The 288,358-nt window shown below is 46.5% G+C and overlaps 3 protein-coding genes and 1 long non-coding RNA gene across 10 annotated transcripts; 1 reads left to right on the top strand and 3 right to left on the bottom strand.

Moving 5' to 3' along the window:
• Positions 1-64,500: 64,500 nt before the first annotated feature.
• Positions 64,501-64,986, bottom strand: LOC117051252. The gene is made up of 3 exons (XR_004427165.1): positions 64,900-64,986; positions 64,709-64,785; positions 64,501-64,534 (listed from the first exon to the last, which is right to left on the bottom strand). It is a non-coding gene; the product is annotated as an uncharacterized LOC117051252 (long non-coding RNA).
• A 19,834-nt stretch (positions 64,987-84,820) lies between these two features.
• On the top strand, positions 84,821-149,660 carry GPAT2 (glycerol-3-phosphate acyltransferase 2, mitochondrial). 2 transcript variants are annotated; one of them, XM_033159046.1, is made up of 21 exons: positions 84,821-84,916; positions 94,216-94,329; positions 95,701-95,773; positions 99,461-99,571; positions 105,273-105,413; positions 110,332-110,431; positions 112,596-112,732; positions 117,142-117,241; positions 128,114-128,323; positions 129,584-129,694; positions 129,823-129,908; positions 134,184-134,302; positions 139,355-139,425; positions 140,258-140,519; positions 141,432-141,580; positions 142,473-142,550; positions 143,569-143,700; positions 144,986-145,106; positions 146,872-146,937; positions 148,286-148,341; positions 149,336-149,660. In XM_033159046.1, the coding sequence occupies exons 2-21, from the start codon at positions 94,278-94,280 to the stop codon at positions 149,450-149,452; spliced, it is 2,292 nt and encodes a 763-aa protein (XP_033014937.1). In that variant the 5' UTR covers positions 84,821-84,916; positions 94,216-94,277; the 3' UTR covers positions 149,453-149,660. The 2 variants fall into 2 exon arrangements, with proteins under 2 accessions (XP_033014937.1, XP_033014938.1); XM_033159047.1 differs by lacking the exons at positions 84,821-84,916; positions 94,216-94,329; positions 95,701-95,773; positions 99,461-99,571; positions 110,332-110,431 and having other exon boundaries at positions 105,314-105,413.
• A 1,265-nt stretch (positions 149,661-150,925) lies between these two features.
• FAHD2A (fumarylacetoacetate hydrolase domain containing 2A) lies at positions 150,926-164,510 on the bottom strand. Its single transcript, XM_033159045.1, has 8 exons — positions 164,424-164,510; positions 158,672-158,961; positions 157,198-157,414; positions 156,394-156,453; positions 155,322-155,484; positions 153,822-153,930; positions 152,558-152,645; positions 150,926-151,359 (listed from the first exon to the last, which is right to left on the bottom strand). The coding sequence occupies exons 1-8, from the start codon at positions 164,472-164,474 to the stop codon at positions 151,297-151,299; spliced, it is 1,041 nt and encodes a 346-aa protein (XP_033014936.1). The 5' UTR covers positions 164,475-164,510; the 3' UTR covers positions 150,926-151,296.
• A 4,554-nt stretch (positions 164,511-169,064) lies between these two features.
• On the bottom strand, positions 169,065-281,870 carry KCNIP3 (potassium voltage-gated channel interacting protein 3). Of its 6 annotated transcripts, none has more exons than XM_033159043.1 (9): positions 281,498-281,870; positions 251,447-251,612; positions 181,709-181,833; positions 177,112-177,181; positions 175,813-175,883; positions 173,497-173,604; positions 172,592-172,696; positions 170,576-170,638; positions 169,065-169,294 (listed from the first exon to the last, which is right to left on the bottom strand). In XM_033159043.1, the coding sequence occupies exons 1-9, from the start codon at positions 281,510-281,512 to the stop codon at positions 169,247-169,249; spliced, it is 771 nt and encodes a 256-aa protein (XP_033014934.1). In that variant the 5' UTR covers positions 281,513-281,870; the 3' UTR covers positions 169,065-169,246. The 6 variants fall into 6 exon arrangements, with proteins under 6 accessions (XP_033014934.1, XP_033014935.1, XP_033014933.1 ...); XM_033159044.1 differs by lacking the exon at positions 281,498-281,870 and adding an exon at positions 269,819-269,880; XM_033159042.1 differs by lacking the exon at positions 281,498-281,870 and adding an exon at positions 269,472-269,550.
• Between the last annotated feature and the right edge of the window lie 6,488 nt (positions 281,871-288,358).

The raw sequence follows: 288,358 nt of genomic DNA, 5'->3' as shown, positions 1-288,358 counted from the left end.
CAGGCTCAGTTAGTCTGATTGGCTGGAGGAGCCGATTTTGCCCCCCCCCCTTGCCTGCGCCCCTGGCGGGGGCCCACCTCACCACTCCCTAGCTACGGTCCTGCCTGTAAAGGGACCCCTGACCATTAGGTCCAGTCGCGGACAACTCTGGGGTTGCGGCGCTCATCTCGCTTTACTGGCCAAGGGAGCTGGCGTACAGCTTCCGGGTCATGTGGCCAGCATGACTAAGCCGCTTCTGGCGAAATCAGAGAAGCGCATGGAAATGACGTTTACCTTCCCAACGGAGCGGTACCTATTTATCTACTTGCACTTTGATGTGCTTTCCAATTGCTAGGTTGGCAGGAGCAGGGACCCGAGCAACGGGAGCTCACCCTGTCGCAGGGATTCGAACCGCCGACCTTCTAATCAGCAAGCCCTAGGCTGTGTGGTTTAACCCACAGCACCACCCGCGTCCCTCCATAAAAGGATAGGGATATCTAAATCAGGCCTCCCTCCTCCAGCTAGCAAGATCCCTGGGAAACACTTCCCCTGCCACGGACAATCACAGCTTACCTCCGCTTGTCAGTTTTCTCTGCACCGCTGGGCGGCTGCTGCTGGGGTACCTTGTTTTTGTTCAAACTACAGCCCTGCGAAGGAAGAAGGACATTTTACTCTCTAGGGGACAGGGGTCCCGTGGAGGGTCCTCAATTGTTTCCTTCTGGGGCACATCGCCCTCAATATTATCTCTCTCCCCCCCCTCCTGTCTGCCTTCCAAGCTTCCTCCCTCTGCTGACATAGGGCCCCCGGGGGAAAAGCCCCCAACGTCTGCAGGGACAGCCTGAGCGCTGGCAAGGGTGCCTGGCCAGTTGACCCAGCAAAGGAGGGGGACAGAACAAGCACCCCTGCCAGGCTGCCCATGCCCACGTCACACTGGCTGCCAATGGTTGCTGCTCCTGCCTGCCTGACCCCTGGCTTGGAAGGGGCTGGGACGAGACGGGCCTGCAACCCCCCAACCACTCAGGTCAGCGCCACGACCTACCTGCACATGTGGGGGACGGATTCCCCATGGAATTCACCTACCACCACGGTCAGGGGCGCCTCCTGCGGCCGTTGAAAAAATCTCTTGTGCCCTAGGAGACAGAAAGGAAAATAAAAACAGAGGAAGAGGTTAGAAGTGGGAAAACAGAGGAAGAGGTTAGAAGTGGGAGGATTCGGGATCCTCCCTGGACCTCAACCTTTCTCTTTTCCCTCCCAGTGTCATACTAAAGATTGTAAGCTCCTCGGGGCAGGAACCTTTTGATCAAGGATCACGTGCAGCAATGGTGCAAAGAAATAGCACAAAAGAAATCTCACTAGCCCACCCATTCCCACCATCTAGAACTAAGGACCTGGGTTTTCAGATCAGAGGATATGACTTCATGTCTGGTTTTCACTTCTGCTCCTTCCTTATTTTCTTGTTGAAAACAGCATCTTCAGGTGTTCCAGTTCCTCATTGTGGTCCTACCCTGTCTTTATTCTCCCCCCCCCCTTAGCACATATATTCTCAGCGGAGGAACCAGCTTCATGAGTCATGGTTATAAGCCGATTTATAACAAAACTGACAAGAATTGTTTTTTAAAACAAAGATCTCTGCTTGGAATCTTTGTGGTCTCAGTTTATTGTAATCACTCTCATGCCTGGAAGTCATAACCTGAGTGGCTTCAGGGAGAATCTCTGAAGGGGAATCCTGGTTGAAAGAATTTCCCCCCTTTTAATCTGGTGGCAGGGAGTTTTTTAAAGGGGAAGAGGGGGCTGAGCAGAGGAGGACACTCAGCTGGGAACACCCTCCCTTCAGAAGGCACAGGACCCAGGGCAGGGGGCTGGGAGGCAGCCATCACAGGGACAAACGAGATTTACGGTAGCTTGCTCTGCTGTCATTGGCCCTGGCTTTCCCTATGGCTGGTCTCCTTTTCTCCAGCCCATGCCAAGTTCCAACGGGCACCAGTTACCACTGATAATACTGCTAGCCTACCCTTATAGGACTGTTGTAACGATCAGTGAGAAAGGGTCTGAAACTCTTCCAACCACTTTGAAGCCAAGTGGGAGCTGCAACAAGATGTTGCAGTGTGGACTGTGGAGTGCTCCTGCTCACAGTCTTCCAGTAAGTCCTGCCCTTTCCATTTCGTCTCTATTTCTGGCCTCCATTTTCCTCGTCCCCATCTTAGGGTTTCCCTCCTATGTGAGAGATTTTTTTTGAAGGGAGGGTAGCTCCCTTGAGCATACTAGTGCCTCTGTATTGATTCTTGCTTGTTAGCACTCACCAACTGAGTTAGCTGTTACTATATGTGGTGTCAAATGCAGCCCATTACTTCCAGCTATAATGATGGTGTATGGGCAATCTATCGGACAAAGCTATCTTTAGCCATCTCACCCCTTGCTTTTTCCTGTAAGACCAATTGCAGTCGTTAACAGTCGCCAACAGGTTTTCCACATGATATAAAAATTTGGTTCAACCCAGAAGGGAGTCCACGAACCCAGGGGAGAGCCTTAGTAGGGCTCCCCTCCTCTCAAGAGCACTTATGAATAAATAAGAGACGATACAGAATCTCCCAAAGCAAGGCGATAGCCCTATATCCCAGCCAAGTTAATCACACCCTTTTGTCTGACACTCAGGTATCAGGATGCCAGAGATTATCACTCAGGCAGAGGGCTGCTGAGTAGCTGGAGGGGCAACCCCCCCCTTTGTTCCTGAGACAAAGAAATACTTGGTCAGTTGGGAGTCAAAATGGAGTGAGGCCTGTCTTCCTGTGCTGTTTTTCAGACATGTGGCCTTATTTGTTTTGGTACATTAATAACAATTATATAAATAAAATACCTTAAAATTCTTACAACACACACCTATCAGCCAATCACCCATTCCCACCACCCTTCTGAGTAATACCCCTCCCCACTCCTCACTGGTCTGGTGACTTCTGTTTCAGTGTATCTGAAGAAGTGTGCATGCACGAAAGCTCATACAAGAACAAACTTAGTTGGTCGAAGGTGCTACTGGAAGGATTTTTTTATTTTTATTTTGTTTTGACTATGGCAGACCAACGCGGCTACCTACCTGTAACTGTATTTTGAGGAGTTTGGGATCTGACTGGGTTGTTCCTTCCCTCCCTATCTCTTGTTAAGCTCTTTGATGGCTGAGACTGAGCAGCCTTTAATGTCCTAATCTGTTGGAAGGAAGCCATAGTGAGGAGTACCTTCTTTGATGTTGGACATGTTTGGAGAAAGTGAGGCATTGGGAAGGGGGGCTAATGAATAATCTGCAGGGAGCCAGTCGGGCAAACCACATAGGTTAGCTATCTATAAATCAGATGGTTGTGGGCAAAGTTTAGAGAGAAGGGCCAGGCGGCAGAGCCGGGGAGTCACTTCCCCTTCTTGAGGGCTTCCAAGGGGCAGATTGAGGGCCTTGCTATGTATATTGCTTGCTGTTAGAATAAAGTATTTGATCTTCCTCACTCACTTGTGTTTTGTATTACTTCTGATCTCGTTTTAAAAGAAGCACCTTGCTTTTGGCAAGACAGATGGTTTTATTGCTTTACCCTACAGGACTGTTATGCTATGGGATAACAGCTTCCCGGTTTTAAGCCGCATTCACTGATGGGTTTATCCCTATATCCGACTCACAACTGCTAGCTGTGAGCACAATAAACAGATGAAGTTCAGCTCTAGAGGTTTTGAAGTAATCTTCTTTTACTTATAAGCTAACATGTAGATATTACAGACTTATACAGACTGTGTGAGTTTCAGTCACCTAGCAGAGATGAGAACACATTTTACCTCAGGACTCTCTCTTCAGAACTGACAGTTAAGAACAGTTAGGAATAACAGTTACCAAGTAAGCTCCTCCCCCTCTCTCTCCACTCAGTCAGGAGATTGACAGAAAATGCTAACATTCACACCATACATTCAAGGGGCTATGATTCCATTTCGCCAAAGGATTCTGGGAGCTGTAGTTCGTTAAAGGCGCTGAGAGCTGTTAGGAGTCCACATCCTGCCATCTTAGAGCTACAATTCTCAGAGTAGTTTAGCAACCAATCTCCTTTTACTGTGAATTCTGGGAATTGTATCTCTGGAAGGGGAATAGGAGCCTCCTAACAACTCTCAGCACCTTGAATAAACTACAGATCTCAGACTTCTTTGGTGTTTTTTTCTGGTGCTTGCATGCTGTGTGCAATGCCTGCCTGGCAGCTGAGCGTCTGGCACCGAAGGGGGGTCTTTCCACCATGCAGGCCTGGCGGCGCCTGCTGCTGCCACAGCTGCCTCCCAAGGTGAGTGAGGTGCTGGCAGGGGCGTAGCAAGGGGGCGGGGGGCCATGGGCAGCGCCCCTGGGGGTGACACATCGGGGGCGGCCCCGCCCCTGGGCTTTTTATTATTATTATTATTTTAAAAATATTTCTTTTTAGGCTATTTTCGGCACTGCCAGGGTGGAGCCGCAGGGGCAGCCAGCGAGGAGGGGTGTCACCCCCCCTCGCTGGCCGCCCCTGCGGCTCCTCCCCGGCAGCACCGAAAATAGTCCCCCCCTTCCAGCGGCAGAGCTCGGCATGGAGGCAAGGGGCCACCCCCCCTCGCTGGCCCGCCACTTGCCTCTATGCCGAGCTCCGCTGCTGCCCGGGTGGCAGCTTCGGGAGTCTTTGCAGCCCGCAGAGACTCCCGAATCCGCCGCCCAGCAGCCCTTCGTGCCGCGGCTGCTCGTGCCTGCGTGAGCAGCCGCGGCACAAAGGGGTGCCGCCGCCGCCCGGTACCCCCGGGGGCGGGGCTCGCATGCGTCATGACGTCATGACGCACACACTCACGCACCGCGATGCCCCGCCCCCAGCAGTGCCTCTTGGCTTCCCGCCCCGGGCAGCCAAGGGGTTAAAAACGCCCCTGGGTGCTGTCCTCACACAGCATCCTCTTTCCAGACCCCTGTGGGACCACATGAGCAGACTGCTCGCTTTGGAGCAGAGGGGCGGCTCAGAGACCAGGGGTGGTGGCAATTGCTGCCTGGAGGACACCCCAGGGGAGGGAGGGGAGAGGAGGCTGAGGGAACACCACAAGGGAGGGTTAAAAGGGGGCGAGGGGCTGCCGGCTCTGTAGACAAGGGGGGACATAGCTGGGCTTCTGATGCTCAAAGTGCGTTTCCACACAGGGGAGCTGCAGAAGAAATGTACATAGTTGGTCAAGGGAGCCATGGTCTCAAAAAGGTTGAAACCTCTGTTCTAGATTGAACTATGATGAGTCGAATGAAGCCATTTTCTCACCACCCAAACTCAAGATTATTTTTCCTTTGCTGCCCCTCCTTAGTAATGCTGACTGAAACCGACATGTTTAATTCAAAAAGCGCTTTAGCTGTGAATAACAATGTCTCCCTGGCCTTTTATCTCTCATCACTCGTGGTTGTTTTGTTATTCACCAATAATTACTCTAAATGGTACATCTGTTGTCATGACAACATATTAACAAACCATTGTAAAAATTCTGGAACTGGAAGCCCATTTCCCTCATCCGTCTGCTTGTCTGCCTGTCTGTCTGTCAGCCTGTCTATAGTTCCCTCATTCATGTATTCCCATCAGTGCAGGGCATATTTTTCTCACTGAGCCATGCACCCACTCCCATGGCCAGACACAGCAACGGCCCTATCGTTGGGCAAAGGGGAAGTGGCCAGCTCTAGTCATGGGTTATAGGTGCCATTAAAGCTAGCCCAGTGTAAGCCATGGATGTGCAGCACATGGATGTGCGGCACATTCAATCAGGATGTTCTTTTCTGCCACCTCTACTGAAAGGAATAAAAGCTGTGCAAAACACGACTGTTCGTTTCAGTGAAGTTTTCACAGGACAACTTCCCAGCTGACTGTGGTCAGTGTTAATAAATTTCAGTGGTTGGAGGTGATGCAATCATTGAGCTTTCCTTTGGAAAGAAAACAGCCGCTGTAATATGTTCCTTCCTGCTCACTGGAGATTCCAGTCGCAGCATCTGTTATTATTGTTCACTTTCATTCGTTAGTGAGAGGCAACAGAGAGGCTGGTATAGGGATTTTCTTATCTTTTAACAAACTCACAGAAAAATAAAACTAAACTTTTTTGCAATATTTGGGTCAGAGACTAACTAAGAAACAGTGGAACTGGATTTGGGACAACTTCCATTCCAATATAATTTCAGTAGCCCCAATGGGAGAGGTGGTGGGCTCCCTTGCAGGTTTTTAAGCAGAGGTTGCATGGCCATATATCAGGTCAGTGGCATGATAATATGGGGCCCCCACGTGATAAGAGTTTGGCCTCATTATTGGTGGTAGTAGTTCCAAAATTCTCTCATTCTCACAGCAGTTTGGAGGCAGGGGGCTTGGGCCAAATCAATAGAGAAATTGTTGAAATAAAAGCTACACGTGTGAGGAGGAATGAAAGCCCAGCAGGGTTTGTATGTGCTTGACTGCTAACAGCAATACTATATCGGGATAGGAAATGTCAGATGTAATGAGGGGAAATTATCTGACGGTCTGAAAGCCTTCTCCTGGAGAAAAATCACTTTAATCCCTATGGCTTGTTATTGGTTGCAACCTACAACAACATTGGCTCCAGAATAGTTTTGATTGCAGTGGGAAGAATATTGGGCCAGTGTGGTGTAGTGGTTAGAGTGTCAGACCAGGACCTGGCAGACTAGGCTTCACATCGCCATCCGGCATGAAGCTCACTAGGTGACCTTGGTTGGGCCAGTCACTCCCTCTCAGCCTAACCTACTTCCAGGGTTGTTGGGGAGATTAAATGAGAAGGGGGAAACTTTGTATGCCACCTGGAGCTCCTTGGAGACCAAGGCGGATTATAAATGAAATAAGTGAAACAAAAGGTTGTTTTCTGCTGCTCCAGAGAAGCGGACACGGGGCAATGGATTCAAACTACAAGAAAGAAGATTCCACCTAAACATTAGGAAGAACTTCCTGACAGTAAGAGCTGTTCGGCAGTGGAATTTGCTGCCAAGGAGTGTGGTGGAGTCTCCTTTGGAGGTCTTGAAGCAGAGGCTTGACAGCCATCTGTCAGGAATGCTTTGATGGTGTTTCCTGCTTGGCAGGGGGTTGGACTGGATGGCCCTTGGGGTCTCTTCCAACTCTATGATTCTATGATTCTATGATTCTAAATATAAGTTGCTGACCTCTGAAGCCTCTCTTTGCTCAGCAGCTGTGGAGAGATTTGTAACCTGTTTAGGCCCCCCCTTGGAAGTGCAGGATAAAAAGTGGGGGTTAAGATGTTGGTAACATGATAAAACAGTAGGTTGGATCCGGACTTGGCCATGCTTAAAGCAGACTCATTGGTCTACTCAAGGCATGACAGAAACTACATACATCATTCAATAAATAAAATTTAAAGCACATTTCCCCACCACACACACGCACACACATGCACACAACGCAGTCTTGACACCTGCAGTTTGTTAAGGGTTAGATTCTTGTGGCAGAGAGGAAAAGTGCTTTAAATGTATGGTGTGTCCGCAGCCTAAGTCTGGAACAAATCCTGAGTGTTGATTATTATTTTGTTAAGCCATGGTTGCCAAACAAAGCCTTCATTGGTGCCTCCAGACAGTTGGCCCAGACTCTGAGCTGTCATTTTAAAAAATAAAGAAAGTTGTGAAGCAAAAATGCACGTGCATTTCTAAGCAAATTCTGTGAAATGAAGCAGCCTGACTGCTCCTGTCTATCAGTGTGGTTTTTTTTGCCAATGAGTGAAGTCAGAGCTGTGATATAAGTGAGTTGTTTGAACACCAGGCAAAAGGGCTGCCTCTTCCAGCACACTTTTCTTGCTTTGCTCTTACATTCTAGTCCTTGGATCCTGCTCTGATTGCTGCTCTGTTTTGTTTTCTGCCTGCCGGGCACATGGAGCAGGAGGCAGACAGCACTTGAGAGCCATTTTTTTAATAATAAAAAAGTGTGTTGGGGTAGGGGAAGAAGTGTGGGAATTGCTCATTTTGCTGCCTGCTGGCCATGCAGAACAGCCATTAGGAAACTGCTTGAGAAACGTTTTTGAAAATGTGGGGTGGGGAAAGAAACACAGGAATCCTCCCATTGCTACTGTCTTTGTTTTGCTGCCTGCTGGCACTTGGAGCAAGCAGCCTCAGTTGAATACAGGTGGTAGCTAGGGGGTTGCTCTTCCAGAATAGCACAAACCTTAGGGATGTTGGACTCAAGCTGTTATGGCAACTCACAACTTGACCAACTAATGTGGAGTGTGAGTGGTGGGATGGGTGTGTGTACCATTTCTATTATGCTGTCTTCCCTTATATTCCATTTTGTGTTGCATCGAGGTTGTATTGCGGTTGCTCTGAAACAAACGATAATTAGTATGAAGCTCCCCCCTTGCTTTGACTTGCCTGAGGCCCTTGGAGGTAATATGGTTATCTCTAAGCATGCTACTCAAGTGCCTGGGAAGATATAATATCCCCAAGAGTCCTGTTCAATTTCAGGATCAATCTGCAGCACAGCCACTGAGAAAGGAAGTTGGTTGGGGGAGCAGGAAAGAGAACACCATGTTTTCATACTCTTCCTTGCCCTCCAAAGAAGACATTAGAATTTCATTCCCCTGGGATCCATCTACATACAATAGAATGCCCTTAATGTTTAATAACTTTGTCACAGTCTATTTGGTACCCAGTTCCAAAGGTTCATATTTCTTTATCTGACTTTAGCAGCATCATTCTGAAGCTGGGATGTTGTCAGACTGCTGTTTCCATCACCTCTTACCATTGGCGAAGCTGGCTGTGGCTGATACGGATGGCAACATCTGGCGGGTCACGGGTTCCTTATCCTGTTCTAAACCATAGTTGAGTAAGAAACATGTTTGGGCAGTAACCCTTCGCTCCATTCCCTTCTTCAAATCCAGTCCTTGGGTTGGGATGGCCCCTGCACCCAATTCAAGAACTGGGCTTGGGACGGAAGGAGAGCATCTGCTTTGAATACAGAAGGTCCCAGGTTCCGTCCCCAGCACCTGCACCTAGAGCTGGGAGAGACTGAATCCCTGGAGAGTTGCTGCCAGCCAGTGGCAACAATACTGGGCTAGAAAAACACACCTGCTGTTGCAGCTGTGAGATTTTAAAGGCAATTACCCAGTTCTTTTATTTTTAAAGAAGTTAGTTGGTTTTCTCCACTGAACGATTATAATTGCAAGGAGCGACATAGGGTCGCAATTGCAAATTTGAAACATCTTGTGTGTGGATGTCTGAGAGAGATCTGATTAGGGTCAGGGCCTGAATATGCTACCATCCTTTTCTGTTGATTTTTTAAAAATAAAGGTGCTAATTGCCTGCTTTTAATGCCCTCCTCCCAGTTTGACTTAAAGGAAGTTTTAAGAAAGAGTTGCGGATGGAAAGTCAGAAAACCATTAACTTTTTACACAACAGAATTAAACCAGAACTTGAGCTTTTCATCTTGACGGTTCCCCACCCCTCCCCCAGTTTAATTACGATATATCACATTTATAGAGCTCTTGGAGGGGGCTCAAAGTGCTTCCTGTACATAGCACTCCTTACAGAGATTGCCAAGAAAGGAATGTCTTTTAAAAAAATTTACAGCAGCCCTCTAAGGTAGGTGGATTGCTGTTGTTGCCCTCGTATTGCAAATGAGAGGTTGAGCCACAGAGACTCGGCTATGTCACAAAGGTCACAGTGGCTGTCGCTGAGCAGCCCCTCTGCCTGCCACCAACCCACCCAAATGTAGCTCCTTCTTCCACTCTGCATCATTAGCTGCAAGGGAACTGCAAAACTGTCAGGTTGGAATAGGCACTTTGCTGATAGTCGTTTTGGAACGGCAGCTGCAAAACCTACTTCTAATTCTTTGAAAGCCTAGTGCAGACTAAATTAAAAACAAAAATTGTGTTTTTAATTGCTTCTTTTATTCATTATTTCATTTATATCCTGTCTTTCCTCCAAGGAACTTAAGGGGGCATACATGGTCTCTCCCCCCCCCCACACACATATTTTATCCTCATTATAACCCTGAGGAATAGGTTAGAACTGTTAGGTTGAGAGACCTTGACTGGTCCAAGGGCACCCAGTGAGCTTCATGGCTGTGTGGGGATTTTAACATATTTCTGTCCACTTCTAGAACATTCTAACAACTATACCACAATTATTTATATCCTGGAAGGAGACCTTTGGCTAGGCTTATAACAGAACTTACAGTACTTCATCATCATCATCATCATCTCCTCTCTCTCTCTCTCTCTCTCATCAGACTTTCAAGCAGTCCCTGAGCTCTGTGGGGGATTTAGCCTACAATTGATAGTCTGTCCATGTGGTTTTGGCAAAGCCAGCTGGCGTCAGAGAAGATAGACATCAGTTACCTGCTTCCCCAGCCCACTGTCTAGCGTAAACACACAGAGATATTAAACTCTGTTTCAGCCAACCAATAATATTGGTTTCATTTGTAGAGCCCCTGGTTCCTTCCTTTATTGTCTGTGCTGTTGCTATAATTAGTTTAATCTTTACTGGAAGGAGGACTGACATTGCAGGAGAAGGAAACTCTTTGTATATTCCCAAGAGAACAGAGCAGGTGATGTTGTTTGCCACTGTGGGAGAAAGGAAGAAATGATGGGGCTATGAGGATGGATGGGTGGACAATAAATCTCCCCAGAATCAGGGTGGAGAAAGTGGGAGGCTGAGCAAGTCGTTTTAGGACTATGTTGGGAACTACATGGGGGGGGGGGAAGAATAATAGAATCCTAGAGTTGGAAGAGACCACAAGGGCCATCCAGTCCAACCCCCTGCCAAGCAGGAAACACCATCAAAGCATTCCTGACAGATGGCTGTCAAGCCTCCGCTTAAAGACCTCCAAAGAAGGAGACTCCACCACACTCCTTGGCAGCAAATTCCACTGTCGGACAGCTCTTACTGTCAGGAAATTCTTCCTAATGTTTAGGTGGAATCTTCTTTCTTGTAGTTTGAATCCATTGCCCCGTGTCCGCTTCTCTGGAGCAGCAGAAAACAACCTTTCCCTCCTCTAGATGACATCCTTTTATATATTTGAACATGGCTATCATATCACCCCTCAACCTCTCTCTTCTCCAGGCTAAACATACCCAGCTCCCTAAGCCGTTCCTCATAAGGCATCGTTTCCAGGCCTTTGACCATTTTGGTTGCCCTCCTCTGGACACGTTCCAGCTTGTCAGTATCCTTCTTGAACTGTGGTGCCCAGAACTGGACACAGTATTCCAGGTGAGGTCTGACCAGAGTGGAATACAGTGGTACTATTACGTCCCTTGATCTAGATGCTATACTTCTATTGATGCAGCCCAGAATTGCATTGGCTTTTTAGCTGCTGCATCACACTGTTGACTCATGTCAAGTTTATGGTCTACCAAGACTCCTAGATCCTTTTCACATGTACTGCTCTCAAGCCAGGTGTCACCCATCCTGTATTTGTGCCTTTCATTTTTTTTTTGCCCAAGTGTAGTACTTTACATTTCTCCCTGTTAAAATTCATCTTGTTTGCTTTGGCCCAGTTCTCTAATCTGTTAAGGTCATTTTGAATTGTGATCCTGTCCTCTGGGGTATTAGCCACCCCTCCCAATTTGGTGTCATCTGCAAACTTAATCAGGATGCTCTCAAGCCCATCATCCAAGTCATTGATAAAGATGTTGAATAAGACTGGGCCCAAGACAGAACCCTGTGGCACCCCACTAGTCACTTCTCTCCAGGATGAAGAGGAGCCGTTAATGAGCACCCTTTGGGTTCGGTCAGTCAGCCAGTTACAAATCCACTGAATGGTAGCCTTGTCTAGCCCACATTTTACCAGCTTCTTTACAAGAACATCATAGGCTACATCCACAGCGTTCCCTTCATCTACCAGGCTTGTAATTCTGTCAAAAAATGAGATCAGATTGGTCAGATTGGTCTGACTTGCAGGAGAACCCTGCAAGTCAAAATTAGCACCACTGCCAAAGTTACCTAGTGAGACTCAGTTAAAATATTATTTCCCCCTCAAGTATTCTGAAAATTTGGGGAGCACTGTGAAGGTAGATGATGCTATCATCAAAGCATTTTGCTCAGCCCTGTTTTCAATGCGTTCTTTGCTCACACAACAGCAGCTGCCCTGGAACATTCATGGAAAGTTTGCTGCTGACTTTTCTTCTATGCTTTGAAATAGCCATGATGAGCTAGTATTGATGCTTCCTCATTGGGTACCTAGAAGATGCTTGCTTGATGATGGCTGGTGGAACTTTGGAGACACCATCCTTGCTTTCTTGGTGTGCTGATGATTCTTGGTTCAGGAGTAAAAAGCAATTAACAATACATCATTCCACAATCATTAATTGATGTCTGTTTTTAACTTTTTAATATGGTTTTTCACTATATGGTATTATGGATTTTTGTTGTAAGCCACTTGGAGCAGTGTACACTAACAGCATATTTTTTATAAGTAAATAAAAAGTTGCAGGAAACCAGCCATGGGACATGGAACCATTGCAAATGAAGCAGCACAACCGTCCCCAAAACCTTTGCAGGCACAAGTGATAAAAGCCTGTTTGTGTATACCCACCCCAATCACATACTGAGCACAAATTATGATTCATGCTCAATAAAAAGGACATTTGGAGGGACTGCCAATGCTCTAATCTCTCAAGGAAACTTAAAAATATTGCCCCTCAAATTTCCCTCTCCTCAGGGCAGAACCCCCAAGAAAGACATTTCTGAAGCAGCTTGCAAGTGGTGCTTCACACTCACAAGTCAAGATGTATTTTACTCCTCAGGGATGGCCAAGTTATTTTGGCAGCTGAGGCAGAAAATCCCAGAAGTGCTTCTCCCCTTTCCTGGCTTTTAAAAAATTTATTATAATAAATTAAATAGCCAACAACTTGCTGCTGCTCTTTCATGACACCCAGAATACATTGCCTGGTGGGACTGCCTCACCCTCGTCAGCCTGGCTAAGAGAAGCAGAACCTAATTTGGAATAATCCATTTACTGAATGAAGCATTGACTGTATTAGACAAGCAGAAATGAGGAAAACGTAACCAGCTCAGCAGAGCTGGCCTTTGCTCTAAATCCACCCATAACCAAGATGTAATTTTTATCTTGCCTTTCCTCCAAGGAGATCAAGCTGACATGCGTGATTTTTGCCCCGACCCCCGTTTAATCCCCACAGTGACCCTCTGGGGTTAGGCTAGGCTTAGCGATGGCAACTGACGCAAGGTTACCCATGTGATTTTCATGGCCAAGTGTGGACCCCCTGGTCTCCCAGTGCCACACTGGCTCTCTGGGGATGTGGCAAAAGCTGAGAGTTAAGGAGATAGAAATGAAGGCTGGGCGTTGTCAACTTTTTGGTGAAGTCTCAATCATTTTTCTCTGCCTCCCAGAAAGAGAGCTAAGTAGTCAGAGGGCTACAACAGATCTAATTACACCAACATGTCTTACAAGGAAACAATCATCTGGGGGTGTGAAGAAAATGCTGATGTTTTGTTTTCCATGGCAATGCTTTCTGGAATATTTTCCACTTGCTGAACATCCCCTGAGATTGACTGGAGCACACGGAAGTGGTGGCTTGAGTCCAAGATCAGGCTCAGGTCCATCATAAGGGACATGCCAGCATCTGGGACACACAGCTGCAGAAGAGAGTGATGGACAGAGGTTGCAGAGTCAGCGTGAGAACTGCCAGGCACACAGTGACATGTATTCAGGAATGGGTGAGCCAGAACTGAAATAAATGTCTCTCTATCAACTCCCCACAGCCCAGTTCTCTTTTGTGAATATTTAACATTTACCACCAGCAGATTTTGCATTCACGTTTTTATTACTATATAAGCATTTGACATCTAACAGGAATGCAGCAGCAACCAGTGTTTGACAGCTGACATGCAACAGTGGTCAGTATTCCACAGTATCTGACAGCTGGCTGGCAATAGGATTTAATACATTTTTATATTGATGTAATTCATTCACTTAAAATCTAAATTCTAACCAATCAGGAAATAATGCCACTGAAAATGGGATAAACTCCAAGCTGTTATATTTTGAAATCTAATTTCAGTTAGAGCTTCTGAATATTGGGTTTTGATGTCAGATTTTGAAATGCAAAATCTGATTTGTTAAACTGGTCCATTTTTATCCAAATTCCATAACATCCTGATTTGGGTAGGGCAAGCCTTAAAGGGCGGTCTGTGTACTTTGCACCACATCCAGTACAAGAAACCCCATCACTTTTACCAGAAATAAAAAGCTGCACTGCCACCATTCCTTCTGCTCCAACAGTTTCCCTCTTCTGCCGCTGCATCAATGCCATTTTTGCCTTCGTCTACTGGGTGGTCTTCCTGGATATAGTTGCAGGGTCAATCTCAGCCAGTTGGGGATCCCATGCTGGATGGATAATAATGTCATGACTCTTGGGAAAACAGAACTCTAAGAAGACACAGTCTCAGCCCAATTTGGACAAACATGCCTTATGTTGCATGGAAGGAGCACGTTGTCCTACACCAGTGTTTCCCAAACCTGGGTCTCTGGCTGTTTTGGGAACTGCAACTCCCATCATCCCTGACCACTGGTCTTGCTAGCTAGGGAGTTGTAGTCCAAAAAACAGCCAGAGACCCAAGTTTGGGAAACACTGTCCTACACAACAGACCACTATTGAACTTATTAACTACAAAGATCTTCCCTCATTTTTTACAATATACAAGCTATAAGAGGACAAGGGGGGAAGATCGGGTTACCAAAAGAAATGCAAACCAAAGCTTCACATTTAGCCGGCTACATTTTTCTGATGAAATATATCGGCTGCAGTTGGGGTACTTTCCTCCCCCCCCCAATCGCCCCTGCAAATTGTTCTCTTATAAGTGAATGTCATGGGCCCACTTTCCACAACTTTAATGGAAAGAATTGGCTGTTCAAAACTATGTGGGATTTTCCCCCCAGGAAAGAACAGTTATTGTTAAATTACCCTAAAATCAAAATTATTGAATTTGGAAAGAAAAGGAAAAACCCTCAGATTAAATTGGAACTGCTGATATAGAACAGGTCTGGCTGTTTAAATATAATGGTGCCCCATTTCATAAGCAACATTCTTCGGAAGGGCCACTGTGAGTTCAGAAGGCTCCAGGCTCTCAAATCCACCAACGTTATTAAGGACTTTGCAATATCTAACGGAGGTAATTATGCAAGTGCTTTCAGCTGTAAAGATTTTTTGAAGCTAAACTACTTGCTCAAATGATTTATGGTGCAGGCATATGGGGACTGGCAAATGTCAACAGCAACCCATTTATTTATTTTTACTTGAAATATTTAACTATATACTGCTCTTGAGGAGACCCTCAAAAACTTTACGGTTTTACCTTTTTAAAACATAGGATTTTGGCACCTTGCTTGCTCTGCAGACACCTAGTCATTCGCTTCTTGCCAGAGGAGTAGCGAAGGGGGCACCAGGGGGGCTGTGGCCTTGGGCACGCAATTTTTGAGATGCACAAATTAGGTGTCCCCCTCACAGGCACCCCCAGCGCAGCCCGGCCTGATGTTCCCCTCTGCCCTCCAAGGACCACGTCAGCCAGCCAGACTCCCCCCTGTGTGGGCGAGCAGGTGGCTTGGCGTGGCCCCGCTTTGCTTTGGTGAGGGTGGGGGTCACTCTGGTGGCATCAGCGATAAGGGCTGGGCTGATGTGCTCCTACACGGCGCATGCAACCGATGTTACACTGCTGCTTCTTGCTGAGAACTGCCTTTGGTGCTTCCTCCTGCGATTCAGGAGCCCAAGCCCACTGGGGATGTGGCCAGCAGGAAGTCTGATGCCAGGCCGGCCATGTATCTGTGTCCTACACCCAGACATGGAGACACCAGTATGAGCAAACCTCACGAGGCCAGCCCACCCAAAGGAGTGCCCACTCACTTGGCCAGCCTCAGGACTCCAGCCGCTGCTGTGCCTACCCACCTTCCTGCTCTTAAAAAGGAAGGTTCAGGAGGGGGTGTTGTTTGTTGGACCCAGGTCTTAGCTCACACTTAGCCATGCATTTAATCTCGTGCACCTGCTGATTATTGCAAACTGCGATGTGCAATATGCACCAATCTAATATGAAAATAAAAACTTTAGGCAGAACCGGAGTTGTGATTTCAGGTTCTACAGTGGATGGGGGGGTCAGGAAAAAAAGAGTTTAGGGTGGCTTAAAGGTAAAGGGACCTTTGATAGTTAAGTCCAGTTGCGAACAACTATGGGGTTGCGGCGCTCATCTCGCTTTACAGGCCAAGGAAGCTGGCATTAGTCCGCTTCCGCAGACAGTTTTTCCGGGTCATGTGGCTAGCATGACTAAGCTGCTTCTGTCGAAGCCAGACAGCACACAGAAACGCCATTTACCTTCCCGCCGGAGCGGTACCTATTTATCTACTTGCACTTTGGCGTGCTTTCGAACTGCTAGGTTGGCAGGAGCTAGGACCGAGCAACGGGAGCTCACCCCATTGTGGGGATTCGAACCGCCAAGCGGCAAGTCCAAGCGGCACAGAGGTTTAAACCACAGCGCCACCCGCGTCCCTTTAGGGTGGCTTACCAGCAGTTAAAATTACAGAAATGCTCACAAACTGTTACCAAGCCGTTACAACCTGGAGACCAGCTTTCAAATTCCCACTTGGCAATGAATCTCACTTGGGCCAGTGATGGACTCTGAGCCTAACCCACCTCACAGGTTGTTGTGGGAAATAAATTATGCTTTTCTTCTTATCTATAAGCAGTCCAGGGTGTCATCCTGCCTACCAGCTTCCTCCTCCTCCTCCTCTGTCTCCATGTTGTCCCTAAAACATAGCAGAGTGGTGGATGGGCACAAAACTAGCATGAATTGGCTCTGCCTGTTATTACCTCTGGCTCCTCCACCTCCTGTTTTCCACCCCTGCAGTCCCAATGAGCCCCAGCCCCCACTGATACAAAGCAGCCCCCGTAGCAGCAGATAATCAGCTTAAAAACATCTTAGCAACATCTGTAGGGCCACAGGTTAGCCACCCCAGCAGCCCTTCATTATAATAAATTGTAGGTTACCAGAAGAGTGCTATTTGCAGCAGATGGCATTTGGGCTTCAAGAACTGCAATGTGTTATAATGTGCATGGTTTTACCCTGGGTGAGTTGAAGGATGCCAACTGAACTGATACAAAGCCAGTTAAATTCTGGATTACAGAAATCACCATAGCAAAATATGATGGGTTTTATCCTGTGAACTTGTACTCAAGATAGACCCATTGAAATGAATGGATCTTAATTATGTTCATTAATGTCAATAGGTCCACAATGAATATGAATAAAGTTGCTTCAATCCTGTATAAATAAGATTCGCTCAAGGATATTGTCTTCTAAAATCAGATTGGGAAATTGCAATATATCTATTTGAACTGAATTTTCCATTTGAGAAGGGATTGATTGATTGATTGATTGGTTGGTTGGTTGATTGATTGATTGATTGATTGATTGATTGATTGAACTAACTAACTAACTAACTAACTAACTAACTAACTAACTAACTAACATATCCCACTGTTCTCTCAAAGGGTGGCAAATAAGTGATTAAAAACATCTGAAAAAGCGATCCCAGTACAGATGCGCTTGTGACTTTCAAGAGGTACAGGAACTTGTCCAGCATCTGTTTCCCTGCTCATTGTGCACTACCCTTTAACAAAAATTTTGGCAAAATTTCAAGATGGAAAGCCTAAAATAGGAGGGCTATGAAAATGTTTATCGTCTTCCTCCTGGGGATAAATATGTGACTCATATGGCATCTAATATTTGCATTTGGAAGTGCAAAAGGTTAGAAACCAGTTTGCTCCACAAAATATGATTATATGGATTATGGGGACCATATTGACTCAGAGGTCTAAAGGCTAGCTTGTCATTTGATGCTTTTATTGTTCAATTGTTCATTTTGCACTGTGAATTTTATACCTGTTTTTAATCTGTAGAGTGTTTTGTGGTGATATTATCCCTTTAAGATTGGTTTGTAGTATGTGTGGGAATTTGCTAGAATTCGTAAAATAATGAGCTTACACACAGCTGTCACCCGTTAAGGCTTCAAGGGAGCAGGCGCTGATTTCGTTGGGTGGAAGGGATGAGCGTCCATCGTCAGTATTACCCTAAAACCTAGATTGGAGGTAACTCTGGGCAGCCAAGGCCAGCACCTAATCGGACCTTTGAAGAAATCTTGCTTCTTTGCTTAGCCTGGTAAGATTTATGTGTAAGTTTTCTGTTAACCAGCTAGATAAGGCATTTTTTGTTATTTTTAGCCTCTGAGCAGTTTTAATCTGTGTAATTATTTGAAGTTTTTCTCTCTTGTAGAGTCTTGTTTTAATAAAGTTTGTGTGTGGTTTTACAGAAATCGGTCTTGCTTGAGTTTCTAAACCTTCCAATCTGGACTACACTTTTTGAAGCAGGGTAACCCATCACATGTTTATTATCTGTGACACTTTACCGTTGCTACGATAATTGCTTTTCTTCTAATGTTTTTGATCTGTTGTATATTTGATTTGTGGTTCTCTTTTGTAAGCTGTCTTGAAAATCCAGATTTAAATCCACATTTTCAAATCAAAAATATTTTTAAAAAAGGAAAAGAGGAAGAAAGTTTTTCCAAGTTATAGAGCACTTGAGGCAGCTGTATGATGATAAAGGAAGAAAGGGAAGTGTGATGTCTATTCCCAAAGGAGCGCCTCATTTTCCAAGTTGTGCATTTTCAACTGACCTATTTTCAGATGCTTTTTGTTTATTAGTTTAAGTAGGAGAGTTTACTTCTCTCTCTCTTGCAGCAAAGGCTAAACTTTAGGCAAAAGCCCTTCGTTGCTGACACTGTGTCTTTGGCAGCAAAAGGGCCTTTGGAGGCACTGACTTGATCTTCAAGGCCAGTCCCAGGCAGCGCAGGGGAGGCCAGAGCCACCAAGGAGGTGTGTTGCCTTTTGAACACTGGCCAACCCCTCAAAAAACAATATTTCCCCATGACTAGATTTTGTATATATGGGAAAGGGGGTTATTGGGTTGTTTTTGTTTTTATTATGTATTTGGGTTTTGATATTGTGATAAAAACTGAGACCTGTGGGCAGTGCTTTATTTCTAGAAAAAGAGATGACCTTTTCTTTAGGGCAGCAAATGTCTGAAAATTTGGGAATTAGGGGAGGTTTAAAAAACGATGATTCAGTTTTAGTTTTTCTGCACTCATGAGCTTTGCCTCTTTATTTTATAATGCAGATAAACATAATAATGTGTTTTTTTTACAAATTAGAAAATAAAACATATAACACGCATATTGAACAATGGATCTACATACCATATTTTGTGTATCGGAGACGTGGAACGAGTTATGTTTATCTGCATTATTTAGAGTATGTACGGCTGACGAAGCCTGGCAGGGCGAAACAAGGTATTATTCGGGGAATCCTTGTCATGTTTTAAGTTCTTTCGTCTGACACCGGCATACAGCAACTATATCTTGCAAAGGCACACGTTAAACTCTTTCTTATCCTTCGTCTGATACCTGCATACAACAACCATACTTTGCAAAGGCAGATGTGGAACATTACAAAGAAAAGTTCATCTTTTGCGAGTACTGCTCCTAATTGTTACATTTGACACTTGTATTCGCTAAGACACACGTGGAACACAAAAGCTTCTATTTGGACATTATGTATATGGGAACTGATCTATTTGTATTTCCTGTTTTAAATGTTGGTCTTTAATTGCTTCTACTCAATTAGATAATGTGAAAAGAGTTATGTTTATATGATGTGTAAAGAACTTATATAGTTAAACTCAGCCAGTTACGTTGTGGGTATATTTGTTGTTTGCCTCAGGGCAGCTGTGCAGTGTGGCAGATCTAGCCTTTGAGAAGCTTAGCTGCTGTGGCACTGGCACACCTGCCGCTGCCCACTCACCTCCCCCTCTTCTGCCGCACACCTGCCGTCACCTGCTCCTCTTTGGCCTCCTTTGACCACCAGACCTGCCATACAAGGAGCAATCTCTGCATAGCATGCCAGGGAGAATTTTAGCCTAACCATTCCCTTGACATGCTAGTTTTCTATATATGGGGGCATTTTATTTTGTATGAGCATTTGGTTATATGAACTGCATCTGCAGCGTGAAATCATACAGCACTGGCACAGATTTGCTCCCTCAGTGACAACTAGGCCACAGCCTGAAAGGCAAAGGAGCAGAGCGAGGAGGGATCCACACAGCAGATGGCTGGCTGTTGGTCAGAGGGAACACAAGGCACTGTTTATGATCCCTGTTTCCAGGAAAATGCCTTCCATCTAGTTTTGCATTGTTAATATGGAGGAGACTGCACAGTTCTGTATCCATCTCACGTCTTTGGATTACCTCCATAATCACAACAACTTTTACTACAGACACTATATTATTTTGACCCTCTGGTATCTGTATATTCAAGGCATGGATCTCTGAGAGGAGACTGGGACCAGCACGTTGGAGACATGAAGGCAGATGGCGGGAGGAGCGTGACTTTCCTGAACAGGGAGTTCCTAGCCATGAATGATTTGCTTTTTGGGGAAAAGACAAGTGCAGAGCTTTTAGAGGAACAAGATGGTTTGATACCACCCTCATAACATGCATGCCGTTTGTTCTGCCCTGGTGCAAGCTCTGGAAATTAAAGATTTGTTAGGGCAACTTTCTCCAACCTGGTGCCAGTTAGGGTTGCCATGTGTCCTCTTTTTCCAGGACACACCCTCTTCTTCAGGGGTAAAATTCAAGACAAATTGCATTTAGTTGCTTTGAGTGGCTGTCATAATGTCCTCTTTTTTGCTCTTCAAAATATGGCAACCCTACTCCAGATGTTTTGAACGATAACTCCCATCAGCTTCAGATAGCACGGCCATATGCTGCTAGGAATTTTGGGAGACCAGCTGTGCTAACTGAAGCTGATGGGTGGTGGCCCAAAACATATGGAGGACACCAGGATTGCAAAAGCTGCTTTATGGTTTCAGAGACAATTGGCACTGAGGTTCCCAGTTGAGCTAGGGAAGACCCAGCTCTGTGACTAGCGCCTGTGATTGCACTCAAACCACCCCTCATTTTGGGCCACCTCACCTCCCCTTTGCAAGGCACTGTGCCCAAGGTCACCCTGACTCAGGTGTCCCTTGCTGAAGGCAAGAAGAGGAATCGCAGCAGCAGGACCCCACAGGACATCTCTTACCTGACAACACTGACAAAGCATTCCCCACCCCTTTTCTGTAACAGTTTTCAGAATAAAAACAAGGTTGTCTGTACTGAAGTTTAAAACAGCAAAGCAGGACAAAGCAACGGAAACTAAAAGAAAGCTCAGCTTGAGGCTTAAACACAGCATGAGAAATGTATTGCTGACACGTTACAAAGTTTCCCAAATAGTTCTGTAGTGTATCTTTGTTTTAATGATACTGTTATTGTTGTTATGTTGTACATCATTTAGATCAGAGGTCAGCAACCTCCAGCCTGTTGGCAGGATGTGGCCCACGAAGGCCGTTTTACCAGTCCACTAGCCACCCGCTCAGCAAGCCCCCCCCACGCTTCACTAAACAGGCGTGGCGTGGCGTGGCGTGGCGACTTGCCAATCAGTGCTGGAAATTGTGTCTGCACATGTCCAGATGCCGGAAATTGCTTCTGCGCAGGCGCAATTTCCGGCGCCACAGACATGCGCAGACACGATTTCCGGCATTGCGCTGCGCATGTCCGACCCATGGACGCTCTCCATGGGCTTGACCCCAGCATGGCCGGATAACCTTGACGACGCCTGATTTAGATGAACAATGTAATGATTTATAAATAAATGTTTTTCAATAGTTTTCATCATTCCAGCCTTAGAAATGCAAGGCAGATGCTCTACCACTGAGCAAAGTTCATGAGCTCCCTGCTGGGTATTTAGCTTTGCAACCCTGGATCCTTGCCCCGTCTTTAGGTTTCAGGCAGGACATAAAGAGTGGTAACAATTCTCCCTTTTCTTCTTGAAATCTCTCTATGTTCTTCTAAGTTTGACTGTAAACCCCACTCCTTCTGTCTCCTCTACCCAGAAGCCAACGTTCCACTGCAAAACTGTGCCATGATTTGCCCTCAACTGCTCCCTATATTTTTCTTTGTTCCTCCAGGGAAGCCCTCAATGTTAATCTTTTAAAATATTTTCTCAATAAACATCATTTAGAATAAGCTTTTATTTCCGCTCCTTACCATTGCACCCTTGAGTATCTTACATGAGCACTCCACTAACTTGACTCAGCATTTCCAACTACTCATCCTTGGCTCTCTTGTGTGTTGGTTTATAGTTGCTAGCAGGGGCACCATCCCTAGGGGGCCCCGGGGAACCGAGTGCCCAACAAATGTTTGTTGTGGGTGCTCAGTACACACTCCACAGGGCCGCCAATGCAATATCTGGTGCCTTGCGAAGCACTGGAAGTCACACCTGAGGCCTTGCGAGAATTGAATGGGAGATTTGGTGGGTTGAAGAAGGATGAGTAATTTCTGATTCTCTCCTGCCATTCCCCATTCCCTCTCAGGCATTTCAGAGTTTTCCTTAGCTGAGCTCCAAAAACAGGGCCAGGGGCTGAGCAAGGGGGGCGGTCCGCCCCGGGTACCGCCCTGGGGAGGGTGACACTCTGGGGGCAGGCCCCACCCCCGCGATCGAGTGCAGCAATTTTTTAAAAGGCTGCAACAGTGCGAACAGCAGCACAGCGTCTGTGCTGCTGTTCACGCGCTGCAGCCTTAAAGGTTGCCCACACTGCACGGAAGGGGTGCCGGCCGATCGCACCCGCCATCTTGGGTGGACATGTGCAGTCCACCCAAGATGGCGGGCGCGATCAGCCAGCACCCCTTTCGACCGGCACCGGGCCACGCCGCACTGCGTTTTAAGGCTGCAGCGGGCGAACAGCAGCGCTGCTGTTTGCCCGCTGCAGCCTTAAAACGCAGTGCGGCGTGGCCCGGTTGCCGGTCAGAAGCGGTTGCCGGTGATCGCGCCCGCCATCTTGGGTGGACTGCGCATGTCCACACATGCGCAGTCCCACTCAGGAGGCTGCGCACGCGGAGGGGTGCCTTTCATGTTTGCCGCCCCGGGCGGCGATTGGCTCCCTCCGCCCCTGAACAGGGTATTTAGCCCAGCTTAGGTGGGCAGGTGGTGGGGGAACCAGCCTTGGTGTTATTTGCAGGAGACTTGGCAAACATAGTGAAAGTGTCGAGCACTTCTCTCCTTCATCCCCATTAGCCCCCCCCCCAGTGTGTGTTACCTCAGCAATGCAGATTGGAAAGTTGCAACTGCTGGTGTATGGCAAGTCCTTCTGCCCTTCAGAGATAACTGGGCAAGAGGGAGAGTGCATCATTCAGCATATAAGGAAATATATATTTTTATTTAAGCTGATCTGATATCAACTGGAAAGAAATCTCTGGGGTTTGTTCAAATAAGGAAAATAAATTAAAATACATGGAATTGTCTGAGTCAGATTTCTACCTCAGTTGCCAACTGATTAAAGTAAAATCAAAACTGGGACACCAGTGGTGTCAGGCATGATTCCTTACATAAAGCAGTAGCCCAAAGGGAAACAAAAAGCAGAAATGAAGGGCTATTTTAAGAACAATGATAATAATTCATCTCCACCCTGTGGAACTCAGCCAAAAGTGGGAGTTTAAGTCTGGCAGGGACGGTTATCCTTAGAACAGGGATGTGACCCTTTAGATGGTGTTGGCCTCCAGCTCCCATGTTGTTGCTGTTGTTGTTGTTGTTTAGTTGTGACCTGCTCTGCCACGGGCAGGGTCTTTCTGAATCTGGAGTCAATAAGCACGCCAGTGGATGGAAGAAAAGCAGTTTTATTTGCATGAGGTTAACACACAAACAGCAGGCATGCAGAGTAAAACATACCAGACAGGAGCTACACAATCTCTCCTACCAGCTGCCCGGAGCCCCAGGTAGAGCAGCCAGAGAGGACCCCGGCCGTCAGTCTCACAGCATCAGGCGCCTTGATCTGTGAGGAAGCTCACTGAGCTCCTCCCACCTACAGCTTTTATCAGGGCCGTCTTAAGCATATCCGGCGCCATGGTGCAAAGATCCCTCCGGCGGGACATTTCTCAGAATTGTCAACCTTTTTTAGGCGGGGGGACCCCCAAAGTTGTTGACCATTTTTAGGAAAGGTTCCCCACGGGGGTGCATAGCGTGCAACGTGCATGTCCAAATGGCGAGAAGGGGTGTGTGCGGGGGGGGGGGGGAGGAGAGGAATACTTCTGGAGATGTTCCTCTCCTGGCCTCCCCACAACTCTCACCCAGAACCCTCCAAGCTCCTCCCCGCCTCGCCTGTCACTTCCCAGTTGTGGCAGCTGCGCAAAGGCAGAGTGGGGAGCTGGATTTTCCCCCCCCCCTGGTTGCTGGCCAAAGGCTCAGCCTGACTGCCCGGCCACAGTGCCTGGCTGGGGGAGGGCAAGGAGGGAGGGAGGCTGCCAAGGCAGCCAGCGACAGAGGCGCTGCTCTCGCTCACTCTCTGCAGCCAGCCAGCCAGTTGAGCCCGGCGCGCAAGCACAAGGGAGGCACAACAGAGCAGGCAATCGGGACCCCAGAAGGTTATGGATTCGCCGGGTCCTGCGCCTCCTCATATGCATAGCCAAGATCCCGATTGCATGCTTTGCTGCACCTCATGTTTGCGCACCGGGTTCGGCTGGCTGGCTGCATGGGGGCATGGCGCACGTCCCGGGAGGGCGCGGGGCACGCTGGGGAGGGGGCAGCCGCAATGGCACGCTTTCCCAAAAGGAGGCTCCAGGCGCAGCACAGCATGGCGGAGGCGGGCGAGGGCGGCAAGCTGATGTTGGGAGGTGCCGCGTCCAGCTATCGCCTCTTCCCTGGTGCCCTCCAGAACGTGGCGCCATGGTTCTCCGCACCACTAGCCTCTATGGCTAAGATGGCCCTGGCTTTTATAGCCAACTTGATATAATTGAGTGCACCTGGCATTACTCATGGTCAGCCCAGGACCCTGGAATGCAATTAATACAGAGCAGCTGAGAGTCTCCCACTCAATGCAACTGGGCGTTCAGTCAGCACTTACAGCACAGGAGCCCCAAGGAACTCCTGACAGGTGTGTATAACACAAACCCAGCAGACCCCAAACCAGGGATGTTAAAGGGAACGAGACATGTCACCTAACTCCTCGAGATGACAATGGTCTTCCACATTGCCACTACAGTGACCCCCATGGACCAGAGCACGCCAGGCACTCCTGTCTTCCACTGCTTCCACAGTTTGGTCAGACTCATGTTGGTAGCTTGAGAACACTGTCCAGCCATCTCGTCCTCGGTCATCCCCTTCTCCTTGTGTCCTCAATCTTTCCCAACATCAGGGTCTTTTCAAGGGAGTCTTCTCTTCTCATGAGGTGGCCAAAGTATTGGAGCCTCAGCTTCAGGATCTGTCCTTCCAGTGAGCACTCAGGGCTGATTTCCTTCAGAATGGATAGGTTTGATCTTTTTGCAGTCCATGGGACTCTCAAGAGTCTCCTCCAGCACCATAATTCCCAAGCATCAATTCTTCGGCGGTCAGTCTTCTTTATGGTCCAGCTCTCACTTCCATACATCACTACTGGGAAAACCATAGCTTTAACTATACGGACCTTTGTAGGCAAAGTGATGTCTGTGCTTTTTAAGATGCTATCTGGGTTTGTCATTGCTTTTCTCCCAAGAAGCAGGCATCCTTCATGGATCACTGCCTTGTCGTGGCGAAGGGGCTTGAATAACTCAGAGAAGCTATGAGCTATGCCGTGCAGGGTCACCCAAGATGGACAGGTCATAGTGGAGAGTTTGGCCTAAATGTGATCTACCTGGAGCAGGAACTGGCAAGCCACTCCAGTATCCCTGCCAAGAAAACTCCAGCTCCCATGAGCATCAGCTAATATGGTCAGTGGTTATGGAAGATGGAGTTCAACAACATCCTGAGGATCACACGTTCCTCATCCACTACCAAGAAGGCCCTCTGCCTGGTTCCCTGTAACTTGGCTTCCACCAGAAGGCCCTTGGCACTGGACCTCAGTGTCTGGGCAGAATGATGGGGGTGGAGACGCTCGCTTTGGAGCCAAACAGTCAATAGAATAGTCCTGTTTAACTCCACATTCCAGTGGGTCCCCAGGGAATCAGCTGAAAGGCCATCAACATGGGATAAAGCATCCCCTACCACTCTCTGGAAACCATTTTGATCCATTTAAATGGCAGGGGCAGGACCATCCGAATCGGTCCCACCTCCCTGCAGAGGGGAAGGGTCGCAGAGAAGTTCAGTTGCACCAGGAAGTGATCTGACCATGGCACTTCTTTAGTTTCGCTTTTATTTAATGTCAGATCACCAGCATCCGTAGAGGTGAATACCAGGTCTAAGGCATGTCCTCGGCTATGAGTTGGGCCAGACTTATTCAGGGACAGCCCCATGTACATTTATGAACATTTAATTCTGTTGCCTCACTTCACAAACCGGGGGGCGGGGGGCAGGTGGGCAATTAAGCAGTCAGTCATTTTTATTATGGCAAAAGCCAGCAGTACAGAAAATCATAAATCCGAACAGAGAAAAATCGGCAACAACATCACCAGAGATAAAACAATTATACAAAGAAACTTTACAATGTGTTATTCAATAAAAGAGATTTACGCTTCTCAATAGCTAAAGTGCAGAATTTAGCCACATCATATGATACTAGACTTGAAGAATCCTCCAGAAGATATTTTCATAAAATTTCGGGGGAGGATTCCAAATAGTGTTGTAAGGGTGTAACTTTGTTAAAAGGGGTAAAATATATTGAGCACGTTCTTCACCATTTAGGCATTAAGCAATCCTAAGATTTCCTGAAAAAGAAAGTCTTCACCCCACAAGGGGACCTCACCAGGACTGTTTCCGCTGTTTTTAAATGCACACAACTGACTGAGGGCCTTTACTGCTTAAATAATTTGTCAAGAATGACATCCCTCCATCGCTCAGGTTTAGCACAGTCCAAAGTATGGCCTTAAGCTATTTTAAAATAAAATAATCTGTTCTGGGGTGGGATGATAGTCACTTCCAGTTCAGGAGGTACACCCAGCCTTGGAAGAAAGTGCATGGATCTCTTTGTTTTGTTTTATCTTGCCTGTAATACTATTTCTGGTGCTAACTAAGACTTGTGATTAATCATTGCAAAACGGCCTGGGCTAAGCAGTCACTTATCTGTTATTAAGTCTCTTGACAAATCGCTGGCTGCAGAATTGTCTGTCTTGAGCAACTGCTCTCATTAGCTGGAGAGACAAGTTGAGGATTTTGTTTTCTCTCTGGCCTTGACAAAAACAGCCCTGCTGCTAACAGCCCCTGAGACTGAGTTCAGCTGACCTCCAGTTTAAACAGCCAGCATTTTTTCCTGACCTGGGGTTATCTCCTTCCTCTTCTTGTATATTATTTATATCTTGGCATACAAAACTGGGGACTGTAAGCGCTTGTGTGAGGTTAATTGAGAGGAAATATTAATCACACATTTGTTGAATCTGGCAGCCCAGATTGTTCAAATCACGTTCCCGCCCCCCCAAATCAGTGGAAGTCCTCTGGTTCATTTTATGATTGCATCAATCAGACCCTCCAAGTATTCCTGTATTCCAGGAACGTCCCTGTTTTAGAGAAGCCGTCCTGGTTTCTGATTTGATCCCGGAATGTCCCACTTTTCCTTAGGTTATTCCTATTTCAATGGAGAAATATGGCGGGTATGGAGTTATCCAACCCCTGAGTTGTCTGAAGGCAATCCTGTATAGGGAAGGTTTTTTATGTTTCATATTTTCTTACATATGTTGGAAGCTGCTTAGGGTGTCTGGGGCAACCCAGTAAGATTGGGATGTCCCTATTTTCATTGGAGAAATGTTGGAGGGTCTGCATTTATACCTCACCTTCATATAAAACAACAACAACACTCAAGGCAACTGAGAGAAAGAAGGTCACAGCAGAAAATAATCAATCTGCATGGCCTCATAAGCATTAATATAATAGACTGTCTGAAATTCAGATAAGATACACAGTTTTTCAAAGTTTAAAGACACGAGTAAATTAAAAACACTGATTAAAATGCAGAACAGCAGCAGCAGAGAAGACCTCATAATAAATTTCTGATTAGCTTCTGTGGTGGGGATCAGCAACTATGCCAAATCCATCTCACTGAACCCAGAGGCCCAAGGAGTGCCATTTACTCACAGCCCATGGCGGAATATATGGGTGCTGGGCACTGCAAAGCGTGAAGCAGGAACCTTAAACCACTGACACCAGGGGCTCCTTGCTCCCTGCACTAGAAGGAGGAAACAGCATGGAGCGTCCTGTAAGCTGCTTTATGAAGGACAGTCATGCATTTGGACCGAAGGGATCTCTGTTTCAAGTCCATGTTCAATAGAAGTAACCCTATGAAGGGCTAACAGGAGAGGCCTCCAACAGCACTGGAACAGCAGACCAACACAGGGGTCCTTGTTGTCATCTGGTTAGAGCCTTTCCACTATGGTGGGTGTCTTGTAGTTCTGTCATAGCAACTACCTCTAAACTTGCATCTCAGCGAATGCAGCTTCTATACAATTCTGTGTCTTCTCTCCCCCTCCCGCCCCCTTTTTGAGTGATGTGTTAGGGGCCACCGCAGACTTGCAGGCAGTTCAAGAGAGACTCTCAAAAGAATTGTCTTGTTCTCAGGACCAAGGGAGCCACTACCAGGCTACATAGCTCCATGCCTATGCCACACGCTTCCCGCTTTCACCAACCTGGTGCCCTCTAGATGTTTTGGACTCCAACTCCCATCAGCCCCAGGCATTGCCGATGTGCTCCCATCAGCCCTCTGACCACACACACAAATTAAATCCCTGTCCCCTGATCTGCCTTTTGAGGTTTTAGGAAGCAACGGGAATATGCAAAAAGCGTAAGGAGTGTGATAGACACCAGGAAGGTTCTAGAAGCTAGTTTGACTTTAGATGCCAAATGAAAATTGCAATTGATGTTTAGCCCCATGGGGCTGAGATGAGGGTAAGGAACTGGAGCTGCTCGATGGCCACAGGTTATCCACAAAGGAAAGAAAGTTATTGCTACCATTGACCGATTTGCTTTCTATACTGAGTCTTTCGTTATTGAAATGAACGTGCATCCAGAGACTTATAGAGTTATAAAGCTTTGTGTGTGGAGGACATTATGGTCATGCATAATTTTTTGCAAATGAATTCCTGGATGCCAAGATCCAAGTTCATTGGAACTTCGGTTTTCAAGCGTATCAGAAGCCAAACGATTCGGAACCCGAAACACCGAAAACCTGGAGTTTTCTAATGCACCCTGGAAGTCAAATAGCTTCTGTTGCATGTTTTTCTATTTTTCCAATGGATTTTGCTGACTCCCCATTGATCCTTGGTTTTCGAACGTTTTGTAAGTCGAATGGTCTTCTGGAATGGATTACGTTTGAAAACTGAGGTTCCACTGTACTCTTTGGTGAGAGAACCCCAGCACAAATTTAAAGTCACAAAATATGCAGCAAAAGACCGGTAAAATGTGGAAATATAGGCTGTTAGACCTTTAAATGTGCCCTTCCAAGTGACTTCCAAAATTTCTCCTTAAAAAGTTTCTTTCCAAAGTTTCCCTCTTCCCCAAGCGTAGAAAAATACCACACATTTGGAAAGTTAAAACTAGTTTGCTTACAAACTCTCCAAAGGTCAGATTCATGTGCTTTCCCATACATCGGTCAGAAAAGTTGCACAGGCAATAAAACTTAGCTTAGTTATAAAGTGGTTAAAGTTCCTAGGATATTGGTATGGGAACTCAAAGAGTAGCTGGTGAGAGCCCTGTGGCTGAGCTGGAGCAACCAGCTCAAACCTCTTCACATGAACTGGAGTTACAATAATAAGCTTGATTACTGGGTGACTGAGATATACTGGGTGACTAAGGATTTCCCGAACACTTGGCAGTGTGGTGTAGTGGTTAGAGTGTTGGGCTGGGACCTGGGAGACAGCAGGCTTTGCTCCACTCGGCCATGAAGCTCAATGGGGGCCATTTGCTGCTTCTCAGCCTTACCGTCTGCACAGGGTTGTTGGGGGGATTGAGGATGGGGAGAACCAGTAATGATACATTGAGCTCCTTGGAGGAAAAGGTGAGATAATTAATAAGTTAATAAAGTAGGAGCAGCCTCTCTTACCTTTCACCACACACTTCTCTGAGCCATCCCGTTGTTTCCTTTGGGCATCCTTTCCTCAGCCTCAAAGTCACTTTTGTGCCTTCAAAATGCTCTCTGCTACTTCAAAACCCCCTTTGATCTAGGCTTCTAAAGCAATCTCCACTGGGGCAGGGAGACACTTGAAATTAACTCTCAGGTCTGGCAGGACAGCCCTCTCCATTTCCTCTTGCCTAAGGCAGGACTTAGACCTCAGCTGGATACCAGAGCCAATCTCTCAATTGTTAAATGGGAGAGAGAAAGTCAGATGAAAGCACCCTTTGATCTCCTATCCCCCACCTACAGGTTTTCTTTCTCCTCCTTCCCACCATCTTTGGGCTCGGTCATGGAAGGTGCTGAACACCTTCAGTTCCTAATGACTCTTCGTATTCTCTTTCCAGGTATCTGAAAATGTGGTAGGAGGGGGGCCAAAGAATTTGCTGCAAAGACCTTGGGTGGTCCCAGATGTGGAATGGGTGCTCTTCAGGCAAGCATTTTTTAAATTATTTGTATTATTTATTAATTTGCAGAATCCACACAACACTGTTAGCATCAAAAAGCCAGCCTGTCTCCTCCGCCCCCTGCCGTTTAATCTGAACATTCCCTTTCTGGTAACTGTTGCCAACACCCCAATTTTCCATTGCTCGACGACCCGATCTTAAGCCCCCATGTTAAGTTCGGGGCTTAAGCGTGTGTGTGTTTTCACAATTTTTATTGCATTGGTATTGAGTATTGTTTTAACAGATTTTTAAAATGATGTAGTGTATTTCTTCCCATATACATAAAATTGCAAAGTTCTGTTATGTTCCACAGCCACACCAACTGCCATTGAGGAAGGGCAAAGGGTAGGTATGGCTGGCTATCTATCTATCTATCTATCTATCTATCTATCTATCTATCTATCTATCTATCTATCTATCTATCATCTGTCTATCTATCTATCTATCATTGATTTGAGACCTTTTCATCACCATCATCACTTTTAATTTGTATACTGCCTTTCTATCTTACAAAACTCAAGGTGGTTTACAAGCTGAAGAAACAAAGAATGTATAACAATCTAATGCAATACAAGAATGTGATAATGGAACATAGCTTTAAAATACACCTTCATATTTCCCCACCACAACCACCCCAACATGGGCCCTGATCCCAAGGACCTCCTCTCTTAACAAACATGCTTCAGTCACTTTCTTCCAAGCTGAGACACAGAGACAGGGGCGTAGCAAGGGGGGCGGAGGGGGAGGGGGGCCCGGGCAGCGCCCCTGCTGGGGGTGACACATCGGGGGGCGGCCCCACCTCCTGGTTTTTTTTTTTTACTTTTTTACTTTTTAAAAAAAAATTCTTTTTAGGCTATTTTCGGCACTGCTGGGGTGGAGCCGCAGGGGCAGCCAGCGAGGAGGGGTGCCACCCCCTCCTCGCTGGCCCGCCCCTTGCCTCTTTGCCGAGCTCCGCTGCTGGCTGGCTTGCGGAACCGGGGCATGGAGAGGGGCGGGCCAGCGAGAAGGGACACCCCTCTCCCTGCCCTGACTTGCATTCCGCCAAGGGAGCCCGGACGGCGGATTCGGCTTTTGAAGGAAGGGACGTGCATGGACAGGGCCATCTCATCCGTAGGGGCTGGTGGCGCGGTGCACCAGGGCGCCGGGCCCCCCAGGGGCGCCCCCGCGAGCCCACCGGCATACCGGGCTCCCCCTCCCCAACCCGCCCCCACCCCCACGGGCGGGCGGGCACTCGCACGCCGACGGGCGGGTGGGCTGGAAGCTGGCTGACCTCGCCTCCCGAAGCCCCAGCTGGAGCGGCGCGGGGCTTTGCGTGCCCTTCCAGCACTCCAGCTGGGGCTCTGGGAGGCGAGGGCGGCCGGCTTGAAGCCCGCCCACCCGCCGGCTTGCAGCACGCCCGTCCGCCGGTGCGCGAGCGCCCGTCCGCCCGCCCCTCATCCCTTGCCCGCCGGCGCGCGAGCGCCCGCTCCAACACCACACCCCTCATCCCCCGCTCACCCACCCACCCTCCCGAGGGGCGGCCAGCGCGGGAGGGAGGAGGGCGGAGAGGCAGCAGGCCGGGTGCGCCGAGGGATCGCTGCACCATGGCGGCCAATCCCTCTAAGACGGCCCTGTGCATGGAGATGTGATGCAGGTCATTATCAGCCTCTTTGGATTTTCTAAAATGTGCATGCTAAATGCAAAGGTGTATTTAGTTTGTGAAATCTAGTTTGGTCCTAAACAGACTAAGCCAAGAAGCAATTTACTTTTCAAAAAACAAAAACTGACGTTTTTGAATATTGGGACTAGTGAATGAGAAATGCTATTGTTACGTTGTGGTTTTCTGGAACTGGTCATGGAAACATAGAATTGTACAGTTGGAAGGTACACCCAACGCCATTTAGTTCAACCCTCTGCAATTCAGGAATTTATTCAAAGGATATATATTGGTATACTGAGATACTATACCATCCTATTTTGCCTCTTTCACCCATAGGCAAGTTGCACATGGTGAAATGGGGGAGCACAGCCCTCAAAAGTCCATGGGTCTGCCCCCAAAGGATGTGACCTGTGGGAATACGTTTTGACGCCTCCCGCGCGCGGCCGCCGTGCCGATCCCTCCATGCTGCCGCGCGCAGGAGGAAGAAGAGGAGAGAAAGAAGATCCGGCCAGGATCACGGAGCTGGAGTTAAGTTCCCTCCGCTCCAAGAAAAGCGCACCAGGAAACCCCCTCCATTAACGGTCCCTGAGACTATTTCCCGCCCGGAAGGGCTTGTTATGCTGAGTTGCTATTGGTTAATATTATGCTGATGACGTTGTACAAATTCTTAATAAATAGCCCCTGCCTCTGTTCAAGGGCAGGAGAGCTCGCTCGCTACCATCGAGTGCACTACAAGCTTTGACTGCAGTCCTTTTATTTTCGGCCACCTTCTGCTGCTTCGGCCGCCTTTGCTGCTTAAACTGCCTTTCGCTTCTTCAGCCCTGAACCTTCTATAATTCCTCCAAATCCTCATGACCTTCATGACTTGTTGGAGCAGGTTACTCCAACAGTGACCTGAGAAAGTGCTCTTTGTGGACACATCTCTGCCGCAAGCACCTGAGAAATGCATACTCGGTGGCACAGAACATATCATAATTGTTCCAGCTTTAGACCGACAAATAGTGTGGGACACAGATGACACTGGGGTGACATCGTGTGTACAGCACCTCAAAAAGGTTCCTTGCATTCAGCACTGAATGCACATTATCACACAGTGTGAGGATGCCCTTTGTTAACCACAATGCACATCTATCCTGTATCCTGTCCTTAGTGTTGATGTGTTTCCCACCAAACCAGCTTTGATTTGACTCAGATTGGGTGTGGGGTGTGGAAACGATTTAGCTTTAGCCCTTTCCCATTTTGGTTGCACAACTGAGTCAGCGCTGCCAACGATGAAGCACAACCTCAGCCATAAAGCAATGATTCTCAGTTGCTGCAACCCACTGAAATTGCTATGCAATCATTTCCTATCCTCCTCCCCATCTGATTAAATTAAGATGTGATTTTTTGGCTTCTGTCATTTCCATACCAGTTTCCCCCTAGAAACCAAGCTGTGCCTGGTGCTCTGTGACCACTTTTACCTCTAGATGGGCATTGTTCCTTTCTAAAACCTTCTCGTGTTCCTTTGTAACACACACCCCTCCCATTATCTGGTGTAGAGAAAGGTCTATTTGCTAAACACATCAGGTGTATCTTGTGCTCTGTCTTCTTGAAAGCTTTCAAGTGGGCAGTTTGTCAGTCAGGCTTATCAGGAACTCCCATGTTGACAGCCAGTGATTAACTGAAACTACCTCCCCACCCCCACCCCCCAGCTCTAATTATGTGGAAGAGGCTTTCGCACTGAGGAGCACAAGGCAGTTCCTCATGCTGCAAGAAGATCAGAAATTGTGCCATTGGAGATACTCTCCAAGTGATGCTGTACAGCCCACGTGAAGAATTTGCTTGGGAACCTAGTATTTGTGGGAGCACCTCAACCTGGGCCATATGTTCTGTCAGCAAGGCTTTGCTTGTAGTTCCATCAAGGGCTTCGGTTCATAGTGTGACAACCTTGAGCAGGGTCTTTTCTGTTATGACCCCCCAGTTGTGGAACTCCCTCCCACTGGAGATCTGGGTGGCTCCCTGTCAACAGCTTTTCAATGTCAAGGCAGCCCACCTAACTGTCACCTGAGGCCATTGTGGCATCAGATGATTGACGTGTGGGTGGTCAGGGGGCTGGGGGACATAAAGATCTGGCCACCAGACCAGAAAGGCTCCCCCAGCCCTACTTTAAACCATCACTATGTCAGAAGGTTGGTGGTTCGAATCCCCGTGACGGGGTGAGCTCCCGTTGCTCAGTCCCAGCTCCTGCCCACCTAGCAGTTCGAGAGCACAGCAAAAGTGCAAGTAGATAAATAGGTACCGCTCCAGCGGGAAGGTAAATGGCGTTTCCATGCAACTGCTCTGGTTCACCAGAAGCGGCTTAGTCATGCTGGCCACATGACCCGGAAGCTGTACGCCGGCTCCCTTGGCCAGTAAAGCGAGATGAGCGCCGCAACCCCAGAGTCGGACACGACTGGACCTAATGGTCAGGGGTCCCTTTCCCTTTATACTAACTTGAGGTTTGAAGGGGAGCATTTAGCATGCTGGTGTGCAGGGCTAAAATCAAGGCGCTTTGCTCTTTCCCTGCTTATGCTATGCCAGTGTTTTTCAACCACTGTTCCGCGGCACACTAGTGTGCCGTGAGATGTTGCCTGGTGTGCCGTGGGAAAAATTGTGTTTATTTGATTCCTATTCAAGAGAATTACTTTATATATAGTCAATATAGGCACAGAGTTAATTTTTTTAACATTTTCTAATGTTGGTGTGCCTCGTGATTTTTTTCATGAAACAAGTGTGCCTTTGCCCAAAAAAGGTTGAAAAACACTGTGCTATGCTGCCATGAAACAAGACATGGTCCAAATGCCAGTTGCTGGAAACTGCAAGACGGGAGAGTGCCGCTGTTGCACTCAGGTCCTGCTTGCTGGCTTCCCATCTTGTTGGCCTCTGTGAGAACAGGATGCTGAGCTGGACGGGCCATTGACCTGATCAGCAGGACCTTCTTATGTTCTTAGCACAAAGTTCTTATGTTCTTGAGCTCTCTCCAAGCAAGCCATTTGTTATTGGCTTGCCAAGAGGGGAGCCGCCATTTTCTGTTCAGATGTGACACTCAGCCATGGTTAAGGCTCCCAGCAGAAGCAGAAGCAAGCGGAGGAGCAAAACCCCTGTGATTTCCCCATGCAGCCTCAAACACTGGCAAAATCATCCTGACGGCCTCTGCCAATGTGAGTCACGGCAGAACTCAGAAAGAAGGATGTGATTGTCAGAGCAGATCCACACCATGCATTCAAAGTACATCTGACACATATTTAAAGCACATTACTCTATATCCCAAGAAATCCTAAGAGCTGTAGTTTGTTAAGAATACTGGGAGTTGCAATGGGGAACTACAGCTCCCAGAATTCTTTGAGGGATGCCACGGGCTTTAAATGTGTGCTGGGTGTGCTTGAAATGCATGATGTGAATCTGCCCTCAAGCTGGGGCACACATGAAGGGGAAGAGCTTGTGAAAAGTGGCTATAGAACAGTTTCTCAGACTCCCATCATCCCTGACTGCTGGTCCTGCTAGCTAAGGTAAGGTTATGAGATGTCCCTGAAGTTGAAAAGTGTCCCTGGATTCATTGAAAAAAATCTGGTAACTTTAAGCTAAGGATGATGGAAGTTTTAGCGCAACAACAGCTGGCAACCTAAATCTGATAAACACCGCTCCTTGCCCAGGCTGTCCTAGCGGCAGTCACACCAGCAATGCAGCAAGGCACTGTGGAGATCCCTGAGATGGCTTTGCTGGGGGCTGCCGATAGCTGGATGTATGGACCGTTGTTCTTCCTTGTTTAGCTTCCTTTCTGGTGTCTTCTCCCAGCCCTCCGTGACATTGGCCACCAGGGGCTTCTTATTAAACAACTTGCTCAGTTAAGCTTTGCAAGGCGATTGAACTTTTGTGCCAAGGAGCATTGCGGGGGCCCTAACAAGCCCTCTGCTTGACTCCCACACTCCTGGAGTTGCTCTTTCTCATTCTGTTCCTTTGGCTTAATAAGTGTTATTTCATAAGCAATAAATGGGACAAAGCCGGCAAATAATGAAGCTGATTATGGTGCTGTGGATGCCGTGCGAATTTAATCAGCTTCAGCACAACAAAGTGTCACTGGGGACAAGACACGTGTGCAAATTGTGTAATTATCTCACACCAGCGAAACTGAAAGGGCAGGGAGGCTCAGTGCTAGTTCCCTTCCACCTGCATTTGCCTTTCTTCTCTGCACAGCCCCCTTCTGTCACATGCAAGTAAGTCCCTTTCTGTCTGCCCCCTGGGATACTCACAAGGCCATGACCCTCTCTGCCTCTGCTCTGCCCCCTGGCTGGGGGTTAGTCATTGAACTGTGGTAATGTCTTTTGGTAACCTAGTTGAATGTGGGGCGGAGGCCTTTTTTGGCTGAAGAGCAGGATAAAGATAGATTAAATGCATAAGTCTTTGGGAAAGTGATGCCTATAACCTCTCAACCTTCCTATTCTTCTCAGCATGAACATGTCAGTCTCCAAATCACTCTGCGCTTCCAGTAAATGAAGGATCTTCTTTTTAATGATTGTCAAGTCGTGTGAGAATTAAAGACACTTCCAACTGAGAACTCTTAAGGAGCTGTTAAATAGAAACACTGAAATAAATGGCAGCAGCTTGTGTCTTCTATGTGAGCAGTTTTGCCTCTTTGATCATGGCTACCGAGTGGAGTTTCTCCAAAGGGAGAAAGAGATGGAGGCGTGTGGGACACACCTGATTCTTAAAAGACCTTTCAAGGTTACGCTTCATCCATTGCAGAGAAGGGGGACGGGCAGAATGAGAGTCCTGTGGGCACCGGGTTCATCTAGGTTGTTTTCTCTCCTTTCTCTTTAAGAAATCTTTTTAAAGATTCTTATAGGAGCTGTGCCCCCCCCCCCAATCAGGCAGAACAATGTTTAGATACCAGGTGACCTAACATAATGTAAAGTGTTTTCCAATACCTGGTGAATCTGAAGGCTTCAGCAAACATGGGAAGCCTTTGTTTGTTCTCTGAAGCTCTCTGACATTTTTAACAAGTGCCTTTTGTGCGAGAGATTGAATTGCAGATTAAAGTGGAGGAACATTTGCAAAGGAAAACACTTTTTAAAACACTTTGCTAGGCGTATATTACCATTTCTCCTGATGAACCAAACTTTCCAACTAAAGCTACTCCTTAATGTGGACTTGCACAATACCAGCTTTATTTCCGCAGGAAGGTGGGCCTTTATACGTACCCCAGGTATGTAAGGTACCCCAAGGGCATCATAAACGTCTACAGTAGATCACTGGTAGATCATTGGTTCCCTCCAAAGAAGCTGAACAACTGTGGCTCCCCTAAAAAAAGCTCAACAAAGCTCAACATTTAACCTCCTCCCTGAAAAAGCTCAACAACTTTGACCTGAACTCCAAAAAGGGGGGTAGATCACTGCCAGTCTTAAACTCTGTGAGTAGATCGCAGTCTCTTGGGAGTTGGCCACCCCTGCTGTAAAGCATTTAAGACACATTGTGGGATCTACAGCCAGTTTGATCAGCTCTGGATGGGGATCTCTAGGTTTTGAGGCAGGGTTTTTTCCCAGCTGGAGATACCAAGGACTGAACCTGAAACCTTCTACAGTACAAACAAAGCAGGTGCTCTGCAACCAACCTGCAACTTTTCACCACACGTGGCCATTCCCCACCCCCACCCCCAAACCATCACCACGCAAGCTATGGGCCTACCATGGATATGTTATAGCAAAGGTGGGCAGACTTCTTTTATTTTCTTTTGTAATTGTAACCATGTGGTCTATGTCTCAGGTGCAAACTAATGGCTGGTGTGGGAGATGCCAGTTCCTAGGCAGGGTTAGCTGACATGGTGCTCCACATCAGCCCTGTCCACTGGTCATGCCCAGGGGCATAGCATGGGTTGCTGGCACCCAGGGCAGGTGGGTGGACTGGGCAAAAAGGTAAAGGACCCCTGACAGCTGAATCCAGTCACAAACAACTCTGGGGTTGTGGTGCTCATCTCGCTTTACAGGCCAAGGGAGCCGGCGTTTGTCTGCAGACAGTTTTTCCGGGTCATGTGGCCAGCATGACTAAGCCACTTCTGGCAAAACCAGAGCAGCGCATGGAAATGCCGTTTACCTTCCTGCCAGAGCGGTACCTATTTATCTACTTGCACTTTGACACGCTTTCGAACTGCTAGGTTGGCAGAAGGTGGACCAGGCAGCAAGTGTCTAATTGAGGGAGTCTCTCCATGCAAACTAACCCCAACTTGGGAACGGAGAAAAGGCAGAGAAATGCGAAGCCAGGAGCACCACTGTGTTGCCTCACCCTCCTTTCCTTGCAGCGAGGCACTCTGGGCAATGCACGTGGCTCCGGCAGTGCTTTCCCTCCTTCCTTGGTGGGCAGTGGCAGCAGCAGCAGCACCCTCCTGTTCCCTCCCTCTCGGCTGGCCCAGGGGCGGGGCATGCGCAGGCACCCCTTTGCTGGCCGTGAGGAGGAGGCAGTGGTGGCACCCCAGCCCCAAAGGTGCAGCATGAGTGCAGCTTGTCTCCCTGCGGCTCTGGCCTCAGTAAGGGAGTCTGTCAAGGGGCGCTTGGTTGAGCTCCCTCAGAATTTTGTGCCCAGGGCCATGCCCCTGCTACGCCATACTGGCTGGGGCTGATGAAAGTTGTAGTTCGTTACATCTGTGGGGTACCCCACTGGCTACTCAGGCACCATCTTTCTGAGGGAGGACAGAGGTAGAGAGGGGAGAGGTAACAGCCAGGAGAACTGCCCAACATCTCACTTGCCTGAGCTGGTCTCTCTCTGCAGTATGCCACCAAATAACTCTCTGACAAACACCATACCCAGAGTGGAGGACAGACCTGGGTTTCAAAAAAGACATTTCTTTCATAGATTGACTTGACGTTTTATCATTTAGTTTTAACTTATGCCTATTCTTTTACCATTTCTATGTAAACTGCTTTGTGAGGTTTGCTGAAAAATAGGATGTGACTCAGTTTGCACATAGCACTGAGCTGAACCATGGTTTATTGTAGCAACTGGGGAACCTCTGACCTGGGAGACAAGTGTGGTCCTCCAAGACTGCCTGCCTGGACCTCAGGCCTCTCCCTGGGCTATTTCCCTCTCACCAATCCTGATTCTCACTCAATGATGTCCTGGAATGATGTCCTGTGTGGGCAGGGGCAAACTTTGGTAGTCTTTAGTAACATGGCATTCCAAGCAATGCCAAAATTTGCTGTTCCCAATTGGATCTTCTCAGTTGTGGATCTTCTCAATTTTCCACCCCCTCGGCTTATGCCCCATGACCCTAAATCTGGTGGTGCCCCCACCTCACAGGAACACCCATGTGGAAGCCCACTCCTAGGCTCAAAGAGGCCTGCTTTGGTGAAGAATCAGGAAATCCCTCTCTGCATACTTTCCCACAATATGAGGGCAGAGGGCCCCTAACACCCCTCCTGGGAATAAAACCCTAGTTTATAGACTTCTGGGGTGACTTTTTTCCTGCTCTCAGTTCTTTGAAGAATTGCACAGAATGGTTAACTCATTAACATTAAGAAATTTGGTGGGGGTGGGGAATTGGTTTGTATGCTGAATCTCATGCAGAGATTCCTAGGGTTATTTGCCTGTCTTTTGTTCAGGTGGAATAGAATCACATTTGTTATTGAAGGGGGTGGGGGGCGGGGAGAAAAGGAATGAGTTTTTCTTTCAGCTAGGCAGGGGAACAATAAATCCCCACCCACTTTGTTGTGATCCCAGATAATCAGTTAAATGGCAGTCCTTTTGGGCATTCCTGTTGGGTAACTACTAAAAACCAATACTGGGAGAGTTTTGTTATCAAATGGCTCATTAGCAAGGGATATGGTGGGTTGTCGTTATGCATTCTTGACAATTCTTTTCCTCTCTCCCACTTGTGCAAAATCCATTCTCGCTTTTCATACTGCTATCTCCAAGTGGTGGGAGACTTCAGGAGTGCCTGCTCTTACCTCAGTTTCAGTTTTCTTGGAATGAAGGTCACGGGAGACTGTGGTGTCTTTTTGATATATGCTCTTATTTGCACATATATACAACCTGTGTGGGATGTAAAAGAGGACAGGAGCAGTCAAACACAACTTTGGTAGAATAGACATAAAGGTTGTCTCAGTCCTTCAGCCGGAACTTCCTGCCTTCCTGGACTGAGATAAATCTTCCTTGTATGTAACTTGAGATGGGTGCGGCCTCTCCTTGAAGAACCACAGGCCGGGCCTCCATTTTGTCTCTTCAGTCTTCTCTCTCTCATTGCCATCTTAACAGCAGCATTACTAAGATGCGCCCTTGGCTCTAGGCCAAGAGAAGAAAAGGGGGACTTTCTCCCATAAGGAGATAGTCACCACATGTATACTGTTTACTAACTTTTAAGTCTGCCTCTGGGGTCCTTTGTGTGAACAGATGATTTCTTGTGAGTAAACGTTTTATACTTTACTGAAGACTATGTAGTGTCTTATTAAAAGAGGGATTAAAAGGGGAAGACACCAGGATAATATTTCTAATGACTCTAGCGAGTCTGGGTGTGTGTGCTAAAAAGGGAATGTTAACTCTGCAGATATTATAGAACTTGTAAACACAAGTTGGGACAGGATATCTTAAAACAATATATCCTCCCCCACATCCTTTAACATTCCCACAACCTGAGCATAAGGTGGAAGGGCTCACAGCATTAACAGCTCCAAAGATTTCTAGGGGAGGAAGTCAGACTCCCCCAAACCTTTGGTTTTGGTACAGAGAGCAACTCTTTGTGCCTTCCCAGCTACCATCTCCAGATGAGACCAGCTCAGACTAGTCCTCGGCCTATTGTGCTTCTGTCCATAGGATGATGTGAGGATCATCCAGTTCGTTGGGAGGAAAAGGAGGTGTCATTAACTAGTTGTTGCTATGGCAACACACCTGAAGTACAAGGACATACGCTCCCGTTCCATAATAGATAATCATTTTATTATTTATACCCCGCTCATTTGACCGGGTTGCCCCAGCCACTCTGGGCGACTTTCCAACATATATACAGTAAAACATAATAAAACATTAAACATTAAAAACTTCCCTGTACAGGGTTGCCTTCAGATGTCTTCTAAAGGTTGCATAGCTACTTATCTCCTTGGCTTGGGGGGTCGCATAGGAAGAGCACACCGTTAAGTGGACATTTTATATCCAGCTTCCAAACTGGAATAACTTTTATTTATATATTTTTTCCACTTGTACTTCCTTGCACTTTAGACTTGACCAACTCTTTAGACATGTGAAAAGGGTCTCTCTCACACATGAATGACAACTGCTCAAAAGCGAGGCAGAGATGACAATGTGGTGAGATGGATTGATCAAGATATGTGTTCTTGAGTAAATGACCCCCCCCCCCATTCTTAGAAGCTACCATCTGTCTCCTACCTATGTTCCTTATCCTCAACTGAGAGCTTTCCATACCAGAGGAAAAAATAGACCACATTCCTCCGTTGTTCTGGACCTTTCTCCCTTAAATGTGGGTTTTTCAAATCCTGGCCATTTTGGATTTTCCTAGGATAAAACAACAACAACAACCCTACATTTAAAGAGGGAAAGGTCTCAGACACCACTGAGACTGGAGAGGCCATAATGTGCCCTACGCTTATATGTTTGTTTGTTTGTTTCTTGGATTTATAGTCCTCCCTTCCTCCCCAAGGAGTCCAGCAAACAGATACACAACTTAAAAACAAAAACAGTGCAGAAACATTCTGAAACAGTTACATTTTAAAAACAATTACACTTAAAAACATTTAAAATCAGTTTCAATTAAAAACATTGTTCTATCCCAGGGACCAGCAATCTTTTTCAGCAGGGGGCCGGTTCACTGTCCCTCAGACCTTGTGGGGGGGGCAGACTATATTTTTTTTTTGGGGGGAAATATGAACAATTCCTATGCCCCACAAATAACCCAGAGATGCATTTTAAATAAAAGCACACATTCTGCTCATGTAAAAACACACTGATTTCTGGACCATCTGCGGGCCGGATTTAGAAGGCGACTAGACCAAGGGATGTGGGTGGTGCTGTGGGTTAAACCACAGAGCCTAGGGCTTGTTGATCAGAAGGTCAGCAGTTCAAATCCCCGCGATGGGGTGAGCTCCTGTTGCTCGGTTCCAGCTCCTGCCCACCTAGCAGTTCGAAAGCACGTCAAAGTGCAAGTAGATAAATAGGTACCGCTCCGGCGGGAAGGTAAACAGCGTTTCCGTGCGCTGCTCTGGTTCGCCAGAAGCTGCTTAGTCGTGCTGGCCACATGACCCGGAAGCTGTACGCCAGCTCCCTCAGCCAGTAAAGCGAGATGAGTGCCGCAACCCCAGAGTCGTCCGCGACTGGACCTAATGGTCAGGGGTCCCTTTACCTTTACCTTAGTTTCCCTACCCATGTTCTATCCGAAGATCACAGGGTTAGCAGGAGCAATATTTTTCAGGCACCAAATGGGGAGATAGGCTGGTACAGATCCAGATTTTGGTCTGTGTGTGGACAAGCCCCTGTTGTGACATCTATTCAGGCTGCAGACCCCCCTGCCACTACTCTCTAAAAGCGGATCCAGCTGCAAGCACATTCTCTTCTATTGCTTCCACCAAGGGTCATATATCAAGGTCCTGATATTTGCTGGTGATGCTCAAGTCATTAACAAGAGTGCCGTCAGCAGCTGATTTTTCAGTTGTGTACACAGGCAATTTACTCAGCAGCAGACTCTGTTATTACAACCAATTAGTACTGGCCAACAGCTGTTCAGCCAGGCCAGTGGCTCTCTGAGAACTGTCACATATACCACTTCTTAACAAGGCACATAGCTGTTAATTATCATGAGTGACTAAGTGAGGTATATTGGATGCTAGAGATGGAAGCTTCCAGCCTAATCTGTAGGATAAGGCATCTCATTCCAACCCTTTTTTCCTCCCCTGTCACCATCCATTATTTATTCTATTGCTCCTGAACTCCAGGTTAACTAGAATGGCTAAAATTAAATCTGGAATTGGAACAAGCACCAATTTCAGATCCTTCATTTCATTTGCATCTCTCTTCCTGCTTATCAATGCACATGAGATGTTTGCATCAATGAAAGATTGCCAAAAGAAAAAGAAAAAGCCCAGTCTTGATGGAATAGCAAATATGATGGTTACATGCACTCGTGTGCATTAGAATCTTTACGGACAATCACATCACTGCTTTGGGCTATTATTGTTTTGTCAATGTGCCCATATGCATAGGTCAAAGTCTGCACAGAAAGCATCTTGATATATCCATGCATCTGATCATACCAATATTTTGGGATTCCCCCCCCCCCAGTATATGGGATACACACAGTAGTATTTTTCACATATTAAAGTACTGAATATTTTAGTCCATGCACAGGGAGAAGCCCTTCAAATAGATGCATCATTTGAAATACAGCTATTATTCATCCTAGACTTCAAAGCTTTGGATGGTAACACCTTTCCCTCCTATTGTGCTGTGGCATTTAAAGACATATTTAGCCGCCACAGCTAGAGCCGAGAACCAATTTCTGTGAAAACACATGCTGTATTTGTACTAAAACATTGCAGCGTCACATAAGGTCATCTGGTAATCATTGCATATTCTATTGGCTACTAGCCATAGATCTAATTTTGGTAGAGTTTTTAAATTCTTCATGCATATGATGAAGAAGTCTGTTCATCTAGACCTTGACTTCATCTGTTCATTTGTATTCGGTGATTGGTCAGGGATTTCGCTCTCTAGTTTTGGTATTCTGGCACTTGGGGGCATGGCGGCACATTGGTCAGGCAGACAGACACGGTTGTGTACAGACCCCGGTGCCTCTCCACTGGGTGGGCAGTCTGCTAACCAGCTTCAGCCTAGAGGGCACCCTTGCGCAACACAGTAGTACCTGGCCCAGGCATGGTGAACCTTTTTCAGCCAGAGGACCATCTTCTGGGCAGAACAAGGCAATGGGTCTTCTTCCCCTGATTTTTGACAGAGGGCACGGCCCAAATAATTGCTAAGGGAAAAGATTTTAGAGCTCTGTGGAAACAGTTATTCCTATTTTCACTGAACACTTGGATCTCCAGAGATTCAGATTTGATTGAAAATAATTTTGGAAACAGAGTGCAACCCCCGCCCCCCAATACTGCAAAGAAAAAATTGGGTGTGAGTTCCCAACCTGCTTCTTCAGACCTGAAGAAAGAAAACATTGTTTTGAATATTTCCATTGAGTCGGTTACAGGACTGTCTCGTGCTAATGAGTGCTGTTCCCCTAAAGAATAATCTTTTGTAAAGAGCCTTTTGATTAAAGAGTGAATTTAAAGGAGAGAGACTCCAGATATAGGACTTGTCTACCCTAAATTTGAGTTTACTTCGGTTGATTTGGCTACCAAAGCTACAGAGGATTTCTGATCCCATCTGCGTAATAATGGATCAGGTGCAAAGCCCTGATTCTAACAGGGAGTTTCCCTCGTTATTGTAACATACTGTTCATAAAAGAAATACAGCAATACAATTGCTTCCATAGGTCTGGACACTGTATTGATAATATTAGCAAAGCCATTGCAAGTTTGCACTTAATCCAGTTCTCCACTGGGGTTAGGGATTCTACCTTTGTTTGGCAACACCACTCCATATCTTCATCACCTGTAGTATAGGTCCTATACAATCCTCACCTATACAATGTAGAGCTTTTTTCATACAGCAGCAAGAAGAACACAGGTAGAAAATCTTGGGATACAAAATATAGTGAAAGATATCCAAACATGCAGTCTGATCTCAGGCACATCCTATCTGGGTGAGTTCACATGGTGGAAAAGAGAAAACAAAGAAGGAAACTAACTACCGTATTTTTCAGTGTATAAGACTAGGGTTTTTTCCTAAAAAATGTCAAAAATTTGGGGGCGTTTTATACACGGGGGCCATTTTATTAAATCGGAGCCCCCCAAAATAGTGGGGTGTCTTATACATGGAGGTGTCTTATAGACGGAAAAATATGGTAACTTCCTTCCTTCCTTCCTTCCTTCCTTCCTTCCTTCCTTCCCGGTGAGGGTTGGGAGCTAGCTGAATCTAGGAATACAATTCTGTGGCCTTACCCCTTCATGCATTAACTAGCCCTAAGCTTGCTAGTCCAACAGATGATTCATTAGTTTTACTGGAGCTTCAAGAAATGCAAAGGGCTTGTCAGTCATCCCAGCACCTTTGTTCTCATTGGCCAGAAAGGAAGGTTGGAGCAAGTTTGGTTCTTACAGAGAAACTGATTGGAACTGAGGCCAGCACTGGAATTTGGTTGGTGTGCTTTTCACAGCAGACTGTGGGGAAATGTAGTCGCGAACACCTGGAGGGCACCAGGTAGGGAAACGCAGCTGTAATAGACCAGACTGCCTCTCCTCCTATAGTGCTGCCTGTTTTATGGATTTTACAGCTAGGATGCAAATTACACAAATGTCCAACAACATTCTGAAAATAAAGGCAAAAGGAGGGTGTTTTCTATTTCTGAAATGCACTTTATCTTTCTTGACTGATGCACATTTTAGCTGAGTGTTTTCCTTGTAGATTAGGAATGAGCCGGCTGTGATTTTGATGTAAGATTAAATTTTTTAGTGATCACATTTCTTCATCAGGTATACAAAGGAATGTTTCCAAAGTTATGTTTCCAAAGTTCTGCTTCCAAAGGAAAAACAAAAGCCCACATTTTGCTGCAACGTTTGCCAGAAAAAAAATACTTATTTATAGCTCTCCTTTGCTCTGTGCAAAGAGTAACTGAAAACTTACACAGTCTATATATTGGATAATAAAATGGTCACTGAGAGGGGTGGGGACGGCTGGCATTAGCCAAAGGAATAAGCAAACCCCTCCCTCCCATTTTGTTCTCAATCCTTGAAAATGTATGCAAATGTCTTCCCTTTCTTTATTCCTAACCAGCACTGGCGCAGAAAACATTCATTGGAGATGTTTCTGCTAATAGATCTATATCTGTATATCTCACTGCATGATAAGAGCTAATTAATTCTCCAATCTGGCCAATTTTACACATTTATTTTTAAATATATTTAGGGATATAGGAAGCTGCCTTTTACTGAGTCAGAACATTAGTCCACCGAGCTCAATATTGTTGCATGCCCCCCCCTTTTTCAAAAGCCAAGCCATGGACCCCCTACTTTATTTATTTATTTATTTATTTGATATCTCTATGGTAGCCGAGTAAGATTGTCTTCCATGAATATGGAAGACTTCCTTAACAGTGTGTCCATAGTTGGCCATGGTGGCCACTTCTGGATCCGCACATCCTTCCACAGTGGGGTCATAGGTTTCTGGGCAGTAGTAGATCACAATGAGGATTTGCCAAATGTGCCTTCCTCTTAGCTCATTTCTCCCTTTCATCCTGAGTTTGTGCTTCTTCAAAATCCATGATGCCTTTGGTAGAGGCTATTCTCCAATTAGAGCACTCGCAGCCCAGTGTTTCCCTGTTGTCGGTGTTTATACTACATTTTTCTAGATTTGCCTTTTATGCTGGCTATACAATTAAAGCATCCTGTTTGGGTCCTCACTTCTAGGAAAAAAGTTGTGCTGGGGTGCAACATCCACTTCAGGCGATCTTGTTGCACATTCAGAGCCCAAGAGAAAACACAGCTGCAAGCAGTGAGGACTCGTGATGCCAGCTGAGTTTTCAGAGAGAGGTTGCAGAGTAGAACCAGGTTCAAAAGAAAGCTCACTTTTTACCCACTGGTAGGTAGGGTTGTCATATTTCAAAAAGTAAAAACTGACACCCTGAAAGGAGTCGCGGTAATGTCTGGCCAAATCTTTTCTTTCACGTTCTCTTTGTGTATTTTTTATGATTACTCCGGTTTTTTGTGTGTGCGCAAAGGGTCTGGTTTAGCCTGGTAAAATAATCATGCAGGAGTTCATGGCCAACTGTTTGCCATGTGTGTGTCCGCCATCAAAACTCACTTTTCAATCCAGAGGAAAACCCACCTATAAAGGTGGTGGTGGAAATCATGAACTTGGACTTCCGGCGGCGACGCCATTGCGGGTGGTCGTGGGCTGCTTCGGCTGCGAAGCGCCCAGTCCATCCCGGGGGTTAGGAGCCCCGCCACCGCAAAGCGGGGCTCCGGTTGGGGTGCGGGAAGAGCGTCCCGCACCCTGGGCTCCCCGGCTGTGCCCGTTGTGGCTCCGAACCCTTCCCCCGCTCCCCCTGTAAAGGGGGAGTGGGGGTGAAGGGACGACGGAGCCGGGCTATAGGGGACATGCCCCAACCGGGATGTAAATGCGGCGACAAAGCCTGTGATGAGCGTCTAAGTTCTACCTGTCTTTAACGAGCTGATAAGAACCCAGTGGCTGTGAGTACTTGACTGACTTTTTTTTTTAATCTTGGAACGATCTGGGGGAAAGAGGAAAGGCAGCCCGCCTCCCTTCCCTTCGGGAGATGAAAGAAACTAACCAGTTTAAGTGACTGCTGCTACAATAATCGATGAAAGTATCTGGAATTTGAAAACTGAGACTGCTGAGATTTCCCTTTGGGGATTAATTGGGGGAAAAATATCTCCATTTGAAGTTTTGGTCTTTACACTCCGGCTTCGGAAAAATGGCGACGATTTGGACTGTCGTGGGAAAAAATTGAAACAAAGGAAGGAAGAGACAGGAGCTGAAATTTGATACCCACCCTCCCTTCCAAAATGCTGGACTTTGTGCTCGCACTTGTATTGAACTCTGGTTTAAAAGATGAGGAAATGCTCACTGTCTTGAAGCTGGAACTGCTTGATCGGAAACTACAAGTCTTGTGTGGGATTTTAAAGAAAATGGACTTAACTTCCACAGAGGAGGCTTTTCAAAAGTTTTATACAATGGAATCGAACCTTGGCAAAGAGCTGGGAGGGGTGCTTGAAGGATGGTTTGAAATGGCTGGGCAACTCCGGGAAAAGGAACCGATTTCTGGGGGTGGCAGCCCCGGAACGGGAAAATTTATAATATCCAGACCCCGAGGTGGGAGCTCGGGGGCAAGGGACATGGAATTAAGATTTCTACAAGAAGAAGAAGTATGGTACAAAGAAACGGAGGAGCCCAAAAAAGAAGTGATGGACACCCTGAAGCTTGATGCAAGGTCTGTTGTGAATGCTGCCTGGATCTGTGGACATTTAGAAGAAGAGAATTGGAGATCCGGTTCTGGTGAAAGACAGAGAAAGACAATGGACAGAGGGGGAGTGGGTTGAAGTATTAAATGTATATTCCAAATGGTCTGTCATGGTATCTGAAATCGGAGAGTGAAGTCTGTTAATTATAAGTTTATTTTAAACAAGTAGGGAGATATTGAATTTTAAGTTAAAAGCAGCATGATAAAGGACAGAAGAAATAAGTTTAGTCTTTATAAGAATATTTGGTTAAGATTTTTGTTATAATAGAAAGATCAAGATAATTGTGTTATCTTTAATTAAAGTTAAAGTTTTTTTTATAGAGAAAAGTTGTTAAGAAAGTAGTATATTGATTTAAAACCGAAGGTGAAAAGGCGGGGGAAGTCAAAAGTCAAGATTCAGAACTAGAAATTTTTTTTTTATGTAAGGTATACAAACAAGAAGAAGAATCCTGGCATTATGTGTATTTGTATTTGTTTTTGTATTTGTAGGTGTGGGTTTGGGTTTGTGTTATATTATGAAAACGCTAATAAACTCTGTTTAAAAAAAAAAAGGAAATCATGAACTTGTCAGTGCGAGATTAAGAGGCAAATAGATTAGGCCCGAGTGCTGGACTTGCAAAAAAAAAAAAAAAGAAGGAAAAAGGCAGCTTTGTAGAACTCTGCAGAGCAGCACAAGGCTTTAAACGCTCTGCTACTTGCCACAACTTTGAATGAGATGAGAGCCTGAACGTGACTGGCATTCCCTGGTGGGCATCAGGCATCCTTTCCCTCATCAGGCCAGACATATCCAGAAAATGCAAATATTTTGCAAGATGTGCATTAAATATTAAGGGTGCAATTAGGAAATTGGAGAGAGAGGAGCTGATACTCTGTCCAGACTAACTTTCATCAATTTGAAACCAAGCCTTAAGAAGAGTGTTTGAAGGAGCTGGGTATGTTGAGCCTAGAAAAAAGGAGACTGAGAGGAGATATGATAACCATTGTCAATATCTCAAGGGCTGTCACATGGAAGAGGGAGCAAGCTTGTTTTCTCCTGTTCTGGAGGGGAAGACCTGAGCTTCAAATTACAGTGGTACCTCGACTTACGAAGTTAATCCGTTCCGAAGTCGAAATCTTCGCAAGTCGAAGCCGCCATCTTGGAACGGGAAAAAATTTCGTGCGTCGAAAAAGGCGCATTAAAATCTTCGTAAGTCAAGGTATTGTGCCGCCGCTTTCACTTCGGAAGTCAAAAACTTCGGAAGCAACGGCCATTTTTTCGCTTCCGGAGGTCATTCGGAAGTCGAAAAACGCAGAAGTCGTGTCACTCGTAAGTCGAGGTACCACTGTACAAGAAAGGAGATTCCAACTAAATATCAGGAAGAATGTTCTGACAGTAAGAGGTGTTCGACAATGGAACGGTCTCCCTCGGGAGGTTGTGGGCTCTCCTTCCTTGGAGGTTGAATGGCCATCTGTCGTGGATGCTTTAGCTGAGATTCCTGCATTGAAGGAGGTTAGAACAGATGACCCTTGGGTTCCCTTCCAAACATGATCTTGGCAATCAAAATGCTCATTTTATTTTGAATGCAGGATTTAATTTCAAAAATTGAGATGGAATGTCAGAAAATTCGGCAACTTTTAAACATTTGCAAATGGTCATTTCAGCTCTATACAAAGACTTCCCCCCCACCCACCCCATGAACACGTTTATTTTTAAACATTATGTTTCTGTGTGATGGCATTAAACAATTAACCAAAAGGCAATGGCTTCAGGCCCTTCAAAATACAATTTTCTCTTGCGGAAGGGGGAACAAAAATTGCCGCTCCAGAATTACTGAAAGATCAATATGACTTGTGTGCCTGTGACTTGTTCACAAGCAAGAACAGCTTCCTGCTGATTTGAATGAAATTAAAACTAAAAATTTAAAATAGCTTTATTTATATAAAAAAACCAATACCACCCATCTAGGGCCTATGCCATAATCAGGACAGCTTAGTGAAACTCATAAACACAATGTCATGCAAAACTATTAAAGAGTAATTTTAAATGCAAATAAATAAATTGTGGTGTTCTGTCTTTTGCATTGAATAAGTATCACCTTTTCCATTTAAGCCCTAGCACTGGTGGAGGCAGAAGATGTGTGGAAATTTATTCTCTCTCTTCTTTCCTGTTTTTCAGGAGAACAGAAGGAGCCTTTCTCACATCTTCAAGACAGTTTATGCAAAGCTGGTAGTTAAAAATAAATTACAAACCGGTTGTTGAAACTCTTAAGGATCCACTCTCTGTTACTTACAAACATTGACATGGATGGCTGGAACTGGAAAAGCACGAACTCTGCCCTGTAAACGCTCCAGCTTTCTTTTGGCAATCATTTTTGCAGCAATGAAATTGTTTTGACAGATGAACGCAGTCTCCGTTTCTGGTCAGAGTGGCGCATGGTTTCTTGCAGGGCTGCAGACTCTGCCTGTGTGATACTGGAATAACGGAGGAATGAAAGACAAGAAGGCCTAGAAAGTTTTATCTCCTTCAATACAGTCAACTGGCAACTTGCACGCATTTAACCTGCATGGTCACGGAGCCTGTGCAAGATCCTCCCTAAGAGCCCAGTAAGGAAGTCAGAGAGTGTAAAAGCAAGGCCCACTCAGGGCACCAGATCTGGAAACGCAGAGAAGGTTGTGCGGTGAGTTTGGGGGTTGTTTTGACTTTATGCAATTTTGGATTAATGTTTGTTGCCCAGCACCCCAATCTCCAAGTGGTGCAAGATCCCAGGGGTTCCAGGTGTGTTTCCTTTGGAATGAGGGACAGCAGAGATTGTCCTGTCTTTATGACATATGGTTTATTAACATACCACCTGAGCCTGCGATGGAGGGGTTCACAGCATTAACACCCCATTCTCCCTTAGCTGCAGCCTTGGGTTCAAACAAAAATCAACCATTGCTCTGTCTCTCTGGCTTCCCAGCCTGCTGCTTCCACCTTCTAGCTCACATAACTCGCCTGTCTTTCTAACTACTAGCCCGTTGAGGGAGGGGCACCCATTTGCCATCTAGCACAGAGCCACTCCCTTTGTTTCCTTCATGGCCCATTACCTCACCAGGAAGCTAACCTGGCTATTCCAGGAATTAGAAAGGTCTTGGCATCCAGCCAGCCTATTCCCCCTCAACCAGCTCCACATATTGCGCAATCCCTCGGAATGTGCACAAGTTGAGAGTTGACTGTATTTAGCCCAAAGAGTTGACCATGAGTGTTTAAAGTGGTAGAATATTGGTGCAGCGGATGCCTACATTAGAAGCCCTTCATAGCAGCTCTTTCATAAAGAAGCAACCGTTTTTCAAGTGTAGCTACTTGAAGCCCTATAATAGGATTGCTGTGTCTCAAGAGGCAGAAATCCAGACACAAAGAGTTGTTGAGCCAAGCCAGGTCTGGCCACAACAGAGCCAGAGCCCAGGTCGCCCATGCCAGAACCGCCCAGGAATTTGATTTAGATTGTATCTTACTGGCCCAGTGGTTTTTCCTACTTTCTTCAGTTTAAGCTGGAATTTTGCTATAAGGAGCTATAAGGAGCTGGTGATCTGAGCCACAGTCAGCTCCAGGTCTTGTTTTTGCTGAGTGTATATAGCTTCTCCATCTTTGGCTGCAGAGAATATAATCAATCTGATTTCGATGTTGCCCATCTGGTGATGTCCATGTGTAGAGTCGTCTCTTGTGTTGTTGGAAAAGAGTGTTTGTGATGACCAGCTTGTTCTCCTGACAGAACTCTATTAGCCTTTGCCCTGCTTCATTTTGAACTCCAAGGCCAAACTTGCCAGTTGTTCCTTTTATCTCTTGACTCCCTACTTTAGCATTCCAATCCCCTATAATGAGAAGAACATCCTTCTTTGGTGTCATTTCTATAAGGTGTTATAAGTCTTCATAGAATTGGTCAATTTCAGTTTCTTCAGCACCGGTAGTTGATGCATAAACTTGGATTACTGTGATGTTAAAAGGTCTGCCTTGGATTCGTATCAAGATCATTCTAGCATTTTTGAAATTGCATTCCAGTACAGCTTTCGCCACTCTTTTGTTGACTATGAGGGCTACTCCATTTCTTTTACGGGATTCCTGTCCACAGTAGTAGATATGATAGTCATCCGAACTGAATTCGCCCATTCCCGTCCATTTTAGTTCACTGATGCCTAGGTTGTCAATGTTTATTCTTGCCATCTCATTTTTTACCACATCCAGCTTACCAAGGTTCATGGTTCTTACATTCCAGGTTCCTATGCAATACTTTTCTTTACAGCATTGGACTTTCCTTTCGCTTCCAGGCATATCCGCAACTGAGCGACCTTTCGGCTTTGGCCCAGCCTCTTCATCAGCTCTGAATCTCCAAACTCTTCTTCTTGTACTTGTCCTCCGCTCTTCCCCAGTAGCATGTTGGACGCCTTCCGACCTGAGGGGCTCATCTTCCAGCGTCATATCTTTTATATGCCTGTTGTCTTTGTCCATGGAGTTTTCTTGGCAGTGATACTGGAGTGGCTTGCCAGTTCCTCCTCCAGGTGCATCACTTTGGTCCAAACTCTCCACTATGACCTGTCCATCTTTACCTGCCCATAGCTTCCCTGAGTAATTCAAGCCCCTGATCCATGAAGGGGATAAGTAGCAACCTAGAACAGGTAATAATGAACAGAGAAATTTCAGAGTGTTTCCTTCACTGATCTCTGAGTAAGCAGCAAGTCCTGCTCCCTCCCACACATTTTGGATTCATTCCTTGGATTCATCTTATGACTTGAACAAGTCATCCTTAAAAATCCCATCTACAACTCACTCATCTGTTGATAATGAGAGATTGACAACATCTTTGTATTCCAGACCAGTGGTAAAGAAAGACTGGAACAATTTAAGAACAATAGGAACTTTATCCATTCTGTGATAACTTTTATATGCAGTAGCCCTGCAAAAGCAAACTCAGGATGAGACAAGGATTTGCTAGCAAGCCTGAGTTCATTCTGTGCTTTAGCTTTTCTGACTTTGTCTCTACACGTACTAGCTATTTGTTTGAATTCCCCCTTTTCCCATTTTTTTTGTACATATCCCTTTTAAATCTTAAATCTGTTAAAAGTTCTTTAGATAGCCACCCTGGCTTCTTTAGGCACCTTCCATGTTTTCTACTTTGCTACCAGCTACCTTGCAAGAATATCATGGGGGACTTTGTCAAAAGCCTTACTGAAATCAAGATACACTATGTCCACAACATTCCTCTTGTAACTCCATCAAAAGAAGAAATGAGTTTCGTCTGGCATGACTTTTTTTTTTTTAGAAACCATGCTTGGTTTTAGTAATCACAGCATCCTTTTCTAATTGCTCACAGACCAACTGTTGAATTATCTGATCTAGGACCTTTCCTGGTATCGATGTCAAGCTCACAGGTTGATAGTTACCTGGTCATATTAGCTAACATCAGGCCAGACACCCCATGACATTCACATGTTCATTTGAACATCTGACAAGATTCTTTACACAGTTACAGCTTTCTCTTTAAATCAAAACCCCTTTAGAATTTCACTAAAGATCTGACTGTGCTTATCAACAGGTGGAACCCAAGTTATTCAGCAGTCTTTACAATCTGGGATGAACTATGGTTACAGGAGCATGGAAAGGAAGGTAACAATGCATACATACATTTTGTGCCCAACATGGGCAGCAGAGCCAAGATGCTTCTCTCCATCCCTAAGATGCTTAGGCTACATCTGCACTCTGTGTTTAAAGTGCTCTCACACCACTTTAACAGTCATGGCTTCCTCATATGAATCCTGGGAAGTGTAGATTGTTACGGGTGCTACTCACAGAGCTACAATTCTCGGAGAGGTTGAACCATCCATCCCTCTTCCCAGGGAACTCTGAGGATTGTAGCTCTGCCTACTCCATGGGTAGGCAACCTACAGCCCAGGGGCCAGATCCAGCCCAATTGCCTTCTCAATTCGGCCCGCAGACGGTCTGGGAATCAGCGTGTTTTTACATGAGTAGAATGTGTCCTTTTATTTAAAATGCATCTCTGGGTTATTTGTGGGGCATAGGAATTCGTTCATTTTTTTTTCCTTTCAAAATATACTCTGTCCCCCCACAAGGTCTGAGGGACAGTGAACCAGTTCCCTGCTGAAAAAGTTTGCTGACCCCTGGCTTACTCATACAGCGCAACGGCAGCACGGATGGCATGCTGTTTTGGACCTTTGCACTTCTGCACCTTTTTGTTTCCTCACCAGCACACCTTGACAATACATGCATTGGCTGCAACCACACTTTACATTTTTAGGTGTATCTTAAAAAACAAACAAAAAATTCCACAGTATTCAAAATGATTTGTGAGAGTGTTGCACAAAGGGTGGGGGGATGCAGATTAGGCACATCCTGTGCAGGTTGCCCTCTAGCTGTCAGCCAGAGAGACACAAAAAAGATTTCGCAATGCACCAAATCACCCCTTTTCCAAACCACCCCCTTCCCACCCGCTGTGCCCCTCTCCCATTCTGCCAAGTAAATAAGCCACGTTGACGTGTGATTTATTTATTTTTCTTGCAAGGTAACTATTAAGAATGCTCCCAGCAGCACTTAAGCAAAGGCATTTCATTCCCATCATCCCACGAGATGGTTAAAACGCCTCTGTAACTCAGGTGGTAAATTGCTGCCTGGTTTTGATCACATTACATTCCAGAATCTGAACCAGTTGCATGTAAAGAAGAAGAAAAAGTAAAACCCCAACACTTTTAAAAAATTGCTCCAATTTTGTTTTTAAGATTCCCTCATCCGCCCACCCCACATATATATTTAAAAATTCAATTTCTCAACTTTATTTTGGTGACTTCCTCACTTTTTAAGGAGCAAGTTTGTTATATAATGTATTTTTAAAATAATCTTGTCACAGCTAGCAACTTACTTTAAATGTGACCATTAATAAATACCAGGCCCAAACAGAGGGGGGGGGTCATATGGGCCATTTGGCCCCCGGGGCCTCCGATTCCAAAGGGGGCCTTGGTCAGCATATTCACAATCGCTCACCATTATTTAAGTGTAAATACTTAAAACAATCCTTTCTCCTATGTATTTTTAAAAAGCACTATTGTGTATCTATATTTTCCATTTTGTCTTTATATGCAGATACGGTTCAAGCCTTGAAATCCCCAGGGGGGGGAAAGGGGGGGCCCACATTATCTACCTGGCCCGGGCCTCTGCCTGGCTCTGCAGAAATGCTTACAGGTTGGAACAGAGATGTATCACATCCCTCCTTGACCTGAGGAAGGCAGCTATAGGGCGGCGGGGGGGGGGAGGCTTCAATGGCTGTTCCTTCCCCCACCTGTACTTCTCTTTAACAAGCCTCTGCTTAGAATGGCAGGGCACAATCAGGAACCTGCCATTTAGGGCACAATCCTATACTTGCGACACACTGGGCCAGGGCTCTGGGATGTGGTGAAGCCTCTTAACACAGCTGGAACTTGCATGCCACCATCATAACAGATACCTAAGCAAGGTGCCCTCAACACGCCAGAGCCATTCTGCCAATGAAGGTAAGCCAGGACAGTGCCTGAAACGGGATGGCGAGGTGGGCAGCGTGCGGAAGGGGCATAGGCCTACTTATGGCAAATATACCTCTAGTGACAAAGGTGGAGCAAGGAGCACCCCAATCACACACTGGCTTTTTCAGGAAACACAATTTCACGCACAACAGCCGAGTGCCAATTCCTGCACACAAGAACTACCAACAGCCCCCTCTGTCTTATCAGGATTCTGGAAGCCCTTTATGCTACCCTTTCCTGCTCAGAAACACCCAGTGGCCAGTTGAGTTGATCCAGGACTGGAAGGAGGAGGAGGAGGAGGAGGAGGCAACTTCTGTTCAAAGGTTCATGAGGCAACTGCACACAGATTTTAGACACGTGGACTACAAGAGGAGAGGGCTTTTGGGGTGCACAGGTGGGGCTGTGGCTGTGGCCGGGCTATATGAAGGAAGGATGATGGAGGAGGAAGCATTGTAGTCTTGTGGGCCCCAGCAGGCAGAGCTGACCATAATGGGCCAAATAACAGGAGGGGATCGTCACACTGGTTGCTGGGAGAGCTATGTGGTGCCCTTGTTGTTTGCCTTAGGGGTGGCTATTCAATTAATAATAATAATAATAATAATAATAATAATAATAGTATGAAGTTGTACCCTGGATTCAAAGCAGTGCCAGTGACTTCTCTGGAAGGAGAACATGGGTGGTGGCAGTTATTGTTGTTATTACTTATTCCATCTGGCTGGGGCTCCTTCTACAACCTCTGCGCTTTTTGGGGGCATTGATGGCCACATTCACACCTGACCTTTAAAGCACTGTACAGTGGTACCTTGGTTTACAACCATCATCTGTTCCGGAGGTCCGTTTGTAAACCAAACCAGGTTGTAACCCAAGGTGCGCTTTCGCCAATGGGGCCTCCCCCCCAAAGAAACCTGTTTGTAATCCCCCCAAAATGGGTTGTAATCCAAAAAAAAAGGTTGCAAACGGGGACACGCACGTCCAGGATTGATGTGTTTGTAATCCAAAACGCATGCAAACCAAGACGTATGCAAACCAAGACACCACTGTACTACATTACTTGACTTCCCCCAAAGAATCCTGGGAGCTGTAGTTTTTAAGGGTCCAGAGAATAATTAGGAAATCACTTTTTCCCTCCCAAAGCTAAAACTCCCAGAGTTCCATGGTAAGAGGGATTATTAAACTGTTCTAGGAGGGGAACCGCGGTCTCCTAACAACTCACAGCACCCTTAACAAACTACAGCCCCCAGAATTCTCTGGGGACAGCCATGGCTGTTTGAAGTGGTATCCTAGTGCTTTAGATGCAAGGTGCACCCTATGGTTGAGTCTTGGGTGTGACTGGGGAGCTGCTCTGTGAAGTTTTGCAGTGTAGCTTTGAGATCTAGGAGCTTCCTCCCTCTTTATCTTTCAAAGCTTTCAAAGATCTGGTATGCAAAAGGTATGCAAAATATATGTGTGAAGGGGGGTTTCCTCCCTTGTGGGGCCTGAACTCCCATCTCCTGCTTCTCCTCTCCCTGTGCATCGAGCCTCCGCTAGGCTGCTGTTGTGTGTCTGTGGCTGCCTGCCATGTCGTGTGTCCTCCTGACATCTCTACTTGGCAAGAGGGCATTTTCCTTCCTGCCTAGGTCTTGAACTTGAACCCTTGCCCTGGGGTGGCAGTATATGTGCTCTCTGCTGTCCAAGGAGTTGTGTAGGTGCTGTGCTGTGTGCCTTCTCATTTCTCCCCTCTATGTGTCACACTCCTAAAACTGTGGTTTGTGAGGCTCATAATGGGAGTCCAAACCCTTGCCTGTAATGGTGCTTGGAGACTGGCAGTACTAGGTCAATGGTTGTGCTGATGGGGGTTGGGTGTATGTTCTGATGTCATCTTGGGTGCTATATACATGGTCATGGAATCATAGAATTGTAGAGTTGGTGGGGGTCCCAAGAATCATCTAATCCACCGCGTGCGCCCCCCCCCCCCCGAAGGCAGGGAATGTAAAGAATGATGGGTAGGGTAGGGTAGGGTTGTGTTTGTATCATTGTTAAATGGTTTGTCTCTTTAGAAATCTGGTTTGCTTTTCTTTTATTAAAGCAAAAAAGAAGTTCTATTGCTGAAGACAATGAACTGTATTTTATTTTGCAGTCCATCCAGATCTATAATTATTTTTATTAATTTTGGTAGCAAAGAGAGTTTGATTTGCAATGTTGTCATATATCTATGACAAGCAGTGTGAAGTTGTGAGTTCTTCACTGTAATCATGATTATTTTTTATTCATGCCTTGTTGGACTTAAATCATGTTAATTATACTTTTCCTTATTTGTTATATAAAATGAAAGACTCACCCCCCCCCCCACACATCCTTTCTTTAAAAGAAAGGCAGGCACAATTTGCTGTTTCTTAAGAATTACAAGTGAAAATAAAAGGAAAGCCCGCTGAGGTAGATCGTAAATGTTCCGCACCAGGGAAAAAACATGACTATTCATTGTCTTTCAACAGGTTTCTGGTCAGCTCTGCTAGCTTGTTTTATTGTTTGAAAATCTGATGTATAATCATTCAGGTGTAGATTTGTGATGGGCCATTCCAGTGCATGGCAATAAGTACCTGTCTGGCTCCTCCCCCTGAGCCACTATAGTGTGTCTGGCTCCACCCCCCCACCCCCCCCCACCAGTATTTTGCAATCAGCTCTGGGGGCCTAGTAAGACAAAACAAGCAGGCCCCACGAGCCCCGTGTCTGCCCATCTCAGTGTCTTGTGCCTCCATAAATCCTCCCTCTAGTAAATGATGGTGATAACCAGGCAGCCCTTCTTGTTCCACTATCAAAGCAACTGTGGGGGAAGCTTGCTTTGCAGTTGGCCGTGAGAGGTAAGTGGAAGACCTCATTAGCCAGTCCATTTCCATCGGTCAGAGAATCTGGCAGCATTCAATTGCCTTCCGCTTCTTTAATTAAATAGGACACGTTTTTAGTTAATTTTTTTTTTGGGGGGGAGTTGATTTTATACATGAGCAAGCAAGCCTCACTTCCTCATACCCCACCCGTCTTTAATATATTATATTGTACTAGGGACTGTGCCACCGCTTGCTTTGATTGTCCCCTCGCCACCCCCCCATTAAGTCCCTCCCCGTCCCATGACAACTACTAAGCGTGCTTTTCCCTTCCTAAACCCATTGCTGAAGCCACTGCTCTCTTCTATTCCGCAGTCCCACTTTGCACCCCTGTTTTCACCCCCAAGTCCATGCCTCCCTCCTCCTTTTTGTACCCACTCTGTCATACACAGACCACCTCCATGGTAATCTCCTGCACTTTCCTCTTCACACACATTGCAAATCCTAAGCACCATTTTCACCTACCAGTTATGAAGCCACCATCTCCTCCTGTTTTGCAGTCCCTTTTCATCTTCATCCTCATTCCCAAGCCTCCTCCTCTGCTCATTTTCTCCCTCCTCCTCCTTTCCCTTCCCTTTCCCAACACTGCCTTGCACACGGACCACCTCCCTTTCCACTTCTCCTCCTCTCTCCTATTCTGCACCCCGCTTTGCACACACACCCCATGATGATATATGTTACTGACCTTTAAGGTGAATATAATCTTTAAGATGGGTGGCGCTGTGGTCTAAACCACAGAGCCTAGGGCTTGCCGATCAGAAAGTCGGCGGTTCGAATCCCCGCGATGGGGTGAGCTCCCTTTGCTCGGTCCCTGCTCCTGCCCACCTAGCAGTTCAAAAGCACGTCAAGTGCAAGTAGATAAATAGGTACCACTCTGGTGGGAAAGTAAACGGTGTTCGCCAGAAGCGGCTTAGTCATGCTGGCCACATGACTCGGAAGCTGTCTGCGGACAAATGCTGGCTCCCTTGGCCTATAGAGTGAGATGAGTGCACAACCCCAGAGTCGTCTGCAACTGGACCTAATGGTCAGGGGTACCTTTACCTTTAATCTTAAGAGGAAACCAGCCAGTAAGCTTCAGTGGATGTCCCCACTGTGGAAGGACATGTCGTTCCAGAATTGATTTCCACAGTCACTTACAGACTCATTCTTAAAACCATGTTTATGGAAGACAATCTTACTCAGATAGAAGTGATCGCCAAAGAAAGAAGAAGAAGAAGAAGAAGAAGAAGAAGAAGAAGAAGAAGAAGAAGAAGAAGTAGAAGTAGAAGTAGAAGTATGGGGGTGTTTGCTCATTAATAAAATACCTGTTCTAAATTGCTACATTGAATTTGGAACTTGGTATTGAAGACCACATGGTACCAGGAATGAAATACATTGTGTGAAGGAGGACCTCTCCTGTCGTTTTGAACCAAACTTTCTCCTCTCTTCCCTTCTTGCTCCCATGCCATGGCCACTGTTGTGCAACTTGCCTTCTCTTTTGCTCCTCCGGCTTCATACAAATCCTGTGTTGTGATGCAGCACTACAAATCTTCCAAAGGGGGCTGTGTGATGACACTTTTACATTTTTATTATATGGAAAGAGAGAGAAAAGGGAGGAGGACAAAAGAAAGAAAGAAACAGAAGAAGGAAAGGTGGTGGTGGTAACAACAGGTGTTGTTCAAAGCCTTCTTGGTGGATTGATTAAATTCACACAGTTGGCATCCCTATTTTATATAATTCAGAGGGCACTGGGAGTGTTCCAGAAGGTTCTGGATTAAAAACCTAAGATTTAGTAGGTTTTTCTTTCTTCCTCTAGAGTTAGTCTGGCCATTCTGTATTCCAGAGATGGGGAATCTGTGACCCTCCAGAAGCTGTTGTGCTAAAATCCTCATTATCCCTGACCACAGCCTAACCCACACCTGCTGTATTCTTATGCATCTCTCTATTCTCCAGACATCCAGTTTGGATCTGAAAAGGGTTTGTTTTTGTTTTTTGTTTTTGCCAAACAAACAAGCCCCTTCATGGATGGTCAAGCTCAGTAATGTTATCAAGTCAGTTTATTGCTCCATCTAACTCCATCTGCTCCATTGTGTAGGGGCTTCCTACGATTTCAGACAAGGGTCTAGAAGATGCCAGCCAGGGACGGGCCCTGGGAACTTTTGAATGTTAAAAAGGACATAGTCTCACTTAGCTGCAGTCCTTCTCCTCAACCCACCTTGGCTCCTAGGATAAAATGGAAATTAATAACTATTTGGACACTTGTTTCCTAACAAATGGAATGAGTGGTCCCCATTCCTTTCAGTTTTTCATTTGTTAGGAAATGAATGCACACAGTCCTGTCGTGCACATGTGTAGGCTTGTTTCAGATATTGAAATAAAGCACAATGGATCAGGGAGGGTTTTGCTGTCACTGTGCATTCGCTATAACCACTCTGGATGTCTGAAAAGAGCTATAATCTGTGCAGTTTCCCTGATGATAGAAACCATTCATCAAATGCTAGCTGGGTTAAAGGGCAAGGGCTGAGTTGCTGGTGGGAGTTTCATGAAGAGCTGTTCCAAAGTGTTGGCCGTGTTCAGCTCTCCCATTGATTGTGCGAGTTATTACTGGAATGAACCTGCAATCAATGCTTTCTGTTCTTCAGTTCTTCTGTATCCAGCTATATGGAGGGGGCTCCTTGATTTCTCCTCCTGCTGCTGTTCTTCGAGTCAAATAGAGGTTTGCCTGTGGTGGAAATCCATTGTAAGCAGAGGTTTTTCACCACATCCTCCTCCCCACTCATAGACTCTGAAGGAAAAGGCGGTGTTCTACCTCCTTGGTTGGAGGAAGTATACCTCTGAATACCAGTTGCTGGGAATCACAAATGGAGAGTGCTTTTGTGCTCAGGTCTGGCTTGTGGGCTTCCCAGAGGCATCTGGTTGGCCACTTTGGGAACAGGATGCTGCACTAGATGGGATTTTATGGCTTGATCTAGCAGGGTTCTTCTTATGTTCTTCAGATGCAGGGGAAATGCAGCTTTTCGTACCTGGTCTGGACAGCAGAAACAAAATACATTATCTGTTCACTCCAAGGCTGTTGAAACGCACCTGAGATTGAGGTGAGGACAACTATCCTGGGGGCAAGGGCAGATGGAGAAAATGAGCTGACTTCCCACTAGAACTGAACCAATTTTCTAAATATATATATATTAAAAAATTACTCCAAAAACATTTCTGAGTGGTGGTTTCCCTCCCTCAGTCACAGAGGAAAAGGCCTCCTTGAAGAATCCCCCCCCCAAACATTCTCTACCATTTTGTGTTGGTTGCTGCTGTACCACCCTGCCCAGTGATGCCCAGGAATGATGCTATGTCTGGGGCACTGTGAAAGATGCGAAATGGTGACCCAGGTTACCAACTCAGTTGCTGCTGTCACTTGCAGCCACAAGCTCCCAACAACTACTTGTGCATGCACCTCAATATTTGAACAGTGAGAAACTTCTGGGATGCCTGTGCTCATCCAGAGTTCCGGTTCCTTGAAATAAAGATCTATGGAGGCTGTGGTGTCTTTAGGCTATATGGATTTATTTACGTATACTGTACAGACAACCTGAGCATGGGATGGAGGGGCTCACAACATTAACACTCCGACAGTTCTTGTCAAAACTTTGGGTCCAGTACAAAGCAAGACACTTCCATCTCTCCAGCTTCCAGCATCACCCCAAACTCACAGACACACAGTCCTCCACGGTCTATTGTTCCCCATCATAGGATGATGTGGCTTCTAGCCTGATGAGATGGGGAAAGGCCCACACATCTGTCCCTCTCAAGGACATGTAAAATGCAGCACTTGAGCCTTGGCTGGCCAGTTAACAAAGGAACTGGTTTCACTGTTTCAGCAGGTTTCCTCTTAAATATTTAGCCTCACATATACAGGGCCCTAAGAACTCAAAGGGACCCATGGATATCAGCCAGACTAACCCCCCCCCCAACCTGTAATGGTAGGAAAAAAAGAAAGAAGCCATGCTCCTGCCACTGCTAAAGACACCATTGGAGAGTTTCTCCTTCGCCTGAAGAAATCTGGTGGTAGCTTCTCTCCCCCACCTCTATTTCTTCATCCACAAATAGGATAAGAGAACTTTGAGAGAATTTGCACACAGCTCTAGTTCCTGCAGAAGGGAACTCCTGCAACTCTTCACATTAATCCGCCAGCTCCTCTGCACGTGGGGTGTTTGGCTCCAAAATTGCGCATTCTTCCGTCCTTCTGCCATGAAGTTATTTCCTTGGGAAAATCAGATGAGGTTTGGGGATGGATATAAACAATAGCTGGAATCTGGGTGAGGGATCTGGGTGAGCGGTGTGTGTATCTCTAAACTTGCAGACTACCCTGTGCCTCAATGTCTATCCTTGGCCACCATCCTCCTTTGTGTGTTGGGCAGGGAAACTGGAATCCCATTAGCCACTTTGGGTGGGGACCAGGAGGGTATTTATTCCCTTGGGTACCTCATCCTCCTGCTGTCAGCAATGCTTTTTTTTTTTAATCCTGCCCACCCCCACAAGTAAGTCGTAGTTGCTGAAGTCCACCTCGGACGTGTTTTGGGTTTGAACAACTGCTCAGCAATTGGCAGGTCGCTTCAGCCTCTTGTGAGTCCGTCTGTTGCCCCTATAATACTATACTCGGAGACAGCAGTATCATGTTGCAGTGATATTGGCTGGGAAATGAAGGTTGCTGTCCTGTGACGTTCTTCCACACAAATGTGCTTGGAACAGAGCTGCGAATGGGGGAATGTGAAAATCATACTGAGCAATGCAGGCGTTCCATGTGGATATCAGGACACGGCTGCAAGCCAAGAGTGTAGAAATTAATGGCCCGCATCAATCTCAGCAGAGACGAGCACTGTGCTCAGGAAGTTACTGCACTCTTGAGAGACCACATCGGATGATCGGAATGCTTGAGAATAAGGACAAAGGGGAACCTTTTGGCTTGAGTGCAAGGCAAGAGGCCCAAGGGGCCATACAATGGCAAAAGTGTCCATTACAAGGGCCTTTTTGTAGGAGGAAACTGATGGAGAAGGGACTCAAGAATTGTTCGTCTGGGCAACTAGCAGGGTCGTCTTAAGCATATCCAGCGCTGTATACCCAAAGAAGCGTCTCCACCCCCTTCGTTCTGCCTGGACCTTGAGATGCAGCGCCGAGGGCCTTCTGGCGGTTCCCTCACTGCAAGACGCCAAGTTACAGGGAACCAGGCAGAGGGCCTTCTTGATAGTGGCCCCCGCCCTGTGGAACGCCCTCCCAGCAGATATCAAAGGGATAAACAACATCTGAAGGCAGCCCTGTTTAGGGAAGTTTTTAATGACTTATGTTTTAATGTACTTTTACTCTCTCTTGGAAGCCGCCCAGAGTGGCAGGGGTGGCCCAGCCAGATGGGCGGGGTACAAATAATAAATTGTTGTTGTTGTTGTTGTTGTTGTTGTTGTTGTTGATGATGTTATTATTGTTAAAGCGTTTTGCATTACTTTCTACCTCAACAGCACCACCTTCTTAGTCTACAAATAAAATCGAATAAACACAAAATGCAACATAAAGTAGATTTAATTATATACTTTATTATAATAATGTAATAAATGAAGAACATACTGATGATCCACGTCAATTCCTGAAAATGAAAGAAAAAGAGAACTGTTAGTCAAGATCCTCTGGAAAGGGGATCCCTATCTCAATTTCAAGAACAGTCATCCCCAACCTTCCCCTCTTTTGTCCATCCCAATTAAGAACGCAGAATGAACACGGACTCTCAACTGAGAGGGTGTTCTCCCCGCTGCATGCAACTTTCCCCTTCTTCTTACCTCTACTCTCTGGGTGGGGGTCTTTGCAGCAGCCGCAGCGGTGCAGCGAGATGTTCCTGCAAGAAAGAAGGAATCTTTGTCACAGACCAAACGCCAGGGACAGAGCTTCAGAAAAGCTCTTGCAGGAAGTCCGAGGTGGGCAAAGGGCTCTTGGGCTCTGGGAGAAGAGGAGGCTGGACCAGACGAGCCCTTGGCCTGATCCTGCAGGCCCTCCTTGTGTGTTTCCTTACCTCTGTGGCGAGAGGCCTTCGTCTGGGCCCCATTCCCTCCCGGGATGCGGCGGCTCCCAGCCTGATCCTTTGCCTTGCTGCAAAACAAACAAACGGAGACATCAGCAGGCGCCTGGCTCCCAGCCACGCTATAATAGCCCCAGTCTGGGCCAGGAGGGTGGGGGACCTGGCAAGGGGGCATTTCCTCCTACCTGATGTTATTAGTTGGCACAGCTTCTCCTCCACCTCCATACGGGCATCTCGCCTGTGTCCCGGCCGGCTTGGCGCAGAAGCAGCAGCCAAGGTCTCCGAAACGACTCTCGATGTACCTCTAATCGGGGGAAACCTTGGCTGCTGCTTCTGCACCAAGTAGGGCCGGGAAGGGGCCATGCCCGTATGGAGATGGGGGAGTGGGTCAGGGGCTGGGAACCGCCGGGATGGTCTTTCGTTCTTCACCCCGGGAGCCGGAGATGGAGCCTCATCCCTGGAGGCGTGGCCCTGTGGAGGAAGCAAGACATCTTAGGAGAAGGGGCTGGGACGGACCCAAAATGACCGCCCCATTTTTGATTCCACAAGAACCCCTCCCTCCCTTCCTTCCTTCAGTCCCAGTACCTGATGTTCGCCACGTCGCTCCAGGGATTTGGCCAGAACGAAGTACCGGTGAACGGTGGGGAAAGGCTCCCTCTCTGGAAAGAAAAACGGAGGAATCAGCAAGCGCCTGGCTCCCAGCCATGCTAGCACCAGTCTGGCGCACGAGGGAGGGGGGACATGGGAAGGAAGCATTCCTAAAATATAGGACATTGCCACTTACTTGAAGTGGGAGCCTTTCCCCCTTCGTTCTGGCCGGCCTCTCGCCTAAGGAAGAAAAAGGCTCTGTTAGTCTGATTGGCTGGAGGAGCCGATTTTGCGCCCCACCCCTCACCTGCGCCCCTGGCGGGGGCCCACCTCGCCACTCCTTAGCTACGGTTCTGCCTGTAAAGGGACCCCTGACCATTAGGTCCAGTCGCGGACAACTCTGGGGTTGCGGCGCTCATCTCGCTTTACTGACCGAGGGAGCCGGCGTACAGCTTCCGGGTCATGTGCCCAGCATGACTAAGCCACTTCTGGCGAAACCAGGGAAGCACACGGAAATGACGTTTACCTTCCCGACGGAGCGGTACCTATTTATCTACTTGCACTTTGATGTGCTTTCCAACTGCTAGGTTGGCAGGAGCTGGGACCGAGCAACGGGAGCTCACCCTGTCGCAGGGATTCGAACCGCCGACCTTCTAATCAGCAAGCCCTAGGCTCTGTGGTTTAACCCACAGTGCCACCCGCATCCCTCCATAAAAGGATAGGGATATCTAAAACAGGCCTCCCTCCTCCAGCTAGCAAGATCCCAGGAAACACTTCCCCTGCCACAAATGATCACAGCTTACCTCCGCTTGTTGGCTGCACCGCTGGGCTGCTGCTGGGGGATCTTGTTTTTGTTTAAACTACGGCCCTGCAAAGGAAGAAGGACATTTTACTCTCCAGGGGACAGGGGTCCCGTGGGCCATCCTCAATTGTTTCCTTCTGGGGCTTCAATATTATCTCCCCCCCCCCACTCCTGTCTGCCTTCCAAGCTTCCTCCCTCTGCTGACATAGGGCCCCCGGGGGGAGAAGCCCCCAAACGTCTGCAGGGACAGCCTGAGCGCTGGCGAGGGTGCCTGGCCAGTTGACCCAGGGAAGGAGGGGGACAGAACAAGCACCCCTGCCAGGTTGCCCATGCCCACGTCACCACTGGCTGCCAATGGTTGCTGCTCCTGCCTGGCCTGACCCCTGGCTTGGAAGGAGGGGGGCGAGGGGCTGGGGCGAGACGGGCCTGCAAACCCCCCCCTAACCACTCAGGTCAGCACCATGACCTCCCTGCACATGTGGGGGACAGATTCCCCATGGAATTCACCTACCACCACTGTCAGAGGCGCTTCCTGGGGCCTTCGGAAAAACCTCTTGTGCTCTAGGAGACAGAAAGGAAAAAAAAAACAGAGGAAGAGGTTAGAAGTGGGAAAACAGAGGAAGAGGTTAGAAGTGGGAGGATTCGGGATCCACCCTGGACCTCAACCTTTCTCTTTTCCCTCCCTGTGTCATACTAAAGATTGTAAGCTCCTCAGGGCAGGAACCTTTTGATCAAGGATCACGTGCAGCGATGGTGCAAAGAAATAGCACAAAAGAAATCTCACTAGGCTCCTGCCCCGTGCAAGCTGAAGCCTGCTAGAACAGGGGTCCCAAAACTAGGGGCTGGATGCGGCCCAATTGCCTTCTCAATGCGGCCCACGGACGGCCCGGGAATCAGCGTGTTTTTGCATGAGTAGAATGTGTCCTTTTATTTAAAATGCATCTCTGGGTTACTTGTGGGGCATAGGAATTCGTTCATATTTCCCCCCAAAATATACTCCAGTCCCCTACAAGGTTTGAGGGCCAGTGGAGCGGCCCCCTGCTGGAAAAGTTTGCTGAGCCCTGAGCTAGAAGCCTTTCCCTTAAAACCAAAGGCTGTGTACACACCACCCCTTGGGGGCTCCTGCATCATGAAAAGGGGCCAAGTCTGCAGAGCTGCATTGCTGAGAGGCAGGGACCTAGCAAGCTATCTACAGCTTTCAACAAGTCAAGCCAGGGAGCCAAGCCACATGCATCATCATCATCATAATTAATAAAAATAAAAATAATAGAAATAATAATGATGATGATGATGCCACTCATCTCCTCTAGGCCTCTTACCTGCAGGATCCATTTTTGATTCTCTCTATCTCTCTTGTATCTCTCTCTCTCTCTCTTTTCCTCTTGTCTCTTTCTCTCCTTTCTCTCTGTCATCTGACAGGCGTCCCCCTTGCAGGGCATTATAAGGCTTGCCTGAAAAGCAGCACTTTGTGACATCAGCTGGCAAACAGGGGCCAGGCTGCTGGGTTGTCAGGCAGCTGAATCAAGAAAAATAAAATCAGGGGGGGTCAAAGTGTGCTGGGATGAGGCCGCCATGGGTCATGCCAGATGGTCTCACAGATCCCAGAAACCCTAACAAACTATAATTCTCAGGATCCTATAGGGGGAAGACACCTGCTTTTTAGAACAGGGAGAAGAAGAGAAGAAGAGTTTGGATTTGATATCCCGCTTTTCACTACCCAAAGGAGTCTCAAAGCGGCTAACATTCTCCTTTCCCTTCCTCCCCCACTCTGTGAGGTGAGAGGGGCTGAGAGACTTCAGAGAAGTGTGACTAGCCCAAGGTCACCCAGCAGCTGCATGTGGAGGAGCGGGGACGCGAACCCGGTTCCCCAGATAACGAGTCTACCGCTCTTAACCACTACACCACACTGAACTTGAATTTATTTAGCTGCAAAATTTAATGTACTGTCTACAATTTTTAAAATGTATTTTTTATTAAAGATTTCTTGGTTTACAAAAGTATTGCAATGTCTCTTTTTTCAAGTTACATTTACTACAGGTCAGTTTCATTTGTTGAGACATTAGGGTTACAGATACAGGAAATTGAATGCAGATTTCCAAAGAATAGCAAGGAGAGACAAGAGGGCCTTTCTAAACGAACAATGCAAAGAAATAGAGGAAAATAACAGAATGGGAAAAACCAGAGATCTGTTCAAGAAAATTGGAGATATGAAAGGAACATTTCGTACAAAGATTACCACAATTAAGGACAAAAGTGGAAAGGACCTAAAAGAAGCAGAAGACATCAAGAAGAGGTGGCAAGAATACACAGAGGAACTATACCAGAAAGATATAGAGGTCTCATACACCCCAGGTAGTGTGGTTGCTGACCTTGAGCCAGACATCCTGGAGAGTGAAGTCAAATGGGCCTTAGAAAGCCTTGCTAACAACAAGGCCAGTGGAAGTGATGATATTCCAGCTGAACTATTTAAAATCCTAAAAGATGATGCTGTTAAGGTGCTACACTCAATATGCCAACAAGTTTGGAAAACTCAGCAGTGGCCAGAGGATTGGAGAAGATCAGTTTACATCCCAATCCCAAAGAAGGGCAGTGCCAAAGAATGCTCTAACTACCGCACAATTGCACTCATTTCACACGCTAGCAAGGTTATGCTTAAAATTCTACAAGGCAGGCTTAAGCAGTACGTGGACCGAGAACTCCCAGAAGTGCAAGCTGGATTTCGAAGGGGCAGAGGAACCAGAGACCAAATTGCAAACATGCGCTGGATTATGGAGAAAGCTAGAGAGTTCCAGAAAAACATCTACTTCTGCTTCATTGACTACGCAAAAGCATTTGACTGTGTCGACCACAGCAAACTATGGCAAATTCTTAAAGAAATGGGAGTGCCTGATCACCTCATCCGTCTCCTGAGAAATCTCTATGTGGGACAAGAAGCTACAGTTAGAACTGGATATGGAATAACTGATTGGTTCAAAATTGGGAAAGGAGTACGACAAGGCTGTATATTGTCTCCCTGCTTATTTAATTTATATGCACAATTCATCATGCGAAAGGCTGGGCTGGATGAATCCCAAACCGGAATTAAGATTGCCGGAAAAAATATCAACAACCTCAGATATGCTGATGATACAACCTTGATGGCAGAAAGTGAGGAGGAATTGAAGAACCTTTTAATGAGGGTGATAGAGGAGAGCGCAAAATATGGTCTGAAGCTCAACATCAAAAAAACTAAGATCATGGCCACTGGTCCCATCACCTCCTGGCAAATAGAAGGGGAAGAAATGGAGGCAGTGAGAGATTTCACTTTCTTGGGTTCCATGATCACTGCAGATGGTGACAGCAGTCACGAAATTAGAAAACGCCTGCTTCTTGGGAGAAAAGCAATGACAAACCTAGACAGCATCTTAAAAAGCAAAGACATCACCTTGCCGACAAAGGTCTGTATAGTTAAAGCTATGGTTTTCCCAGTAGTAATGTACGGAAGTGAGAGCTGGACCATCAAGAAGGCTGATCGCCGAAGAATTGATGCTTTTGAATTATGGTGCTGGAGGAGACTCTTGAGGTCCCATGGACTGCAAGAAGATCAAACCTATCCATTCTCAAAGAAATCAGCCCTGAGTGCTCACTAGAAGGACAGATCCTGAAGTTGAGGCTCCAGTACTTTGGCCACCTCATGAGAAGAGAAGACTCCCTAGAAAAGACCCTGATGTTGGGAAAGATGGAGGGCACAAGGAGAAGGGGACGACAGAGGATGAGATGGTTGGACAGTGTTCTCGAAGCTACTAACATGAGTTTGGCCAAACTGCGGGAGGCAGTGAAGGATAGGCGTGCCTGGTGTGCTCTGGTCCATGGGGTCACGAAGAGTCGGACACGACTGAACGACTGAACAACAACAACAGGAAGGAAAAGGGGGGAAGAGGTGGAGGGGGCCATGGTGGGTGGGGGTGGGGGCGATGTTTCTATTTACTCAATGTATGTGTGGGGTTGCGTGTCAACGTCGTTTGTGCTGGTTCTATTAGCAAATTTGCTTGTGTTCCTTTGGTAGTGAGAGAAGTTGGGGTTGGTTGCTTGTTTGTGATTGACTGTGGTGAACTTTGCTTTCATGTGTGAGTGGGGTGGGTGTTTTTGAATCAGGATAGCCATATTGATTTGTACTGTCTACATTTTAAAGTAGTAATGAATAACATTGTTGATCTGGTGTTATTCACCACTACTTTGGTGAGTAACAAAGGAATTTTGAAGTAGCAATGAATGCTATTCATTTACTACTTTGAAATGAATAACATTCATTACCACAGTACTTTAAAATTACTTTGTTACTCACTAAAGTACTGGTGAATAACATCAGATCAACAATGAAATCGCGTTGATTAAAACAAATGCGGAATGCATCATAAATCAGGGGTTGCTAGCTTCTTTTTTGGACCTGTGGGCCTGCAGAGAAACTGCCTTGGGTGCCATGACTGCGCTGCAACACAACTTCTTCTCCCCCATCCCTTTCTAAAAGCAATTAGGATTGGGAAAGTGTTTTCACTCCCCCCCCCAACTTAGCTGCCCCCTTCCTTGCTGTAACTCCACCCCCCCTTGAATTCTTATCCAGGGGGAGGGGTTAGGGAAATGGCAGCCGGCATGTTCCAGAGAAGACCTCTGGGTGCCACACTGGCAACCCATAAATCAATAGATCAGGTTATTACATCAACATACCTGGACCACACATCAGAAATAGCCTAAGTGACACATATTGCCTCAAATGTTTGGACTCTAACTGGGGATTCAAAGCTTAGTTGTAGATTCTTAACTGGGAATTCATAATTCAGTTATGGAATCTATTTCAAAATATTTAAAGAAATGAAGCAGAGGATGCGCCTAGTTCCATTGAAAGCAGAGCTGGAACACAGGATGCGGCTTGCAGGTGAGCTTGCGCACGTTGTCCTAGACATGCTCATTATTGCACCCTCTAATAATGTTTAAAATATCAATTGGCGCTATGTTACCAAAAAAGCCTACTTCAAGTTAAAAGTACATGAAACGGGAAGGTTTGTATTTCAAGTGGAATGCCCCAATGCCTCATAAGAATTGTGGTTCATGTGTGTGATACCTAAATAAAAAAAGGAAAAACACAATAAAACATTTAACCTTTAAAAAACAACAACTTCCCTATGCAGGATTGCCTTCAGATGACTTGGGGGTCGGATAACTTCATACCCTCCAACATGTCTCAAATGAAAATAGGGACATCCTAAGGAAAAGTGGGACATTCCAGGATCAAATCAGGAACCCTGGAAAATAGGGACACTCGGAGGCTCTGCATATGTATGCTCTGCAAGAGCTTGTAAGAGCCAACTGGAACCCATTGTTGCTTTGTGGGCACCACAGCACAACCACGCAAGGGAGGCCAGTGGGGGGGGGGGCTTGGGTGGTGGGCTGGCACCTTCCCGTTTTGCCTCGGGCAGTGAAATGGAACACGCTGCCCCTGGTTGAGGCTGCTGCCAAGAGAGTTGTTGGAAGACCTCTTCCCAGAGTTTTTCCTCAACCCACCAATTATTACAAGCAGAGGCTTAAGCAAAAGGGTCTTTATATTCCTCCTCTTCAGTGTGAATAGCAACTAGGATTTGAACACAGCCCTTCCTTTAGGTGCCTCAGCTGTTTACTCCCCCTTTGCATGGGTGCAGAAGGCGAGATTTGTCTGAGAGTGTACTGATTACTTGGAGAACAGGGTGTCAAAAGAAGCCTTTCTTTGCGTCTCAGGTTGGAGATATGTGGCTGAGATCAGCAATGGGTGTGCAAATGGCAGGTGTGTGTGTTCCTGAGACTGTTCTGGGGGTTGAGATGGGCCCCAGAGTTCCCACTTGCCTAGTTCTACTCCAGACCATTGCAGTTTCTCCTGCATTTCAAACCTACAGAAGTATGTAATCCCCCCTTCACACTCACATTTCCACGCCATTTCACTGCATCTGAGAATGAAGAAATCTTCTTCTCCTGTCAGTTATTTAGAGGGTTTTATGCCAGCACCAATCCAGGACTGCTGTTTGCTGTGCAGGCAACTGCATCAGCACTTTCAACATCCTGTTTCCAAGCATCCTTTGACTTGGCCGTAATAGATTTGTTCCTTAGAAATTGGCATGGAAAACGCTGCCTATGTCTTTATAAAGCCTTGTTGCAGAAAGGGGAGGTGGGTTAGCTGTTGCATTTCAGGACACGTTTGTGACAGTTTCGAGATTGGTTGCTCTGTCAGTAATTTCCAAATATTCCTGATTTGTGCTGGTTTTGCTGTTTTTCGATTAAAAGAACTGCATTCACCCACTTTTTAAAAACTTTGTGGACCAAACCAATTGATAAAATGTTGTTGAAGATCTTTAAAAGGGTCACTGCACAAACTTGTTTATTCCAAGAGTTTTAACAACGGCTTTTATCCTTAAAATGCTTGCTTGCAGGGCCAGCGAGCCAATCTGGTACAGAGCTTGATCTAGCATTTGCTAAAGTCAATAACTTTTCTGTTGACTTCAAAAGGAAATGGAACTGTGATGCTAACGCCCTGATCTGAAATGCCTTTGCTTGAAAGCAGGAGCTATTGATTGCCCTGGAATTAGCTCCCAAGCAAATGTGCTTAGTAGAACAACCTAGTGTCACTTATAAATCCCATTGAACTCAATAGTAAGTATCTATATTGTAATGTGCTATAGAACTTTGAGGTGGTGGTCATGGGGCTTCTGGTAGCAATTGCCTAAGCTGCCCTTATGGCACAGACAGCTAGCAGAGGCAGAAGGGTCTATGCCTCCCACTGGATAAACTGCTGTGATCTGTAGTAAAGCCCTCCTGATGCTGCTGGACTACAACCCCCATCATCCCTGACCATTGCCTGTGTTGGCTGGGAGCTGATGGGAGTTGGAGTCCAACATCTGGAAGGCACTAGGTTGGCTTTATAGGCATGGACCTTGGCAGGTAGAAATGCCCCAATACTGCTTTGTCTGCTGCAACCTATCCTGTCCCCTTGGGTGAGCCTGTGGGCTGAATACCTAGGAATTCATCAGCATGCAATACATTAACCAGTGTTTATCAAATTTGGGTCCCCAGCTAGCAGGACTAGTGGTCAGGGATGATGGGAGTTGTAGTCCAACAGCAGCTGGAGACCCAAGTTTGAGAAACATGGCCAGAGGTGGATGTCCCTCAGACCTTGTGGGGGGCCGGACTATATTTTGAAAAAAAAAATGAATGAATTCCTATGCCCCACAAATAACCCAGAGATGCATTTTAAATAAAAGGACACATTCTACTCATGTAAAAACGCACTGATTCCCGGACCGTCCGCGGGCCGCATTTAGAAGGCGATTGGGCCATATCTGGCCCCCGGGCCTTAGTTTGGGGGGCCCTGTCCTAAACCACGGCTGGGGAACTCCTAGTGCTGTTGGGCTCCCAATTCCAGTCATCCCTGACTACTGGCCAGGCTGGGGCTGATGGAGCCCTGCTGTGTCTGGAGGGCCATGGGTCCCTTGCCCCTTTTCTAAACAATGCTTTTTATATCTTGTGGAATAAATAATAGTATGAATCTTTATCATATTACTTGAGGTGGGTGTCAAGAAGACCTCCCAGGCCTATGATTTTACAGGTGTTAAGATTAGAGTCTGCAGAAGAGAAGCGTCAAAAAGAAAATAGTCAAACCTGTTTCTTTTGTTAATACCCTGGCATATTTCCTTTGGTTTTTATTTACTGCATTTGTATCCCTCCTTTTTCTCCATATAGCTCAGTGATGGAACCTGCATTTTCCAAACTCCTCCACTGTCTGCAATTCTAAAAGGTAAACAGAAAATTGAACACCTCATTATGGTTGACTCTTGGTATTTCAGAAATCCTTACTGAAAGTGGAATTTATCAAAACCCTAGAAGTGAATGTGCTGCCTTGTAGTTCTTTAGAAATATTATTAAATTGGCTTAATATAATTTCCTTGGGGCAGAGAATTAATTTAAGCTTTAGGACAAGTGTGGCTGATGATTTAAATGGGACCTCTAGGGGCTGAAGCATTGGAAATAATAATTACTAGCAGCCTCAATTAATATTTGCAAGAGACTTAGCAGATACCTGGAATGAAATTGATTGTGAACACAGTTTATAGTGAAAGTAAGATATGCTATTAGATGCATATATTAATTTGTGGGTTTGCAAGCAGTCTCTGTGAGTTGTTCCCTGGCATTTGAGACAGTTTTTCCCAGGCTACTGTGGATTGGTGGTCTCCAGGGAAGGGTCAATCAGCAGTACGTAATTAAAAAGGCAAGGGAAAAGAGAATGAAATAAAGAAGAAACAAAGTAAGCCAAACAGGACCTTAAAAATCATAGAAAAGAAATGATTCTTCTTCTCGCCATCAAGATGAGCCAGTGGGAAGTGACTTATACAAAGCAGGGACATAGGAAGCTGCCCTGTACAAAGTCAAACATGGGTCCACTTAACTCAGTACTGTATACACTGACTGGTAGCAGCTGTACCTGGAGTTACTGGGAATTGAACCTCGGACTGTCTGCCTGCAAAGCGGGTGTTTTGCCACTGAGCCATGGTCTTTCCCCTCTGTATCTACCAACATAATTTTCTATGGCTCTCTCTCTCTCTGTGAGCTCATGTGCCTTTATACTGGTGAATGCTAAAATACTCTGATGATACTAAATAGATGTTAAGCTGCTTCATGAGCCAGACCATTGGTTCACCTAGCTCTGCATTGGCAGAGGTTCCCAGGGTTTCAGGCAGGGTTCTTTCACAGCTCTACTAAGAGGTGTCAGGGATTGAACCTAGGACTTTCTGAGTGCAAAGCCTTTGGCTGTGCTGTCCATAAAAGCCATCACTATGCTGAGAATCTCTCCCCTGGTACAGTCTTCAGTTCAAACAAGGCAAGTGTGCAGCAGGCTAATTCTGTCAATAGTGTCAGACTTGAACCTGGGAATTGTACATGAAGAAAAACACACACACTCTCCAGCCAGGAAGTCACTGGACGGCCTCAGGCAAGACAGCCTTTAAGTTCCCTATTTGTAATGTTCAAATTACAGTGACCTCATAGGCTTATTGTTAGCATGAATTAAAATAGAGATTGCCTAGTGCTTTGTTCTAGATACATTAAAAAACTACTATGCACACAGTCTTGCAAAATCTTTCATGCATATTCATAAGCATAACAATTTCAAAAGCTTCCAGCCATAAGATGAAATAACTGGTTTCTGGCAAAAACTTTTTGCCAGAGGCCAGCTATTTCATCTTATGACTGTGGTGTGGTGTAAAAAACTTTAGTTTATCCCACCTTATTAACACTGCATGAACATTCTTCAGAACTTTGATTTTGTATTTTTTTTAAAAAGATGCTCAGGCGATTGATGAAAATATGTCCAATTATAAATGTAAAGAAAACACTTTAAGAGAGACCACTCTTAAGCCCTGTGCAGAGGGGCCATGAGTGCAGAAATGAAGAGGGGGGGGGAGTCCAACATTAGGTGGCACTGGAGAGCCAGTGGCAGACAGAGCCAACTCATTCTGGTTTTGTCCCCAGCCTGTTTAAAATATAATAATTTTGCTAAATATGTTTTTGGGTTACAAAAGTACATGCATTGTCTCTATTTTCAGGTTGCAGAGTCTTTTCTACAGATCAGTTACATTCAATGTGAGACATTAATGTTGTACACAGTGCAAGGTTGGAGAAGAAGAGAGGGGGGAAGAGAGGGGGTGGTAAATTTATATTCTTTTACTTAGTGTGTGAGGTTTTTGTGTCAGCATCACTTGGGGAGGTTCTCTTTCTATTAATTTATTATTTTTCCTTGGCAGGGAGAGAAGTTGGGAGGGGGCAGGGCCTGGTTGGTTGCCTTCAGTTTTTTCTTAAAAGTTTTTTTTAAAAGTATTTTTATTGAAGATTTTCTTGATTTACAAAAGTATGTGCAATGTCTCTCTCTCTCTCTCTCGCATTCCCCCTGTTGAGACATTAGGAAGAAAAGGGGGAAAGAGGTGGTGGGGGGAGATGAGTGGGGGTGGGGTCGGGTGACAATGTTACTTAATATATGTAGGGTTTGATGTCGGCGTTGCTTGTGCAGGTTCTCCGCTGTCCGCCTGTGTTCCTTTGGTGGTGAGAGAGGTTGGGGTTGGCCTAGGGTCTCTCTGTGTGTGTGTGTGTGTGTGTGTTTTAAACTTATGTTGTTTTGTATTGCTGGCTCTTGCTGTAATAAAATTGATTGGAAAAGTCCTGCCCCCCCCCAAAAAAAAACAAAAATCCTGTCCACCCAGCCACTGTCAGAAGTGGGCAATCTCATCCTAAAGAATGGCAATGGTTCCCACCAGGTAGGTGCAGGAACCCACCTGAGAGGCACGGGAATTGAGTTCCTGTGAGTTCCCCCAGAAAAAAAGCCCCGCTTATAAGTGTTGGCTCCGAGGTCAGACCCACCGAGTTCTGTGGGGCTTATTCCAAAGGAAGGATGTGTGGCGGGCCCGCCTGCAGAGGTGCGCAGCTTTCACTAGAAATTTACTCCCGCGGAAGCGTGCATTGGAATACAGCCTGATCGTGCGCACGTTTACTTGGAAGGAAGCCCCATTCGAGCATTTCACCCATTTAATGCAATCGATTAGTCGTTCGTCCACCGCCGTGGGGCTAAGCGATCGAAAGGTTGCAACCTAATCCTATGCGCGTTTTTCATCAGCTCAATGAGATTTACTCCTAAATAGGCGAGCACAGGCGTTCAGCCCAATTCTACGCACGCTTACTTGGAAGTAAAGTAGGCCTTCCACCTCCAAGGTTAGCCCCCGCGCTCCTTCCTATCCGGAAGCCAAGACCTGTGCTGGGCGTGCGCCGTGGGGCTGGCTCCGACCCATCGAGGCTGCTGAGGATCTTCCCAGGAGCGCTTCTGGGAGAGCTGGGGGGGGGGGTGTGGTGGTCTCTTGTCTTCCTTCGGGTGCGCGTCGCGGGAGAGCGGGCGCCAAGTGTCGCCAAGCTCCGGGAGTCCTGCAAGCGCGCGGAGACAACGGTAATTCTTGCGCGTGTCGTAATTGGCCTCTTGGCTTTACAGGTGCGGGAAAGCTGCCTCCCTCGCCTTTCAGGTCAACTCTGGAGTCAGTAAGTTTTTAATTTGTAGTTGATGTTTGGAGATTTTGCCCCCCCCCCAAAAAAAAGCTCAACAACAAAAAAGCTCCACGAAGCTTTTGTGTTCGGATTATCAGGTGAGTTCCGCGGACCCCCAATTGCGAACCACTTGAAGGTGGAGGAAAGAAACTTTTGTTAGTGCTCAAGAGTCTCCCTTAGTCTTAAGGCGGAATGTGGGAGGAGGCAGCAGATAGGAAGGTGAGGCTCTTTTTAGCTTCTGTGCAGGTACTGGGCTACTGGGAACCAGAAACACAACGATGCCTGATTCCTCATCTCTGGAAACAAAACAAAAAACTGGCTGTTACTCTGAGTCTGGTCTGTCTCCACCCCTGGTCAAAACTCAGTCCTTGAAAAGTAAAAAGAAACAAGGCAGTCTTAGCATGGTTTAACAATGGCTGAAAATAATTTTAGGTGCTGTACTAGGTATATAAAAAAAGCCAAATTAGGTAACTTTACCTGGCAGCTGGAGGGAATGTTCTGAGAGAGAGAGTTAGAGAGGGGGGAAGGAAAAATAGTCCCATCTTCAGGTGGCATAAGATCCTTTCCCTTCAATTTAGACGCTTTCTGTTGAGTGGCTAAATTCATTATTTTCCAAAACATACAAAAAGTATAAACACCTGAAGATGGGATGTTGGAATGTCTGTAGCTTTCTCTCACATTCCATTTTAAGACTGTCTAGATGCAGACTCCAGATGTTGCCATATGCCAAAATTTTATTTTGCACCTGCTGCTTTATTTACCAGCTGGCCTGATGAAGAGTTCTGGAGAACGCAAACACAGTTTTGTGATATTTTTGTTTTCCTAATGAAGATATTGCTCTAATATCGTTTTTGGATCCCCCCCCCCTTGGGGCGAACATGGCTGCTTTTTTACTTTTGATGTGATGAAAGTAAGTACAAGCTTATTAATAAGCACAATCCGTTGCTGTTTACATGGATGGGCCTTAAAATGTGCTTACCTTTGACTGGTTCACCGTTTTCTGGTTTGAGGCCTGGAAGGGGTTGGTTGCAGATGATACCAAATATATTTCCGTATTGCCATATAAACCCATTGGTTTATATGGTTGGTCCCCTTGACATTCTTGATTTTAATGGGTAGACAAGACCTCTTTTGAGCAGGGACAGCCTGCTCTCTATTCAAAGGAAGAGGCCTCTAAAGGTTGTTAAAAATGCATCAGGTAGGAAGTTTTGAAACCCCAGAGTCTTAAATATTCCAAACAATATAGATTTTTGAAGCAGCTACTGGAATAGGTGAGGCATTGGACAAAACTGGAATCCTTAACAAGGAAGATCAATGGGATGGTAATGAGAAGGCCTTCCTGGCTGTCTGCAAGGCATCCTTTGTGTTGCCCCTTAAGAGACAAAAAAATGGTTTCAGGAGGAGATGATGGTACTTCCTCTGCCCCCACCCTCCGCAAGGGTGGGAGGAGGGTCATGTTTAATTTCAGCTCTTTCGACATTTAATGTTTTGAGGCAGCGATAGAATAGAGTTAAAGTAACAATAGAAATGGCAAAGAGCATGTGAAAGAACTAGAAAGAGCTGAGGATTTTGGAATGTCCCCGTTAACTTGAATGTGATTTAATATTTGTATTCTGCTTTTCCAACAACAAATGTTGATCTCAAAGCAGCTCACGGTAAGAACAATAGCATTAAAAAAATAACAAACATTGCAATCACTGCAATACATATCAAAATCACAGTAGCATATAGAGCAATAAACAAACAAATCCATCATGATAATTAATACAATATAAACTCTCAGTGGTTCGAAATAGCTGTTGAGTTTCCCAGGCAGCAGGATCTTTCATAGCTTTTAGCTTTGACTCCTTTTTTTACCTTCAAAGAGAGAAATTGATAACTTCTGTGTTATTCCTTCCAAGCATATAGCGCATGCATGCATGCGTGTGTGTGTAAGTGGGGTTGTGCCTTTGGCTTTGCCACTAATGCTTCACCTTTGGTTTCTTGTCTGAAAAGAGAGTCTGCATGCATTCAGTTTTGTATGGGGGGGGCAGCCTTTGCCAACCCAGTGCCATCTGGGTACTCTGCTGGCTGGGTTTGATGAGAGCTGTAATCCCACAACATCTGGAGGCTACTAGGTTGGTGAAGTCTGGTGGTGGTGGGCCTTCCATTGCATTGCAGAGGCTTCCCTTACAGTCCATTAAATGTAGTGGCCCCCAAAGCTATCTCCTTGTCTTCCTCCAGAAGTTCACTGTGTACAGGGTGGGTGGAGGGGAAGGGAACAAGTGAAGTGGGCTTATGAACTCTTCAATTTTCAGTTGAGCAAGAAGAGAAATGTTTTCCCTGTCCCATTTCTACAGTAGAAGGAGATGATAGCATAAGAATGCTTAGCCATGATCGCAGCTTTGTGTGGGAAAGCATAAGAGGTCAGAATTCATGTTGGTACTTGTGAAGAACAAAGAGCTTTTCAATTTTAGTCTCTCAGCAAATGCGGCTTCAAGAAAGAAGGTGTCACACAGCAAGGTGACTTCATTCAGAATGATGCGTCGTCCTGCTGTGTAGATCCGACCTGATTTGCACATAATGCTAAGTCCAAGCATGGCTTAACACAAACAAGCACATTTTCAGCTTCCCAGACAGAGATTGTGGCCACAGTGTTCCTGTCACAGTGCATACTGCCATTGTGCTGTAACGTAATGTTACATCTGGACCTGAGCTTGTGGTTTGTCTTACTGCAGACAAACCACAAGCTCCAGGAGTCCCTTTCTATGCTATGGGAAGTGGGGAACTTTGGAAATAATTTAGAAGGGGATATTTTAAAGAACTTTAAATCTTTAAAAGCTTTACTTTGCTGCATGTTTTGTAACTTTAAATATCTGCTGGGGCTTTCTTGCCCCACACCTGGATCAAGGTATCCAGGGAATTCTCCTTTTATTCTTTACCCCAAATACCAAAATATCATAGGGACATGGAAGCTATTGACTGATTGATTGATTAATTGATTGTGTTAGTGTTAGGAAAAAAGAAGAGGTTGTAGGCAGAGACTACCCTTCTGAGCAATAGCTGATAATAGTTGAGACTCTGATATTATAATTTGAAATTGGTAGTTTGGCCACGCTGTCTAAAAGACGTTGAAAGTCTTTTTTTGAGGGAAGGCAGGACTTGCTTTCTCATTTTAACAGTCCTGGGACAGCAAACTCTGAAGCTTGACTGCGTTTATTACATCTTTCTGTGGCCTTTTATCTGGAAAAGTTTAGTTGGCATACATGGGGAGAGTGTGCTAATCCCATTTTATGATGCCCACATCCTTCTGAAGTGGGCTAGTAACAGCCAAGGAAGGCTACCTAGTTTCCTTGATGGGTGACTGAAGATTTCAACTCAGAACCTCCCATTCTTATCTAGACCTTTTCTGCTATACCACGCTGATACTTGCATTTTTTAAAAATAGCAATTTGTATTTTTTTTTAAAAAAGGCAAGGCTACGAATAATAAATAACAGGCATGTGAGAATATTCTCCAGAATTACAACAAAACACAAGTAAAAATAAATAAGATATAAAACAAATGATGGCATTTGCCGTAGTCTGATTATTTTTGTTCTCTTCAGAAGTGCACTTTCAAATCTTGATTCCTGCTTCACAGTGAAAAGGGTTGTAGTGACTTCTTCCCCAGAATTCATAGAGCCTGGCTTGGATTGTCTCTTTCATTTAAAAAGTTTAATTTCTTGAAACAGTAATCCAGGTTTTTTCAGGACATGTCTCTTGGTTACATCAGTGAGCACAGGAACATCTGGTATGCAGGTGATCAGCTTAGAATGTATTACGACTGTTCTACACAATCATCCCCCTTGGGTTAGGAAAAAGATTTTGGAGTGGTCAGTGGGCAAGGAAGCTGTATTTGATGTGCATGGAACAGACTCTAGAGACTATCTGAACATGGAGCAGATTTGAGAAAATTTTGTATTTGACAAAGGCTTGGGAGAATACTGTTATGCTGATAGGCACAGAGTGTACTTTCTGCTTGTCTCCCACATTATGCCAGAAGAATAGTTGGTTGCATTTTGATAGAGGATACAAATTGATGGACTTTTTAAAAAATTGCTTTAAAAAAGCAACTACTTAAGACTTTCCCCATATTAATATTTGCCTTCCAAGATCTTTCAGTTTCTAGTGTTTTGTACCGTGCTTAATTGCAATACACATTAAGTAAAAATAAAACAAACAAATCCAGATTTATTGTGGCTTCCATTTTAGCGAGCTACAACTTGCTTCATGCAGCCATTAATAACAGATACCACTAAAAGAGTGGACAGGTGACCCATACCTTGGTAAAATTGAGACTCAATTACTGTAACCTGCTGCATGTTTGCCTACTGTAACTGTGGTTTGGAAGCTGCAGCTAGTACAGAATTCTGTGGCTATGTTAAGTAGTGTATCTGTACCTGCATACATGCAACACATTTGGTTACTAGCCCAGGTTTAAGGTCCTAGCCATTTGGGACCAGGTTACCCAAGAATGACTTCTACTGTACAGACTTGCACAGTGACTGAGATCATAATTGGGGGCATGCCTGGTTGTGTCACTGCCTGTAGATAACATATCTTGCAACAGCCAGGAGTACAGCATTTTCTGTGGTGGCCTTCATACTCTGGAATGGCCTCCCCCAGAAATAAGGGAATCACAACTTTAATGCAACTTTGGCACAAGCTAAAAACTTTTGTGCTCACTTTGGCATTTGCAGCCTTTTAATGCAAGCCGCTGTAGAACTTCCTGCCTGCTTGATTGAACCTGATTTTAATTATATTCTTATATGCAAGGAAATGCCAGCTAGAGTGTGTGTGTGTGTGTGTGTGCGCGCTGCTCTTCCTCCAGCATGTAGGGGGGATGCAAAGCAAAACTCAAGTGAGAGCAGCTGACCTTGAAGACTAAAGATGGTAGGACTCTGTAGCATACTAGATCCACCAACCGATACTGAAAGCAGGACTGACTGCAGGGAAAGTGGGGAACTGACTTATCTGATATGCAGATTGAAGTTGGCTCCCTGAATACAGGGACAGGATTTTGAGGGGTTCTGTAACTAAAAAGGGGCAGATGAACTGATTAGTTGATAAAGGTAGGTCCTCCATGATGGGAATCATAGAATCTTAAGAGTTGGAAGCGACCCAAGGGTCATCTAGTTCAACCCCCTGCAATGCAGGAATCCCAGCTAAAGCATCCATGACAGATAGCCATCCAACCTCTGCTTAAAAACCTCCAAGGAAGGAGAGTCCACCACCTCTTGTGGCAGTCTGTTCTACTACCAAACAGCTCTTACTGTCAGAAAGTTTTCCTGAATGTTTAGTTGGAATCTCCTTTCTTGTAACTTGAAGCTCAGGTCTTCCCCTCCAGAGCAGGAGAAAACAAGCTTCCTCCCTCTTCCATGTGGCAGCCCTTGAGAGACAGTGGTACCTCTGGTTGCAAATGGGATCCGTTCTGGAAGCCCTTTCGCAAAATGAAAAGAGCACAACCTGAAGCGCCGAATCTGCACATGTGCGCGGCGTGATTTGGTGCTTCTGTGCATGCGCAAACCACCGAACCCGGAAGTAACCCATTCCGGTACTTCCGGGTTTAGCGCATTCGTATCCCGTGACGAACGCAACCCGCAGCGAACGCAACCAGAGGTATGACTGCATTGAAAATGGTTATCATATCTCCTCTCAGTCTCCTTTTTTTCTAGGCCAGTGTTTTTCAACCACTGTTCCGTGGCACACTAGTGTGCCGCGAGATGTTGCCTGGTGTACCGTGGGAAAATTACTTTATATATAGTCAATATAGGCACAGAGTTAAATTTTTTAACATTTTCTAATGGTGGTGTGCCTCGTGATTTTTTTCATGAAACAAGTGTGCCTTTGCCCAAAAAAGGTTGAAAAACACTGTTCTAGGCTAAACATACGCAGCTCCTTCAACCACTCTTCATAAGGCTTGGTTTCCAATTGATCATCTTGGTTGCCCTCCTCTGCACACTTTCTAGCTTGTCAACATCCTTCTTAAATTGTGGGCTGGGCTTTGCGGGGTGGTGAATGCTTCCCTCTGCGAGGGAGTCTTCCCAGACCCGCTGAAAGAGCCAGTCATTAAACCGCTTCAAAAAACAAACAAACATCTTTAGACCCAGCCAATATGGCCAACTATCGCCCAGTCTCAAATCTACCATTCCTGGGCAAGGTGATTGAGAGGATGGTTGCTGAACAACTCCAAGCACGGCTGGAGGATGCGGACCATTTGGATCCCTTCCAATCGGGATTCAGGCCTCATCATGGGACTGAAACTGCCTTGGTCGCGCTGGTTGATGATCTCCGGCAGGCTAGGGTGAGAGCTGTTTCCTAGTTCTGCTGGATCTCTCAGCAGCCTTTGACACCATCGACCATAACATCCTTCTAGACTGTCTAGAGGGGTTGGGAGCTGGGTGCACTGTTATACAGTGGTTCCGCTCCTTCCTCCTGGGCCGTGTTCAGAAAGTGGTGGTGGTGGGATGAATGTTCAGACCCCTGGGCTCTCATTGTGGGGTGCCTCAGGGTTCTGTCCTCTCCCCCATGCTTTTTAATATCTATATGAAGTCGCTGGGAGAGATCATCAGGGGGTTTGGGCTGGGTGTTCATCAGTATGTGGATGATACCCAGTTCTACCTCTCTTTCAAATCAGAACCAGTGAAGGCGGTGAAGGTCCTGTGTGAGTGCCTAGAGGCGGTTGGAGGATGGATGGCGGCTAACAGACTGAGGTTGAATCCTGACAAGACAGAAGTACTGTTTTGGGGGGACGGGGGGCGGGCAGGTGTGGGGGACTCCCTGGTCCTGAATGGGGTAACTGTGCCCCTGAAGGACCAAGCGCGCAGCCTGGGAGTCATTTTGGACTAACAGCTGTCCATGGAGGTGCAGGTTAATTCTGTGTCCAGGGCGGCTGTCTACCATCTCTATCTGGTACACATGCTGAGACGCTACCTGTCCGCAGGCTGTTTCACCAGAGTGGTGCATGCTCTGGTTATCTCCCACTTGGACTACTGCAATACACTCTACGTGGGGCTACCTTTGAAGGTGACCCAGAAACTGCAATTAATCCAGAATGCAGCAGCTAGACTGGTGACTGGGAGCGGCCGCCAGGACCACAAAACACCAGTCCTGAGAGATCTACATTGGCTCCCAGTACGTTTCCGAGCACAATTCAAAGTGTTGGTGCTGACCTTTAAAGCCCTAAATGGCCGCGGTCCAGTATACCTGAAGGAGCGTCTCCACCCCCATCATTCAGCCCGGACACTGAGATCCAGCGCCGAGGGCCTTCTGGCGGTTCCCTCACTGCAAGAAGCAAAGCTACAGGGAACCAGACAGAGGGCCTTCTCGGTAGTGGCGCCCGCCTTGTGGAATGCCCTCCCATTAGAGGTCAAAGAGATAAACAACTACTGTACCTGACATTTAGAAAATACCTGTTCAGGGAAGTTTTTAATCTGTGATATTTTAATGTATTTTAATATTTGTTGGAAGCCGCCCAGAGTGGCTGGGGAGACCCAGCCAGATGGGCGGGGTACATATAATAAATTATTATTATTATATACTCCAGGTGTGGTCTGACCCAGGCAGAATACACTAGACTTCTGTTGATGTAGAAGAGTCCTGGACTTTTTTTCTGGATGAATGAAGGGCTCACCAGAAGTCCTCCGTGACTGATAAGGGGGTTTGGGGGCCCTGCAAGCACATTGGTCCTAAAACAAAACTGAGAGGAAAGCAACATTTTATTTTATTTTATTTTATTTTACCTCTGCACACTGCCTTGGAATGTCTGCATAAGAGGAGATACATAAATATCTTAATAGCAGCAGTGAATACTTTGCTTAGCATGTGGATACGTAGAGAATTCCTCATTATTTTATTCTTTGACTATTCCCAACTAGTTTTTGTAGTTGCTGCCCAGAGGAATGGTAATGCAGTACATGCAGATATGGAAGATAAAATAGGTAGCCTGTGAATATGGAATCAGGAAAATTTTCCATTTTCCAAGACATGCACCAAATTCTGTACCCTGCATTTTAAACTAGTAGCTGAGAGAGTTAAGAATAGTTGTGGTCCTCTCTTCGTAGGCTGCTAACGAAATGCAGGTTTCTCATGATTTGAGTTTCTCCTCCTCAGAAGCTGTTGTGTAAAATACTGGTACCTGCAGCCTGTTCTTCTGTGACTGAATATAGAGACCTGAGTGGGAGAAAGAAAACACTGCAGACAGGATTTTAGCTTTATGTGAGCAAAAAGGGCGAACTAAGGAATGCTGCTGTTGCAGGTTTATGCAAACAGGTAGCACGTTTTCTGGACATGGATGCATATTAACTTATACTGCAACCTGGCAAAATTTTAGTGTGTGCTGAAAAAATTATTTTTCAAGTGCTGTGATTGTAGCTGGAAGTATGTTTTAAATAAATAAAGAAATTCAGTTTTAGCTCTAAACAACTATTGATTGTTTTGCTAAATATAAATTATTTGGAACAATGCTTTTAAAATAACCTACTTTAAAATGTATTAAGCAGTTTTAAAACACGTTTAAGTACACTTCTAAGACTTCCCATCATTGAGAAACACTATTTTTGCTTCCTAACTACAGTCCTTTGCCTATGGAAAATTCTGGATTTCTAGCAAGCAGGCAGAGCTTTCCAAACTTTTCATGTTGATGACACACTTTTTAGACATTCATCATTTTGCGACACAGTAATTCAGTTTTACTAGCAAACCAGAGATTAAACTAACCCCTTACACACTACAGCTGACACACTAGTGTGTCGCAACACAGAAAGCTCTGAAGTAAGGAAACTTGCTTGGTATCCTTGTGTGTGTACAGAGAGATCCAAATGAAGAAGTAAGTTGTTGTTGTTGTTGTTGTTATGGTTAATGCAGTGCATGTGGTCTGTGTGACTAAAAGTTTTGCGTTATTCATATTGGATGCATCAACACTCTTATTTAGTTGCAGATCAGCCTGTTTTAATTGTTAGAGCAACCAGGTAGTGTACATGGTTCCTCAGGAAACAAACAGATTTCAAAATGGCAAATGTGATTTAAATTGATTTTTTTTGCTTGGTGAAATGCAGCACAGTCCTGCGTATGTTTACTCATTAGTAAATCCCATTAAGGGAAATGAAACTTAATCCCAGAGATGATAGCCTTGCATCATATTTTGGTTAAATAAAGGCACTCTTGTGTCAGAGGCAGGGATGTCCTTTGTAATCTGCTTGGCCATGTTACATTTCTCCTCATAGTTGTGACACCAGTCCTCTCTCTCTCTCTCACACACACACAGAGAGAGAGAGAGAGAGAGAGAGAGAGAGAGAGAAGTGTGTTGACTCTTAATTCATTGGACACTTTTCAAGAGGTTGGAAAATGTCAGGGATTCTTGAGCTGTGATTCCTGCATTGCAGGGGGTTGAATTATCCCAAAATTAAGGGCCTGTGGATGGAGATTTCTGAAAGTATGGACTAGAGGCTTAGAGCAGAGAAGAAGCAGGGCCTCAGGAGGCCTGTAGAGGCCTGAAGGGAGAGGAGTGCCATCACTATAGAAACGGTAGAGAAATTTGTGAGGTTGATACTGCTGGAAATCTTGTAAATGTGAGTTTCTCTAGAAGGCTTCACTTGAGGCCATCATGTGTTGAATTACTGGCCACATAAACTAAACATGTTTTTATTTTATTACCATTTGGTTGCCTGCTTTTCATGAAAGAATGTTCCCCAAGTGGGGAACATTACCAGCAATACACAGGAAAATGATATAGTCATTTTCAGTCAGTGTGGATGTATGCACCATAGATAAGGGTCCATCTGCACAGGATCTGAATGCGCCACCCCAAACAAATAGATAAGGATTCAGGCTTGCTTTAATTTTGGTGTGAACTGTGCATTGTGGCTGCACTGCCCAGCATTGCCAGGGCATCTCCAGAAAGTATGAGAGAGTATGCTGGATATCTAGAAATGGGGCCATGGGGGTAGCACCCCTTTAAGTTTGAGTGTTGGGGGAGACAGATCTCCCTGGTGTCAGGACTTCCTGAGCTAAGAAACACGGCAGCTGTGTTTTTCCTCAGCACTTTCTGAAGGAGAATCACAGAATCATGGAAGTGGCTGTGAGCGAAAGGGAAGGGGCAAAGGAACAGGTTTGAGTTTTTTCATCCACTTTGCCCTATGTAAGAGTACTGTTCTGAAACGAGACTCTTGAGGCTTTGGTAAGAAGAAGAAGAAGAGTTTGGATTTGATATCCCGCTTTATCACTACCCAAAGGAGTATAAGAAAGATTTGAAATCATTTAAGGTAGCAACAGTCCTGAGGGTCTTCATTGCAAATGGGCCATTGAGATAATCACAAACATGTTATTGGCAAGAGGCTTGGTGTGTGTTTGTGTGTGTTTGTGTGTGTGTGATTTAGGATAATTTCTTAGGAAAAGGGAAATCTGGTTTAAAGAAAAAAATCAGGGCTGTCATTTTGATGGCAACTACTGATTGGCGTTGGTCCCCCCCCCCCAAAAAAGCTCAACAACTCTGGGCAATCGTCCCCAAAAAGAAGCTCAACAACATTGGGCAATGTCCCCCCCCCCATTTTTTGTTCAAATTCAAATTTTATTGCGGCTATAAGCCCATAAAAACATAAAATATGTAATATATGACATAAAGTTACAGCAAACCATAGACCCTGGAGTCATAGGGAAACAAACCACAGCACAAATACAAGTTTTAAAATTGCAACCAGGGAGCAGAAAACAAAAAAATTAGAAGTCGTGTAGTTGGCCACAGCGCCTTTTTTGAGATATGACAGAGTTTAGAAACCTTGCCACCTGCAAGGTTGTATAGGAGTCATTGTCTTGCAGGAGTAAGGCAAGGTGTGACTCAGCTGGTGCACCTGTAAGTTTCTGAGTTATTGGTCTTAGTAATTTTGCCCGAGCCTCACTATGCAGGGAACAGATAAAGATTATATGATGGAGAGATTCCGTTGACTTTTTATCACAATCACAGAAGGCGGAAACTAGGCCCTTGGAAAATCTATGTCTCAGGACATTAGAAGGAAAAACATTAAACCTCGCTTTGGTGAAAGCGAATCGGTGCCCAGCAGTGGAGAGGGAGGATAGGTATAGAGGGACATGATGTATTGGAGTAACTCCAAAATTCCGAGGCGAGCAGACACCCCCACCCAGCATATGATTACGCTGCAGCTCCAAATCGTCCAGTCTTTGTTTGATTAATCTTTTTGCCGAAGCAGGGTCTAATTTAAGCGAATCTGAAGGAGAGATTCCAAAAGACAGAAGTTTGGCGTGGATTTTCCCAGTCCAAGGGTTTGCAAATTCGTCACGCCAAAGACATTGGACGAGATAATGGCTGGGTAATCTATGCCAAAGAGTTAACCAGTAGGTGAATATTCGTTTCCATAAGAGAGTCTCTAGTGAAGGAATCTTCAATTCTAGTCGTATAGCTGCATTACTAACACACGTAGGGAGTTTTAAGAGCCGGCGAAGAAACTGATTTTGCAGCACCTCCAGCGGGGCCGGATTTACCAGAGCTGCCCAAAGCGGAGCAGCATAAGTAAGAGTGGTAATAACTTTTGCGTTGTACACCTTTAAAGCCGAGGGCACGTGTAGGGCTCCGTCTGAGAAAAGAACTGGAGAAGTGCATGCGATAGAGTTTTGCCCTTGTTAAGTAGATGTAGAACTTGGGATTTCCAGCTCAGGTTGTATTGGAAAACAATCCCTAGATATTGGAACTTAAAAACTTGATCTATTTTTACTCCACCAAGCTTCCACTGAAAAAGTTTCCGACTTCTAGAGAAGACTACAACTTTTGATTTTGAGTGGTTGATGGACAATTGGTTAGATTGACAGTAAGCAGTAAAGATCTTTAACGCCCTACATAGCCCAACCCTTGAGTAAGAAAGGATCACCGCATCATCTGCGTATAAAAGCAGCGGACAACGGTAGTTTGCGATGCGGGGGGCGTGAATGTAAGCGTGCGACTCGTTTAGAGGCTCTCTCATATCACTGACAAACAGGTTGAAAAGGTAAGGTGCTAATATACAACCTTGTCGGACTCCTTTATTTATTGGGACCGCATTTGTAAGGTCACCACCCCATTTTTTGTTGTGGTCCCCCCAAAATAGGGGTCGTCTCATACATGGGGGCATGTTATACACTGAAAAATACGGTACATCATGTGGATGGTGCTGTGCACGGAGGAGCAGCAATCTTCCATAAATGCCCCCTGAGATACTTTGAATGACAAAGCTTAGTCCCCCTTCACAGGGAAATCTGGGAATTGTAGCTCTGTGAGGGGAATAAGGCGTCTCATAACAACTCTTAGCACTCTTAACAAACTACAGCTCCCAGGATCCTTTGGGGGAAGCCATGACAGTGCTTTAATGTATGGGGTGAATGTGGCCTTGGTGGGAATTTGGCACTGTTTCCAGGCGGTGGCTCTCCCAGCTACAGCCTGGTCTGATGTTGGTGCAATTTCAGGGGCCTGGTTCACATGCATGTACATCTCACTCAATGAGCACAGCATCCACTGCAAATGGACCACTGAGGACACAACTTCCATTGAATGGCAGGCTGTGCATGCACTTGGGTGTCAGTTGTGCAGAGTAATCCATGGTGCACGAACATGTGTGAACATTTGGGTAGTCAGAGAATTGCTGGTTTTGGGTGCCTGTGTGTGCTGGCAGGTGGATGGGTGTGCGTCTGCATGTCCCCCCCCCCCCCGAGTATAGTATATTCAAGGGCGCTTGGTTTGAGCTGCTGTTTCCTTTTAAGGGACTGGCTTGTCTCTTTGAGCCGGAGGAGGGTGTGGGAGGGAAAAGTCAATTGTAATGATATTGGAGCTGTATTACAAAGAGAATAAATTCTTCTCCCCGAGGGCTTTGGCTGATGGTCCCCCCCCTTCCACTTTCTTCTCTCTTTCTCTCCCCCCACCCCCTTTGTGCTGGATACAGCTGTAGAACAATTGATTTCTCAGGCAAGGAGTTAAACCTTGCACTTTGAAATGCCTCAAGTTGTGAGAGGAGTTTTCTTCTTGCTGAGGCTGCCATGAGAACAGTTCAGAGGGGTAGCAAGAGGCCTTGCCCTCTTCTTTTGACTTAACTCTGGCTTCTGTTGCCTCTGGGTGGTAAATATAGGGGATTGCACCAATACATTCCATTGCTTGCTTGCTTTGTGTGTGTGTGTGTGTATGGGAAACGCTAATGGTGTGTAGGTGGCACTGTGCAAGTAGTTGCCCGCAGCAACTTTTCTCCTTCTAACAAATAATACTGTGGCCTCCTCTGCTCTCTTACAGATTTACACAGCAAATGTAAAACAGGGGTAGGCAGATTAATATAAAGGGGTATGTGGGTGGGTGCAATGGAACATTTTTCTTTCCCAAAGCTGGAATAAAAGTGGCCCACCAACAGATCACAATTTCTGGTGGGTCACCCAGGGCCTGTGTGTTGCTGGGGTCCTTGCACAGAATCAATGCCTTAATTGTAGTGGGATCCTGACAATGCACTCTTGCATTGTACATTTAAAAACTGATTAGTAGACCATGGGTTCTCTTTTTTTTATCTTAAAAAGGCGCAAGTCAGGCCAGCCCTGCTGGTAGATCTCTATTGTAGAACTGGTATTGGAGGTAAAAGCTTTTAGGGCCCCTCCAAACCTTTTAAATATGCATTTGTGGTGTTTTGTGCTCATGATGGTATTGGGCAGCTTATATGTGACCCCAGCTTCCAATACTGTTTGCAGTTCTGGGGTGGACATACTGCTTTGCTTCTGATTGGTGACTGTCCAATAACGTCCTGCTGAAATCCTGTAACAACTTGTACTGCAAATGTTCTGGAGAGCTTGGTCCCATATTTCTTGTACTATACTGCAAGAGGGCCCCTCCTTCATTTCCTTAGGGTCTTGCGAAAGAACAGTGTTAGACAACAACTAATGATTTCCTTCTATCGGTCCATGATAGAAAGTGTTCTTTCATATTGTATGGTACACTGGTTTGACAGCCATGGACAGTAAGTCCCTACAGAGGGTGGTGAAGACAGCACAAGACATCATGGGCTGTCCCCTGAGTCTGCTAGATGTTATCGCAGAAGACCATTGCCTCAGAAGAGCAAGGAACATTCTCAGGGATAACTCACACCCTGGCCAGTACCTTTTTCATCTCCTGCCCTTGGGCAGGAGATATAGTAGCATGATAAGCTGAACCAACAGGTTAAAGAACAGTTTTCTGCCTGTGGGCCGTGAGGCTGCTGAATGGAAGACAGCAACATTGCAGCTGATGTTTGGGGTCGGTGGTTGTACGACAGCATATAGAGTGTAACAAGGACTGAGAGATTGGGGGTGGGGCTCGTTTAATCTCACTGTAAACATGTGGTAAAGTGACAATAAAGTATTTCTATTTCTATTCTGACAGTAAGAACAGTAACTTGGGTGTGGAAGCATGGCAGAAGAACTAGTAAGCTGGAATGATGTGTGGACAGTTCAGTACCACTAATGCACTATAATTGCACCAATGACATGTTGCAGAATATGCCTGCCAACCCTTCTTGCTAATTTGAAGAGGCCCCAACATTTTTCATGTAGTGGCTTCTCTTCCATACAATGTTGACTGGGCTGTGACATGGGGGTGGTACGATGCCCAGGACTTCACCTGAGTAGCCAAACAGCTCCTGGTGTGGCTGGGGTGGGAGAGGTAGCTTGCTGTGGAGATAATATGTATGCTTGGTGGATTTTCCAGTATGGTCAAGGCCTCTCTCTAATTTTCTAGTCTTATAGGCTGTGATCTGATTGACACTCACATCAACTCTGTTTTACTATCTTCTCCCTTTACACCTCTGTTGGGTCATTTCCCCCTTGGAATCCTAAGATATTTTTTTTTGTTCAGCTGATTCTTATACCTGATTCTGCTTGATTTAATCTCATGACCGTGTTGTCTATCTCATATGAACCCAGGAACACAGAAGAGAGTTTTCAGCTATCTTTGACCAAGCCTCTAGCCGAGCCATGGCTCTGGCTTATGAAGGCTTGCCTGGATATACCGGTACCCTTCAGAGTGAGAGCACTTTACGACACCAGAGAAATGTACATGAGTCTCCCAAGTTGAACCAAAGGTTTTTGGTCTCTTGTTCTGTGCACTTGAGGTTAATGGCCCACTTAGGATAGTAGTGTGCAATCTCTGGGCCTCATTGAAGTTGGCCTACCAGGTGGTTTGGGGTAAACCCTACACTGAGCCTCACTGAGATGGCAGCACTTTTCAATTTATTTCCAAGGCTGGAATAAAGTGTGCATATAAACCTGATTGCCTGGGTTGTATGCAGTGCTTTTTTCGGGGGGGGGGGGAATGCAGGGGTATGCATACCCCTAAACATTTTGTGAATCTTTGTACTTGTGTCCATTTACTGTATTTTTCGTGATTTGAGCTATAAAATGGTGATTTTCTTGAGTCATAATCAGAGTACCCCTGAACATTTTTTTGGAAAAAAACACATTGTTTGTATGTATTGTTACATACCACCCCAATCTCCAAGCAGTGCAAGATTCCATGGGTTTCAGGCACTAACCCAGTATTTGTGTTTCCTTTTCGGAATAAAGCACAGCAGAGACTGGTGTTTTTAAGATGTATAATTTTATTTACACATATATACAACCTGTACCTAGAGGGAAGGATTGCTGAGTATCCACATCCTATGAGGGTCTGGCTTCCCCCATAAGGGCAGCACTGGATTCAGAGGATGGCAAAAAGGCCATTGTCTGTGTCTCTTTGTTTCAGCCTGTCATCCTCGGCTCATTTGGGGTTCTGCCCCTGCTTCTCCTTTTTGCTGCTAACTGACTCCAAGGACACCCCTCCAGCCTACATCATTCACACCCTAAAGCTGGCCTCTGCCTCTGCCTAGTAGCACCCAGCAAAGAAGGGGCCCTATTTCTCCTTGCCTGGTGATCTTGCCTTCTGATGGTTTCCCTGCTGGGCCATCACCAGCCTTTGTCCCCTGCTAATGGCCATCCAGCTAGCTCAGCTGAGCCAAGTTAGCACAACTAAATCCAGGGGTTTTTGTGTTGGGCAGTTTAATCAAACCTTGATTATTCGAACCTTTACTAAATCATAACACATTTAGGAGGATATAGCACCCCCCATCCCCAGCTCATAACACTATTCTTGTGCATAAACAAACAGTAAAATCTGACACAAAGAAAATCCAAGTTATGTACCTAGAAAGGTTCAATTTGTGGTGAACGCATTTTGGAAACGAACCAAATACGTTCAGTTTTCCTCATTGTGATGAATCCTACTCTGCTGGTTGCAGTGTTGGAAACTGGGATAGGAATGCTAGGAGCCATGTGGCTCCTGGGACCTAGGTTGGGGGCACAAAAACCAAATGTCTAGGCACACCGCCCCCCCAGCCTTGTTACCAGACCAGGCAGCACCGCAGAAAAAAATAAATAAAATGCTGCCAGGTGAATCGGGGTCTGCAAGGTAGCGCCATGCTACCCCGCCAAATGCCTGATTCACCCAGCAGTGCCATAGCGGGGGAGGGGGGGGAGATGTGTCTTTGGTGCTGCATCAGGTGTTTGGCGAGGGTAGTACCGCAGCAAAAGACCTGCATCTATTACTGCTGCAGACCAACTGACTGTAGCCAGGCAGTTGGAGATGCTAGACATCTCAATCCAGTTGCAAAAGACTGGTTGCCAATCGCAAAATGCAACTGGCACCTGGCTAATTTCGAATGCTGGCTGGTTGTGGAGATGGAGCAATGCAGGACGCAGAAGCTCAGAACACTGCAAATCGTGTGTGTTTGAATAGCCCACAATTAATTGCTGGTCACTTAAGGCTACAAAAGAGCTCCTCTTTTCCATATCCCCTCAAGGGCTGTGATTAAATTAAGCATAACGGCTTAAAATGAATATGGAAATCTTGACTGCCGGAATCTTGTGTGCTCGATTTCTATTAAAGAGTGTCTGCTTAAGGGAAATGCTGTTCTGCCAAATACTACTTCAAAAGCCATAAAGCTAATTTGTTTGCAGGTGGCTAGTTAAAATACTTGTTTCCTCCTCAGATGAAAACCTGGCACTTGGACTCAGAGTGGAAGCTGGGAACTGTGGTGCCCTTTTTGGGCAAATGCCGGCCATTTGTGGGCTATTGCTGCCAAAGGTGCACACCAAAGAGCTGGGTAAGAAGTTGATTTATTTCAGTTCCAAAGAGCTCAGGGTGGTGCACATGGCTCCCCCCATTCCTCATTTGATCCTCACAACCACCTGTGTGGTAGGTTAGAGAGAGAGAGAGATAGGAAATGGCCCCAGGAACTCCCAGTGAGCTTCCTGGCTGACTGGGGATCTGAACCTGGTCTCCCAGACCCTAGTGCAGTGAAATGCTGAAAAAGAAGTGTTGATTGCCAGTCATGGGTCAGTCTGCTTTTGGTTTGGCCTGCCAGCCCACATGACTTCCCTTACCTTGGGCAGCTATTGTATAGTTCGGTACTGCTTTAAGGTGGAAAATGTGCTAACAGATGGTCTCTAAGCTAGGAGTAGCAACAAAAAGGCCATGGATTTGACTCCAGCCACTGTTCAACTTGAGCTACTTAAATAGTGGGCTCTGTTCATCTGCCCATCTGCCTGTTGCCTTGTAAAACTTCCACATACACCCACATTTTTATTAGTTTCATTCCACTTATGAATCACTTTCAACAATGAAAATGGTAGCCATAAAAACACCTATGCAATGTTGTATATAAAACAATTAGAACAATTTCACATACAAAAACGACTTGAGATCCAGTACAGGCACAGGATGGGATAAACACCATGCATGCGCTTTTAATTTCAGTCTCACTTCACGCTGCCTGGCTGTGACCCAATAGGTTGCTGATTGAAAGGAACTGAAAATAAAGCAGCAGCCATCATGATGCCGAACTTCATGGTGTAGCCACAGTCAGAAAACACTGTATGCTTCTGATTACTCCAACTTAAAAAGTTATCAAAAGAGCTGCTAAATTAAACAAGAGCTTGGAGCACTTTCACCTTAAGGTTAAATGGGACAGAGCTTTAAGTTTAGGGGGAAGAAATGATATAAGGAAGGGAGGACAGGACTTGTGATGTGTAAAAGGATGAGCAGCGAAGGGGGAAAAGTCTTTTCTCCTGTGATAACAGAATTCAGGATCATCTAAAGAAGTTGGCAGGCAGTAGGTTCAGGAAAGGCAAAAGGACATACTTCTTCACACAATGCATCATTAACTAATAAAGTTCATCACCACAAATGCTGGTTGGATGGTTTTCTTAATTAATTAGACAAATATCATCAGGAAATGTCTACATTTAGAGGCCATATAGAGTGTGATCATCTTAGAGCTGGGCACTTCTGGAGGCAGAAGGATGGCTTACCTTGGTCTCTATCTGATCAAGCAAGTTCAGACCAATGAGAGAGAGGAGAGAGAGAGAGAGAGAGAGGGTGGAGCGAGCAAGCTGGTGTTGTTAAGTACTGCTGAGTTATGGTGGAAGATGGAAAAGTCATTGGACCTGAATCTTTGTCCTCTTTCTGCCTTCAGGAATTCTTTTCCACAAGAACATGATCTCTCTTGGATTTTGCAATGTAATTAAAATATCAGAAGGAAACACCAGGTGAGCTCTGGAGTGGATGGGAAGGTGACCTGGGAGAAATGTCTGTATACTCCCCTGGCTTTCCCCACATATTTTTGTATAAATTACAATGCCACCTGTGCTCTGCTTCCATCGTCTTATCCTTATCTCACATGTTTATACTTATATTGGGGTTTAAGGACATCATATGCTGCTGTGGCCTGCATAACATTCTTAAGATGTTGCAGGTGCATGAATTATTAGGAAAAGCATAATGTTAGAAATTCCAGCACATGATTATACTGTATATTCTGGCGTATAAGACTACTTTTTAATCCAGGAAAATCTTCCCAAAAGTGGGGGTCGTCTTATACGCCGGGTGGAGAATCTGTGGTCGAGTATATCTCAAAGTCTATATTTTAACTGGGAAAGTTGGGGGTCGTCTTATACGCCAGAAAATACGGTACTTGGTTGTGTGACTTGTGCTCTGCACCTTCTGCTCCCTGGATCAGTGTCTCCTCCTGGTGCATTCCATTTTTGGCCTAGCATTGTACCTTCTGCTAGCGCAGAAAGTAGAAATTTGAATATTCAGTGTTTGCAGTGTGTAAGAAGAGGCAAAAGCAGTAGAGAAACCTGTGCTTGGTGTAGCTGGGGTTTTTTAGGGCTGTTGTGCACTGCAGCTTACCTGACCTCCTTGGCCACAAGCTGCCCCCACCAAGTCCAAGGTCTACCAGCTGCCACTTGTCCTATGCAGTACTACCCACCAGGAGGTTGACTCTCCTGTGTCAGCCCTATTTAAATTAACAGTATTGCTATTTGTAGTTCCTCTTTTATTTCAAGTGTGTTTGTCCAGGTGAACACCTGATGGACTATGCCTTATGTTAATTAGGGTGGGGTGGGTGCCATTTGACATCAAAAGTCTTGGACCAGCTATTCAAAGAGTGCTGTGTTTGGGTTAGTCATTTATCTCTGTGTTTCTTGATTTCCCCTTACTTCCTCTCCCCTCCTGTCTCTCCATCGCCTCCAAATTAAAATGTAGATAACAAAGCTTTCTACCTCATAGGATTTGTGTGAGGATTAAAGACTTTATTCTCATTAGCCTGATTCCTAATTACTTTAATTGTAGTTTGTGAAGTTCTTTGAAAACTGAAATCCCCAAAGTGCTAAGTGTTATTAACAGCAGGGAGGACGAGAAAGTACTTGATTGATATCAGAGCAAAAGCAAAATATTTTTTTTAAGGGGGGTGGGTCTAGTAGAGTGAAGCCCTTTGCTTTATGATCTGGATAACACGGGCCAGTTTCCACCCTAATGTGTAACTCCTTTTCAAAGTGGGAAGAACTCTGGAACAAGGAAAATGAATTCTGCACCAAGGAAAACGTCATAGTTAACCACATTTTGCAATCTAAAGCTAAATTATGCAAATGTGTTTTCCTTAATAATGGACATTTTGAATGCTGTTTTAGCACCTTAAATCAGAAGAATTGTGTTTGACTAGTAGTAAAGCAAACATCGCCCTCAGAATTCCAAAGATCAAGAAAGTGAAGGAGTTACTTCTCCCCACCACAAACCACCCCTTTGGCTCTAAAACCCTCCAAGGCAGTTACCAAAAAACCTGATGCAATAGCAAGAGGGCATTCATGTGGTTCCTCTGTATGTTGTTGGACTACAACACTCATCATTTCTGACCAGCCCTACTGGCTAGGGCTAATGGGGTAGGCCAACAAACATCTGGAAGGTACCACACTGGGTGAGCTAGATAGGATTAAAAGTCAAGCTGGAGGACTGTCTCCGCTGCCCTGGCTTAAAACAACAAGAGTTAAAGGCTCATATATAACACTAAACTGTGGTTAATCTAAAACAGAAGCAGTAGCTTTTGGTCCCTTGTGACTGTCCTGAAGCAGGAGGAGTGAATGCATCCTTTAAAAGCCTGACTGAATAAAAATATGTATTTTGTCCTAAAAGAGGACAGTGCCATCAGAATGCCCAGTCCTGCATCCGCATCCTTGGGGCAGTTCCTCCAAAAATGATTCTAATTGATGAAACAGGGATCAGACCAATGCTCCATCTAGTCCCACATTATGTTCTTGTGGTGGCTAACCAGATGCCCCAATGGGAAGCCCACAAGCAGAACATGAGCACAACAGCTCTTTGCCCACCTGCAATTCCAAAAACTGGTATTTAGAGGTGTTCCTCCAGACTTCCTTTTTGTTGCATTTCTAGGCACAGGTCCATGTCTGAGTGTTTTTGTGGTGATGCTGGTGCTTTCCCCAGGAACACCATGTTTTACTGCCAAATCGGGACAAATGGCAATCAGGTTTTCTACAGATTGCCATTTGCTCCGATTCAGCAGTAAAATGCAGATTTTCCTGGGGGAACAGCGCCAGGACAAAAGAAACCCACTGACAGAGAGCTTTGGAGGTAAGCCCTGTGTCTCAAAAGTGAGACACAAAAGGAAGTATGGATGAGCCCTTTATGCCAGTGAAAGCCAGTGCAATTTTCACAGCTGGAGAAGCAATCTCCAGAACTGTTCTGGTTCCAGGATTTTGCAGCAGCAGGTATAGATTCCAAACCCTTTTAATAGCAACTCAACATGGTAAATTAGATACTATAAAGTACATGTATAGATTTTGCAATCTAAATGGAGGATGGTCATTCCCTTCTTGGCCTTGCTTCTGAGGTTTCTGGCTGAAAATAACTGACATATTTTTTGCTACCTGTTGTGGTGATGGCCACTACTTTATTTGCCTTTAAAAATGAGTCGGGCAAATACAGTGAGGTCAGGTCTATCCAGAAACAACATATATTTGATACCAGGTACTATGAGAGACTGTGGGTTAAACCACAGAGCCTAGGTCTTGCCGATCAGAAGGTCAGCGGTTTGAATCCCTGCAACGGGGTGAGCTCCCGTTGCTTGGCCCCAGCTCCTGCCAACCTGGCAGTTCGAAAGCACGTCAAAGTGCAAGTAGATAAATAGGTAGCGCTTCAGCAGGAAGGTAAACGGCGTTTCCGTGCGCTGCTCTGGTTCGCCAGAAGCAGCTTAGTCATGCTGGCCACATGACGCAGAAGCTGTATGCCAGCTCCCTCAGCCAATAAAGCGAGATGAGCGCTGCAACCACAGAGTCGTCCGCGACTTGACCTAATGGTCAGAGGTCCCTTTACCTTTACCTTTACTATGAGAGACAACAGGGGAGGGCTGTAACGTTCAGTTTGGCAAGGAACTGTTAGATGCCGAACACTGGATTAGATTGGCCTTGCTGTCATTCAGCAAAATGGTTCCTAGATACTAAAGAGGAGCTGTGGCATCTTGTACTTAGTTTAGAGCAGGGTGAGAAAAAAATGAGCAAGCAATAGATGTAAATATTAATCATTGTTCAGCAGGTTAGTTTCTGCATGCCTTCACATACCCTCCTTATCCTATTTCTGGACAAGCAAGAGGCATTATCAGAGTAGAAGGACACACTCCAAAACCCACTGAAGAAGGGTGTGAATCAGTGATGGGTGAAGCAAGGGGAGAGTTTCAAGGACCAGGTAGAGAGGCTTGAGGGACAGTTTTGGCTCCTCATTCTGAGGTTCCTTAGCCTTCTTTAGAGATTGGGAATGGACCTTGGATTGACTGCCATATTCTGGGCAGCTGCTGCCCCCCCATCCCCCATTTTCAGCTCTTAGGAATGTCACAGATATGGGCATCCCATTATTAATCCCTTATGTATGCACTTTCTCTCTCCCAGGTTCAGAGGCTGGCTGGTAAGGAGACTCTGCTGCTTCTTCACAGTGTGTGATTGGAAAATTTGTGCTGATACCCCCAGTGATCTCCAAAAAAGAATCTTCCACAGCAAGAGGTACTGCTGTTCAGTGGAGGTTGGCCCATTTGAACAAATGGGGTGCTATCTCATCCTCAGTCTGCTCATTCAGCCCCTACCTGCTTGTTTTTTATTTACATCCAGTCCAAGGGATGACACTCATTGTTGGTTTTCTCTCTTCAGTCTCAGTGTTGCCCCTGTAGAATTCAGCAGGGAAGATGGTCACAAATCTAGAATGTGTTGGCTCTGCCTGTTAATGGCTCTGGCTCCCCCTAATGTTGGGCTCCTGGCCTTCTGCCCTACCAGTCCCAATGGCTACCAGTCACCTCTGCTGCTGAACTTGGGGCACTCTGGAGGCAGCCTTTTTGCCTTTTGGTGTTAGGTTTGGTAGCATTATTTTTATTTGGTATAATGTTTATTCATTTCCAATAATAATGAAAAAAACACATTCATATTAATAACAAATCGAGCCACATCTTACCACATTAGAAACAAAAACAATACAGCCAATTATAGAGTCCGAATTAAATAATTTCAATGGGACTCCCCATGTTCTGGATTTCAAGAGCCAATGTCTATCATTTATTTTCTGCTTTCTTCTTTGTTACTTCCCGATTTTCCAATCCTGATACTGACTATCCTCCTTTCTCAGTCAGTCACTGGTATAACTCTCTATCTTGTTTTGTTTCTGTAATCACGTAGGAGGCAGTTTTTTGCATATTGTTCTCAGTTATAATATTTTGAAGCACAGTCCTCTTTCGATGACCCCTCCTTTCTCTGCTGATGTTCTGCTGATTCTTGCTGTAAAGGCTCTGGGCTTCCATCCAAGGGTGGCGTTAATTAGCGACACCTATTGTCTTTGATCTTTCTAAATAAGCTGATGTTTCAAATATACTGTAGGGGTGTATTTGGCAATCAGTAAGTTACACAAAGGTTGTTTCCGGTTTCCCCATAAAAACCCACGCCAGCTCTCTGGGGCCCTCGGACAGCTGGCAGGCATCCAGAGTTTACCGTCGCTCTCTTTTCAAACCGTATGATACTATTCCATGCAAGCAAATGCATCTTTTGTAAAGTACATCGCTTTTGTAGTTCAAATAAAAAATACCTCCAGCCTCCCTCCAGTGAGGGAGACCGCTTTTCCTTTTCCTTTCTGCATCACAACCGCTGCTATCACCATCTTCCCTCCTTGGCCCGAGCCACTTTCATATCTGATCTTACTCTACCAAATTTGATTAGGGCTCTCCACTAAGGACTGTGAAGCCAATACATCCAATTAGTTTTGCGCCTTCTGCGTTTCCTTTGGATAATTAATTCTTTCTTGGTGAGGTTCACCAAATCACGAAATAGCAGATATAACAAAAACAAAAATATGGCAGCCGCTCACATTATTCATCAAAACGCCAGGATGAGAGTCTTTTTGAAGTCCGGAACTTGGCCTCCAGTGATTGTGTAAATTAGCAGATTTTTCTTTTACCTCTTTCCATCCAGAACATGCCTGTTTCTTTGTCTAAATCTTTTTATTTTAAAAAAACAGGGATTCCTGGCTGATGAGACTGACTTTGGAGAGTTGCCAGATTCGTGCCTTAGACATCACCCAGCGTCCCTGCCTCCACATCCTGTTGCAGAGCGCAGATAACGGGCGATCTGTGGGTGGCGCAGCTCCCACCCCACTGGAGGGGGAGGCATAGCTAATTACCCTCATATTAACTCTGATTTACTGGCACGGCTGGGAGTCCGATCTTGGGAAACTGCCATATCTCACCGCCGGAAGCCAGAAGTCTCAAGGTTAGGTAGCATTTTAGTAGCCCTCATGGCACTTGGCATTGAGAAGCAAACCCACCTGTGCTGCATCTGCTGATGGGCTTGACAGTTCAGCTGGTAGAACATGAGACTCTTAATCTCAGTGTTATGGGTTCGATCCCCACATTGGGCAAAAAGATTCCTGCATTGCAGGGAGTTGGACTAGATGACCCTTGTTGCCCCTTCCAGCGCTACAGTTCTGTGATTTCTATGATCTGAGAAAAAGCTGTGTGTGGTGCATGCCTACTGGCTAGCATCCATACCACCACTTTCCTTTCTACACTGGCCTGCGAGCTCTCCAATTGGAGAACAGCCTTTACTGAAGGTGTCATGGACTTTGAAGACGCTCAAACTCAGGACGAAAGGGAGAATCGTGCTAAGAGGAAGGCACGTTTGGCATACCCTCACCATGATCAACTCCTGCCCGGAAACCTATGTCCCCACTGTGGAAGGACATGTGGATCCAGAACTGGTCTCCACAGTCACTTAGGGACTCGCTGTTAAGACCGTGTTCATGGAAGACAATCTACTCAGTCCGAGTGATGCCAAAGAAGAAGATTCCCAGAACAGCCTACAACTTTTAAAAGAGAGAGAGAGTAAAGAATAGCTTATTGTTAGTGTAGTATACAGACACTGTTCATCAGACAAAATGTATCTGACATGTTCATGAATCTTTGTAAGATGAATTTATAAATGTAGGTAAACAACTTTGAGAGCAAAACAACAACAGCTGAAGAAAAGAACAAGACCTGAGATCTAGCGTTTGACTTGTAAGACATGTGCACACACAGGTTTGCAAAGTCAGGCTCAACTGTGCATGAACAGCCTATTGTGACATCACATCCATTTTTACCCTAACATGCAAAATTGTGTTCCGTCTTCCCAGTTTTTAGAGTATGGAGCTTCCAGAAAAGTCCATCCATCACACAGCGAAAATACTTAAGTTCATGTCCACACACTTCATGTTAATTAATGCAGAATAATGGCCATCTGGTATACACTATTCACATAACCCCCAATATAGATGCTAAAATCATAGGAATATCAGAACAGCCTCACTGCTAGACCAGACCAAAGCCCTATCTAGCCCAGCATCCTGTTTCCCACAGTGGCCAAACAGGTGTGTCTGTGAAGCCCACAAGCAGGACAAGTGGAGGTGGCATATAGCTATCATGGCCAGTAGCCTTCATAATTCTGTTTTCCACGATTTGAATCTTACCATCTGTTCCCACTGCCCTTCACCACCACATTGTGGCTGTGAATCCATAGGCTAACTGTGCTGTGTGAAGATGTCCTCCACCCGACTTTCTTCACACAGCCCAATTTTTATATGTAGATCATGTCCCCTTGAATTTTTATGTTGTGAACAGCCCTGAGATCTATGGATGAAGGGTTGTATACAAATGACGACGACTACTACTACTACTACTATAACTACTTACTTTTTTCTAAATTAGGAAGCCCCAAATGTAACCTTTCCTTATAGGGTAGATGCTCCAATCCACCATTCCAGAGGTTTTCAGCCTTTTTGAGTCCACGGTTTCCTTGACTAACTACATTTTTTGTGGCTCCCCGTGGGGAAACGTGCTCCGAACCTGAGAAGCCCAATTGTGTCGTCCCTTGCCTGCAGAGCCGGCAGCCCCTCTCCCTTTTTCAAACACTCTTCCTTGTGGAGTGTTCCCTCAGCCTCGTCTCCATTCCCCTCTCCTTAGGAGTCCTTTCGGCAGCCGTGCCTGGTTTCTGAGCCACCCCCTTCCCCAAAGAGAGGTGCCTCCTCTCTTTGATGTCAGGCTGCTGAGTTGGGGTGACCAAAGCATTTTGGTGTGCAGGGCTGTTGGAGGTGTATAAGGCTACAACCCAAGACTTGCCAGTGATAACAGAAAAGCATACATAAAAATGGCTTGCTTCCAGTAGAGTTTTTTTCAGGCAAAGCTGCTGGGATTCCTTGGAGTCTGAGGGCGTTTTTTGACAAGTGATGCTGAAAAAGCTTTTAAATAAGGATTGTGTCCCTTGTGAGTGGTTAACGTACCACAGAGGGTGGGGGAGAGTAATGTAAGAAATGTAAAGGGGGGAAACCCTAAATGGTTTGAGAGTTGCTTGTGGAAATGGCACAGCTGTGAACCTCTGAAGACATCAGCCTATTTCAGTGGGTTCAAGTTGTGGACCTCCCTCGGCCAAACGGGCTGGATCAAAAGCAAGTAAAGAAGGCAGCAACACGAGATCCTTTGGGGCAGAGATAGCTATAGTGTGCCTTACTTCCCATGTAGCTATAGAATCATAATTTGGAATTATATATTTTTCTTCATTTGGGGAAATAAATCTACATCAACAAGTAGGATTTTTGTTCTGCAGATTACTCTGCCAAATTAGAACAGGAGGTGGCAAAATTCTGAAGGTCCAGAAAAAAGAAAGTAACAAAAACCTTACAGTGGTATACGTACTGGGTGCTCTGAGTTTAGAAGACCATATATCAATATCTTTTTTATTAAAAAAAATCATATTTTATCACAAGGTTTTCTGAACCAGAATGCACAGCGTAAAAATTCACAAGCCTTTGTGAACTTACATACGTAAAAGAAAAAAGTCCATGGGGGAGGTACACCCAAAAAACTACAGTACAACACTAGTATAAAAAAAACTTTGCAACAAGTACAATCGGTGTTATTTAAATTACAATGCCTGATTCAGAAATTGTGCACATACATAGTATTGGCCTTATGCCTTCCTTTATTAAAGCTGATGCTCCATTTTGTAGGACATTGGAATATTTCTGGTTATCAAGATCTTTCCAGCCCTGACTTTTCAGTTTGTGGAGTCTTCACAGCAAAGTCCACAACCTGTTAATAATAATGCACCTTATTATTATTTTTTATTGTGCCGAGGCACAATATTTTTATTGGCAGAGGCAGAATTTCAGTAAGTTCCTGAGAAATCAAAGTTCCTTCAAAGTGGACGGGACTGTTACCTCACTTTTTTGGTTGTCAACAGGATTCTGTAAGGCAGCCAACAATATACTGTACCATATTTTAAAATACAGCTTAGGTCCAGGCTATTTGAAAGACCATATACGAGCCTGCCCAGATTTTGAGATCTTGGAAAGGGGGGGGGAGAGCTTCTATTGTTTTCACCACACTCACAGGCATACTTGGAGGGATACAGAAGGAGACCTTCTCAGTGGTGGCTCCCAGACTTTGGAACTCTGGCTCACTCCTAGTTGTCCTTCTGGTAGCAGGTGAAGTTCTTCTTATTCCAACAGGGTTTTAGGAACTGGCTGCTTTTAATGAAAGGGCTGGTGCCATGCTGCTTTTATTGTGATTATCTGTGTGTGTGTTTTAAAAAAAGATAGATAGTTTTATTTCTATTAATTTTTTTTAATGATTAAAATGTTTTTAGTTCTTATTTTAGCTGTAAGCCACCTGGATTCCCTGTTAGGGAAAAAGGCGGGAAATAAATAAATAAATAAATAAGTAACAGAAATAATAATTTCAGTAATAAAGGGTAGAAATGTCCATGGTTGTATACACAGAGAGATTGGGATTTGTATGGCGCATACATGGGAATTATCCTTCCCATAACTGTTCGCAAGGCAATTCTGTATCTTGCTCTTTCATTCACTTGTTATTGTTTGCATTAGTATTATTTGTATCCTGTTGTTCTGCATTAAGTGCCCAGAGCAGTTAATCAGAAAGAAGAACAGATAACTTAATTTGTAATTTCATGAACATGTCCAAGAGCTGGGCTCGTAAAACAACAACCAAACATAATGCTGACACATTCTTGTGTCCAAATTTCAGTTTATCACCAAGTTTTAGAGAGAGATGTATTTGTGTTCTGAAATTTGTGCATCATCTACAAGTGTCCTTTTTGACTGCTTAAATCCTTCATCAAATGCTCATCGGAAGAAACACATATGTTTTTATTCTCCTTTTTGTCCGTCAAGGGTACAGGACATTGTGTGTCAGAAAGTGCCTCAGAGCAAGGGGGATGCGCCAGAGACCAGCATGCCAGTCCCACAGTGGATGCAGAGGATTCACAGCATTCTCTGCCAGATACAGTCCTCTCTTTCACCTCTCCTACTGAGGTAATGGGATTGCAAAGGGTTTCTGTGAAATGGGTGGGTCTGTATGCTTACAGAGACTACATACCATACATTTCATGCAGATTTCCCCTCTCTCCTGGGAAATGTTGTATGCCCCTCACAGACTTAAAATTACCAGTACAGGTACTGTTAACTACTACGGTTCCCAGGTTTCTTTGAGGGTGTGTGTGTGTGTTTTAAATGTATGGTGTATACGCAATCAAATATGGAGTTGTAGAACATAATTTGTGGCTATGAACCACCTCTCTTATTTTAAAAAAGCTCAAGACAGGTAACAACAAAATTGAAATTAATTTAAAAACTGTAAAGCTCAATTACAAAAACATTAAAACAGTAAAAACAAGAAATACAATACACCAGGAGCAGCAGTTCAGTGCACTGAAACCAACAAGCTTAAATAATCTGCCATCAAAAATCTGCCTTAAAAAGGAAGGTTTGACTAGCTTCCAAAATACCATTGTTGTTCAGTCGTTCAGTCGTGTCCGACTCTTCGTGACCCCATGGACCAGAGCACGCCAGGCACGCCTATCCTTCACTGCCTCTCGCAGTTTGGCCAAACTCATGTTACCATTAGAGAGGGAATAAATAAAAAAATTACAAAATTGTCCAGTAGCATCTTAGAGACCAGTGAGGTTGATGGACTTCCATTTCATGCGGCTCAATGTGGTCCCTTCCATGATTCTAGATTCAGATTAGAGAGGGGTTAGACATGACTCCCTGTGGTTCCCTCCCCCCCCTTCCCCAGCACAGTGAAAATATCCAGGGCTTGCATTGTCATTGGGCAGACTGAGGCAGTTGCCTCCGGTAGCAGATACTAGGGCACCAGAAGTGACAGCTTTCCAGGCATTCTTCTTGTGACCTCTGGATGTTCACCTCTGTTGGAGGTCAGAGGTATGCGTGTACCACCCTGCAAAGTAACCTGCTACCCTCATGTGGCCAGAGGACACTGTAAAATTGCCAGTTTTTCAGGAGGAAAAACTGCAACTCCAGTAAGCTTCTGTACATGGACTGTGAGGGAGTCATCTTTATTGCCTCAAGCAGCAAAATGACTTGGGCTGGCCCTGTATCCATCTTTGATATATCAATTGGCTTGCTGAGATTCTATGGTAACATTTCTAGAGTAGACAGCCAGTTCCTGCGGACTGCTGACTCAGGCCTGTTACTGCCCCTTGTGACCCAAATAATGCACAGTAAAACTCACCCAATAATCCCACATAGCTGCAAAATGCAGAGGGCAATCGGTAGTGGCAAGTGTGGCGGAATAATGCCTGGTTCATCATGGGTTAACCTATTACTCCCATGTTAGGTAGGTGTTCCCTGGGAGCGGAGCTACTTGGCATTCTAAAAGGAGGGGGAACAACCTTGAAAGGCAGTTGGGGGTTTGGCAGTTGAGTGTGGAGGTTTAGAAAGAGAAACTGCGAGGTTAGGCTTTGGGGAATGGGAGGAAAGGTTATTACCATTGCTAACGGGATGCAGGAAAGATTATAACTGAGCTGAATTATATAAGAAGATTTGTACCAGTATTAACTCAAGACATCCATGTTTTCAAGTTACCTAATAAAGTTAAAAGTGCATAAACGTTCGTGGACTCTGGCAGTGCGTCAGTGCCTCAAGAGGTGTGGCTGAGGGGAAAAGCACTAAGGGTTTCCTGTGATAGAGGGAACGGGTGGCTTATTTTCCTGGCATACAGAGGACTGGGCAGGGAAGCCAAAGGTGCCACGCAGTTGCCAAAAAGGGAAGGCAAGCTGCAGTAGTTTGGGAACCCAGGGCGGGAGATCCCAAAGGTGGCAAGAGTTGTTTCGAACGTGAAGCACTGAGGTACCCCAGAGACAACTCCCATATAACCACTGAAGGATTCATCCTAGTTGGCAGAGAAACTTAGGGAGAGTCACGGTTTGGGAAGTATCCACGGGTGAGGGATTAGGATCCCTCACAGCAAGCAAGAGGGTTTTCAGGATAGCTTGTCTGCCACCACTGTGCTCATGGAGAGTGCACTTGCTGCTAAACTTCTAAGGGACCCCACACTTCCTGGCAACCTGCTCTGAAAACCACTTTGCTAGAGGTTTTAATTTGCTGAGTTTGGGAGATTTGTGAATGATACGTTTTCTGCACTGGCTCTTGACTTGCCTCCCATTCTTGTTGGGAGTATAATGCTAATATTTTCTGCTGAACCCATTTTTTGTAGCTTTTAAAAGAATGTACCCCTCTTAGATCTTCCCCCACCCACCCCCAAAAAACCACATGGTGAAAATAATATATTTCAATAATTCAAATGCATAGTTCCATCTTACTCACCATGCAGGAGTGTGTTCACTGCTAAATCTGGGGAGATAATTTCTTGCTGCCCATTACTTCTAGCATTTTCCCTAGGCAAAAGAGCAAGGAGGACACCCTGTTGGTGTCTGAGGTTAGCTGTCCTGGTAAGATCCTGGGCTGAACTGCAGCAGGATCTCACTTTGAGACTGTAGGATTTTGATCCTAGGTTTTCATTTTGCACTTTGCTGAGGGTACATGGGAGCGATATTGCCAGAAGGTTCCTGTTTGCATTGTCCTTTCTTTGCTTATGGATTGATTCTACATCAGAACGTGACTGCCTTACCAGATTGTCTAATTAAATCTGCACTGTAGCATTGAGCTCAGTGGAAGGATCTAAAGAGCCTGACATCATCATCATCTCACCACCACCACCACCACCGCTCTTTATTATGGTTAAAGATCAGAAAACAGAAATAATAATAATAATAATGTGTATAACTACATTAGCACCAAGGGGCTGACCTCATGGCCCTGAAGTTATTAAAAAAATTAAAAATGGATTATGACTCTGTGATTATGTAAATATATTTTGTAATGCTACATAGGATGTTTATCAGCTCATTGGTCAGCAATTACTGTTCGACCTTGCAGTGCTGCTGTTGAATGACTTTGATGCTTCATTTTAAGGAAGAGAGGGAATCTTTTGGTGACTGTGAAAACCTCTAGCAAGAGATTAGGGGGAAAGGGGGGGGTTCCTATTTTATTTATTTATTTAAATGATTTATAGCCCTCTCTTCATCAGTATTTATGCCAGGGTGGGTTACATCATGAAGTAAGAAACAACAACAACCACATGGATACATAAACCACAATGAAAGGCAAAAAAGAAAAAAAAAAAAAGAATATAGATAAGCACAGTTCAGAGATGGCTAAAAACAAATCACCATACACCCACAGCAACCGGGCTATATAGCCCCTGTGTGTGTGTGTGTGTGTGTGTGTGTGTGTGTATGTGTATATATATATATGGTAAAGAAATGAGCACCATGTAACGTACCGTACTTTGATTCTGGGAAAGGATTGATGCAAGATTCCCCCCCCCAATATATCAATGATCTTTTGGTAAGTCTTTGCTTGTTGGCTTTTGGTTTTTGAAAAGAAAGTGAGGGGGTGAGAGAGAGGCAGTGAACTTCCTTCAGGAAGTCCTTTGAAACCTACAGATGAAAACCACAGTGTATAAGAGGTTTCTTATTAACCCAGCACCTTTCATCAACTTCAAATTAACACAAGTTAGGGACTAATAGGAAAAGCAGCGGCAGTGAGTGCATGCAGTTAACTCAGAGAAAGGGCTGATTAGCTCAGAAGTTCTCTTTCCCCGTTTGGAGGGGGTGGGAGTGATGATGGGGAATGAGCTGTCTGGCATGATTGTAGGTAGGGGTGCTGCCAACCGTAGTGATTTGAGGGAGGAAGGTAGTCTTTGATGAGAGAGTAGCTGCCCAGCTTAATGGGAATATTCAAAGTTTTTTTGGGGTGTGTGTGGAGTTTTAGATTTCCCGTTGCAGTTACGAAATGCATGAAACATAGACAATATAACTTTTAAATGGCTGTGACCATCTTTGGGACCTTGACGAATCCCTCCTTGTTTAAATCAGATCAGAAAGGAGAAACCTGTACCATGTCAGATAATTTCCTTTTTCTTCTTCTTTTCTGTCAAAGAAATCATAGATTCTTGTCTTGTATTTTTAATCTCTATACAATGTTAGGTGCTCTAAGGGTTGAATAGTAGTAGTAGTAGTAGTAGTAATAATAATAATAATAATAATAATAATAATAAATAATAATAATACTGTAATTTATTATTTATACCCCGCGTCCAACAGAACACTAAAATGCAACAATCTATTAAACATTAAAAGCCTCCCTAAACAGGGCTGCCTTCAGATGTTTTCTAAATGTCTGGTAGTTGTTTTTCTCTTTGACATCTGGTGGGAAGGCGTTCCGCAGGGCGGGCACCACTACCGAGAAGGCCCTCTGCCTGGTTCCCTGTAACTTGGCTTCTCACACTGAGGGAACCGCCAGAAGGCTCTCAGCGCTGGACCTCAGTGTCCGGGCAGAACGATGGGGGTGGATACGCTCCTTCAGGTATACTGGACTGAGGCCATTTAGGGCTTTAAAGGTCAGCACCAAAACTTTGAATTGTGCTCGGAAACATACTGGGAGCCAATGTAGGTCTTTCAAGACAGGTGTTGTGTGGTATTGGTGGCCGCTCCCAGGCACCAGTCTAGCTGCCGCATTCTGGATTAGTTGTATTTTCCGGGTCACCTTCAAAGGTAGCCCCACGTAGAGCGCATTGCAGTAATCCAAGCGAGAGATAACTAGAGCATGCACCACTCTGGTGAGACAGTCCGTGGGCAGGTAGGGTCTCAGCCTGCAACAATAATCTGTCCTGGAAACCAGTAAAGTACCCTGGAAGAAGGCAACAGAGCTGTGGTTGCCTTTCTCCCCTCTCCCCTCCCTCAAAGGCTTTGATTCTATGTTCCCATGCCACTTGGAGCCTCTTAAGAGTTGTAGTGATGCTTGCATGCTTTCTTGTTGCTTTGTGGACTTTATTTTAACCTTACTCCTACTTCCCCTCTATCTTCAGGCTCAGCCACTGGGCTCTGCTAAAACTTCTGAATCAAATGTTCCTTGGCGTGATAATCCACAACGGGCAACTGGAGATGGTGCGCAGGGCTGCTGAGGTGGTAAGGGATGCTGTTTACTGGGTGGATGCAAGAGGGTTTCCCATTCCCAGAAGTATTGATAGCTTTCATAACGCGTCACTCCAAAATTCCAGACCCCCACCCAAACTGATGCCAAAGTTTAGTGCTAGTTTTGTGTCGCCTCCCAAACTGAGTAAGTTAACGAAGCTCGTATAACTGATCTTGCAGGGAAATAATTATAATGTGGGAACCGTATTTTGGGAATGCAGATGGGCTTGGCAGGATGCTAGAACAACATGGGAGTGAGTGTCTGGTTTGTATTCCCATGTTGCCTCTTGCTCTGAAGGCTCCCCTTTTTCTTTTTCTTTTGTTGTTCATCTGCATGCAGTCTCATTAACTCAGAGTAGATGATAAAAGCGAGAGCAAAGCAAAAAATAAAATAAAATATGGAAATGATGAGTGGGGAAGTAGAAACAAAAAGAAGAAAGAAAAAGAGAAAAAAAGAAAACCTTAGCAAAAAAATAAAAATACATGCAAGCATCTTTCTTCTCTACTTTTTGTTAAACAGGGGTTTTTTTTAGGTTAAGGTGTCTCAATCATTCATTTCCATTCCCATGAAAAACCCAAGATAGGTTCTCTATTACTGATAAGCGTTAAACATATTATTTCTCACCATCACTGCTCCATATTGAATAATACTAATTTTTTCCATCCATGTCTATATTAAAGCTTCTTCACTGTGATCACACATTGAGTCCATATTATTTTTATTTTTCAGTATATGTCCACTTGCTCATGTCCAGTTCTGTATGTTCAGTTCCATTTCTTGTATTCAACTTCTATTGTTATTCCATTTTTATTTCTCATTATATCCCTGCTAGTTCATGTCCAGTTCCATGTTTTCAGTTCCATTTCCTGTTCATTTTACGATGGTATCCCATTCTCTTTCTCTAGGACAGGGTTTCTCAAACTCGGCCCTCCAGATGTTTTGGGACTACAACTCCCATCATCCCTGACCATTGGTCCTGATGGGAGTTGTAATACAAAAACAGTTGTAGACCCAAGTTTGGGAAACCCTGCTCTAGGAGCTTCTGTTTTCCTCTCCCCCCCCCCAATATTTTTCCAGAGGCAATACCATAATTCTAATAGCAACATTCTTTGAATTTGCTCCAGATTGTATGCAGTCCTTTCTTCTGCTAACACTAAAGAAAGGCTAGTACTGAAATCCCAAAGCTGCTCATGTGCATTCTTGAGTTTTTTGATCACTGAGTACCTAACCTTTGAGTCCAGCTGAATGTGGGCTTTATTCTTCTTGCTTTTATGTTGGAGGTTTCATTGCAGGTATTGCTGGCCAGGTGCCAGTCACAGCCTTTTAGCCTCACACCTGCGGTATGAGGGTCATGATACTGACCTGCAAAGCTTCTTTACGGTTTGCTAAGAGAATGTCTGACACGGTTAAACCACAGAGCCTAGGGCTTGCCGATCAGCAGGTCGGCAATTCAAATCCCCACGACGGGGTGAGCTCCCATTGCTCGGTCCCAGCTCCTGCCAAACTGGCAGTTCGAAAGCACGTCAAAGTTCAAGTAGATAAATAGGGACCGCTCCAGCGGGAAGGTAAACGGTGTTTCCGTGTGCTGCTCTGGTTCGCCAGAAGCGGCTTAGTCATGTTGGCCACATGACCCGGAAGCTGTACGCTGGCTCCCTCAGCCAGTAAAGCGAGATGAGCGCCGCCACCCCAGAGTTGTCCACGACTGGGCCTAACGATCAGGGGTCCCTTTACCTTTACCTTTACCAAAGAGAATGTCTGGGAGGAGCCATCCAGACACCCTCTTGATGTTTTGGGGTGCAACTGCCATCAGTGCCAGCCAGCACAGAAATTGTAGTTCAAAATGTCTGCAGGGCAACAGGTTGACTAAGGCTGCTCTAGAAATATGTTTAAGTGCTAAGTATTGTTTTTTTACATGGTTAAGCATACTTTCTGCTTTTCAGAAGAAAAGGAAGCCTTTCTTTTGCTACCCCTACTTATGCTATTTTAACTGTTCATGAGCCATGTGTGGTTCCTGAGCCAGACCCACCCCCCACCCCCCGCAGCATTTTCGGGTGCTCTGGTGCCTCTTTTCTTACATGAAGCTTTTGCACTGTGCCCTCTTTGGTATATGTGTATGTTTGCTGTTGCTTAGGACTGTTGTTTTTCTCTTGCCTCCAGCCTGATGTTCCTGTGGTCTTTTTATCAACCCACAAATCTCAGTTGGACAGGCTGTTGCTTCAGCTCCTTCTCATCTCACAGGGCCTAGGCACACCCAGGGTCACTTGTGAATACAAAACCTATCCTTCAAAGTGCAGGTAAGATTTCAATTTGGAGTGCATTTTGAGATACGAGAATACGTTTTTTTCACACATTTTTCTGGGATCCCCCCCCGCCGCCCGCCTTCACTTTCATCTGCTTGAGGGTATTTGGATTAAGTTTCATTCCAATATGCCATTTGCTAAGCCCTCCACTCTCTCACTCAGCCCAGACTTGAACATATATTTCAGGATGGTTGTTAGGATTATTGGAGTTACATATTGAATTGTTTTTGAATCCTGAAAAAAACATCAGCCTTTGCCATCCTGGTGTCCTCCACCTGGGAAGTCATAATCCAACATCTGGGAGGAGGCAACAGGTTGGGGAAGCCTGCAAACATAAATATTATTCTGATTTTTTATGTTTTTTCTGGTGCCTAGAATAATGTTTTCTTACAAATGTAACTTACAAAGCACAGAGGGGTTTTATGTGGAGACCCAGTGCCCTGCACCCGATTTCCTCTTCCTCTCCTCTCCTCTTCTGAGTGTCATCATCATAATACTGACGTACTCCAATCTTGGGAGAACCCCACCAAGCAGAACCCCACATTGAAGGTTCCATGGGGCTGAAAAGCATTCCCCAAGCAACACCCTATGGGAATGACCATCAAGTAGGACTGGAACCACCGCAAAGCGGTTGCCACCAACCCCTAGTTTGGACAGTCACTCCAGAAGGGATACCATGGTTGATGGTATAGAAAGCCGCTGAGATGTCAAGAAGAATAACAGGGATTATGTTTTCCCTGTCTCTCTCTCGACAGAGGTCATCATACAGGCCGACCAAGCAGTTTCTGTGCCAAAACCAGGCCTAACCCTGATTAAAATGGATCCAGAATTCAATTTCTTCCAAAAGCACCTGGATCTGGTCTGTGACCACCTGCTCCAGAACCTAGGTCAGGAAAGGAAGATTAGCAACTGGCCAGTAGTTAGTAGGTTTCCGAATCCCATGAAGGTTTCTTAAGGAGTGGTTTTACCACTTCCTCTTACAAAGAGGCAGGGACCACCCCTTCTCGTAAAGAGGTATTGATCACCTCCCTGGCCCAGCTAGCTGTTCCCTCCCTACTGGTTTTTATCAGCCAAGAGGGGAATGGGTCCTAGAGCGCAAGTGGTGCCCTGACTGATCCGAGCACCTTGCTCACATCCTCAAGCCTTACCAACTGAAACTCATCCAACACAACAGGACTAGACTGTGCTCTGGATACCCCATGAAATTCATCTGCTATAAAGAGTAGAAATTCATCTGCTATAAGTCTTGGTGGATGCAAGTGATTTATCCTCAAAATGTTTTTGCAAACAAGTCACAGGTAGTTACTATTGGTTCTATCACCTCCTTTGGGCTAGCCTGTAAAAGGCCTTGTACAACCCGGAAAAACTCTACCAGACGACATAATGAGGATGCAATGGAGGCAGCAAAGAAGGCATCCATTGCATCACCATTATGTTGTCCAGCAGAGCTTTTCTGGGTTGTATGGGGCCTGCACTGCCACCAGTGTTCTGTTACATTCATCTGGATCTTTCCTCCACTTGCGTTCAAGCCATCTCCTGGCTGTTTCCTCACCCTAAGCTTTGGAGTATACCAGGGGGCCCAGTCAGGCTCCATGTAGTGGGAGAGGGCACTCGTGTCAATAGCCCAAGCCATTCGGGTGTTCCAGCGGTCAGCAGGGCTTTGACAAGGACGCCAGTCATATCAGCTGGAAAACCTCCCAGAGCCATTTGGAATCCCACTGGATCCATCAGCTTCCAAGGGCAGACCTTCCTAATAGATCCCCACATCTGCAGAGAGAGAAAGGTGCTAACAGCCTAAATCTCAATAGGAAGTGATCTGACCATGACAAGGGACTGCTGTCAATGCCACCCACCTTTCAAATCACCCTCTTCCTGCCGAGTCGAGGAAGAAAACAAGGTCCAGCCTGCCATGTGCGTTGGGCCGGGTGACATGTTGGGACAGCCCCATGGTGTCATGGTGGCCATGAAGTTCTGAGCTGCCCAGAGCCAGTTGCCTAGGCATGAATGTTTGAAGTCTCCCAGTCTGGGAGTTCTCAACATGACCTTCAAGACCCGCTCAGGCAGGGAGACTGCTGGGCAGCGAGGCGGACGGTAAAACAGCAGGATTCCTAACTGTACTCATTGCCCAACAACAGGAACACACACTCTAGATCCCCCCCCCACTGGACAGAGAGCCTGGAGATAGGGAATCTCTATAGACCACAGCAATTTCCCCCTCCCTGACCCTTGAGTTGCGCTGAATGAGATTTGATTGTAGGATAATCTGTCAGAGCAGTATTGGATAAAGAAAATTCTCGTTCAGGAAGTGTGGAAGGAGAAAAAAAATTATATAGGAAATAAATAAAATTGAAATGTAGGAGAGAGACTGAGCCAAGTAAAGGTTGGAATGTGAAGGCTGTGTTTAGAAGAGAACCATGAGAGAATGACACATACGCAGGAGCTATTGCTGTAGCTTGTGTGGACGAAGGAAGGAAGGAAATATAAGAAAGGTTCATTCACACTTTCGTTTGTGCTGTGGCCAGGGGCATAGCTAACTGCTCTGGCACCCAGAGCGGCAGGGGCGGGGCGGTCTGCCAGCGGGGGCACTGCAGTGATCCGCACACAGGGGTGCTGCAGGGGAGTGCTGCGGCGATCTGCGCATGGGGGCGCTGTATTGCCCATAGAGGGACATAGCTGCCCCTTTGCTTTCGTTTGCTTGTGTGTGCTTTTCCTCATATTTGGGTATCCCCCCCCCCAGCTACTTGCTGGTTGTGGTTGTGTTGCATCAGCATTGCAGTGCCTAAAACGCACCCTGATAATTGTCGTTTAGTTTCTATTTGGCCATTCCAGGCTGAACCCAGAAGGTATTGAGTATTTGAACCCCAATATTTTCCCAATAAGGCAACTTCTGAATTGACAACTACGTTGTTATGCTCGAACATGACCTCCCTCTTGGTCTGGAAAGGCAATTTCCCTTTCCTCTTCACCCAGGTGGCCTCCTGCCTTTGTTGCCATCTGACAGGGCTCCCATCCAGTAAGAGTTTAGGTGGTGGAGGGAGGGAGGGAGGGAGAGATACTCTGTTAAGAAAGTGGTGGGAGAATGGAGGGAGAGAGTCTGCTTTGCCACCTCACCCTGAGGTTTAACCTGGAAAGGAACCCAACTGCCCCCTCACAGTGCAGTTTCCCCCGATGCAGCTACGGAGGTTTGGCTTTCAAGGCTGCAATTGTATAGTTGCAAACCTAGTGCCCTCCCACCTGTTTTGTACCACAACTCCCATCATCCCCAGCCAGCCCTGGAGGGAACAACAAGTGGCATCAGGGTGGTGAAGAAAGGTTTGAAGAGTCTGACACTGGTAGTGTTTGTGAGCGAGGCCTTTCCCACTTTTGATTATCTCCCCTTTCCCCGCCCCTCAGTTTGATTCCTTATGGAAGTTTCCCTTCCACTTGTTCTCAGTTTTGCAATTAGTGTGGGTGGTTCTGTCTTGAAAAAGCTTTTACCACTTCTGCTGATGCTGAGTGCCGTTTGGGTCTAATAAATCAGATTTCTTAAGTCTTATTAAATGAAATAACAATATTTTAATAATTTGTGGAATTTGCATAATTTGTTCTGATCACAATGAACTTGCGGAATTAAGTTTTACAGCTGGATAGATTTGGATATATGATTCTTTCCACCCAGACCTTTGCGTCCCCCCCCCCCACCAATCTATTAATAACATTAGAAAATTGAAAAAATCTGCATAAAGATATGCTTTATTCTGTTCCTGTAAAAAGGCCCTGCAAACCTATTTAAAACATATACATGTTCTTATTTTCACACATTTTTTCTTCATCATGCAGAGTATTAAGGCTGCTGGAAGACCTCCTTGCTGTCATATTTTTCGGGTCACATCCTCACCATATGTTTAAAGCACCCTTATACCACATTAACAATCATGGCTTCCCCTAAAGAATGCTAGGAACTGCGGTTTATTAATGGTGCTGGGGGGCTTCTCCTCACAACTCTCAGCGTACTAATCAATGGTCCCAGGATGGGGGAAGTGGTAAAAAAAGTGCTTTGAATGTAGATGTGACCAAAGCTTATTTCCACAGCTAGAATTTTGTTTGCATTCTTTTAAAAAAAGAAAAGAAAAAAATGACTGTGGCTGACAGGATCATAATAATAATTTATTATTTATATCCTGCCCATCTGTCTGGGTTTCCCTAGCCACTCTGGGCGGCTCCTAACAGAATTAATGATGATGTCGATGATGATGGTGGCGACAACAACAACAACAACACTACGATAAAATATCAGACATTAAAAACTTCCCTAAACATCCTAAGTTGCATCTCACAGACCAAGTCCTGTTCCTATACAATAGGATGTGTAGAGGACCCAGGCTCATAATAAACCAGCGCTGCTCTTGCTCCTCTTTGTTCAGAACCCTGCTGGCGCTCCTAGGAGGGGTATTCCTGCCGCAAGGAGTGGAACAGGCCCGGGACAGTGAGCAAGGAGTCCTCTCCAGAGCCGTTTTGGCTTCAGTAAGTTTAGTGTTTGATCTTTGGAAGGGAGGGAGCACTGGGGGTGGGCGTTGGTGCTGAGGGGGGGGGAGGAGGAGGAGACTTGGCTGAGAGTTTTGAAGTCACTTCTAAGAACACTTGACCAACAGCCATTTAATGTGACAATTTTTCATATTGGATTGACTTTCTCACGGGCTCCACAACAGCATTTCATCTTGTGAATGACCAGGTGATGTTTCCTCACATTCTGGCTTTGAAGCTTGGCTACATATTGCCACGTCAAAAGTAGCCATGTATGGCTGAGGCAACCCAGTCAGGTGGGTGGCAAATAAATCATGACAACTACAACAATTATTAGTGTTATTATATGAGCCAAGCTAAATGTGATGTAGGAGATGCTATCGTGGATCTCCTGGTATCCTTCTCTTTGCTTGAATAGCAGCTTGGAGAGTTCAGGGATTTTAACCTGGGAACTGGAAAACTGCTAGTTGATGCTCTCTATATTGAGAAATGTTCAGCTCGTTCTCCCTTGAGTCCCTGTATGCCATAACCTTGTTGTGGACATGTAGTAGTGGGAGACATTCCTTAGGGTGTTCCAAAGTAATCAGCCAATCTCCAGGGTATGAATTACAAAAGGCTTGATTTTTAATAAATGAGGAAGGAAGGTTGAGTGACAAAACAAACGCACAGAGGAAACTAGCTTACTAGCCTAGCAAGCTATGTTTTCCACATAAGTGCCAGAATTGCATTGAGTCTTCAATATGCTTGCTGGAAGACAAAAGTAGCATAATGCATCCCATCTTTATTTTGAGTGATGTGAAGGGTGGATAATTTGCAGCCCAGAGGGACACAGCTACTGGAGGGTAACATGGAACAGTAGGCGTGAATGTTGGGTAGTATTTTGAGCGCTTATGAGATGGGCAGTCAGGGTGTTTATGGCAGATATTTGGGAGGGAGGTGGGGACCAGTTTCTTACTGCTGTACTAGATGTTTGTTGAGCATCTAAGCCTCACCTTTGTGTGTACAGGTGAAGCATGCTGTCTCTGGGGCAGTGTCTGCTTTGCTCAGTGAGTGTGTGGGTTTAACACACATTCACAAAGTGTGCATGTTCCCTGGGTTTCAGTACTGCCTTCTGGTGCTGATATTAGCTGGAGTTGGGGCAGAGGAGAGAGTAATCCCTCCCCCCCCCTCCCTGAAGCTAATTGCAACTTGGAAGGGGTAATTTAAATGGGGGTGGGGAATGGTACAGTGGTACCCCGCTAGACGAATGCTTCGCTAGACGAAAAACTCGCTAGACGAAAGCATTCGTCTAGCGGGAGGCTGCCCCGCTAGACGAAAAAGTCTATGGGGCTGCCTCGCAAGACGAAAAAATTTCGTCTTTTTTTTTTTTTTTTCGTTTTGCGGAGCGCGGCTCCCATTGCCGCTCCGCAAGACGAAAACCCCGCTAGACGAAAATTTTTGCGGGACGAATTATTTTCGTCTAGCGGGGCACCACTGTATGTGTATGGGGGGGAGGTTTAAAGCCCTCCCTTAATGGTTGCATTTAACTAAAGGAGGTGTGACATGGAAGATCCGTGATCAGATCTAGTTTAGTCCTAAGGCAGACTCTGATGGTTCAGTATTATGAATCTTCCCCAGAGACAGGCAGAGAAAGCTGGAGGTTTATCTCTGTTTATTTCTCCTTTAGCAGCCAATTGTCCCTAGGGGTTGGAGCTGGGACAATGAGCTGCTAAAGCAGAGAAAAGTGGCCAGTGGTTCTGCTTCTCTGTTTCCCTAGGATGCTCTCTAGCCTTCTCCGCTTGTCTCTGAGGGAGCTCTAGAATTTTCAGTGGTTAAGGCAGAATGCACCTGAAATATACTCGGAGTCAAGTGTGAATTTCATGCTCTTTATTCAGCTCATAGTAGTGATGAATGAATGTTTCCCCACAACGTCTGCTATATATACATTATTTACACAATGGGCCCCATGTGATTGGCTAATTCCGGGCTACTCCTGTAGGCCAATCAGGTTGCGGATTCACTTGCACCTGGAGCTGGATTGGGTGGCTGCTGCGGACCAATCAGACTGCTGCATTCTGGATCCTATTGATCTAGGATTCAGCTCAGTACATAACACCCCTCCCCTCTAAGTTCCAGTCCTGCCCGGGAGGCATTCATAGTCCTCAAGGTATGCCAGCCACCTACGTATGCGTTACGGCTTGAGGTGTTCCTTGGTCAGGGGTTCTGGTTCATGTTCTGAGGCTGCTGGCTGTGATGGGGCTGTTTGGTCTGGCGCAACCTGTCAGGCTGCTCTTGCCTTTGATGTTGCTTGTGAGAAACGGCCGGCTCAAGCGGTGAGCTTAAAAGCGATTTATTAGTCATTAAGAGTTACAGAGTGATGAAATCATGACCTCTCCCTTGCGTTCAGTTTTCCGGACTGGAATCTTCCCACGCGCGCCAGCAGAGGAAACCCCTCGTCCCCCTAATATGACGTCGACGCTTACGTCTCCCCCTCTGCTCCCCCCCCCCCTTGTCGGCTACTGACGGTATGTGAAGTCTCTCCCCCTTCCTGAGACGTTTGCTGATGAGGGCTGGGAGAGCTAGAGGTATCTGTACTAATTATAGGTAATTGCTCTCAATATCTCAGCCCCTCCCCCTTACTGGCTGAATCACAATCTTTTCTCTCCTCTGCCATTTCATCTCTTCTCTCCCCCCCCCCCCCGCTCCTCCCGAGCAATCCCTCTATCCCTGACACAACCCATGCAGGAAGCCCTTATTCAAGTAGGCCTGACACATGGAAAGCCCTTAATGCATATCCTGGCCCATTTGCTTGCTATTGCTAGAATGTCTGCAATCAGTGGTCCGAATCTGTGTGCGCAAGCATGTTGTTGAAATGCTAGCATTACAAATGAATGGGCATGTGGTTAAGTTTACTTTAAATGTGACCAGGCATGTCTGGGAGTATTACACAGGTTCCTGTATCCTGTGTGGCCTAGGCCATTAAGAGCCTGGCTGAAATGTGACTACCCCATAATGAATGTAGCTAGGGTGTAGCCAGTCAATTCACACGACTATGTTGGCTTTGTAAGGATGTGGGTTGAGTGGATCCATTAAAAAGTTGGTATGTGCTGAATATTACATCTTAGGTCAAATATTTAATGATTTGTAGAATGGTTTAATTCCATCTGCCTACAATGGCTTTGCAGAATTTAGCTTTCATTAAGGTAAACAGCGTTTCTGTGTGCTGCTCTGGTTCACCAGAAGCGGCTTAGCCATGCTGGCCACATGACCTGGAAGCTCCCTCGGCCAATAAAGCTAGATGAGCACCGCAACCCCAGAGTTGTCCGCGACTGGTGGACCTAATGGTCAGGGTTCCCTTTACCCTTTACCTTTTTATGGTCAGATTTGGGGACCTTACTCAAGCAAATTGTGGTGTCTTAGAACTCTGTGTGCCTTCAATTTGTAGGCTTTTTTAATTGCTATGGTTAAATAGTTTCTGTTCTGAAACCAGAACACCACAAATCTATTGATCTTACTTTTTCTTCTCCTAAATGCCTGATGAAAACCCATTTTTGCCCAAAAGCTGTTTCTCCAAAATGTATAGATAAAAAAGACTGAGGAACTTTGAAGTGTATAGATGCAGAGCTGCAAACTCACCCCCCCCCCCCGGAATATGATATGGGGAGGGACAATCCTGATGCTGTGACTACGAATTCCTGGCTGAGCTGTCGGAAGTTAGCTCCAAATGAAATAGGTAGTCCTCTCTCGAGAATCAAAAAGGATACTAATACTGTTGAATGAGTTCCCACTGATTGGAAGTGGTTTTTTTAGATGAAAATGGGTACCTGGACAAAGTGGAAGCGACAGCACGGAGCTTTAAAGGAATTCGGGCTAAAACTGATGTCATGGAACATAGCTGGTTGGCATTCAAAGCAGAATAATAAGCAGCTGATGAACTGTTTTGAGTAATGTGATATTATTCTGCTACAAGAAACAAGGCACAATGACTCTAATGCTTAACGGATTCAAATGTTGCTCATTGACAGCCACTCACTCAACAAAAGGTGGTAGGGCGAGTGTGGGGTCTAGCATGTTTCATCTCCACAAAGTTGAATGCAACTACAACAGCCATGATTCCATGCAAACCGTTTGCAACTGCTGTCTTGGTTATAGTTTTGAAAGTATGTTTAATGATGATTAACGTCTACATACCACCTTATCAAAAAAAAGTGTCTACTGGTAATACTATCTGGACAGAACTAGAGAATTATATAGAATCCCTATATCCTATGGCAGTGTTTATCATTGCAGGGAATTTTAATGCACGTATGGGAGCCAACAATGTAAATTTGTACACCCATTACAAACAGAGTTTGAAACCAGACCGGAGGTACCTCCTGTTTGTCTGAAGATCATAGATGTAATTATTCAGGGCTTTATTTAGCCCAAGTTGTAAGGTGGAGGGACTTGCTAATGTTAAACGGTATGATAGAGGGAGATCAGCCTGGGGAATATACCCACTTTACAAAGCATGGAGGTGGTGTGATAGATTATATTGCGATCTGATCTCACAATTTGCATATAACTTTGTCATGGAGCTTGAGGTGGGCCAGAATATTGAAAGTGATCATTTACCTCTAACAATCGTTCTAGTAGGCCCAGTATTTAACAATTCTTCCCCAAAAACTGAATTTATCTCTAATGCAAACTTAGGTGTGACTGCAGGCAACAGAATTAAGTGAACACCAGTACTCAATCTAGCACTGACTCACCTTCTTCATACAGGTGACGTAAGGACTAGTCATACTGCTGTCATCTTAGCTACCTCTGCTGCTGAGGTTATGAATTTGTTTAAGATCTTGACTGACAGGTGACAAGACCATGAGACCTGAGATCAAGAACAGTGGCTCAAGAAGATCAATCAGATCTTCCAGCTAGTTTGACAAAGAGTGCAAGCAGGCTAAAAGCCAGCTGAAGAGAGTTTACCTCAAATAGAGGAACTCTATTTTCCCCCTCTTAATTAATGAATATGTTTCCCTCAGGCAAGTATAAACTTTTGCTAAGATGGAAAAAACAGAAAGCAGAAAAATGTGCTTGGCATACCTTAATAAAGGCCTCTCATCTGCCTCTTCTGGCGTACAATATCAGGCCTGCTGGAGAATGCTTGTAATGTTCCAATGTGTACTATTGGACCCAGTGAATGGTTACAATATTATCATTCACTCTATCATGGGCAGGATGATGAGGTCAATCAAATAACAGAATCTTTGGAAAACCTACCAGACTGGCCTCCAATATCTATAACAGGTCAAGAACCTTATTTCACAGTTAAAAAATAATAAAGCGCCAGGCACAGACTATTTGCCCCCAGAACAGTTGAAATCTAACATTGACTGGTGGGCCTCCCTGCTGGCAGCAATATTCTTATTTATCGATTCATGCAGGTTATTTCCTGACGTTTTGGGCCACAGCGGTAGCCACCCGTATATTCAAAAAGGACCTTACATCTGATCCGGCTAATTATAGACTAATTATTTTGCTTCCTGTAATTAGAAAATTATATGCAAAACTAATCAACAGTTAGTTGATTGGATAACTGATGAAGCTATTCTTGCCGAAGAGCAAGCGGGATTTAGATGAGGCAGATCCACTGTACGCCATTGCTTTGTACTAGCCCATTTTATAGATAAGTATGTTAAATAACAACAACAACAACAACAACAACAACAACAACAACAACAACAACAATTTATTTGTACCCCGCCCATCTGGCTGGGTCTCCCCAGCCACTCTGGGTGGCTTCCATCAAATATTAAAATACATGTAAAATATCACAGATTAAAACTTCACTAAACAACGAAACCAGGTTTCATTTCATTTCATAGTTCATTGATCTGAAAGCTGCATTCAGTTCAATTTCTCATGGGTTAAGTTGAACTCTTCCAGTGTAGATAAAACATTGTTGTTCTTGATTAAATGTCTATATAAAAACACTGTGCTGATAGTGTGCTGCTCTACAAATGCTCACAGAATCTATACCAGTGAAAAGGGGAGTTAAGCAAGGTTGTATCCTAGCTCCTGCACTGTTCAATTTATATATAAATGATATTGTCCAGAGTTAATATCCCCAGAGTATCATGCCCCTAAATTGGCCACAAAAGCCATCTCTATATTATTATATGCAGTACTTCTACCTTTAACAAAAGTGGGCCTGAAAAGATTGATGAAGGCATTCTCAGGATACTGCCAAAGAGGACAGCTGGCTGTGAATTAAAATAAAACTGAAGTCATGGTGTTTTCAAGAAACTATAGGGCCCATAGATGCTATATGGATAATCAGTTGATCAAACAAGTTAGTCTTGAAATACCTCCGCCTTACTTTCCAGTCAACAGGGTCATGGGGAGCACATCAGAAATATGCAAAGGAAAAAGCGTCTCAAAGCACCAAAATTCTGACGCGCTTCTTCCATACCAAAGGTGGCAATCACATACCATTAGCACTTGAAGTTTTTAAAGCTAAACCCCTAGCACAGTTATTATATGGGGCTCAGATTTGGACAGACGTTCACCTTGGAACTACAGAAGCTGTTCAATCTAAGTTTCTGAGGCAATTTTTCCCCTGTTCCATCCAGTTTTCCAAATGTCTCATTGCTCTTGGAGGCTAATCTCTCTGTTGAATTACAGATTTGGTGTATAAAGGTAAAGGACCCCTGACAGTTAAGTCCAGTCGTGTCCGACTCTGGGGTTGCGGCGCTCATCTTGCGTTAATGGCTGAGGGAGCTGGCGTACAGCTTCCGGGTCATGTGGCCAGCATGACAAAGCCGCTTTTGGCGAACCAGAGCAGCGCACGTGACGTGCTTTTGAACTGCTAGGTTGGCAGGAGCAGGAACTGAGCAAAGGATCTCACCCCGTTGCGGGGATTCAAACCATCGACCTTCTGATAGGTAATCCCTAGGCTCTGTGGTTTAGACCACAGCGCCACCTGTGTCCCTTTTTGGTGTAGGTTAGGACATTCAATTATTGGCTTCTTCTACATTTAAACCCCATCTACTACCCTTAGTTTCGTAAGATTGTCATGAGAGCGCTTGGACTAAAATTTTCAACCGAAACTTTAATTTTCTGGTTTATCACCACAACAGTTATTAACACTGGGCTTCAGTAAACCAAATAAATTAATTAGACAGTGCCTATATAACAATTGAGTGACAGAATAATTTGGTCACGATAAGGAAATTTTGTCAATGGTATCATTATTTCCCACCTAGTCATTTTGACACATTGGCACCCTGTTTGGAAAATTTAACAATTCCAAAATACAGATGCACTTTCACTTATGCAAGAAGATTAAATATACTGCTTTCAGCTGTACTTGAGGGTCAATTTCAAAAAATTCCACTGGAAAAACAGTTATGTTCCTGTGGAGATGGCAGAATTATCTTGCACTGTTTATAATGATTTGAGGAGTGAGGTTATTACCCATCTACTACTACCCTTACCAGGTCACTTTCCTTTCTTCCAGCAGATCAGGTGACAGTAAAAACTGCAAATTTTTTAGCAGGGGCAATTAGAATAAGATCTATTATTTGATTATTGATGGAAACCTCCAGAATGTATTTTGTATAGTTAAGTTTTTACCTCTATCTTCAGTACATTTTATTTTATGGCTATGGCTATGGCTATGGCTAGTGGCTGATGCAAATAAAGATTCTTCTTCTTCAAATGATGTATCTAGCTGCAGTATTATGCTTCATTAGAGCTGAAATGAGACTTGATGAATCTGAATCTCTGCTGTGGAGGGTGGGGAGTCAATTTTTCTTTGCTCATGTTTGCCTGGTGAGGGAACATGCCTTTAGTCTCTAAGAGACCAGTGATATTCATTTGATCTTTTCGTTCAATGGGGAAGCAGGTTTAAAAACCAGCACAGCTTGCTTCCTCAGCCAGAAAGTGACAATTGCATTTGCAAATTGTCGTTATAATTTCTTCCTCTGCCAGACACCTTTGGGGAAAGCACAAACATTGCTTCCCACTCCCAGCAGCCGCAGCCCCATTGCACAACCTATCTTCTACTCAGGGGCGTCGCAGGGGGGGGCGGAGGGGGCGGGGGGCCCCCGGGCAGCGCCCCTGCTGGGGGTGACCAATGGGGGGCTGCCCCGCCCACTGGGCTTTTTTCTACAATTTTTTTTTTAAATTCTTTTTAGGCTATTTTCGGCACTGCCGGGGTGGAGCCGCAGGGGCCGCCAGCGAGTCGGGGTGTCACCCCCCTCGCTGGCCGCTCCTGCGGCTCTGCCCCGGCAGCACCCAAAATAGCCCCCGCCCTCCAGCGGCTTTTCGCCGCGATGCCCCGCCCCCAGGGATGCCGGGCGGGAACTTGGGGAGCCTTTTTGGGCTGCAAAGAGTCCTGAAGCCGCTGCTGTAGCACCCCCTTTGTGCTACAGCAGCGGCTTCAGGACTCTTTGCAGCCCAAAAACGCTCCAAAAGCCCCCACCCGGCACCCCGCGGGGGCGGGGCGTCGCCGCGCGCGTGCAGGGCGACGCCCCACCCCCAGGGGTGCCTCTTGGCTTCCCGCCCCGGGCAGCCAAGGGGCTAGGAACGCCCCTGCTTCTACTGCAGTTTCATTCACCCTGGAGCCATGTGGATGTTGGCACTTCTATGTGGCAAGAGGCTCATCTGTTACATCAATGGTGTATCAGCTGAACCCCTGGATTGTGTGTTCATGTCATGAGCTCTGAACTGCTTTGATATTTTTGAAATGGGTGTTTTTCCTATTTGCTTGGCATGAAGACTTATTTGTAAAGTTGGTTGGAGCATAAGGTCAGGCAGATGGCCCATCTGATTGAGGGCTCATCTTCAAATGGTGGGTCTTTGAGGTCAGTGCTCTTTTTCAAGAAAAATAGGTTCTGGAACACACCATGCAGTTGTTACAGCAAGTCACTAGGCGACTTGCGACAGCCCAGAACAGATGCTGGTGCCCCTGGTTCTGGTGCAAGTCAAAGAAATGTGCCCCCGCCTCCCTCCCTCTCTTAGATTCAGGTGGATGACTAGGGCATCTTGGAAGGGCCCTCATGCAAATGCCCGTGGCTGCAGTGGTAGAGGCCTGGCTGGAAAGCTTAAAGCCCACTGCCGCTACATGGGAGGCTAGGAGTGGCTAGGAGCTAGGTGGAGTCGTAGTTCTTTTTTTTAAAAAAAGTGCTCACTCACATCTTCCGTTTTGACTTGAAATGTTCATTTTGGGCTTCTTAGAAGTAGGTAGAGGCAAAAAGTGGGTGTGGGGAGCACTGGCCCACAATGGTACCCACCTGAGAGGTGCTGAAACTGCTCTGGCACTCTCCAAGCACTGTTTGAGGTGCACCCAGGAAGCTCACAAGCAAAGCAAGATAGAGATAGCTCTGTCCTGATAATAATTGGAAGTATGTTGGAGATTTAGCTGTTGCAGTGGCTGTTACTATGTTTAAGTCATGCAGGGGACATTCTATTGTCAGGTTGAACCTTCTGCCAGTTTGTTGTGTGTTTTTAGTAGTTCTTAAATTCTTCTTCTTTGGCGATCACTCGTAGCCAAAGCCATGTCTTCCATGAACACGATCTTAACAGTGTATCTGTAAGTGACTGTGGAGGCCATTTCTGGATCTGCACATCCTTCCACAATGGGGACATAGGTTTCTGGGCAGGAGTAGCTCACAATGAGGATTTGCCAAATGTGCCTCCCTCTTAGCTCATTTCTCCCTTTCATCTTGAGTTTGTGCTTCTTCGAAATCCATGATGCCTTTGGTAAATCTCCAATTGGAGTGCTCACAGGACAATGTTTCCCTTTTGTCGATGTTTATACTACATTTTTAAAGATTTGCCTTGAGAGTGTCTTTAAACCTCTTTTGTTGTCCACTGGCATTACGCTTTCCATTCTTAAGTTAGGAATAGAGAAGTTGCTTTGGAAGACGATAATCAGGCATCCGAACAACATGACCAGTCCAACAAAGTTGATGTTGAAAAATAATTGCTTCAACACAGGTGATCTTTGCTTCCTCCAATACACTGGCATTAGTTTGCCTGTCTTCCCAAGTGATATGTAAAAATTTTTGGGAGACACTGTTGATGGAATCTTTTGAGGAGTTAGTGATGGTGTTTGTAAGTGGTCCATGTTTCACAAGCATACAGTAAAGTTGGTAGTACAATAGCTTTGTAAACAAACATTTTGGTTTCCCTGTGAATGTTCTCAAATACTCTGTGCTTCAGTCAGGAGAAAGCTGCACTCGCAGAGCTCAGATGATGCTGCATTTCAGCATCAATGTCGGCCCTTGTAGGAAAAATGATATTGCAGTAGAGAGAGAATATTTCTCAGTTTATTATTCAACAGACTTGTATGATGTCATTCTCCTGCTTTTTCATTGTCTCCCTCCACCAATACCCCAAGAGAAAAAGTCTCATCTGCTCTAGCCTGGACTTTGCAGCTTCTATAAATTATGCAAATTGAGAGAATACACAGAATTACTTCTGCAATTTTTATTATCCTGCCTGTTTTTAGGATTTTGCTGGTCATGGGGGAGAGTGAAGAGCTATGAAGAGTACTGACACCCTGCCCCTACCCACTGGAAATCTTATTGCACTATCTCTCTAGCATCTGATATTTTGGCAGATGTTGCCCACACAGTTTCATTAATATATTCACAAGCATAAGGGCTTTAAAAAAAACCCACCAGGAACATTATATTCTCAGAGAGCTGAATTTTGTGTCCAATACCACTTGCTGTGCAATTTTTGCATGCCAATGGAATTTTATTTATATTCAAAATATATATTCATCAAAAATTGATTTTGTTCTGGCATGCATCATCAACTAAAATTTATCACGAAACGTGTTTCTGCTAATTTAGGGCTTAATTGAGACCAGGAATTTCTCCCCCCCCCCTTCTGCCTCCACAGTATGTTGAGGAAGTTCTCCGTAGTAGACAACCACTTCTGATCTTCCTGGAAGAGGCCTTCGCTGGTGCACCACAGGTCTCTGCCTCCAGCAGGGAGTGGCTAAGCTTGGTGTTCAGTGCGTTCCATTCAGGCACTGTCCCTGACATCATGATTGTGCCCATTGGAATCTCCTATGATGTGGCTCCTGACTCTGGTTACAGGGGGAAAGTGGTAAGAACTGCTGTGGTTGGGTCTGGAGGAGCTGAGAATCCATACTTGAGAGTGGCTTGTGCAACCCAGTCAGATGGGTAGGGTAATCATCATCATCATAATTTTCAGTGAACAAAATATTCCATGTGGACTACTCCTGTTTTGGGTGCATGTCACCATTCCATGACCAATGAGCATACTCAGTCCCTCTGTTTTTGTTTTGTACTATTGCAAGCCCTGGGGTTTCTCCAGGTCTGCTGATACTGCCCCTTACCCCTTTCTGTGAGTTTGGCACCATTTTGGCTACAAAAGGATCAACACTTGAAGAATGAGTTTGCTGTTAAATTCCATGCCCACTGAGCCATGCTCAGTCATCATTGATGGGGGATGGGGATGGGGAGGTGAGGTGTGTGGAGTCACTGGTGCCCAATCCCTGCTACATAAAAGTACTGGCTTTCTCCATTTATTTCTAAGGGAACTTTTCATGTCTGTCCATTCCTGTGAACCAGGACATACCATATCCAGACCATGAGATGTTCTCTCTCTCCTTCGTATATCTGCATCTCTCCTTTTCCAGACCTGCCTGCAACCCCAGCTGCCTGCTTTCTCTTAGTATGGGCAACTTGTCACTGAGGGAGGCCACTTTTAAGAAATGTCCCCATCAGTGCCAAGGAAGGGAATATTGAGGAGGAGCTAGGGTTGCCAGGTCTGCTTCCTTTGTTCAATTAGACTCATAGGAAATGCCTCATACCAAGTCGGGCCATTTGTCTACAGAGATTGAAGCTCTGGAGAACCATAGCCAGACAGGAATATTTCCCAGGCCTTCCTGGAGTTAGATTTGGGGATCTTCATTCAAATCATATGCTTTACCACTGAGCTACAGCCACCCACATATTAAGTTTTCCACCACTGGGATACAAATTGTCTTTCAACCTGCTTCCTGTGCCTTTCAGGAGGGAGAATCAAAATGTTGAATGCTTCCCTACCGTATATTGAGGGGGAGAGAGAGAGAGAGACAGAGAGAGAATACACGCACGCACGCACGCACACACACACACACACACACACAATATTGCTGCAAGTAGAAAACTAGTATAGCAGGGAGTCAAGTAGTCTAGAACCTCTCTCTTTACTTGCACAGTCTTTGTTTTACTTAAGGAGTATTAAAAATAATTGCTCACATACCTGAAGATGCACACAGAACTCTACTCCTTTAGGATTCTGCTGCATATGTTAACCAAGTCTGAATTAATATTTTTAACACTTGTTCTGTTTTCCCAGAGCCCCACCCAGACCCTTAGCCTCTGGACATCCCTGTGGACCATCTGCAGAGCTGCTTGTAGAGGACTGGGCTGTGTCCGGGTTGATTTTGCTCAGCCCTTCTCTTTGCAGGTAGACCCCCATTACATTCGACTCAGACTTGTGGGAATAAGAGAGAGAATTGCTGGGGAGTGAGAAACCTTCCCAAACCTCTGGTGGAATGGGTGTTTTTCAATTGGTTTCTGTTCCTTTCTGCCTAGGAGTATGTAGCAAACAGCCTCTTCAGGCAGAGCGGTTCTGGAAAGTGTCTGGAGGAACTCCTCTTACCAGAAATACTTGGAAAACGGTAACTCAGCTCTGGAGTCTTTTGAGCAGTGGTGGTAGTGGGGTGTCTGAGACAAGTCAATAACACGCACTGTTCCATGTCATCAAGTGGTGTCTGTGCCTCAACACATGTGTCCCATTACTGAGAAGGTTGAGTTGACTTTAATATGGATATATGGATCCTGAAGAGATTGAAAGTCATGTGGCAAAATACACAGAGGAGAGTAAAGCGGTCCCTATGGAGAAAGAAATTGGCCTTTCCTGCTGGGAGTGGAAATTTGGGGCAGGGCTGGGGGCTGGCTTACCATGGGATGAGTTGGCAAACAAGAAATCCAAAAAAGCCCCCAGAGTCAGCAAACTGCTTAAAAAACTAGGAGACATAGAAAGCCCTTGTGGGGGGTCCTTCCAATTGAGTCCGCCTAAATATAGTGTTGGGATGCGGGTGGCGCTGTGGTCTAAACCACAGAGACTAGGTCTTGCCGATCAGAAGGTCAGCAGTTCAAATCCCTGCCACGGGGTGAGCTTCCGTTGCTTGGCCCCTGCTCCTGCCAACCTGTTAGTTTGAAAGCACGTCAAAGTGCAAGTAGATAAATAGGTACCGCTCTGGCGGGAAGGTAAACAGTGTTTCCGTGCGCTGCTCTGGTTCGCCAGAAGTGGCTTAGTCATGTTGGCCACATGACCCGGAAGCTGTCTGCGGACAAACGCCGGCTCCCTTGGCCTATAGAGCGAGATAAGCGCGCAACCCCTGAGTTGTCTGCAACTGGACCTAATGGTCAGGGGTACCTTTACCTTTACCTTTAAATATAGTGTTGCCATGCTGCTACGTTGAAAACCTTTTATCACATCGACACTGTGCATTTAAAGCACCCGGCTTCCTCTGAAGAATCCTGGGAACCGTGGTTTACCCCTCAGAGCTACAGTTCCCAGCACCCTCAACAAACTTGGGGGAAGTAGTGTGCTTTAAATGTATGGCGTGGATGCGACCTTTTTCACCAAACTAAACTGACTATTCGAAAAAACAGACTGCTTTGCAGTGTTACCGGTATGTACATTTAATCCTGATCACCTGCTCTTTGGTGTGTGGGTATATGGGGTGGGGTCAGAAAGAAAGGGGTGGTGTTTGTGGGCATAACAGCCTATGGGGAGAGGAGGGTTAAACCTTCGCACCCCAGCTACCATGCTGACAAAAAACACCCCTCTGTGGAGCAGTTAAACTTAGGAAGAAAGCTCCCACTGGGGTCAGTAGGATCTCTTCCTGCTTTCCAGTGGGATCTCCTCACCCCACAGCTTAATTGCTGGGTGGTGGGGTGTGTGTACAGGTCAGGTCTTAAGGTGCTCCAGGCCAGAGTTTCGCTTTAGTCTAGACTCTAGAGTCTTCCAGCTGCTCATTTTACAGTGATGAGGTTCCCTCCTTTTAGATGGGAAAGAGAATCAGAAACTTGCTCAGAGATCTTAAGGGAATGAAGATGAGACAAGTATGAGCCTTTTTTTTTTTTACAGACTCATAAATCTGCTTCTAAGATACATGTTGAAATGGCATGCAAGAGCTTACAGGAAGCCAACAATAAACTCAAAAGTCACAAGTTTGCAAGCGACAAATAATAAGCTTCTTCTGAGTCGGAAGCCGAGCAATGCTTTCTGCTGACCGGGGTCTTCACATATTTATGTGAGGATGTAGTGGAAGAATCCTGAATTGTTTAACTAAAAATAGCTCAACAAGGATACTACAGCTTCATATTATCTCTTGAAAAATATACCTTTGATCAGTGCATGACCTCAGGAAAACTTTAGATTTCTTCATAACAATAGCTTCTGCAAGAACAGCTAGAATAATATCTCTTTAGCATCCAAATTCCCAGCAGAAGTAAACTTTGATTGCAACCAACAGCAGGTCTTGCGTACTTGTCAGAAATTACAGCTTCAGCATCCTGTAAGCCTTTTAGCAAGCAAGATTGAAAACCTCTGGCTTTTTGTCAGGCTCTGGACAGCTAAGATCACAGGCCTTTAATATAAGCTATAATTAGGTTGGCTTGCCGGTCAGCTCGCTAGTTAAAAATTGGCAGTTGTCCACCAATGGTTTGACCAGGGTCAAATATTCCAAGAACGCTCTTGTGTGGATGGCAGGCTTAATACCTTAATGTCATTATGGTGTCATCTGCTAGAATGGGAGGCTTTGCCCCCTCAGCCTGCAGCAATCAGGAGCAAATATGGGAGCAGAACAAAGTTACTCCCATTTATCAGTGGCAAAGGCAACTGCATAGTAGGGTGGGAGGCTCAGGAGGAGCCAGTTACTTATATGCAGGCGTACCCTACATATACAAATCTACAGCTGAATTGCTACAGATAAGAGGTTTGAATAGCCTAATTTAAGGGTCAGTTAAACTGCTGGGAGACAGAAACTTTTGCCAGTCTGCAGTAAATCATCCAACAATTTTCCCATAGATCCCAGCCCACCTTCTGCCCACCCTGGCTGTTTACTAAACTAGATGGTCCAATGGTTTGACTTTGTAAAAGCAGCCCTTCACGTTCCTTTCCGACACTGTCTGCTTTAGTTGGTGGTGTGTGTCAGCTGAAAACAATGCTGAAAGCCTGTAATGGGAGCATTGGTATAAGCCTAGCAGTAAGGGCCTCTGTAAGCTTTAAAATAGGAGTGAGGAACCTTTCTCGTGCCAAGGGCTGCATTCTCTCCGGGGGAACCTTCTGGGGGCCACTGTCAGTGGGCAAAGCAACAGGTGCATTTCTTACCTTTTGTACAGTAGGCTATGGCCCAGTCATGAAAAACCAGAAGTTTCTATGGCACCCCTCTCCATCCTCTAAGCATTGCCACAGTGAAGAGATGTGTCAGGCAAAAGCAGTTGTGCAGGCCGCAGGAAAGGTCTGCTCAAGGGGTGTGGCCTTGGAGGAATCCTGAGAGCCACATCCATGCCCCTGGCCTGAGCTTCGCCAGCCCTGCTTTAAAAGTTTCAGAAGCTACTATGGAATGTATGGCTTAATTGCTGAAAAAACCGCACAGGTCTTGGAACCGTCTGTTTATTCAAGAGGTATTGCTGAATCTGTTTAAAAGAAGGGGCGTGGCCAAAATTGGTGGTGTTAAGTGGGTGTGGCTAAGGAATACAAGGCAAGCGTGGCTAGAGGGAGCTCCCATTGCTCTGTCCTAGCTCCTGCCAACCTAGCAGTTTGAAAGCACACCAGTGCAAGTATATAAATAGGTACCGCTGCGGCGGGAAGGTAAACAGCATTCCCATGCACTCTGGCTTCCGTCACAGTGTTCCGTTGCGCCAGAAGTGGTTTAGTCATGCTGGCCACATGACCGAAAGTCTGTCCTGGACTTAACCTTCCAGGGGTCCTTCCCTTTCACTTCTACCTAGAGCAGGGGTCAGCAAACTTTTTCAGCAGGGGGCCAGTCCACTGTCCCTCAGACCTTGTGGTGGGCCGGACTATATTTTGGAAAAAAAAATATGAATTCCTGTGTCCCACAAAATAACCCAGAGATGCATTTTAAATAAAAGGACACATTTCACTCATGTAAAAACACGCTGATTCCCGGACCATCCGTGGGTCAGATTTAGAAGGCGATTGGGCTGCATCCAGCCCCTGGGCCTTAGTTTGGGGACCCCTGATCTAGAGTGTCAGAGTGGGATCATGAAGATCCAGGTTCAAAACTCCACTTCGCCATGAGGTTCACTGGGTGTCATTACCTTTTAGCCTACTCTACTGCATTTGGACACTGTGGGTTAAACCACAGAGCCTAGGGCTTGCTGATCAGAAGGTCGGCAGTTCAAATCCCCGCGACAGGGTGAGCTCCCATTGCTCGGTCCCAGCTCCAGCCCACCTAGCAGTTTGAAAGCACGTCAAAGTGCAAGTAGATAAATAGGTACCACTCCGGCAGGAAGGTAAACGGCGTTTCCGTGTGCTGCTCTGGTTCACCAGATGCGGCTTAGTCATGCTGGCCACATGACCCAGAAGCTGTATGCTGGCTCCCTCAGCCAGTAATGTGAGATGAGCGCCGCAACTCCAGAGTCGGACACGACTGGACCTAATGGTCAGGGGTCCCTTAACCTTTACTTACTGCATTTGGATGTTGAGAGGATGAAGTTTGTGTATGTGTATGCAACTGCTTATACCTTTCTGAACTCCTTTGGCGGAAGAGTGAGATAAAAAATATATGTAATGAATAGATAAAGGATTAACACTCCTAGCCCAGGGTGTGTGGGGAAGCAACAACATCTGTACTTGTGATATTGTTTTTGTAAAAACTGTTCATTCCCCATCATCCTTCCCTTGCCCACTTTCCTAGCTGTAGCTTTTTGGATTGTGAGAAACTGGAACAATGGTCACCAGGCTCCAAAGGCATCATATCTCTGAACACAGAACAGGAAATACTGGTGTACAATTTGGGCCTACACACACTGAGCGGTGAGTAGTAATTTTGTCTGGGATGGTTGTTTTATTGAGGAAGCAGATGCCTAGCCATTCTTGCACAGCTTTTGCGGTGATTGATAATTTCTGCTATTGGACTACATGAGTCTAAGGTGCCCATTCTGATAGGAGGTGGTTTGCTGTGGCTCTGAACGTTTCTGTGCTCAGGGCTGGGCTCCTTCCAGTTAAGCTCAGCGGGGTGGCTGGAGTGGACATAAGATGCAACTTAATGGTAATTATTGCTGTGAACAGGCAGAATGCCCTCCCCTTCCCAAGAAGAGGCAGCCCTACATGTTGCTGCGTGAGTTTCGCCAGGTTTGCCATCTCATTCAGAAGAAAGGCCTAGAAAGATAACATGAGAAGTGGGCACTCCTCCAAGGGCAGGAAATGCTTTCTTTTGCAAACTCTGGAGCTAGCATGATGCAGTGATTAGAAGGCTGGCCAAGACAGGGAGACCAAGGTTCAAATCCGCACTCAGTCAAAAAGCTTCCTTGAGAGACTTTGGGCTTGTCATTCCCTGTTACCAGCTCCATCTACAGCATTGCTGTGAAGAGAAAATGGGGAGGGAAGAACCACATGAGCTGCCCTTGGCTCCTTAAATATATATTTTTAAATAGGTTACAGAAATACAGTATACAGTAATTTTTAAAAGGGGAAGTTGTAAAACCATTCCAACGAAAAGCAGGACAGTATAGATTCAGCATGAGAGGTGGATCCCACAAAATGAAATACCTTAACTGTCCTATGACAGAAGCAAAGGCGTTGGGCCTGCCATGCTGTAGGGAGGGTGGTAGTTTAGGACAGGCTTCCTCAACTTCGGCCCTCCAGATTTAGGTTACCAGATGTTCCCATTTCTGGGGGACAGTCCCTGGATTTACAAATCAGTCCCCATACAAAATCCATTGAAGTTGCAAAGTGTCCCCGATTCATTGAAAAATAACTGGTAACCTTATTCCAGATGTTTTTGGCGTACAACTCCCATGATCCCTAGCTAGCAGGACCAGTGGTCAGGGATGATGGGAATTGTAGTCTTAAAAACACCTGGAGTGCCAAGGTTGAGGAAGCCTGGTTTAGGAGCTGCCACTGAGAGGGGGGATTGAATGTAAAAAGTGATGCTATTTTTGCAAGGGTGCATCATGTCTCCAGTTTTAACTTGGGAGGGGGGAGTGTTCCTTGGACATAAAAATTTTGGGAAATGCTGTTCTAGGCATTTGAAGGAACTCCCAGTTTCTGTTTGCACAGAGATCTTTATTTAAATAAGTGCAGCTTCCAGGTGATGGTTCTAAAATTTCAAGTCAGTGCTGCAGGGTGCTGCCAAAAACCAGAGGCTGATGAAGCACAAGCAAGCAGCTAGCCGAGGTGTTCTGCTTAGCCTAGCTCTGGTACATTATTTCGAGGATCTCCGTGTTGTGTTCCTGGCACAAGTGGCTGGCTATATGTGCTGCTCATTTGGCAGGTGTGCCATCTGTGTCCCTGTCTGCATGGCAGAAGCAGAGAGAAGGAAGCGGCTTCTTCATCAGGGCCACAGATGGCCCTGCAGGCAGATGCCTACATGCAAGCTGCTGGCTTCCGCCTCAGACTGGTCGAGAAGCGGCACAAACTGGATGCAGCTGAGGCCCTGAGCACTTTGTGGCAGCAGTAGGAAAAGGGGCTTCTTTTGGATGCTGAAGAATAATATTTGGATAGACGGGGACAGATCAAAGGCATTTAAGCAAAGTAAGAATAAGAAGTGCCTCTTTTCCCTTGGCAGATGGAGGCCCTTGGTCATCATCCAGAATTGGTGGGGATTCCGTGACTCTCCTCCGCTCCTCAGTTGGGGAGGACTTGCTTGTGTCATGCTGAGCTTCAGGGACGCCCTGAGGACTTGGCAAAGTGCAGTGCAAGAACACTTCCCAGCTTTGAGGCCAGGAGAAGGTCAGGACCTCTTCTCTGTGTCACTGTCCTCCAAGAAGGCACTCAGAGCACCCCCTGAAGTTCAGTGTGACCCCAGTGGTGGCCCATGGGGCTCCTCCCTGGCTCCAGGCTCACGAGGGCAGGGGGCCTGCCTAATCCAAAAGAATGCGAAGGGACAAGTGAACGTGTGCCAATTCGGGTAGCCTTCTGTTTGATAGTTGGGTGACTGAAAGGTTCTGCCAAGCAGCAAATCACATTAGGTTGCTCTGAGCTGCAGTCACAGCCTTCCCAGTTACATAAAATATTCAACTCACATGTCAAGGTGTGTTTTTTTAGTTTATTGCTCGTCTCCCAGAGTGTGGATGTAGCTTTCCAATTATTGGTTATTTTAGTATAATACCTGAACTGCTCTGTCTTCGCTAATGCACAGGCTGCGTGACTTTCTGCAAATGGCTCACAAGCGTGTGTGTCTGTTCCCCCCGCCCTCGCTTTATGATTTGGAAAAAGAGTGCTTTGCCCGGGAAAAACCTGTCTTGCTGAGGCGCTTCCCTTGACGGGTTGGGGGTGAGCAGCCAAGAACAGAAACTGGCCCATTGCAATCAGTTACTTCAGCTAAAAAGGCAGCTCGGGCACCCCACCAAGTGCAATCTTCCTGTACGTCTTCTCTTAATGCAGAATTTTGCCCTGCAATCATAATCCCCCTTCAAAAAGCACATTGTAGATTTGGGAGAGGTGCAGAAAAGCACAACCAAAATTGTTAAACGAGGATTGAGCGGCTCCCCTGCGAGGAAAAATAGTTAGAATGTTCAAAAATTAGGGTGATTAAACAAACTGTGGAAGAAAAGAATATGAAGATTCCTCTTTTGAATCAACTAAAGAGAATAACGACAAGCTACACTTGCTTTGTTCTGTCTCTTTGCAGGTGAACTTTTGACAAAAGAGAGTTACCTTGTTTTGTTCTTCTCCTCTCCCTAAATGTTAGGAGCAGCCTGAGGGCCCCATCACTGATTTTTCTCTCTGACCCTTTTGAAGCCCCCCTCCCAGCTTCATGCCCTCCCCCATATGCCCCCCCTTACTGCTGCCATTTGGACACAAGGTTGGAGGAAATCTGGGTGACAGGACCACATGGACAATTAGCGGGCAATGAAAGGCCTCTCTTCTGAGCTGTGAACTTTCCTGCAGAGGAAGCAGCCCTTTCAAGTTCCTCTCTGCTAGCCAGAGCTCCTGCAGTGCTCAATTTTCATCTTCTTCATCTCGTTCATGGCTCATGTTTTATCCTTGGCTGCAGGATCCAGTTGGATTAACCCCCCCCCTCCTTCCACCAGCCAGACTTGGCCACCTGCTTTATTGTGCACATTTGCAGAAGGGAGGGTGGGCTGAGGCAGACTATGGCTCCGGACTCTGTGGGCTTGGATGGTGGGCCCGTGGCAGGACATCGTTTAGAGACAAGGAAAACTTCCATGCCTTTGAGCTCTCATTATGAGATGCAGAGTGAGGGGCTACCTCAGGTAGCAGATTTTTGGCCAGCATGAAGGATTGGATGGATGCTTTTAAAGGATTGACATATTCATGGAGGAGAAGGCTATCAACACCTGCTAGCTACAATGGCTATGCTTTGCCTGCACGGTTGGAGGCAGAAATGCTTCTGAATACAGTGGTACCCCGCTAGACGAATGCTTCGCTAGACGAAAAACTCGCTAGACGAAAGCATTCGTCTAGCGGGAGGCTGCCCCGCTAGACGAAAAAGTCTATGGGGCTGCCTCGCAAGACGAAAAAATTTCGTCTTTTTTTTTTTCGTTTTGCGGAGCGCGGCTCCCATTGCCGCTCCGCAAGACGAAAACCCCGCTAGACGAAAATTTTCGCGGGACGAATTATTTTCGTCTAGCGGGGCACCACTGTATTACTTGCTGGAAGCCACAGGAGGGGAGGTTGCGTTTGTGGTTGAATTCAGTATGCAGCTTTCCTATTGGGACATCTGGTGTGGCCACTGTGAGAACAGAATGATGGGCTTAATGGTACAGTCAAACCTCAGATCCCAAACGGCTCTGTTTTGGAACGTTTTGGCTCCTGAACGCCAAAAACCCGGAAGTAAATGCTCCAATTTTCGAATGTTTTTCAGAAGCCAAACATCCAACGCAGCTTCCGCTTGAGTGCAGGACTGTACATTGGCCTTCTTATGGGAGGCAAGCAGATCCATATGGACAGGGTGCACTCTGCCAAGGAATTGTTCTACATGAATTGAAACGGGTGTGTGCTACACAAGAGCCTCCTGCTCATCTGTGCACAACATTCCCTTCATTTCAGTTAGGTTTGCACAGGAGATCTTCCCAGTTGATTGTGCCCCATGGTAATTGGTGGGAGCCCAAGATATTTTGAAATGGCAACCTGCCTCATTTTAAAAACAAAATCCTATCCATGGCTTAGTTGCGTGATTTTCCTGATACAAGGCTTTCCCCAAGTTATCTTGGGTGGGAAGTGTTTCTGTATGGATATTCCATCTCTGCATGTGAGCATATGCTCTCTGGTGTCATTTCTGATATTCACTGAGTAAGCAGGTGCCTTTTCTCTTCTCAGAAGCAAAATAACTCAAAAAGACAATTATCTGTAAAAAGGATCTGCAGTGATACAGAGAGCCATTAGAGTTGCGGGGATATAATTGAATGAAAAAATGATAAACATTTTCATATTATATTATGGAGAATAGATTGTGCAGATGTGTTTAATTATAATACTTTATGCAAGAGACAGAATTTGGCTTCCTTTTTTATAATGACACAGAGTTAATTTAATGCTATGTGTAGCACTCCCCCCCCCTTTCCAGTGTTTTATCTGGTTGTTAAGCAGGTGCAGGCTCTTTTGTACAAACGGTGAGTTCTTTATACTCCTTTGTATTGCAGCCTGGAGTGAAGGGTTACAGGCTGACCACTGGCTAGAATTGCCCAAGTCTCCTTATCATTTCTGCCAACCTGACCCACAAGGTCCCACTGAGTAGATGTGGTTTGGCAAAAGTAAATGCAGTATGCTGTGTGGCCCCATTTTACTGGCTCATCAGCCCACCGTATTTTCAACATGCAGCATTTTCCACATGGAATCATAGGCACTAGCAGTTAACCATGTGGTTTCTTCTCTCTTTCTCTCCTCCTCCTCCTCCTCTAGCTGGTGTATCTTGTTGTGCCATCATGGCTGTACAGATCATGTCTGCACTCTTTCTGCACAAACACAAAGAGGTAAAAATGTGAAAAGGAGCTGGATCCAGGATTTCCTTTTCTTAAGTATCCCTGAAGCAATGGGGGGCTTTTGACCCTTTTTAGTGGCACCTCTGGGGATGATGGGAAAGTGGACTTGGTTCTGCCAAACTTCAGGTTTTGCTTACCTCAAAGACCCCAGGGATAAGGGTCTTGGAGACCCAAAGATCTTGTAAGGAGAGGCTGTGGTTAATCCTTATTTTATAAATGGGGTAACAAAGATGGGGGAGAGCATGAGGAACCTTTACCCGTCTAGGTTTTGCGCACACATGTAAAATCTTAAAATGCAGTGCGTGCATGTAATAAAACACACAATCACAAAGCAGCTCTTATTAGGTGTGCTGCCATGCAGTGTGTCAATGGATCCTTGTTTACAGGGCCAGAGCTGAGGTATTGCTGTTCTGTTATCTGCATAAAACCAACTTTCAGGTGTTGGCAGTGGTAGCCGCAGTGTTTGGTTCCCATAATTCAATATGGGAGTAGACAGCAGTGTTTTCCCCCTTTGTTCTGTTCCCATTTAGGATGCAGAGAGAGGTAAAAACTTTTATCAGATATGCATGTGTTCTAAAGCAGCCTTCTCCAACCCTGGTACCCTCCAGATGTTGTACACCACAACTCCTATCATGCCTGGCAACCTTTGGCTGGGATGAACGGAAGTTGAGGTCCACATACTTGAAGGCATCAGGTTGGGGAAGGCTGTTCTAAAGCAATCTATGCCTTGTAAAGAGCATGCCTGAAGGATGGTGCTCATTGGGATTTTTCTTGCCTCCTCACAATAACAAGTCCGCATCTTCTTTCTTCTGTCCTCTGCTAGGGTGTCTTCCTTTCCCAGCTCATGCAGGACTTTGTTTGGCTCACTGAGGAGATCCTGCTACGCAGCTATGATGTGGGGTTTTCTGGGCAGGTGCGTGATGTGGTGTTGCATGCTCTGTTCCTGCTGCGGCACTGCGTTTCCCTCTACCACCTTTCCCTGGGGGATGTCCTGGTGGTTCCCAAGAAGACAGACGAAGCCATGACAGAGTTGAGCCAGCACAGCACTGCCCTCTTGCCTGTTTTCATCCAGGAAGCAGTGGGAGGTGAGTTTAAAGGTTTCTCGGGCTTACAGGAAGCCTGCTTGAATTATTCCTTTCTAATTAGCTGAGATACATTGGGAAGGAGGGGTCTAGAGGGGGCCCCAGCCTTTAGGGGTAAGTTCACCAAGAGTACATGAGAAAAAGGCTCACGATGCTGCAGGTTGCAAGAGAGCAGAAGTTTCTCTTCATGCCACAACTCCCCTTCTCTCGAGTCTCTACTGCAGGCCTGGCCCTGCTTGTGCAAGGTCATTGGTGGGTCCCCCACCCAGTGCCAAATTTTGCAAGGCTGCACAGCTTAGGAAAGAAGAGGTGGGTGGCCTTGGTCAAGGCTAGCAGTAGCATTTTGGAGGATTTCCCAGTGCAAACCTGATATTTTCAAGGAGATAAAGAACCAAAGGAATTGGGGCTATATCTCAGCTTTTCAAATACATCCGCAGAAGTTAATTTTCTGCAGAAATTATTAGAAACCCATTCACCCACCCATGCGTAGCTATCAAAGTAATTGCCATGTGACTTAAAATGGGGAAAAGGATTTGCTGTGTTCTCCGTACTGTGCACACTTTCATGCCTGCTATATCTGGCTTTTTCATAAACAAGTGTTTCACCAAAGATGACACTTTGGTAACTTGGGTAATAAGGACTGGTCTTTCCCAAGGAGTTTCACCTACTTCTTTAAACAAGCCTTTGAAAACCACAGGCATATCACTATCTTTAAGCAAATAGGTAAATTTTGACCAGACCTGAACCAGAGGTTCTCAAGCACCCCTCTCTGGGAACAATACAGGGGACCCTGCACAAGGCCTTCCGCTTCTTCCAAATCACAAATCTTCTTCTAAATCACTAAATTTAACTGCTGTGGAATGAGACAATCATAGCAAGTAAGTGCTAAATGGTTTTCCTGACTCCTCTCTGCAGTCTGTGCTGTCAGTGCCCTCCTGGTGGAGCTGCTGCCCTACCTGGGAAGCCCTGAGCAGCTCAGGGATGTGGTCCTGGTCCAGGAAGAGCTCCACAACAAGACTGTCTTGCTCGTCCAGCTGCTGCCCAGGGATTTCCTCCTATGCCAGGTAGGGAGCCCCTCTGTGATTTCAAAAGGGCAATTCTTTGCCTGCCTGCCGAGCCCCACCTGCAAAGCCTGCAGAGCTATGGAGCAGGATGCTTCACTTAGATAACCTTCTTGCCTGCTGTGATCTTCCTCCAAGGCTCTTCTCTGTGTCCCACCAACACCTGAGTTGTGCTTGGTGAAGAGGGCTTTTTTCCCATAGCCACACCCAGGCTCTGGAACTCTGCCAAGAGGCCTGCCTTGCTCTGCTCTGATGGCCTACTGCCACTGTGCAAAGGCCTTTCTTTCTTTCTCGGCAGGTGTTGAGCTGCTGGTTTTCATGCACTACACCTCCCTCAGTGACTTTTGCCTGGGCTGGATGGAATGTGTGTCCTTAAATTGTGATGACTCCTCACATTCCTTGCTTGGCTGGAGAATGGAAAGGGAGGGAAGTGTGTGTGTGAGGGTCTTGCTTTTGCATAGCTGGAATGTAGCCTATTGTATAAAGGTAAGAGTAGCATTCATTGCTCTTCCCATTTCTGTCCCTGGAACATCTCCTGCAGGCCATTGCTGGAAAATCTTATACACTCCTGCTCTGTACTATACCAGGGTCGCTTGCCTGTATGAATTCTCCATTGTAGATACAGAACGCCCTCATCGAGACAAATATTCTTTAAAGGTGCTTTGCTATAATTGGATGGGACCTTGTGCATCACCACTAATTAGTAACAAAAAAAACGGTGGAGCGGGGGGAGAGAAGAGAAATGCAGGATCATAGAAACACTTCAGAGAGGCAATCTAACACTCTTGAATAACACCTGCCCAGGTTGGAGGTGTGTGCTGCACCCCATCTCTCGTCTCTCATTTGGGCTAGTAGAGAGTGATGGTCCTACTGGTTTGCCTTTGCTTCCTCCTAGCCTTGCCAGTCTCTCTATAACTACTGCCAGGTTGCTGTGGACAAGTTGATCCAGTGTGGACTGTTGGTGGCTGAGGAGGTAAGAGAAGCTCTCAGGATGGGTGTGTGTGGTGCTGTGGCCAGGGGTGAGGGGAAGTGAGGACATTGGAGGAGTGCGTCATTTAAACACCATATGAGCTCAGCCTTGTGGAGTGATAATATTTTGCCTGTGTACACTTACAGGTGAAACTCGAAAAATTAGAATATCGTGGAAAATTCCATTTATGTAAGCAATTGTTTTCATTAGCTACTGGAGTTTAATATATGAGATAGACTAATGACATGCAAAGCGAGATATGTCAAGCCTTTGTTTGTTATAATTGTGATTATTATGGCGTACAGCTGATGAGAACCCCAAAGTTGAAATTGTTAATTTGGGGTTCTCATCAGCTGTACGCCATAATAATCACAATTATAACAAATAAAGGCTTGACATATCTCGCTTTGCGTGTCATGAGTCTATTTCATATATTAGTTTCACCTTTTAAGTTGAATTACTGAAGGAAATGAACCTTTCCACGATATTCTAATTTTTCCTCTCTTGAATTAAAACTGGGGGCATGTTCCACTCTTGCATCCAAAAAGGATTGTTCTTGCAATACATAAGCCACAGTTCTATGCCCACAAAGGGCTCTTCCTGCATGAGACACTGATACGAGCATGCCTCCTCTTGGGGAGGACAGCCCAGTGCTGTAACTCATGCAGAGATGCAACAAGCAGCCTCTCTAAAGGTGGGTAATTTTGCTTTAGGAAGGACTGAATAACTTGCATGCACAATCACACAGAGAGAGAGAGAGAGGCAGCAAAATGGTGGCAGCCTCTTTCAATAGAGGCTGATTGGGCAAACGTGAGGCTAGAGCAAGGAATCATGAAGAGAGACGGTAGGCAGCCTTTTTGTGTGTTGCCGCTTTGGGCTCACAGCAGTTCTCTGATGACACACTACTTGGTCCCAGCTTGGCATTTGGCAATGGCTGGCCCAGGCCCCTATGGTTGCAGCAGAGCCTCATATCTCTTCTTCCCAAGGTTTTCAAAAAATGGTTTCTTTCCTTTCCTCCCAGATTCCCAGTGATGTCTTGGTGTGTGACACAGCCCAAAAGCGCTTCACGAAGAGGTTGCTGTGGAAGGCAACAGACGATTTTGCAGACAGTGACAGCGATTACAGCGACGAGACTGGAAATTGCTGCTTCAAAGTACCATGAACCCCATTCTGAAAAAGCTCCCACTGGAGTTCCCTTTCTCCTGCAGTTGCCTCTGAGGCAGAAATTCTGCCCACCCTTTGCCCTTCTCTCTCCCTGTCCCAGTTGCCTGAAGGCAGCTATGGGCAGGCAGTCCAGTGTTTTGTTTTGTTTTTAAGTTTGCTGCAAGGAAGTTTGATACTCTGCACAAAATATGTTGCTCATCCCCTTCATAGGACTTTTCATGCCATATGAAATTTTGTGTGGTAGGATTTTCAGCATTTTGCGGAGTGGGGAGATGAAGTACAAACACATTGTTCAGGGTATGTGCTTGATACCTTTCAATGTGAGGTGTGGCCGAGGGGTTTTCTTTACACCCACACACAATAAATTGGTCTCACTGCAGCCACATTTGGAGCAGAGACCTTGCACCCAAACCCAGATGTGTTCCTCTTGGGGAAAAGATGCCTGCTTTTCCCAACCAGGCTTCCTAGCGGGGTGGGAAAGGTGAGCTCCTTGGCTGTCTGTTGTGCTTCCCTGCTGCTCTGAGGATCCTTGAAATCCTCCTGCTGGGTCTGGCTTCATGTGGGAAGGGCGCCACAGCTCTGGAGGCCACCCTCCTTCCTCATCCTCATTGTCAGAGGGAACATCAAATTACCATATAAATTCCCACTTCTTTTGTTTCCCAGCACCCATATGACACATCCTGAGTTCACAACCTGTCTCTTCAAATGCCAGCTGTGTGGGCTGAGGCTCTGAAACCTTCCTCTGTGTTCTTTCAAGAAGGGAGCGAAGTTCCCTGTAATTAACTGGCTGGTGCTGAGGATGGGGAGCTCACTGAGCTCATCTCTACTTGCTGCACCGCCTGGGAGAGACTTTCAGCAGTTCCAAAACATCTGGATGCACAGCACCACCTCCCGGGCATACAGAGGCTGCTTTTAGACCTCTCTCTGTGCGTATAGTTTCTTACAGGGATGCTGTTTCTGTAGATATTTCCACTCTCCTGAAAATGTGGCATGGTGTGTACAAGGCAGTTTTGTCCATGAAAACAGGTAATAGAACTATACCCACTGACATTAATGGGCCTAGGTTAGTTTTATCCATTCATTTCAATGCTTCTGCTGTGGGTAGGCCTAGCTTCTGTGGCATGCAGGCTGTTACTCAAAAGAATAGAGCGCTGCAAGTGTTCCCAAGGGATTTCCATTGGCTTTTGCAGTGTCCACACAAAGCAGTCGGGATCAATATGTGAACCTTCATCTCATCAGAGTTCTTATGTCTCTTTTCATTTTTTCTGCCCTAGATAAGCCAGGTGGAAAACTGCTCCAACTTTTTTGTGTTCCTCTGCTGTCTTCTGAGCCCTTTGCTGAAAACCTTGGAAAGAGCCGCTGTCTTCCTCTGGGAAATTGAGTCTCCTCAGTCAGGTATATGCCCCACAGCCAGGTTCTTCTTCACTTGAGTGGCTCCAACAGCCTTAATTTTCCCTGGGAATGTGCTTCCAAGCATTTCTGCTCTGTGGGAGGGCATCTGTTCTACACGCAAAAGGCCCCACCACTGAGCAAAGCTTCTCCAAATGCTAGAAGCACCCAGCTTTCTTTCTTTACAAAGGTATTCACAGTTACTACAGGATTAAGCTTCCTTTGAATAGCTCACCAGTAAAAGTCTTTGGATTCATTTTTGGCACACCTTAAGCAACTGCTGCATGGTAACAATTGATGGGTTGTTACTGTCAGGATTTGGACTTCCCCTAGGTGAAAATAGCCTTGTGCTGTTTTGATTCATTAGCAAAGCCCAGGTGCTGTTAGTTAGGTTCTGCACCCACTAACTTGGGTACACAACACAAAAGTTACTGTCCCCTGCTTTTCTTCAGGTTCTTGTATCCATTGTGTTCCATGAACAGCCTTTTGCTTGCTACGTTCATGAGCAAGGAGGTGCCCAAACTGGTAACAGCCTAGCAGTGTCCCATTTCCTTGGAGCCACCTTTGCTAGCCTGGTGTCCTCCAAATGTTTTGGACAACATCTCCCTTCAGCCCCAACATCAATAAAGCTGGTTGGCTGAGCTGATGAAGCCTAAAGCCACTGAAGGGCCCTAGGATGGTGAAGGCTGCCCTTGAGCACTGCTTTTCAGACTTTCTGCCTGCCTTGTCAGCTGTGCTTCCTGTGTGTTGCTGAAGATTCTGGTGCATGTTCTAGGGCTTTTCCTTGCCTTGAGTGAACTGAGTGTGCAGCCTGGAGGATAACCCAGCTCTCCCTTGCAGTGACATGTTTCCAAGGAGGATCAGTAGTATTGCGGAAGCATGTTTGTTGGGGAAGGTTGCCCATCATTATTGATCTGGGACAGCTCACTTGGTGGAGTGTGAGACTCTTAATCTCTTATGCTCTTCCCCTTGGCAAGCCCCTGAGAAGCTTCTGGGGGAATCCTAGGATGCCTGGAACAGTTTGAAAAACACAGCCTTTAACATACAAGTGAACCGGAAGTGTTCAGCTAAGTTACTTCTCATACTTAGGGCTACTTTGCAAGTAATGCTGAACGTTGGGCTTGCGTGCAGCCCGGAGGACTTTGGGTTGCATCCAGCGCTATTCCCCCTCAGAGTAGACCCATTGAACTTAATAGACATTGCTGATTTAAGTCCTATTAATTTCAGTGCATCCACTCCTGAGTAGATGTTAGTCAGCTACTAGTCTTTTGTCAGCATTTAGTTTACTTCAAAACTTGGTTGGTTACATAGGAACCAAAGATAGTGGATTAAAACAAAATTGTTGAGTTGGAAGGGACTGTGAGAGTCATCAAGTCCAACCCCCTGCAATGCAGGAATCTTTTGCCCAACATGGGGCTCAAACCTATGACCCTATGACTCATCTCATGTTCTACCAGATGAGCTATCCCCAGCTCTGATCAGTATCTAAACAAAGCTGTCTTGGTTCACCAGTGTTTGTTTTGAACACGATTTATGCTGATTTAAAAAAAGAAAGAAAGAAACCAAAGATATTGTTGAGTTTCTTTCTACTTTTGAATGCAGCCTCTGACCCTGCAGGTTTATATTTAGAATTTGAGCTGCTGTGACCCGTAGACATTTGTCATGGTGCAGAGATCCCTCTCCCAGTGCTAATGGTGCAGCTGAGGCTAGTGATCTCCCTTTGCTTTCTGCCTTGTGTCCTTCTGACCACCAGCACCGCTGTCCCCTACAGAGTCGCAGTACGTGGAGAAGCTGCACTGTTTTTTGGCAAGGAAGGCAAAAGAAGACTCTTCCTTTGGTGAGTGCAGAGACCCAGAGATGGCCAGGTGGCAGCCAAGCGAATAAGTGTAGAGCTGGTGTGATATGCAATGGCTACAGGACAGCGCTGCAAACTGGGGCTTTCCCAGTTTGAATCTCACCTCTGCTGCCATGAATTCCATGCACCAACCAGCAAGATGGTGGGATAATATTGTTGACTTAAACAGTATTGTTGTTATGATCACCACTAGATAATACACTTTGCAAAGCACTTTGAACACTTGAAAGGGCTATAGAAATGTTATGTGTATATAAATATGCTAAGCAGCTAAGGTTTGTCATCATGTGGGAGTTTGCTTGGCCACGGACAGACGGTGCTGTGACCTACAGTTTGACAATAGCCTGAGAACTGCCTGGCAGCAGCAGCAATGGAGGGCAGAGGCGGCAGGCAGCCCATGGAGGAAGCCATGACAAACTGAGACAGCAACTGTTCTGCTCTGTACGCCATAATCATCACAATTATAACAAATTAAGGCTTGACATATCTCACTTTGCATGTCATGAGTCTATCTCATATATTAGTTTCATCTTTTAAGTTGTATTACTGAAATAAATGAACTTTTCCACGATATTCTAATTTTTTGAGTTTCACCTGTAGATAGAAAGCCAGTTTTCTTGGTAGTATAGAGCTACCCCTAAGTAACTTTATACCAAAGGATAGTAACTGCCCTTGTTGATGGACAAGGGTTTTGTGACCTCATAAAATGGGAAATTACCTAAAACCCTTTTATTTTAAGCACCCCATTTTCTTACGCTGAGGCCTATGGCAGTGGTGAACCAGAGTTGTTAGCCTAGATACATGAAGGCCACTACCCCCATACCTTTTAAACGGGTGTTTCCCATCACTGAAAAGGCCCCAGTTCCTTAAACTTTTCCTCCTCCTCACAGACTTTCCCAACACCCTCTTCTTTTTCTGCCCATAAATCTCTCCAGGTTTGTTTTACATCCTTCTTAAAATGTAGCAAGTAAAATTTTATCAATACTTAGCTTTTGCAGAGTGTGTTTTGAATGTTCAAAGTGCTTATTGTATCCTATATTCTAACCCTCCCAGTGGTGGGTGATTATCCAAAATTGCAGCTGAGGGGGGAAGGGCTCAGTCTCTTAGTTACTAGGCTACAACAGCTCTGACATGGCATTTCCTTTATTGTTTTAACCAGCAGAATATAACCCCCAGGGTCTAGATTAGAAGCTAGTTTTTACAAACCAACTTTGCCCCTTAGTGCTTGATGACATGACCTCACTGCAACTGTGCCACCCCTGGGGAGTAGGGGGCGTCTGTCCTCTCTCCCACATTGAACCTTTCTGTCCATTTCATTTTCCTTTTTCAGAATGTGTCTGCAGAACTCTGACTACCATCTCTGTCCGCATCTACAAGGAACTGGGGGTGAGTGCCCTGTCTTGCCTGCCCCTCCAATGTGCGAATACTTTGATCACATTCCAGAAACCCCCTTTTCATGCCCTCCACAATCCATTTTCAGGTGTTCCTGATTCTCCAAACAGGTCTTCTATTGCTATATTCAGTTCTTAATCTGAGATAATTTCACCACCTGTATGTCATCTTGCAGCACTCCTGAGCATCTCGGAAGTGTTGGTTTATTTAAGAAGCAAAAGCAGTTTCCTAATGGTCAGGGTTCCCTTTACCTTTATGGTTACAGTACAAAAAATGTGGGTTGATTCTTATCTCTTTGTGCTGCTTTTTATACTCCCGCAGGGTTTCAGGTCCTGCTTGTCCTGGATCCCACCCAGCAATGGTCTACTGATTGGGAGGCCATGTTCAAATTCCATCCCTGAGTGATTTTGCATGCCTCTGTTGCTACCCTCACTCCTGGTGTTCCATCTCGCCAAATGCAGGCAGTTGCATGGGTGACTCTTTGCAATACAGCTATGTGGCCAAAGCGCCGTATACTTTTGCAGCCACTCCACCTACACAGCTTGAGTGCAGTTTTTGTGTGTTTTCAAATCCAATGGAGTCTAGCATTGATTTCTCCTTTGCCGGATTACTGAGGATATGATGTATGTATATAAATGTACAGCCAGTGTTGGCTTGGCACTCTCAGGCAGAGGCTGAGGGTGTAGAGCCCCCCACAGCAGCAGCTCCTTGACTTCATCTTCCACCTGTCTTGGTGGGTTTCTGTGCAGCTTGCCTTTGAGAGATGCAATAGCCAGTATCAGGGGAAACATGGCTGTTTCTGAAAAGAGCTGCTCAGTGTCACTATTCTCATCTCTCCACATTGATGTCACACAATAAGAGGTGTGAGGTGACAGTAAAGAATTTCCCCACCCACTTCATTGGCTGCTACCTAAGGAAAGCCCTTGTTGAATCTGCCTTCAGTGGGATATGGGATTGCTAAATCCCCCCTTTTCAATTTCCACTCTAGGTGCTGAGAGAATCAGCAGGGCAAGGGGAGCCCATTCTCCACCTCTCCGAGACCTTCCGTGCCAAAGAGAACCAAGAGAAGCTGGAGAAATTTATCCAGCAGTTTATCTACAGCTAGTGTCTCCAAGGGGGCCTTCTATGGTATCCAGAAGGTGTAGTTTCTGCTTCCTAGATGTAGATGTCGGGGTGGGGTATAACTAAAATCTGCCACTGCCTTCTAACTTTATTTTGAAAGTTATCTTCGCACAGGTGTGTGACCCTTTTGAAATCCCAGTTGAAAAGTTGCCTCTCATGTCAGGACTTCAGTGAGCCAGTGTTGAGGCCAATTAGTAAAGAACTAAAATCCATTTGTAAGTTAAGCATTATGAGTGTAGTTCGTATGATTTTGTGTTTATTGCACCTCACCCCAGGAGCCATTGTTGCTGACTTTGAAAGTAATAAACAATATTTTCTGACTGCATTTTTAACTGTGCCTGCTCTGTCCTCTCCCAACCTGGTGTGCCTTAGGTATTTTGGACTAAAACTCCCATTATCTCCTGCACCCTACAACAGCAGGTTAGAGAAGGCTTCTCCTTAGTGTGCATAGCTAAACAACTGTTTACATCCATGAATACACTGTTGAAACCTGCTTACAAGAAAACCTGGAAAACTTGTGCAAAAATATACCCGTGTGTGTGTGTGTGTGTGTGTTCTCGTGTCCAAAAGTATGGTTGAAATACTACTGTGGTGGAAATACTTCTCCTTTAAAAAACCATCAACATGGAGCTTCAGACAAGGCAAAGAGCATTGTCAGGTAGTAAGGTAGTTGGTAAAAGGTGTTTGCAGCCTTTGGCCATCCTGATGTTGCTGAACTACAACTCTCATCGTCCCTGGCCACTGGCCATGCTTGCTGTATCTGACGGGAGTTGTAACTCAGCAACAAGGTGAGAGCCAGTTTGGGGATAAAGAATATCGGGGAAATCATACATTTCAGTGGTCCCTGTTTGTATATGCTGGCCAAAAGGTAGTATCAACTGACAGAGAGAGACTTTTTTAAGGAACAGGAAATTGCCTTGTACCAAGACAGACTGTTGGTCTGTCTCGCTCAGGACGACTACACTCTGGCAGCAACTCTCCAGGATTTCATACAAGGGTCTCGTCCAGTTCTAGTTGGAGGTGCTGGGGATGCAAAGCAGGTGTCCTCCTTGAGTGAAAACTCAAGCACACCACCAGTGCATGTTGCTGGTAACTTAAATGTTGTTTTGGACAATATGCTAGTGAAGGTTGACAAAATAGGGAAATATCTATTGCTATGCATTTGAAATTACCAGTATTCAGGTGTGATTACCAACAGTTACCAAACTTTAGGTATTCTAAGGACTATACAGCAAGCCTTCCTCAGTTCCCTGCCCCCCTCGTAGCTGGGAACCCTCTGCCAGAACCATACTGTGCACAGAAAAGCTATCTCTACTTGTGAAGGAGGGACCCTTCCTTGCACAGCTATTGGTCAAACACCTCCAAGCCCTTTGTGAGATATTTTAACCTGTGACCCATGAATCAAAATTCAGTGCTTTTTAAAAACATTGTATGTCTAGTTAATCCAAATCCCCAATTAGTTTGATAGTAGTTGCTTTATTGTGAGTGAACAATCTAGAGAGTTCTGTAATACAAAGGGGAAACCCACCCACTGTAGCCTGTTCTGTACCAGAGACGATGAATGACCTCCCTCTTAGTTCTGGTTGGCAGAGGAAAGGCAAGACTCAGGGTCACCTTCGTGTCTCTTCATTGAGATGGTGCCCAGGAACTGAAGTGCTGTTGAACCAGTTTTTCAGGCTCCGTGTTCTTGTGACTCCCAGGAGGAGTCATCCCCGTTCCCTTAATTCCAGAAATCTATGCTCGTGATTGGATTTGGTTAGCAGACTCAAGTAGAGCAGTTGGAGCTGTGCAGGGCCAGGGGACCTGAATGGATGCAGCAGGATGCCATCATGCCACCTTGTTTTGGATAGTTCCCAACTCATCGATCTCACACTGCACTTCATCTCCCCTCTGTGGTACAAGAGAATTACAGCAGTTCCTACATTACGTTGCAATAATAATGTAACACAGGAGACAACAGCAGACTTCCAGCTTGTGGAGCACCCCATCTCCAAAGCTTATGTTCCCCCCCTTTTTACAAATCAAAATGCATGTTTCTGTATCATAAACATGCAGTTGTTAGTGCATATTACAAAAAAACTCAAAAACAACCCACAAAGTATTTGGTATGGTTACATTTCCTTATAAAAACCAACTTTGTTTAAGTTTATTTGGGTGTTCAGCCCTTAACAGGGGCTTTGACTGCCCTCCCTAAATGCTAAACGCTGTTGCCACTTGCTAATAGAGGGTAGAGATGCATTATTTTGTTAAGGGTGGGAGGGCAAAGTTGGATGAACCACCACATACTCTGCTGGGCTCTTGCCAGCAGGGCACAAGTGGAGGCAGATGAGCTTTGCATCCATTCCTGCCCCAGCCCCACCTGCAGTACAGTTATTTCCCTCTCATTGAGAATAAGGGGGAGGGGGTCACTACACCCCAAAGGGGCCACATCTAGTCGAGCGGATATCCTGTCCTCACAGGACCCGAGTGCAACAGCAGCACTCGCCCCACTTGTGTGTCCAAGTAACTGGCACAGAGGCAAACTTTCTCCAACAGTGGACACATAGCCGTCATGGCCACTAGCCCTTGATAGCCTTATCCTCCATAAATTGTTGGCCATCGCTGCCTCTTGTGGGACCAAGTCCCATCATTTAACTCTGCACTGTGCAAAGGAGGACATTATTTTCTTTGTGCTGAATCTTCCAACATACAACTGAGTTTCTTCTCCAGTGTTGAGAGAACAGGAGGTGCTGGATCCACCCCTTGATAAGCATTATGCCCCACAGTGGAGGCATCTGCTCCCCAAACAATGCACAGTGGTGGGGTGGGGTCCCATGGTGGCAGAGGGATCTGCCCCTCCAAGGTCAAATATCTCTTGGCCCTCAAAAGATCTGGTGCCTTCCTGTGGCCCTTGCAATGCCCAGCCAGAGGCCATAGGACTGAAGGGCTAGTCTATTGGCTTTATGGGATGACCTCACAGCTGCTGCCTTGTTCAGAATGTCAAAATGCTACAAAGGGAAAATAAGCAGCCCCGCCAATCCTCCAATCAAAAGGGTTCAAACGAGAAGATGCTGGCAGAGACTACAAATTAATTGGGGACAGGCATCACCTTGAGAAAGATGGGGGGCTTCCGGAAAACTCCAACACCCGGGGGAGTCCCTGTGAGGAAGACGTCTCCTGGGTACAGGGTGACGAACCTGCCAAAAACAGGCCAGAGCAAGATTTATTATTAAAAATTATTTTTTTTATACCCCACCCATCAGGGCGGATTCCAGCACATATAAAAACATACTAAAACACCAAACATTAAAAAGTCCCTGATACAAGGCTGCCTTCAGATATCTTCTAATAGTTGTGTTGTTCCTTATCTTGACATCTGATGGGAGGGCATTCCACAAGGAAGGTGTCACTGCTGAGAAGGCCTTCTGCCTGGTTCCCCGAAACTTCACTTTTCACAATGAGGGAACTGCCAGAAGATCCTCGGAGGTGGACCTCAGTGTCCAGGCACAACAATTTGGGGGCGGGGGGAGGTTGGAGATGCTCTAGGGATACTGAAGGCATACTTACCGTATTTTTCAATGTATAACATGCCCCCGTGTATAACACGACCCCTATTTTTTGGAACTCCAAATAAAGAAATCCCCCATATGCACTATCTGTGTATAAGATGACTCCCAATTTTAAAGTTGAAAAAATGGGAGAAATATAGTCTTATACATGGAAAAATACAATTATTAATTTGGTACTGTATATCATCTTTAGATCTCAGGGCAGTTCACAACATAAAAATACCGGATGAAAACACAAAATACACAATAAGAACAAGTATAAGAACAAACCAAACCAGTAACCACCCCTCCCCATCCCATAACACATTTAAAATGACAATGGTTGTCAATCAGCCAAAGGCCAAGTTAAGGAAAAATTTCTGCCAGATGCCTAAAGGTGTATAATGAAGGTGCCAGGCGAACTTCCCTGGGGAGAGCATTCTCGTGTTGCAACCCTCCGGACCTCTTTCGGAGGAGGCACATGAAGAAGGGCCTCGGAGGATCAATGCAGGGTCTGGGTAGGTTCATATGGAGAAAGGCGGTCCTTGAGATACTGTGGTCCTGAGCCATTTAAGGCTTTATGGGTCAAAGCCAGCACCTTGAATTAGGCCTGGAAACGAATTGGCAGCTAGGATTGATGTAATAGACTCACACCATCTTGCCCCAATGAGCAACCCAGCTGCTGAATTCTACACCCGTTGAAGTTTCTGAACTGTCATCAGAGGCCGCCCTGCACATAGCGCATTGCAGTAATCTAACCTCGAGGTTACCAGAGCATAGACAACAGTAGTTGAGGAGGAGATGGGGGTCATGGAGAGCACCTACTTGGAAACCCATGCAACAAGTGCCTCCGTCTTGAATATCAACTGGCTGGTGCTGCTGTTCTGGACAAGCTCCCCATTCACTCGACAGCGGATGCCCAGGTTGTGGGGGTCTGCTGGTAGCAACAAGAGCAGAGAGCAACATGAAATCACACACACAGGAATCACAGAATTGCAGAGTTGGCAGGGACCATGGGGGTCATCTAGTCCAACTCCCTGCAATGCAAGAATCTTTTTGCCCAGAGGGGCTCAAACATCATGACCCTGTAATTGAGTGTCTCATGCTCTACTGATGTGACCTATCCCACAGAAGTTTCCCTATGTCCACCTAGCTCAGTACTGTCTATCCTGACCAGCAGGGGCTCTCCAGGGGTTCAGATGGGGGCATTCCCACCCTTACCTAGACATGTTGAGGAATGAATCTGGGACCTTCTGCATGCAAAGCAGATGCTCTACCACTGAGCTGCAGCCACTTCCTCATAAGGCCCTTAAGAATTTGCTCTAACAAAGGTATTCTGTCCTAAAATCAGGAAAGAACGTTGGAACCCTGCAGTCTTATCTGTTCAACTGCTGGGTCCCCGGGGCACTTAATAGTGTTATTAATGTACATCGTAACTACACAGACCTGACTGCAAGCACTTTATAAATTATAAACCTCTGTACACACGGCCCAGAATGTTTCCCCATCTGTACTTCTATTGTAAGGACATTACATTTCTGCAACCTCAAACCAAAAAAATGCACCTCTGCACAGATGGATACACCATGAACAGTATGCCAAGAAATCAAGGCAAATAAATTGGAGTTCTTGTTATTAAATATACCAAGAAAAAAGTGCACCAATAACTCTGGCCAGTAAATTTCAATGGTGGGAATAAATCCTACTCACAAGTCAAAAATCAAACAGAAGTATGTATTCTGTAAATTTATGTATTGTATGATATTACCAGCTGACGAAGGTGTCCACATTGAAACAGGGCCCTGTCTTGGTTCTTCACCCAGAATCGACTCTTAACTTCGGCTCAATACATGAAACGGCCATTCTGAGTATGGACTAATATGAATTTGTTGTTACTTAAAAACTTTTGTATTCTTATACTGTAACAAATTATTGTGCCACATATTTCATTGTGAGTTTGAAGTTGTTTGTTAAAGTTTGCATTCTCTGCTTTAGTTTGTAATTCTTTTCAGAATACATACTTTTGTTTGATTTTTTTACTTGTGAGTAGGATTTATTCCAACCATTGAAATTTACTGGCCAGAGTTCTTGGTGCACGAAATCAAGGCAGGCAGGAGCAAGTGTGATTGGTGCAGAAGGAATAGGATAGAGCTTGGTCAGAGAGCCTTAGTGGTCCTCAGGTGACCCACAGGTTGCCCAAGAGGGTTCTAGGAGATACAAATTTACTCTAGAGCAGCTGGGAAGGGATCCTGAGTCAGGCTTGTCCTCTCCTCAAAACCTGGAGGCAAAAAGAAAAAGGGGGCGATATCATTGCTGGTTCCAAACCTGAGATGGAATCCTTGGTGACAAGGGCTGGTCCCAGGGGGCAGAAGGTGTCAAAGGTCTTCCCCAGAAGCCACTGCTTTCCATTTTTCTGCATCTGCCAGTCTCTGGCACTCACATCATTGGCAACGGTGAACCCGGCCACATGGCTCATGGCATCTGACTCCTGGAGGAGAGAAGCAAGATGCAACAATATCGCTGTGAAACTGGGGGCTGGAGAAGAAAAGGTTCATGGGCTCTTCCTTTATTGGGTAAATTTCAAGCGATATTGCCATGGGAACTAACAGGCTATTTTGTGTTTGCTAATGGTATGGCTTTATTCTCCTCTTCCCCACTTCTGCACTGGTATATTCCTTTTCTACCCTTTCTTCGCTTTGCCCTGTGCTTAACAATATTTTACACATCAAACAAGAATAAAATGAGGAGACCCGTGCACACCACCTTGAGCTCCTTGGAGGAAAGGTTGGATATAAATACTAAACTACTGGTAATAAATACCACTGGATGAATCTTTGGAAATTCCTGAATGGGGGCATGCCTTACTTCCCACTTGTGATGTAATCTAGGGTTGCATTCAGACGTAGTATTTCTTGTGTTAAGTTTTAATGGTTATAATGCTGGTGCGTCAGTCCCAATTTGAGACATTCCTTTCACATTGCAAGACCAGTTGCTTTATGGAACTGTGGTGTTTTGATTGATGCACTATCACCTTGTGCTAAATTTTAAATGGGAAGGAACTGGATGCCCAGGACATAGTCCCAAATTTTGTCACGTGAGCAGTGGTCGTGCGATTATGAACACCTTGGTAAAACCACAAGGCAATTTTTATTATTTATGTAACTGCAAAGCATTGAAGAGATGGATGGTGCTAGATACCGAGAACATGGCCATTTTAGGCTACAATCCTGCACCCACTAACTTGGATATACCACTGAAAACAATGGAACTTACTTCTGAGTAGATATGTGTAGACCTGCAGGGCAAGTGTTAACTTTGCAGCTCCCTGCCCTGAGCTATAAGATCAAAACAAAACCACAGGTCCCAATGTGGTGCAAACTGCTGACACCTGGCTTACCTGGATGTGTTTTCCTTTCTTCCCAATGATGAAGGCCAGCTCCACCTCCCAGTCCACTTGCTAGAAGAGGGAACAGGCAAGGTCAGTCTTGGCACCTGATAGATCAGTGCAGGGAGAAGAAACACAGGAACCTGACTTGGACTATTCTCCCAATGTTCCATGCTGCCTTCAGGAGGCCACCCATGGCATTTACCAGAGTTGGTGGGAATTGCCCATGGGGAAAGTGCTGCTATGGTCCTCAGGTCCTGCTTGCAAGCTTCCCAGATGCATCTGGCTGGGCAAGGTGAGAAGATGCTGCTGGACTAGGTGGGTCTTTGGTCTGATCCAGCAGCCAAGCTCTTCTTGTGATGCAACTGGTAGCCCTGGGGCCACAAGTACCATGCTGGCTCCCCCATACCTGCTCTTGTGCAAGCCACCCCCTAGTGAAATTAGGACACCACTAAGCTTGTGTGCTTCCCATGAGCATGTCTGGCCACTGTAAGACCAGGATGGCAAGCTCTTCTTCTGTCATGGAGGATAAGGCTATCAAAGGCTACCTGCCATGGCTATGCTCTGCCTCCACAGCTGGACGTCAGAAACAACGGAGGGGAGAGCAGTCTTGCAGTCGGGTCCTGCCTGTGGGCTTCCCAGACATGTGGCTGGCCACAGTGAGAACAGCACGATGGACTAGACGAGTCCCCTTTGCCCTGATGCAGCAGGCTCTTATGTTCTTAACCCATCAGGATTCTAGGCTAAGCAAGGGTCACTGCAGTATTCTTCAACCTCGGGTCCCCAGATATTCTTGGAAAACCCAGCCCCATTTACTTGGCTCTCTGCTGGGTGGATGATGTTGTCGTAGGGACCCACGATGGAGCTGCTGAACTTGCTGAAGATTATGGGCTCCTTGGGGATCTTGACATTCTGCTCCAGGCAATGATCCACATAGTTCATCCCAACGCAGATCACCTTGTCTGGGTTCGTGACAGGAGCCAACAGGGTCACCTTGGATCGGGGAAGGACATGCTGGCCAGACACCTGTGCTCTGTGGGCAGAGGATGGAGACAGAGGCATCTCAAGGGGGGACCCCAGACAGTGTCAGGCAAGGTGGCAGACAGCGAGAGCTTGCTGCAGCTTCAGCATTGCAAGCAGATTGTGCAATCTCCTTTCTAAGAAAAATGCTATGGATACCACTCTCTGTTCCGCCCCCACCACCCTTGCCCCAGATCAGTGCACACTCCTCTGAGATAGAGAAAGTGTGTGTGCCCCTACTTGGCTTTCCCAAGGGATCTGGGTAAAAGTTGGATCCAGCAGATTTAATCTGAGCCTTGAAAAGCACATAGAGCAGAAAGCAGAAGTGGGAAATTGTTGCTCTTCCTTCAGCTCTACATACCAAAGGGAGGAAAATATAAACACCACCTCACAACCAAGGGGGAGGGGAGAGAATCAGAGGCTTTGTGGGTGCCAGGAGAAGACCTCAAGGGTGCCAAGGCGCCCATGGGTGCCATGCTGGCAAACCCCAAAGTTAAAGAACAGAGCTGCGTGTTCCATGCAGCCTGCCTGCCCCCCATAGCCAGCCTACTTTCTTCAGGTGTGGTACAGGACACACTGCCCTGTTGCCAGGATTGAAATATAGGAGGCACCAGCCCAGTCAGCTTTGAGGCTTGAAAGGTGGGGGCACCATCTCTTCCTTTGTCTCAGGTAGATACAGCAACCCAGTTGCTGGATGCTACTCTTAAGACCCTGGGCATGGGCCTTGTTTTTACAGTGGGGGATGGGGGCCTTTTTCTGCCTCAGGACCACATTCCCTTCTCAACAACCTTGGAGAGCCACCTGCCGGTCGCAAATGGGGCCAGCGGCAAAAGTGGTGCAGCAATGACTAAAAATGCAACCTTTGTACATTAAACAAGTTTCTGCATGCACTCACACAAGCCTCTCAATCCTGCACCCAGGCAAGCACAAGCAATGACCAGAGTTCATTTCAAGACAAAGGCACCTAGGCAGGCAAAAACACTCCCCGAGGGTATGAAGTGAGGCCACTGAGGGCGTTGCCTGGGCTGAGGGTTTCCGATGCTGGTGTGGAGGCTTCAGTGAACCCTTCACAAAAGCATCCTGCTTGGCCCTATCCCATTCCACTTATTCTGAAGAATCTCTACCTCCTCCTCCTCCTCCTCCTCCATCTGCTTCTCCACCACCACCACCCTTCCCCAACCCGACTCCAATGACCCAGATCTTGCTCCTCTTGGCTTCCTCCCTCCACCAGCCAGCAGGTCCTTTTATAACCCTGAAGACCTCCAGGTACCTTTTAGCCACAGCAAGAGCTGCATCTCCTCCTTCCAAGAAGGCGCGCATGTTGCTGGGCAGAGAGGGGTCAAAGGCGTTCAGGTCCACCACGTCCCCTCCATCCTTCTCCAGCCCGATCCGGGGCTCTGCCACAGACTCCTTAGGATGGAACTGGACCAGCCTCATGGCCCCGCTCAGGTGGGACACACACCTGGACCCTAAATTCTTCCAGCGTTGGCTCCCCAGCTGTGGCCAGCTTGGCTTGAGGCCCACCAGAAGGGGTATTTGCAGCTGGCACAGCATCCACGCCTGCAGGGAGGTGGAGAAAACAGGCTCAGATAAAGCAGCCCAAGGGGCTGCCGGAAGAGGAAGAGCAGCCACTAGGAAATAATGCAATGCAATTCCCCTTTGTGGGGAAGGGAGCTGCTCAGGAGGCAGAACACCACATTTGAGAGGCAGTGAAAGATCTGCTGAGTCCAGTTGCTGAAGGCCAAGGAAGGGAAGTCCTGCTGAATATTCTTCTTCAAATACCTTGAATACAAATCCGTTTCAACAGTGGCAGTTCACACGGAACTGGGGCAAAGGCGCCTGGGTGGCATCAGAAGTCGGACAAGGGAAGGATTTCACTCAAAGATCAATGGCTAGAAATGACATGCAAGGACCTGGCAAGAAAAACACAGGAGGAGGAGGGGCATGGCAGTGATCTGATGGAGCCCTGCCCCATATTACGAAGGTGCCTCTATGCAAAGAATGACTGGAAGTACAAAAGCAGAAACTTCACCTCAGGGATCCACAACCTAAGCTCATCCAGAAGAAGGAAAACTGATGAGGAAATCCAGACCGAGGGAGGGGAAAGTGTGGGAAGACCGTGATTTGGAGGAGAATGTTGTATGTTTCTTTTGATATTAGAAGTATTATGTAGAAAGATAAGAGAAGGTACAGAGGTAAAGGATGTCCAATTAGGGCAACAAAATTATAAATTAAAGGCATTTGCGGGTGATGGTAGTTCTCTTTCTGGACAAATGTAATGAAGGTATTAGAATGTAATGTGGAAAATGTAATGAAGGTATTAAAAACGATAAAGCAGTATGGTGATCTTGCAGGATTTTATATAAATAAGGATAAAACAAAAATGTTGGTTAAAAATATAGATAAATTAAGAAAATATTACAAGCAAAAAGTGGCTTAAAGGTAGAAAGGTTTTTTTTGGATAACAACTAAAAATGCAATGTTGTATGAAAATAACTACGTTAAGGTATGGAACAGCATGAAATTTGACTTGTGTAGATGGGTAAGAATAGAGTTTTCACTGTTGGGAAGAAATTCTGCCATAAAAATGAATGCATTGCTTAAGATGAGTTTTCTTTTTAAGACCATCCCAGTAATACATAAAATGAGTTGTCTTAAACAATGGCAAAAAGAACTCTCTATCTGGCATGGGGGGGGGGACAAGAATTAATTATAAAATATTAATAGATGCAAGGGAAAGAGGTGGATTCTCGATGTCGGATTTGAAATTGTATTATGAAGCTTCATGTTTAACCTGGTTGGAGGTATGGCTAACAATGAATAACACTAGACAGTTGGATTTGGAAGGTTATGGCAGAAGGTATGGGTGGCACGCCCACTTATAGTATTTAAAGGTCAAGATTCATAAAGAATTTTAAAATCATGTTATAAGAAGCCTATATAGTGTTTGTACCCAATACAGAGCTATTTTGGAAAGGAAAACACCATGGTGGTGATCTCCATTGGAGGCAAGTGCCCAACAGGAATTAAATATGAGAGTGGGATGGGATCAGGGGCGTCGTAGGGTGGGGGCGGTGGGGGTGGGCCGCCCCTCGTGCCGCCCCTAGGCGGGTGTGTGCGGTGCTGCTGCTCCCGGGGTGACGGAGGGAGCGATGGCGTGTGGGGTGACAAGCGGCGGCCCCTCCCACCACTCCCACGCGCCGCCGCTCCCTCCGTCACCCCGGGAGCAGCAGCGCTGCACGGACGAGGCTCCCGAAGCGGCGGCCCGGCACCCCCGTGCGTGCGTCATGACGTACACGCAGCGATGCCCTGCCCCCGGGGATGGCGGGGCCGCCGCTTCGGGAGCCTCGGTGGGCTGCAAAGAGCCCCAAAGCCGCAGCCTGGCACCCCTTTGCACTACGGCAGCGGCTTCGGGGCTCTTTGCAGCCCGCCGAGGCCCCCAAGCCCCCGCCCGGCATACCCCGGGGGCGGGGCGTCGCCGCGCATGTGTGCGTCATGACGCACACGCCGCGATGCCCCGCCCCCGGGGATGCCGGGCCGTCGCCGCGCGTGCGTGCACCATGACGCACGCACGCGCCACGATGCCCCGCCCCCCAGGGGTGCCTCTTGGCTTCCCGCCCCGGGCAGCCAAGGGGCTAGGAACGCCCCTGGATGGGATACTTACAGGATGTATTACAATTCTCTCGTGGGGGGTTGCAAACCGAAAAAACAAGAAGAATTCCAGGAGTGGGCAATGGAGTGGTTTCAGTAGCACCAGCTAAATGAACTATTTAAGAAAGATAAGAAACTTGGTTTTGCAAAACAAAGATCTGAGTTTGAAACCAAACTGTTAGAAGGCAAAGAAAAATTGATTTCAAAAAAGTACAAGCTCTTCTTAGAATGGGAAACAAAAGATAAACTGGTTAAGTCAACAATGATGCAATGTGCTAATATTAATATGGCAGCATGGGGAAAATTATGGAAAGTAGATATGAAATTCACAACATGTTATACATTAAATGAAAATTAATGACAATGATATACAGGTGGTACCTAACACCGAGTAAGTTAGCCAAGATGTACAAGACTGTATTGAACAAATGTTGGAAGTGCCAGCAGGCAGAAGGGACTTTTTTCATATGCGATGGACATGTAAAAAAGCAACAGGCTGCTGGGAAATGAAACATAATGAATTAAAAAAGATGTTTAAAATCACTATTCCCAAGAAGCCTGAAGCATTCTTATTAGGAGCAACAGGATTAGAAGTCCTTAAAAAGATGGTCCATTTGTTTATATCTGCAACAACAGCAGTCAGAGTTCAGTACGCGCAGAAATGGAAAGAAGTTCCAACAAAAGAGGAATTGGTTTTGAAGTTAACAGGCTATGTGGAGATGGCGAGATTGACGGTGAAAATAAGAGACCAAAATGAAGAAAAGTATATGGAAGAATGGAAATTTCTTGGGGGGGGGGTACTCTAGCCAAATGAAATCATGAGCAGGTCTTGAAGTATAAGCAAAGGAAGGATAGTAAGAAAAAAGTAAATAAAGAAATGTATAGTAGGAAGTATTGAGTATAAGGCAGCAAGTAATTGTTGGGGGGGTGGGGGGTGGAATCATGAATATAAGAATGGGAAGTTGAATCGTTAAGGTAAGTGTAGAAATTGGATTTTATGTTAAGTCTATAAAACCAACAAAAATAAATATAAAAAAGTATGCTGTATGGAGAACAGAGTACAGGAAGTTCACTATGCACATGAAATGACAGCATGGATGAGGCCAAAATCTTCCAATTGCAAAAAGGCAGCAATAATTGAAGAGGCAGGAGTGGCAGGACCCCACCCCCCACCAATGCCATACCCCACCGCAGCAATCATCTCTCTCTTTTCCTCAAGGAGAAGATTGGTCTTGGAGGGGATTGGTCTTGGCACAGATAGCCTGAAACCCACAGGGGAAACAAATCCTTATACCAGAACCTTCTCCCCGCCCCACCCTCCACTGCTGCTCTGCCTTCATGAGCATTTCTGTAATGCAAAAATGAGCAAGTGGCGCTTTTCCTAGCATGGAGATTAAGTGATGGGGTGGGGTGGGGCCTTCCCCCACTGGGGTAAGCTGCTGCTAAGGGCGCAGAAGCAGGGACAGGAGCAAAGAGGCAGCAACTCTGGGTGCTGGGCTCCAAGAGAACAGGCAGATTTTCTGAAGGGAACAATATGGGGCCACTTGCAGATCTAGTACAGTCTCCACCAACCTGTTGCCCCCCCCCCAGATGTTGCTGGAACAGAGCGTCCATCAGCCACAGCTGGAATGGCAGCAATCTGGAGCTGAGCCCATAACAGAGGCTGATGGCCAAAACCGTATCCAAGAGCCAGTGTGGTGCTGTAACTAGGAGCATTGGGATAAATACCTGCACTCCAGGGGGTTGGACTAGATGTCCCTCAGGGTGTCTCTCAGCTCTACCATTCTGATTCTATGGTTCAATCTCCATTCAGCCATGAAGTTCACCAGCTGACCTTGGGCCAGTCGGCCACTTGCTCCCTCTTGGCCTAACCCAGGGGTCGCCAAACTAAGGTCCGCGGGCCGAATACGGCCTGAGGGAATCAGTTCTCCGGCCCGCGGCGACCCCCGCCACCCACTGCTGCCGCCCGCTCTTACCGGCAAGGCTGCCCACTTCCGGGTTGGCGGAGCGCCAGAAATAGCTTGGGCACATGTGCAAGCATCATTTCTGGTGCACTTCCGGGTTGGCGGAGGCCTGTGCGCAGGTACACAAGCTATTTCAGGTGCTCTGCCGACCTAGAAGCGCGCATAAAATAGCGTGTGGGCGTGCGTTCCCCTGCCCTCTGGCCCACCACGCGATTGGCGCTGGAGGAACCTGTCCGAGGCTGGGTAAGTTTGCCGACCCCTGGCCTAACCCATGGGTAGGCAAACTAAGGCCCAGGGGTTGGATCCGGCCCTCAGATGCTCTGAGAATCAGTGTGTTTTTACATGAGTAGAATGTGTCCTTTTATTTAAAATGCATCTCTGGATTATTTGTGGGGCATAGGAATTCGTTCATTCCCTGCCCCAACCCAAAAAATAGTCTTATCCCCCCCCCCCCAAGGTCTGAGGGACAGCGGACTGGCCCCCTGCTGGAAAAGTTTGCTGACCTCTGGCCTAATCCGACCTACTCCGCAGGGCTGCTGTGAGGATCAAGCCAGGGAGAGAACTAGATACGCTGCCTGAGCTCCTCGGAGGAAAGGCAAGGGAAAAAGCCAATTCCCTGTCTGGGGCTGATGGGAACTGCAGTGCAGCCGCATCTGGAGGGCAAAGGCTGCCTCGAAGCTCGAAGGCTGGGCCGAGCCGGGGGGGGGGGCGACGGGCTGGTGCCCCTGCTGCCTCCGACCCCCGCCTTCTCCTGGAGACCCCGAAGAGGAGCAGCAGGAGGAGGAGGAGGAGGAGGAGCGGGAGCCCCGAAGCTTCTGCTCCAACCTGACAGGCAGTTGGATTCCGCCCCCTTCGCCCCCCCCCCCGCGGCCAGGCGCTTGGAAGGGGCGTGGCGGACCTTCGCCCTCCGCTGGGTGGCCTCCCGCCCAGGTAGGCGCGCGAACTACAGCTCCCAGGATGCAGCGCGGCGGCAGCAGGTGTGCGTGGCCGTAGAGATATGAAAAGCGGAGAGTGAGCGGCCAAGGGAGCGGCGCCGAGCCTTCCTGCCTCGAGTTTTATTCCACGAAACACGCGTCTCTGCTGTAGGAAAGGGGCGGGGGGCGGGGGAGGGGCCCCTCCATCTTGCGCGCTGGCTGAGTAGCGGCGTTCACAACAGCTCCGCGGTGTAGCGCCGCGCGCTCGCTGTGTCGCTGCTGTTTCCCCTGATCTCGCTCTGCAGCAAAAGGGAAGCGAAAGTCCCGAAACCCGCGAGCAGCACCTGGGAGGGAGCGCCTGCGGACGAGGAGCCTCGCTTGGAGGGAAGCCCCGCCCGGGACAAAAGGCTTCTGGCCCGCTTGCCTTCACCAGGGCGCGGCCGCCTCCGCCTCGGATCCCCACATCGCCGCTGCAGCAGCTGCACACACTTACCTGTCTAGCTGCGCACAGCGACCTCTTGGCACGGTTTCCTTGTCGGCGCATGCGCCGCAGTAGTCCTTCCGCATAAACTGCAACTCCCAGCATGCATGTCGCTCTCGCCAGATAAGCGGGCTGGCGAAAGTAGGCGGGGCAGAGAAGCGCCCAATGGCGCCTTAAACGTTTTTTGCTGAGGCAGGTTTATTGAGAAGCCGTGGCCAGCCCATTTCACCCTCTGACGCGGAGGGTAGCGTGACGCAATGTTACTGTGAACCCCCACATACATGCATATACACATACTTTTATTTGTCTAGTTACAGGTGGGTAGCCGTGTTGGTCTGCCATAGTCGAAACAAAATAGAAAATTCTTTTCAGTGGCACCTTAGAGACCAACTGAGTTTGTTCTTGGTATGAACTTTATAATACCCCTCTTCACTCCCTCACTGTATTTAAGGGTTTGGTGACTTCCGTTTCAGTGTATCTGAAGAAGTGTGCATGCACACGAACAAGAACAAACACAGTTGGTCTCTAAGGTGCTACTGAAAAGAATTTTCTATTTTATTTGTCTGCCGCCTTTCCACAGTTCAAACCATGCTCAAGGCGGCTTACAACATGAAAAAATGCATAACTGCAGCATAACGAAAGTAGTAATTAGCAATACAGTAAATAAAACATAAAAATATGTGCAACCAAACTGAACAATTTCCACATAAATCACAAAATCCAAAAGAAAGATACAAAAAAGCAGCAGTGAAACAAAAACAATCCAAAAACCCAAACAGCAGCCCAGCCCACCTGACCTTGCACAGGATACATGCAGGCCAGGCAAAATAAACAAACAGTGGGGGGGGGGCATCTTCTCTTCTAATGATGGGGTGAGCTTTGTTCCATATGTTAGATTTCTGAAAAAAGATAAAAGATAAGATGGGGCAGAGGGGTAGAGGATGGGGAAAACCTTGTGGGGAGCTACTCTCCCCCCCCCCTCTAAATGTCATGCGGATAACAATGTTTGGAATGGGGGCTTCTGGGCTGCACCTGCACAAAACTTCTTGTTTCTAGAGACCCAGAGCCTGAGGGATGGGGCCCAGTGCTCCCAGGCTGCAGCTCTGCGGATGGCCGCCTTCCCCCAGCCCAAGCTCCAGGGAACTGGAAGCAGCAGCATGAAAGCCTTGCCCTGGTTTGATCCTCCTTGGGGGGAAGATGAGGAGAGGGAGTGAGGAGGGGAAAGGAAAAGCAAAAGCAAGAGGCGGTTTCTCCAACCAAGCCAGCAATGTCTTCCATGTAGGAGCAGAGAAAAGTTTATATCCCTCTCTCATAACACTAGAACCTGTGGACATCCAGTGAAGCAAGCAGGCATCAGTAGTGGCCACCAATCTGGATGACTTTAAAAAGAAGATTGGATGAAGTCATGGAGGAGAAGGCTATTGACGGGCTCATAGCCAGGATGGTGCTGCTCTGCCTCCACAGATGGGGGCAATAATGCTTCTGAATACCAGTTGCTGGAAACCACAGGTGGAGGATGAGTGCTCTTGTGCTCAGGTCCCGTCTGCAGGTTTCTTGGTCACTAAAAATCCAGCTGCTTCACCAGGTTTAATTTGAAAATTAAAGTAAAATGGACAATTGCTAGAGTGTGCAGCGGCCCCAGTCTGGTGAAGTTACGTGCATTTATGACTTCAATCCCATACTGTTATGAGGCCTACTCCTGAGTCCTGAACCCAAAATGAGTAAGTGTTACAGTACAATACTTGCTTGGGAGTAAGCTCAGTGGGATTCACTTGTGAGTAAACATGGCCAAGAGTTTACTGCTTTGTTTCACCGAAATAGGGATTAAACATGCCCAGCTCTCCCGAACTGCTATAACCAAATGAGCCAAAAAGTGCAACTCTGCTACCTCAGCCATAATATCCTTGCTGCATTTCCTTTGCCCAAGCTGGGAATCAGACCATTGGTCCATCCAGCTCAGTACTGTCTACACTGACTGGCAACGGTTTCATAGAGGGAACATTCCCAGGAGATGCCAGGGATTGAACCTGGGGTATTCTGCATACGAGGTAGATGATCTATTATTGAGCTATGGTCCTTCTCACCTATCACTCCAAGAGCACCTGGGCATTTCTTCCACAACTGCTTACACACACACACACACACACACACACTCACTTACATCACTCAGAAGCTGTTTAATCCTTGCCCATTCAGTGGCTTCTTTGTGGTCCTCCAGATGTTGCACTCCAACTCCCAGCATCTCCAGCCAGGATGGCCAATGATCAGGAATGGCAGCAGTTGCAGTTCAAGAACATCTGGGTGGCATCACATTGGGTGACACTGGTTTACTGGAACAAAATGTAAGGGCATCTCAGCAACCCTAGAGAAATACGATGGGCCGAAGCTCCTTGGTCTTTTTTGATGCTTATTTTATTAAAATATACAGTGACTGAATATCAAGTAGTTACAGAGAACAAGAACCAGCGACTGTCTCCCCATATTGTGCTGTGAAAGGAGGTTTAGAAGATGCTGGAATGAAAGGCTAGTGGGGCATGCAGCCATTCCTTATACTGTACATATGTCAGGAAGCATTGAGTACAAACTCACAACATCCTGAGAGGGGTCTGGGGTGTGGGTGGGAGAGGACAAGGGAACCACACTTCGTAGCCTGGGTGGCAATGGGAGACCCTGTCTTGCCCAAGGCAATCAAAGCAGAGAGATTGTGTGTATTGGCTCTCCTTCATTGGAGGTTTTGAAGCAGAGACTGGATGGCCATCTGTCATGGATGCTTTTGTTGAGATTCCTGCATTGCAGGGGTTGGACTAGATGACCCTCAAGGTCCCTTCCAACTCTACAATTCTATGATTCTATGTGTGACGGGGGAGCAATACTGTAGTCATTGCATCTGGAGATAACAAGAAGAGAACTATGAAATTGACATTGCAATGTGTAGGGCCAAGTCCTTTTTGAAGTGCTGAGTCTGGTCACATTTTGGGTTTATGGCACGGATGGTGGTTTTTTAGGGACACTCATGAAATCTCCCCCTCTGGGTTTGACATCCCAGATTCCCTGATCTGGTTTCTGGAATAAGCAATCAGTCATTCTGAATTTTTGATTCCTGAGCTTTGTACAGATTCCTGCAAAGCCAGAGTTTGCTGCAAGTTCCAGTTCAGGTATTTTCCTTTCCTATACAAATTACTAATGGACATCAGTGTTCTGATTAAATTGCACCACAAAATGGAATTGTAATGTGATCACATCAGGACTCACTTTCCTTTTGTTTTGCACTGTGATTTGATCAGTGCAAATATGTGCTGGTGTATATCAGTAACTTGTAAGGGAAGGCTACAAATGCAAAGTGAAAAGTAATGGTAGAATCCCTAAATTAAACCAAGAGGCAGGCAGAGATGTGCAACAAGGAGGGAAATGGGAGGGAGGGGGGTGTCAACTCATCTCTGCTTTTCAAATTTCTGCAATCCCTGGACTTCCTCATTAAGGGAGAGGGAAGTCAGGAAAGGGCAGTCAGGATTCTCTGAAAAGCAGCTTGCTCAACATTCCCGATCTCCCTGTGCCATGCTTATTACAAAGCATTCTGGGACACCTTCCAGGATGCATTTTACATGACCTGTAAGATGTATCCCAACCACCTGCATAAATTGCGTCTATGCCCTGGAATGCATCCAAGGGCCCTCTGCAAATGCCCAGGAGTTGTGGAACAGACCAGTCAATGTGGAAAACGTCCGCATATACCCTCTGCCTTTAAAGCACATTTCAAGGAGATTCCCTCAAAGAATTCTGGGCACTGTTGCCAAAGGTTGCTGGGAATTGTAACTCTGGGAAGAGCAAACTACAATACTCAGAATTCTTTGAGGGGAAGAATATACTTTGAATTTGCTTTAAAGGTTGTGTGTGTATACGCAGCAGAAGAGGCGTGTGGGCCATAGCAAGTCAAATACAAGGCCAAGGACTTTAAAGTCTATACCATCCTTCTGCTGCTTTCCATGAGGATATGTCAGCCGAGCACTGGCTAACGGAGATCAGGATGCCTGCAGGGGTGCAACTCTGCAGAGCTAGCACACATCCAGTGAGCTCTGCTGCTGCTGCTGCTCCATCGCAGGCCACAGTCCGTCAGGAGTCAGGGCTTCCAAAGTGACTTGTGCATCCTTCTCCTGTTCCTCTCACTTCAGCTGAAGGGAGAGTGGAGGGTGGGGGAAATGTGAAATGCAGAATATGGAGCACGAGGGCCCAGCTGGGGGTGGGGTGGGGGCAGAGGACCCCCCCCCCCATGAGGGATTGCAGGTGTGCAAAACGGTAGTTTCCCTATTCAAGGCTGGCTGAAATGAACAGGAGCTGGGCAAGAGCACAACTCTGAAGGGGGAAACAGCCCTATTCAAGTACTGAAGGATTTGATGTTTGAGAAATGGAGCTTAATAAATTTGGGGGAGGAGAAGCGCTGCCATTCACTCTCAGAAAAGCAGAATCCTTCTCCAATATGCTGCTAGAAAAATATCTTTCTCTGGGCCGATGAGACATCTCTTCTCTCGGAGCAATTCCCTGCTGTACCAGAGATTCCTGTAAGAGCCCAGTTACTCCCCCCCCCCCACCATCCCTCGGCTCCTAGACATTCAGTTGCGAGCATCTCCAGCAAATCTTGCAAGCAAACAGCATCTCTTTCCCTTTCCGTCTTTTATTTCCCCCCTCCCTGAAATATAAAAAGAGTTTTTTGGTTGTTTTCTTTGTTTCCTCGGAAAGACGTGTGTGCTTCACAAGAAAGATGGACAGGTCTGTCCAAGTGCAGGCCAAGGAGGCAGGTGGGTCGGGAGAGACGTGGCAGGATCCCTGGCGGTGGCGCCCTAGATGACATTCTCAAACAGTTGCATGGAGGTCATGATGTTCTCATCCTGATGCAGAGAGACAGAGAGAGAGGAGGTCTGAGCGACTGACTAGGAACCTCAGAGGAGCACCTGCTGGATCAGGCCAACAGCCCATCTAGCTGAGCTTCCTGCTCTCACAGGGGCTGACCAGATGTCCCCATGGGAAACCGGCAAGCACAATAGCAGCACTCTGCTCAGAGACGAGGCTCGGAAGAAAAATGTTAACAAAGTTTATCATCTTTAGGCTTATACAGTGGTACCTCTGGTTACGGACTTAATTCATTCTGGAGGTGCGTTCTTAACCTGAAACCGTTCTTAACCTGAGGTACCACTTTAGCTAATGGGGCCGCTGCGCCACCGCCGCTGCGTGATTTCTGTTCTCATCCTGAGGTAAAGTTCTTAACCCAAGGTACTACTTCCAGGCTAGCGGAGTCTGTAACCCAAAGTGTTTGTAACCCAAGGTGTTTGTAACCCGCAGTACCACTGTATTAGAGGAATTCCCAAACTTTATGCAGTAAGAAATACATTAAACCCTCATTAAAGATTCTGGTAAGCAATCCCACAGCACTCATCTACACAGAGGAGGGTGCTCAATGCCACTCTGCAGGATTCATTGCTGTGGCCTTAGCATCTTTAGTCAGCCTCTGATGGGGATGGGTACTTCTGCTTGTCTCTGCAAAAGGTCTGACTAGATGATGGCTCAATAATTTTCAATGCAAAGAGGCAGCAGAATCAGAGGAGGCTGCTTGCTACACCTCTGCTTAAGTCACTGATCTGGGCTTATATCCACAAACCAGGAGGCGAATCTAGATTAGTGGGCAAGCCTTACACAAAGATGGGAAGCATTTCCCTCCAAAATTAATTCTGCAATAAATATGCCAGCTCTCTGACATTTTGGAAACACAGTGATAATGGAAGATCGTGGAGTCATAGTGGAATCCAGCGATTATTTCCAGCATGATGACTGGATTTCCTCTGGAGGGCCTGCATGAGCCATGGGCAGTGCCTGTTGGATGGTGTCCGTGACAACTATACAAACCAGCACAACTGCTACATTTCCTCTGTCATTTTGAATCAATTTTGAATCGCCAACACCTCCAAATGAAAAAAATATTTTTTAAAAGAAGTGTTCCCAATGATTTCAGATTTTCATCCTCAGCTTGAAAGTGGGTATTTATTGGACCCCTTAAACAGAAAAGCTTTAAACCTTTTAAATAAAAAAATGACACTGCCCCCACTCCTTTTAAGAGGGGCACCAGGCTGTTGGTCTCTTGCTGCAGGATTCTGTGGGGCTATTCTTGAGCTCACCTTCTGACAAGTCTCTAGGAACTCCTCAATAGTGACCACGCCATCCTGATTTTTGTCCATTTTCTGAAATGCAAAATGCGCTCTGTGAGTGGCGGACGCCTGACCCAGAGATGCAGAGTCCAGACCCTGTAAGTGCATTGCCCCCACCCTTCTCCTCCCCCAGGGTGTGCAAGCCTGCCCCAGATGCCTGCAGTGCCCCATGGACAGTCTATTGGGAGGTTCCCTTTTCCCTTTCCCGCAGCTTCTGCCTCTGCTTCCATTCGCAGTCTGAACCAGCATTTGCTGTTAAGTCCCAATGTGCTCTGATGGACAGTGCTCAAACTTTCATAAAATAACAGCCTCAGCAAACGGTGTCCCCCACCCCCAGCTAAACATGCAGCAGCTGAGGCTAGTTTTGTTTCACCAGAATGCTTGCTTCATAAACATGAAGCAGAGACTTAGGGAGTCCTTAAGCAAGAACCTGGGGCCTCCAACAGTTATTTATTTATTTATCTGCAGATTTATAAACCACAAAGAGCTACCAAAGAAATGTACAGCAAAACAAGACAAAATACAAAAGATTACAAACTCAGTAAAACAAAAGCAATAAAACCATTTCGAAAACTGTATGTTTATTATTCCATAAAATGACAGGGGAAAGCCTTCTTAAACAAAAACCGTCTGCAACAAATGTCAGAAGGCTTGGTGCTTGGCTAATTTCAGCTGGGCACTAATTCCAGAAGGCTGCAGCTGCGACACAAAAAACCTGGGGGTTGTAGCCAACACAAAAGTTCCTTTGTGCAAGGAAACCTGCTTGCACGATGAACTCCTTCTTCCCTCTACTCACTTGTCCCCCAATCTGTCGCAGAGGGTTGTGGGAACCCCCAAACAGATTGGGGGGCATGTAGGGGAAGGAAAGGAGGGCAAGCTCCATTGCACAAAAGGAAGTCCTTGTGTGGATGAGATAACACGGCTGGAGGAAACCAGTACTTTTTTCCCTAGAAAAATAGGTGTCTGTACTCACCATGAAGTTGTTACAAGTGTCACACTTTTTAACTTTTTTAAAAACAAAACAAAACCCAGTGCCGGTACTGCGTACCCTTGAGTGCCCCTTGGGGGGAGCACGGGGTGCAACCCTCAGGGCGGTATCCAATTAATGCCGCCTGTCACTGCAAGGATTTCTGCTTGTGCAACTGAACTTTCCTTCCTCTCCTCTCTTTAAAAAGGTAAAGGGACCCCTGACCATTAGGTCCAGTCGCAGACTTCCGGGTCATGTGGCCAGCATGACTAAGCCACTTCTAGTGAACCAGAGCAGCGCACGGAAACACCATTTACCTATTACCAGAGTGGTACCTATTTATTTACTTGCACTTTGACGTGCTTTCAAACTGCTAGGTGGGCAGGAGCTGGGACCAAGCAATGGGAGCTCACCCCGTCGCGGGGATTCGAACCACTGACCTTCTGATCGGCAAGCCCTAGGCTCTGTGGTTTAGACCACAGCACCACCCGCGTCCCACAGCGCCACCCACACCCCCTCTTTACAGCCCCCCAAATCTGTTCTAGGAGTTCCTCCAACCCTCCAGAGCACATCTAAAGGTGTGTGGCAGGGATGCTCCACTGAGCAATCAGAAACCCTTGTGGTGACAGGACACATTAGTCAGATACTGCCCTCAGTCTCTGGCATGCACAGTAAGTACAGCTCTGGGGCATGCAGTACCCCAACTGAGGACTGCAGTTGTCAGGCAGGAATATCTGGGGTGAGACAGTCCAGTGCCCCTCAGTCTTAGCCAACATGGGCCATGGCCAAGGATGATGGGAGTCGTGGTCCAGATACACCTAGAAGGAAAACACACAGCAGGCGCTTGCGGAGAACTGCACCATCCTGCCATGGACCTTTGCGTCTACACAACAGCTTCAGGCACCTGTAACTTCTATCACCCCCTGATTTCACCTTGCCTGCTCCTTTTCAGTGCCTCCCAGCTGATTTCTTGGTTAATCAAGGAATTACCTGCTGCCCCACAACCCCAATCCCCTTACCTGGAAGAACTTCTCCACGTGTTCAATGGGAGCATCTTCCCGCAAGATTGGGTAGGTGTAGCGGCCCATCATGTCATAGATGGACTTCATTATTGCCAACATCTCCTGGCAGAGAAGGACAGCAAAGCTTTCAGAGCAGTCAAGAGCCTGGATGAAGCCAGTTTTCTCCCCACTACTTTTCTATCTTTAGTGGACTCTTTAGTTGGACTCTGGTCAAAGGCAAGAAGCTTAAGAGTAATGTAAAGGATTTTTGTACTTCTTAATCAGCCCTAACTTCCAGCCGGAGGAAAAGGCTATAGTTCAGTGGCTAGAGCATCTAACTTGCATGCAAAGGCCCCAGATTTAATCCCCAGCATCTCCAAGCAGGACTCGGAAAGACTCCTCCCTTGAGACACCCTGCCAGATAGTGTACACTTTACTGAGCTAGATGGACTCAATGGTCTGACTCGAGATAAGGCAGCTTCCTATTTAAACCAGCCCTTTCTTCCAACCGCAAGGACTGTAGCTCAGTAGAAGAGTATGTGTTTTGCATGCAGAAGGTCCCAGTATCCATCTGAATACCTTGACCTGATGAACTATAGAGCTGTGCAAACTGATCAGGATGAATGCTCAATAAATAGGTCTCATCTCAATGAGCCCAGATATAAACCCTGAAGAACAGGGACTCTAAAAACTTCATACTACTAAGAAGGACAGTTTTAACAAATCATCCCCAAAGGCAAAGATTGGGACAACACAGGACAACGCTTTACCAGGGACAGACAAGGTTTATACTGTAAGTAAGGACAGTAGAGACTTATTAAAAGGTAGCCTCAAGGATGCCAGAGCACAAGCGCTCTCTCTCTCTCTCTCTCTCTCTCTCTCTCTCTCTCTCTCTCTCTCGCACACACACACACAACACTCACCTCCTTGGTGATATAGCCATCCTTGTTGATGTCATAAAGGTTGAATGCCCAGTTGAGCTTCTCATGCACCGTCCCACGCAACAAGATGGAGAGGCCAATGACAAAATCCTGCAAGAGAGGAAGGGGCAGAGCAATTGGGTATCCCATGGTGCAGCTCCCATGAAAAGAGCACACCTTCCCTCCGCTCTCAAGCAGCCACTTTCAGCCAAATGAGACCTAGTAGTAAGAACACAGGAGCATAGGAAGCTGCCTTATGCAGGTTCAGGCCTTTGGTCCAGCTAGCTGCCCAGTGTTTTCTAGGGCTCCAAGAGGTTTATCAAATGCCCTGCCACTTTCCCCAGGAAAACCTGCTGTTTATCACTGAATCAGAAGAAGCACCAATCCACAGGAAACCCAAATGACATTCAGTGGTAAACAGCAGGTTTCCCAGGGAAAGCAGTGGGGCAAATGTAAAACCACTCAGACCCATGCCTAGAAACACAGAACAAGTGGCTTCCCAGGGTTTCAGACAGGGAGTCTCTCCCAATCCTACTTGGAGATGCTGGGGACTGAACCTGTAACCTTCTGCATGCAGGAGAATTTAATTTCATTGTACACAGGTTGTACAGTGACAATAAAGGTATTATTATAAGGACAGATGCTCTACAACTGAGCTACAGCCTTTCCATGTAGTGCCTTTATAACATACGTACTGTGTATAATTGGCAAAGTCTCAGTGGTGCTCCTAGGACCTCCCTGACGATGCTAGAACTCTCCCTGCTTCTCTGAAATTTGCCATGTCTGTGAATTTCCTTAAGGCCAATTAAGGCTTTTCTACTGCAGATTCAAGAGCGGTTTTTATGCTGACACCTTCCAACTCTGTGTTTCATCCAATGTTATTCATACTTGGAGTAGACCTATTGGAAGCAATGTACACAACTAATAGTTGTTAATTACATGTTGTTGCTGTTGGCCTCTGTCTGTCTCAAGAGACAATGGAGTGGGCCTCCATCAAACTGCTGTGTTGGGGTGCAAGCCTGGGCAGTGTGCAGGGAGGTCCTGGCCGGCCCAGATGACAAGACACGCCCCCCCCCTCGGCCAAAGGAAAGCAGAGCAAGATGTTTGGCACCAGCTTGGCTGCAGGAGTTGCCAGAAGGTGCCATCCAACTGTCGTAGGGACTCTACTCCGGATTTGTGTAGGATTTACTCCTTAGCCTTTTCTTTTCTTCTCTTGAAGATACCCCGCAAGGCAATGAAGGTTTAGGACCAGTTTTCCTTCTCCTAAAGGGCTACCTTAAGGGATCTTGCTCAAGGCCCTCTGCTGCAAAATTGGGAACCGGCACTGGCCAAGGGAGCATGCAGGGGATATACAGACCACAGAGCAGGGGAGACCAGCAGAATGCTCCCATGTGCCTGCATGCACTACAGTGCCTGTGAAAGGTTCCGTCCATTCTGAACAGAGGAGAGGTGCAACGAGCTTCTCTTTGTCAGCAAGTGCAGCAGTAGATGGTGTGGTGTGGGTGACATTCTCCCATTGATGGGGCATTGGGGGGGGGGGCGTCCCCTCACCATTTTGTGGCCCTGCCTCTTTTTCTGATCTTGCCATTATGCCAAGCTCCTGTAGCTGCCATTTTGTGCCTTGCACCCACAGCACTTTGTCAAAATTCCAAATGTGCCCACTGCTCCAAAAGGTTGCCAACCGCTGCTGAGATCTATGTCAAGACAACCTGTGCCTCTTTGCTCTGCACCTCCCCCATCACGCCCCCATTCAGTCCTGGTGAATATGGTGCACTGGTTTAAGGCATACCCGTCAACATTTTCAATCCCCAAATCAGGACATCAGAAGGGATACACTTTCTGCTCCAGCTCTCTGATCCGGCTCTCAGCAGGGTTCTTTTGGTCTGGTGCAAGGACTCACGCCAAAGCACAGGACTGAAAAAGGGGCATTCTGGGATGCAAACAGAAGCTGGGATTGGCTTCTGGGGTTCTGGATGTCCCGCTTAAAATGGAACACTTGTGGGGTATGTTTAAGGCTTGGAAATGGCAACCAAGAAAGTACCATTTGCGTTTTTTCCACAGAGCAACAGCCTGCAGATTAAGAGTATACCTGTTCACCCTCACTTTCGCCTCTGGGAAACAGGTTTGGCAGGGTTTTGTATCCAACCCAAAGCCTCTTTGAGCAAGGTGATGTTCAGCAAAGAATTGTTGGTGTGTAGATCGCGGGAAGAGAGGCCTTCCCCACCTGTCCCATTGCCTCTGAGCGATTTTACCTCCCAAATGGTTCACCAAGGGCTGCCTGGAGCCACAACCCAAGGAACAGAGAGAAGAGCACTTTACCTCAAAGCGGATGGCTCCATTCCGGTCCACATCAAAGGCATTGAACAGGAAATGCGCGTACATGGTGGCATCTGCAAAGGGAACAGCAGAAGCAGGTGGGCTACAGGGGCTTGTGGGGTCTTGCTTATTCACTCTGCCTACGAAGCAGCAACACAGTATTTGCCCGGCCACCACACAGGTTCCTGCAGCAATGTTGCTGAGGCCATTTATCCATTCATGTTCGGCATTTATTTTGAGGACTCAAGATGACATCCATGGGATTTTTTTTTAATAATCACATTTTTATCATCACAGCAATCCTGAGGTTAAGTTGGGACGAACTCTGAGGCTGTGAAAACGAACGAAGGATTAACATCGGGTTGATTTTTGGGAAACACCAGGACTAATTAAGAAAGCAGTGCAAATGTGAGATGATGGCAATCCTCCGACCTCAGAGCATGAGAAGTCAAACAAAGATATATGATTTGGCTTAATATTTGGACTTTGATTATTTCATAATTCGGAATGTCTTTAATGTGGGCCTTTATTGGATTGTTAAATTGGGAAACTTAATAAATATTATTAAAAAATAATAATCCTGAGGTTAAGTTGTGCATGAAAGAGAAAGGATTCGAACCCAAGTTTCACTGGTCTTGGCCATGCTTTCTAAGGGTATAGGCACAATTGGATCCATGTTTCAAATTAAACTGGTTTAATTACCATGCCCTTGCCCAGGACGCTGAAATGATAGTTCTGAGAGAAGGCTGGGGACAGCGTACAAATAATTCTGTGCATCCTCATCAAATTACAATTACTCAAACTTTATATACAAATCTGTGTCCTATAATTTTGGTGATACATTTCTGCTTTTTTTTGGCAATGCTTAAGTGGCCACCTTAGCTACGGAGCTAAGAATGCTGACAATTTTTAGCACACATATAGCCACCCCCTAATAAAACTACAGTTCCCAGAATTCTCTGGGGGAATTAAACTGGTTTGATGGTTATTCAAGTTCTTAGGTACTTGGGTATTTTTACCACAGGAATCCACCCACATCCTTGCCATGTTCACCTGCCTTCACCAATTTGGATATATATGTGGCAGACTTTGCCAACCTGGTAGGCTGATGGGAGTTGTAGTCCATAACACCTGGAGCACACCAGGCTGGCAGAGGCACAGCAAAAGAAGTTGGCTAGGCATTCTTGCTTTTGCATGGAAGGCCATTCTGGGGGAAAGCTTTGTGGCAGCATCATTCTCACAGGGGGCCCAGTGCCTTAACCCAAAAAGCAGCTGAAATGAAGACATCAGTCCCAGACTCACCTCCCTGTGGGAAGAACTGAGCATAGATCAGTTTGAAGGTCTCTTCATCCACCAAGCCGCTGGGGCACTCCTATCAATGCAAGGCAGAAGGAAGTTACCCACTGGCCATTTGGAAACAAATGTTCCCAGCAAATAGCAGCAAAGCCTCACTGAGGTCCCATGTGGACTTCCACCCCAACCCTCACTTTCTGTTATGGCCCAACATCTGACCCAAAACAAAAATCCTAAGACCATCCTCAACCAAATTAGGTTGCCCCACAGAGTTGACTCCATCTCGTCTTTAGGAACCACATGCCGGGAGCAGGCAGCACCAGAGCTAGGTATAGCTGGAGACAGAAATAAATAAATAAATAAATAAATAAATAATAATAATAATAATAATAATAATAATAATAATTTATTATTTGTACCCTGCCCATCTGGCTGGGTTTCCCCGGCCACTCTGGGCGGCTTCCAACAAAGATTAAAAATACATTAAAAGTGTATTGGATAAACCAATATGGAATAAAGATAATCCTGCTTCAATTTTCCCCATGGGTACCTCACATTAGAACTTTCAATCCTATGCAGGCCTACTCAGAAGTAAGTCTGATTGGATTTGACAGGGTTGCTCTTAAATAAGTATACAGAAGGTCCTCACAACAGACCAATCCAACTACTGGATTCTAACTTTAGTACACCACACACACACACACACACACACACACACACACACACACTGCATATGCAATATTGCAGAAGTATCCCACTTGGTTTTCAGAAAGCTGAGGGGAGGGAAATTACTTTCCCCAAGCCACAGCAGGAAAAAGCTGTGTGTTTTTTTAATGTAATAAAAAGCTGCCTCTTCCAAAGAAAAGGCAGCCAAAGCTTTTTTTTAAAGCCAGGAAAAATGAGGAAATTAACAGGAAAAAAGGAACTAGTGTATTGACAGAATGGAAGAATGTGGGAATTCAGGAAGCACCAGGGGCCACATATGTCTTATGACTACACATAAAGCTTTGCTCTAATTTGTCCTCAAACTCAGTAATGCGTAATTTGCACACCAAGAGTTAAAGACACCCACTGTGACTCACCCTTGTTTCTACAAAGAGCTGTGAATGCACAACACAGAATGCAGGGAGCTGCCTTATACTTTGCCAGGCTGACTGCAGGGGCAGGTTTCATGCAGGGGATCTTTCCAGCCCCACCGTGGTGGAGGGACGGAGCCTGGGGCCTTCTGCATGCCAAGGACTGAGCTGCAGTCCTTCCTGAAGGAAGCTGCCTTGTATACCGAGTCAGATGACGGGCCCAGCTCAATATTCTCAACAGCGATAGGGTATCAGACAGGGAGTCTCTCCCAATCCTACCAGGAGATGCTGGGGATTGAACCCGAGACCTTCTGTATGCAAAGCAGATGCTCTTCCACTGAGCTACGGTCCTTCCCTATAAACCAGCTCCAAAATGAGAGCTGCAGGCATCCTGACTTCCACTTCTCTTCTGGCCACCTTTCATCTTTGCTGGCCCAGCTCCTGCACCTTTAACAACAACCTGGTACACAGGAATGAAAGCAAGCAAGCAGGTGTATACATTTATTTATAAAGAGATGAGGAAAGTGCCCACCTGCTAAATTTCTTCATGCCAGACTGTTGTTAAAGGCAGAGGAGACCCACTTCCCAGTGCTGTTTGGTCCTGGGCAGGCACAGGCAACCTCGGCCCTCCAGATGTTTTGGGACTACAATTCCCATCATCCCTGACCACTGGTCCTGTTAGCTAGGGATCATGGGAGTTGTAGTCCCAAAACATCTGGAGGGCCGAGGTTGCCTATGCCTGGTCCTGGCTGCAGGATTAGCAGGTCTCATGGGAAACTTCCACAAGATCCTTGCGTGAAAGTGTCACCATCACATGGTTCCTGGGGAGTGGGGTTGCAGGCCTGTCCCTGCTGATGCAGACTTGCAGCCCCACCTCCAGGCACCCGGGAATTAGCATGGCCATCCAAGGCAGGCATGGGCGTAGCCAGGATTTATGTTGGAGGGCAGGCTTCATGTTATGGGGGGGGGCAGAACCTCAGTTAGTTAAGTATTTTTATTGATTTACTTGATTGGGGGGGGGGGAGCTGCCCCCTGCCAACCTTAGCCACACCCATGACAGCAGGAATAAGTAATGTGCTGCCCTCCTTTGCTCTGGACTATAGCCATTGGGCATGCTGGCTGGGGCTGGTGGGAGCTAAGAGTCCAAAAACATCTGGAGGGTGCCGCCCTGATCTATGGAGAAGAAGGATGTACAGGATTCCACATGACCAGAATGACACCCTCATGTGGAAGTCTATGTGCTATCTGCCGCATGTGTATAGACTTTGGGTGAATCTACCCACAGGAATAAACACTATAAAGAAGTCAGAAATCAGATCATTATAACAAAAGGGGGGGGGGAATTCCTATGGAAAATCATGCATAAACAAAATTCCTGCTCTCTGGCACCATCTGGTGTTACATGTTTATAACGCATTCAAATCACTGTTTTTTTTAACTTCTGTAGCTGAGTCCCCTGTTTCTTCCAGGCAACCTTGCTAATGCATGGGCACCTGTAAGGTGGCGCCAGACATCCATAAACAGTCTTGAGCAGGGGTTGCCACCCTTTCTTGTCACGGGCACATTTGCAATCCCGGTAAATTGTTGAGGGCCCACTGCACACACCACAACTAAACACACATTGCTACCTTCTCTACTGTGAGCAATAGAAGGCTTCAGCAAGGGGTGTGTCCCTGTGAGCGCCATAAAAAAATAAAACCTGTGGGAACCACATTGGTGACTCCAGGCCTTCAGTAAGTCATGTACACTCACACCAGGAAGCTGAGTGGGGTTAAGAACATAAGGCGAGCCTGCTGGATCAGGCCCAAAGCGGCCCATCTAGTCCAGCATCCTGTTTGCACAGCGGCCAACCAGATGCCGGTGGGAATCCTTCAAGCAGGACACGAGCACATGAGCACTCTACCCACAGGTGAGTCCCAGTGCCGGGTATTCAGAAGCATTGCTGTCAGTGTCTCCAACTGTGGAGGCAGGACATGGACATCATGGTCAGTAGCACTGATGATGATGATGATGATGCATACCACCCTATGCCCACAGGTCTCAGGGTGGTTACAACTTAAAATCACAATATAAAAACACACAACACATAATCAAAACAACTCAACAACTCCTCCCCCCCACCCGTATTAAAAGGGCATTGGATGTGAATGAGCGAAAGGTCTGGTTAAAGAGGAATGTTTTTGCCTGGGGCCTAAAGGTGTATAATGAAGGCGCCAGGTGAACCTCCTAAGGGAGAGCATTCCACAGACTGGGAGCCACTGCTGAAAAGGCCTGTTCTCATGTTGCCACCCTCTGGACCTCTTTTGGAGAAGGGCCTCAGAAGATGATCTCTTTGAGGCATTGCATTCCTGAGCCATTTAATAGCCTTGTTTTTGTCTAATCTTCTTTGAAGCCATCTAAGTTGGTGGCCATCACTCTTTCCTGTGGGAGCGAGTTCCATAGTTTAACTATGTGTTGCACGAGCGACTAAGTTATAGGATCTTACTGCCGAGGTGAAGGGAAGCCGGGTTTTTTGTTTTTTTACTTGTGGCACAAGAAGGCCTTGCAGTGAAATTCAAATGTCATGAATTCAGAGGAAGTGGAACGTCAAACCTTCCCCATTAAGCAATATTTTAAAAGTTGCAACATGAAAGTCTGTCTAGAAAATAAAGGCGGTTGATTCATCAGTCAATTCTGAGATGGATCCCAGTGAAAATGGAATAATATGCGCTGGCGGAGAAACAATTAACTTAGTATTTCGATGATGCCTGAGAGTCAAGTATTACAGGAAACAGTGATTAAAGATACATGGAACAGAATGCAGGGTGGTTTCTTGAAAGGCACTTCGTGCTGAAGCCAAATGATGAGGCTTCTTGGGCAGATCTACTCAATAATCCAAGTCTGTGCCAAAGCTCCCTGTCTTTCCTCACAGAACTACAGCTCCACAGGGAGAGAAAATCACATCTTTAACTGGTTTAGGTCCATTGGGTAGATTTGTTCTTCTTATGCCTGAATATTGGAGGGATAGGGGAACTGGTAGCCTTCCAGATATTGTTGAACTATAGCTCCTATCATCGCTGACCACGTGCCATGCTGGCTGGTGGTGGCTGATGGGAGATGTAGTCCTACAACCCCCTGTAGTGTGCAGGTTAGCAACTCCTAGTATAGGGAACTTGATTCTCCCATCCCTGCCAGAAAGAACACTCTTAAGAACTTTTAAACTAAGAACCAACGCCTGAGTTTCCTTTCCCTCTTTCTCCCTCCTAATCCCTTTTCCTTTCGTGCCACATCTTTTAAATTGTAAGCGGAGACTGTCTTGATTATGAATCTTTGTAAACTGCTTTAGGAGCTCCTTTTCATCCAAAGAGTGGGGTAAAAATACTTATCCAAACAAGATGGCACAAAAACACTGGGACTCTTCAGTGGCCCACCCTGATAGAAAAATCTGATCTCCTGAAAAGATGCTCTGAGATTTCCCATGGCTTGGGGAAGTCTGGAGTTCAGGAAATGCCTGGGTGGGCGCAAGAAGCCAGTGGAAGCTTCCCACTCACGTTCTTGAAGCCTCTATAGAGGGACTGCAGCTCCTTCTTGGTGAACTTGGTCAGAGCCTGGAGCTGGTCCAGCCCTTCTGGCTGATGCCGGATGGTCGAGAGCTCGAGCTCGCTGTCGCTGCTGTCTGCAAAGAGAAGAGGGCCAAACTGAGCACCTGCTCCAAACAGCCCCTGCCCTGATGACCTGTCAATAAGAATGCCTGCTCAAATAGCATCAATCAAACCACTTACTGATGGACAGTGCTTGATCAAATTAAAATATCCTGTGAAGTCCATATGCAGGTCGTTTTCACAGCATCAGAGACAACCCCTTGATGGTCTGACTCTGGGCGTTCTTGCCTTCATGGGATACTTAAGGACCAAACTACACATTTGTCCACACTGGAAAATGCATGTAGCACTAAAGAGTGGATTTTCCCTGGGAAAGGAGTAGGCAAGGGGAAAACTGTTTGGACCGTTCCTAGAAAGTGCGAGTCAAATGGAAAACCCCTCAGACCAGTGCTTTCTAGGCACAAGACAGGCGGAAGTGTGGACAAGCCTTGAGTCACTGTAAGGTAGCTTGCTATGTTGATGGTAGCACTTTTGGACTACAGATCCCAAAGTCTTCTTTGTCAAAATAGGGAGGTGGGTTTTCACAAAAGCTGACCCTGCAAAACGTGTCTTCGAAATCTTTGTATCTTTTTAACAATATGCTCTTCAATTTCCATTGAAGCTGAAGCACAAGATTTTGTTTTTTGGAGGAGAGTAAAGCATTCAGTTTTACCTCTTTACTTACCTCTGAAACTTCCTTTCTAACCTTTCAGTTGGATCTGAAATAATGTATAAGAACAGGTGTGCTGAGTTCCACCCAACATGGGGGGGGGGGTTGTGCGCACGTGACATCATGTGCTCACCATGAGGCCCAGCCCCTCAAGAATGGGCGGGTGTCCGTCCTCAGCCGCATCCCAAGAGATGGGGGGGGGGGGGCTGAAGACAACTCTGCCCTATGGGTTTGGCGCCTATGTATGAGAACAAGCCTCCCACAAACACTTCAAGCACAAAAATATATCAAATAAAGTTAATATTTATAGAGATGTGGCTGGGAAATGTAACACACTCTACAAGACAAAACTGTACAAGAAAGTACTTTTGTGGATGATTTGCAAGTCAAATCTCATGAAGTCTTGGGAAACAATAAAAGCCTGCTTGCGGAGATATATATATACATACCCACCCATGTTCTTCATATAAGAAAGACATCAAGATGGAGGGAGGGAGTGTAGTTTTGTGATTGACAGCTTTAGCTTCCAAACAGTGCCCTCAATTTTTACGTTCCACCCTGCACCTATTTGAAATTTGACAGGCTTCATCCACTTAGCTAATGTTGTCTATGTCTGAAAATTTCATCCACTTCTGTCAAAAGGTCATATACAGTGATTGGCTCAGCCAGTGATTAGCTATTAAGGGTTGATGTGAGATGTCTGCACACCAATCTGTCAGCATATGCACAGGCAAGCCCTTTGGATCAGAGCCCACATATCTCAAAAAAAGAGACCCCCCAATAGAATACTATGAGCACCACTGGTTAAACTGACTCAGCCAGTCTGATCTTGACATTCTGACCCTACAAACTTCTAAAGCATTGTTTCTGGCAAAAGTCAGTTTACCCAAGCATGCAAATGACTACAAGAAGTTTACCAAGCATAAAAAATAGCCATAATGGGAAAGGGGTATATTATGGGAGTTATGTGTCTCTGTTGTTTAATTTGAGTGGGGGGGCACATGCTTAACTATCCTCGTCTTACTAGGCACCAGGGAATAATTGGGGAATGTGAGTTGGAGGGGGTTGGCTCTGCAAACACGGCTGCTGCTGCTGCTGTCACATGGCCTCAAGGAGTTTTCAAACTGAGTCATAGCAAGTCTTTCCATTAAATCAAGGTTAAAACAGCTCATTTTCCTAAGCGTAACTAATGGGAAGCAAAAACAGTTTTACCTGCAGAATCTATCTCACTCTCTTTTATTAGCAGATCAATTTCCCAGGCATGGGGGGGGGCAGTTCAGGGAGATTGGAGTGGGCAGGGTTTACCTTCAAGAAAAAGAAATGCCAGGGATTCAGGTAAGTCAAGAAACCTGACCCTCTAACCTGGAAACTGTTCACTCTGCCATGAGATAAATGTACTATGCATATGCTCAAGGACCATTCACACTTGGTCCACTACTCACTATGCTCTGCAACTGAAAACTGATGCCAGGGAGAGGTTGAGGTACAAATTAAGTCCTGGTTCAGAGATAATTATTTTTAAAATCAGCAAAAGGAGGGAATAGAGGGCATTAAGGTCCCAGGGGTGTGGGTGGTCATTAAAACTGGGGAAAGTGGGAGGCACTTTCTGACCCTATGATCACAATCCAGGAAGCACTTCTACTGCACAAGGTTGTATCTCACCATGTCAGACTGGTAGGACCAGGGACACCCAGGTTCAAATCCTCATTCACCCACGAAGGCTGCTGAGGTAATAAAACTGAGGTGGAGGAGAACCATGTAAACCAACCACAGCTCCTTGAGCAACGGCAGGATAAAAATGTAGGAATTGTCTGAGGTGGCAGGTGTGGGTGGTCATTAAAACTGGGGAAAGTGGGAGGCAGACAGATCTGACCCTATGAGCACAATCCAGGAAGCACTTCTACTGCACAATGCCCTTAAATGAATGGTACTTAACTCTTAAGATGCACAGACATTTGAAACTACTGTAATTAGGTTTATAGCTGAAAATGCTTGGCAAATTTTAGATGAATGTGAACAGTAATCCCCTCCCCCTGGTTGCAATTTATACAAATGAAAACATATTTAAGAATTAAGAACAACAACAAAAATGGAATTTGAAAGGTTAATTAGGAATACATTTTTTTGGGGGGGAGCCCTCACCAAATTATCTATCATATATTAACTAACAAAAGTGGGAGAGTGAAGCACAGGCACATTGTATAACAAAATGGGGGAAAGAGAGAGAATTAATTCCTGGATGACAAGATCTAAGTTTGAGGCAAGTACTCAGTGAGAGAAGCCTAGCAGATATTTAAAATCACAAAACATGTGGCAAACTAAAGCATGGAAATATAGGCTGTTAGACTTTTAAAATATGTGTCCCTCCAAGTGAGTTCTAAGGTAAGCGCAGCAGGGCATCTTACTCTATGGTATTAACCCCTTCATGCATTAATTAGACTTTAATTAGCATCTTGGTTATATGAGGCTGGTTATCCCACAAAAAGATAATCAGATGGAGATACCAAATGAGGTTTGGGAATCTTTATTTAGTGTTGGCTTAGCTTTTACAGCAGGCATTTATTATAAAGAAAATGTTTGAAAATGGCCTGAGTGGCACTTGTCACCTTGGAGAAGTGAAATAAATTTAATAAAGGTTTTTTTAAAAAGAAAAGAAAAGAGAAATAGAAGAAATAAACACAAAATTGTAAAAACTACAGTAAAGGTAAAGGTAAAGGGACCCCTGACCATTAGGTCCAGTCGTGGACGACTCTGGGGTTGCGGCGCTCATCTCGCATTACTGGCCGAGGGAGCTGGCGTATAGCATCCGGGTCATGTGGCCAGCATGACAAAGCTTCTTCTGGCGAACCAGAGCAGCACACGGAAACGCTGTTTACCTTCCCGCCGGAGCAGTACCTATTTATCTACTTGCACTTTGATGTGCTTTCGAACTGCTAGGTTGGCAAGAGCGGAGACCGAGCAATGAGAGCTCACCCCATCGCGGGGATTCAAACCGCCGACCTTCTGATCAGCAAGCCCTAGGCTCTGTGGTTTAACCCACAGCGCCACCCGCGTCCCAAAAACTACTGTAGTTCGGTTTATAACTAATTATAACCAAAATTTGGTTCTGAAGAAGTGTGCATGCACACGAAAGCTCATACCAAGAACAAACTTAGTTGGTCTCTAAGGTGCTACTGGGAGGAATTTTTTATTTTATTTTGTTTTGACTATGGCAGACCAACACGGCTACCTACCTGTAACCAAAATTTGGTAAAACATAGATAAATGTGAGACAAATCTCAGAAACATCAGAGGTCTCCCCAATGTTGCACATTCCATTTAAAATGTTGTCATGCTAATTTGCAAGTATGAAAGACAAAAAAGAAATCATTTTAATATAGGAGAGCTGTTTTGTGCAAAATAGAGTGCGTGTCTCAATGGACAGGAAGTGGTGTTGCAGGGCTTGGAAGAGACCCCTCTTTTGTGCCACAGGTGGTTTTACTACATGGTACACACAAATGCCTCTAGCTGAACTTCCTTGGGTTTTTGAGGAACACCTCTTAGAGAGTTGGTGGTTTGGAGGGCTTCCACATGGCAGCTTATGGTGGATTTGCTGGTGTTCATGCAAAAAGGCCCATAAAGTCTGAGCACCCTGTTCTCACAGGCGCCAATCAGATACCTACACAGAGCATTGCAAGCAGGACCTCAGCACAACAGCATCTCCGCACTGGTGATTCCCACCAACTGGTGTGCAGAGTGGAGGGAGAACATAGCCATTGTGGCTAACAGCTGCTGAAGCATCCATCCAATGCTGTCCTCATCAAAAGGTGGTCCCCATATTTTATTTAATCCCTTTCTGCTCTTTAAACATTTATCTAGATTAAACGTAAAAATAATATGGGGTGGCATTTTGATGAGGACAATGTCATGTGGATGCTGCGTGAAACCTGTGTGTTTGAGCAGCACTGAACCCTCAATAAAATTACATAGAACTGCCCTTGTTGCACCAAAAAGTAAATGTGCCTTTGGCGCCCGGGGGGGGGGCAGGGGGGAGAGGCCAGGAGGCAGAGCCTGTTGTGTATTGATTCAAGGGTATTACTTGATTTAATCTGTATTACTATTGTCTGTATTCACATTAGGGGAAAGTAACTGCCTTCCTGTTCCAGAAGGAACAGCTACTATTGGTTCATTCAAGTTGCTGCATTTGGATCCTCAGTCTTATTGTTTCCCACCAAAAGGCAGCTTTGTGATTGCTTGAGATTGTTCCCTCCAAAATGTATCCTTTCTAGCCAGTCTTCTGTCCCTATAAATGTAGCTTCCCTCTCCTCAGTTCCCCAGTCTTGTATGCCTGAATAAAGAGCGTTAGATGAAGAAGCTGTCTCCTGCCTGCTATGTCAGAGCTGAAATCACTTGCTGAAATCATTATCCCCACGCTACTACAGAGCCCATGGTTTGCAATGCAGAGGAGTGGCAAGCGAAAGAAAGGATTAAGCACCCACACACATTTGCTGCCTTCTACTTTTAACTCCTTTTTACTCCTGCCCACCTAGCAGTTCGAAAGCACGTCAAAGTACAAGTAGATAAATAGGTACCGCTCCAGCGGGAAGTTAAACACCGTTTCCATGGGCTGCTCTGGTTTCGCCAGAAGCGTCTTAGTCATGCTGGCCACATGACCCAGAAGCTGTACGCCGGCTCCCTTGGCCAATAAAGCGAGATGAGCATCGCAACCCCAGAGTCGTCTGCGACTGGACTTAACAGTCAGGGGTACCTTTACCTTTAACTATGGATGGCTATGACAACTCATTTTACCCATGTAAAAGAGGATGTGTCTTGGAAAAAGAGGACATATGGCAGCCCAGGGATTCAGGCAGGGGTCTCGCTACCTGCAGATTGCAGATATTGAACCTGGGAGCTTCTGCATGCAAAGCAGGTTTTTGCTGTCTGGTTAAAGACAATCTAGGGTTTGAAGTCAAACAAATAGAAAAATGCTCTTCATTTGCACAAGCTCTACTTTTAACTACTAAAAATGATACCTTGTTGCTTGTAAAAGTCTATACCCCCCTGCTACATCAAACATTATCTCCACTGAAAATTGGTCACAATTAAACTCTTGCATTGAAAATTTGACAGACAGAAACCCAAACCCCTCAATAGTAATAGCAGGTGATTTTAATGCTAGGGTGGGAACTGATAACAAACAATTACGTAACACTTTAAATTGGAATACTTCTGATGATATTGCATATTCAATGAAAATAGCAAGACTCTCTACAGACAAGGTTATAAACAGGGAAGGTACATGTTTGGTCAATCTGTGTAACAATTTTAAGTTACAAATTGTGAATGGCTCAACGGTTGGGGATAGATACAGGGAATTCACATATTTCCCCCCTCAAGGATGTAGTGCCATCAGTTACATGCTGGTCCCTTACGATATTGTAAATTTGATAGTGGACTTCAAAATTGGGACGCATACAGAAAGTGATCACCAACCACTGTTGATGTCTATAAATTTAAACTTCAATTTAGAAACAACTAATTGGAATAGCACAAAATATTGCCAACACAAGCAAATGACCCAACTAAATGGTCTCAGGAAGTGAGTGTAGTAGTAGTGGGGCAAAAACTTACAGTTGATTTGAGAAACCAGGTGCTGTATAACCTAAAGAATATCAATTCTCAAAGTTCCAGTTACAGGTAGGTAGCCGTGTTGGTCTGCCATAGTCAAAACAAAATAAAATAAAAAATTCCTTCCAGTAACACTTTAGAGACCAGCTAAGTTTGTTCTTGGTATGAGCTTTCGTATCTGAAGAAGTGTGCATGCACACAAAAGCTCATACCAAGAACAAACTTAGTTGGTCTCTAAGGTGCTACTGGAAGGAATTTTTTATTTAATTCTCATAGTGACATTCTGCAAGTATATAGTGAAATTTTCAAAATGTCTGAAGAACTCACCCCTCCACCAATTGTCAGGCCATTTAAATACAGAACTAGTCCCTGTTTCGGCGATGAATGTTTTCAGCTTAAAAGAAAATGTGCCAAATTTTCAAAGATAACCGTACTGAACTAGAACCTGTCTACCTTGATGAAAAAATAAAATATCTTTGTATTTTGGCTGAAAAGAAAAAAAAATATGCCTCCCCAAAATGGTCCCAATTACTCGACTCCATCCAAAACAAAAACAACACAGCGTTTGGGCTGTTAGTGTACGGAGGCCTGAAACCTGGCGACCATTTAGTTGTTCCACCAATTGCAGAATCCCAATGGACCCAGTATTTCATATCCATATTTAATGACCTGTACGGTGAATTGAATGGAAAAGAGAGCAATGATAACAAACCTAAGTAGACTAGGAGTGGCCAAGGAGGAAATTAGAGAGATGGTTAATAGTTTTAAACTAAGCAAGTCGCCAGGGCTGGATAGTCTACCAATAGAATTATTTAAGACTTTCACAGATTGGTGGGCAGAACCCCTAGCTCAATTATTTACTGATAAATATGGGAATCATCCCCAAAATATGGCTCAGATCAATAATTATTCCAATCTTTTTTTTTTAAAGTCATCTTTTAAAAAGGTGACCCAGGTGAACTAAAGAACTACAGACCAATAAGTCTACTGTCAGTGATAGGGAAAATCTATGCCAAGCACCTGTTACTTAAACTGCTTACATGGATGAAAAATCTAAACTTACCAGGGAAAGCACAAATAGGTTTTACCAAAGGCTGCCCCAGTTTAGACCATTGTATCATACTTACGCATTTGGTTGAAAAATACAGATTCAAAATCAAGATTGGTGCATGCAAAACAGATGCTTTGACCACTGATCTATGCCCCTTCCCTATCTAGAGCTCCAGCTTCACAGAATAGCTCCAGATAATACACTATTTTCTGCCACAAGGCTTGTTTTCAAGGACCTCTGGGATTCCAACCAGCCAAGAATTTCATATCCCTTTCCTAAAAATAGAGCCACCCCACCCACAGACGTGCAGAACCAGAGGATCCTCTAGCAAGGCAGGGACACAGGGTCACTGAAAGGAAATCACAACCAATTCTCAAGTCTTTCTGCTCGCTGTGCGTTCTGGCACCCAGCCTCTCATAAGCTGTAATTTTCATGGCACCGGCTATAAGACTCCATAGGCCGACACATCTCTTCCCAAGGCTAAAAGGCACTCAGGTAGATCGGGTTGATCTTGGAAGACCAGGGTGGCTCATCCACTGAAATGGACAGGCAGCAGAGAAGTTCTTAGTCAAATTATATGCAAATAACATTTGGAACTCCTTGCTGTGGGACAGCAGCCAGCAAAAAATGGCTTTAAGACAGATCAGATGACTGTATGTATGATAGAGCCACGGGGCAACTGTTATGGGATTAGGGCTGAGCCAATGGAGTTCATTGTCCTCTCATTTTCAGTCTAGAATCACCTATGCACATGCCTCATATTGTCCTGTCCTGCTTGCTGCCAAGGACCCCCCCATACTCCCTCTTCAAGCTTAATTTCCAGGAAAGTGGGCGAAACCTGGAGTTACAGCAAGGCAATGACATGTGTATGGAAAAACAGCAGGGGGAGATCCTCACATTCATTGCACCTCTCAGCTAGGCCCCCATTCCCCACTTGGAACCGAAGTGCATTGCAACGCAAAAGCTGGCAAATGGTGGCCTCAGACCAAGGTGCTCCTGGCAGGCAGGGGCCCCCAGAAGGCAATGCAGGGTGAACTCCCAAAGGTGCCACCTCTGGACAGCATTTCCAATTCTGCCATATTACTTGGCATCTGGTCAGGTGGCCCAGAGTACCAACAAGCATCTTCCTGCAGGGCTGCCACCAGCAGTCGGCCAGGTTGGTCATAGGCCAAGGGCCCCAGGGGCTTGCAGTGGCACCTAACAGGCTGTGCTTGGCCTCATCCATGATCTCCAAAGCTGCCCAGCATTTTAAGTTACTTAAAATGCAATGCCCTGGCCTACTGATTTTGAAATTTACCACAATTTACTTACTCTGAAGAGGGTGCTTTCCATTAAACCATGAACTCCACTCTAGTTAATGTGTCAAGGAGAGACACAGAAAGTGTGATTTTAGCATCACTGCTTATTGAACATTCATCCTGATTTGTTTTCTTAAACCTTGTGGGAGGTTCAGAAGACCTCCACTGTTTACTGAGGATTCAGATGTGTTCATTTCTACAGCTGCATCAAGCATTCATTATCACACATTTCCCACCACTTTTTCCCACCACTTTTCTTATTGCAAAAAGTGCAGTTTGGGGGTAGAAGCAAATCTGTTACACTCGATCACCAAATCTAGTGCACAAACTGATTTTGCCAGTACACAATTGAATTCAACCTGAAAACAGCAAGCGGCTGGAAGCCAGGTGTCAGAGCCAGGTGTGGGTGATGGGGTGGAACAGAGAGAAAAAGGGAGCAGGAGATTTGTTGTTGTTGTTTAGTCGTTTAGTCGTGTCCGCCTCTTCGTGACCCCATGGACCAGAGCACGCCAGGCACTCCTGTCTTCCACTGCTTCCCACAGTTGGGTCAGACTCATGTTGGTAGCTTCGAGAACACCATCCAACCATCTCGTCCTCTGTCGTCCCCTTCTTGTGTTTTTATCTTTCCCAATACCAGGGTCTTTTCCAGAGAGTCTTCTCATGAGGTGGACAAAGTATTAGAGCCTCAGCTTCAGGATCAGTCCTTCCAGTGAGCACTCAGGGCTGATTTCTTTAAGGATGGATAAGTTTGATCTTCTTGCAGTCCATGGGACTCTCAAGAGTCTCCTCCAGCACCATAATTGAAAAGCATCAATTCTTCGGCGATCAGCCTTCTTTATGGTCCAGCTCTCACTTCCATACATCACCACTGGGAAAACCATAGCTTTAACTATATGGACCTTTGTCAGCAAGGTGATGTCTCTGCTTTTTAAGATGCTGTCTGGGTTTGTCATCACTTTTCTCCCAAGAAGCAGGCGTCTTCTAATTTCGTGACTACTGTCACCATCTGCAGTGATCACGGAACCCAAGAAAGTAAAATCTCTCACTGCCTCCATTTCTTCCCCTTCTATTTGCCAGGAGGTGATGGGACCAGTGGCCATGATCTTAGTTTTGTTTTTTGTTTTTGTTGTTGTTGAGCAGGAGATAATCACAAGGAGTTTCATTGTGTTGGGAGAAGATCAAAGACAAAGATGGTAAGTAGTGGCATCACAAAACAAGCAGACAGACCCGAGGATTGGCAGGTGGCAAGCCAAAGTTTGGACCCAAGCCGCTAAGTGCTGTCAGTGGCCCACTTGGGTTGAAATGCACTCGCTGCATTAGTTTCCCTGGTTATGATAGCGCTTCTTTCAAGATATCTGATGTTCCCTTTACACTGTGGTACCAGTTGCATTATGGAACTGTGAACTTTTTACTGATATGCTGCCCTGTTATGCTAAATGTTAAAGGGCAGAGAAGAACTGTATGCAAGGTACTACCCCACATTTCATCACACATGCAAACTGGGGGGGAAATTACAGGGGGCAAAACTCCTGAGATTTCCCAAGTGAACAGAGTTGAAAGTGGATTTTTTTACCCTGAAAATAATTAGTACAGACATAAGTGCTAAACTTTCACTAGGCTCCACATTATTATTATTATTATTATTATTATTATTATTATTATTATTATTATTATACCATTTGGCTGGGTTTGTCTCAGCCACTCTGGGCAGCTTCCAGAAGTGGCTTTTATATTGTGTGAAAGATAACATGATGCTCCAAAATTAACCAGCAAGGAAACATTGGGAAGGTGGAATAAATATAGACAGCAGTCCAGGATGCACACAGCATCTAAACTGTTACTTCTGACCTCTCAGAAATTGCCTTATGGTTTACCTGTCTGTTTCAGTATATCTATAATCATGATTGTAAAATTAAAGCAGGCTTGGGGACCTTTTCCAGCCTGCAAATCATAGAATTAGAAGGGACAACAAGAGCCTTCTAGCTCAACCCCCTGCAATGCTGAAATCTTTTGCCCAACATGGGGCTCGAACCCTCAACCCTGAGAGTCTCATGCTCTACCAACTGAGCTATCTCCATTCCCTTCTGGACAGCCTTCCAGGGGTCACATGCCAGTGGTGCTCAGGGCCAGAGGCAAAAAAGGGCAGAGCAACGAACATTTTCCCCCCCTTTTTGTATTTTGTATGTTTTTTATGGTTAAAATGCAACAAACATAAATTTTACCTAGGTTCTGTACACATTCACATGCCCCTTTCTATGATTCCCCCATCCAGGTAAGCAGAAGGAATGATCAGAGTTCAAGGGGATATTCCAGCCAGGCAGAAACACTCCAGGAGGATATGATGCAGGGGTGGTGAGAAGGGTGTCTGAGGAGGGTGAGAGGCCTGGGGACAGTCAGCAGCCAGATAGAGAGGTCCCTGAGCTTCCCCACCCTGTAATAAAAATCTCATGCTTGCTCCCCAAAGGGAGCCCAAGGCAGCTCACAATAATAATATCACAGAGTAACAATGCAAAGAAAAATTAATTGCATATTGCAATTAAGACAGCAGTGTAAAAACTTCAAAAAACTACCAGTCAAAAGCCTTCTTAACCCATAACAACAACAAACAACAACAACAATTTATTTATTTATCTATTTATACCCCACCCATCTGGCTAGGTTTCCCCAGCCACTGGGTGACTCTCAACAGAATATTAAAAACACGATAAAACATCTAACATTAAAAACTTCCCTAAACTCAATTATTCAAATCTAAATATACTTGCATATTACTGAAACCTCAGTAGAGAGATGTCTTTTTGAGATAATAAAGTGAGTGAGGTAAGGAGGCTGGAGATAGGGGCATCATTTCTACCCTTGCAATGCTAAAACATCCCTCCCCTTGCAGGACAGAGCAGCCAAGGATTCCAGAGGAGCAGCAAGAGAGGCATGGGGTGAGGTTCCACAGAGAGGAGACACCCAGGCAAGGATAAGCCCTGAAGCACTGGGGGGAGGGGGCCATTTCGGATCCATCCCAAGCAGCAGAACCATCCTGACAACATGATTGAAGCCCCCAAAACAGTGGGCAGCCTGTGACACTCAACAGATTGAGATCTCTCTCCCCCTCCTGGCAAGATCTCTAGGAGTCTGAAGGTTGTTGTCATAGTAGATCTTCCGCAGTAATTATTTGTCCCAGGGAAGGCTTGACTCAGACTCAAGGTCCCGAGGAAAGACTTCTGTGGATGATTAAATCCTTCCTACTCATTATTTTTGCTATGTCTGCAGGATCAACCCAGCCGTGAGAGAAGGAGCAAGATCCTAATGCGTCTTGTGCACTGTCAACAGAATTGCGCACTAAGTTCTCATTGCAGGATCTTTATTACCATGGACGGTGCCAGAGCCAGGAGTGGCAACCTTGGTATTCCAGCTGGAGAGAAGAGGAGGTCTGGTTCTGTGCCGCTCCCAGAGGCAACATGGCTCAGGCCTCAAAGACCTGGATGCATATTCTAAGGCTCCTCCAGAGGAACCTCTTAACTGAGCCACCATCCTGATTGTTGGTGCGACACTTGCACAGAGGTTTATCAGTCAGTTGTCATGGTTAAGGCTGTTTTGTGAGATGTGAGGAAACTCACTGGGTTGGAGATAGGCAGAGCTGTGAGAAGCAGGGAAGCAGATCCATTGTCTGCTACACAGGGCAGAAGGCATGTGCACATGTGCATAGAAAGAAGTGGCTTCCACATTTTACTTTTTTGCATACCAACTCCAGGCTGGCCCAGGTGAAGGACTATGTGGAATGTGTGTGGCTTCAGATCCTATGGATCCCAAGCTTCTGGCACCCTGACCCCACACACTCCATCTCAGGGCTTCCTGTCGCTGGTTACCCACAGGTTGGCTGAAGCTGATGGGAGCTGTAGTCAAAAAATCTGGAGGGCACCAGTTTGGGAGAGGCCACCTTGCAGGCCTCATGTGAAGATCACCACAAGGAAACATATAAGAAGCACCATAAATGCTCTTGACACCCCATATTAATACTAAGTACCGTAGGTTGTTTTTTGCTTTTGTTCAGATTGCAAAATACTTTGTGGATTTATGGGATAATTCAGTTCCACTTGGAACTGCAGAGAGATTGCCAAAGGATGAGACACCTTTACCTCCATTGCCCTTAATGGGTTGTGTGTGCGTGCTCACTGGCTGGGGCTGCAAGAGGGATCAGGCAACCTGTGCCCACTTCTCCCTTGACTGGATTCTACTCACTCAAGCTCTGAGGTGAAGTGACTTCTGAGCATACGAGCCAACTCTTCCCCCCCAATAAATATTTGAGGGGGCCAGCCCTCCCCCCCAGTTGATGAGTGCTGCCATTCAAATGGTGTGTGTGTGCCACATCATGTGATCAATCATGTGGGGGTGGAGCTTACCTGCCCCCCCCCTCAATATTTTATTGAAGTTGGCACCCCTGCTTCTGAACAAAGCATGTACATTGGAAAAGGACCAGGAAGAGGATCCTGCAACAATTTCTTTGTGTGAAGGCCTCCTGAGCCAGTGGGGTACTAGATTGTAAAAGACAGCCTGGCATACAATTACCGATTATGCCCCAGAACAGACTTCTGTAAACTTCTCCAGAACTTTTGGACAGCTCTCATCAGCCCTGGTCAGCACTGAGATGTGCTTTCTGCATTCTGCATGGATGTTTCTGCTGTCTTCTAATTCAGCCTTTGGCAACCTGATGCCCTTCAGATATTTGGACTACAGTTCCCATCAGTCCTGGCCGGCATGGACGTAGCATGCTGCAGCTGATGGGAAGATGGCTCTGTTAGCGGGGCTGATGGGAGTCGGAGTCCAAAACATCTGGAGGGCACCAGGCTGGCGAAGGCTGTCCTAAAAGAGCTGTAAGAACAATTTATGTGGAGTCGGGTGGAGCTGTTCTTCAGAACCTCATTTTAAAATATGATTGCCTATAGAATGGCATTATATTGTATACAAAGAAAGACCAACAAACATGAAGGAAAACGATACATCAGCCATCCAGGGCAGAATTAAGTCAGGCCCAGCCATAACAGCAGCACTGATGGACTATCTTCAGCCACTGGAAAGATTTCTCTCATTTTCTCAAGGTCATTATAGTGCAAGGCCATCTGGCCTCCTCAGACTTCAGGACCTATAGTCCCCAGCCCAATGTCCAAAGGTGGAAGCAGAGATCCACTTAGAGGACACTGTGGCTTGCAAGGGAAGCTATATATGGAAGGAGGCTGTCCTTAAGGTACCCGGGTTACCCATTCAACTAGCAATCACCGAGAAGCAAATTATTACGATTATGTTATAATGACTGTTCCATCAGCAGAGAGCACCTTCCTGAGTTTCATAGGAAACTCAGGAAGTCCTGCTCAAAATGAGCTTAAGACCTAAAGCAGACAATGAGGAATCGACCCAGAGAGAAAGGCAGGAAGTATGTGGACAAACCACTTGGATGGCTCAGTCAGTAGAGCCCCATGTTGGGCAAAAAGAGACCCTCGGGATCCCTCCCAACTCTATGAAATGCCATGGCACACACTGAGAGCTGGGTTGAATGGAGACAGTGGATAAGCAAAGGTCATGCAGAAAAGGGAGATCCCTAGGAAGGCTTTGAATGAATGGAGAAAGGTGGCGCCCTGTGCCCAAGCCCATCAGCAGAGCTCTTCTGGGTGATGCCTAAGGCCCATCTAGTCCAGCATCCTGTTCTCACAGTGGCCAGCCAGGGGTCTCCAGGGGAAGCCTGTCAGCAGGACCTGAGCACAACAAACCTCTCCCTACTTGTGATTCCCAGCACTGGCATGCAGAGGCCTTTGGCACGGCAGGTAGGAGATGGCCTTCCTGGCCAGTGAACAAGGAGAGCCCTTCATCCTCCATGAATTCATCTAAGGTCCTTTTAAATCTGTCCAAGTTGGGGGCCATCCCTATGTCTTGTGGCAGTAAATTCCGCATTTGACTGTGTTTTGTGTGAAGTATTTTTTTTTTAATTGGTCTATCCTGAATATTTCAACCATCAGCTTCATGGGATGTCCCAAAGCTCTATTACCATTATGAGAGAGGAAGAGAAGCCTCTCCTCGCCCACTTTCTCTAGACCATGAATAATTCTACACTACTCTTATCATGTCCCCCCCCTCACCCTTACTCACCCTCTGCTAAATTTAAAGACCCACATTTTTTAAACCTTTCCTTGCTCCAGCCCCCTTATCATTTTGGTTGCCTTTTCCTGCATCTCCTGTGATGGAGTTCTGCACTTAGTTACAGCGCAGCAAGGAGAAAGGGCAGAGGGGTTCAAACGGGCAGGAGAACATCTGCAAGGCGCCTCACCTCCTCCACCCCCAAGTCCGCTTGAAAAGATTTCACATTCTATACCTAGAAAAGCCCAATTAAAAGATGCACCGCTACAGAGGCGATAGGCACCGTTTGGTTCCATATAGGAATTTGGGGAGTTTGGGAACAGTTGTTGGGGGGGGGTTGGGGGTGGAGAATGTGCCCACCAAATGTTTTGGTCTGCAAACTCCCATTGGGGCTGATGGGCGCTGTAGTTCAATGCAACTTGATGGCACCAAGTAGGGAAAGACTGATTTATAGTGTTTGTCCCATTCCTCAGCTTCTAACCCCCAGCTCAAAGGGTAGGCCTGCTGTCTGCACCTTGACTGTGCATCTGGTGCTGGGAATAACTGGCCAGAGATGGCCATCACTGCACCCTGTTTGTAGGCTTCCCAGGAGGCTGGTCCGCATGGACCTTTCCTTGCTCCTGCCCAGCAAAGCAATTCATGCGGCATCCTAGTCATCAGTCTCCCATCTGGCCACCCTAAAGTTGTCTTAAATCTTCACCTTAGTATAGGGCCATCTCTTGTCAAGCAGATTTATTATGATTATATATCTTTAACCAGAAACTGAGATGCAGTGTGTGATGTGTTCCCTTTAGCAAGGTCAGAGCAAGCCTGGGACAATGATGCAGCAACTGTGAGCATATTTTAAAAATAGGACTAAGCTGCCGCCGTGCTAAACCCACCCTGAGAGATGGCTGAAACTGCTGACTCAGCAATGGGATGTTCCATCTAGGGGCAAGCTGTTCTCACACACGTCTCCCTCCTTCCTGCCACCCAGAAGGGTTTGGGGGTGGAGAATGTCTGGGGTTTCTCTACTCTCCAGTTTCCTCCTTGGTCCCTCCCTCCCTCCTTTCTTCTCCTGCCTTCTGGACCTTCCTGGACTCTTGCCAAGGTGCAGAGGGAAAGAGGAATCACAGAGGCAGGGGGAAACTGTCATCCTTGAGGGGTCCAGGAAAGAAGAGATTCAGTTTCTTGGTTTAAGATGCAAGCAAGCAGGGAATAACTCCTTGGTTAATATTTTATTATCGGCTGCAAAGATGACTTTGTGGTTACTGATACCTCTTGTCTCTGCATTTTCCCGGCTGTCGGAGCAGTGTGGATAAATATATACATGGAGATTCCTGGGGAAATATGATTAGCCAAGGGAGAACATGTGCCAAAAAGCAAGAGACCCCCCAAGGGGTGCCCCTGATGCACGTCAAACTCTCTGGCTGTAAAAGTGCTTAAGAGAGGGAGCCCTTGATTCAACTCTTGCCTCTGCCATCAACTCACACATGGGCCTAAGGTAAGACGCCATCTTTCAGCCTCCACCCCACTGGGCATATGGAGATGATAATGATGGGTCAACAAGACAGAAGTACTGTTTTGGGGGGACAGGGGGCGGGCAGGTGGGGCAACTGTGCCCCTGAAGGACCAGGGGCACAGCCTGGGAGTCATTTTGGACTCACAGCTGTCCATGGAGGCACAGGTCAATACTGTGTCCAGGGCAGCTGTCTACCAACTCTATCTGGTACACAGGTTGAAACCCTACCTGTCCGCGGACTGTCTCGCCAGAGTGGTGCATGCTCTAGTTATCTCCTGCTTGGACTACTGTAATGCACTCTACGTGGGGCTACCTTTGAAGGTGACCCAAAACTACAACTAATCCAGAATGCAGCAGCTAGACTGGTGACTAGATGTGGCTGCTAAGACCATATAACACTGGTCCTGAAAGACCTACATTGGCTCCCAGTACGTTTCTGAGCACAATTCAAAGTGCTGGTGCTGACTTTTAAAGCCCTAAATGGCCTCGGTCCAGTATACCTGAAGGAGCATCTCCACCCCTATTGTTCAGACCGGACACTGAGGTCCAGCGCCGAGGGCCTTCTGGCGGTTCCCTCCCTGCGAGAAGTGAGGTTACAGGGAACCAGGCAGAGGGCCTTCTTGGTGGAATGCCTTCCGATCAGATGTCAAGGAAATAAACAACTATCTGACTTTCAGAAGACATCTGAAGGCAGCCCTGTTTAGGAAAGTTTGTTATGTTTGATGTTTTATCACTTTATTATTATTAATATTCTATTGGGAGCTGCCCAGAGTGGTTGGGGAAACCGATCCAGATGGGCAGGGTATAAATAAAAAATAATTATTATTATACAGTGGTACCTCCGGTTGCAGATGGGATCCGTTCCGGAACTCTGGTCGGATCCCGAGGTTTCTGCAACTGGAGGTGCCTGTTCTGCACATGCGTGAGCAGCATGTAGAGCGCTTCTGTGCATGCGCAAGCGGTGAAACCCGGAAGAATACTTCCACTTTTGCATTTTGTATTATTATCAACCAACAGAGGTGTTGTAAGGAATCTTGTGATGGAGTCCTGGGATAGCCATATCATGCATTTAAAGCACATTCAAAGCACATAACTTCTCCTAAAGAATTCTGGAAACTGTAGTTTTCTCCTCAGAGAGCTACAATTCCCAGCACCCTTTATAAACTACCCAGTTGAGATCTGCCCAATTAATGTTGCTGAAGCTTTTTGAATGCCAGTTTCTGGCAATCACAAACAGGGAGAGCCCTCCTGCTGCGCTTGTGTCTTGCTTGCACTGGGGCTTCTGGTTGGCCACTGTGAGAACAGGATGCTGGCCACCTTTGGCCTGAACCAGCAGCCAGGCCCTTCTTACGTTAACTCTCCAAAAGCCATATAAATTATTGTCTCCTTCAGGCTTGCAGTCACTAAATCGGTCTTCCACAACCTGTGATTTCCCCATATACAGTGGTACCTTGGTTGTCAAATGGCTTAGTTGTCAAACAAATTGACTCCCGAATGCCGCAAACCCCGAAGTGAGTGTTCCGGTTTGTGAATGTTTTTTGGAAGCCGAACGTCCAACATGGCTTCCGATTGAGAGTGCAGGAAGCTCCTGCGGCCAATCGGAAACCGCACCTTGGTTTTCAAACCGTTCCAAGAGTCAAACGGACTCCCAGAACAGATTAAGTTCGAGAACCAAGGTACCACTGTGTTTTGGACTATGACTCCCACCTGTCTCTGCAGCCCTTTGACCACCATACAGTACCCAAACTACCTGAACAAATCACATAAGGCTCAATTCTGAAGCCAGTTTTAATTGTTTTTGATTTTAAATGCTTGTATTCTACCTTTCATCTGGATTGCTCAACAGGTGAGTTATTGGTCTCTGTGTTGTTGTTGTTTTGTTATTTTTTATGTATTTTGTATTTTTATGTTGTGGAACACCCTGAGATCTATGGATGATGGGGGTATATAAATTTAAATATTAAATACAGTGGAATCTCGGCTTATGTTACCCTTAGGTAACGTAAACTTCGGGTCGCGAAAGCGACATACCCGGAAGTATTTTTCCAGGTTTCACTGCTCACGCATGTGCAGAAGTGCTCTATTGCACCGTGCATGCGCAGAACAGGCACCTCCGGTTGCGGAAACCTTGGGATCTGACCGGCGCTCCGGAACGGATCCCGTCCGCAACCAGAGGTACCACTGTAAATAAAGGTAGCCAACAAGTGCAAACAAACAAACAAACAAAAAACCCAACCCCCACCCACCCACCACTTAATAATTTAAATAAAGCATCCTTTGCAATGTTGGCTCTAGGTTTTGGTGGACCTTGGATCAAGTTGCCTCCATGGGCCTCCCTCCTTCAGGGAATCTCACTGCCATGATCACCAGCCTCTCTCCTGCATCCTTGCTGCTATGTGCTTGCTTGCCGGGCAGAGAGCCAAGAAGCAAACAGGTAGTGGCATTGACTAGTCCTCCTTGCCACCATTGTTGTGTGGGCCAGAGCCAGAGGGGGGAAACAAGCAAGCAGGTTGCAATAGTTTAGAGGACAGCAGGGCCAAGTGGCTTCGGGCCGGTGAGTGGGGGCCCTGTGGAGCCACAGCAGACACCCAACCAGGCCGGCCCTTGGCACCTGATTGAACATGGAAACAGCAGCCAAGAAACAAATATTGAGAAAGGCAGCAAAAAAACAGATTAAAAATCAAATGCCTTCCTTAAAAGGAAGGGTTCTAACTATTTTCTGAAAGGTTTTTCCTCGCAAGGGTCATAGAAAGCACATGAATGTTCCATTCCTGGCTCACTAGGCCATAAATTCTCTTTTTGCTGTGGCCCAGTTTGGAAGATAACACACTTGAAACAAGTGGGTTCCGGCTGAGCTGAAGAACAGGGGCCATTTGCCCACAGCTGTGCTCAAGTGGAGAGACACTGGTGGAGGGAAATGTGGTTTGAGCTTTTTCTCATCACAATATAAAGGTGGGAAACAGGGAACAGTTTTTCAGAATGCTGAAGCAGGTTTGAAAGTGGGATGACTGCCCATTTTATTCAACTTTCCTCAGTGCTGAACAAGATTGGCAGGGTTTTCAGAAACTTGCCAGACTTGTTTGATCAGTGGTGACAGGGGGTTAAAAGATAATTGTAGACACTGGGAAGTGGAATTTTTCATTAACCACTTCCAGCTCCCTTAAAAACCATTTTCTATCCCCATTCAAAGAGTCCTACAATGTGCTCTGGCACATCATGCTGTAACTTTCCACCATATTGGCACATGGAGGATAAGGCCTTTATGGCAAAGATGCTAACCTGAATAAAATATGGGAGTGGGGGGCGCCAGGCATAATTGATCAAACCCCCCCCATTTGAATGGCAATGCCCATTAACTCTCAAATATTTTAGGGGTGTGTGTGTGAAGGGACCCTGGCCCCCAGGAGCTGGCTCCTATGACTGAAGGCAAGATGTCACCTCCAGGGTTGGAGGCCGTATTCTACTGAATGCCAGTTGCTGAGAACCAAAAGCAGGGTGTTGCCCTCATGCCCTGCTTACAGTCTTTCCAGAGACACACTTTTTGGTCATTGTGGGAAACAGAGTGCTTGACTGGGTTGGCTATTGGCCTGATCCGGCTGCAGGGTCCTTCTTAAGCTCACATTCAAACCACATGACGAAGCTTTGCAGTGAAGTGGGTAGATCTGGTTCTGGTGGAGCTACCCACACAACCCTTTCCCCCTTGCAGATAGGTGAGGGGGCAAACCAAGTAAACTCACATCTCATCACTTCGGTCATGGCTGAGAAGCCAATTCCCCCCCCCCCAGCTGGTCTAAGCAGGGGAGATTCCCAAGGAGGGTCCCTCTCTCCTGTCCCTTTTAGGACTTTTAGTCGCCTGGAGCTTAGCTATGCTTTGAGAGACACCAGGAGGGTGGGGAGAGCAAGAGCATAGGAAGCTGCCTTAAACCAAGTCAGATCACTGGCCCATTGAGCTTAGCCTTCGCCAACCCTGGTGCCCTCAGGTGTTCTGGGTGACCTTCTGTAAGTTTTACCACCACCCCGACCATTGGTCCACGCTGCCTGGGGCTGAAGGGAGTTGAAGTCCCACAACTTCTGGAGTGCCTCAGGTTCCCCAGCCCTGGGCTAGAATGATGGGCAGTATCTTTCCAGGGTTTCAGGCAGGACTCTTCTCCAAGCCTGTTTGGAGAAGCTGGGGACTGAACTGGGACCACTGGCTTGCTCCTCTGTTATTGAGCTCCAGTCCTATAGCCTCAGCCTTTTCCAGAATCAAAAAAGGGGAATGAGGAATGTGGCATCCCAAGGGGAATTTCCACAGGAGGGTCTACATGTATGTATACTACTGTTTGCTTCATTCAAATCCTGTCTTTCCTATACCAAGAGGCATATGCAGGGTCCCCGGGGAGAGGGTCTCCCCTCCAGGCACAGACCAGAGACTGACCTGCTTAACTCCCTCAAGGTTGCTGCAGCATCAGGTGCCTTCGTACCTCCAGCCAGCCTACTACTGCTTCTCCTTCTCTGCATGTTCAGGTCCCAGTCTAATTGATCTGCATATGTTTTCACCATTACCATCTCAAGGCTGTGGTGCCCATCAACCCCCCCCCCCCCGCATCCTTTATTTTCCTTATTTTAACATTCAGCCCAAATAAGAGCTCTGTGGGGCTCAAAAGCTTCCACCCCACATGGCAAGCCATGGCTGGTTCTTAAAAAAAATAAAAATAAGTATTGGTGTTTGGTCCTCTCTAGAAATGGGGGAGGGGAGATGACCATGGGAAAAATTCGTTCTACAGCCACTCGGAAAGGAGGACAGGGCAGCTGAGAGTTTTTGCTAGTAGATTTACGCTTCTCTTCCCCCAGCTGAAAGCCCCACTGGAACTAACAAGTTTTTTTTGGGGGGGGAGGGAGAGAATAGCTCCCTACAATATCATATAGAAACCAGCAAAGGAAGAGGAGTTATTTGGGGGCAAATCACAGAGAGTCACCAGAAGACTAAGAGAAAAGCTTGCTCCAAGGTTTATGTCCAGTTCCATCAGAATGGCAGCCAGAAAGAAAGAAAGAAAGAAAGAAAGAAAGAAAGAAAGAAAGAAAGAAAGAAAGAAAGAAAAGAGATGGAGAGAGCAGATTATCTAATTGTTACAGACCCCCTTGCTTACAAAAACTAAGCATTTTACATTCACCAGTGGGCTGTTTGGTCAGGGATCGAGGAAGACTGGGTTGTGGGGAGGCAACTAACTGGGTCAGCACAGAGGGTCTTGGGTTGCCGTGAAAGGGGACACCAAGGGCACATGCTCTCATTACCTTCCATAGACATGGGCTCCAGGATCCCGAACTGTTTGAGGACTGCGATGAAGAGGATAATGACCACCGCCATGGCGCAAAGCTCCATCCCCTGGATCGCCATTGCCAGCCAGCGTCCCGTGATGGGCAGCACAGCTCTGGGGGCATGCGACTCGCACCCCCCAGGGCCAGCTTAGCTCCCTTGGGAACCAGATTGATCAGGAGCTGGAGCAGTCTGTCTGCAGCAGAGCAGAGCAGGTCCTTCCTTCCCCCTGCAGGTTCACATCTTCCAGTCCTCCGGCTGGCAGGGGTGAGGATGGGCAAAAGCCTTCTTTAGGCTTGCCCCATTGGGGTGGTGAACGAGGAGGATGAGGAGGTGGAGGGACGGGGGAGAGGTAAGGTGGTGGGGGTGACGGCCGGCACCCAAGAGGGGCTTGTCGCTGCTTTGGATCATGAAGGAAAAAACCAAGCCTCTAAAAGTTTCAAAACTTGGAGGGCAAAACTTCCCCGGCAGCTGCTGCAGCAAGTTCCCAGTGTGATTCTGGCTGCTTCTTCTCAGAGGCAGAGAATGTCATTGTTGCGAAGTCTCCTGAGCTCGGCCAGTTAAGGAAGTGGGCACGTGCCCCGTCCAGCACAGGCGGCAGGGGTCAGCCAGAGTTTCTGAGGGGCATCCCCCACGCCCTGCAATGCACCGTTGATGGAGAGGAGAGCATTCCCAGGCTGCTGGCATCTCAGCTGTCTGCAATGCCATTGGCTGCAAGGGCAGCTATAAAATATCAGCCCCCACCCTGAGGAGGGAGGAGGAGGGCTGGGAGTCTCTCTCCCCGGGCTCATCTGGCAGGGAAGTCCAGGATGCAGGAGAGAAGAATCACCATGACGACCGAAGCTGTGGTCCAGCCTCATCTCCAAGGAGCAAGCTGATCAGCAGAAGCATTAGTGGTGTTTTTACACAAACTAGTGGTTTGTTTTGGGCAGTTTGCTGCTGCTGCTGCTGCTGCTTTCTTTCAAACTCAGTGTTCGCAAGAGCAGAGAAGGAGGCAGCCCTGCTGGTAAGCTAAGAGCTGGCACTCTCTGGCACTTTTGTTACTTTGTGATATGTTAAGCTACAAGTCTTGTTTTTTATGCTGCTTTTTTTGGCGGAAAAGACGTCCAGAGTGGTGCACCGAAATAAAACAATACAATACCATTTCCTTTCAAATGTTCCAGCACCTAAGAGTTATGGGCCCATCCATACCTTGGTTTAATAGCTGCTCCACACTTTCCCATGCAATCAATGTAGTTCTCCTATTTGGATTTTCTAACATCGGGAGTCTTTGGATTCAGGGAAGAGAAAGTGTGGGACAGTAGTAAGTGGAGAATGCCACATGGCTAAGGAGGCAAGAGGGGGTCACAATCCACATTAAACCATGGTATGGATGGGAACATTTTGGCGTCAGTTTTAAGTGGAAAAGGAGACTGGAAGGCAGTATGTTTTTCAGCATGTGGAGAAAAAGTACTTTTCCTTCCTACATCACCCCCCCCCCCCGCTCCTTGAGCGCATGCAGACACCAGTGGACTGCAGTAGTATTCTGAGTGGCAGGATGAATTGTACTGTACTACTTTAGAACATTGTTAATGCCCCCCCTTTATTTAAAAAGAAATCCCCATAAGAACAGTCATTGCAGGAAGTTGCTCAATCTAGAAAATTTCTCCCCGATCAAGGGAAGTCTAGTGTCCGCATCAAGGGAAGGGATAGTACCACTCTAGTCTCCCTTGACCAGACCCCCCCCCCCCCGGAGTCCTGTGTCCAGTTCTGTATGCCACAGTTTAAGAAGCATATTGACAAGCTAGAATGTGTGCAGAGGAGGACAGCAAAGATGACCAAGAATCTGGAAGCCAAGCCTTATGGGGAACAGTGCATGTTTAGCCTGGGGAAGAGAAGACTGAGAGGTGATGTGATGGCCATCTTCAAATATCAAAACTGCAGTCACGTGGAAGTTGGAGCAAGCTTGTTTCCTTCTCCTCCAGGGGGTAGGGCCCAAACCAATGGATTCAAATGACAAGGAATGAGATTCTGATTTAACACCAGCAATAACTTTCTGACAGTAAGAGCTGTTTGACAGTGGAACTGACTCCATTGGGCAGGGGCAAAACTAGGCTTTATTTCACCTGGGTCAAAGACCCAGTTTGGCACTCCCCCCCCCATGCATTTGCATGCATACACACACACACAGGCTGTGAGCCTCAGTGGTGCCATTCTGGAGGCTTCACTCGGGGCAAAAGACCGGGCTAGCCTCACCTCCTCCATAGCTACGGGACTGCCCTCGGGAGGCGGTGGACTCTCCTTCCTTGGAGGTTTACAAGCAGAGGATGGATGGCCACCTGTCATGGCCAGCTGTGATTCCTGCAATGCAGGGGGTAGGTGGATTGGGTGAACCTTGGAGTCCCTTCCAACTCTCCAGTTCTCCAGTTCTGTGATTCTATATGTGAGCATTTCACTCGTAGGGAGGTCTTATTTTCAGATGGGGCATGCATCAAAGCAACACCTTCTACAGGTGCTTCAGGATTCTATCACCTCACACTGCTGCATGCCCAGAGCAGACCGCAATCAATTGATGCAGTGGAATAAAGAGACAGAAAAATAGACCGTGCCGCCTCAAACAACAGGTGGGGGAGATGGCTTTGGAATGTTCCTCCATGCAAAACTCTAGCAACTCCCTACAGACAGAGCATAAGTGATCAAGGTTCTAGTCTAGCCTCACCCTTTGCCTCCTGTGCTGGCTTTCTATTTGCAGGAAGTTCTGTTGATGTTCGTCCAGCGATTCTATCATCTCAGCATCCCATCACTTAACCCCGTGGCATGTGTAGACCCCTGCCTCATTTGCCCCTGTGGAAGTCTTTTGATTTTAATAGACTGCTTTGTGGATCTTTCAGAATTCTCCTCTCTTTTTGTCATTCTCCCCCTTACTCTTGGTAAATTTCAGTGCAAAGAATACAGCTCCTTCTTCTGTTTGCTGAATCATGTACATTTTACAGCAATGGTTCCAATGAACCATCTGAAAACTGCTGAAGGTCCTGGAGGATCACTTAATGATTTTTGTGCCTCTCCAGCGTTTGTAATGCACTGTGCTAGGAGCTGTCTAATTTTTGATTGCTTCTTTTCTTTCCCATATAATTCAATTTGTAATATAATAAAATGCAATGTAAGAAATAAAAGAAGCAATATAAATACAATTAATAATGAACACGAATCTTTAACATGATGGAAGTGCCATCTCCTGCCTTCAATCACAATTTTCAGACATGCTATGGACTACATGAATGAAGCTCATGGACCAATGGAGGTCCGCAGACCAGTTTGTGAACCCCTCAGTTGCACAGCAATCCTATACATCTACTCAGATGTAAGTCCATTGAGTTTAATGGGATTTATTCTCAATTAATGCGTTAAAGGACTGCAACTTTAGTTGCTCAAAACTTGTGGAGGGTTGAACCTTGCTGCCCCCCCCATTTCAAACATATTAAGATGTTATTTTTATTTTTATTTTAAAATGAAAATAAGTGGCACAAACACCTCAGCAAAAATGCCAGATTGTACTTAAGCCTCAGTTTGACAGATCCACCCCTCCCCATCCTCATTTAAGCATCCTGCCTTCACTGCTCACAAGGAAAGGTGTAAAAAACTCAATTATTCATGCCAGGAAGAATAGGGAGCTTTGATTTATGTCTTGTGGCTTAGAAGGTTTATGCCCCTTATCTATTTCTATGTTGCAGTGGTTTTTTAATTATTCATTTTAAGTGCTGAATGACTGAGTGGAAGGTAAACTTGTTCCTAACCTCTGTGATGGGACAAATCACAACGTAGAAGAGCAATTTGCTGAACAGACACCATAAAACCAACTCATTTAACCCCCCCTCCACCAAAAATAAATTAAAAATAAAATTAAAAAATCCTTCCACAAAAGCAGGAATTGTGAAATCATGTGACAGGTAGTTCCACAGAATAGCATTACACCACAAAATAAAGTATTCATGTCCTTTACATCTCATGCTGGCTGGGAAGGCAAGAGAGGAGAGGGGCTATAGTTCAGAGCACCAGCTTCTCATGAAGAAGGTACAACCAACTCACCAAAAGGATCGGGGAGATGGAGGCGGAACAGACTTTGGGGAGCTGCTGTCAAGAAATACCAGACTAGATAGACCAACAGCCTGACCTGACATAAGGCAGCAGCTACTGAAGAAACTATATGTTTACAAACCTCCAAAAGCATTTACTGTACACAAATACTCATATTGTGAAAGGGACTTTAAAAAATGTGTTGCAAATTTCCTTCTTTATAAATCATACACTTTGCTATACTGCACTGTACCATTTCTGCTTATTATCTGGCTGTCCTAAAAAGGATTGGTCCAAGATAGATATTTGGCCACCCAAGAGGTTGCAGTGCACAATCCCAGGATCCTTTGCAACATCAGCAGAGGTCAGTGGGGAAAACTCTTAGATCAGATCACATCCTGCTTTACTGGCAACTCTAAAAATGGTTCCACTCCAGCTCTCGAAAAACCAGGACTAGCCTTCCCTACCCTGGTGGTCTCTAGACATTTTGGACTACGGTGTGCATCAGCCCCAGCAAGCATGCCTGCATGATGCTGCGGCTGATGGGAGTTATAGTTCAAAACACCTGGAGGGCGCCAGATTGAAAAATCTGGTTGTCAGGGGTTGAAGGCCGGGTTATCGGAAAGGCTCCCTTTTCCCATGTGAACCCACCCACTTCTTAAGATCATCACCAGAGGCCTTCTTACATGTTCTGACTATCCCTGAGGTTAGTTAGTTTGGGAGAAAGTTGTTGTGAAGGTGTTCTTAGTAATCAAGTTCAGGCTGCCTTCCCCTCAGCACACACACACACCCCACCCCCAGAATCCTGGGAACTGTAGTTTGCTGCAGATGTTGGGAATTGTAGCTCTGTGAGGAGTAAACTACAGTTCTCAGGATTTACTGGAATGTGGGGTGTGGTTTAAATATATGGTGTGCATTGAATTTTTAAACTTTTTGTTGCTTTACTGTTGATGTCAGCATCTTTGCAGTATTTTTAGGAAAAGTTGTGCATGCATTTCAAAATTAATAAATCCACGTCTTAGAAATCTTCCTTTTTTGTATCCACAGCTTCTTTAGGGGCAAATAAAAATATATTTTATTTATTGCTGATTCATTAAATGTTACATATAACCCATCTTTCTCCCATCACACAACCCAAGGTGGCATGCATGTGGTTCTCAGAAGGGAAGCCTTCTCTAAAGAATCACAGAATTGTAGAGTTGGAAGGAACCCTGAGGATCATCTAGTCCAACCTATGCAGCTGTCAAACAGACAACCTTGGTGTTATCAGCACCACACTTTAACCAACTAAGCTAAGAGATCCCCTCCACTCCCCGCAGACAAAGAGGCAGAGGTGCCAACTCCCTGGGGCCCTGGGTTCCCGTGCACCCACAAAATTCCCCATGAAGGGGCTGGGCAACCACAAATTTCGGTGCCAGGGCCATACACGCTTCACGGCACCCACAGCCCTGGGCACCCATGGTTGCAGGGCCAAGTTGGCACTCCTGCAAAGAGGTAAAAGCTTGCAATGAAATGCATGGAGAACTCATGCTTAATAGGGGTAAAAATGCTTAATGAACTGACAGAGACCCCTATCAGAGCATGCATAGCCTTAATTAGACAAGGTTCACATATTACAGCTGAGATCTTAGATTTCATTTCATTTCAGGTTGCTTTAACTCTTGTTTTTAATCTGTGGTTTTAAAATATTTAAATTGCTTTGAGATGCTTTTGAGGAAAAAAGTGACTAACAAATATAATAAATAAATATTGTTTGTTTGTTTATTTATTTCTGCTGATCTAAATGCTATTATTTGTTACAGTTTTCATACAGAATGCCCAAGGAGGCTTACAATAAAATGTATAGCAGAGCCAGCGTGGCATAATGGTTAGAATGTTGGACTGGGACCTGGGAGAGCAGGATTCAAATCCTCCACTCAGCCATGAAGCTCACTGGGTGACCTTGGGAGTCAGTCGCCATCTCTTAGCCTAACCTACCTCGCAGGGTTGCTGTGAGGATGAAGTGGGGGAAACGAGAACCACGTGCACTGCCTTGAACTCCTTGGAAGATAAAGGTGCTATATAAATGTAGCAAATAAAATAAAAATTATTAAATAATTAAAAATAGCAATGGTAGAACGAGTTACAGGTGGGTAGCCGTGTTGGTCTGCCATAGTCAAAACAAAGTAGAAAATTCTTTCCAGTAGCACCTTATAGACCAACTGAGTTTGTTCTTGCTATGAGCAAGAAGTGTGCATGCACACGAAAGCTCATACCAAGAACAAACTCAGTTGGTCTATAAGGTGCTACTGGAAAGAATTTTCTATTTTGTTTTGAATGGTAGAACGAGCAAAAGGCGGCAGCTAGTTAAAATCATAATGAAATCACAAATTGAAGTGGAGAGCAGAGAGAGAAAAGATTAAATCTACTCAGTGTGCCAAAAGTATGTTTAAATAAGAGCACATCAACAATAGAGCTAGACTGGACTCCCGCAAAAAGGAGTTTCAGAGCCTGCGTGCAGCACTTGGGAATCCGTCCCCCCTCTCAAGTTGCAACCAAGAGTATGTACATCTGATGCAGGCAGGACAGAGAGGAGGAGAGTAGCTCAGAAAAGGACCAAAGCTGGGCAGGGTTGTGTGGAAGAAGGTGGACTTGCCACTAATTTATGCTGCAATCCTAGGCACCATTAAATTTGAGAAGACTTACTTCTAAGTAGACATGGTTGGGATGGCTGTAACTCTATGAACATGGGAAGTTGTCCATCAATTCATCTCTCCCAGCATTGCCGACACTGACTGGCAGCAGCTCTCCAGGGTTTCAGGAGTTGCCAGGGATTGAGCCTGGAATCTTTTGTGTGTGTGGCAGATGCCGGAGGCTTCCAGACTGTCAGGGTTCAGTCACACCCCAAACAAATTCAAGTTGTGCAGTTAGTTGGTTGGGAGGTCTTTTTGCAATGTGAGAAAATGCCCTGGAAATTGTGAGATAATACTTGCTTGATGCAACAGCATCTAACCTCCATCATCAGCAGGAACTGAGGGCGCCTGCAGGTGCTTGCTGCATCCCATTCCCATCCTGCCACCTGGAAGGGATTCTGATCACAACACCAACAACACACAATTTGTTCCTCATCCTTCGGAGTGAAAAGCTGCTTCCTAAACCAGAATGTATTCTGATTTCCTTAATACACCAAAATAATTTCAGAGTGCTCCCATTTTTCGAGCATGCTGGGGCACTGCTACTGTTTTTAAAATCTCGTTCCTTTTTGCCTCTCCCATTTGTTCCTTGCCTCTTGAGAACTGCACTTTGGCTGGGAAAGGAGTGGCAGAAAAACGCTTGACTAGTTTCTCCATAAACGCTGCTCTATAAACAAGACATTGATCCTTATTTCTCTCAATGTAAAATATTAAAGATGCTTAAATGGATAAAAGCTTTAGACCTGAATTCTTTCCAATATGTGGTGCATTAGGAGCCACCGGCCAGTCAGTTTAATGGATGGCACCTAACAGCTTGCTGGGTGACCTGCCTGCTAGACCCCCACTCACCACCCACCCTGCAAAAAAGCCCCCCTCGCTTGGATCAAAGCAAGGAACCCACCGTAGGGTCCTTTGTTAATAATGAGTGATAGGCAGGGCTGGCTTTATTAGGAGGCAGCATGAGGTGGCCTCCTCAGGCAGGTGCTGTTGGGCAGTATGGAAGGATGTTGGCGTTCTGGCAGATAATGGGCACCAGGGTCCTAAAAATCTATTAACATCTGCCCATTTCTGGCAAGCTCCGCCCACAGCAGCGGCGTAGCATGGGGGGCTTTGGGGCCCTGGCCCTGGGCGTATTTTTTTGAGGAAACATGCCCCCATGACAGGCTCCCTCACCAAAATCTGAATCGGCCCCAAATGGCCAGCCACAGAGGGTCAGCCTTGGCCCAGGAGCACAAGGGGCTCTCTCCGTGCCCACTCAGTCTGCCTTAGCATGTTCTTCTTTGGCTGCCCTTTAGGCTCCCTGCCCAATATTGCCCAGATTTTAAGATGGAATTTCACCGTGCACGTAGGTTTTATTGTAATTTTTGGTAACAGAAATTTTATCTGGAAAATGGCAGCTCCGGTTGCTAGCACAATGAAGCCGATACAATAAACTGGTATCAAATACATTTAGCACAGCAGAGCAAATACTTCTCCGCACTGAGCATGGCTAATGTAACGATGGTCACCGACTTGGATGGCTTTAAAAAGGGATGAAACAGATTAATGGAGGCTAAGGCTGTCAATGCCAACCAACAATGACGGGCGGCTATGTACGATCTCGAGTGTTGGAAGTATTATGCCTATGTATACAGAATCACAGGAGGAGAGTGCGCATGTATTTGCTTGTGGGCTTCCCATTGGGGGAAATGGTTGGCCACTGTGAGATCAGAATCCTGGAGTGCCAAGATCCATCAGGCTCCTCTTCTAAGTCCCAGGTTCAATCTGTGGCATCTCCAGGTTGGTCCCGGAATGCACCCTATTTGAAACCCTGGCAGCCAGCGTGGACATTGCTGAGCTATGTGGACCCAGTCAAAGAAGCTTAGTGATCATTTCTGGCCTAGGAAATCTGTGAGCAGAGACAACAGTGGGATGAGTGCACACCTTGCAGATGAGGATGTCCTTGCTGCTGCGGATAATTCATCCTGCTCTCTGTCTGTCTCCAGGTCCTGATGTCAAGACATCCACCCACAAACCCTTCACCTACAACAACAGACTCCACAACAAGGGAAAGGTGAGATGGAAATGAAGACTGGAGCCTCTGGCCCAAGATAAGCAATATGAAGGAGATGGCTGGTTTTGCTGAGCTATGGTCTCTGTTCCATTAGAAAGGAAGTGGAGAGAGAGAGAGAGAGAGAGAGAGAGAGAGAGAGCGCCATTGAGAAATGGATGTGCTTGCCTTCATTTCCCCTCCCTCAACGTCACATCTCTGCCCCCGCCCCCGGTGCTGAACGATGCTTTACTTCACCACAGTTGCTGGCAAATGCACAACGTTGTGGCCACAGGTCAGACTGGCACGCAGCTCAAGCAGGCCACAGGGCAGCAGGCGGCGGCCAACGACCCACCAGGAATCTCCTTTTGTTTGCTCAGCTCAGCTCATTCATTCAGGTCACTTGCAGAAGGCATGCTTATTGAGTATCCATCCTGATATGCACAAAGCTCGCCGGGAGACGAGACAATGTCAGCCATGTATTGAGCATTCATTCTGATTGGTTTGCAGGGAAGTTAGATGCAGTTGCACCAAACTTCCCAGGGTGTATTCTTGTCACTTCCCCTGTTGTAAAATAAAAAATAAAAAATCCAGGGTTGTTGTTTTTTTTTGAGGTGGGGGAAAAGTGTCTCTCCTTCAGCGAACTACACGAAAAGCAACAGAAAATATTGTGTACAATCGCTTCAACTTGGCCTGGTCCACAAACACAAAGGTGGTCATCTCTTGGCTGATCTAAGAATTTACAGCTAGATATTATGTGGGTGTATTTAGAAATCTAAGCTGAGTAAATTCATATCAGACAGAAGAAGAAGAAGAAGAAGAAGAAGAAGAAGAAGAAGAAGAAGAAGAAGAAGAGTTTGGATTTGATATCCCGTTTTATCCCTACCCGAAGGAGTCTCAAAGCGGCTCACATTCTCCTTTCCCTTCCTCCCCCACAACAAACACTCTGTGAGGTGAGTGGGGCTGAGAGACTTCAGAGAAGTGTGACTGGCCCAAGGGAGGCAGAGCAGAGCCATCCTGGCTCATAGCCATTGGCAGCCTTCTCCTCCACGAATCTGTCCAATCCTTTTTTGAAGCCATCCAAGTTGGTGGCCATCATTGTCTCCTGTGGGAGCAAGTTCCATAGTTGAACTATGCATATGCTGCGTGTAGAACCTATGGCTTTTGTGTCACGGGGGCATAACCTCGCTCTGCCCACCTTTGTCTTTGGCCCTGCCCACTGCTGGCATGTATCCCCCAAAAGGTTTCCCAAAAGGGAATAATGTGGCCCTCAAACTGAAAAAAATGATGCCCCACCCCTGACTAAGATCATCCAAGAGACCTGAGTTACATGACAATAAAAGCATTAATCATGAATTCATCCTGATTTGGTTGTGGGGCATTTTCTCCATCCTCACATAAATCAGAAAGGGCGCTTGTGTGTTATAGCACAGCAGAAAAACCGCCGCTCATCCCTTTCACTTTCCTAATCACAAGAAGTCAGTTTATTTTGAAAAGTAGATTTTTTTGTGTGTGCTAGGCCAGGGCAACAGTCACTCTTCATCCACTGCACAAAAATAATATTTTAAAAAATATTTCCCATGAAACAGTGATGGTCTGGAGGCATCCTTAGAGCTGAACTTATGTTAAATAAAATAAAAAATAAAAAAATTCCTTCCAGTAGCACCTTAGAGACCAACTAAGTTTGTTCTTGGTATGTTAGTTGGTCTCTAAGGTGCTACTGGAAGGAATTTTTTTTATTTTTTATTTTGTTTTGACTATGGCAGACCAACATGGCTACCTATCTGTAACTGGAAGTATGTTAAATAGGCACACTTTTACCCCTCTCGCACCAGCAGACTGGTGACTCGTTCAAACTGAGGAAGATGGAGGATGCAGCCAGTAGGATACCCCCCAGATGGAGAGAGAAGGAACTTTCAGTCATCTGCCATATAATTTGAGCTAGCTCCCCCAGACCAGCAGTCAATGAACTACAAAGACACCATCAGGGCATCTTCGCTGCCATATCACTTAGTGTGATGCTTAACAATGAGCAGCAGAGGAAAGCAATGAACAATGCAGTAAAACACATAAAGGAACCTCAGCCCCTGGCCAGTGGCCAAGGCAATGGGCTCCTCCAGGTGATATGTTCACTCAGCATTTGTCCTGATCTGCTTGCACAAAGCTTATCTGGGTCTTCACTGAGCATTCATGCTCATTTGCTCGTGAGGTGTTTACATATCTTCTCATTAATCATTTGCTCACCCCATGCTCTCCCACACATTTTCTCATCACTTTCCTAACCACAAAGGTCTGGTTTTTAAAAAAAGAGAAAAGGGAGATTTGTTGCGCTAGGGCAACAGGGTGATTTAATTGCTTTAATTGCACAGACTTAAATTTCCAGTATGAGCTTGAATCTCTCTCGCAAAATAGTGACATGCTGGAAGTACCTTGAGAAAGAGGCTGAGCCAAGAATTACGGTAATTGCACCCAGACTGCATTTGGGGATGAGGGTTATTCTTAGGGGGGAAATCAGCCTGGCCTGCTCCGATGCCTTTAGTAGCCACTTAATCTGCAGAAATCAGCAGCTGAAGCTTTTCATAGCCTGCAGATAATGATGGGTATCACATGTCAATTGCTGCAGAATGAACTGTGGCTGTGTACACATTACTCACTTAAAATGCCGCAAGGTTGGTTCCAGCCCATTTCATTTCAAGTTGAATTTGCCACCCACCGTACACAAGCACAGGTCGAATGCTGTACACCAGTGGTTTTCAACCAGTGCCGTGGCACTCTGGGGTGCCTTGAATGATGGTGAGGGGTGCCGTGGGCAACACTGGCCTCTGTCCCTCTTTCCGTCCCTCCCTCCTCTAATGCCCTCTTGTGTCTCTGCCTCCCAAAGACCCTGCTGCTGCCACTGTTGCCTCCCAAGGTAAGGTATTGGCCTCACATTCACCGTTGGCCAGTCTCCATTGGGCCACTAAGACAGGGGGCGGCCAAGAGCTGGGGTCTGCGGGGGGCAACCCGATCCAGCAGGCATGTGTGCAAAGCAGCACAGAGCTGGGGCGTGTGGGGAGCGTCCAGATTGGGTGGGTGGGCAAAGGAGTGCGGAGCTGGGGCATGTGGAGTGCACCCAGATCAGGCAGGTGGGTGATCAAATGAGCGAGGAGCTAGGCTGTGCAGAAAGTGCCCAAATCGAGCAGGTGGGTGGGCAAGGGAGCAAGGAGCTGGGGCATGCAGGGAGCACTGAGATTGGGCGGGCAGGATGGCAGGGGTGTCCCGCTTTCCCTTCTGGGAATGTTGGAGCATATGCTAGCCATGGTGATGGGCCACAGAATCCAAAATCTTGGGAGAAACTCCAGGGAAGGGCTGCTTGTTTCATCTGCTCCTAAGGCATGAGTTCCTGAATAGCATGTTCCAGGGAACCAAGTGGAAGGCCATGAAATAATCCCTAGCAAGCTACAATAAATGAATCAGTGAGATAATTAGAGGGTTGGGGGAGACCAAGACACATCCCCAGAGGCAAGTTTCTGTGTGATTCACTTTCCAGCCTTGCATCTTTCCTGCCAGCGGCCGCCCAAGTGAGCTAATCATGTGGCATTTCTGCATTAAGTCCATAGGCTCTTTCTGCTGCAAGAAGAAGTCTTGGGGCTTCTCCACACTTAGCTTTTGCCCTGCTCTTTCCAGGCACAGGTCCACACTGAAAAGCTCAGTGTCCTAGGGTTGCTTTCTTTTTGCCCACAGATTGTTGTTTGTTCCAATTGAGTGCTAAAGAGTGGGTTTTCATGGCAAAGCTCCAGGGCAAAAAAGGGGCATTCAGACATGGAGCTTTAAAGCCCAGACAACAACCCTAGGACACTGAGCTTTTCAGTGTGGACCTGTGCCTGGAAAGAGCAGAGGAAAGGTAAGTGTGGAGAATCCCTGAGATGAGGCTGCCTGTTGTGCCCCTGGTAGAGTATGGGCTCACATCAGGCCTATGCACAAATGTTCTAATAAGTGCAGGTTATTCTTACTCTTATATCAAGAGCAGTTCTTTGGGTGGAGTGAGGGGGACAATTCCTATTTTAACCCAGAAAAAGTGTCCCTTGGTTCTCAGATATCTAGGAAGCTCTGTCCTAAAGAGATGACATGTCTTGTGTTTTAAAGGACAGGAAGCATTTTATCTCAGTCTTCTTCCCAGTGTCTCTTTGGCATCAAATCACCAGAAGAAGTTGCTGAAAGGTAGAAAAGATGTCCACAGTAGCAGCAGCAACCAAAGACACGGTGGTTTCCAGAAAACCCACTGCACCACCTTTTTCCTCCTCACCCATCAGTCACCAATCCCTTACAAAAGTCGCTTAACGCAATTTGGTAGCAAGTTGCATGTTCAAGAGAAGAAATTGGAGAAAGGTTTATTTCAGCCCTGTGGCATCTGATGTGCAGAGTCAGGGCCCTGGGCAGGATCCATCGGAGGCGGGGTGGCCAATGCAGTCAGAGAAAAAGACTGGGGTGGGCAGACATCGTGTGCAGGGCTGGTTGTGGCGGGGGCACGAGAGATGAGCAGAAGGAGTGATGGATAATGGAGCCAGGGAAGGATGGGCAGGGCGTGCGGAGCAGAAAGGGAACTCAGCTGGCTTTTTAAAGTTTGCGTTTCTACACAATTAGCGCCATGAATTATTAAAGGACCAGAAAGGAAAGAGGCTGTTTTTAATAAAGCATGAGTAAGCAGGTATTATTCCACTGTGGGAAGAGAAATCGAAGGCAATCAATCAGCCCCTCATGTCTGTGCCAGTTTAATGGGCCCAGATGTTTACTTGAGTTTACGGTTGTGTGTTTAGCTGTGTCCCTGGGACTGGGCCAAGCGTGTACTTAACACGGGCGTTCAATAAACAGCACGGGCCAAATTGGGGTTTCGGAATGGGGTGGCAGTGCAAGCAGCTTTGAATCTTCTCCCACCACCTCCAGGCAAGAGCAACAACATTATTAAGAGTGTGCACTTTTGTCCCCCTCAAAAAAGCTCCCCCACCCCTAACAGTTGCCCGAGGAGGAATCTTCTGGTTCTCCTTGAATTTCACTTATTTCAGCAGCTCCTTGAATTACCGCAAGAGACTTTGGTGTCAGAGGCTGAAAATCCAGAATGTGGTCCCCTTTGTGTCCCCTAGTTAGCACGGAGCACATGGGATGGGGAAATTCTCCTCCACAAGGCCCACTGAGGAGTGGTGAATGCACATGAGCTCAACCCCACTGAGTCAGAGGTCAGTCCGCCTCTCACTGCACCAGCCTTTACAGCATTCAAAACCCTCTGTCCTGCCTCACCACACTGGACACAGCTCATTACGGTCTTGTCCCCACTTCTGCTTGCTGTTTGCTCTGATTGAGCACTAAAGAGCACCCCCACCCCACCCAGGGTCAGCGGGAAGCAGTGGGACAAGAGGAAGAATGCGTAAGACCTATATCCGCCCTCCATTCTTACTGCTCTTTATTTTATTGACTGAACTCTTCCACCAGAGGAGGCAGAGATGGCCACCAACTTGGGTGGATTTAAAAGGGGACTGGGGCAATCAATGGTGGAGAGGGCTATCGATGGCTACTAGCCACAGTGGGCATGCCTCCACGGTCAGAGGTGGTGATGTTTCTGAATACCAGTTGCTGGAAGCCACAGGAGAGATTCCTGTTTGCGGATTTCCCACAGGCATCTTGTTGGCCACAGTGACAACAAGATGCTTGACTCAATGGGCCAGTGATGCTATGTTCTTATCTCAAGGAGCTTCTGGTGGCATACACAATTTTTCCTCCTTTTGACTTCTCAGCCTCACTGCAAGGTAACCTAAGCTGAGAAAGACCAACAGGCTCAGGTTAACCAATGAACTTTGTGGCTATTCATGGATTTGAACCCACCCATCTCTGATGTGCTGTATAGCATTGCATAAGGGGGCACATGAGGAGAGCCACAGTAGATTACTCCAGAGTCCCATCCAGTCCCGTATCCAAAACAGGCAGAGTAAACTACTGCTTTGAAAATGTAAAGCTACCTCTGTATTACCTACATACAAGGCTGCTCAGACATCAGTACCTGTTACCACTAGGCTTGTGTCAATATTTGCACAAACAAAATTGCCTTTGAGTTGACATAACAGTGCAAATTAAATTTTGACATGCCTTTTGGTGCCTTCTGCGACTGAAGCTACATACACACCATACATTTAAAATGAAAGGCACAAATACAGGATGGGTGACACCTGGCTTGAGAGCAGTACATGTGAAAAGGATCTAGGAGTCTTGGTAGACCACAAACTTGACATGAGTCAACAGTGTGATGCAGCAGCTAAAAAAGCCAATGCAATTCTGGGCTGCATCAATAGGAGTATAGCATCTAGATCAAGGGAAGTAATAGTACCACTGTATTCCGCTCTGGTCAGACCTCACCTGGAATACTGTGTCCAGTTCTGGGCACCACAGTTCAAGAAGGATACGGACAAGCTGGAACGTGTCCAGAGGAGGGCAACCAAAATGGTCAAAGGCCTGGAAACGATGCCTTATGAGGAACGGCTTAGGGAGCTGGGTATGTTTAGCCTGGAGAAGAGAAGGTTAAGGGGTGATACGATAGCCATGTTCAAATATATAAAAGGATGTCATATAGAGGAGGGTGAAAGGTTGTTTTCTGCTGCTCCAGAGAAGCGGACACGGGGCAATGGATTCAAACTACAAGAAAGAAGATTCCACCTAAACATTAGGAAGAACTTACTGACAGTAAGAGCTGTTCGACAGTGGAATTTGCTGCCAAGGAGTGTGGTGGAGTCTCCTTCTTTGGAGGTCTTTAAGCGGAGGCTTGACAGCCATCTGTCAGGAATGCTTTGATGGTGTTTCCTGCTTGGCAGGGGGTTGGACTGGATGGCCCTTGTGGTCTCTTCCAACTTGATGATTCTATGATTCATCTTCCCCAAGAATCCTGGGAACTACAGTTTACTCAGCACAGAGCTACAATTCCCAGCACCCTTAAAAACCATGGTTCCCATGATTATTTGGTGTGTGCACTTTGAGCAGAGCATATGCAACTCATGTCAGCCAGAAACCAGTTACTCAAGGACAGAAGCACATAGCCCAAAAGCTGGCAACCATGCACAAGGAGGCAAATGGAGAAGCCCTGGCCACAGCCTTATGTTTCAGCCCCCTTTGCTGAATAGGAGATTATTCGGGGGATGAAGGCTAGTGCCATGTGGTGGTCTCCAGCATCAGACCCTGCAGGAAGTGGAATACAACTCAGAATTATTTTATGCTGCCTCTGCTTTCATGTACATACCATGCAAAATGAAAATGTGCGTAAGTTGTTTACTAGGGACCCTAAATGGCTGTGTTGAGAAACCAGTGGCAAGAAACTCTCCAACTGTACTTTCTAGGCACCAGTCCATGCTTTAAATCACTGTGTCTGTTCTGAGGCACCAGGCGCATCAGAGGGACATGCATAAGCCCACCCCGCCCTCTGCCAGTGCTGAAAATGGCACATATGTCAGCGGCCACGCGTGTGCCGAACTTGCACACATGAGGAGTTGTTTCACTTGCAGATGCCAGAGTTTGAACCTGGGATCCCTTGCATGCAAAGCATGTTCATCCTAGGGAATTTTAGGCTACACTCCTAAAAACGTTTACCTGGGTGTGAGCATCACTAAATTTTAACGGGCTTACCCCTGAGTAGACATGCATATAACTGTAACAATAAAGGCACCTACGGACAACCTATTTATTGAGCATTTGTCCAGATTTTTTTGTGGTGAGAACATGTTGTCAAAGCAAGTGTTATCCCACATTTTCCCATCACTTTCCTTACTGCAAAAGTCTGAACTTTTGGGCAAGTGGTTTGTTGCACAATACCTCCCAACCCACTTTAACTGTGCAATCTGAATTTATGCCGAAAAGAGCACCAGTCTAGAAACAACCTATTTTAGCAAGCTAAAGATACGTCCACATCACAGACTTAAACCAGTTCTACCATCACCCCATCTCCCTAAGGAACCATAGTCAGATAATTCTTGGCACCTATTACCAAGCTACAGTTCTCAGGACTGTTTTGCAGGAAGTCACAACAATTAAACTGGTATATATGTGACATAAGTATGTTGTATAGATATCTAAAAGATTAACTGATGGTTTCCTGATTCAATCTATGACAATGCCCCCCAATCACATGTAATGCTGGTATGATAGTCCCAGGCGTCTCTTAGCTCTTAGCCACATCATTAATTGGGCAGGGGCAAAGAGCAGGGGGAAAGTTTCATTGCAGGGGGAAATGAATTGCTGTAGGCAATGGCTTCGATGAGGAATGGTGTTTATGGTTTTTTTAATACCTTCAGAGAAGGCTTTCTGCCGCTCTCATTACACGAGAACTCAAGGATGTCCAATGAAGCTGAAAGTTGGAAGATTCAGGACAGAGAAAATGAAGCATTTATTCACACATAGCTCATAGTTAAAATGTGGAATTTGCTCCCACAAAATGTAGCAATGCCCACCAACATGGATTGCTTTAAAAGAGGATTAGAAAAATTCATAGGCAACAAGTATTTCAATGGCTACTAACTGTGATTGCTGTTGTGCCTCCACAGTTGGAGGCAGTAAGCTTTTGAATGCCAGTTGTTGGGAATTGCAGGAGGGGAGAGTCTTCCTCTTGCGCTCAAGTCCTGCTTGTGGGTTTGCCAGAGGCATCTGGTTGGCCACTGTGACAGCCGGATGCTGGACCAGATGGGCCCACTTTGGCCTCATCCAGCTGCAGGGCTCTTCAGTGTTCATAAGCTAATAGAAATGGTGGGTCCTGTGATACAAAGCCCTGCTGTGAAACTGACGGCATAATCTGGGTGCCAAAGGGTGCCAAATATGCTTTTGTTGTTTTTCTATTTCCTTTCTGTGCAGATGTCAAAAGTAGACAATGCTGCACTATACCTTCTCGGCAACTTGAGATATTTGGCTCCATTGTTTCAAGTAGCTGAAAATGCTGACATACTTGAAACACATACGCAATGCGTAACGGTCCCACTGGCTACAACTACCCGACAATTGTTCTGGTACCAGGCTGCAAGTGTTTGATTTGCCCAATGATTGTGTGGTCTCCATTCTGCTTCGCTTTCTGTTGCCTCGCAACCTTACTTTTACCTGAAGCATAATATGTTGCTTTCTTCTATTGTATGGTGCATTTTGATGGGACACTCACTAGAATCCGCTGGATGTGGGGTGGTCTAATTTTTGGGGGGTGGGGGTGGGGTTTAACTTAACACAAATAAATGAAATACAACGGCATAAGCCATTGAAAGGTATGAAAAACTACTATCAAGAGGAGTAATATCCATTGTTAAGCAAGGTTGCTAAGTAACAATGGGACGTATTCCACTGTGGCACTTCCTCCTGCTGGATAACTTGCCCAAGATCTTTGGTAAGAGTCCATCTTTAGAGTGTAGTTAGAGAGTGGGGTGGAGAGAGACAGGGTTTGAGAAGGAGTAACTGCTCTGGTCCATGGGGTCACGAAGAGTCGGACATGACTAAACGACTAAACAACAACAAAACTGCATTAGAGAGTTATTGTGTTACTAAGAGAGTAATAGCATTACTTAGAGAGTCGTTTTATTAGCTAGAGAATTGTAGCATTAGTCAGTCAGGGAGGGAAAGTGATACAGAAAACTATCACATCTTTTAAAACACAAGTAGGATTTCTTAGCAGTTTCTGCATTCTGGTTTTATCACTACCCATGAAGATTCAGAATCATAGGGGCCCATCCCTCCCCGGTCATGGCTGGATTATTTTCAATACATTATCACTGGGGCTGTTGCCAAGGCTTCAAGGGATATGGCCTTCAGAACAAGGTCCTTTTTAGGCACCAGGAGAATACATTCCTCTTCTCCCAGGCCTTTGGCTAATTTTAAACATGGGGAGGTCTGTATTGTTTTGTTTGCTGGAGTTTGCCCACTTCCTCACTTTCTTGCTTGTTTGTGCTTTGCTGGTCAACGGCTGCCATTTTCAGGTAGAAACCATGTAGGGAGGGAGGGAGGGAGGGAGGGACATCAGACAATTCAGAGAGCAGGAGAGATTGAACAAATAAGTTTTTCCTTGGTCTCTCTTTTGTTGGTTGGCTGCAAACATTTCAGGAAGAAGCCATGGAGGGAAGCAAGGAAAGATTGGCTAAATCCCAGATTAGAAATGTTCCCATAGGAATCAATGAAAATTGTGGATTCGTTATGTGAACGCTCACCTAACAAACAATTTCCAATTTCCAAACAAGTGCGTTTGGTAAGCAGATAAAGGTAAAGGAACTCTGGACAGTTAAGTCCAGTCAAAGGTGACTATGGGGTGCGGTGCTCATCTTGCTTTTCAGGCCAAGGGAGTCAGCTTTTGTCCACAGACAGCTTTCCAGCTCATATGGCCAGCATGACTAAACCACTTTTATCACAACACTGTTCACCTTCCCACCACAGCGGTACCTAATTATCTACTCTTGCTGGTGTGCTTTCAAACTGCTGGGTTGGCAGAAGCTGGAAAAGAGCAACAGGAGCTCACCCCGTTGCACAGATTTGAAGCACCAGCCTACCAATCGGCAAGCCCAAGGGGCTCAGTGGTTTAGACCATAGCACCACCCACTCCCCTGGTAAGCAGGACCTGTATGTTACTATAAACTCCCCTGTGATTCTTGGATGAAGGGTGCTATTAATAAGAATAAGCTTTGGAGGGTCTTATGATTTTGCCCATGGGTCCTACTCCTTGCTGCATTCCCCACAATATGCTTTTGACAGTAAATTCAGGGCAGCGATAAGTATCATGAAATCACTACAATCCCACTTTCTCCCTATCTGTCCTAAGTTGCAAAAGCTTTGTCACCTCTTAAGAAAGGAGTGTGCCATGTATGAGTTTTCCAAACCATGGGGGTGTTGTTGCTTCTTTTTTTTTTTTAAGAATTCTGTGAGGAAGTGAAGAACGTTAATTTCTAGCATTGCTGCTGAAAGTGTAAAGTCCATCCTCTGGCCTGGATGAACGAACCCCAAGTCCATGTAATTTTTATGGCCTAGTGCACTGGGGATGGATGTAGCTGGCTTTGTTTCTTCAAGTGAGGATGAGCCCCCCAAATACGGCACTCGGCACCTGAACTAACACCAACGAACTTGTTTCTGCACAGGTGTAATACAAGCCCAGCAGCTGGAGAAATGACAGGGCATCGCTGCGGTGGCGGCCAAGAGGCTTTAACCAAATTTTAAAAAGCAACAAATTAGTGCAAGTTTTGTACAGGAGAGCAGGTGCACACAGCCTCTAAAGCAGATATTACCAACCGGTGTCTCAGTGTGGCTGGGGCAGGTGAGAGTTGTCGACCAAAACAGCTGGAAGGTACTAGGATGGTGAATATAACTTACAGCATTGTTAAAGTCACAAAAATTACATCATTCATGGGGTGTTGCCTTAAGCAATGGTGAGGAATCCTAAGCCACCCAAGACAAGCTTTGGTTTAACTCCTGTTGCAAACTGTACTAAACAGTCTGACTGGAAATTTTTGCATCATCTGTAAATGGCAGGTTGAAGCAAGTCAGGGGGGGAAATAACAGTGCTGGTCCCCAGCATCCCCAGGACATGATTTATTTATTTCTATTGATTACATTTTTATCTCACCCTTCATTTGAGAAAGTCTCAGAGTGGTGTTTGAGCCTCCTTACAACCCCATGAGGAGAGCTGGGTTGGGAGAGAGAGAGATCTTAGGGCTTCCCCAAACTGGAGCTGGCTGCATGTTTACAGCTCTTTGCAGTCACATTAAATTTGGGCAGTCCACATGACATTACCCTCAAATAACAATATTGATGCCTTCCCTCTATAAACTCATCAAGTTGTAGGAAATTGGGCTCCAAACTGCTTCACTTGGGGGTCGCAGATTATTTGCCCTGGTGTTTGGGGGTGGATGGATCACCTTCTGCTACTTCCCTTTCCACACCCACTGCTTCCTCAAGGTTTTCGTGTCTTTTCTGACTATGCTCATAACTATTTCCAGTGCACTCCTAAATGGAGGATTCCTCACCCATTTTTGGTCTCTCAGATTTGCACGAAAGCAGAAAATTGCATAAGGAAATTTAGAATTGCCTGACTGTGCTTTTGCACATGTCTTGGGTTGGGAATTTTTTGTATAAAAACCCCCAAGGTGTGCATATAGCTATTTGCATGTGTGCCATGTCAGTACTTAATTAGCATAATAGAACCAAGAGATTAGAAGACAGGGTCCAGGACAACATACCCTCCAACATCTTGAGTTCCAAAACTGGGATATATATGTCTGTCTGTCTGTCTGTCTGTCTGTCTGTCTCTCTCTCTCTCTCTCTCTCTCTCCCCCGCCCCCGCCCACGTGCCCCCATGAGAGCTGCATGACCCATGTGGCATGTGTGATCACGGAGCCCAAAAGATGCGCTTTGTCGGAGGCTGTGCTCAGAGTCTGGAAAGCTCTGCTGTAGACAATGTGCACTGCTTCCTCCTGGTGGAAAAGGATAAGATTACAAGGGAGAGGTTTACTCTGGAACTGAGAAGCTGTCTCCCTCTCTGCTCTCTACAGGACATTGACATAAAACTGCCGTCAAGTTGCTGTTGCTGTTGATTACATTTTTATTCTGCCCTCCCTCTGCTCCCCTCAGAGGAGCCCAGCTCAGCAAACAATGAAACAAATAAAAATAATACAAGAAGTAAAAAACAACAACTGCAGTGTTGGCTGGGGTTGATGGGAGCTTTTGTCCAAAACATCTGCACCAGGCTCACTGACACAACCACATCCCCAGCTCAGTCAGTAGAGCATGAGACTCTCAATCTCAGGGTCGTAGGCTCAAGCCTCCAAACATTCCTGCATTGCAGGGGGTTGGACTAGATGACCCTCGTGGTCCCTTCCAACTCTACAATTTTACTATCAGTCTCAGGGAAACAAAACAAAAGAGAGATTTCAGGGTTCTGAACTGTTTTGTAGTACAGGAACAGTTCATAAAACTTTTGGATTCAGCCATTATGAATACCTTTACAAAGTTATGTTTGGGTGAGAAAAGGGCAACAAAACATGAATATATTTGAAAGAAGAAAGAAATGATTTAGATCATTTTGGAATGATAAACAAAATGGGAGAACTGAAGCTAGCTGCTTTTCTGTGACGCATCAAGTTAACTAAGACTTTGTTAGTTAACAAACCAATGCAAAAGTTTTAATCTTCTCTCACCCTGGCAGACCCTTTCAATTTATCCCAAGGAGCTAACTTTAGAAAGTCTCTTGCCAGGAGGGCAGAACAAGCGCTTCTGCTTCCCTTGCACTTTTCCAATCCAATGGAGCTGCTTGTGTCTCATCTGGGTCACTTCCCTTCCTCCTGTGCCAGTCAAGTTCCCATCGTTTGTCCTTCACATTCTCAAGAGGCCTCAGCACCAGAGGGCAACTAAGTGCATTCCCCTCCTCAGGATCGATGCTGCTGAAATAGGAAGAGGCCGACCCCTACAGTCAATGGCGTCCCATGCAAGGAGAATCTTGGGTTCCTCCGCCTTGCATTGGTTCAATTTTGAATTCCTGTATTTTTTTAAAAAAAAATGCATTCATTTTCATTTCATTTAAGGCCATTTCCATGCTGTTTAATATGGTGATATCTCTAAATAGTGTACAACAAATGAAAGGCACACAGCTGCTATACAAAACTACAATAAAACCATCAATGCAAACTACTAACAGCAATGAAAAGTGCAGAAATGAAATAAAGCATTTTAACAACCAGAAGACAGGGTCCAGCTTTAATGGTTTCTTTCCTAACTTGGAACTAAACTTTGCACAATTTGTTGTTGTTGTTTAGTCGTTCAGTCGTGTCCGCCTCTTCGTGACCCCATGGAACAGAGCACGCCAGGCACGCCTATCCTTCACTGCCGCTCGCAGTTTGGCCAAACTCATGCCAGTCGCTTTGAGAACACTGTCCAACCATCTCATCCTCTGTCGTCCCCTTCTCCTTGTGCCCTCCATCTTTCCCAACATCAGGGTCTTTTCTAGGGAGTCTTCTCTTCTCATGAGGTGGCCAAAGTACTGGAGCCTCAGCTTCAGGATCTGTCCTTCTAGTGAGCACTCAGGGCTGATTTCTTTAAGGATGGATAGGTTTGATCTTCTTGCAGTCCATGGGACTCTCAAGAGTCTCCTCCAGCACCAGAATTCAAAAGCATCAATTCTTCAGCGATCAGCCTTCTTTATGGTCCAGCTCTCACTTCCATACATCAATACTGGGAAAACCATAGCTTTAACTATACAGACCTTTGTTGGCAAGGTGATGTCTCTGCTTTTTAAGATGCTGTCTAGGTTTGTCATTGCTTTCCTCCCAAGAAGCAGGCGTCTTTTAATTTCGTTACTGCTGACACCATCTGCAGTGATCATGGAACCCAAGAAAGTGAAATCTCTCACTGCCTCCATTTCTTCCCCTTCTATTTGCCAGGAGGTGATGGGACCAGTGGCCATGATCTTAGTTTTTTTGATGTTGAGCTTCAGACCATATCTTGCGCTTTCCTCTTTCACCCTCATTAAAAGGTTCTTTAATTCCTCCTCACTTTCTGCCATCAAGGTAGTATCATCAGCATATCTGAGGTTGTTGATATTTTTTCCGGCAATCTTAATTCTGGTTTGGGATTCATCCAGTCCAGCCTTTCGCATGATGTATTTGCACAATTTATTCCTGCCATATAAGCCTATAGATTTGCACACATGGAAATCCATATTTATTTATGCCTTTTGAACTCTTTTGTACTCTTTGCATTTCAGATGCTAGTTGATTAATTGAAAATTAATACCATCAAGAGTGACAAACATATTCTAAGGTCAAAACACCATTCCAGCCCAATGGCCCAGGATGACGTTACCCCTAAATCTGTCCAGCTCTGCTTGCTGCCAACACTTGGCCTAGGGCATTGCCTGAAGTGTCCCTCATGTGCATGTGGGGCATAATATTATGTTGAAAGACTGGGAGAGGTTGTGGAAGAAAGGTTGTAAGTTTACTGCATGTACTCTTTTGAGAGAAAACATGATGAAAATGATGTATAGATTGTATTTAACTCCTGTAAAACTCGCAAAAATATATCATACACCAGATAACAAATGCTGGAAATGAAAAGAGAAAGAAGGAATCTTCTACCACATGTAGTAGATGTGCCCCAAGATAAAGGACTTCTGGGAAAGAGTTTATAATGAAATGAAAAAGGTGTTAAAATACACTTTTATAAAGAAACCAGAAGCCTTTCTATTGGGAATTATAGGGGAGGAAATCCCAAAAAAAGGACAATACTTTCTTTCTGTATGCCACGACAGCTGCAAGAATACTATTTGCTAAGAACTGGAAGAGCCATGAGTTACCAACAGTAGAAGAATGACAGATGAAGATGATAGACTTTATGGAACTTGCTGAACTGACAGCGAGACTACGTGACCAAGGAGAGGAGACTGTGCAAGAAGATTGGGAGAAATTTATAAATTATTTGAAAAAATACTGTAATGTTTAAATTTTAGATCCTTAGGGAGGTAGTTATAGGTTTTCGGTATCAAGTAGGGTATAAGTTATTTATAATTTAAAGTATATTAAGCAAATTAGATGGAATGATGGATTTTAAAGATCGTAAATAATAATGGATGATGTTTTTAAAATTATGATCCTGGCAATGAAGATTGGAAATGCATAGAACAACCAGGGAACAATTTCTTCTACAGGTACCTCCTCTTCCTCCTGTTGCCCAATGGATCTTCCCTGAAAAATCTGTATGGTGTCTGTGTCCTGTCTGAGCTTAACACTTTTTTTTAAACAGGCAATCTCTCTTCGAGGAAAATATTACATTGAAAAGGACTCCAGCGGAGACGCTTCCCAGTTTCATCACTAGGGTGGCCAGTTAGATGTGGCCAAGAAAGAAGATGAGAGAGGACACAGATTTTCATAAAATTAAAATTTGCTAACTTGTATGTATAGATGCAAACTTAGAAAAAAATAAACCAGATTTAAATAGAAATTGAGTGCCTGTGGAAGCTTTATTTTTACTGAATTTTATTTGTTTTGGGTTGTGTGCAGGTATTGTTTTTCTTACTGTTGGGGTAGGTTCTGAGCACCCTCAGTTTTTATTCTGTAAAATGGGTATTCTGGTATGTCCAATGCAGTTTCTTTGATTTCCCGATGCACCATCAAAACAGAGAACTGTCCTCTGTAAAGTGGGGCGCATGGTCACCTTATCACACGGAAGCAACTTGTGTGCAGGACATGGAGCTTCAGCTGCTACGTCGCATCAGACAAATTAAGACAGCACAGGAAAGTTTACTGCTGCTGGCAGGCAGCAAATTTAAAGGTGCCTCTCTCCCTCTGGTGCTACAAATGGCCCACCTTGACCTCAATTGCCACTGCACCTAACCGCCCTCACCCCCAGCCACTGCAGAGATCCAGCCAAGCAGACCGATTCAATTACCGCATTTGTGCAGCACTTTACCTCAGCCTGCCAATCACCAGAGCCAGGGAGCACCTTCTGCTTCAGACCACAACAGCAGCATGAGTCACCTGGTGCTCACATGACTCAGGAAAATTACTGCCCCTCTTTTGCACACAGGATGTTGTTGCAAGGAAAGCATCTTTCAAATGGGTGCAATGGCCCCAGTGAAGGGCACGGAGCACCAGCATCTGGTAGGTCCAGAGACAGCAGCTGCTGCTGCTGCTGCTGCCAGATTCATCCAAGCAGAAGAAACAGGAAAGGTTTCCAACCCAGTGCGTGGCAGCTCTGAAAAAGGCCAATTCCACACCAGGGATCATTAGGAAAGGAATTCAAAATATCACTGCCAATATCATAGCGCCGTTATACAAATCTATGATGCAACCACACTTCAAATACTGTGTCACCTCACATCCAGCACATTTTTGCTGGCAGTACTCACTGATGCATAGTACTGGCACCAGGAGTGCCAACTTGGCCCCACAACCATGGCTGCCCGGGGCCGTGGGTGGCGTGCAGTGTGCATGGCCTTGGCACCAAAATTTGTGGGTGCCCGGCCCCTTCATGGGGAATTTTGTGGGTGCTCAGGCACTCTGGGAGTTGGCACCTAAGACTGGCATTCCCCCAGAGATGCTCAGCCACATGGGGAGTGGCGACATGCACAAAGCCCTCCCGGGGTCTGGCCACCGCCACCCCAGGGCTGGCTGGAGCGCACAAGTCCCGCTCCCCAAGGAGCGCAAGAATGGGGGGGTGGTACATGACGCACACACCCCACTGCGCACTGTGCTCTGCTGCTGGCCGTGTGTGCCCTGGCCGCCTTGCAGGCCTGGACTGTGCACTCCCCCCTCCTCCACTCAGATAAAATACCAATAAAAGACACAACACCATTGAATGGGATCAGGCCACAACTTTATTGACTACAGATGAATTGGTTTGGCATAGGCAACGGGTAAGCATTTATTTCCGGCCCATCTGCCAGAAATGACATCAACCCGGCAGTGGGGATTCCTAGGCCTTACATCAAATAGGGGGATCCCTACAGGGATCCCTGCCTCTAGGAGCACTGAGGCCCAACCCCCCCCCAAAAAAAATCTGGGCATATGGACAGAAGCAACTCCTTCATGGGTCCCTTTGATGGGATACCCTATTTCGGGGAAGGGGGGTGAGGTACAACACCCCCCCCCGGCCAAGACTAAGGTCACCCAATGCCTAAACCACCAGAGTTGTGATGATTGCTGTGAGGCAGGCAAACCCCCCAGGCCTCAGCCAATTCGCCTGGTAGGCAAATTCCTACCCGGCCACACTAATATGTCAACCACCACAGCCATAGGAAGGCCAATTTATTATGTAAAATGCAAAATTAAAGGAGTAGGTGGGTGGGTTGATCTGACAAAGAAGAGCTGGGAGTTGGGGGCTGGCACGGGCTGTTTAAATTCCCCAGGAATGGACCTGAGGGAAGCCTGCGTGTTCCCTCTGGGTGCTGGAGAGCCAGGCCCTCCATGCTAGCCTGCCATTCGCCAATATAGGAGAGGCTGACGGAGTGCCAGATTTCAAGCTGGGAGCATGAGCCAAAGTTCACGCTCTGGCCAGACAAGTGGCCAGCATCCCAGCTCTGCATTGTTGGTTGGGGGGAAACTGCCACACCCCGAAAGGGGGATAAGCGGACTTGCGGTGGTCGTGGTGGGGCAGGAGCAGGAGTCACTGGTGAGTAACGACACATTTTTTTCCTGGAAAAAAGACACTGCCCACATCAACAAGGATATTGCAGAGCTGGAAAAAGTTTAGAAAAGGGCAACCAAAATGCTCAAAAGTGAGTAAGAGTTGACATGACAGAACCATATAAAATTATTCATGGTATGGAGAAAGTGGACAGAGAAAAGTTTTTCTCCTCTTATAAAAATAAAGCTCTTCCCACATTCCAATGCAACGGAATGTGGGAAGATTCAGGGCAAATAAAATGAAATATTTCTTCATGCAGCATCTAGTTAAACTATGGAACTCCGTCCCACAGGAGGAAGTGATGATAAAGAGGATTAGACAAATTCATGGAGAACAAGGCTAGCAGTGGCTACTAGCCACAATGGCCATGGCTGGAGGCAGAAATGGAAGCCACAGGAGGGGAGAGGGCTTTTCTGCTTGAATCCTTATTGGGGGCTTCCCAACAGAGGCATCTGCTTGGCCACTGTGAGAGCAGGATACTGGACAAGGTGGGCTATTGGCCTGATCTGGCAGCCTATTCTTATGTTCCTATGAAGGACAGAGAAACCAACTCACTGTGGCTACTAAAAGAAACTCAGACGGATGAGTCCTCTGCAGCTATAACCGGCATCGCAAAGTTCTGCTATGATTGGAAACCCCACAGTGCAGAGAATGGCTTGGGTGCAGTAGTGGCATGTGTGGTGGCGGGGAACTTCAATGTCACCCTCCCAATGACAGCAGCACCACTGCTGCTTACCTGAACGGAGTTATGATGGGACAGTGACAAGGTTGGGGTGGCATTATTGCAATGACCCTCCCACCGGAACACCAGAACAGGCACAGCCCTGACCTTGCTACTGTCCTAGCTTGATCCTCAGCATCACACGTCATAAAACAATAATGATGTAGACAAATACACAGACATCCATCAAAGATTTCAATGCCAGTATAATAATGAGATTATTTCTAGGACCAAGGGAGTTTCAGAGCTGCAGGGGCTGCAACGAGCACCACAGACTGACAAAGCTGCAGGCCTAGCATGGGGCGGCTTTCCATCCGTTTATTACTTTGAAGACTTCAATTGATGAAACAATCTTGAGGCTACCAAAAGCACATCAGGAGATCTCAGATGGACCAAAGACAATAATATTTTAAGGAGAGCTCAATTAAACAGTGTTTGGTTGAAACTTGTGTTACATTTCTTCAACTTAACCTAGGTAAAGGTAAAGGGACCCCTGACCATCAGGTCCAGTCGTGTCCGACTCTGGGGTTGCGGCACTCATCTTGCTCTGTCATATCTCAAAAAAGGCGCTGTGGCCAACTACACGACCACTAATACTTTTGTTTTCTGCTCCCTGGTTGCAATTTTAAAACTTGTATTTGTGCTGTGGTTTGTTTCCCTATGACTCCAGGGTCTATGGTTTGCTGTAACTTTATGTCATATATTTTATGTTTTTATGGGCTTATAGCCGCAATAAATTTGAATTTGAATTTAGGCCGAGGGAGCTGGCGTTTGTCCGCAGACAGCTTCCGGGTCATGTGGCCAGCATGACAAAGCCGCTTCTGGCGAACCAGAACAGCGCACAGAAACGCCGTTTACCTTCCCGCTGCAGCGGTCCCTATTTATCTACTTGCACTTTGACGTGCTTTCGAACTGCTAGGTGCACAGGAGCTGGGACCGAGCAATGGGAGCTCACCCCGTGGCAGGGATTCGAACCGCCGACCTTCTGATCAGCAAGCCCTAGACTCTGTGGTTTAACCCACAGCGCCACCTGGGTCCCTTTTCAACTTAACCTACCAAGGGTTAAATTGGTGCAAGAGACTTTGGCTTAGGTGTGAAATAGATGGTGCTTTGGATAGCTTTTTTTAAAAAAGTATTTTTCTCCCCCATGAAACCCTCTGCAAATACTTTCACCACTTGACTACGCTCCACCTTGTGCTCTTCAGAGTGGGAAGCGATATCAAGATTTCATCCGCTTGCTTAACAGTGGTGTTGCATGCCTGGGCATGCAAGGCTGAAGAAAGTTCCCCAACCATAACTTTTACAGTACCTCTTTCTCTCCCCCCCCCCCTTTTGCTAGGTCTCAACACAATCTAATTCTGTTGAGTAGTCAGTGGCAGGATTCTGCCACTTTTGGCACCACTCAGGGTCTGACATGTTCAAGCGCTTTTTAAAATTACAAGAAACTTCATTCCAAACAAAACTGCCCCTTCCTGATGATATCATCTAGTTCAGCCTTCACTGACCTGGTCCTCTCCAGGTGTTTTGGACTACAACTCCCATCAGCCCTAGTCAGCACATACTGATGGGCATTTTAGTCCAAAACATCTGGACAGCACCTGGTTGGCAAAGGTTGATTCAGCTGGACTGAAATCAACACTATCTCGTACATCAATGATTCCTAAAGTTACTCTGCATTTGACCTTCTCTTACCTTTCCATCTCCCCTGAAGCCTACTGCCTTCTTTCCCTTTTTTTGTTCCGCTGTGTGAAATCTGAAGCCTCAGGGTCCAAAATCTATACACCTATTTGTCAAAGACCTCATACATACATGTAAAGTGGCAGGCTCAGTGGTTGGACAGGTTCAGCACAGAGGCTCGGCCTGTGTCAGAAAAGTCACAGGGAGTTAGAACAATCCACACACTCAACTCCCTGCAAACCACCACAGGCTGAAACCGTCAGTAGAGGCAGCACAGGAGAGATGCTATCACTCAGCCCAATGGACTTGCAGGACATTTCCCAGCAGAGGGAAAGTGAGCAGCCTGTTGGGTCTCCCCAGGCTGGTGATTTTCTGCAGGTGTGTATACATTTAAAGAAGTATCATACCACTTTAAACATTCATATCTTACCTGCCCTGCGAAATCCTGGGAACTGTCGTTCCTTAAGGGCACTGAGAATTGTTAGGACATCTCTGTTCTCCTTTAAGGAAGCTACAATTCCCAAGGTGGCTTAACAATCAACCCCTCTTCCTTTTGCTAATGGCCTGTTTGCAAGTTTTCAACAACTCAGTACAACTACACTTCCATCTGAAAGCATCCTGAAAAAAAATCACTAAATGACAGTGTGACTTTGAATCCAACTGTGATCTCGTTTGGTTCATTGGACAGTATGGCACAAAAGGAACACAAGCCTCTAATTACAAATTTACCAGTGGCAGCCAAACCAGCCATTGCAAATAAAAAAAATGGGGGGGGGGGAGGAATGCTATAATACTATGTTGTTGTTGTTGTTGTTGTTCAGTCGTTCAGTCGTGTCCGACTCTTCATGACCCCATGGACCAGAGCACGCCAGGCACACCTATCCTTCACTGCCTCTCGCAGTTTGGCCAAACTCATGTTAGTAGCTTCAAGAACACTGTCCAACCATCTCATCCTCTGTTGTCCCCTTCTCCTTGTGCCCTCCATCTTTCCCAACATCAGGGTCTTTTCTAGGGAGTCTTCTCTTCTCATGAGGTGGCCAAAGTACTGGAGCCTCAACTTCAGGATCTGTCCTTCTAGTGAGTACTCAGGGCTGATTTCTTTGAGAATGGATAGGTTTGATCTTCTTGCAGTCCACGGGACTCTCAAGAGTCTCCTCCAGCACCATAATTCAAAAGCATCAATTCTACGGCGATCAGCCTTCTTTATGGTCCAGCTCTCACTTCCGTACATTACTACTGGGAAAACCATAGCTTTAACTATACGGACTTTTGTCGGCAAGGTGATGTCTTTGCTTTTTAAGATGCTGTCTAGGTTTGTCATTGCTTTTCTCCCAAGAAGCAGGCGTCTTCTGATTTCGTGACTGCTGTCACCATCTGCAGTGATCATGGAACCCAAGAAAGTGAAATCTCTCACTGCCTCCATTTCTTCCCCTTCTATTTGCCAGGAGGTGATGGGACCAGTGGCCATGATCTTAGTTTTTTTGATGTTGAGCTTCAGACCATATTTTGCGCTCTCTTCTTTCACCCTCATTAAAAGGTTCTTCAATTCTTCCTCACTTTCTGCCATCAAGGTAGTATCATCAGCATATCTGAGGTTGTTGATATTTTTTCCGGCAATCTTAATTCCGGTTGGGGATTCATCCAGTCCAGCCTTTCGCATGATGTATTCTGCATATAAGTTAAATAAGCAGGGAGACAATATACAGCCTTGTCGTACTCCTTTCCCAATTTTGAACCAATCAGTTGTTCCATATCCAGTTCTAACTGTAGCTTCTTGTCCCACATAGAGATTTCTCAGGAGGCAAATGAGGTGATCCGGCACTCCCATTTCTTTAAGAACTTGCCATAGTTTGCTGTGGTCGACACAGTCAAATGCTTTTGCATAATCAATGAAGCAGAAGTAGATGTTTTTCTGGAACTCTCTGTATATAATACTATACAGTATCTATATATAATACTATACATTATAGTATTATAAAGCTATAATACTATACAGTATCAGTAATGGAATGAATGACTAAAGTTGGGGCTAAATTCCAGAGAGGGAGGCTGTGGGTGAAAGTTTGGATGCAAGGCGAAATCATAATTTAGCACTACAGAAATGATCCTCAGTGAGCCTCCAACTTGCACCACGACCCCCTCCACCCTCCTCTTCCTCCTCCTCCAGAATGACCATGAGAAGAAGGAGATTGGACCTTGCCCAAATTTGTGGGGAGGTTAGACAACATCAGTTATTTATACTGAACATTCAGTCTCACTTTTTTGTCCGCAGGTTAGATGAGATTGTGTCACAGCAATTGCTGTCCCACACCTACCCTGTGCATTTCATGTCACTTTCCTTATTGCAAAAAGCTTAATGTGTGTGTGTCCATGGGGGAAGCAGGTGTGTAATGCAAGAACTCCAAACCAACTCTTGTTGCACAACCTTAATTGGGCAGTATGTGATTGAATCCCACATGCAAAATAGGGGCAGCCTCAAAACACCCTCAGTTTATATTGGCTGGGCAAATGAGCTGCAGTGCCTCCCCTGGCCATTAGGAGGGGCTGCTGCTACTGCTGCTGCACAGCAAAGTCCAGGCCAAGAGCTCCACCTGCCTGGCAGCTGCCCTGGTGCTCCTTGGAGCACAACTGCAAAGCCCTTCTGCCAGAATCCCTTGGTGCCATAGAGCATGGGTCAGCAAACTTTTTCAGCAGGGGGCCGGTCCACTGTCCCTCAGACCTTGTGGGGGGCCAGACTATATTTGGGGGGGGGGGGATGAACGAATACCTATGCCCCACAAATACCCCAGAGTTGCATTTTAAATAAAAGGACACATTCTACTCATGTAAAAACACGCTGATTCCCGGACAGTCCACTGGCAGGATTTAGAAGGCGACTGGGCCGGATCCGGCCATCGGGCCTTAGTTTGCCTGCCCATGCCTTAGAGTGTGTGCACTGCACACTCCATTACACAGACACCATGGCTTCTATCTCACCCCTTGCCGGGTCTGGAGGGCAGGTTTTGCCCAAGTCACAAGAGTGAGAAACTAAGTGGGTGCCCGGAAGGAAGTCAGGTGCCGTCAGTTGGCATCCATGAGAAGGGACAATGTCCCTGCCAGCCTTACAGCATATGGAAAAAATGATGTCCACTTCCATAAGTACATGCGTGGGGGCAGCCATATAGTTCTCCTGTAAACTCCCTGGGAAGGGGCAGCACATTATGACATCCAGTCGCTTCCTGGGAACATTTTCAAAGCAATTTTACTGTGTGACAACAGATCTGCTCTGTGCAGCTTAAGGTGCTCAAAATGTTAGGAAGAAGAGAGTGGCAGCCCTCAGACCACCTTGTAGGCACAGCACGCACCCATGTGTGGGTCAGTCAGATTAGGCAGTTTAATCCGCAGGAGAACATTCCAATCTACTCATGGTTTGGGTATGTGTGAAATGGGAAGGTTCACTCCAAATGCGGAGTGAACCAGAATTCTCTCCACCCCTACTTATTCCTAACTGCCCAACCCCATCCTACATTTTGTCCACACATACCCCAAAATAGGTATCATTAAGGAATTCTCACCCATAAGCTGCTTCTATTGAACAGCTCTTCTGAACTACAAGACCCCATCCAAAATCCTGTAATTCCAGTGGCTGCCAACCTACTACCCTCCAGATGCTGTTGGACTCCAAGACACATTGGCCACAGCCAGCAGGATGAATGGTCAGCAATGATGGGAGTTGTAGTCCATGAACATCTGGAAGGAACTGCATTGACTATCTATAAATTACTCTAACTTCAAGACATCTCAACTTTGGGACTACCAGAGCTTCTAAATGGGATGCATGTATATGGTGTGAAGGAACCAGAGTGCCACTTAGGCATAAAAGCTCTGCAGAGATATGGATGGAGAAATTAGCCAAACTTCACGCAGCTGAGGGGAGCCTGGAAGGAGAGGTGTTTGAGGAGTGGGGGTGGGGTGGGGTGGGGAGAGGAGTGGGGGGGACACCAGAACAGATGGAGTTGTGGAAGGAATAGGGGACCCTGCAGGTGGACCTCTGGTAAAAAAACAGACCTGCCCTTCCCCAGCAAGCTCACTGGGTAGGAAGAGGAAGAAAGAGAGAGATGGAGTGCCACAGGGACTGCAAACCCCCCCCCCCCAACAGAAGAAGGGTGCTCCAGCCCTGATGTGGAATTGTTGCCACAGAAAAATAATGCAACAAAGCAATGACAACTTCAGAAGCCGCTACTTCGTTTATGCTAATGTAGCAGGTAAGGTGCCACTTACAAATCATCTAAAAAGAGGACCCAGATTCACCTCGTTTGTGACCAGGTGACCCGTGTGCCTTCCTGCTCAGCCTGTTGTGCAGGATGAAGCGACAACTTCAATCAAGACGGGTCTTTGGATTGTATCCAATGGTGTCTGTGCACAAGCAGGACACATTTCCACACATGCAACAACACTTCCCCTTCCCCCAGTTTGTCCTCCAGATTTGTTCTGAAGGGTTGGAGGATTCTCTGGAGCAGATCTGGGGGCTGCCAGGGGCAGGGCAGGCGAGAAAGTGGACGTTCTGTTGCCCAAGTGGAAGTTGGCTTCTGTCACATTGGATGCAACCACTTAAGCCGTACTTGGAGTGGACTGCCCTCCGGTTGAGGACCCCATTCTGAAAAACAAGACGCATGGGCACCCTGGCAGCAGGAAACATGAAAAGGCCAGTGTGAAGAAAGTGTGAAAAGGCCAGAGGGTTCTTTCCAAACTTTCGGCAATTTCTCCAGTAGATTAATCAACTACAGCTGCGCAGCCCAATTCAACTCACCAAAGGCAGACTGAAGGGCATGGAAGCTTATATCTTTTGAGACTATAATATTCTGGTGGGTGTGATACTGAAATACAGAAGGCGGGGAGAAAGGAAAACCGAATGAAGAGTAATTCTTTCCAGTTGAGCCAGTTCATACATTCTGCTGCCAGTCCCCCAGCCAGACAGCTGCCACATGTGCAGAGCTCAAGGGAGGAACAGGGATGTGCGTGAACCAGCAGGCTTCTCCTTTATGAGGAACTCATCCCACCAGCAGGCATCTGGGCAAAGGCCGGTGTCCAGGATTAATTAACATTATACCTTGTCATTCTAGCAACATCACTTTCATTTGATCTTCAACGTCACACACTCCTGCCTGTACAACACCCAGGCAAGAAACACGAAACTTTCACCGGAGATGACCTATTCTCTCCGAAACAGAGTCTCTCTCTCTCTCTCTCTCTCTCTCTGTCTCTCTCTCTCTGTCTCTCTCTCTCGCCCTCAAGCTGGAAATCTACCAGTTTCCTGAAAAACACCACCCTGTGACCTGGGGGCCACCAGAACCCACCACTTATTTTTTTCCTTTTGGAAGTGCCAACTATTGTTGCAGAAACCTCTCTTGTGGGTAACAAAGGTCTGGCGCTTTTTTAAAAAGTAACATTCCATGTGGTTCAGAAGTGCCGGCTGTTTCCACATCTGGGGTCAGGGAGAAGAAGCAGCCACGATGTCTAAGTACCCGCTAAGGGGAAAGTATGCAAAGAGAGGAAAACAAGATGGGCCACAGAGTGGAAACTGTCTATAGCCAACACTTCAGCATCCAGCACCAACCTGCTGCACTCCAGCTGTTTTAGAAGGAAACTCCCATCAGCCACGCAGTCCTGTGGCTGATAGCAGCTGTGGTCCAAAGCATCTGCAGGGCGCCAGGTTGGCGAAGGCTGTCATAAAGAATTCCCTAGAGGGCAAGGTCCCTTTGGCCACAGCATGGGCCTAAAAGAGGGCTCAAACATCTTCCGCAAAAATTAATCTACTTCTCTAAGCACATCTTGGAACCATCCAGGGAAGTAACTACCGCCACGGAGCAAGCCCAACTGGTGACCTCAGCTGCCTCTCCAAGCTGCTGGCAGACCCCTGGGCTTACCTTCGGATGACAGGTTGCCTGAGATGAAGCGGACGAAGCAGCTGATGAGGTTGTAGAGCTGCTTCTTGCAAGTGTGCCGGTAGTCGCGGATCTTGAGGCGCACCTCCAGGTAGCGCACAGGCTTCCCTGACGACGCTGATGCCTTTGCCTCTCCATTGAGGGGCATCCCGTTGTGCTCCAGCCTCTCCGCTGCTACCAGGCTGGCCTCCCCTCCTCTGCCTTGGGCTCCCCTGACTTGCAAAGTTGCTGGGGCTGCCTTGGGAGAGAGCAGGGCGCCTGCCTCTTGCTGCACTGACCCTGCTCCCCTCTCCACCTGCATACGCTTTGCCTCTTCCTCCGCTTGACTGCCTCTCTGGATCTCCTGGCCTCTCAAGGCAGGCCGCTTCCAAATTTGGATTTTCTCTCGCTGGCTGCTCTCCATCTCCCCTCTCTCCCACCCTCCCCTCGACTTATGATTCACTCACTTTCTAACCTGATTGCAGGAGTCCACAAACTCCTTTCTCTTTCTGTGGAGTCCAGCCTTCTTCTCCTCCCCCTCTCTGGCTGTTCTCTGTGGCCAGGGGCTCTTGGGGGGCACGATCTGGGCAGCCGTCACTCCCATCAGTAGTGGGGTCAGCCTCGTCCGCCTGGAGTGCCTGCCGAGCCCCTGAATCCCTGCTTTCCTGCTTCAACTAGGATCCGCTTACCAGTAACTCAAACTCAACCCCTGTGGTCTCCAGGGAGAAGGGGGAAGAGACAAGAGAGAGAGCGATAAAAAGATTATCCATGCATTTTAACCCTCAGAGTCCTGTAAGCTGGCACAACTATTTTTCTGCACTCATCGTTCTCTTGTGCCACTTCCTCCAGCCGCTTGAGGATCAGCTACGATTCTTGAACTGGGGACGCCAATCTCCTCAGCCAGGCTCATTCCCTTCCTCCTGAGCCTCTCAATATTCAGTGGTCGTCTGCTTTTTTGCCTGACTCAGCCATGTGTCACCTGGCCATGTGGGAATGCATGGGAGGAGCCCGGTTGCTGGATCTGGCCAGAGGGAGCCCATCTACCCAGGATCCTGTTCTCACCTTGTTCTATGCACACACACACACACACACACACACACACCTCCATCCAGGGAAGACAGAGGCACTATCTCAGTTCTAAGACGCAGAGCAGCTGGCAAGGGGTGTGGTCTTTGAAGCAGATGTGACCTGGGGAGGATCCAAAAGGGGCAGCATCCTGTTCTCACAGTGGCCAGCCAAATGCAGTGGCAGACTTTGGGCTTTCAAAATTCAGCAGCACCCTGTGCAACACCATAATATGGTGCCCCTCGACTCTTGCCTTCCATTCTAAATCATTGTGGTGGCACCCCCAGCAATGCCTTCTCGGCTCAGCAGTGTGCCTGCAGGTCCTGGGCAGCCCAGACAACAACCCACCCCCCCAACCTCTCTGATGTGGTCCAAAGGAAAGCAGAGCAAGACACCTGGCACCATCTTGGCTGCAGGAGTTGCCAAAAGGAGGAGTAACATGGTGCCATCCAACTGCCTTAGGGCTTATTCCTTAGCCTAGGTTTAGGCAGTGGCGTAGCGAGGGCGGGGCGTTGGGGGCGGCCCACCCCGGGTTCCAGCCTGGGGAGGGTGACACTCTGCGCCACCCCCACCCCCCGTGAGTGCGACTCCCAAGCCGCTGCCTGGCAGCCCTTCCGCACGAGCAGCCAGACATGCGCAGTCTGCCCAGGCTGCGCTCTGTAGTGCATGCATCATGATGTCATGACACATACGCTACGGAGCGAGGCCCCGCCCCTGGGGGGTGCTGCTTGGCTTGCCACCCCCAGCAGCCAAGCAGCTTGGTACGCCTCTGGGTTTAGGAACATAGTCTTTCTTCTTCTAGACGGGCTACCTTCCCAGGTTAAAGAGCCCCACCTGCCCCTCACTTTCCTCTACAGCACATGCAGAAACTGCCTTCTTGACCATTGAATGCAGTATTGGTCTTGTCCGCTCAATCCGCTGGAGCCTGTCTTTGCATGCAGGTGAAGCCCCTAATTTGCAGAGGGTTTGAGACCCATCAGCTACCTGGTTTAGCTGGTTAGTTGAAGCTGTTTCCCAGGCTGTGGCCACTGTAGCAGGCTGACAGCTTCTAGGAGCCACAGGTGAGAGCTGAGTACATAGTGGGGACCAAAGGTGCACATCCCCACCCCAGAAGGAGCATGACGTGTCCCCCACCAGAGCTATTACCCCTCCTCTAACACTCGCCACAGCCCACCATGCTAGTAACCACTACACTTCATACAGCATTGTTAAAAGACGATATTTAAGAATTTTTTATACTGTGTATTACCGTTTTATTTTTATTTTGCTGGTCTACAACCGTAATAAAGATATTAATTAACTTCATACAGCAGACAAAGCTGCCTTGTTCCATGTCAGGGTAAATGATCCACTGAAGCAGCTGACCGCACAAGAGTGGAGAATGTTCACCCCAGGTCTGGATCTGGCCCCAGCCAGCCCCCCTCCCCCACATTCCCACTATTTGGGCACTAACACCTGCAAGGACTCCACGCCTGCCATGATGTCCAGCCCTCCATCTACCAAATGCAAGCAGGATCAGGCAGTGGATGGACAGGTTCTGCACCCAAGGGCAGCAATGGCAGGAACTCCTGGTTCCTGCCCACGGTTCTTGGATGGAAAGGAAAAGTCAGTGTCCTATGCCTCTTACAATAGGGAAAAGGAGGAAAGCCCGTGGAACACAGTGGGGCTCACTTCTGACGAAATACGCACAGGATTGCCCTAAAAAGTTGTTGAGGGCGGGGGGACATAAATCCCTGTTTCCTGAGATCTAAAGGTGGGAGTATCCCATGCTTTGCTAAATAAGTGAACTTAGGCCCAAACGAGAGGGGACTCTGTTCACGCAATTTACAATGGCGTCATCTATGGGTATTTGCTTAGTAAACAACAAAGGCACTTCCACTGGTGTAAAGGGGAACTTTCCTTCCAATGCAAAGGGCAGGCCCAGGGCCCTGATCCAGCTAAGGACCACAGTGGGGACAACTGGTTAAAGCCCCCTAAATCTTACCAGGGTCCCAATCCAGATCCTCTCCTCTGCATCTTTTCCCTGCTTTAAAAAGATCCACACAGTTGCTTCTTTTCTTCCTGTTACACCAGGGCTGGATTACCAAATAGGCAGAGGAGGCACAAGCCTCTGGGCCCCATGCCTTTTAGGGGCTCCGCAACACCAGGTCAAAATAACATTGATTCAATCTTGAAAGAAAATTACAATCAAGCATTCTAAGTCAAATGCTATCCCTCTACAGCATGCACACAAGAAACCTCCAGGCACGGAGCTTACTGCGAGTTAGTGGGCCGCAAGTTTCTGCCGATGCCAGATCCTAGTACATTTGCAAGTATTAGGAGATAATTTGTGAGTCAACCCCCCCCCCCGATTTCAACTGACTAGGGGCCTCCACAGAGTTTGATGTGTTACACTCACACTTCCCATATCTCTGGGACCTAGGGGACACTGACACCACACCCTTTGCTCCTGAGAAGGTTCACTAACACACTGTGAGAGATGCATTAGGCAGCGAATGAATGATGTGGTCACACACCCGAGGCAGAGGGATGTAGAATAATGTACTCACAATCGAGGGGGCTGACTGGAAGGCGGCAAGTGCAGAGCAAGGACTCCTGCAGAGAGGCTGTAGGTGGCCTCATCTGGGAATGGGTGCTTTGTGCTCACCGGAAGGAACTTTCAATTTTCTAATTAATACTCACAGCACCCTCCTGTGCTCAGGCCCTTCTGATTTCCATGGGTGACTTCCAAGCATTTCCCAGCAATAGATTCGTAGTGATTTGCTCTTGTTCTTTTAAGTTCAGACCCACCCTGTTGACTTTTCAGTGCAATTGGGCATGTTTAACCCACCTTGTGACTGCTGCCAAGCTCTGCATTCTGCCAATACTAGCACATCATAGGCACCGTCTCTATGGGGCTGTTTGGGGCCTCGACCCCTGCAATATTTGTAAACAGGGGGCTGAGCCCTGCAAAATTGAGGGGGCAGAGGAGGCCTCTTCTCGAAGATGGGCGCTCAGTGCAGCATGCCCCAACACCACTGCCCCCCCCCGCCTACAAATGAGTACCAGACCACCTTGAACTGTAGGTCAAGGCCTCTGCGGCAACTCAGCCAACACCTCCACCGTGAGGTCTCCATTGAGCCGCCCTGCAGCCGCAGATGTACTTTCAGAAGCTGGGCCACACCTCCGGAAGTACGCCTGGGGCTGCCGTGGGCCTCAATGGAGGCCTCGCAGTGGAGGCGAAGGCCTTTGTCACAGAGGCAGTGGACAGCCAGCGGAGGTAAGGCAGCGGGGGGGGGGGTGGCCGAGCGTGGAGCCCATTTGCAACCATTTTATTTTGGTATCTGAAATGCTGCTGTAGCCAAGATATGACATGGTGCACGTGTAAGACTTGGATGAGGGACGGGGAACCTGTGGCACTCCAGATGTTCAGAGGACAACTCCCATCAGCCATAGCCAGTACAGCTGTGCTTTCATCAGCCAGAGCATCACATGGCCGCTGTGGCTGGGAGTGATGGGAATTGTAGTCCAAAACATCTGGAAGGCACCAGGCTTATGAAGCTTGCTCCAGGAACTCCCCCATCCCACCCAAAGAGTCCCATTCCTTCATGCAACACACTTTGGGCAATGACAAACCTTGAAGGCTTGTCACCTAAACTTGGCCCTGCCTGAGCCACATTGATTTCTCAGGCCTAGAGCAGCAACCGCAGGTTAAGGCTACCACCTGTTGAAGGCTCTTAATGTGGTCTCTCCCCTCTTATACACGCTCTGAACTGGCCAGGCTCGAGTTGCTTCTCCGTTCAAGTGCAGAACCAGCCTCCTCTCCTCCCTTGCAGGTGATGTCTCAGACCATTCCCCGCCGCCACCTCCCTTGGTTTACAGCTCACGCTAGGAAATGCTGTGTCCACAAATCCCAATCCCCCAGGGAGGCGTATCAGTGACAGAGCTCAGCACCAGACCATTCCTGCTTCCCCCTGTGTTATTGGACACCAGCAAGGAGGAAAAGCTGGAGCTGGGGTTCTTCAACTCTGAAAAACAACCCTGGGAGCATCAGCCGAGAGGCCAGGCTGGTCCTGAAGGCAGGAGGCCTCACTGGAACGGTGTGTTTTTTTCCTGGCATGGAGGTCACTGATGGAAAAAGCTTCACCGGCTAAAGTTCTGGGCTCAGAATGCCAGTAGCAGGACTACAGGAGGGCAGGAAAAAGAAAGAGGGAGAACCCTGCTGAAAGGTATTTGATCGAGAGAAGGCAGATACAAGATAAAACCTGGTGCCCGCCAGATGTTTTGGACCACAGTTCCCATCAGCCACAGCCAACATGGCCATGCTCCCAGCAGCCTCAGCATCATACGGCAGTGCTGGTGGGGGCTGATGGGAGTTGTAGTCCCATACATTAGAAGGGCACCAGGTTGGCAAGGCCAGTGCAGAAAATACGCAGGTGGGTTGATGGAACATGCTCTCCTGAAAGCCACAATCTGGGTTTCAGATTAGGTTTGCAAACTGTAATAAAAGTTGGCTGGTTTATTTCTCAGTGAAAAAACATGTTGTTTTTACAGTCAGGGATTCCCTCTCCTACTGAAAGTGTTAACCATGGGTGCCTTTGCCTAGAGATCTTGCAGGATTTCAGATGACTGAGAATGGGAGGCATACAATTTCAAGGCCACAAATGGGGGCTGGGCTTTCTCTTTAAAGTAAGTTTTGAGACCTCAAGGTTGCAAACACGACAATAAAATATTAAAGGACCGGAAATCAGCAGGCAAGTCTAAAAGAAGCACAACTCATTTTGTTTTGTAACCTTGGGTGGTTCCTAAGTATAGCATACTAAAGTTGTTGTTGTTGTTGTTGGTCTGATTCCATTTTATTATTTTCTACAATTGAAGATTAGCAATTTCTGAATAAGAATATTGTGGAGTAAGCTCAGCCTGCTCATCACCTGCAGCTCGCAAGCAGCAGCAATATTCCTGATATATGATATATTAGCATAATCTGATATGCAGATTATGCTACTCACAGCCATCTGAGTGTGCATAATGGCTTTAGCACTCCGGGTCATGATGCATTTCCAAGAAGGCTGTGTCAGAGCTTCAGATACAGTGTTTGTCCTGTTAGTTTCTAAAAGGCATGTGCAAAATCCACCCAATAAATCACACTCATTTCTATACCTGAGGCAGCAATATGGGGAAACCCAGCCAGATGGGCGGGGGTATAAATAATAAATTATTATTGTTGTTGTTATTGTTATTATAACCCAAATCTCCAGTTTCAGTTGTGTTAAACTGTGTGGATCACAGTCACTGTTGAACTGGGCCAGTGCGAAGTCACACTTACAGACTGGCCTGGCAGTTTGGAGACACCACTACAACCAACTCAGCCAGGCTGTCAAAGGCGAGTTGCTGCCAGGGGTGCCAACTTGAACAAAATCTGGGGGGCAGGTAAGCCCCACCCTGCCTAATTGGTCACCTGACATAGTGCACACACACCATTTGAATGGCAATGCCCATCAACTTGGGGGAGGGAGCTCAAATATTTTATTGGGAGGGCCGAAGATTCCTTGGCCCCAGGAGTTGGCTCCTATGGCTGCTGCTGAGGAATGGCAAGTTGATCCCAGTGCCCTGATTGATAACAGCTTGCAGGGGCATAGCATGGGGGTGCCAGAGGGGCCGTGGGCCTGGGCACGGATTTTTGAGGGGGTGCAAAGCAGGCGCCCTCATGCAGGCGCCCCCACCACGCCCTGGCCCAGCGCTCCTCTCCTGGTGTTGCTGAGATGAGCACCGGTCCGTGCTTGGGGTGCTACATTGGGGGTGCCTAGTTTGTGCCCATCAAGTGAGAGAGGGCGGGCAGGCGGCGCAGCACAGCTCTGCTTGGCTCTGGTGCAGGGCAGGGTCACTCCGGTGGGGTCAGCGGCAAGGGCTGGGGTGTCACAGCAGCTCCTTCACCCTCCACACCCTGCAACCGGGCACAAGAACACACCCTGGCATGCACCCGCACACCCCCTCTGGCGTGCCTGCGCACCCCCCTGGGCACCATGAGCTCATTCAAACTGCCCTGGGGGTGTTTCGCCTTTTTAAACAAGAGACCATGATTTAGACAAAATAAATAAATAAATAAAAACAATCCTTTCCATCAGCAAATTCCATATCAACAATGCTGATTTAAAATGCTAATTTTCAGTGTTATACCCAATATGCATTGTAGCCACAACCATCAAGAATGTGGATCAAGAGACATTCCGGATAAGGTGCACTGTTTTGATGTTACTTCTTCAGCAAAGTCATAGGTAACTGAAATTTTAGACCCTTCTCATATGGTGGAAGATATTTCAAGGAACAGTGCTCATAAGTATATGTAAACACTGCTGAGGAGGGTCTAAAATTTCAGTTACCTATGAATTTGCTGAAGAAGTAACATCAAAACAGTGCACCTTATCCTGAATCGCTGTCCAGTCTCCGTCCACTTCAGCCTCGTTGGAACATTACATGACCTACTGTTCCATCCATGCTACAATTTTTTTTCAAACTTTGCTATTCTGCTCGATTGTATTTGATGCTATTGTATATCATTGGCATAACAGAGTTTTTCTAGAACTGATATGTCGCTTTCGCTCTGGGTCTCGTGTTGCCTTGTTTGTTGGTTCTTGGTTGAGCTGCAACACAGGGGTTCATTTTGCTTCTTGAATTGTAATACCATGGGCCCATCTAGTTCAGTACAGCCTGCACTGACTGGCAGTGGCCCTCCAGGGTTTCAGACTAGGATGCCTCTCTGCCAGCCCTTCCTGGAGATGGTGTGGAGTTGCAGTGGCTGGAGAAGTGCACACAAAGCCATCACTGTCCCTGGAATCTGACCCAAGCTAAGGCCAAAACCTGTTTGGACCACACCAGATCACACCAGGATGTTGCTGTCTTTTACATGTAGGTCACCACTAAGTATAGACCTTTGCAGAGTAATGTAAGCAAGAACTGGGGGGCAGGGGCTGTTCCAGTCTTCCAGTCCTGATCCTCAAGCCAACCCCCACAATGACTGAACCTTTGAGAGCCAGCAGTCTTGCAGCGGTTAGAGAGTGTCAGGCTAGGACCAGGGAGAGCAGGGTTCAGATCCCCACTCAGCCATGGAGCTCGCTGGGTGGCTCTGGGCCGGTCGCTGCCTCTCGGCCTAACCTTCCTCCCAGGGTTGTTGTGGGGATTAACTGGGAAGCGGGGGAGCCATGTATGCCATCTTGTGCTCCTTGGACAAAAAGGTGGGATATAAACGCAATAAATAAAATAAATAAAGCCAGGACCTTCTGCGTTCGAAGCAGATGCTCCACAAATGAGCTAGTACAGTTGTTCGCTATATCGAGGGCCAGCTCAAAGCATGTTGGTGCCTGAGGCAAAATACAAGAGATGGTGCCTTCCCTGTTGGTGAGGCAGCATCCCTCACGGCACCCGAGTGCATCAGGCTAGCTTGGCAGGCCATGTCCTTCCCGTCCCCCCAGGTCTGTCTACGTCCTACCCCTCTGCTTCTGCCGCCCAAGGTGGCTTCCTCATTCTGCCAAATGACATGGCCAGCCCTCCATAGACCAGGTCTTTGTGACAAAGCTGAAGCTGGAAGATACAGGGCTACATCACTCTTGCATTCCAGCTGCTGGGACGTTGGGGACATTTTCTACAGTAGACAAATTATTTGACCTGGGAACAAATAGAGGTGGAGCGTCATAGTTCAGGATGCAGCTGGCTTCCTTTCTTTTATTTTAAAACTGGCTGTACTGTACCCATTTAGTTTGACCATGGGTAGGCAAACTGAGACCCGGGGGCCAGATCCAGCCCAATCGCCTTCTAAATCCGGCCCGCAGATCTTTCAGGAATCAGCTTGTTTTTACATGAGTAGAATGTGTGCTTTTATTTAAAATGCATCTCTGGGTTATTTGTGGGGCATAGGAATTCGTTCATTATTATTATTTTTTTCAAAATATAGTCCAGCCCCCCCAGAAGGTCTGAGGGACAGTGGAGCGGCCCCCTGCTGAAAAAGTCTGCTGACCCCTGAGTTTGGCAATAAGCTGACACAAACAGAGGACTTCCGCAAGTGAAACTATCCCCCTTGAATGACAGAAAAAGCTTCAGCTGCCAAATGTCTGAGTGGCATGGCAACACTAAAGGCACCAGAATAGGGCCAGCTAAAAAGGTGGCAACCCCTAGGTACACTGGGCAGACTTGGATCTCCTAAGTCAGATTTGTTAGGTTGCTGCATCAGCGTGACAATCCTTTGCTAAAACAGTAGTTCAGACAGTAAACTGTATGTTTGCCACTAGAGGGAGCCAGTGACCCAACAATAGGTCCCTAGTCCCTTCTTTGGGTACAAAACGAAAGTGAAGTTCTTTTGAAGGGGCTTCCAGAAAGGGGTTTGTTCTGGAAGGAGTGCTGCATTCGGGTTCTTCACGGCATTCACACAACATTGCTAACACCCAAATGCCAGCCTGTATTGCACCCCCCCCCCAAATTAAAGCTGGATTTTCCCTTTCTGCAAAAACAAAAAACAAACTCTGAAAAGTAAAAACTTATAAATCTGCCATAGCAGCTGGCTGGTGGGGAGTTTTCTTAGTGCATCCTTTTGGTGGGTAATTTGTCACGTTGTTTTGGTGAGTGATCACTCTTGGCACACCCACTAAAACCATTTGCTCCTCAGCTGAGCACCATTTTGCTTCCAGTAGCCCAAACTACCCATTTACCAAATACCACCAACTGCCAGGTTCAGGCACCCTGAATTTCAGAAGGCAAATCCAGATAATGTCAAGATCTTTACCTAGATCTTGGAGTTGACCTCACAAGCCATCATCACGGTACATACATTTTGACTTCAGAAACATCAACAAATTAACACAGAGTTCTTGTGTAAGACAACAGTATTATTATTATTATTATTATTATTATTATTATTATTATTATTATTATTATTATTTACTACTACTACTACTACTACTAATATTTTTTTAAACCCAAAAAGAAACAGATGTTGCATTTCCATTCCTTCAAAAAAAGCACAAGCCTCTATTTTGCTGGTAAGTTTGCTGCTGCACACATGAATTATTTTTTTTAGGTGTGCACACAAGTACAGGAATACCCGTGCACATCCCTGGAACTGGAAGAACTATTGAAGAGTGTGGGGGAGAATATGTTATGCAATGTAATGTGATGGTCTATTTATGGACCGCTTTTTGGTTCAAAGGCTGCCAAAGCGATAAACTGCAAAAGGAATATTATATGAATCAATCAAAACAAAAATAGCAAAGCCACAAAAGACCCACTAATCACACTGGATATACAGTATATCCGTGAGCTGATTTGTGTTTCTGAAGGCAGAAGAAGCTTCCCAACATTCTCCCTCTCACTTGGAAGCTGGGCAAATTCACACATCTCCACTGTCATTTAGGAGGAAGCCTACCCACAGCCAATCAACAATGGGGGTGCCTTTGCCCTCCGCATACCCCAAAAGGGAAGGAAACACAAAAGGATGGTTCCCCTTTTGAGCCAGCCCACTTGGGACTGACCCACCAGCGGCAATCTGCCAGTAACAGCCCCTTCCAAATAAATAGACTTCCCTCCTGGAAGCCAGCTATGTTGTCGTTGTTCAGTCGTTCAGTCGTGTCCGACTCTTCGTGACCCCGTGGACCAGAGCACGCCAGGCACCCCTATCCTCCACTGCCTCCCGCAGTTTGGCCAAACTCATGCCAGTCGCTTCGAGAACGAAGCCAGCTATAGCTGTGGCAAAATCTTGCTCTTCACAGGTTGAGTTAGCTGGCCAAATATTCCGGTTAGCGATTAAGGAGAAGGACCAGAGCAAAACGTTCCATCAAGCCCCATTCACTGGACAGGAAACAGCAGAATGCCTGGGAAACATGTGCAAGCTCTCGTGCCAATTGCGCACACAGAAAAAGCAAATCTGAACGAGCCATTTGTGATATGGACCCTCATCTGGAAGTGCCCTGGGTGTCCACCAAAGGAACAGAATGTGTGTTCATCACTCCCCACCCAGCACCCAACCCTGCAGCTTCTTTGGCAGAAGAATGACAGCCGAACCAGCCATTCTCTGGTGAGATGAGAAATGCTCAAGAAAAACATTCAGTCCCTGGGTGAGGCCCATGATCTGAACTTCAGCTCGAAAGATCACCCTCGCAGCCCCAGCTCTCTCCGTTCTGCTCTCTGGCTCTGCCTTTAAACAACTGTGAAGGGTCTGCTTGGCCTAATGGGCAGAGCTTTGCCAATTACATTTCTGTGTACAGTATTGTCCTATTCAAAACCCAGGAGCAAGGGCAGCAGAGGCACCAAAAAAATTAGAGAGGCAGCTTTTACTGCCCAGAGAATTGACCCTCAAGCTCTCAGAGGAACACAGCGAGATGCCTTAAACTGAGCCACACTGTTGGTCCACTTAGCTCAGTATTTTCTAGCTTGGTGTTGTTATTGTTATTGTTAGCCTTCTAAACCACCATGAACACAGAAGCAGCAAATACATTTAAAAGAAAACTAAAACACTAAGAAGCAGTCACTGTGGTAGAGACCAAGCCTTCCAGAGCTGGAAGAACAAAAATGTTTCTGGAAAGTGCAGACAGTGGGTGCCTGTTGCATTGTCTATTCACTGACTGGCAGGCACTGGCAGAGGAACGGGGGGCGGGGGGAGTGCCCTGCCCCCGGCACCATCGGGGAGGGGTAACATTGTAGCCGCCTCCAGACACGCGCTGTGCACCCCCCCCCCGCACCGCGCCAGGCGCTATGCCTCCAGGACGCACTTCACGCCCCCACGGGCGATGTGCCACGCCCCGGGACGCAAACCTTGCCCCCCCCCCAGGATGCGTGCCAGCCAGGCCCCCACCTGCTCTCCGCCCCCAGTGCCAGAGCATGCTGCTTCGCCACTGCTGGCAGGGTATCAGATGGGGGCCATTCCTAGCCACACTTGGACTTGCCAGAGATCAAACCAGTAACCTCCTCAGCCTAGGGAGCTCTAGGCCACGTGACATTTCCATTTTTGATGAAATTTGGAAAATTATAGCCCTAAATTTAATTATGAATCCACAATTGGTGCTCTCAAACAGTGGCGTGCAGTGAATTTTTTCATAGGGGAACAGTTAGGGCCGGAAGCGACAGCTGGCGAGGGCAATGTCGTGTGTGTGACAATGTCATGCACATAAGCACCACACCTCTCTGCCTAAGCCGGGCAGAAGCTTTCCTTTATCACTCTGATTTAACGAGAACATTTTGGGGACTAGCCTGGTCTCCCTATTCCATTGACTGCACGCTACTGCTCTCAGACCTTTCTGTTGATAGCAACCTAGACATCTCTGACAAACATCGAATATGGCAGCTAGACTAACGATTGCTAAACACTGGAGGGACACAACTGGACCTACTCTTTCACAGTGGAAAGTGTGGTATATCTCATTTCTAGAAAACCAACCCCAAAATCAAGAGTTTTATGTGGCACTTTGAAGACAGACATATTTACTTCAACTTGGAGCTCTTTTATTAGCTATGTTAATAAGGAACACAACCCACAGCATCCTCCCTCATACTATGTATTTATGGTTTAATACTGTATTACCATCTTGTTCATGCCACTTACTGGCAATTTTGTGCTTTTATATCTTGACATGTAAACAGTTTTCCTGGCCTTATAGCACAGTTGGTTAGTGTGTGTTGCTGATAATGCCAAGGTTGCAGGTTTGATCCCTGTATGGGACAGCTGCACATTCCTGCGCTGCAGGGGGTTAGACCAGATGATCCTCAGGGTTCCTTCCAACTCTCTGAGATTGATGACATTTTTATTATTCTGTACCTAGATATTATTCTTGAAAATAAATTTAAAAATTGAAAGAGAGCAGGCGTTTCCATTGCACTCCTTACCTGACCCCTGGGGAGCAGTGCTGGAGAGGATCCACTTCACCAAGCAACATTTCATCAGAGCCTTGCGGGTGAGCCGTGGCTTCTGCCATTTCACGTTCTCCTTCCTCCCGGGGGGAGTCTGGCCTGGATCACCCAGGAGGCTGCCATCGGTCTCCTTGCTGTCATCCTAAAAGAGAACAGGTACAAGAGGCCTCAGAATGGTGGTTTTCAACTCTTTCTTAGTCAAAAACCCCACGTCACATGTTGTGATATCCTGAAAAGCCCCAGTCCCATACCCTTCCTACTACCAGGTAGTTGTCATAGTAGTAGTAGTAGTAGTAGTAGTAGTACAGTGGTACCCCATGTTACGCACAAGATGCTTTTCGGATCACACTACGTAACACGGGCGTGCTTAACACGAACGCCAAAAGAAAAAAGAAAAAACCTGGAAGTAGCATGATTTGAGTGCTTCTGCGCATGCGCAAAATGTGCAGAAGCGTTCTGCGCATCCGGGGGTCCCGCACGCTCCGGAAACGCTTCCGGGTTGCGGGCGTTCTTAACTCAAACGTCCGCAACCCGGGGTGTGCACAACCCGGGGTATGACTGTAGTAATACAATTTCACACCACCTTTCTTGGTTAAAAAAAAAAAAACATACTATTGGAACAAACAGACAGACAGACAAATCCTACACTTCTTTGGCTACACACACACACACACAGAGAGAGAGAGAGAGAGAGAGAGAGAGAGAGAGAGAGAGAGAGAGAGAGAGAGAGATTAAAAGACCATAGATTGCTTAATTGGCCAAAGGCCCGGAAAAAGAGGAATGTTTTGCATGTCACTTAAACATATATAACGACAAGCCTCCTGGGGAGAACATCCCACAAGTGGGAAGCCATTGCAGAAAAGCCCCGTTTTCATGTTGCCAGCCTCCAGACTGGATGATGATAGCAAGGTCTGGGTCAGTTCTTATGGGGATAAGCAGTCCTTGATGAAAAACTATGTAGAAACGGGTAATAAATTCATAAAACACAAGGTATACCCTGCCTTTCACACTACTCACAAATTGAGACTGGATTTGTATATTCAGCCCTGAAGAATGGAAGATTCGAAGACATATCACAAGACTGAACTGGTCTACCAGGCACTTCCAGGCCACTGCTATTTCTGGGTGTGATTCAGTTACGTACCAGAAAATTCAGGTGACACTATTAAGTTGCTATTGGAATTAAGTCTAGGGCAGCAACACATACACACACCAAACTTTTTCCCATAAGGAAGGTGATGAGGAGAATCCACTGGAAAGTGTGGGTTAACACTGCCTTGATGCAGCTCTGTACAACTGCTCCCCAAATACCAGAATGAATCCTCAATAAAAGGTCAATGTCTTCTATGCTTCCCACAAATTTTGTGCAAAATGAGTGCTGAGTAAACAGGGTGCCTGGAAGCACTGTTGGGGCACAGGGGATGGCCAGGAGAAGAGGGGAATATGAAGTGCCTGAAGTAAGAGACTGTAAACTTCTTGTGTAACCTTTTAAGGTGCCCACAGAATTCTGGCTGAAAAACCCTGCATTAGATTAACAATCAGGGGACTCCATGAAGAGATCCAATTTTGACAGGACAACTTGGTTTTTGCATAGCTCATCTTAACTTGCAAGGGAGAAGAAGGTCTGGCAAGCGTTAGAATCATAGAAACATTGAATGGTAGAGTTGGAAGGGACCCTGAGGGTCATCTAGTCCAACCCCCTTGAGCTGAGTGCAGGAATCTCAGCTCAAGTATCCCTGACAGGTGGTCATCCAACCTCTGCTTAAAAACCTCCAAGGAAGGAAAGTCCACAACCTTCCAAAGGAATCTGTTCCACTGTCAAACAGATCTTACTGTCAGATAGTTCTTCCTGATGTTTAGTTGGAATCTCCTTTCTTGTAACTTGAAGCCATTGGTTCAGATCCTTCCCTCCAGAGCAGGAGAAAACAAGCTTGCTCCCTCTTCCATGTGACAGCCCTTGGGATATTTGAAGATGTGTTGATTAGGCAGTTCAGCTCTTGCAAACCTTATCTAGCTGATCTGACTTGCTAATACAGTACAACTGTTTCAGAAATTCATCAATAACATAAAACCAAAGAAAAGCTAAAGAAGAGGCAGAAGCGTAAATCAGCCACAATATCCATAGCTATATGCCTCAAAAACCAGTTAGCAGATCTAATACCGGGCATCACCAGCTTAAAAAGCAGCTAGGTCATTCATTGTCTCAACTCAGATCAAAACTGGTTTGAGGGAAAACGCATCAAAGCACAATATTTCATTAAAAAAAACTATAAAGCTTCGTTCTAGATCACCTGTTTATTGAGTGTTTATCTTGATTTGTTAGCACGAAGGTGCCACCCACACTTAAAGCACATGACTTCCCCAAACAATCCGGGGAACCATAGTTCACCGAGCTGCCTTTAACAAACTACAGTTCCCATGAATCTTTGTAAAAAGCAGTGTTGTTTTTTTAATGTGTTCTTAAAGTATGGTGTGGGTTTGTGGGGAGGTTAGATATTGGTGACTGCTACTGAAGCATTCATTCTGATCTGTTTGTGGGGAGGTTAGACAATGTTGCATCAAGTAATTGCTATTCCAGACTTCCCGGTACATCTTTCTTACGGCAAATTGTTTGATTTAGGAGAGAAGTGGTTTGTTGCACAAGAGCTCCAGATCAACTTTAATTGTACAACCTGAATATGCCGACATGATTAAATCCTACCCAAAAATAGCAACAGCCTGAAAGTGCCCCAAGAAGGTGAAACCCTGTAGAACGAGTGAAAGTCTGGCCAAGCGGGAAATGAATTCATGCTCCTGGGATCTTTTCCTGCAGTTAGCTGTCCAAGTTTCTTGTTTCTTCCAGCCAAGCTCATTTCTCCCTCCCACCTACCCAGTTTTGTGTCTGGGCATGCGACTGATTCTGCCACCTTTCCTTTCTGGGACCAACAATGGCCGACTTCCTCATCCCTGCCTTTTGCATGGCTATAGAAGGGTTTGGCTTCTTGGATCATGGTCTGAGAAAGGATTTTTGGCCAGAGATGGGCTGCACCTCACAGCAGTTGTTAAGAATGTGTTTGCTAAGCATCTCAAGAACCTGATCAGGAGAGCTTTAAACTAGATCTTGAAGGGGAGGGTGACAACATTACAAACGACAGAAGATACTGGGGATAATAGCCTCATTGATGCACAGGAAACTAAAGTGGTGCTCCAGAAAACCGCTACAGGGCAAGAAACTACAAGAAGGAAGCAGCTGGAGGGAACGACTCATGGTTTAAGTTGTCTCTACACAAAAACGCAGAGTATGGGAAACAAGCAAGACAAATTGGAGCTTTTTGATACAGGATGGCAAATGTTACCTGATAGGCTTTACTGAAACCTGGTGGGATTTGACTCATGACTGGAATGTAGGAATTGAGGGATATAACCTATTCAAAAGGAACAGACCAAACAGGAAGGGCGGAGGAGTAGCATTATATGTAAAGGATGTATACACTTGTGAAGAAATCCATGACCTGGAGCAGGGAAGCTGAGTGAATGGGTAAAAACTGTTGAAATAAACAACAGTAACCTTACTGTGGGGGTCTGCTATAGACTGCTTGGCAATCTGCCTTCCTAGAGCCTTTGTGGATCAGGGGAATGCTGTGGACATAGTGTATCTTGAGTTCAGTAAGGCTGTTCACAAAGTCCCCCATGATATTTTCAAGAGGAAGCTGGTAAAATGTGGGTTGAATGAGGTAACTGTTAGGTGAATTTGTAGCTGGTTGACTGACCGAATCCAAAGAGTATTCATTAATGGTTTGTCATCATCCTGGGGAAAAGTGACAATGGGTTCTGGGCCCATTGTTGCTCAACGACTTGGATGAAGGAATTGAAGGGATGCTCATCAAATCTGTAGAAGACACCAAACTGGGAGGGGTAGCTAATGCCACAGAGGACAGATTCAGAATTCAAAATGATATTAACAGATTGGAGAACTAAGCACAAACTAACAAAATGAATTTCAGTAGGCCCAAATGTAAGGTTCTGCACTTAGGCAGGAAGAACCAGATGCCCAAATATAGGATGGCTTACTAGCAGTACATGTGAAAAAGATCCAGGGGTCTTGGTGGACCACAAGCTTAACATGAGTCAGCAGTGTGATGCAGCAGCAAAAAAGAAAAGATAATGTCATACATCAACAGAAGTATAGTGTCCAGATTAGTACCACTCTATTCTGCCTTGGTTAGACCACACCCAGAATACTGTGTGCAATTGACCTAGATGATCAAGGGTCTGGAAACCAAGACTGATAAGGAACACTTGAAGGAGCTGAGTATGTTTAGCCTGGGAAAGAGGAGACTTGAGAGGAGATATGATAGCCATCTTCAAATATTCAAGGGCTGTCACATGGAAGAGGGAGCAAGCTTGTTTTCTCCTGTTCTGGAAGGGAGGACCTGAACCAATGGCTTCAAGTGATAAGAAAGGAGATTCCTACTAAACATCAGGAAAAACTTTCTGACATAAGAGCTGCTCAACAGTGGAACGGTCTCCCTCGGGAGGTTGTGGACTCTCCTTCCTTGGAGGTTTTTAAGCAGAGATTGAATGGCCATCTGTTATGGATGCTTTAGCTGAGATTCGTGCATTGCAGGGGGTTGGACTAGATGACCCTTGGGGTCCCTTCCACCTCTACAATTCTATGGTTCTATTATTATTGCTTGCATGCATACAATCATCATTCCGGCAAAAAGGAAAGTGGGAGCAAGTGGTTAATTCACCTCTGCAGTCAAGCTAACTTTCTGAGCCTCTCTTGAGATCCTCCATAAATTGGCCCTTTTCTTTTCCTCAACAACATTCCGAACAAAGGACAGGTTTGGCTTGGCTTTGGCTTCTGTTCTGCTAAGGTGGCTACTCTGCCAAAGGGCAGCAAATCCTCACCACACCCTGTTGCAAGCTAGCTACTGTAGATGCTCCCCTCCCCTCATACACACCTTGTTTAAAAATAGGCCATGGTGCTGGATTCTAGCCTGCCTGGCTGCAGAGACACAGTGGATGATTCAACCCTCTGAAGTGGTTTTGTGTTCAGCTACAGCATCTTTAATAGCTGGAGAGCAAGCTTGGCTTTTGGAGAAGTGGGGGAAGCTGTGCATCGTTTTCTGAAAAAGCACTTTTAACATGTAGATGCCATTTTAGGTCTGGCTGATGTTACCTCCTTTAAATTTAGATTCCATGTTCCTAATCCAGTTAGCTCATTTCTGCTTCTGGATTTTGCCTCCGGGTCACAGGGACACAGACAGCTGTATTATTTCAACAGATCTTTTCAGACTATGACTTGCATTAAAAGATTTACTCATTTATTGAACTTCTTAAATTAGGTTGCAACTTAGGTCTTAAGGGGTCATAATGCTTGGTCACAGTCAGGTCCCCAAGGCAGTGAGTTAACATTTGTTGATGAAGAGCAGGAAACCCTTTAATCCCCACTCCCACCCCCGGAAATGTAAAACTTGATGTAATGTAAACCTTTGCCAACCTGATGTCCTCCAGATGTTTTGAACTACAACTCCCATCAGCCCCAGCCTGCACATTGTAGTCCAAGAAATTTGGCAGTCACCAAGTTGGTTAAGGCTGTCTTGTTGGCATGTTATGCAGAAAAAAAGCCCCCTGGGCATGGTTTGATGTTTCTATGCCAACAAAATATATTCAATGTAGGTTTTAGCAGAAACAGTGGATCATCCTACATTCCTTCTTAAAACAGGAAGACATAAGAAAAAAAAATGATTTGAGATTGGTGAGAACAACAAAGTACAGTACAGTAGCTCCTTGGTTCTCGACCATAATCCGTTCCGGAAGAGTGTTCAACTTCTGAAATGTTCAAAAACCGAGGCGCCAAGGTCTGGCTGCAAGTTCAGTTGGAAAAACTGAAAAACACACAGCAGAAGCCGTTCAACTTCCGATGCTCAATCAAAAACGGAAGCCATTACTTCTAGTTTTTCGGCGTTCAAAAACCGAAACCTTCGGTTTCCGAGACGCTCGCAAACTGAGGTACCACTGTATTAACAAGTTCTATTTTTACAAGAAGCAGCTTCAAAACGTAAATCAGCCTCATGGACCAGCAAATGTTTGTCCAACTGCAGATGACAATGAACCAAAAAGTACATGTAACTCACCAGGTAAACAGGTCATTATATTCTCCAGCCAAACAGCAGTACAGCTGGGATATTTTAGACCCTGGACTTAATGGTCTTACATGCCATGCACAAGTCTTCCACCGTAAAGCACACTGTAAACGTTTCTGCAGCATACCCCACCAAGTATTCTCAGCTCCCTCCTACACCAGAGGAGAGGGCAGAGCTGTCAACCTTCCTTTTTTGTGTTGGGAAACGGCCATAGCTGTCAACTTTCCCTTTTTTTGCAATGGGAAACGGCGCTGGAATAAGGGAATTTCCCCGCAAAAAAATCGGGAAGTTGACAGCTATGAGAAGGTGCTGCTCATCCTAGAAGGGTATCTTCCATCCCGCATCCTTCCTACAGCCTGCATTATTCCAGGGGCCACCAACCTTTTTTGTGGCCAGTGGGTACATTTTGAGAAAGTGCTGAGGGCACCAGACACAAAATGGCTGCCACATCTGAAAGAGCAAAAAAAGGGGGGGTCCCAGTACAGAAGTGGGGAGGCACCTACATCAGCCACTGCTGCATCTGCTCACTGAGAGAAGGTCTTTCCCCCTGCCCCCAGCTCATGAGCACCCAATCCTCACACCCAGGGGAATGCAGGTGTGTTTAAGGGAGCACATTCGATGGAGGAGAGGCAGAGTCGGTGCAAAGAGGAACCAAGCAGGAAGAACAAAACAGGCTCTCGTGCATTTCTGAGGGGTTGCTTACTGAGACCTTTCCTGGGCACCATAGGAAGTGCCGGTAGGTACATGGGCACCACTTTGGCAACACCTGCATAAACCATTCTCCCCTTTTTCCTTGGGGATGCTTTCCCTCTCTCCTGTACACCCCCCCCCAAATTCTCTGTGGCTTTTAAAGCAGAAGCAGATGCACCCCTGCCTCTTGTCTTACAACCCCATCCTCCTGCAGACAATACATATAACATTATAACATGATAGGTTGTCTCCTTGGATGAAGGGCAGTATAGGAATTGTATAGATAAATAGAAAATAAAACCCTCCACTCCACAAATCTTGCAACAGCTTCTCCAGTCTCATCAAAATTTCTGTTTTCCACTCCCATCCCCTGCTTTGCACTCGCTTCTACTTTCCTGCTGTTGTTTTTTTTATTTAATCACTCGGAGCATACATATTTTTGCATTTTAAACTCACTTAAATAATAGCACCATCGTGACTACATGATGGCTTCCACTGACCTCATGGTAAACACATGTTCTCAGGAATAAGCACCAATTTGTGGAAGGAGAAGGCGATATATTTTTAAAGGAGAAATGCCGCAGTGAACATCTGGGGCTACTCTTGGATCCTGCTTGCCACTTGAGGCCCAAGTGGCTTCAGTGGCTGAAAGTGCCTATTTCCACCCCAGGGTCATTTGCCAGCTATAGCCTTTCCAGGAGGGGGGCAGCCTGGCTACAGTGACTATGCTCTAGTAGCCTCCTGACTGGACTACTGTAATGTGCTCTACTTGGGGCTACCCTTGAGAGTGGCCTGGAAACTGCAGGCAGTGCAGAATGCGGCTGCATCACTTGTGAGTTGTGTGGTAAGAATGGCTGGTACCCCTTTGCCATATGGTGATATTAATATGTGATAGTTTATATCAAAGGCCTGGGCAACCTTCCACTTTGGCTGGCCGGAATCTGACATAAAGGCGGCTGAAGCTTATACCAACTCGAGTTACAAATACCTCGGGTTACAAACACTTTGGGTTACAGACTCCGCTAACCCGGACGTAGTACCTCAGGTTAAGAACTTTGCCCCAGGATGAGAACAGAAATTGTGTGCTGGTGGTGCGGCGGCAGCAGGAGCAGGGCCGTCTTAAAGGGATCGGCCGCCCTGGCGCGACGATCCCTCGGCGCCCCCAGTGGGCCGCCTCTCCGCCCACCTCCCTCCCGCGCTGGCCGCCCATTGGGAGGGGGGGTGGGCGAGCGGGGGATGAGGGGTGTGGCGCTGCAAGCTGGCTGCCCTCCGGAGCCCCAGCTGGAGCGCTGGGAAGGGCGCGCAAAGCCCCGCGCCGCTCCAGCGCCACGCCCCTCATCCCCCGAGGGGTGGCCAGCGCGGGAGGGAGGTGGGCGAGCGGGGGATGAGGGCCGTGGTGCTGGAGTGGTGCGGGGGCGGCGCGGGTTGGGGAGGGGGCGCCTGGTATGCCGGCGGGCTCGCAGGGGCGCCCCTGGGGGGCCTGGCGCCCTGGTGCACCGCACCACCCAGCCCCTATGACGAGACAGCCCTGAGCAGGAGGCCCCATTAGCGAAAGTGGTACCTCAGGTTAAGAACGGTTTCAGGTTAAGAACAGACCTCCGGAACGAATTGAGTTCGTAACCAGAGGTACCACTGTACACCAAGTCTACTGTCAGCTGCAATTACTTAAGCTGGAGACACAGTTTTATCAAACGGGGAGGGGGAGTGAGAGCAAAGCAAGAATAGGCGCAAGGGCCACATTCACACCTGGACAACCCTCTGGGAACCACATGCCAGTGGAGGAAGGGGCCACAGGCAAAAGTGGGCAGAGCAATGAATGCAAACTTGCAAATTTGTAGAACAGCCGAGATCCGACATCCATGCAGGGAAGCATGCGAAATGATCAGAGTTCAAGACTTCACTTTCCAGCCGGGCAAAAACACTAGGATCCAAAGTGCAGCAGCTAAGGGGTGTGGCCAGTGCTGTCAAGTATCCCGTTTTCCCCGGGAATCTCCCTTATTTCAAGCAGTTTCCCGCTGCTATCCCTTATTTTTTATATCCCTTTAATTTCCCGTTTTTTCAAAGGAAGCAGCTCCTCTCCCTCCCCCTGCTGGCCAGGGACTGGGAAGACCTCGCCTCCTTGCAGCCTCAAAGCAAGCGGGAGCCATTTCCCACGCTTACAGGCGTCGTAGCCCACGGGCAGCATTTCCAAAATACAGTAAGCCTACTGCGCGCGTTCACACCAGTGCCGCCCACTTTTGCTTCTGGCTCCGCCCACCGCTGCCATGTGACTGTCCCCGGGATACGTGAGGCTGCTGGTCCCTTATTTTCAAATCCGAAACTTGACAGCTATGGGTGTGGCCTGGGGAGGAGGCGTGCAGCTGAGGAGGGTTCCGAGGGCCAAATAACGATGCCTGGAGGGCTGCATTTGGCCCTTGGCCCTGAGTTTCCCCACTCCTCCACTAGGGTAATACCTTTATTTGGACCAACAATATGTCTCATACTAATAAGCCCAGAACTTTGTGATACTTTAACTGTGCCCTACTGCTATTTGGTCCCCCTGTCCTCAATGGGCCAACACAGCTATCTTCAGTTTTTGGAGCAAAACCTCATCTTGCAGTCTTCAGGTGGGCTCTAGTCCTGGCTTTAAGGCAGTGAAACTCCAGGTAGAGTAACTGACATTCCCTGAGAAACCAGGGAACTCTGAGTGATTAATCTGGACTGCTGAAAAGGTGCCTGGTCTGAACTGGTCTGAATTGGGGTTTCACTGGGAAAGGTCCGCTCAGCATGAGACAGGCACATTTCTCATTGTTCTCAGAGTTGTCGCCTGTAATTTCAATGTGTCACCTGACTGCTGAATCACATGCTCCAGCGCAGGCATGATTCAGAAACATGGGGAAGCATCCAGCGTTGTCTTTGGGAGCTTTCACAAGGCACTTTTATCGTGAGCATGGCACTGTTTGCACAGTGCCCACATGGTGATGTCCTCACCAAAATGCCAACCCACATTATTTAAGGATATGGTGTTTTAGCATTTAAAAATATTACAAAATACAAAATGAAAAACAAACTAGTTAAGAACAATAGTTAAAATACATCAAAACACATCAGCAATTAAAATAGAGTTTGCCCTGATAGCAGCCCACTGCACCGCAGTTTTCAAAGGCCTGTCTGAATAGCCAGCTGGGGGAAGGATAACAAGGAGGGAGCCAGTCTCTCCTAAGAGGGAATTCCAACTATCTGGAAGCAGCCACACAAAAAATAGGGCTGCCATACGTCTGGATTTTCCTGGACATTACCGGGATTTCAGAGGTGGAATTTATGTCCAAGGGAATTTCCGAAAGGCAGCACTTTGTCCTGGATCTTAGGAAAGTCAATTAAAAAAATCACTATTTTTTGGCGTTTTTGTATGGCAACCCTACAGAAAAGGCTCTCCTGTCGCTAACAACCGTGCTTCTGATGTGGGTGGGACAGAGGGAAGGTGCTCAACTGAGGACCTTAGCCTCCAGGAAAGTTTGTATACGGAAATACGATCTTATAGGTAGCATTAGCCCAAGCCATATAGGTGATAACCAGCACTGTGAATTGTGCCTCGAAATTGACCAGTAGCCAGTGAAGTTGCTTTAAAAAACCACAACCCCCCTGACTCCTTTACTGACACAGTCCTGTCTATCTTTTTGCTGGATCCTTCTCTCTGTGTGCATCAATAATTCAGACAAGCGTCTCCCCCTTTTGTTTTCGGCATTCACAGGTTGTTCAATATTTATTAGTGTCGGTCTTGCTGCCACCGGCTGACACACCTGTTTCAAAAGCCAGTGGCACAGGAAGATCAAGCTGCTCTTTGAAGGAGGCCCGTTCCACAAAGAGCCACAGAGTCTCCAACATTCCCAAAAATGGTTCTGTCACAAGACAGAACCGTTGTGTCGGAATACGTTGCATGGATCCGCCATAGGATCCACATTTATTTTGTTTAATGAGGTTTTCGGGAACTACTTTTGGTATTACTACGCGCGAAAGCGAAAGCAAGAATGAATAGTTTGGTTCACCAATGAGATTAATCCGCCTTTATTTTATAGTTCCGGTCATGTTCAAAGTTATTAATGAGCGTTAAACTTGCTTCCCGCCTTTTTGGAGGGCAGCAACAGTGATTTTATTGGTTGAGGCATTGATCATGATGTCACGTTTGTTCCTAAATAAAAGGCTGAGGCTCCCCGCTTAGGCAGGGTCATTCAGGATTATTCACGTTCTTTCCGTTTTGCTTTAGTTGGGTTTTAGTTGAAGTCAAGTTTAGTTTAAGGGTAATAGGAGCGGGCTGGATGGGTTGGATGGGTTTTTCCTTTAGTTAGAGTTAGATCGCGGAAGATCATTCGGTTTAGCTTTAGTTAGGTTTCTTTTAGGTTTAGCCTAGGGCTAGGCTTGCGGAAGATATTTCGGTTTTAGTATTATTTAGTTAGCCTCGCGGAAGATTGGGCGCGCAGGGACTTTGAGCTTAGGAGAATTTAGCTTAGGGGACGAGCCTACGCAGGTTCTGCCAAAGCCACTAAAGATATAACCGGTGTCTGTCTTTCTTTGGGGTAAAAGGGGGAGTAAAAGGTTTAAAGTAATTTTTTTATTTCCTTGAGTTAATCTACCTATTCAGATTCAGGGTATCTTCTATTTCTCGAGGCAATATTTTGGTTAGAAGGCAAATAAGAACTCATGCACCTTCGGAGTCATTACCCGGCTTACTCAGTTTCCTTTGGATTGTGAGACTTGGCCGGCGCCCGTGCTCAAAAGCACGCGGAACGCTGGCCGCTTTCCCCGCAACTGGTACCTCGTGCATGAGCAGTCCAAGTTTGTGCACGAGGAGCTCCAGCACTCAAACCCCGACACCGTTGGTCATGAGCGGCAGGCAGGGACCATAGCCAGCCTTAGAGTTCAGGGGGCAGGGCACCATCCATCCTGCTCCATCTCATCCTTCCTTACTACTCTTCTCCCCCCCCATCCTTCATTTACTCACTTCTCTTCCATTTCTCCCTTTCCCCACTTCTCTCCAGCCACTGTTCCTCCCCTCTGTGTTCCAGATCCTCCAACCAGCAAAAATACAACTGCTTTACTCTCCTCTCCCACCTTCCCAATAAGTATGTGTATTTACACAATTTTAAATTGATGGGAGTACAGGTATTAGTGCAAAACATCCATAGGGCAGCAGGTTGGGGAAGTCTGTTCTAAGGGTTCTAACCAGGTGTTCATTAAAGGTAAAAGGACCCCTGACCATTAGGTCCAGTCGTGTCTGACTCTGGGGTTGCGGCCCTCATCTCGCTCTATAGGCCGAGGGAGCCGGCGCACAGCTTCCGGGTCATGTGGTCAGCATGACTAAGCCGCTTCTGGTGAACCAGAGCAGCGCACGGAAACGCCGTTTACCTTCCCGCCGGAGCGGTACCTATTTATCTACTTGTACTTTGACGTGCTCTCGAACTGCTAGGTGGGCAGGAGCAGGGACTGAGCAACAGGAGCTCACCCTGTCGCGGGGATTTGAACCGCCAACCTTCTGATCGGCAAGCCCTAGGCTCTGTGGTTTAACCCACAGCGCCACTCGTGTCCCAAGACGGCCTGAAATTACCTGGCCTGAAATGCCCAGTGTTCCCTCATCCAACTGCTACCTTTGATAGCATGAGGAGCACAGAAGTACAGGTAATTCACAAGTCATGAGCCAGGAAAAATCAAGCAAACAAGGCAGGGCTTCAGGGAGCTCTGAAGTCCCACTCAGCCAGGAGTCTGCACTCAGCGGCTCAGTGTGAATCATTGTTCAGGGCTTATCTCCTTCTAATCAGTCTTTGTGAGAGTCAGACAGGTATACCAATTCCCTCCCTGCATTGAGGAATGGTTGAAGGAGCTGGGTATGTTTAGCCTAGAAAAGAGAAGATTAAAAAGAGATATGATAGCCATCTTCAAATATTCAAGGGCTGTCACATGGAAGATGGAGCAAGCTTGTTTTCTCCTGTTCTGGAGGGGAGGACTCAAGTTACAAGAAAGGAGATTTTGACTAAACATCAGGAAGAACTTGCTGACAGTAAGAGCTGTTCAACAGTGGAACGGTCTCCCTCAGGAGGCTGTGGACTCTCCTTCCTTGGAGGTTTTTAAGCAGAGGCTGGGTGGCCATCTGTCATGGATGCTTTAGTTGAGATTCCTCCATTGCAGGGGGTTGGGCAAGATGACCCAGAGTCCCTTCCAACTCTATGATTCTTTTTCTTTCTTTTTTTAGTATTTTTATTAAGGAGTTACAAAAGTATGTGCAATGTCTCTCTCTCTCTCGTATCCCCCCCCCCGTAACATTTTTGCAAGTCAGTTTCATTTGTTGAGACATTGGGAAGAAAAGGGGGGAGAGATGGGGTTGGGGTCGGGTGACGATGTTTCTATTCTACTTAATATATGTAGGGTTTGATGTCAGCGTTGCTTGTGCAGGTTCTCTGTTGTTCGCTTGTGTTCCTTTGATGGTGAGAGAGGTTGGGGTTCAACTCTATGATTCTATGTGTAAACTCTAAACAAATCCATAGCGGAGTCCCTTAGACTGCTGGATAGCATCTTGTACGCCTCCTTCCAGCAACTCCTGCAGCCAAGCTGGTGTCAAATGTATTGCTGTGTTTTCATTTGGACCACATCAGCAAGGGCGAGAGGAGGATATTGTCGTCTGGGCAGCCCAGGACCTCCATACACACTACCCAGGACTGCACCCTGGGGAGGTCACTTTGGTGCTGGTAACACAGCAGTTTAACTTCACCCCTGGGGGTGCACTCCATTGTCTCTCAAGGCAGAGAGATGCTAACTACTACTACTGAGTACTTCCACATGAGGCTAAATATGTGTTTGATGCCTCTTTCACCCACGGTGCTTGTTGATCATCCTGAATAAGCTCTACGTCCAGTGCTGGAGGCTGAATGTCTCCGAATACCAGCTACTGGGAATCACAAATGGGGAGAGTGCAGTTGTGTTCATGTCTTGTTTGGGAGCCTTCCTACTAGGGCATTTGTTGGCCGCTGTGATGACAGGATGCTGGACTAGAGGGATGCTTTGCCTGATGCAGCAGCCAGGCTCTTCTTATGTTTGTTCTCTCTCTCTCTCATCTATGCTGACTGAAAGAGAGGTTGTCCTCCCCCCCCCCCTTGGCAGAAAAAGTGGGGGGTCAATTGGCATAGCAGCTGCTTCAGCTGGCAGCTGCTCTTTGAGATAAGAAAGGCATCAGTCACTGAAGCTGGCATTGGGTTCACCCAAGAGGACTGTGTGGCATAGGAAGAAGGAGACAAATGGAGAAGGAGATAGAGGAATGCTGGGGTCAGAGGCTAATAGGAAGCTCTGGAGTCCAATGTGGGGGGAAGCAAGAATAGTTTGAGCAAAGGGAAGGGGGGAGGAATTTCAGATTTGGGGGGAGAGGCCAAGTCTTACTGCTTGCCTTTCCCAACCTTGCGCCCTCCACCTGTTTTGGACTACAACTCCCATCAGCCCCAGCAGCATGTAGGTTGGAGGTGGCCGATATGGGTACTTCTGCTGCACAAAGAGTGTTACAACTTCTCATTCAGAGATGGTGAACTTTTGGGCCTCCAGATGTCGCTTGCAGCATTCCTGACCGTTGGCCATGTAAACTGGAGCTGGTGGAAGTTGGACTCTTAAAAACATCTGGAGGTTCCACAACCTAGGTTCGTTCTTGCAACAACCCTATGAAACATGTTGCTATTATTCAGATTTTACACATGGGGGGGGGGAGTCTGAGAAAGGTTGCTTGTGGTCACCCAGATAACCTGTAGCTAAAACAGTAGGAAATTATCCTTAGCACTTATGCAGGACTTTCCAAGTGTTCAAAGCACTACACACCCATGCATAAATTTGTATAACATTTTTGTAAGGAAACCCTGATGGATTATTATCATCCACATGTTACAGATGGTGTTGTGGGAATGTCTCTTAAAGTGAAGGATGCTTGTTCTAAGGACACAAAACAAGTCTGTGGCTGAGTTGAGATATTCAGCCTGGGACTTAGTCCTGTAATCGACCAGCTGATGATTCAAGCAGTGCAGGAATCGAGGTCTTCAAGCTCCAAGTCTTTAGCCCACCCCCCACCCCACACACACACACACCTCTGAATGACCTGCGGGGGGGGGAGGGGAGAGAATGGATTCTGTTGTGGTATTTTCTTATGGATATGCCAAGATTGCGAGCCACTGTGGCTCAACCCACTTCACTCTCTGAAGGCATTCTAAGATATCATGATGAGCTGCCTTAGTGAAGCAGAATCATAGAGGTTGTAAAGTTGGAAGGGCCCTCTTGTCCAACCCCCTGTAGTGCAGGAATCACAACTTGATTCGAACAACCCCAGAAGCAGGTTCACACATGCAGGCTCTCCCCTCAATGGGAGCACCGTGATGCACATGTGGTGAAATGGCTGTCACAGGTCAAAATGCCACAGACAGAATCAGGGGCATGGCATGAAAGTACTTCCAAGACTCTGACGTTATGCCTCTGGTCATGTTATGATGGTGGGTGGCTCAGGTCTCAGCTGTGATTTGCAGGGAGCTCAGACATCTTGTCAGCAAATAAAACAATATGATTAAAAGTGGTGGGGAAGGGCAGGAAATCTGAGAGTGGGGCCCCATGGGACCCCTAATAACAGCCCCGGATAGAATTCTTTTTCGCATTTCCTTTTCATTGAAATGAATGCAACTTATGTTATGTAAATAGTTACATAACTTACGCAACTGACATTAAATAGTGGACAGTGATTTGGGAGAAACCAAACTGCGGCAGAACAGAGACAGCACTGATTGTAACCGATACAGGTGAGAACAGCCTTTTTACAACCTTAGTCCCCAACTCCAGAATCTCCTGAGCAGACTGTTCATAGGCTCTCTTGTCATGTAAAAAAGATGCTCAGACAAATGATACTAAACAGATTAACTGGAAGAGATTTTGAGAACAAGCTAAGAGGGGAGTGAAGGTGATAAAAAGAGGGACAGACATACCCAGGGGTGGAATAGGGTAGCACTGCAGTACATCCTCACTGCCAACAGTCAGCATACACAAATTGGTCGCTGAAACTGGGAGGTGGTGCAGCATTTGCTCCAAACCCTAACTCTCAGGTGGCCACCCCATGCACAGTCCATCAAACTCAGTGGGACTCACTTACTGCTAACATGCAAGGCCTAGGTTAAATAATGCCCCAGAATGAAACCTCAACTGTCTTCCTTTATTGCCAACAGCTCTCTGGGATTTCAGGTGGGGTCTCTCCCAACCCTACCTGAAGATGACAAGGACTAAACCTGGGGACATCTGCATTCTAAACAGGTGGTCTACCTCTGAGCCATTACTTTTCCTCCAATAGGAACACAGGAAACTGCCTTATACCAAATCAGACAGACGATTGGCCCAGCTAGCTCAGTACTGTCAACACTGGCAGTGGCTCTCTGGGATTTCAGACAGCCCCCCCCCCCACTTCACCCTGCCTGTGGCCACTGGAGATTGAACATAGGACCTTCTGAAGGCAGAGCAGATGCTCTGCCGCTGAGCTGCAGCCAAAATACAGGCGGCATTTTTAGAGCATCTTTTGTGTGTTCAAAGCCCCTTCAGCGACATTATCTCAGTCATTTTTACAACAACCCTGCAAGGTGAGTCAGTGACTATAAGTATCACCCCCAGATATGGGGCAGAGGCTGAGAGCAGTGGCACACAGCTACCTAGTGGCAGGGGTTAAGGTTAGAAGCAGCTCACACTCTTAGGCAACACCAACTTGTTGCTCAAATGCTGCCTTGGCAGATTGCATGGGAGAGGGGTTAGAACAGAGAAATTAAGGTTAATGGTGATGATGATAATGTGAGGAGGAGAAAAAGTCTCCTCTATGGAAAACAAGGAAAGACTTTGCATAACACGGGGGGGGGGGGGGGGAGGCGTGCCAAGTGACCTCAAAAAACCCAAGGAGGTCACTCTGACTTCCAAGCTCCTCTGCCAGACTCCTGTCACTCCAAACTCTTCTTCTTCTTCTCAGCCTAACCTACTTCACAAGGTTGTTGTGAGGATAAAATGGGGAGGAGAACCATCTTGAGTTCCTTGGGAGAAAAGATTCTCTGCAGCAGAGTACTGTCATAATTGACTCAAAATATTTTGAGGGGAAAGCTGTAGAAGAACAGCAGAAGAACACCTGTTTTGCAGGCAAAAGATCCTGGGTTCAATCTCTGGTTTCTCCAGGAAGAGCTGGGAATTTCCCCCACTTGGAAACCATGCGTTGGCAATTCTGAGCTGTGTCTGACTTGGTATAAGCAAGCTTCCTTGGCTCCTGTGTTCCTGTAGTTTGGTTTGCTTTGTCATTTTAATTTTCTTCTTAGAAACAAAATGCAGATGATCTGCCTGGTTTGTCTTAATTTGGGAAAGTGGTAGGTCTGGAGAGTGGATGGAGAAGATGGCAATTAAAAGGGTAAAATAGTGAGGGGGGAAAGGGCATGCTAGAAAAATCCCCATATAAGCTGAGTGTGCAGTGGACTTTGCAGTGCAGGCAGGAGTGGGAAGACTCAGTCAGCTACCAGCCCCAAAATGCCCCGCTTCAACCTTCCTGGCTTTCGTTGGATCCCTGGTGGATGCATGTCCTTAAATGAACACCAGCTTTAACAACACTTTGCAGCATTCTCAGCTGTTCAAAGCCCAAGTCCATGTGCATTATTTCAGTAATCTTTGCAATAACCCTGTAGGATAGGACAGTCCTCTTATTGTCATAGATGGCTGCCTGCAAGAGGCCACCTTGTGAGCCAGAGACCAGATTCAAACCTAGACTTGCCTAACTTATGGCCAGTCCTTAGTAGCCAGTCCTGGAAACAGGAGCTCCTGTCGTAGAGAAGCATGAAACTGTAGAGTTGGGAGGGGTGCCGAGGGTCATCTATCCAACCCCCTGCAATGCAGGACTCTCAAAAGGAGGTCCCCCTTGCAAATTGAAACCAGACCCTGCTTAGCTTTGCAAATATGCTGGCAGTTTTGTTGCTGCACCACTGGTGCCCTTGTTGCACCCTGGCCTGCCTTGGCAGACCCATCTGAACCTGTTCTGATGGGGGGGGCAAACCCCACCCCCGCCTAGAGCACTTTAAAGGAGGCAATGCACAAAGCAGCAAGTTTGGAGATCGCTGAACGGGCTCAGAAAGTTCCTCGCTGACCTTTTATTTTCTCTCTCCTCCACCCTACTAACCTACCTTGCAGGATTGTTGTAAGGCTGAAACGAAACCAGACTGTGGTCTCAACATCAGAAGTGCTGTAGAAGCACTTTAAAACCAACAACAGCAACAGTTCCCAGAACCTCCTTCCTTCACTCACTTTGGGCCCCGCTTCCGGCGCCCCCAAAGGATTGGGGGGGGGGTGCCACCCTGGAGACAAACTTTCCCTTCCTTCCGCCTCCCACCCCAACGAGCTTCAGCGAGCAGCAGCAGCGAGCGCCTGGCACCCTTGGCACCCGGACCCATCCCACGCATGCCTTGGCACCCCTCGAGGGGATCAGCCTGGCGCCCCCCTTGCAGCTGCCTCCCCCGCCGGACCCCATTACCTGCATGGCTGGCTTGGCAGAGCTTCTGTGGCGCGGCAGCAGCAGCAGCAGCAGCAGCAGCAAGAGGACGAGGTGGCGGAGCTGGCCGTGATGTAACACGCTGGGCACCGGCGGCGGAGCGCGCCTCGTCCCCCTCCCAAGACGGCAGCTGAGCCGATGCCGAGCGAAAACCCACCCGCCGCCCGCCCGCCTGCACGGCGGCGGCGGCGGCGTTAACTCCCTCGGCTCCTTGGCCTCGCAACGCCCCCGCCCAGCCCAGGGCGCGCGGACGCGGCAGCGGGAGGGGCGGGCGGGCAGGTGCCTCCTGGGCGGCCGGCAGCAGCAGCAGCAGCAGCAGCAGCGAGCCCAGAGACAAGCGCCCCGCTCTCTTGCCTTCCTTCCTGCCTCTCGAGGGTTGCCAACTTCTCTTCGCCCACCCCGCTCTTGTGCCCTTTCACCGAGCGGGATCGGATTCTGCCATGGCGGGGCTCGAGTGGCAGTTGGGGGCGCTGAGGGGCGAGGAAGGCCGCCTCTGCCCAAATGCCCCCACCTAAAGAGTTGGGTCCTTTCTTTGCATTTGGGTCGTAGTTGGCAGCCCCTGGCACCCCCAGTACTTCCGCTAGGTCCTCGTCATCCCCATTCAGCTGGGGGCCGCCTGAACCATTTCTCATCCTATCTTTCCCCAACTACTTTGATGGGAACAGGAGTTCGGATAAATTTGCAATGGATGCCTACTGATATTTCTATTTCTAAATTAAATGATGGCGGAGACTGAGCTTAGTTGGACTCTGCTGGGACTCAGCCTTAGAACAGCCTTTTCCAACCTGGTGCCTTCCAGCTGTTTTGGACTACAATTGCCATCAGGCAGAGTCATACAATGCTGAGGCTGGTAGTCCAAAACAGCTGGAAGGCACCAGGTTGGGGAAGGCAGCCAGTGTGGCATAGTGGTTAAGAGCAGTAGACTCATAATCTGGGGAACCGGGTTTGCGTCTCCGCTCCTCCACATGCATCTGCTGGGTGGCCTTGGGCTAGTCACACTTCTCTGAAGTCTCTCAGCCCCACCCACCTCACAGAGTGTTTGTTGTGGGGGAGGAAGGGAAAGGAGAATGTTAGCTGCTTTGAGACTCCTTAGGGTAGTGATAAAGCGGGATATCAAATCCGAACTCCTCCTCCTCCTTCCTCTGTCTCTCCATGTCCTGGGGACCTTCACACCAAGAGCTCAGCACAGGGAGAAGCCAATCTGCTTGTGGGTTTCAAGTGCCCAGCGAAACATGCCTCAGTGGCCACACATAACACCGGCCATCTCAGGCTCATGTCCCAAGAAAAGGCAGCATTAGGAGTAATGAGTATTTCCCAATGGCTGGAAATTATAAAGCCTAACCATCTCTGCGTTGCAGGGGGTTGGACTAGATGACCCGGGATCCCTTCCAACTCTACAATTCTATGATCTCAGCTGAGTAAATAGCAATACAAAGCATCCATGAAATGAACTGATTGCTAAGTGGAGGCCCACATACATTTCCCCTCCTCCGCTCACTCACATAGCCTGCTTATCTGCGGTGCCACGGCCTATTCCCTTTTCTACTGAACCCCATCCCACCAACAACACACCACCCCGTCTCTCCCTAGGATTCGCATGTGGGCAGTTTTTGTGCTGAAAATATCTCAGCAGCTGGAAGATTTGTGAACGTTCCATTGTGCTCCAGCACCCTTCATTCAATGGTGAGTGAGAGCTCATTTTAGTTAGCTAAGGACAGAGCTCCTGCAGGCGGTTTCAGAGACCCACCCCAAGACCTTTTGCTGCCTGAGGCAAAGGGCAAGATGGCAGCCCTTCCCATTCCACATATGCACAAAACTTAATTGGACCAGGAGCTGCATCTTTCTTCCATGTGGAGATGGGATCGCACCCTCCATTGCACCTGGGATAAGCCCCCTTTAGGAGTGCAGCGTAAACTGGGAGACACATCCTAGCTCAGTCCTGCAACAAAAGAAAATGGGAGGGGCACGCGCAACTTCACTCCCAAGCCTCTGCGGGGATCGCTCTGCTGCAGCAGCATGGGGAAGAGTTGCCCCCCCCCCGGTAGCGCGCAGCTACGGCCACCCCAACACTATCCGTAGTAATTTGGGGGCACTGGGCAGATATTTGCACCCTGGTGCCGCATCTGCTAAAGACGGCCCTGCTGGTAGGACTGGCCTTGTGTTGTGTAGCAAAGTCCCCTTCCCCTTTGGGTAAATTTGTGTAACTTTGGAGATAAAGTGCCGAAAACAAAACTGAAGCCTCCAGTACTATTCCTCCGCAAAACTACATATTCTGTGTTTTATTTGATACTGTACCCTGTTCACCTCTCTACAGCCATAAGTGCACCCAAAGGCAAGTCTGAGCTAGTTTGACTTCATTAATAGATATATAGGAAAACAAACCCCAATCCAATACACTGTATTCTAATTCCACGTTGCTCTCCTGCGTTGCACACATCCACCCTCTCCAATATGTGCTGAGCCCTCCCTCCACCCCATTCAATCAAAGAATCATGTCTAAGCCTGGAGAAAACCATTATTAGCAATGGGAACTATAGTCCATACTTAGCCAAAATGTATGATATGCCTCAAGGCTGTCCCATTTGTTTTCTTGCTGGTTTCTTTTTTATAGACTTATTTCAGAAAAAAGAGCTGGGTCCAACTGAGGAACCAAACTGTCAAACCGTTAACATTACAAAGTGCCATCAAAGTCACTTTGCTCCAAGAAATGATGTGCCTGTCCCTCTTGTTTGCTTCATCTCAGCCTTCCGCTTTCTGAGCTGAGCTGATATTATACTTTTCAGATCCACCAGCATTTGACAGAGGTTGAGAAAAGGTACAGCTATTTTAGATGATGTAAGCAAAGGGATCCAGCATGGGCTTGATCTTAAGATGTAGGAAGCTGAGATTAAGGAACAGTGAGTGTGCAGCACATAAACCACACACACACACACACACACACACACACACACAAACACTGTTCCACTTCCACCAAATACATTCTGGGATGTTAACTTCATTCCCCTACAGTCTCCTGGGAATATACATATTCACATTTAGACACATAATGTCATCAGGACATGTGATGCAGGAGATCTCTCCTGCTCCTAAAAAATAGCATTAATAGCTGATGATATCTGGTGAGGTGTTCCAAAAAGAAAACCCTCAGTGGATTTTGTTGTAGGGAGTGGACAGCCTTCCTGGAAATTTCACCCCAGCTCTATGTCAGATTAGGATGGTGTCAAGGTGGAGCCTGCTGGGATAAAGTTGCACTAGGATGGCACCTAGTGGGTGAGGGCAGAGGCTGTCTCTGCCTCGTGCCTTGGGGATGGTGCTCGGAGAACATTTAAGGATTACAGCTAAGAGCAAAACTCAAGCCAAGTTCAAGTGGTGCAGGGAGTTGGAGCTCAGCGCCATCCACATATTGGTGACAGCTCAGTCCAAATCTCCTGATGGCAGCTCCCAACAGCTTCAATTAGATCTCAAAGAGCATGGGAGAGTAGACTGAGCCTTGTGGGACCCTGCAAGTCAATCTCCAGGGGAATGAGCAGGAACAGCATCTGGTGATAGGATCGGAACCACTACTACCAGACAGGGCCTTCGACACACAATCCCTGAGGTGGCCCTGGAGGATACTACTAGGGTCATTGGCATCAGAAGCTGTAGAGGCAGGGCACGCATACCGCCCCAGGCGCCTGATTGGCTTTCTCCGCCGCTGAGCACAAAACAGCCTCCTTTAAGGCCTTGCTTTGGCACTTCCCTTTCCTGCAACAAGGCATTCACCAGTCCCTGACACTACTCAGTCAATCCCCCACCTAGCTTTTATCAAGCAAGAAGGACAAGAACAGAGAAAAAAGGGCAGTCTGCACCCCAGTATTGAATTTGAAAACTCAGCACAGACACCAGCAATGATAGTTTCACATTAAAGGTTTCCCCTTGATTGAAAGTGAGATCAAATACATCTCAGGGTGAATTCAGGCAGTGATGCAACAGTGCCCTGTTGTGAGGCCAACATTTGGCACCCCACCCTACCCCTCCTCTCACCTTCTGTTTGGTTCTCCATAATCAGAAGGGGCAATTCTGTTCATCATCCCTGGAGCAGAAGAGATTGTCAAACCATGCAGAACAGGAGCATAGTGGGAAATTTCCAAAGCCCAGGTGCTCTTTCTTCATGGCAACCCCCAGAGCCACACATCTTCTAAGACTATGCAACAAAAATGAATTTTGACCAATGCAGACACTGCAACATCAATACAAAGCCAGATTTTCTCTCACTTCCTACCTCCAAAGTTATGTAACATCCAGCCCGATGAAGAGCTCTTGGTGGCTGAAAAGCTTGCTGCATTTATGTGACATGACATTTCGTCATAATGAAGGAACTTCAGCTAACAGAATCTGCCTCTGTTGAGCTCATTTATTTGGTGGGTCTCTCCCTGAGCAAAGTTTGTTTATTTGGCATGCAGAGAATTGGAAAATAGCCCCCCCCCCGAGATGTTGTCACTGTTCCCTGCTGTGAAATAAGTAGTGGCACATCATCCCTACTCCACTGATGTGGAAGTTCTGTAGCTGCACTTTTTCCTTCCAGAAGGAATGCCAGGATGATCCGTTTGACACTTACAGACAATGGAACTGGTCCTAAAGACAAATGGCTCATTCATAAGAATACAATCATGCTTGACATTTATACTGCACTTTAGAATGTTCCAGGCAATATGAGGAAAATAATACTGACCTAATTTGCAGAGGTGCTTTAAAGGTTCCTCTGGGATGAGAACTCCAGACCTAGGGGCCCAAATGTGCCCTTCAAGACCTCTTTATCAGACTCTCCCCAGGCCACATCCTCTCCAGACCCTCTTCATGGGTGTTTTTGCCTGGCTGGAATGTGCCCTTGAACCCAGACAATGCTTCTTGCATTACTGGGTGGAGGACGGAGAGTGATACGTGAGTGTGAAGAAACTAACTTTGCAAGTGTACAAAGGCAGAATTCACACTTATTGCTCTGGTTGTTTTTGCCCCTGGCACTGCCCACCCGTGTCAGGTGGCCCCTGCAAGGTTGCTGAGAAGTGAATGTGGCCCTTGGACTGAAAAAGGTTCTCCACCCCTCATGCGAGGGGCAGAGATAATAATAATAATAATAATAATAATTTATTATTTGTACCCCGCCCATCTGGCTGGATCTCCCCAGCCACTCTGGCCGGCTTCCAACAAATATTAAAATACATTAAAATATCACAGATTAAAAACTTCCCTAAACAGGGCTGCCTTCAGGTATTCTCTAAATGTCAGGTAGTTGTTTATTTCCTTGACCTGTGATGGGAGGGCGTTCCACAGGGCGAGCACCACTACCAAGAAGGCCCTCTGCCTGGTTCCCTGTAGCTTTGCTTCTCGCAGTGAGGGAACCACCAGAAGGCCCTCGGCGCTGGATCTCAGTGTCCGGGCTGAACGATGGGGGTGGAGAAGCTCCTTCAGGTATACTGGACCGAGGCCATTTAGGGCTTTAAAGGTCAGCACCAACACTTTGAATTGTGCTCAGAAACATACTGGGAGCCAATGTAGATCTCTCAGGACCGGTGTTATGTGGTCCGGCGGCCACTCCCAGTCACCAGTCTAGCTGCCGCATTCTGGATTAATTGCAGTTTCCGGGTCACCTTCAAAGGTAGCCCCACGTAGAGCGCATTGCAGTAGTCCAAGCGGGAGATAACCAGAGCATGCACCACTCTGGTGAGACAGTCCGCGGGCAGGTAGGGCCTCAGCCTGCATACCAGACTCTCTTCAGCTGTTTTCTCCGTGCCACTCATAAGTGTCTAAATCTCCATCCTGTAGCTGTTCCCCCACTTCCCAAAGAAATGCATTGCACTTTCCTCATACAGAAGGTTGTCCCGACAAAAGCAGGCATAGACTCCTCCTTTCTGAAGGGGAAACTTACAAAATCACTATGAATAGACAATTTGTATCTGGCAGCCTTATCACATTTATTTGGACTCTGGGATCTAATTATAATTGCAACACAACTCCTTCTGTCTCTCTCTCTCTCTCTCTCTCTCTCTCTCTCATTCTCCATCAGCCAGAAGCAGCTGTCTGATTTTGCTGGTGGAGATGGAAATCTCTGTGGGGAATGAATTCCCAGTCAGTGTTCCAGCAGCAGAGGAAGGAACACTTTTATTTCAGTGCTGAATAAAGAGAGATAATTTAGGGGACATTACTTTCACCTCTGGCTTGCTCTCCAAACTTTCACTAAAAGCTCCCCTCCGTACCAGCAATATTTCCTTATTCAGAAATAGCATTAGTTCACCAACCAACTATCCTCCAGTGGTTTTGGACTCCAACTTGCACCAACCCCAGCCAGTGCTGGATTATCCAGTAAGCAGACTAAACATATGCTTAAGGCACCAGCAAACAAGTGTTGCTGGGTTTAAAAAAAAAATCGACTTTTGACATAAAAAGTCAAAGTAGTCTTCATGGGAAGAAGGAGAACTTTGTTAGACTTCCTTTCCTACTCAGGTCAGCAGGGAGGATTGGACCCTACTCTGCCCTTAAGCTTCCATTGTGCTCTCCTTGCTCCTTAGCCCACCCAAATGCCAGTATCTTTCCAGTCCAAAAGACATAGACTTTTGTCCACATAATAAGTGTACTGTAATCCATGAAAACATATGCCATAATAAACTGGTTATTCTTTAAAGGGCTGCAAGACTTTTTTTGCTGCAATTGACTAATACAGGTACCCTCCTGGAAATGGGTCCAGTCCCAAAATTAGCTACTCTAATAGCCTTCAAAAACTTGGTGCCCTCCAGATGTTTTGGATTCCCAACTCCTGTCATCAGCCCCAACCAGCAGGCTTAGCTGGGGCTGATGGGAGATGTACTGTACTGTACTGCAAACCAACATATGTAGGGTACCAGGATGGAACAGGTTGCCCTATACAGGTGACTTCCTGCTTCCACAGGGGTTACGTTCCCGGGTACCACGCATATATGTGAAATCGCATATGGTGGGAGCACCATTGGGTTCAATGGTGGGTGGGATTGGGAAAAAATCAAATTTCCTGAATACACCTATTATTATTATTATTATTATTATTATTATTATTATTATTATTATGCTAAGTGCATAAAGCTGAAAACGCACTAGTTGAACACATGTAATTTTGAGGATGCCTGTAATGACCACAGCTGCCCTCAACAATCTGTTGATTTTGAACTCTGTCATCATTTTGTTTATAGGAATTAAGAGCCAATCTGAATCCAGATGTTTAACCAAGTGTATAGCGGTCCATGGTTGAAGTTGTGTTAATATTTCTGAAGCAGGGTCCCTGTCTCCCTCATCCTAGAGCTCCCCAATCAGCATGAAATAGGAGCTTTTTGCCGCCCCTCTTCTCATCCTTTGTGCTGATTGGAGCCAATCAGAGGGGAAAGATGTGTGATTCCTGTATTGAAGAAGGTTGGACTAGATGGCCCTTGGGGTACCTTATAACTCTACAAACCTATGATTCTGTGAGGTGAGTCAGCCTCTGAGGGTTGGTTTCACTAGAGAAAGCACACAGGAAGAACACCAAGAAGTTGTTCTGTAGGCTCAAAGTGAAGCATTTAGGAGATCTGAAATCACAAGGCGCTTCAGATTCAAGAGACTGGTGTGCAAGTTCTGTTACATACATTGGAGCTTCAAGGAAAACATCAATTTATGTCGCTCTGAAATAAGATATTGGAGCACTCCAAAACACTTGCCCATTTATAAGGCCCAGAAAACAGTAGATCTAGCTGAAAGGCAATACAGGAAGATCTGCACTTATTGTTGCAGTGCATCCCTAATTATAATTATTATATAATTATATTGTATAATATTAGAAGGTTGCATAATCTTAGAAGGCTGGGCCTTAGCATGGCTGTGAGGGGATGTGGCTGTGCCTAGCGTGAAGGGACCCCCCCACCCCGACACTTCTGAATTTGCTACCTCACTACTATGTTTAACCAGCTGGAGAGATAAAATGATGCAGCGTTATTTGAATGGCACGGGTGAGGAAGTTTCTTTGAATTTCAAAGCCCTACTTTCTCTCTCTCTCTCTCTCTCTCTCTCTCTCTCTCTCTCTCTCTCTCTAATATGAAAATCTCAGTCCTTACAGTTTGACAGGTGTTACATTTTCAGCTACACTATTTTTGTCTCCCTTTGCTGGCCCAGCCCTGATGCCTGATTTGTTCTCCTCCTAGTCTTCAAGTGTGCATTTTATCCCTGACAGCTTTTGAACTGCTTTAGTTTTGTGATAATGATAACAATTCAGCACAGCATGCGGGTACATGTGATCACTGAGCACGTGAGGAGTCCCATCACACTCGGTTTACTTGAGGAATGCAGAAGACCAGTGTTCCCCCGCAGGAACAAGGCCTCTCACACAACCACAACAGGGCAGATGGTATCACAAATGTTGTCAGATGGCTGCACCAACCCAAATAGAGGCATATTTGCCACACTTCTGTTCTCATATCAAAGATAAATTACCAAGCCCCTTCACCCCCCCCTCTCTCTCCCACCCCCCACCCCCAGAACTGCACATTGCTAAAGTAAATGTACAGTGGTGCCCTCGCAAGACGAAATTAATTCGTTCTGCGAGTGCTGTCGTATAGCGAAAATTTCGTCTTGTGAAGCACCAACGGGGGAAGAGCAGTTTGACGAAAAAGAAAAAAAAAAATCGCAAAAATTTTTCATCTTTCTTGCGAGGCAAGCCCATTGGAAAATTCGTCTTGCGAGACAGCCTTTCGCTAGCGAATGCCTTTCGTCTAGCGAGTTTTTCGTCTAGCAAGGCATTCGTCTAGTGAGGTACCACTGTACTGTCTTGTACTCAGGGCAAATCCACACCAGGCATTTAAACATCAAACAACCATTCAAATAAAAATGCAAATAAAATACATTCAGTGCACATTTAAAGCACAGGGCTTCTCCCAAACAATTCTGGGAGCTGTAGTTTGTTAAAGGTGCTGGGAATTGTAGCTCTGTGAGAGGAAGACCGGTGTCTTTGGAGGAAGTCGTGTTTTATTGTTGCTGTTTATTAATTATTGATTCATTAGTTCTTTTGCCACAGCAAACAAGCACATAAATTAAAAGCAGCATTTAAAAATCAATATAAAAAAATGTGTGCCAAGTGTGTTTTCAGTGTATGGTGTGGATCTGCCTTCAGTTTCTTGGGCAAGTTATACGGCTTCTGTGAAATGGGCATTATGCTGCAGCAAAACAAGGTGGAGGGAAAGGACTGGCTACAAGTTTAGCACTCAGATCACAACTCTGCCTTCCACTTTGTTTCTTGAGCAAGCGACTTGTCTCTCAGCCTTCTGTGAAGTGAGCAATCATTATTCAACTACTGGTCTGGTGAGTTGTGTTTCATAGTGGAAGAAAAGTAAAATCTAAAAAAGCTTGGAAGCACCTTCCCACATAGCAGTCATTTTGTGGTGGTGCCCCCCCCCCGACCCTTTGTCTAAATTCCAAAGGTGCCCATGGGCCCCAAAGGTGGTGGGACTCTGTTCTGTTCTTTCAGTTGTGTGCTATATGCATTTACTCTGCAATAATGGCCGCTCACTGCTTTCCTGGGGGGGGCGGTGCTTGCAGTCCCTCATGCTCAGGCCCCGATCCCCATTGCCTGGCCAGGCTCACTTCCCAGCATTGCAGGGAATCCTCCATGGCCTCAGGATCTTGGGGCGGGTTGTCCACTAAAATCCCTGTTCAAACAGGCCAATCGGTGGCTGCTCACGGAGGGCAGAGCCTGGGCTGCCATACATCCAGATTTATCCTGGATCTTAGGCAAGTCAAGCTCAACAACTTTCGTGGTGTCTTGGTTTTTACTTTTTGAAATATGGCAACCCCGGCAGACCCTTGGCTGCTCTGCTCTTTACGGGTTTAAAAGTCAAATTGGTGTTACTTCTTTTCATTAACCGGTGTGATTATTTACTATCACTGCTCAAAACACACCTCAGCATCTATGGTGCAGAAAGTGCATCCTTACACATCCTGTAGAGAGCATGTGTGTTGGAGAAAAGAGGACATATCTACCCCCCACTCCGAAATATTACTTCTGGAGACCTAGCAGGAGAGGTCTGAACCCTGACCATGATGTTCCAAGACGGGCACCAGACTGTCCCTTGTAAATAGGGACACAAGCAGGAATACAGTGGTACCTCGGGTTACAAACACTTCAGGTTACAGACTCCACTAACCTGGAAGTAGTACCTCGGGTTAAGAACTTTAATTCAGGATGAGAACAGAAATCGCACGGCGGTGGCGCACCGACCCCATTAGCTAAAGTGGTGCCTCAGGTTAAGAACAGTTTCAGGTTAAGAACAGACCTTCGGAATGAATTAAGTTCTTAACCAGAGTTACCACTGTACATGATATGTGGCTCTTCATCCAATGAGAAAGGGAGGCCAAAAGATCTAACGGAAGGACAAATTGGAAGTGTAGGATACATATCATTTAATTATACATGATTACACTTGGACTGTCTCACACATGCCAATACACCTCTTGATTTCTGAGCAATTAACTGCTATAAACTTGAAGATAGTTCATACATGCAAGTTGATCGCTGCAGCATCGAGTCACAACTGGCATGTGTGGATATGGCACCACAGATAGAACGTCCACATCACCTTAAGCCAGTGGTTTTCAACCTGTGTGCGGTGGCACTCTGGGGTGCCTTGAATGATGGTCAGGGGTGCCGCGGGCAACACTGGCCTCTGTCCCTCTTTCCTTCCCTCCCTCTTCTAATGCCCTCTTGCATCTCTGCCTCCTAAAGGCGTGCACAGCTGTTTGCTGCAGCAGCCCTGGCTACAAGCTCCCCAGGCGAAAGGTGCCTCTGGGGCTGACCAGGAGGTGCTTCCCAGGCCCCTGTGGGGCAGTGTGAGGAGGCACCTCTTTTGGGGTGGGGGTGGGGGGCAGCTCAGAGACCAGGGGCAGAAGCTGCGGCTGCTCAGAGGACTCCCAAGGAGAGGGGAGAAGAGAGGAGGCTGGGGGAACCCACCACAAGGGAGGGGTGAGGGGCTGCCGGCTCTGCAGGCAAGGCGTGACATATAACTAGGCTCCTGAGCCCCACAGGAGTCTGCAGAAAGAATGGAGTTGGTCAAGGGAGCCGTGGACCCAAAAAGGTTGAAAACCTCTGCCTTAAGCAAAGTTTTCCAAAGGACTCAGTGCACACATTCCATGCCTGCTAGCAGTCACCAAGTGTAGGAAAAATGAATTCTAACCAAGGTACGTGTGAACTAGACAACTTACGATCACAGGAAGAAGCACCATGTATTCTTTCACTTTTATGCACTTTTTAAATTTTCCTATAACCAGCTGCCTGCATTCAGAAACACAAGACACGCATTTGTGCAAGAAATGCACCACTTACACAACTTTAAGACTATGGCTCTAACCATACAGTCCATTTAAAGTAGTACCACTTTAACAGTGATGACTTCCCCCCAAAATTATGGGAACTGTAGTTTGCTACGGGTTGCTAACCGTCCAGGGGTCCTTTACCTTTTTTACAGTTCCCAGTGTTCTTTTGGGGGAAGCCACTGCTGTTGAAGTGGTATAAGAGTCCTTTAAATGGAAGGTGTGGATGTGACCCATGAAACCTTACGAGGCAGAGATTTTCTTCCAAGCACCTGCCACCCCCCACCTTCAGGCTTCACTTTCGCGTGGCATTTACGTACTCACCAGGTCCTCAAACATCTCCTCGCTGGAAACTGACGGTGGTTTTCAGCCGTTTTGTGGATTCAATCCCAATGTGGGGGTTGGTGGGAGGTGTTTCTCTCTCTCTCTCTGGCCTACAAAATCCAAAGAGCTCCGGCTGTTGCTCCTGCCACTTCCCTCGGAGTTATTCCCTTGAGGCTGCTCTCGCCAGGCCTGCCTTGGCGGCTGAGCGAAGAAGAGGCAGGAAAGTGGAGCGAAGGTGGCCCTGCCAGCTGCCTTTGTCCTTGTGGAAGCATCCTCGACAAAAGAGAACACCCCCGTGCCAAGTTTACCTATCGAACCATTATTCCCACTCTCTGTTAGGCAACATGCCAGCCTAGGCTGCCAGTTTCCATAGCAACCAAACTCTCAGCGCCCCCCCTTTCCCCTCCCCTTTTGCTCTCTCTTTCCTAATGCAGCCCATGAGCTGAATACATGAACCCCGTGGTCCCTGCACAGACCGCCAGGGGGATTTAAAGGGGGCACCCCCTATCAATACGGAGGGGTCAGGGTCCGTAAAAGGCAGAAGTTCTTGCTGCCTGTGTCTGTGGAGACCTTGACCGCAAGGCCCCTGTTTTCACTTCCACACACCAAGGAAGGAAAGGAGACGGGAAGAACACAGAAGTGAGGGAATTGGGGCCAGCCAGAGGGCCAGATTCTGATCTCCCCCAACCGACAGGAGCCAACTTTGACCTGTGAGTGGGGCCACCCACCCACCCATGGACGTAGCCAGGGTTTTTGTTAGGGGGAGCAGGACTTTGTGGGTGAGGCAGAAACAACATGATTGGTCAGTTAGTTAAGTACTGTATGTCTAGTGTTTTACTTGATGGGGGGGGCACCAGCCCCCCCGGCTACGCCCATGCACCCACCTGAAATTCACCTGGCACTGCAGTGACCCCAAGGGGCCAATTTTCATTTGCGCACATCACAGTTTGAAACCTCGCTGGGTGGGACAAAGGCATGGGGAGCTGCAGGTGCAAATTCTGCTTCCAGCAGGGAGTTCCACCTTTTAATTTGCAATGTCAGGGTAGGGCAAGTGGGCATGGCTTGGGTGATACACCCCGGCAGGGTGAATTGGGAAGCCTGGTGGGTCTACTGCAGGCTGGAGGTTCCCCACTGCTGAGATAACAAGAGAAGCCATCTCAAAGGCACACTTGAAGTACACAGGGACACAAGGAGCATACTTCCACTTGCCACATTCCCAGAAAGCCCTAGTCCAAGCAGTTTCCCCCTTGCCCTGCTCTTTTCCCAGGGAAAACCTGCTCTTTAGCTCTAAATCGGAACAAATAGCAACCTGCAGAAAACCTGATTGCTGTTTGCTCCAACTGAGCACTAAAGAGGGTTTTTTCGGGGGAAAGCAGTGGGACAAGAGGAAATGAGGATAAGTCCTAAAAGTATTGGTCTATCATGGAACTGTGGAGTTGGAAGGAAACATGAGGGTCATCTAGTATTGTCTGCACTGACTGGCAGAGTGCCAGGAAGGCAGGGGGAGCAACAGTAGGCGGAACCAAAGCAAATAGCAGTCAGAGCCATCCCCTGATTGGTTGTAAGAAAGGAGGCACGCTGCTAGGGGCTGGCTGAGAGCACCTTGAGGGTGGTGGGGCAGTGCCCCATATGCCCCAATGTTCTAGGCTCCACTGTCTGTCTAACTAGACATCAGACAGAAACTTTATGGGGGGAGTATACCCCAAATTCCTCTTTGTTTTGGGAAGAGGTCTGGTAGATGCTGCAGATCAGGGTTCGAGTACATACTGTACTCTGCATGCAGCTCCCAGGTTCAGTCCCCCACATCTCCAATTTGGAGGAGGAAAGAGTCAGGCAGGAGGGGGTGAGAAATGCCTTGTGCTGCCTGAGACCCTGGAGAGCCACTGCCAATCAGAGTAGACAATATTGACCTCAATGCCCAAAATGAGTGTTGTAGAAGGTGGCAGCTTTCAATATTATAACTGGATTGGAGTCCCAGACCCACCTCTTTGGGTCTTACCCAACACTGTGCACTTTGTCTTAGCCAAGCTGACGGGCAGCTTTCTGGACCCCACCTAGCGCGTATGTTGTCATAGGTTTTCAAGATATCATGTAGAACCAAAGGCAGACCGAAGCACACTTGCCATCTTTGAAATCTATCCTCTACCACGGCTCCATTTTTCCTTTTATTGCTCTCTCTCTCTCCCCACCCCACCCCCCACCCACGCTGACACCAAAGGCTTGTTTGCAACAAACAAGCCAGCACCTCCTTTCTGAGGCAATGTAGGTGCCCTTGTTTTCCACAAGAAGAGCATCTTGTCTCTGGGGTATTAGTAGATCCCTGTCTCCCCGTGTCCTTTTTATTGAGTCTTTCATGTCAGGGTCTCAAAGTGGCAGCGGAAAAGCAGTAGGCATTCAGTCTGTGTTGAGCTTTTCTCCGAGAGAGAAGAATTTGCTTTTGTTCTCGAAGATCAGCTGAGATTATACTCACTGTGCAGCCTTCAACTGTTAACAGATTCTCTACTCTGAGATGCTTGACAGCCAGTAACCTCTTTTATCCTGGAATTATCTTTCAACAATTTAGCAACCCCATTGAGGCAAAACACGGACTGGGCACTTGTTACAAATGGGCTCAACTTCCTTCCTGGTCCTGCCGCTTGTCTAGCTGCCTTTCCCAGGACAAGACAAAAAGCACTTACAGCAGCAACCCGTGCAGTGGCAAATCCATCTTGATCTCTCCCAATCAGATTAAAAAGTGGATGCTGTCCTTAATCGGTGACCTCACCTTAAAGCTGTCAAGTTATACTCCCTTTTGTTGCCTCCCACCTGCTTCAGTTTTGCAGATGTTCTGCATCTATCAAAGGAATACTCCTTGCCCATTTTCATCAGGGCTGTTGCTTCTCAAGGATTAGCAAGCCTTGCACTCAGCTCTGCAGGAATCAATGGGTTGTTTCCCAATTTCCTTTTTAAAAAATAGATATTTTATTGGTTTTTTTATAATAAAACAACATTCATAAACTCCAACAAAGCCTGCAGTGTTAGATGCATACACCACACCAGTCACAGAGGAGGAGGAAAATTGAGTGGGGAGCCTGTCAAATGTAATAGAATCTTTGAATGGCTCATCAGTGCTTTAACTGTCCATGGCATAGCCATGAGAGGTTGGGGATCTGACATTATATCACTTCTGTTTACATAGCTGATATACGGGAATCATACCTTGTCAAAATGTTTGTGTTTAGTTCGGCCTCTAACAACTCTTCTGTTTTGCGTTAGATGCTTGGAAAGAGTCAGGTCCCAAACTTCCCTTGCAATCCCATCCCTTTGGGGGTCTTTCCAATGGGAGGCCATCTCTAAATGCTAAACAGCAAAGTAGTTAAGCCCTTATATGGAACCCACTTCAACTGAATCCAATTAGATGTTGGCTGCTTCAATACATTTTGTGGGTGGAATTCAGTCACATGCTAGCAAATTCAGGCTGTGCAATTAAAGTGGATTTTGTGCACCTCCCCACCACAAGAACTGGACTTTTTGTTTGAAGGAAGGTGATGGGGAAAATGCGAGATAACACTTGCTTGACACAACATGGCATAACCTTCCTGCAAACAAATCAGGTGGATCGTTCCACAAATGGATTGTCTGGAAGTGACCTGAGAATTATAAGCCCCATGCGCATGTTGCTCACATGCCACCACTTTCAGATGTGGTTGTTTTTAGTGTTATTTTATTTCTGTTTTAAAATGATCATTTTTTAAAACTTTGTAATTGCAGGTTGCCCTGGGCATTTTTCCACAGAAAGGCAGAACACGGGGTTTAATCAATAAATCACCTACCCCTTGAGAGCCACTGCTACTTTCTGTATGTGTACATCTCACCATTCCCTTGATGTGTTGAACAAAATTCATGGCTGATGCTTTAATGAACGCAAGCGTGTGTCAGATACTTTGAGCAACCTCAGTCAAAGCCAAATGTGAATATAACATTTAAGTGTTTGGCATGTCTCTTTCTCCTATTGCGATCTTTTATTACAAAATACAGGCTATTGTTTATCTCTGTTAACTATGATGCACTACAGATCAGTGCTAGAGCAGAAAGGCTTTTTTCTGAAGTCCTGGAGAGCTGTTACTAATCAGTGTAGACAGTAGTACTGAGCTAGAGAGACCAATGGCCTGACTCAGTGTAAGGCAATGTGGCCAGGATTCTGCTTTTCACTGTTACTTTCACCTCCATCTTTCATGGAAAGTTTTGACCAGCTAGTCATCCACTGATGATTTTTTGGGATGTGGTTGTGGGGGTTGTTCTTAATGCAATGCCAGCCCCTTTAAGTGTGAAACCATTGCAGTATCTACTCGGACTGCATCTCAGTGCCTTTGGTCAGCCTGAGAAAGGAAATGTCAGTAATGTGCACATTAAATGTGACTGCTGCCATCTCTGTGCACTTTGATGATGGTACTCACCATCCTTGAGTTGAGGAACAAAAATTTGTGTGTGGCTGTGGGTGTTTGGAATCTACATGGATCAGCCACAGGATGGGATATGAATAATATATACTGCCTCAAGGCCTCTTTTTGCAGCTCAGCTCTTGAGCTATCCTGATTATAAGAGGATCAGAAGTAGACAGCTCTATTTTTACCCACAGAATAAACAATTGCTTATTATTTCATAGCAGATGCCTTGCCATTTGACACTTCATTGTCCCAAGACAGACATGTCACACAATATGCAATCGCTTATTGAAGCTGGGGTTGTGGGGTTGTTGTTGTTGTTGTTGTTGTTTTGCAAAGACCACCTCACCCCATGACTTGCATAGAAAGATAAACTCAGCCATCATAATGTGCTGAGAGAGGGTGGAGGGGGTTAATGGTTTGTGTTGTTCTTGTTTTTATTGTGTGTTTTGTGTTTTTATCTTGTCTTTTTATTCTGTGAACTGCTATGAGATCTACGGATGAAGGGCAGTATGTATGTACAGTGGTACCTCTGGTTAAGAACTTAATTCGTTCTGGAGGTCCATTCTTAACCTAAAACTGTTCTTAACCTGAGGTACCACTTTAGCTAATGGGGCTTCTCACTGCTGCCATTGTCCCGCCACCACCCGATTTCTGTTCTCATCCTGAAGCAAAGTTCTTAACCCTAGGTACTATTTCTCGGTTAGCGGAGTCTGTAACCTGAAGTGTCTGTAACCTGAAGCGTCTGTAACCCGAGGTACCACTGTATGTATGTATGTATGTATGTATGTATGTATGTATGTACAGTGGTACCTCGGGTTACAGACGCTTCAGGTTACAGACACTTCAGGTTACAGACTCCGCTAACCCAGAAATAGTACCTCGGGTTAAGAACTTTGCTTCAGGATGAGAACAGAAATCGTGCGGCGGCAACGGGAGGCCCCATTAGCTAAAGTGGTACCTCTGTGTCCTCCATGCAGCCATGCAAAGCAGCAGCGGGGGTGAAGGGGTGCCTGGGCAGAATCCTAAGGACCAGAGGGCTAGAAGAGTGCTGTGCAGGATCCTAGGGGAGCACTGGAGAGAATCCACTTTCCTGTTGACCTTAGCTGGCTGAGGAGTTTGGAGGAGTAACAGCCGTGAGCCATCGAGGGCCAAGGAGAGGGAGCAGTCGTCTGCTTAAGCAGGAGCGTGTTGGAGGGTGAATAATACATTTCCACAAAAGAGTACTATCCAAACTATTAAAATATAATTGCCCATTCATCAGAAGTGACAAAAGGAGCAGACTTCAAGCAGCTCTTTCTGAAGAAAGGATAAAAAATGTTTCCTTCTGGGCTGCCTTTTTTTAAAAAAAAACTGGCAATGTATTTTAGTGTCCTTTTCAAAACTATTTCTGTTTTTAAAACACACACATGCTTAACTGCCTTGAGTGTACGGTAGTCATTGCCAACCTGGCGCTCTCCATATGTTGTTGGACTCCAGCTCCCATCAGCCCAGCCATATGACACTGGGACTGATGGGAGGACAGCCGTGCTAGCTGGACCTGATGGCACTTGGGAGTCTAAAACATCTGGAGGGCACCTGGCTGACAAAGCCTGGCATAAGGTCCTTTTACAAACCTTCTTTTTCTTTAAAATAATAATAATCTCCAGCTATAAAAAATACCACTTGAAAAAGCTCCACCAGATTATAACAAACTAAACTGAAACATTTGGCAGATTATAGCTTTCAGCGGATTTAATCCTGCCGGAGAAAACTGCTGTTGTATTCAAATGCCCTGCCAGAAGGTAGCTAAAATTGTCTGCGCTTAGCTGGTTTAAGAGAAAACAAAATGTTGCCAGATCTAGTGAGATTTAGGATTCTAGAAAATTTCAGGCTGGGGAACAGACAATTGTTTTTCAGGGCATGTTCACATGACCGTTTAGTCCGCATTTCCTCTGCTAGTTTTTGAAACCACATTTGCGTGATGTTAGCCACAATCCATATTGATGCTGTAGTTTCTTGACAAATACTGCTGTTTGATGCCTTTTTCTCACATCAGCTTCCGTCCAGCTAGAAAACTTAAGCTGCAATTTGCCTCTTAATAATGGTGTGTACATTTCAGAAAGCCATTATGCACATGCAGCTGAGTGCACATGTGTAGTTTCATTAATTCCTCCAGGGGTGGGAGGTTGCAGGGGCAGTGAAACCAAAAGGTCGTGTGTGTCAGTGAAGACATCCCCACCCCCTCTCTTGTGTAGAAATGCAACTTGAAATGCAGCAGAGAAAAAGACCTTGTGTTTGAAGCCACTGATGTGAACATACCATAGGACACATTCCTTTGGACACACGGCCACCTTTGCTCATGCATGTTACATGGGTTTTGAAACACTTAAAAAACTCTGAAGAAGTGTGCATGCACACGAAAGCTCATACCAAGAACAAACTTAGTTGGTCTCTA

This window comes from Lacerta agilis, chromosome 8 (assembly GCF_009819535.1).
Source record: "Lacerta agilis isolate rLacAgi1 chromosome 8, rLacAgi1.pri, whole genome shotgun sequence".
Lineage (NCBI taxonomy): Eukaryota > Metazoa > Chordata > Lepidosauria > Squamata > Lacertidae > Lacerta > Lacerta agilis.
The sequence above is the reverse complement of the archived record's forward strand: the minus strand, read 5'-3'. Positions and strand labels throughout refer to the sequence as shown.

Coding starts and splice junctions, on each gene's coding strand:
- GPAT2 (XM_033159046.1), top strand. CDS start 94,278: ATGCCGGCCATTTGTGGGCTATTGCTGCCAAAGGTGCACACCAAAGAG. Junction 105,414..110,331: donor CTTTCACCTCTCCTACTGAG/GTAATGGGATTG, acceptor CTCTATCTTCAG/GCTCAGCCACTGGGCTCTGC. Junction 117,242..128,113: donor CCAGAGCCGTTTTGGCTTCA/GTAAGTTTAGTG, acceptor CTGCCTCCACAG/TATGTTGAGGAAGTTCTCCG.
- FAHD2A (XM_033159045.1), bottom strand. CDS start 164,474: ATGCGCCGACAAGGAAACCGTGCCAAGAGGTCGCTGTGCGCAGCTAGA. Junction 157,415..158,671: donor GCTCTTGCTGTGGCTAAAAG/GTACCTGGAGGT, acceptor CTCTGCCCACAG/AGCACAGGTGTCTGGCCAGC. Junction 152,646..153,821: donor CTTGTTGCATGGGTTTCCAA/GTAGGTGCTCTC, acceptor TGTTTTTGGCAG/GTTCGTCACCCTGTACCCAG.
- KCNIP3 (XM_033159039.1), bottom strand. CDS start 238,961: ATGGAGAGCAGCCAGCGAGAGAAAATCCAAATTTGGAAGCGGCCTGCC. Junction 181,834..238,540: donor AGGCAACCTGTCATCCGAAG/GTAAGCCCAGGG, acceptor TTCTCTTTGCAG/ACAGCAGCGACAGCGAGCTC. Junction 170,639..172,591: donor ACGTGGAGAAGTTCTTCCAG/GTAAGGGGATTG, acceptor TTTGCATTTCAG/AAAATGGACAAAAATCAGGA.